Source organism: Homo sapiens, chromosome 1 (assembly GCF_000001405.40).
Source record: "Homo sapiens chromosome 1, GRCh38.p14 Primary Assembly".
NCBI classification, from domain to species: domain Eukaryota; kingdom Metazoa; phylum Chordata; class Mammalia; order Primates; family Hominidae; genus Homo; species Homo sapiens.
The window spans coordinates 34,745,566-34,950,161 of record NC_000001.11 but is presented as its reverse complement, the minus strand read 5'-3'; the positions used below and the strand labels follow the sequence as shown (position 1 = coordinate 34,950,161).

The window sequence follows — 204,596 nt, the reverse complement described above, 5'->3', positions numbered from 1 at the left end:
GAATGGAGTAATAGTTACATTTTGAAATTTTACGTATGCAGTGGTTCCTTGGTATCCGTGGGAGGCTGGTTCCAGAACCCTCTTGGATACCAAAATCTGCAAATGCGAAAGTCCCTGATATTAAATGGCATAGTATTTGCATGTAACCTATGCACATCCTCCTGTGTACTTTAAATCATCTCCAGATTACTTATAATATCTAATGCAAGGTAAATGTTATATAAATAATTGTTATATTGTATTGTTTAGGTAATAATGGCAAGGAAAAAAGTCTGTGTATGTTCAGTGCAGACACAACCATTCATTTTTTTCCTGAATATTTTCGATCCTTGGTTGGTTCAATCCTCGGATGCAGAACTGTGGATACAGAGGGCCGACTGTTATTTCTTCTCTCACTATGTTGCCCGTTAAACTATTAATTTCATTTTGAACTCGCCATCTCAGACAGTGATTGTTTATCATTACTTTTTTATCCATTTTACATGTTTGTCCATTCTATCATCAAATTTCAAAATCTTTTCCACTAAAGCTAGAAAATAGATATTTTTCTTTCCTGGAAATAATGTGCTTTTGTTGGCTAAATATCAAAACATAACATTATTCTTTTAAGAATATCATGGCAACGTTTTATATCAAAGCTTATATTCATTTAATACTCTCAATTGTTGCTATTTTTAAGCCTTTTTTAGATATAATTATTAGATACAATTTCAACAGCTCTGGATTCAGAGAGACAGATATCGATGTGTTCTTTAATAAATTGTGGTGTGTGTGTATGTGTGTGTGATGTAAGGCCCTCTAAAGCACAGGAACCAGAGATAGACTCCTTTTGCCTCAATTCAAAGAGGCTACTGGCTGGGTTCATCTGTTTTTTTTGTTTGTTTGTTTTTGTTTTTGTTTTTTTTTCTGAAAAAAGATTTTTCTGTTTTATTGTCTTTTACATTAAAAAAAATTGGAATGTGGAAACAATTCAAAGACTACAAAAGGATATATAGAAAAAGTGAGTTTCTCTCGCTCATTCCCACTGCCTTTGCGTTCCAAGGCAGCATCCGGTCCTGGGCACTGTGTCTCCTCTAAGAGGCTTTCCACACACATCTAAACACACACACTCTAACACTCGCTCTGTTTTCCCCACAATCCGCAGCATGCAGCCTGCTGTGTCCACCTCACATACGCACTGGACCTTGTCCTCACTGGGACGTCCAGATGAGTGAGTGGCTACAGAATAGCATGGCTGGTGAGCGCCTGGTGAGGTGACAAACCAGCTCTCCAGAAAAATTCAGAGCTCTGAGCCGTAGCCATTGCCAATGCTCATGGTGTAAATATTGCACCGTGGCTGGGCCAAGCTACCAACAGTCTAACAACTGACTGGCGAATTGTCCAGAATACTTTTTTTTTTTTTTTTAAGTATTTATTGATCATTCTTGGGTGTTTCTTGGAGAGGGGGATTTGGCAGGGTCATAGGACATTAGTGGAGGGAAGGTCAGCAGATAAACAAGTGAACAAAGGTCTCTGGTTTTCCTAGGCAGAGGACCCTGCGGCCTTCCGCAGTGTTTGTGTCCCTGGGTACTTGAGATTAGGGAGTGGTGATGACTCTTAACCAGCATGCTGCCTTCAAGCATCTGTTTAACAAAGCACATCTTGTACCGCCCTTAATCCATTTAACCCTGAGTGGACACAGCACATGTTTCAGAGAGCACGGGGTTGGGGGTAAGGTTATAGATTAACAGCATCCCAAGGCAGAAGAATTTTTCTTAGTACAGAACAAAATGGAGTCTCCTATGTCTACTTCTTTCTACACAGACACCGTAACAATCTGATTTCTCTTTCTTTTCCCCACATTTCCCCCTTTTTCTATTCGACAAAACTGCCATCGTCATCATGGCCCGTTCTCAATGAGCTGTTGGGTACACCTCCCAGACGGGGTGACGGCTGGGCAGAGGGTCTCCTCACTTCCCAGACGCGGCGGTCGGGCAGAGGCGCCCCCCCACCTCCCGGACGGGGCGGCTGGCCAGGCGGGGCTGCCCCCCATCTCCTGGACGGGGTGGCGGCCAGGCAGAGACGCTCCTCACTTCCCAGATGGGGTGGCAGCCGGGAAGAGGTGCTCCTCACTTCCCAGACTGGGCCGGGCAGAGGGCCTCCTCACATCCCAGATGATGGGTGGCCGGGCAGAGACGCTCCTCACTTCCTAGATGGGATGGTGGCTGGGAAGAGGCGCTCCTCACTTCCCAGACTGGGCGACCGGGCAGAGGGGCTCCTCACATCCCAGACGATGGGCAGCCAGGCAGAGACGCTCCTCACTTCCCAGATGGGGTGGCGGCCGGGCAGAGGCCGCAATCTCGGCACCTTGGGAGGCCAAGGCAGGCGGCTGGGAGGTGGAGGCCGCAGCGAGCCCAGATCACGCCACTGCACTCCAGCCTGGGCAACATTGAGCACTGAGTGAGCGAGACTCCGTCTGCAATCCCGGCACCTCGGGAGGCCGAGGCGGGCAGATCACTCGAGGTCAGGAGCTGGAGACCAGCCCGGCCAACACGGCGAAACCCCGTCTCTCTTAAGTCTGGGAGAAGCACAAAAACGTGTTTGTCATCAAATCTACCTATCCAGCCCCAACATTCCCCTGGAGTTCTAATCCCATAATTCCAACCGAGTACTAGAAATATTATTTTACATGTTCCATAGGCATCTTCAACTCATGTTCAAAATCAAACTTATAATTTTCTCCTCCATACCTCCTTTCCCTCCTGTGTTTCTTATTTTAGTGAATGGCACCACAATCCGCTCAGTCATCCAAGCCAAACTCTGGGATGATCTTGGGCTCTTCTTTCTCCTACCACCAAGTCCTTCTTATTTGAACATATACATGCATACTGATAATGTTCTGTTTCTTGATCAGGGTTGGTGACAGGCATATGTTTACTTTGTGACATAGTTATCAAATTGTACACTTCTAATTTATGCACTGTATGCAGATATATATACACATCTATATACATATACAATGCAATTACAATTTAATAAAACTAAATTTTAAAAATTTAATTCATTAAAAATGAAAAATGTACTTTAAAAATGTACCTCTAAAACTGCTTTAAATTATATAAATGTAACAGAATGCCATGATTAGGTACAAATTAGGGCTCAGGTCTTTCGGAGAAAAGTTAGGCAAATCTCTTCCCTTTGTATCCATTTGTATTTACGATTTACATAAGACCTGAGTAATCTCTGAAGAGAAGTCCTGACCTATTTCAGACATATACAAATATGACTATGGACTGCGGGTGACCCCAACAGAAGCCGGCGGGCAGAGAAGGAGATCAGAAGTCAGTGAGGGAGACTCACTATAAATAGAAGGAGTTGGCACATGAACCAACTCTAGCAATAGATCGTAAGTAATGGAACGGAGTGCTGGTTCCAGGTGTAAGACAGAGGCTGATACTGGAGATAATTTAAATTTGGTCACTCCAGTGGTAGATGTGCACCCTGGGAGACATGGGTTATGAGTTTGAGTTGAAAGAATGAAACCACTGATCTCTAAAACGTAATGAGGTTCAGTCAACCTTACTACGATCCCCTCCTCTCTTCCACTGAGTACTCCTCAAAGGGAGCATCTCTTTCTTACTTCCAAGGAGCAAAAACACAAACCTTCTCCCTTGAATGCAATGCAGCCTCCAAGTTCCATGGCCTTCAGGCTACGGCCGAATTCCCGCTCCACCTGCATGTGGCATGGCTGCGTTCTTGCTTCATTGGTTCGTAGTGGTGGTGGTGGTGATAACATCAGCAGGGATAGAGTTACAGCAGGAGTTTGACTCTTGTGAAATTATTAGGGCCTGAGGTTATGGAGTCCCTGCCTGGATGTCCATGGCAATGAGAAAAAGAGCCATATAACTAACAGCTCAGGCAATTTCACTGCAGGACTTCTCCAACTGAGCATAACACAGAAAAATCATTCTCTCCATTTCACAAGAGATAACTTTAATCTCAGGCATCAAGCCAAAGCAGCAGCATTTCAATTCCACTAACAATGGCACATGGCAATGATTGGAGTCAACTGCCACTGTGGAGAGGCCCTTCCCTGAATGGTTGGGTTCTGAGTATGCAGATTTATGGCTTGGCTAGCCATGGCCTAAAGCCTCCACATTTTGCTTGCTTGCAAAAATTCTACGTTAGCCAGGCATGGTGGCTCATGCCTGTAATCCCAGCACTTTGGGAGACTGAGGCAGGGAGATCACTTGAGCTCAGGAGTTTGAGACCAGCCTGGGCAACATGGTGAAACCATGTCTCTACAAAAAATACAAAAATTAGCTGGCCCTGGTGGTGTGTGCCTGTTGTCTCAGCTACTTGGGAAGTTGAGGCAGAATTGCTTGAGCCTGGGAGGAGGAGGTTGCAGTAAGCCAAGACTGTACCATTGCACTTCAGCCTGGGTGACAGAGCAAGACCTTGTATCAAAAAAAAAAAAAAAAAAAAAAGAAGAAGAAGAAAAGAAAAATCTCAGAAAGTTTGAGATTTCTGCTTACCTTTATGAAATTTTTATTTTTTATATTTTTAGATGGAGTCTGACTATGTTGTCCAGTCTGGAGTTCAGTGGCTATTGACAGGCATGATCATATCACACTGAAGCCTCAAACTCCTGGGCTCAAGCTGTCCTCCTGCTTCAACCTTCCAAGTAGCTGGGACTACTCAGAACTAGCCCCTGCACCCAAACCTTTGTGAGATTTTATAATACCTCAGAATGAAAGTCTAGGATGCAAGAAATAATAAAAAAGCAAATGGTAAATATGTGGATTAATAGGGCCGGGTATGGTGGGTCACACCTATAATCCCAGCATTTTAGGAGGCCAAGGCAGGAGGATTGTTTGAGTCCAGGAGTTTGACACCAACCTGGGCAGCATAGTGAGACCTCATCTCTACAAAAACTAAACAAAAATTAGCTGGGCATGGTGGTGTGTGCCTGTAGTCCCAGCCACCTGGGAGGCTGAGGTGGGGATCGCTTTAGCCTGGGTGGAAGAGGCTGCAATGAGCTGAGATTGTGTCACTGCACTCCAGCCTGGGTAACAGAGCAAGACAATCTGTCTCAAAAAAAAAAAAAAGATAAATATAAGTAGATCTTGAGTGTATAAAATTGTAATAATAAGGTCTAGTGGGTTTTTCAAAGGTAGAATTAAAACAGACAATTGTGTGTGTGTGTGTAGGTATACATATATATATAGAGAGAGGAAAGAATGGAGTTACAGTGTGTCTAAGTTTCTTGTATTTTGGAGTCTGATTAACTTCAGACTTTGATAAGTTAAGTATATATGCTAAAATTTCTAGAGCAATCATTAAAAGAATAGAAAGAATGTATAAATTCCAAAATAGTTGTAGGAAATTTGAAATAAGAGACATTCAAGAGAAGTGGAAATCCAAGTACCATTTCAGAATGATTAAACTGTGTGGGGATAGTGGTAAAAGATGAGGTTAATGATATAGGAATTGACCTCATAGGTTGTGATGTATAAAATATATAATATATATATAATCTAAGCTTTATGTATATGTGTGTGTGTGTGTGTGTTTATGAAATCCACCAGAACTTATTTGTATGTGTGTGTGTATGTGTGTGTGTGTGTGTGTGTGTGTGTGTGTGTGTGTGTTTTCCAGACATGATCTCACTCTGTCACCCAGGCTGGAGTACAGTGGTGCAATCATGGCTCATTGCAGCCTCGACCTTAACCTCCCAGGCTCAACCAATCCTCCCACTTCAGCCTCTATGTAGCTGGGACTACGGGTGCATGCCACCACTCCGGCTAATTTTTTTTTGTATTTATGTGAAGATGAGGTCTTGCTTTCTTGCCTGGGCTGTTCTCAAACTCCTGGGCTCAAGTGATCTGCCCACCTTGGCCTCCCAGAGTGCTGGGATGACAGGCGTGAGCCACTGTGCCTGATCTGGATTTCCTTTTAATTATTCTACTTGAAATTTGTTGGGCGTCCATAGCTTGATATCTTCATCAGTTCTGGAAAATCATCAGCCCTTGTCTCTCCACGTATTGTTCCTGCTCCATTCTCTCCCTCTTTTTTGGGCTTCCGATTAGACATACCTTGGACTGTTTCATGTTCCCTTCTTAACTTGTCTCTCACAGTCTCTCTCTAGGATGCTTTTTGTGTGTATTTTTCAGCTCTCTCTTCTTGCTCTTTGATTCTATTAGCACCTGCTTCCAGTTGGCTGTAAAACCAATTTATTGAGTTTTATGTTTCAGTTATATTTTTCACTTCTAGATGTTCCATTTAGGTCCTTTCCTTATTTGCTTGGTCATTCTTTAAAATTTTCTGTTTTCTGCTCATATTTTGTCTTTTATTTTTTAATGGACTTAAGATTCATAGAACTGGATAAATCATAATTCTTGGTTTATGGTTCACTGTCATCAGTGCACATGGACCTCTTATTTGTGTATGAGTATATATCTGCAGACATTTGTAAAAGAATGTAATAAATGCCTAGATTCCCACCACCCAACCCAAGAGCTGCAAGAGTACTCTCCCCAACTCTCCCCTATCCTACAACTCTGCCTCCTCCTTTCCAAATTTGTGATTTACACTCTGGTTTCTCTTCAAATTGTATAAATCTTTCGCCTTTTACCAAATTTGTGATTTACATTCCCTTTGTTTTTATAGTTTTATCAAATGTATATGTGGCCTAAATATTATTCAGTTTTAGTCACTTTATGGTATATATAATCTTCTAGGACTTTTCAGAAAAAACCTCAATGTTATATTCACTTAGATTTATTCATATTTTTGCATGCTCTATATAATATTTCATTGTGTGACTATTCTGTGACTATTTTATCCATTCTTTTGTTAGCAGGCATTTGGTTGTTTCTAGTTTTCTTTCCCCTACCACGAACAATCTTGCTATGAATATTCTTGTATCTGTCTCTTGATTAAATATGAGCAGAAGTTCCATTGGGTACATATTAATAACTAGGGGTGAAATGCTAAGTTTTAAGTGTATGAAAGATTAGTAGTCGGCTAGCATCTGGTTTGGCTGGATCTGTTCTGCTTGGTCAGTCCCGTGTGGTACTGGTTGTTAAAACTTTGCATGTTATCCTTGAGGGACTATGAATGGCAAACTTTGCAAGCCAAATTATTTTAAAATGCTTATTCTAATCTATACACCACCAAAAAATGTGTAAGAAATCCTGTTGATTCACATTCTGTCCAACAGTTGAGATTGTCAGATTTCTTAATTTTTGCCAATCTGATGAGAGCACATTGGTTTCTCATTCTGGTCTTCATTTGCATTTCCCTTGTTACTAATAAATTTGAGCATGTCCTCAAGCATGTATCTGCTATATGTGTTTTCTCTGAGAAGTGCCTGCTTATGTATCTTGCTTATGTATCTTATGTATCATGCATTTTTCTATTTGATTGCCTTTTTCTTATTGATTTGAAGGAGTTCATATTAAAAAAAATCCTAGATCCTGATTCTTGGTCAGTTACGTATGTTACAAATATCTCCTCCCCATTTATAGTTTGTCTTTTCACTTTCTTTAAGATGATTTATGAATAGAAGTTCTTAACTTTAATATAGTCAAAGGTATCCAGCTTTTCATTCCTAGATAGTCCTTTTCTTTTTTTCAACTTGTTTAAGAAAATCTTCTTAATTCAAGGTCAGAAAGACATTTGCCTATACTTCTGTGATGGTTAATTTTATGTGTTAACTTGAGTGGGTCATGGAGTGCCCAGATACTTGGTTAAACATTATTTCTGTGTGTGTTTGTGAGAGTGTTTCTGAATGAGATTAACATTTAAATTGCAGACTGAGAAAGCAGATCACCCTCCCCAGTGTGGATGGGCCTCATCCAGTTCATTGAAGCCCTGAGTAGAATAAAAAAGCTGAGTAAGAAAGAATTCTTTTTCTCTGCTTGACTGTCTTCAAGCTGGGACATCAGTTCTTCTTCCATCTTTTGACTTGAACTGGAACTCTACTATTAGCTTTCCTGGGTCTCCAGCTTGCCTTACTGCAGATCTTGAGACTTCTCAGCTTCCGTAACTGTGTGAGCCAATTCATTATACTTATCTATCTACCTGTCTGTCTCTCTATGCATCTATGCATCTATCTATCTATCTATCTATCTATCTATCTATCTATCTATCATCTATCTATCTATCTATCATCTATCTATCTATCTATCTATCTATCTATCTATCTGTCTATATCTATCCATCCATCCATACACACACACACACACACACACACACGCACACACACACCTTTGTTGGTTCTCTTTGTCAAAAGAACCCAGACAAATGCAACTTCTTTTTATTTATTAATTTTTTTTGAGACAGAGTCTCCCTCTGTCACCCAGGCTGGAGTGCAGTGGCACAATCTTGGCCCACTGCAACATCCACCTCCTGGCTTCAAGTGATTCTCGTGCCTCAGCCTGCCGAGTAGCTGGGACTACAGGTGCGCGCCACCACACCCAGGTAATTTTTGTATTTTTAGTAGAGACAGGGTTTCGCTGTGTTGGCCAGGCTGGTCTCAAACTCCTGGCCTCAAGTAATCCACCCACCTTGGTCTCCCAAAGTGGTGAGATTACAGGCGTGAGCCACTGTGCCTGCCCGCAACTTCTGTTAAGAGTTTTGCATTTGACATTTAAATCATTAACCCAATCCAACTGGAGATGAATTGTGTATTGTGTGAAGTAGGAATTCAATTAATTACTTTTCCAAATGGGTAATCCTTTCCCCTACTTTTTCCACTTATCTGCCATGCTGCCTCTGTTACATATCTAAGTTCTCCATATAAATATGTTTTTGAGCTCTCTAGTCTATTGTACTGATCATGTTGTCTCTCTGAGCCAGCATCACATGGTCTTGATGCTATATCTTTTTAATAAGTCCTGATCCTGATAAGGCAAATAACACCTCTTTATTCTTCTTCAGAAGTGTTTAGGTTAATTAATGAGATCTCCTAGTACCCAGTTTGGAGCTTTTAATACCATTTTGAATTAAAAGCATTCTAAATCCTTGGAAAAAATGGCTATTTTGTACAGAAAATGCACAAAATTAATTGAAATGCTTTCTTGTATTAAAAAGCAAGGAAACTACCAAATATGGGCTTGTGAAGGACCCAGCAGCCAACTTAAGCTACCTTTGGTCAAATTTGGGAAAAATAGAGCATAATAGAAGAATACCTTCAATGGATTAAAATATATCAAACATGTTTAAATGCATGAGTTCATTATCTTACCAAAGGCCGGGCACAGTGGCTCATGCCTGTAATCTCAGCACTTTGGGAGGCTGAGGTGGGTGGATTACTTGAGACCAGGAGTTCAAGACCAGCCTGGGCTACATGGCAAAACCCTGTCTCTACAAAAAATACAAAAATTAGCTGGAGGTGTTGGTATGTGCCTGTGGTCCTAGCTATTCTGGAGACTCAGGCAGGAGGAGCTTCTGAGCCTGGGAGGTTGAGACCTCAGTGAGTCATAATTGTGCCACTGTACTCCAGCCTGGGCGACAGAGTAAGACCCTGTTTCAAAAAAAAAAAAAAAGTTATAACTTTACCAAAGAAAACCCCACAAAATCCTTATTAGTCACCTTTGTAATATGCAAGGGAACCAAATTATTACTTTTATTTCATTTTTATTGAGTTAAAAAAGACACATACTAAAGTGCATCTTAAAGGTATAGATCTTAATATATACAACCTAATGTACAACCTTAAATGTATTGATTGATGAAAATTTACCTGTATGTATATCTATGTAACCATTACTCAAAAGATGTATATATCTACTAATGGAAATATACAACACTACTAATGAAATCTTGCCCAAAAATTGAACCTGTATCTGAGCAAACCACTAAAACTAATTACAAGTTTACAGGAAATATAGGGGATAGAGAAATATGATAAAACTTCAGAGGCAAAATCCAAACTGGGAAATTCTCAGGATAAACGATTTGGTTTCTTCAACAAATACAATTGCTGGAATAAAAAAGAAGGAGGGAATCTACAGATTAAAAAAGACTTAAGTGGGCCGGGAGCCATGGCTCACTCCTGTAATCCCAACACTTTGGGAGGCCGAGGTGGGTGGATCATTCGAGGTCAGGAGTTCGAGACCAGCCTGGCCAACATGGTGAAATCCATCTCTACTAAAAATACAAAAATTAGCAGAGTGTGGTGACGTGTGCCTGTAATCCCAGTTACGCTGGAGGCTGGGGTGGGAGAATTGCTTGAACCCAGGAGGCGGAGGTTTCAGTGAGCCAAGATCATACCACTGCACTTCAGCATGGGCAACAGAGTGAGACTCCATCTCAGAAAAAAAAGCTTAGATTACATCAATTGATTATAATGTATAAGAAAAATCAGAGAAATTTGATTGGATATTTAACTAGATATTTAATGATTATTATGATATTAAGAAATTATTAAAATTTTTAGATGTAATGGTATTGTGATTATGTTTATCAAAAATTTTTTTATTATAGAGATAGCTACTAAAATATTTATTGATAAAGTACAATGTTTAGCAATTGCTTCAAAATAGTACAAAGAGAGGAAGAGTAGAAAGTATAGATTACGGCTGGGCATGGTAGCTCACATTTGTAATCCCAGCACTTTAGGAGGCCAAGGCAGGTGGATCACCTGAGGTCAGGAGTTTGAGACCAGCCTGGCCAACATGGTGAAACCCCGTCTCTACTAAAAATACAAAAATTAGCTGGGCATGGTGGTGCCCACCTGTGGTCCTAGCTACTCAGGAGGCTGAGACAGGCGAATCGCTTGAACCCGGGAGGCAGAGGTTGCAGTGAGCCGAGATAGCACCACTGCACTCCAGCCTGGGCAACAGAGCAAGACTCCATCTCAAAAACTATATATATATATATATATGGATTAGACAACATTGGCTAAGAGTTTATAATAATTGAATCTGGGTAACAAATACATGGGGAGATATTTTTCTATTTTATTTAAAAAATATGTTTGAAACTTGTCATGATAAAAAGTTAAAAAATTGTAACTTAGTTCTTGATTCTTAACTTTTTCATACTAATTTCAGAATCAGGTTATCAAATTGCATGTATTTTGATTGAAATTGCATTGAATCTAGGGATTAATATTGGAAGAACTGACATCATTGCAAATTATAATTTTTTAATCCATGAATGTGAAATATTTCTCCATTTATTAAGTCTTTTAAAATGAATATCAGTAAATATTCATAATTTTATTAATCTTTTATTATATTTATTATTAATATATAATTTTTTGTAATGATTGTAAATGGTATACTTTTAAAATTATGTTTTATTATTGTGCAAATATAAACATGCAAATGACTTTTGTATATTGATATTTTATCCAGACTCCTTGCTAAATACAAGTACTCTAACAATTTGTTTAGATTCTTTTTTATTTTCTAGTTAATTATTATGTCATCTGAAAATAATGATAGCTTTATTTTTGCCTTTTTAATCCCAATATGTGTGCACCTAATAAAATAGAATTAAAATATATAAAGAAAATTTGATAGGGCTACAAAAGACAAGAGGTAGACAATCCTCCACCATGGTGGGAGATTTCAATACATTTTAAAAGTTGTTGATAGGTCAAACAGATAGAAATTTAGTAAATATGTTGAAGATATGAACAATGAAATTGAAAAACAGAGACTTAACATATACATAATTCTGCTTCTTACAGTTGGAGACTACAAAATCTTCAGAATTGTCTTGGTTGTCCAATTGCTGCAGAAACTTGGTAGTGTAAAACAACTACAAGTATTTATTATTTCTCAGATTCTGTGGGTCAGAATTTAGGAGTGGCTTAGTTGGGTGATTTTGGCTTAAGATTTCTCATGAAATTCGGAGAGATGTTGTCAGGAGCTGCAGTCATCTGATGGCTTGACTGGAGCTGAAGGATCTGCTGTCAAACTGACTCACTCACATAATCACCAGGTTGGTGCTAATGGCTGGAGGTGATGCAGGACCGATGAGCCCCCAAATTGGGGCTTAGCCCAGGAGGGTCCTTGGCTTCACCCAGGAAGGAATTCAAGGTCTAGCAGTGGTGGTTAGACAGCAACTTGTAACTTCTATTGAAGTGGCCGTGCACAGTAGCAGCAGAGCTGCTGCTCCTTGAAGAGCAGGGCTACCCTACAGGCAGTGTGCCCAGAGTAGCAGCTCAGAGGCAGTTCTGCACTCATATTTATACCTACTTTTAATTATATGCAAATTAGGGGGCAGGTTATGCAGAAATTTCTAGGAAAAGGGTGTTAACTTCTGGATTCATTGCCAGGTCAGGTCATTGCCATGGAAAGGGGCAGTAACATCTGGATATTGCCATGGCAATGGTAAACTGACATGGCACACTGCGGGGGGCATGTCTTATAGAAAGCTGCTTCTACCGCAGCCCTGTTTTAGCTAGTTGTCTATTTGGTCCCGTGTCCCCACCTCTGGAGTTGAGTCCCACCTCCTACCTCAGAAGGAGGGCTCACTTCCTCCCCATGTAGGTCTGCTTGAATGTCTTCATGACATGGCAGCTGGCTTCCCAGAGTTAGCTATTGAGCTACCTCAGACAGCAAGGTGAAAGCTGCAATGTATTTTATGATCTAGCCTAAGGAGTCATACACTGTCATTTCTGCAAATTCTATTGCTTGTACATGTTATCCCTATTATCCAATGTGGGAGGAGGCTACCCAAGGTCAGACATACAACGAGATGAGAGTAAATGAAGCCACCTTGGAGACGGACAGCTACGCACACACACAGAACATTTACAAACTTTGATCATATACTAGTCACAGAGCAAGTTTCAACAAACTTCAAAGAATAAGTACCATACAGGCAAGATTCTTTGATCACAATTCAATTAAGTTAGAAGTTAACAACAAAAATATAAACTAAATATTACTATCTAGAAATGAAAAATACACTTCCAAATAACTCATAGGTCAAAAAAATCATAATATGAATTTAAAAATACTTGGAACTAAATGATAATGAAAACATATGAGATGCAGTGAAAACAGTTCTTTAAAGATGGTTTATAGCCTTACATATTTATATTAAAAAAGAAGAAAAGCTGAAAATTAAGGAATTAAAACAGTTCTTTAAAGATAGTTTATAGTCTTACATATTTATACCAAAAAAGAAGAAAAGCTGAAAATTAAGGAATTAAAACTGTTCTTTAAAGATAGTTTATAGCCTTACATATTTATATTAAAAAAGAAGAAAAGCTGAAAATTAAGGAATTATATTTTCAACTTAAGCAGTTACTTAAAGAATGAGTAAACCCAAAGAACGTAGAAGGAAGTAGATAATAAAAATGGGAGCAGAATCAACAAATTAGAAAAGATACAACAGAGAAGATCAACAAAGTTAAGAAGCTAAGCATTTGATTCTTTTTCTTTTTCTTTTTGAATAGAGACAGGGTCTCACTATGTTGCCCATGCTAGTCTTGAACTCCTGAGCTCGATCAATCCTCACACCTTAGCCTCCCAAAGTGCTAGGATTACAGGCATGAGCCGCCACACTTGACCTAATTCTTTTTTTCTTTTTTTCTTGAGAAGGAGTCTCGCTCTGTCACCCAGGCTGGAGTGCAGTGGTGTGACCTCAGCTCACTGCAACCTCTGTCCCCTGGGTTCAAGCGATTCTCCTGCCTCAGCCTCCCGAGTAGCTGGGACTACAGGTGCCTGTCACCACACCCTGCTAACTTTTGTGTTTTTAGTAGAGGCGGGGGTTTCACCATGTTCTCCAGGCTGGGCTCGAACTCCTGACCTCAAATGATCCACCCACCTTGGCCTCCCAAAGTGCTAAGATTACAGGCGTGAGCTACCACACCTGGCCTAATTCTTTAAAATGATTAAAATATGGATCTCTGGCAATGTGAATCAAGAAAAAGAAAGCAGGTGCAAATACATATTATAAAGGAGGACATAATTATAGGTAAAGCAGAGATTTAAATGATAAAATAATTTTATAATAACTTTATGGCAATACATTTGAAAACTTAGACAAAATAGACATATCCTTTAAAAATATAACCTATTAGAAGTGGTTAAAAAATAGAAAGCCTGAACTAGTAGTTTAGATAGTCCTGTGATATGGTTTGACTCTGTGTCCCCACCCAAATCTCATGTTGAATTACAATCCGCAGTGTTGGGGGAGGGGCCTGGTGGGAGGTGATTGGAAGATGGGAGTGGATTTCCCCCTTGCTATTCTCATGACAGTGAGTTCTCACAAGATCTGGCTGTTTAAAAGTGTATAGCACTTCCCCCTTTGCTCTCTCTCTCCTGCTCCTACATGTGAAGACGTGCTCAAGTCCCCTTTGCCTTCTACCGTGATTGGAAGTTTCCTGCGGGCTTCCAGTCATGCTTTCTGTACAGCCTGCAGAACTGTGAGTCAATTAAGCCTTTTTTCTTCATAAATTACCCAGTCTTGGGTGAGAACTGGATAATTTACAGCAGTGTGAGAATGGACTAATACATCCTGTTAAGGAAATAGAAGCACTAGGAAAAAAAATTATAAACACCAGTTCTACAGATGAAACACATGTCTTACACAAATCTCACAAAAACTTACAAATATCAGATAATTCCAGTCTTATACAAACTTTTTCAGAGAAAAAGAAAAGAGGTGGTTGGGCACGGCTACAGATTAGCTGGGCGTGGTGGTGTGCCTGTAATCCCAGCTACTAGGGAGGCCGAGGCAGGAGAATCGCTTGAACCCTGGAGGCGGAGGTTGTGGTCAGCCGAGATTGCACCATTGCCCTCCAGCCTGAGCAACTTTGAAACTCTGTCTCAAAAAAAGATAAAAAAGAAAAGAAAAGAAAACAGGTAATACTCCCCTAACTCATTCTACAAGGCTAGACTAACCTAGATGCCAAATCACAGAAAACAAAGAGGAAAATTCAGGCTTATTTTTGTTTATTAATATAGATGCAAAAATCCAAAACAAAATATTTGCTGATTGAATCTGATGATATTGTCTATGTAAAATAAACCATAACACTCTATGAGTGAGTTGGGTTTATCCCAGGAAAGTAAAATTTAATATTAGGAAAATCTCTAAATATAATTGAACACATTATATGATCAAGTGAAAAGATCCAGCCTTTGATTAATTTCAACATACATTTGACAAAAACTCTCAGTAAATTAGAAATAAAGTGGAACTTCATTCACCTGATCAAGACGGGTCTCCAAAAACCCTATAATAAATGTCATCCTAAAGAAGAACTGTCAGAAACATTAAAGTTATGAACATGACAAATACACCCACCATCACTGCTTCTATCCAACATTGTACTCTAGGACCCAGCCAGCACAATAAGACAAGAAAAATAAGTCAAAGGAGCAAGATTATTTTATTTCTCTAAATATACTCAACATAGTTATTTTATATTCTGTGTCTCATAATACTATTAGTTGTTATTTGCAGGTATTTTTCTACTATGTGTTGTTTTTGCTGGTTGTATCAGTTAGGGTTCTCCAGGGAAATAGAGCCAGTGGTCTATATGTAGACATATGGAAGGGGATTTATCAGGGGAATTGGCTCACACAATTATGAAGGCCAAGAAGTCCCACGATACACTGTCTGAAAGCTGGAAAACCAGGAAAGCCAGTGGTGTAATTCAGCCTGAGCCCAAAGGCCTGAGAATTGAGGCAGACAATGGTATAACTCTCAGTTTGAGCCTGAAGGCTTGAGAACCAGGAGCTCTGATGTCCGAGGGCTGGAGAAGATGGATGTCCCAGCTCAAGAAGAAAGCAACTTTGCCTTGCTCTGCCTTTTTTGCTCTATTTGGGACCTCAATAGATTGGATGATGCCTGCTTACACTGATGAGGTCAGATCTGTACTCAGTTTACTGATTCAAATGCTGATATCTTCTGGTAACACCCTCACAGACATATCGAGAAATAATGTTTTACCAGCTATCTGAGTATCCCTTAACCCAGTCAAGTTGACACATAAAAATGAACAATCACATTGTTTCTTATTTACAGTGCCATGTTTCCTTGTGTGTTCAGTGACAGACATTTAACTGTGAGTTATTCATTTTCTTTGGAATTTTATCTGTGGAAATTATTTGAGGCCTGAGACAAAGATTTACATTTGCTTCTGCTGGGCACCTGAGGCACTACCAATCTGGTACATTTTATACCAAATTCTTGGCTTGAGTTTTTCCAGATCCTTTAGGTAGAGTGGATCTGACTGCATGTGATGTGAAATTTAACTCGTAGTAATGGATACTCAGGAGGTGATTCTTCCTTCCTACACTCATTACTACTGCCAAGGTTTAAAGCTTGCAATTTTCTTACAATTTCCTAGGTTTGGGGATGAGGTTTTTTCTAGCTCTCCTGTACATTGAGAGTACAGCCCTTTGGGGTTCTAAGCTTATGCAGGGGAGTATGTGACCATCTTGGGCAGACTCGGGTTTTATCTTTTATCTCTGGTGCCCTGAGAGATCATGAAAACTGAAGTTAAATTTCATCTGTCAGCAAATGACCCTGTATTAGTTATTAAATGCCATAATATTGCGGCATAATACCATACCATACCAAAGCTCAGTAGCTTAAATTAATAAGCATTCATTATTGCTCAAGAGTCTTCAAATTGGCTCGACAGTTCTTCTCATTCAGCTGGTCTCACTAATGTGTCTGCAGTCAGCTGTGGACAGGTAGATATCTCTGCTGCTCTTGCCTGGGCTCTCTCACATGTTTGGAGATCTGCTGGCTATAGGCGGGTCCATGATGATCTTGGCTGGGACAGTTGGGATGGTATAGCTCTCTTCCACCTTGTCACTCATCCTCCAGCTGTCTCAGGCTTGAGGCTTGTTCTTATAGTGAAGGCAGGAGACCAAGAGAAATAGTAGAAGTATTCATGTCTCTGAAGGCCTAAGCTCAGAACTGGCACTACATGACTTCTTCCAGATTCCATTGGCGAAAGCAAGTTACAAGTCCACTCAGATTTAAGGGGTGGGAAAGTAGGGTCTGCCTCTTTTTTTTTTTTTTTCTCCTCAGAGATCCTTGTTCCAAAGAGTCCACCTGTTGATGCAGGGAGTTGCAAAGTCACAGGGCAAAGGAGATGGATTCGGGTGGAGGTAGAGAATTGGTGCCCTTTTTGCAACACATCTTTCACAGCCCCCAAGGCTAAAGTTGGCTTCAGTGCTCTGCTTACTTCTCTGGTTCTGCCTTTACCTAGATTTTGGCTGGAGTGATTCTTATTTTCTTGCCAGCACATTGATACATTTAAGAATATTAAAAATGTACATAGTTATACATATATATTCTCTTCTTTATTGTGTTTTAATAAAAATATTTTATCTTTTTTTTTTTTTTTTGCTATTTATCATGCTTTCAGTGGGAAGATCAACTAAGGCAACTGTCATACTGATTGACACTGAGTCTCTGTCTTTGCACATGTGACTCTCTACCTGAAAGTCTCTCTCCCAATCTTTGAGACTCCATTCAAATGCTTCTTTTGTGCTTCTTTTTTTTTTTTTTGAGATGGAGTCTTGCTCTGTCGTCCAGGCTGGAGTGCAGTGGCGTGATCTCTGCTCACTGCAAGCTCCACCTCCTGGGTTCATGCCATTCTCCTGCCTCAGCCTCCCGAGTAGCTGGGACTACAGATGCCCGCCACCATGCCCAGCTAATTTTGTTTTTGTACTTTTAGTAGAGACGAGGTTTCACTGTGTTTGCCAGGATGGTCTCGATCTCCTGACCTCATGATCTGCCTGCCTTGGCCTCCCAAAGTGCTGGGATTACAGGCGTGAGCCACCGCGCCCAGCTTTTTGTGCTTCTTTGACTGTCCTCTTCACCTAGGCAGAGCTAGGCCCAGGGTGAGCCCCTTGTCCAAAAATTATTAACAATTTTAAGACAGTGACAGCAGAATATTCTACCAAGAGTGATGCCTTTCTACATGTGGGGCTCTGTACGACTGCACAGGTCACACTCCCATGAAGCTGGCCCTGATAGTAATTATTGGTTTACATCTCCATCTCCCTTATTAATCAGTTATTAATCACTGGATGGCTATGGGAGAACACTGTCTAAGGTAAGCCTGTCTGATTAACCTGTATGCCCCCAAGAGGCTAGCAAGGTGCCAGGTATAATCAGTAAAGGGTTGTTGAATGAACAAATGAAAATAACATTATGTTCTCAATTCTAAAATGCACCAACTCTAATAGCTTTAACAGAAAGGTAAGAAGAGCCATATTAAATGTCCCTGTTTATTGTAAGATGCTTTCCAGTTTCAGAATAGTTTACAAAATACAGGTCTTAGAACTGCGAAAACACGGTGGTGCTTTTTAACATCCTCTATCACGGCTGTTCTTTTTTTTTTTTTTTTTTTTTTTGAGACGGAGTTCCAGGCAGGAGTGCAATGGTGCAATCTCTGCTCACTGCAACCTCTGCCTCCCGGATTCAAGTGATTCGCCTGCCTCAGCCTCTGAGTAGCTGGGATTACAGGCGCCCAACACCACACCGGGCTAATTTTTGTATTTCGGGTAGAGACAGGGTTTCACCATGTTGGCCAGGCTGATCTCGAACTCCCGACCTCAGGTGATCCGTCTGCCTTAGCCTCCCAAAGTGCTGGGATTACAGGCGTGAGCCACTGTGCCCGGCCGTCAGCTCATCCTTTTTTTTTTTTTTCTTTAAGACTGAATCTGGCTCTGTTGCCCAGGCTGCAGTGTGGCACAGTCTCAGCTCACTGCAACCTGTGCCTCCCGGGTTCAAGCAATTCTCCTGCCTCAGCCTCCTGAGTAGCTGGGATTACAGGCACGTGCCACTGCACTCGGCTAATTTTTTGTAATTTTAGTAGAGACGGGATTTTACCATGTTGGCCAGGCTGGTGTTGAACTCCTGACCTCAGGTAATCCACCCGCCTTGGCCTCCCAAAGTGCTAGGATTATAAGCATGAGCCACTGCGCTCGGCCCAACGGCTGTTCTTATGCTCCACGGAAAGTGAGATGTTTCCTTCAGTTCTAAAGTGGGTTCCTGGGAACAACTTTCTTATTTTCATGACATCTGCTCTTGACTGAACCCTGGGCTGGAAATGGTCTGCAACCTCACTTCATGATTGAAGAGACAATGAACCGTTCTTGTGAGCAGCAGGGTAGGTGACCAATCTACTAGTCTCTTACCAGACTTCTAGGTATCCCTTGGGAAGAGGGCTCTCCAAGCCCCTTATGTTATTTAATGTAATGTGGCATCTTAAAACATCATCTCCCTGGGGAAAAGAGGTCTTGGCTCCCAGTTCTAGCTCTTCTGGGCCTTTGGCTTCTCCTTTCCGTGCCTCACTTTCCCCTTTATACAGGGAGGAGAGCCGGTGGCCCCACAAGGAAACAGAGAGCAGGGAGTTGTTGGGGTGCGGGGTGGGGGCCGTTGAATCAGAACAACTCCAAGGTATGTTCCTAGAGAGGTGGGCAGTCTCAAGCCTCCCAAGCCCACACCTCACCATCCCAAGCTTTCAAGACCGGAAAAGGTAGAGGAGGGAAGAGGGCTTTAAGGATGCCCACTGAACCTCCACCCCCAACTTTCAGCGCCGGAGGCAGTGTTTCCTCACACCTACCCTGGAAAGCCGGAATCCGGAGCCACCCCTTCCCCCACGTCTTCAGCCCCTCCCCCTGCGGCTTCCCCACCGTGGCCCCCTCCCCCCCATTACAGCATCGCTCTGGGCGCCAAGACGGATTCAAGCCAGGGGACTGCTGCAGTCCGCTCTCCGCCTCTCGGCTCCCGCAGCCTGTGTCCGGGCTCCGCAGCCTCCAGCTGTGCTTCGGACAGTCCCTTTCCCCCCACCCCGACCCCGCCATGGCACAATCCCAGGCTCAGGGCCCAGAGGCGGGCGGGCACAGTGGGCACGGGCGGGGGCCCAGCACAGGCGGCAGGTACAGCGGGGCTCTCCCTCCACACTGGGGATGCCTCGGCTGTGCGGACTGTGGGTGGGGGACGCCTGCCAGCGGCTCCGAGGCCGGGCACAGCGCCCCATCCTGGCAGGGGCTGGGGCCGAAGAGGGGGGCTCCCTGACCCCAAGCCAGGAGCTGAGGTCAGGCGGCCGACCGGGAAAGCCCGAAGGAGAGTCTCCTAAGCGGACGGGCCTGGGGGCTGTGTGTGACATTCAGGGCGTGACTGCCCCTCGGCGGGGGGCGAGACCCGGTCCGTGAGGCTGAGCTGGTCCCCGACCGCCCGCCCGCCGCCGGGCTTGGGTCCCTGTACCCAGGTCGGCTGTGCGTGGCCGTGACACTTCGGGTGCCTGTTCCTGGGTCCCCGGGGAGGGGGATCTCATTCCTGCCCCTACGCTGGGCGCCCCCAGCACCGTCGCTCAGCGAGGTGGGCGCTCCTCCGGGACCCCGGCGGCCGCCCGCGGGCGGCGACCTCGGCCCTCCTGGGTCCGCGCGGGGGCGGGGAGCTCGGTCCCCCTCCCTCTTCCTCTCCCTCTCCCTCTCCCTGCTCGGCTGCCCTGCGCGGGGGCGGGGGCGGGGGCGGAGCGCGCGGGCGGGATCCCCCCGCCTCCCCTTCCCGGTCCCCGGGAAATCCAGCCTCCGTGGCTTGGCCGCCTCCCGCTCCCGCGCCCGCTGCCGCTCGGCGCTCGCTTGGGGCTCCGCAGCCGGCGCGGCCCCTCAGCTGGGGGCTCCGCAGTGCCGGGCCCCGGTCCCTGCCCGCCTGCCCAACGCCGCAGCGCCCCCGGCCCGGGCCGCCGGCACCATGTAACCCGGCCGGAGCCCGAGCCGGGCCAGGTAAGCCGCGGGGAGGAGTGGGGACGGGGCCGCGCTCGCGGCTCCCTCTGCAGCGCCCCCCAGGCACGGCCCGGCTGCGGCCCCGGCGCCGCCCACGCCCCGGGCTCCGGCGCTCGGCTCCCGGCCCCGGGAGGGGGGAGGGGCTGGGCCTCCTCAGCTGCCCCCGCTCCTGCCCCGGCCTGGCTGCCCGCGGGCCCGACCCGAGGGGCGGGCAGGGGACCACGCGGACCGCGGACCCACGCTCCCGGTCAGGGCCGCGGGGACAGGCCAGCCCCGGCCCAGCCCTCGCCCGGCTGGAGGCTCGGGTCTGGGAGGGAGTAGCCAGCTGGTTGTGGGGGAAGTCGTGGTGCTGGGGAGATCCGGAGAGAAGTTTCCTCTGCAGGTGTGTGAATGTGAGTGCGTGTCGCTGTGTGTCTGTGCCGAGTGTGTCACTGTGTGGGTCTGTGGGCGATTGTGTGTGCCGGTGAGTGTATGCCGTGAGTGTGTGCGTGTGTCACTGTGGGCGAGAGTGTGTGTGCATGTTAGTGGGTGTATGCAGCGTGAGTGTGGAGGGTGGTACTGTGTATGCATCTGTGGACATGTGAGTGAATGAGTGTGTGTTGTCCCCATGTGTGCCTGTGTGTGTCTGTGAGTGTGTGAATGGATGTGTGTGCCGGCGTGACTGTCTCTGTGAGTGGGTCCCGGTATCTGCCCTGTGTGACTGTGTGTGTGTGTGTGTGCGTGTGCGCGCGCGTGCGTTGGCTGTGTGAGAGAGAGTGTATCTGAGCGCGGTTCACTCTGAATCACCCACACCTGGGCTCTGTCCCCCCCACTGTCCCCCCATTCCTGGTGGGATATGGGACAGGGAGATGAGACTTTTCCGAGGTCAGATCATTCCCCACTTCTCTGGGGACCCCTGACCCTTGATTCAGGCAAGAGCTTTGTGGCACTCCCCAGCTTGGTCTCTACCTTCACCTACCTCAGGGGGTGCCCTCTGGGATGTTGCTGGTCGTGTCCTTCCTGCATGCTAAGGCCCCTGGTGGGTGGGAGGGGGGATCTGGGGCGAGCTGGAGTATGTGCCTGCGTGTGCTGCTTCTCCTTTTGGGGGCCTGGGAACTTGTGTCATCTCAATAATGTTTCACCAAGGGCCTTTTAGAGCTAGGAGATGAGGAGGCCAGGTGGAAGCGTCTGCCCTGTTAGTCATCAGAGCAGGTGGCGCTCTCCCAGACTTCCAAGTCCCAAACCTTCAAGTTCTGGGTTATTGGTTCAGTCCACTGGCTCCGGGTGGGTCTGTACTAAGCTCTTTGAAGTAATAATAATAAAATAATGCCCTCATATTAGTTCAGGGCTTTTGAAAATGCTGCCCTCTGAACTCTTCTTATTTCCCCAACAGCCTTGGGAAGCAGGCAGGACAGGTATCACGTTAAGCCATATGCAACTGCAATATTCAACTGTTTTTATTTAACCTACAAAAACAGCAATTTCATATGGTTCAACCAAATATAATGCCGATTTACAGATGAAGATGTTGAGGCTTGAGAAATGAATTGCATTTTCCACAACCACACACTGCTAGTTAGTGGTACAGAAAGACCTCAGCCCAGGTCTTTCAGTGACCCAAAGAACTGGGCTGGGCCAAGGTTAGAGAGTGGTACTTCCTGGTGTGCTCTCTCTGACCCTGGGGGCACTGCCCTCTACCACTGCGCAGCATTCCCTGAATGCTGGGGCTACTTCTGCACCCAGCTGCCAATGCCTAAAAGAGTGGGGGGTGGGGGGAGAAGAGAGGAGGGAGGGGAGGGAGAGGCTTCGTGAGTTGGCAGTGAATCAGGGTCTAAAAAGGGAGCTGGGAGGGCTAGGGTGGCAGGTGTTTCTAAAAGGAACATGAACATAGGATGAACGGCCTCACATACAGCCCCCGCATCTCCCACCCGCCACTGCCCCACTGATCTGGCAGGCAGGGCCCGCTGAGTTTTGTGCCAGGGGGCTCACATCCAACGAGTGAGCTTGTATGTAGCTGTAGAATGATGGCCAGGAGAGGAACCTTAGTATTGACTTGGTCCAACCTCTTCATTACAAACCGGGGACTCTGAAGCCCCAAGAAGGGAGGGGACTTGCCCAAGGTCACACAACGAATTTGTGAGTTCCTAGGCTAATCTTAGACGAGGAACTTTGCAATCCTCCATGTTGCCTTCTATTCCTGAACTCTCCCCACCCCCATCAGAGCTGAGTACAGGGGATTTTTGGAAAAGAAATGAAGACTCAAAAAGCCTAAGGCTGTACATCTTTCAGCTTGGGACTCCTTGCCAAAGAGAGGGCGCTACAGATGTCGCTGGGGATAGGGATTCCTAGCCACACCCACCACCGAGGTAGGCCATGGGCTTGTCTTGTCTTGATTCCTGCTGGTGAGGGGCTGGAGCTGCTACAGGCCAGACTCCCAGACTTTCTCATGTTAGTACCTGCTTTCAGCGGCTGCCTGACACCTAACATCATCTCTTCCAGCTGATGTTGGGGCTCGAGCTGGCTAAGCTTGTTTTCCTTCATCCTCCCCAGTTTCCAGTGCATTTTGCCTCTAGCTGGATAGACCATTCCTTACCTTATTGGGTTCCTAATGAATAGAGAAACTTCTGGGGCTTGTCTGATTTAGGAAGGGTCTGTAGTTACCCCCAAACCCTTTCTAATGAAATCTTCCAGGAGTCTAGGACAAATGATAAAGGGATTACCCCCATTTTACAGGTGGGGAGACTGAAATTCAGCAAGGGGCCCCGTATTTGGTTGTTTTTTAGTTTTTTGGGGGTGAGGTGATGAAGGGAGCAAATGATGACAAAAACTTTTGCCTAGAGGAGCTTCCAAAGACCCCTTCTGGTCTTACCATCCCCACGGTCAGGAAACCTTCCCAGATTCTGATTTCATTCCCACTTGGTAGAGTCAAAGCTTTGTCACTCAGTGGGGGTTGGAAGAACAGCTGCGTACCCTCCACTATGCAAGCATTATGTCTTGATTTCCTCTTTATCCACCCTGCCCCTCCCCAGTCTGAAGGCTGCTGGCTCAGCGGGCCTCCTGCCGTCTGGGGAGTCTGGGTTTGAGCTGGGGTGAGGCAGTGGCACCATCGTTATGGTAACGAGGTGCCAGCTCATCATTGCTAATAACTTGTCAGGCCCCTGGGCTCCATGCAGCATCTCTTCCTACCAGCCCTTCTTCCCATGTCACAGACAGAAAAAGTAAGGCTTTGATGGAGGGGTCTGGGAATAAGGGAGTCTGGAGAAGTGGGTGGCCTTGTCCCTGGGGCTGTAGCTGGAGAGCTGCGGGGAGGCTGCTTGGAAGCTGGTTTACACATATGGTTACATAGGCTTGCATATGATTGCGTGGGCTGTTAACATGTGAAAACACTCAGAACATGCTTGTATAAACTTATACAGGCTAGCTGACATGTTCATGTGTTTTTACACAGCAGCCCACAGGCAAACATGCTTCCAAGCATCAGAACATGCTTGTGCCTGAATACTGTCTCTACCATCTGCACATAAGGCACCCAAGAAATCTGGGTTTGTGGGGGTGTCCAGGTATGTGGGTGGGGATCTGATCTTTTTCTGATGCAGCTTCAAAGTGTCTTGTTAACAAAGGGACAGAATGGTCCCAGGGTTCCTTCTTCTTCCTTCCAGTTAAGAGCTCAGAGTGGAAGTGGGCTGGGGATGGTGTCGGGGGCCCAAGCTCCCAGCTCCCAAAGGCCCCTGCTTCTATGCCCTTTGAGCTCAGGTAGCCCCTGCCCCCCTCACTGTCTGTTCTTTCTCATCCTCTCCTCTTCCTGTGTGTAAATATTAAAGAGCTGAGCCTGCAGGGCTGATGTAGACATGGGGAGAGAATGAAATTAAAAAGGATTCCCTCGCCCCCATCTCGACACCCCCGCCCCGCAGTCCCTCGCTCCTGCTTCTTCCCCTCTCCCCTCTCCCCTCCCCTCACTCAGTGCTTCCACATGTCTCTCCTCCCCCCAGTCCAGATGGGAGCTGGCTCCTTCAGAAAGGGGGCTCAGAACAGGGTGTGGGGAGCTACCTCTCTCTGCCTCCCCCCACCACATCTGTCTGCAGGGCTGGGAGCCCCCACGTGAGTATTTCTTTTATTTTTGGGGTGGTGGTTAAGAAGGAAAGTGGTTTTTAGAACCAGCTGTGAGTGGCATTGAGAGGCTCTGGGCTGAAGGAAGGTGGGTGGGGTCCTCTCTCAAGGTTCCCTCAGGGAAGCCCCATGTCTGGGTTTCTTTTCTCTCTTGGGACATAGAGGGAAGGTGGGGGGGGGGTTGTCAGGTGCCCCCGGTGGATGGGAGCGACAGTGGGAGGGGCAGGGGAGAGGGGCTTCTGTTCTAAAGGGGGTGTGTGGTGGGGTAAACCTGTTCCTTCCTGGCATCCTGGGTTTCTGGCTACCGGGGCCGGCAATGTCGCTGGGAACTGTCCCGGGTGCTGAGTGGGATTCGGCGGGGATTTGCTCCTTCGGAGCTGTCCCGAGTGCTGAATGAGGCTTCGTTCGGTCCCGATGGTGGAAAGGCGGAGGGCAGTGGGGAGGGCTCACTAGAAAAATTCTCCCAGATGACCCACTTTCCAAGGGCATGGATGGAAATATGGATTTGGAGTTCTCCCTATGGTTTAGGTTTCACAGTTGTTAGTGGTATTTAGGAACCCTTCCCCCAAGGGGCCCCTCTCCCCTTTTGCTGTTTCAGTTCCCTCTCTCCCTTCCAAAACCATTGTACTGTTATTATCGGGGTAGAGTTGGAGAATGATATTGTGCCTGTGAGATCTCATCTCCTGGGAACTTTTTTTTAGCGCAACAAGCTCAGAGATATTGATACCAGCCTTTCACCTACTGGGTCCCAGAATTTCAGGCTCAAGGTGGTTCTGGATTAAGAGAACGCCGGTCTTCCTGGTTAGGTGTGGGGTGGTTACAGCTCAGGAGTTCAGGATAACTTGACTGACAACTTGATATTCCCTTGCCCATCATACTTTGGGATTTGGGACAGGGACACTGAAATATTCTGCAAGCCTGTCCTGTGTTCTGCCCACTGCCAAACCTAGCTCAGAGCAGCATTTGGGAGAGACTTTTGTTGGGGAGGAAGATTTTTAAGCAAAGGATTCAAGGAGTGGGTGGGGTTGTTCAGTGCCATGGAGAAGAGAAGGGGGAGGCTACTGGAGACAGGGCAGTGGGAAAAGAGGAAGATCTGGGGGAGTAAAAAATATTCAAATGGAGGGATGAGGTCTGGGTTTCAGTCTTTAGTTCTCTTGGATATCTTTCTCCTTATGGCTTAGAGTCAGGGTCATTTCAAGTATCTGTATTCTTATGCACTGTCTTTGTAACCATGAAGGGAATAGAGCAAGGAGTTTCTTAAGGTCCCTTCCCTTGTCATCCCAGGGGGATGAGAGCCAAATGTCAGGACATGCAGATGAGTCTGTAGGGGAACAACAGGCAGGAAGGGATGATGGTGGCTTCACTTCCCATCCCCAAGAGCACAATCAAATATTCAAATGGGATCCTCCCTGTGAGGGGAGGAAGGAGACAGTTTCCAGATAATACTGGGCAAAAATTGGGTGTGGCAGGGAGTTCAAGAAAAGGGAGAGGTATCTAGGGATCTCAAACTGAACCAGTTGATCCCTTCCCACATGTGACTTGTAGTTCATAAGGAGCCCCTCACCCATCATGTTTTTGATGTAACTCATCAAGATGATTCCTGCCTTCTCTAGCTGCTTGGGAGGAGCTGAGTTTTCCTCTGCTGTGGGTGCTGGGAGGTGGTGGGTGTGGGTGTGGGTGCCTGTTTGGGGAGGGGAGGTGTTTGTGCTCCACTCAGCTCCCTTGGTTACATAACAGCTTTGATAAGACTTTACTTTGGATCTGCTGCTACTGCCTGAAGCAGTCACCCCTCCACCCCCACATGAAATGCTAGATGTCCACCCCCTTTTCCCTGGCCCCTTAGAGAGTCCTGCTCTTCCTGATCCACTGTTCCAGCAGCTGCTTCCTTGCCAGGAGGTGTCTGCAGCTTGCCTCCCTGCTCCCTTCCCAGCTTCTGCTTTCAAAATACTTGCTTCTTTTGTTATTTGAGCCCAGGTCACCACCTTTACATTTTTAAGCCTCCTGGTCTACCCTCTCCCTTGTAGGGCCCACAGGCTGGGAAGGGAGGGATTCACTGATCATGAAGCTCCCCTCTAGGGAAGAAAAGGGGTGTTTTCTAGGAGGTTTTAGCACCCACAGTTAATTTCCTTACTATTTCTTCCTCTGCCCCAGTAACTTTTGGAGTTTGAGAGTGTTAGACCTTTACCCAGAGGTGCTGGGAGGAAGGATTTTGGCCTTGATATTTTCTCTTTCTTTTCTTTCGTTCTTTCTTTTTTAGAGTTAAGGGGTTGCATATACGGGGGGATTGTCTCCTGGGTTTGAAGAGGTACACCTACTTTATTGTTACTCCTACCCAGGTTGTCTGAGGAAATACTCGTTTCTCTAGGCATGGGATGAGGACATGACAGGGCCCTTTTAAAAAAAAAAATGACGATTTTTTCCCACTGAGAGTGGGTGGGAATGGGATGTGTCCAGGAGTGGGTATATCTCATTGATAACAGGAACAACTTTCCAAATAGAGAAGTGGGAGACTAGCAAGAGGAGAGAGCAAATGCAAACTTGTGATGTACTTGGAGAGAATATGAAGGATAGAAGCCAGGGGAGGGGCTGGATATCTCTGCAAGATCTGGGACTCCAGTACACATGCATGCGTATTTCTGCCTGTGAGTGAGTATATGACTGTGTATATGTACATAAGTATATGTGAGTATGCTGTGTATATGTGTATAAGCACATCTATTTGTATAAGTGTGGATGTGTGTATATATATATGACTCTATGTATGCATTCATGTATATATGTGAATGTGAAGGAAATTACTGAATTAAACCAATGTGTGCATGTCTGTGTGTGTGTGTGTGGTGTGCTTATCCAGTAATGCCTTTGTGTGAGTGTAAGCATGCATGTGAGCATGTATGTGGGGCATGCATATACGTACCGTATCAACCACATATGAATATATGTACACAAGTTGAGGCAAACCTGTGAATAAATGTAAGAAAGAGAGAGACCGATTCTGACTGAACATTGGGCTACCCAAAAGTGTCTTCCCAACAGCTTGAGCTTGATCACCCTGCTACTTGTAGCTCTTCTCCAGAAAGTAGGCTCCCTGAGGTCTCTCAAATTCTTATGTCCTTGGGAGCCAACTGTTCTCCATCATATGAAAGAAGTTTGTGGAGGGAAAACCTATAAGGCCTTGGGGATAGCCAAGTAAGAAATCCAGGCTCCAGGCTGTTCAGATGCTATGGTGCTCAGGGCTGTATGTGGGGAAAGAGGATCAGGGCTTAAACATTGGCATTGCTACAGAAGTTTCAAAATTCAACAAGTTGGTCCTAGTGGATGAAAGGGGTAGTGAGTAAGAGGGGGGCCCAAGTGCATGCATAAGCCTCATACATACAAGATGTGACAATACACGTGTACAGGTACATGTGCATATTACTTGTCTGTGCCATAATAGGCATATATCAACATAGGTGCACTTTCTAACATGCACATCCATTAACAAATCTACAGGAGTGTCTATACCAACACGGGGATTTGTCAGCATGCACATACATGCTAACACGTATACTTGTGAACAGAATTTACAGAAATATGTGGGCATATGCTAACACTTGTCTGATTACAACCTATGGCCATATATATGTGCATCTCACTCATCTGGGTTAACAATAGCCTGCAAACATACCCTTCCCCATCGCAAGTGCCTCACCCAATGCATCCATTCATTCAACCAGCATGTATTTTATGCCTCTAATCTGCCACATGCTGTGCTGGGCACTAGGGATGGTCCTTGACCTCAGATAACTTGCAATCTTGGGAGAGCAAAGGACCTGGAACCAAATAAGGAGAGTGTTAAGGAGGGTAGACACACATAAGTGTTCATTGGAGGGAGTGGGGACCTAAAGAGAGGTAGGTTGGCTCTGGAGTGAGGAAGGGAAAGGTTTGGTAAAGGATCCATAGAAGGGGAGGCTTTTGAGTTGAGGTTTAAAAGTTGAACAGGTGCTTACCAGGTGAGCAACTGTGGGAACAGGTATTTCAGTGACAGGAAATGTTCCAGATGGTCTTCCCACTTCCACCCTTGCCAGCCCCACCTCCGTAGACTCTTTCCCAAAAAGCAGCCAGAGGAAAATGAGGTCTTGCCTTTCCAGTGGCTTTCCATCTCACTCAGAGTGAAATCCAAAGTGTAGTGCGTCCTGAGCAACGTGAGTGCTACGTGTGCAAAGCCCCCTATTACCTCCTGGATCTCAGGGGCCACTCCTACGTGGGTTTCTTTTCTGTTTCATAAAAAGCACAGTTCCTTGTGGAGGCAATTGCGCTTGCTTTTCCCCTCAGCCTGAAATGCTCTCTAGGCAACTCACTTCCTCACTGTATCCGAGTCTTTGCTCAAGTCACATTTTTGGAAAGACCTCCCCAACAGTCTATCTTGAATAGCCCATTGTCATTCTATCTCCTCACTCCATTATTATTACTATTATTATTTATCTCAGTACTTGCCACCACCATTATTTTATATATTTGGTAATCATCCCTCTTTTTCCACTAGAATATAAACTTCATGAGCATGGGAGCTTCATCTGTTTTGTTCATTGCTGTATCTACAGTGTCCAGAAGAGTATTCAGCTTGGAGTAGGCAGTCGATACATATTTGTTGAATAAAGAAATTTTAGCTAGCCGGCAGCCAGTGAGGAGAAAGGATCAAGGTGAACAAGATGCAAGGCAGGGAGACCAGTTAGGAACCTGTTGTCATAGCTTTGGTGAGCAATTAGGATAAGAGTGGCCTGATGTAGAACACCAGCAGTGGGAGTGGAGAAAAAGAGACACAATGTACAAACACATGCATGCACAAATGTACATGCATGTGCTTGTACTTTAATCACATCTGCTGTTTTAGTAGGGGAAGGCTAAGGAGGAAAGTAAAAGTGTCTTTATGTGTATGTGTGGTATGTATGTCATGAACACCTCATGACAGGCTGGACACCCTCCAGCTAATGCCAACTGCAGTTCTCCCTTCCTTTTGGATCTTGTCACCAATATCCCATGTATGTTCATTCCTGCCAGCCAGGCTGCAGAGGGCTGCCATGCGGGGTCTCTGTGGTTCCACCCTGTCAGTGATGCAGGGCTCCTGCCATAGGGAACAGGAGTTGGGAGCCAGGTCTTGAACAAAGGGAACGGTCTTAGGAGGTCAGAGCCACAGACAGAGACTTAGAGACACTTGGAGAGAGGCACGTGGACTGTGAGAGGAGTAGAGAGAAGGGGAATGGCTGCGGAGAGCTCAGAGATGGAGAGCTCAGGCATGGCCCAGACTTCCTGAAGCCAGATGTGGTGGGGGTGGGACAGCATACTTAGGCAGCTTCTAATGCCTGGCCCCAACCTCTTCCCTTCTTCTCCTGCTCCACTTCTGGTCCTCTACCCTGGTGGTGTGGATGCCTTAGCCAAGTATGGACTTAGGAATGATTTGTCCCCAGGGTTGTGATGTGAATTCAGGTATATGGGGAGACCTGGAGGAAGGGGTCCCCATTTGTATAACACATTTTTTGGTCTGGCAGTAGGGGAGTAATTTCTCTGAGTGTCTCAACTTTTGTTCTTTTCTTTTCTTTTCTTTTGAGATGGGGTCTCACTCTGTCACCCAGGTTGGAGTGCAGTGGCATGATCTCAGCTTACTGCAACCTCTGCCTCCTGCTTTCAAGCGATTCCCCTGTCTCAGCCTCCTGAGTAGCTGGGATTACAGGCACTTGCCACCACGCCCGACTAATTTTTGTATTTTTAGTAGATATGGGGATTTCACCATGTTGGCCAGGCTGGTCTCGAACTCCTGACCTCAAGTGATCCGCCCACCTCGGCCTCCCAAAGTGCTGGGATTACAGGTATGAGTCACTGCACCCGGCCTGGTTGTTTTCCTTTCTCCCAAGAGAGCATGGAGAATTGAGCTTGTGTTGCAAAATGAGCAACTGAGGTTAAACCTCAGGCAGGACCAATCAGCTGCTAGCATTAAGAGACTAAGGCATAGTATGTGGGGAAAGCTGGGAGGACAGCTGCTAAGAAAAGGAGGAAGTGGGAGTTGGGGGTCTGCCCCACCCCATGCCACTCCAGGGACCTCTGGTGGAGGGGAGTGGTCAAGGCCTAAGATCCTCTTTGACACTTCCTCCCCCGGACCTGCAAGCATGGGGCTGGGTCGAGAGGCCAGTGATAGAGCCCCTTCCAGGCTCTAGGGGTGAAGGGGGGCCTCTTGCCTCTCTCCTCTCTCATCTGGGCTAGGGGCCAGGGTGCTGCAGCCGCTCCCCTCCCACCTGGGCTGTGAGCATGGGGGTTGGGCCGAAACAGCCGCCAGAGCCGCCCACCTGCCCGCGGTGTCATGGCAACGACTCTGCCCACGTGGACGATGAGGAAAGGGAGGAGAAGAGAGGAGAGGAGGCATCACAGCAGACACGAGGATGGGAGGGGCTCTTCAGGGTCCTGCGGGTGGAAGCCCCCACCCCTCTAGCTTGGCCCCGGCCCTAGCTCCTTTCACCCCAGATCCCCTGGGGCAGGGTGGGGCTGGTGTTCCAGCTCTGGCCTCGGAGTGTGCATGTCCTTGGATGTCCTGAGTAATGATGACCTTGGCTTCCTGCACTGTGGGGCCCTGGCCAGGGTCCTAGGGTATATGGGGCTTTGGCATGCTCAGGCGTCTCCCTCTCTCCTTACCCCTCAAGTCGGGGATGGTGCCTGGGGCTGAGGGGATAAGAGCCCGACCTACTTCTCCATTTTCTCACTATTTTTCAAAAGGAAAATGACCCACTTTTCAGCCAATCGGACTGGGGCCTGTTCCCCGGCTGATTTCCTGAGCCCCCCTGCCCGGGCCTCTGCCCCATCCTCAGCCTATTAGCCACGTGCTGGACCCACTTCCTAAGGGTAGCAGGTGAACCTGTGTGGAGGGGTCCTCCCCTGCCATCTGCACCAGGCTGAGTCTGTTCTCAGTGAGGCAGGGGTGGGCCAAGGCCTGGCTGAGACCACATCAGCTCCGCATTGAGCAGACCCCCTTGTCTGCCTCCACCCTGGGCACTGTAAGGGTCCTGCTTGCCATCCCCATAGACCCCCAGGGCACACCTCGAGGTGAGGCAGGAAGGACTTCGGAAGGGTGGAAGGAGGATTCTGCCTCTCCTCTCTCCCTGTGTCAGTGGATGGTGGCAGGCTGTCTTCCCAAGCTGCTTCATTTCCACATGGAAAGGGAGCCTGTGGCACTAGAGAACCATGCCTGTCTGTCTGTCTGTCTGTATGCCTGGCTGGCAGAGTTCCTCTGAGAGACCCCCCCTCTGAGGGTTCTGCCTGTGCCTCATTTCCCAAGCCCCTCCTTTTCTCTAGGATATTGGTCTGGGCCTCCGAGCCCCCTCCCTCCCTCAGCTATATTGGCCTGGGCTGGCTTGGGGGGTGATTAGGGATTTAATTATTTAGTTTCTCCAGCTCAGTAGATTAATTCCATCCATCACAGGCAGGCTGAGCCTTCTTCCCCTCTCTGGACTGCCTGGCCAACCCCAGAGAGAAGGAGCATCATGGCTCACCTGGGCCTAGTACTGGATCTGGGAACAATGGATAAAGTTCTTGTTTGGGGAGGATTTAATGAATGACCTTGAGCAGATGTGGGTGCCTAAATGCTGTGAAATGAACATGTATTTCTGTCATATGGGGATAAACATGTGGACATGTATTTAAGGTTTTGTATCTGTGCAGCTTCTATGCACACAAACATCAAAGTCTATTGGATGGATAGCCACGGTGGCTCAAGCCTATAATCCCAGCACTTGGGAGGCCGAGGCAGGAGGATCACTTGAGCCCAGGAGTTCAAGACCAGCTGGGGCAACATAGTGACACTGTCTCTACAAAAAAATAAGAAATTAGCCAGGCACGGTGGTACATCCCTGTAGTCCCAGCTACCTGGGAGGCTGAGGCAGGAGGATTGCTTGAGCCTGGGAGGTCAAGGCTGCAGTGAGCCATGACAGTGCCACTGCACTCCGGCCTGGGTGACAGAGCAAAACCCTATCTCGAAAAAAAAAAAAAAAAAAGGAAAAAGGATCTATCGGATGGAAATGCACATGAGGTGTATGAACCCTCATAGGAACAAGTTTGTGTGGGTCTGGGTATACAGCGTGACAGTGACTATATAGATGAGGTCAGGTGCTGCGTAAGTTGTGTATGGATGACTGCGTGGCTGTGTAATTTGCCTCTGGCTGAACACCTGTTAATTTGTGAATGAACAGTCTTGGGGCAGTGTATAGCTGTGTATGAGGAAGAGATGACAGAGATGGAAGGTTTCCTGAGGCTGAGTGATGAGAAAGGGCACACTGGGGTCCACCTATTGGCCTCCTCAGACCAGTTTGGTCAGGGAGACATGCTACTTTAAAGGTGCTCTGAGGCCAGGCACGGTGGCTCACGCCTGTAAGTCCAACACTTTGGGAAGCTGAGGCGGGCAGATCACGAGGTCAGGGAGACCGAGACCATCCAGGCCAACATGATGAAACCCTGTCTCTTCTAACATGCAAAAAAGAATTAGCCAGACGTGGCGGCACGGGCCTATAGTCTCAGCTACTCGGGAAGCTGAGGCAGGGGAATTGCTTGAACCTGGGAGGCAGAGGTTGCAGTGAGCTGAGATCGTGCCACTGCACTCCAGCCTGGCGACAGAGCGAGTCTCTGTCTCTAAATAAATAAAATAAAATAAAATAAAATAAAATAAAATAAAATAAAATAAAATAAAATAAAATAAAAAATAAAAGTATTCTGTTCAGCCTAGGCCTTGGTCAGGCCTGGACCCAGACTCAGATTCAAATCCTTCTTCCACCATCTATGTGACCTTGGGAAATTTTCTTTACATTTCTAAGCTTCAGTTTCCTCACCTGTAAAATGGGAGTAATAATAGTGCCTACTGCAAAGGATAGTTGTGAGGATTATATGAAGAAAAACATCTAAAGCGCTTAACACTGGGTCTGGACAGTTGTAGGTATTCAGGAGCCTAACCTTAGACTTCAGAGTTGAAAGGCACCAGAGGTTGTCTGGTCTGAAATGTATTCAATGTATTCAGTGCTTGAATGCACTCTGTACCATCCTGCAAAGCAGTCCTCAACCTCTGCTTGCATGCCTCCCTGGACGGGACACTCCCACCTCTTTAGGAAAGCCACATCATGCTGTAGCGGTTCTATCTGCTGGGGAGTTCTGGTCCAGCTGCAGGGAGTCATCGCCTTCCTTTTCTCCCCTGTTTCTCCCTGTTTCTCTATGCCTTAGCTGTGGGGCACTCCTTGATGGCTCAGTTGCTGACCCTGAACTCACTGAGCACCTACTGTATGCCATGTGTGTTCATACAGAGATAGATCCCCTGAATCCTGGCCTTCAAGGAACTCACAGCTTACAAACAACTCTTTACCCTACTGTGGGGAATAGAGGTATGAGACCCAAGAGGAGCTGGCAATTGTGGTGTCCTGGGATTGATGGGAGGGCAATTTTAGGGGAAGGCCTCTTGGAAGAGAGTACACCCGTGCAGCAGCAGAGGGTTTAAGGTTGGGAGGACAGGGGTTTTGCAGTCTGAGCTGCCTTTTCTATGTGCTCTCATGCTGTGTCCCTTAGCTCCTGGCTGTCTTCTCTGAAACCCAGAGAGAGCAGAGGTATAGATATCCTTGAAGGTCAGGCAGGGTTTCAGGCAGAGCTGAGGGGTGGGAGGTGCCACGACGTGAACCTGGCAGTCAGCCAACCAGCCAGCCTTCGTGGTTGGCTTCCTGTGCTGGACTCTCCTGTGGGAAAGGCTCAGAAGGAGGGCTCAGGCCTTGTTGCTAGAAGCCCCTGTCTCAGCTCACACAGAGAGCTTACGGGACAGTGTGCTAATCCAGGAGGCTGTCCCAAGCTCTGGACACCAAGAGGGGACCAGATGCCTGGGCCAGAGAGTAAGAAAGGTCATTGGTATGGCCAGGCTGAGTAACTCCTGCCCAGTGGACCCCTGCCATGGGCTTGGGCTCCTACCTGCTATTCTTTGATGGCCCTGGCAGGCTCAGGTGTAGAGCATCCTGGAAGCTAGGGCAGCACGAGTCCAAATCACATACAAATGAAAGAAGGTGCTTTGGTGCTAAAGTCAAAAGAAGCCAACATATAGAGACATATGTGCAGTTTCTTTGGATAGGTCAGCTTAGTTACTCATTGCCGCAAGCTAAGGAGGTAGGTATTGTGATCCCATTTTACAGATGAGAAAACTGAGGCTCAGGCAGATAACACAAATTGCTCATGGGCATAAAGGTAGGTTGTGACATAATGGATGGAGGTGGATGATTGGCTTTCCAATACCCAGCTATGAGGTTGCTGGCTTTCCCTTCCAGATCCCTGGAGTTACAAGAGAGACCACTAACCCTGGCTACAGGGGTTTGTGGGAGTCTGCAAATCAAGGTCCTCTAGTCCTCTCAGGTGCCACCATCTTTGGCTACCAGGTCTTTGCTCTGCTGTCTTTGGTACGCTTAGGGTGTGGGAGGTCTTCAAAAGAAGCCCAGGCAAACAGAAATTCCTGCATGCGTGAAAAAGATGAGTTTTCAGACCACCCATTTCCGATCCAAACCAAGTCATGTATGGATAGTTACAGCCTTTGCCCAAAGCTGTCTAGAGATCCTCTCCCTGTCTCCAAGTCTCATGCATTTAAGTAGTTTCTCCCTAGTTAGCAATAGCTAACCCTTAGCACTGTGCTAGATACTTTACCTGCATTATCTTAGTCCTTGTAACATCACAATGAGAAAGGGACTACTCTTGCTCCCATTTGAAAATGGGGAAACTGAACTTGAGAGAGGCAAACAGGCTTCCTTGAGGCCACACGTCTAGTAAGTGGTGGACCTGGGATATGGACTCAAAACAGTTTAGCTTAAGACCCAGAAGCCACAGTTGCTCACCAGCTGCCCCTAACGAGGGTCCTAGAGGAGTTCGGGTCCTAGAGGAGTTCTGGTCCTAGAAGTCCTCTCTCTCAGCAGTGTGCAGTCTTCTCCAAAGAAGGCCCCTGGAGACTTTCAGGAGAGGGGAAAAGTGGAAATGATAAGGCAGCACAGCCTAAGAATTGGTTCAGTTGACAGAAAAGGAAGAGATAGCTGAGAAAAGGCTGGAAGCAGTTGGCCATGCCTGCAATTAGGGGGCATGAAGGAGTGAGGCTGATCAGGCTGAATTGTGTCTCAAAGGGCCTATGGCAGCCCTGGAGAAGGAGGAGGAACCTCCTCCAATGCCTGTTGGGTACATGGCCCTAGCTGGGAAGGGAGCTGGGGCCCAGCAAGTCTGAGTGAAGAGACCTATGTGGGGCTGGGTGGTAGACCCCGAACCCTGCTCCTGCAGCCCATCCCTGAAAGTTGTGCCTCATTCTTTCTCTCTGCAGCATGGGGAGGGCCACCTTTTTCCTTCTTATTCTCCCTTCTCCCTCCACGACCTTCCCTGAGCTATGCAGAGGGACATATCTGGGGGAGACCTAGATGCAACTGGAAAAGAACCATCTTTACCTGCTAAGCAGAGCGGCTAGACAAACATCATGAACAAGGCTGGGTATAGAGGCTGGATTTCTAATACCAGATTCTCCAGGACTCTCCAAAGCCTTTGAAGAGAAAGGAGTGGAGGTCCTTTCTGTGGGCCGTTGTACATAGGAGCAGAGTGGGTGAGGGCAGCAAGGGAAAACATTCATTCACAGAATAGGTATTTTTTGAACACCGTTTAGTGGCAGGCATTGTTCTAGACACTCAAAATGCTGCAGCACACAAACAGACACAGTCCCTGCCCTTCTGGAGCTTATATTCTACTATGGGGAGACATACTATAAACACGCAATAGACAAAGAAAATAATTTCAAAGGGCAATCAGTGCTCTGAGGGCAATGAAGCAGGTGATATAGAACATACCCAGGGTTGCAGCTCAACTTTAGTTGGAGCGAGTGATCAGGTAGGCCTCTCTGTCTCTTCCGAGGCAGAGGAAGCCATGGGAATATCTGGGGCAGAGTGTTCCAGCAGAGAGAACATCAAGTGCAAAGCCCCCTGAGGTGGGATTTTCAAAGAGATTATAGGTAGTGTGGGTTATTCACAGGCCGAGCACCGTCCAGTGGGTCAGGAGATGGATTTAGACTTGTATCTGCCTAAATGGCTCGAGTGTTTTGGAGCTGTAAACCCATTTTCTGTAAAATTTCTGCCCTAAGCCCCTAGGAAGAGTTGATTAAATAAAGTAATAAAGATGAATGAATAAAACGGCAAGCCTTCCTCCTTCCTTTCTGTTCCCCCTTCTTCCTTCTCCATTTTCTGGGGCAGTGAGGGGAAAAGGAGGTGATTTCCCTTGGGGTCCTAAGGAGTGGGGTTGGATACAAGGCATGCCAAGTCTTCAGCAACAGGGCTGGCTAGTGGGGTTGAGGGAGGCCAGGGACTAGGACACCAGCCCAACTACAGAGATCCTGCCACAGGCATCTGGGCAAAGCCAGTGTCAAATCAGTCAGGGGGGCTCAGTCAGAAATGGATGCAGGAAGAGACAAGGGGCTGGGCCGGAGCGGGCAGAGGGATGCCTATCCATGGGCACAGTTGAATAATCAGGGGTATGAGCTGCAGGTCAGAGGCTCTGTGTTAGGGCTCCCAGTGTGAAGGGCTGGACAGAGAAACCGAGGCACAATCCTGTCTATACTGGTTGGTTAACACAGGGAGAGGGAGTGGGTAGACAAAGCCTAAAACTGTGGGATCCCAGGGACACACATGGCTTATCACAGGCATGGAGGAGCCAGGCCAACAGCAGCAAAATGAATTCTAGGCCTCACTTGCTGGAAGTTCTGCTGTGTTGGAACTGGTGTGGGGATGATCTCATAGGCTCCAGGTGAGGGGATTGGATAGGGCTGACCTTCACAAGGGAACAACTCTTAACATTTTGCTGCTGTTTGGATCGTCATGTCCAGCTTGTAGCTCTCCCAGACAACTTCCTGGGGAAGGAGTGAATTGGCTAAAATTTGACTTTTGAAGTCTTCATCTTGGCCCAAGGCATCACTTTGTGCCAAATGCTGAGATACTGGTCTTTGTCAAACACACCTGGATCTCTGGGTACCCAGATGTGGACAATCTAGAGTGAGAACACCTTATCTTTTCCCCAGGTGAGTGTCTTTCGTCTTAGATGGTCATCCAGAGAAATTAAGTGACCTACCCAATATCACACTGTAAACCAATGGAGGAAACAATGATAAAGATAGCTACCGTTAGTGAGTCTTTATCATGTGCCAGGGACAGTTCTAAGGGATTTATATGCTTTACCTTGTTAAACCTTACATCATTCATACCTTTATTATGGCCCTAATATTATCCCCATTTTACAGATGAGGAGACAGGTTAAGAGAGGTGAATCACCTACCCAAGTACACACAGCCAGTAAGTGAGTGGAAAGGGATTTGAGCCCACAGAGTCTGATGACAGAGTCCACACCAACAACTGCTTTAATCAAGAGAGTTTGTGACTTGCCTAGGTCTCAAGAAAGGAAAACCAACTGATTTGGCTGGGCAGGGCCCTGGTGGAGAGGGAGAGAAAACACTCTGACTCCTTCTCCCATTTTCCTTCTTTTTCTGGAAGGTAATTGCTTGGGGCAGTGACAACCTCCTGGCGAATTACACAGCTGGTTTCCCAGTGAGATTTGTAACAACAACCCTGCCAGCCTGGCAGCCCCCAGCAAGTTCCGGTTTAAGAAACTAATTGCTGGATTGTGTAGTTGGTGCTAAATTGGGTAATTTCTTGGTGACGGCATCTGTGCCACTTCTTCCATTCCCAGATAGATTCGAGCTGCATCAGAGAAGAATTTGTCACACACGGCACCCTCCCAGACTCCTTCAGTCACCATTTTCCAGCCAGCCATAGGCTACTGCAAAAGTGGCTGCTTCCGTCGGCCCCCAGCTTCACCATTCGGGCAGCTCTCTGTGTCCTGGGATAGTGGATGGATGATTTGGTGCAATAAAAATGGGAAAATAACACCAGCACCCAGAATTGTCATAGGACTTCAGGGAGCATCCTTTATTCTATACTAATCTGACCTTGGGCTTGGTATAAACTCAGTGCTCACCACACATGGGAAAAGGCTAAATCACACTCTGGTTAGCTCTGGGAGATATGTATGGATGAGGTCTTTTTATTTGTTTGTTTGCTTTAAAAAAACATATTCACTTCCATTACTGTGCCCACTTCAGAATGGCGTTGAATAAGTTTGACTTCTCTGGGCTGGCAACACAGACAGGGGAAAAGCTAAGGCTTTGGAATCGGCCAACACTGGATTTGACTTCTGGCTTTGACAACAGCTCTCGGTGTGACCTTGGGGAGCTCAGTTAGCCTCTCCAAACCTCAGTTTCTTCTTCTGTACACTGGAAGGTGGTGGGGGGGGGGTGGATAATATCTATCCTTTGGAATAGTTGTGGGAATCACATAAAATATCATAAACGAAAGCATCTTGTTCTTTGTAGACTCACATTCACTCAACAAATGCCTGCCATATGCTAAGCATTGTTCTAGGGACTGGGGAGAATTCAGTGGATAAGATGGATAAAATTCCTGCACTTATGTGGAGCTTACATTCTAATGGGAGAGATGGACAATCTAGGAGTCACACAAATTTAAAATGGTAACAATATAAGAGACAGGTACATGGTGCCTTGAGAGCAAACAGCAGGGGGATCTGACCTAGTCAGGGAGGCCAGAGAAAGCTTCCCCGAGGAAGCAACAACTGGGCTGAGATCTGAAGGGTGTGTAGGAGTTAGCAAGGCAGAGGTGGGTAGGAAAAGCTTTCCCAACAGGGGGAATAGGCCCCGTGATGTGAGGGATCATGGGACTGACAAAAGACTGTCCTGGCTGCCGCAGAGAAAGCAAGGGGAGCATGTTGTGAGAGGATGTTGGAAAAGTAGGAAGGGCCAGACCCTGCAGGCCTTGTTGGACAAGCGAAGGCATTTTATCCTAAGAACATCAATAAACCAATGAAGAGTTTTAAGCAGAGAAGTGACATGATGAGATTTGCATTTTCAAATGACCATTTGGATTGGAGCGGGGTAAGAACGGAAGCAGGGAGACCAGTTAGGAGAAGACGTGCAGACATGCAGGCAGGAGATGGTGTTCTCAGGAACAGTTGGATTCGTTAGCAGTGCTTTCTGCTGCAAATACTACAGGAAATCTGGCCAACAGTGGTTTAAATAAAGAGCGCATTCCTTATCACATGTAGACCTGGAGTAAAGCAACTGTTAATGTTGGTTCCATGGCCCGATGATGCCAGAACTGACATCTCTGCAGTTCTCTAGGCCTTTTGTGGTGGCAAGATAGCGGCCCTAGCTCTGGTTGTAGTCAAGCCAAGAATAAGGGGAGGAAAGATGGCACTAGCAATTCCTACCCCTTTGGTCACAAAGGCAAAATCTTTCCCAGAAACCCTCATCATGCTTCCATGTGTATATCATTAGCCAAAATGGAATCATGTGGCCTCTAGTTACAAAGGAGGCCAAGATAAGGACAAGGAGGCTGGGAATGAATTTTAGCGAGTCAGCCAACAGTGATTTGGTGGATGTGGAATAAAAGGCACATCTGTTTTTTTTTCTTAGGAAGCAAAATCCATAGAGCATGGTGGTGGATTGAATTATTAGTCCCTTCCTCACTTGTTTTTCCCTCCCATTGATTTTGTTTAGTAATGGAGTGAAGGTGGGTGATGTGGGGGGAGGAATGTGATCATAAAGCATAATATATAGGAGGAAGCCAGTTGTTAATTAAATATTTTCTTTAGAAAATCCATAAATTGGATATCTCCTGCTCCCAGTAATTTGGATTTGATTATATTGTTTACTATTTGGACACTGGGGATTTTGTAAATCCAAAAGAAAGGCTTCTCATGAGGGATTACATGTATTAATGTTTTAGAGTTTGTAAGAGTGATTTTATTATTTGATACCTATTGAAATCCTGGGAGATAGGTGAGCAGGTGTCCTGAGGCTTAGAGAGGGTAGGCCGCCTCTGCTACGTCAGGTGTCACATACGTTCTGGTCTCAGGACTTGTGCTTTTCCACTATACAGGGCTTCCCTGTAGGATCTGGGTAAAGGAGTTGAGGGGTGATCTGTCTGGAGAGCAGCAATTATAGGGCCCATCTTCTCCAAGACAAGAGCAAGGAGAACATGGATTGATGCCAGAGGGGCTGAAGTTTCATAGGATCTTGATGAAAGCTGAGCAGCTTGCCAGCAGCACCTGTGTGAAGCAGGAGACAGAGGGGCACCTGGGAATGTCCACCCCTGGGAAGTTCTGTGAGGCTCTAGCTTGATGTCACCATGCACAGAGCAAATGGGATAGTCTGGGCTTCTGCCAAAGTGGCCTTTTGTGCTGTGAGTCTCAGATATGGGTCCTGCCTGGGGCAGGAAGAGGGAAGAGAATGACATGGATGAAGGACCAGGCTTTCTGTCTTCTTTCCAAGGCAGAGAGATGCTTCCAGGTGCTTTTTCAACAACTATTTGAGAGGCTATCTTGATCTGATATTCCCTCTGTTTCCCCAAAGAAGGGCAATGGAAGATAATTGTCATCTAGAGCCAGGCAGTTGGTATCTGTGAGGTCACCCTAGTCTCTCTTTGGGCAGGGTAACCAACAGCTTCTACAGTCCAGGCTCCAGGGTGGGCCAGGGGCTGGGTATGTCTCACCTTGTCCTCTATGGAAGATTTCTAGGAAACCACAGTCTTCTTCATTGTCTCACATCCTTCAGGGTCAGGAAGTTCTTCCTGATGTCTGACTGTGCCTCTTCCACTACTATTAATCACGCTTGCAAAGCTAGCTCTTCTTCCTGACATCCCTGTGTCTAATAATGACATCATTAGTCTTCCAGTCACGGCTGCTGCAAACTTCAGAGTCGTCTTCCTTTCTGATTTTCTCTCTCCTATTCCCACTATTTGCCATTTCCTGTCTGCCAGAACTCTCTGAGCCTACCCCTTAGAATTCCCTATTTGCACACCTCTTCTCCCTGTGCTTGTTGTTTCCTCCACTGGGTAGGTTCTTTTCCTCATCACCTATGTGTATGGGACACACAGACATCTTGTACTCCATCACAAACATCCTCTCCTCTGAGAAGTCTTCCTTGATTGACCTCTATTGAATCTTGTCCCATTCTCATCTGACGTAGCCTAACATTTTGGTACCTCTTTCCAGCACAGCCATTTATTCATCTACTTAGTGAGTGTTTATTAAGGACTGGCCCTGGGCAAAGCCCTGAGTTAGGTGCTGGAGATCCAGAGATGAATAGGACTTGGTTCCTATTCTGAAGAAGACCACATTCTAGGTGAGGAGATAGAAACCGAAACAGACATTTTCAATGCAGTGTGATAGCTGCTTTCATGGGGACACCCAGGGTGTTATAAAAGCCCGATAAAGAGCATAACCTAGAATAAGAGCACAGAAAGTCTTTAAGGGAAGGTGGGGCTTAATATGAGTAAGTTTTAGCCAGGGGGAGGGCTTTGAGGTGGATGAAAGGAAATTCTAGGAGGAGGGAAGAGTTAGTGCAAAAATAAAGTGGCCTGAAATAACTCTGTCACGTGAGAGGTTGTTCCCCTGTTAGACTATAAACCCCTCGAGGACAGGGACCACTCTTAAATCACCTCTATACACTTCTCACTCTCTTGCTTATGGTAACTGTTCAATAAATGTTTGTGGAATGGAATCATATTTGAGGGCAATGGAAAAAAAAAGAAAAAACAACGCAGTGGCTCAGCACCATGGACAGATCCCACAGACACCTGCAGTTGGAGATAGTCCAACCTGTAAGCTCATTTGAATGTATTTGCATAATGAAGCCAACCTCATTTCCCTGGGGGTTCAAAGGCTCTGCATCATGGGGGATCCAATCAGTCCTGGTTTGGGGGAGTTGGGAAGGGAAGCTGTCAGGGCCAGAGACCGGTCCTCTGAGGACTGTGGGAAAACGTCTCTCCCCTTTTGCTTACCATCCTTTTCTTTTCCATCAGGATTCAGTGGTCCTGAGCCTTCTGAAGTTAGGCTTCTGCCTGGTGGTGGGGATCCTGACATCAAGGATGGGACACCCTGGATGGTGAGTGATAGAAGAGTCTGGGAGATGGGGATTAGACTCAGGTTCTCATACCAGAATAATGGGTTTGAATCTTGATTCAAAGTGACTCATCCACTTACTGGCTTTGTGACCTCAACGTTTTGAGCTCAATTTTCTCATGGGTAAGTGTGGATAATACCTGCATTACAAGATTTCAGTAAGATTAGAGAATATCAGGTATGCACAATACCTGGTATATGGCGAGTACTTGGGAAATAGTAGGAGATGAGGGGTGAGCAGGATCTGGAAGAAAGGTGGGTGTGGGGAGGTGGTGGTAGGGAGAAAGAGAATGAGTCCTGGAGGTGTTGCTGTCTGGAGCCTTTGAGGCTGTCATCCCTCCTAGTCAGCAGATGGCCCAGGAGCCTGGTCGAGGATGAGGGAGGGCACCGTCTGCCAGCTCCTCTGTCCCTGTCCCTCCTGCTGTCACTCCCTCCTGCCGTAGCTCCTATCCTGGCAGCTCCTGGAGTCCTGATTGGAGGCAGCTCTTGCTGAGAGCTGACCTCTCTGTCCTGTAGCCTTGGCAAGTCTGGGATGGGGGCCAGGAGCACTGGTTCCAGAGTTTTTTCTCCATCACTTTCCTGCCTTGCCTTCCCTCTGTTCCTGGGAGGAGGAACTCCTGGGTTCCAATCCCAGTTTAGGATTCAGATGCTACTGTGTGTAGCCGCTGTTCTTCTTCTTTATGGATTTTCCTCCTTCATGATTCCCCTCCAGTGGAATGGGAATGGAGGGTGGGGGTAAAAGGCAAAAGGGGTAATTTCATAGGGAAAATATTTGGAACCCGGAAGAGGAAGGAGGAAGAGTCATCTCAGATTCTCCTTATTTCAGTCCACAGGGGAGGGAGAATGAGCCTGCAGCCAGATGGAATGCACAGGGTGTGGAAGGAAGGGGAGGAATTTTTCTGTGGGATGGTGCTGGATATGTAGATTTGGGTCCAGTGTTCTCTTTGTTCACAGCAGCTGGGAGCTGTGACCCTGAGGCCTGGCTCTTGCAACAGTGGGGTGTAGGGCAGGGTTGGAGTAGAGATGTGGCTGTGGATCTATTTGCCTAATGCCAGCTTGTTAAAAGCTAGTTCACCTAAAGACTGGTTTCTTTGACTATTTTATGTCTCCCTGGGTATGCTTTTGTTTTTGGTAATCTAAGGACATATTCACACACATACACACACATCCCAAAGTATATCTATATATTTACACATAAATGTGTATATATATGTATATATAAAAATATTTCTATGTGTATATAAAAATATATATGCATTTATAAATATTTATTAATATACATTTACAAATATAAAAACAAACAAATATATATATATATATAAATTTAGAGGCCAGGTCTCGCTCTGTTGCCTGGGCTGGAGTGCATTGGTATAATACAATCATAGTTCACTGCAGCTTTGAGCTCTTGTGCTCAAGTGATCCTCCCTTCTCAGCTTCCCAAGTAGCTGGGACTACAGGCATATGCCACCACATCTGGCTAATTTAAAAAATTGTTTTGTAGAGACAGGGTCTTGCTTGGTTGCCCAGGTTGATCTCGAACTGCTGGGCTCAAGTGATCCTCCTGTCTTGGCCTCCCAAAGTGCTAGCAGTACAGGTGTGAACCACTGTGCCCAGTCTCTAAGGACATTTAAAAACCCATTTGACTGAGGGAATATCCTCTTGTGAATAAGTATTTATCAGATTTGCAGTATTCATTGAATGATGGGATTATTTTGTGCCCTTGAGTGTCTATGTCTATTATGACCATTTAAAGGACTTTTTAGTCCATTTGTGGGAGGGTAGTGTGATTAATCATAATAAATTGATATGTATTACCTAAAGGGATACAAGGATGCCTAATAAAAGATGGTTTTAGGTGAAGAGGGCTGTTCAATTCAAATACCTTTTCTCCCTATTTTTCCAGGAGGTTCCTGGGGCCTGGCCCCCAAGACTATGAAGAGCCTTTGCTGAGGCCATGAGGGGTTACCATGGCGACCGAGGCAGCCATCCCCGCCCAGCCCGCTTTGCTGACCAACAGCATATGGACGTGGGCCCTGCTGCCAGGGCCCCATACCTGCTGGGCTCCAGGGAGGCCTTCTCCACCGAGCCCCGCTTCTGTGCCCCGAGAGCTGGCCTGGGACACATTTCTCCTGAAGGGCCCCTGAGCCTGAGTGAGGGGCCGTCGGTAGGCCCTGAGGGAGGGCCAGCGGGGGCCGGGGTTGGGGGGGGTAGCAGCACCTTCCCCAGGATGTACCCTGGCCAGGGCCCCTTCGACACCTGTGAAGACTGTGTGGGCCACCCACAGGGCAAGGGTGCCCCCCGCCTGCCTCCTACACTCCTGGATCAGTTTGAAAAGCAGTTGCCAGTTCAACAAGATGGCTTCCACACACTACCATACCAGCGAGGGCCAGCAGGGGCAGGGCCCGGGCCAGCGCCAGGGACGGGCACTGCCCCAGAGCCCCGCAGTGAGAGCCCTAGCCGCATCCGGCACCTGGTTCATTCTGTGCAGAAGCTCTTTGCCAAGTCCCACTCTCTGGAGGCGCCGGGGAAGCGGGACTATAATGGGCCCAAGGCTGAGGGAAGAGGTGGCTCTGGAGGAGACAGCTACCCCGGCCCGGGCTCTGGAGGCCCCCACACCTCCCATCACCACCATCACCACCACCATCACCACCACCACCAGTCCCGGCACGGCAAGAGGAGCAAGAGCAAGGACCGCAAGGGGGATGGGCGGCACCAGGCCAAGTCCACAGGCTGGTGGAGTTCCGATGACAACTTGGACAGTGATAGCGGCTTCCTGGCGGGTGGGAGGCCCCCTGGGGAGCCTGGTGGTCCCTTCTGCCTGGAGGGTCCAGATGGGTCCTACCGGGACTTGAGCTTCAAGGGGCGCTCGGGCGGGTCGGAAGGCCGCTGCCTTGCCTGCACTGGCATGTCCATGTCACTGGATGGACAGTCGGTCAAGCGAAGTGCCTGGCATACCATGATGGTCAGCCAGGGCCGGGATGGATACCCGGGGGCCGGGCCAGGCAAGGGGCTCCTGGGTCCGGAGACCAAGGCCAAAGCCAGGACTTATCACTATCTGCAGGTGAGGCTTTTTTGGGGTTGGGGAACAGAGTCCTTAGCCTTCACCAGTCTTGTCAACTAGGGAGCAGTGGAAAGGGTTGGGTGGGAGCCAGCTGTCCCTGTGATGGAGGGCCTGGGTGTAGGGAGGCTCTGCCCTGCCCCATTGGGTCACTCTGAGCTCCTTTGGGGCTTCACTTTCCCCATTTGTGCAATGAAGGGGCCCTTCTGTTCTAATGATGTGTCTGTCCCTAGAGATTTTCCCTTGACCTACTGTTTTGGACAGGCTGTGCTGATATCTGTCTTCGGAGGTTGGAGGCATAATGAAGTTGAGGGCAGGCAGTAGACAGGATAGAGAGGTGCACCTTAGTTGTAGCTGCTCTCAAGATTGAAGGTCGGCAGTTGGAAAGCAGTTCTCCTGCCCCAAAGCCTTCTCCAGCCCTCTTTTCTGCTATAATCCGGATGGCCCACATGTTTGAATATGAAGATCAGTTATTTCTAGAATGTGCCTCTGCTGAGGTTTGTCATTCCGGGGTACCGGTGGTGGGACAGCCGAAGCTGTGGAGGGGTCCTGGGAGTTTCATGTGTCTCATGTGTTTTCCTAGGCTGGGGGACAAACTGGGTTTCAGCCCTGATACAATTCAGGCAGGGCCTCCCGGGAGTGGATGGTGCAGGTGATAGCTGGCATGCTGTTCTCATCTTGTCTTACCACATTTATGGTCTCTGCAGGTGAGGCCAGGAACTCTGATTCCTACTTTTTATGGAGCCTTCACCCCAGCCTCATCCAGCCCACATCGTTTTCTTAAGTCCTGCCGTAATTTTAGGAGAAAAAGTCAATACAAGTTCTGGAGGTCCAGTGTATTTCCGCATTCGACATAGTTGATACAGATCTATTTATTCAATGAGCGTTTTCTGGGTGCTGTGGATACAAAGATGAAGATACAGATGCTGCTTGTGAGGAGCTCACAGTGTAGAGTGGGAATAGACAAGGAAGCAGATAGAATACAGTGTGATGAGGCTGTGATAGGGGAGAGCCCTGGGCATCTTGGGAACACAGAGGAGACACCTCACTGACCTGGGTGAGGAATGTCCCCTGAGCTGAATCTCAGTGGAGGAGTTGCAGTTGTTGAGTGCTGGCTAAACGTGTATTGGGAAGAGACTATACAGCATGTTCAAAGGTATGGAGAATAGAGGCTGTGTGTGTCTTTGTGGGGCATTGGCCTTGCTGGGTAAGTTGCACACAAGTTAGGGCTCTCCTGGAGAACTCATGAAGGCCCAAGGGAGCACATAGGGCCACAGTGCAAGCAAGAAGGGACTTCTGGATTGGCCTGGTTTGCCCCCTCCCTGGGTAGGGAGGTGCTCTAAGCTGGGAACTGCAGGGTGCAGGGAGGCAGCACCCATCCTTTCTCCCCCATAGCCGATTCCTTGCCATCCCTGAAGACTTGTTGCCATTTCGCTGCTCCCTGCTGCTGCTTCAGGGCTGCCCTGACCTCCCTGGGGGCTTCCTTTTTAACATGCACCTCACAGTGTCCTGCAGAGGAGCTCTGCAGTGGCTAGAATGGGAACCCTGCAGTATGGCCTTCCCATCTGCTGGCCTGCCTCTCTCCACCTGCCTGCTGCTCTCTGTAGAGAATGGGGAAGGGGAATGATCCCTCCGGTCTGGAGTTCCAGGGCATCTGAGGACTGGGAAGTCTGAGCCCATGTGGGGAAGAACCAAAGGGCTATAGGGACCCTCCAGACAGCCTCGCACTCCCCTGGTACAAAAGCAGGGGAGGCTGGCCCCATGAGGCCAGGTGTCTTTGCTGGACTCCCGATCTGATTGTCAAAGCCCTGTTTCTCCCACTGGGTACCAGCTTTCTCTTAAGCCTTTTCCAGGATCCCTCTGTCCACTCTGAGCCCCTGTTTCTTTATGGAGCCTCATCTCTTTGTTTCCCATCATCCAAATGAGCCCTAGCCCCTTGAAGAGCCCTGCTCCTGCCCGTGGGTTCCTTCAAGGGACCCCATCTCATCCCCAGAGTCTCCACCTTTCCCCTGAACCCTATGCTGTCCCTGAGGCGTTACCCCTTTTGGAGCTCCCATCCCTACCCCATTTAACCTGTTCTTTACACAAGTGTTTTAAATCCTCCCTACCTCCCCCAGTCCTCTCCCCCACGTCTTCACTTACACCTCATTTTCCGAAGTGTAGGCTGACATCACGGACTCCCTCAGCTTCCTGACAGCATCTCTCTAGACGCATCCAAATTCCCAGCCACCCTCGTCCCCTTCCTTGGCTCATAGGAAAAGCTGGGACCACCCATCCCAGGCCGATCCTTCTTCCAGGGCTTGATCCCATCTCATCATGACCCCCTCCATCCCTGAACTGTTCTCCCTTCTGAGGTTTAAAGACTATTTTTACTGGCTCTTTCCATCATTCTGAAAACATGTCCAAAGTCGCTTGCATCCTAAAAAATATTTCTGCAGCCCCATCCCACCTTCCATGTCCTTCATAATCGAGTTCTTAGAGCATAGACACCTACTCTTCACTTCCCTTCAATTCTCCCCTCACTGTGGTCTGATTTCCAAACTCCCTGTCATTGACATGTCCTGGCAGTGGCCACAGATGATCTCTTGAGCGCTATCTTCAAAAGCTACTTTTCAGTGCCTATAATAATTGTTACCATTTATTGAGCACTTTCTATGTCCTGGAAACTCTCTATTGGCTCATTTATCTTTGCCACCAACCCTCTGATGTAGGCATAAGTATCATGACCAACTCGCAGACAAGGAAACTGACACTTAGAGGTTAATCTGTTTTGCTTAAGTTCACCTATCCAGCAAGTGATGGGGCCAGAATTGCACATGGATCTTCTAATTCCCGAGCCTGAGTTACTAACCTCTGAACGCACTGTGGCATTTGACATAATCGACTCCTTTTATTCTTGAAATGTCTCCTGTTTCTATGACATGGCATTTTCCTGACTTCCCTCCTACCCCTCTGCCCACTCCTTCTCAGGTGACTTCACAGGCTCCTCTTCCTTTCTTCACAGTCCCTTTTTAAATGTCAGTGGATCTCTGCTCATCTCTCTTCTTCTCTCCCCTGGGCTGTCTCATTCACTGCTATGGATTCAGCTGCCGCCCATGACTCCCACATGTCCGCCTCCAGCCCCGATCTCCCCACTGAATCCCAGAACCAAACATCCAACCACCTGCTCAACAGTTCTATGCCAAGCTCAAGGTGCTCAACCCCGACCCTACCACCTTTCCCCAGACTTGTTTCTCTGGGGTTCTATGGCTCAGTGAGCGGCAGCACCCTCCCCCAGGTCCTCAGCCAGCAGCCTGGCAGTCATCCTCGACTCCTCCCGCCCCCTCATCCCCCACGTCTAATCAGGCTCACTGATGCTCCTTAACACCTCTCATTTCCATCTCCTCCTCTTCCCCCTCATTGTCATTGTCTTAATTTAGGCCTCATCATCTCTTGCCTGGATAACAGCATCAGCCTCCTAATTGGTCGTCCTCTCGCCACTTGAGCCTCTGCCCTGCTCCTGGCCCTCCACAATCCAGCCTCTGTTTGGACTGTGGGAGAGCTCTTTCTGCAACACAAATCTGATGTCACTCCCCTGCATGAAGCCCTCTGTGGCTCCCCACAGCGGGGAAGGAGAGAGGATTTGGAATGTAAGCAGGTTGAAAGGATGAAGGAGAAGGAGGGGTAGAAGGTTGACTGAGGTCAGGTGATGCCTGACTGCTGGGCATGGGATTGACACAGGTCACTTTGGCCTCTGATCATCAACCGCTTGACGCCTGCCATGTCACTCCCTCAGACTCTCTAGGTGGCCCTTAATTAAGTGCAGAAGGTCTGTGGAGGATGACGAGGTGTCTCTTGTAAGGGACGGGGACAGCCTGAGACCCTACCTCCCCTTCTGCCTCTGCATGTACCTGAGTGTGCCTGTTCAAGCCAGGGCAGGGCATCTCCCACTGGCAGTGGGGAAAGAGTCCTGGCCTCTAGATTTACTAGGGTCATGTCTGAGAGACAGAGACCCCTGTTCCTGCAGGTGCCGCAAGATGACTGGGGGGGTTACCCCACCGGTGGCAAGGATGGGGAGATCCCCTGCCGCAGGATGCGGAGCGGCAGCTACATCAAAGCCATGGGGGATGAGGAGAGCGGAGACTCAGACGGCAGCCCCAAGACATCTCCCAAAGCAGTCGCCCGACGCTTCACCACCCGTCGCTCCTCCAGCGTGGACCAGGCCAGGATCAAGTAAGGACAGGGAGGGCCGGGGGGTGCGGGGTCAGGAGGCTGATGCTGGACTCCTGCGGGAGATGTGTGTAGAGTGGGTGCCAGTCAGGTAGTCCTGCTTAGGTTTCAACTGGGGTGTCTCACTCCACTCCATGTAAAGGGAGGGTCTTGGTGGGAGTCCTTCTCTGGTGCCTCTTTGGGAGTCTCTTTACCCAGGGTCTCCTAAGGGATCTCTCTTTGGGGGTTCTGAGGAATAGGACTTACTCAGGGGCCCCAGTGCTATTATCTCCCCTCCCCCACCTCCTAGCAGTCCACTGTTCTGACTCCGGAATTTTGCCCTTTTCCAGCTGCTGTGTCCCACCCCGGATCCACCCCCGGAGCTCCATCCCTGGCTACAGCCGTTCCCTCACCACTGGACAGGTAGGGAGAGGCCCAGTATGCCTGGAGGAAAGAGTGAAAAAGGGATTCAGTCCCATGCTCAGCTTAGGACTTAAAATCAGAGGGTCTGCCTGTGGAGAGAGCTCAGGCCTGGCTCTGGGGAAACTGGGAAACCTGCCTTAGGACTCCTGGAGCTGACTCAGGCTGGGAGTCTCAGAGAATCACAGCCTTAAAACCCACCAAGTGTCCTCAAAGTGATGAGCTTGTAAGGGCAACGCCAGTGCCCTGGGGCTCTTCACAGGCCTGATTGCTCCCTCCTTGCCCCCATGTAAAAGGTAGGATTGGCCGGGTGCAGTGGCTCTCGCCTGTGATCCCAGCACTTTGGGAGGCCGAGGTGGTCGGATCACGAGGTCAGGAGACCAAGACCAGCCTGGCTAACACGGTGAAACCCCGTCTCTACTAAAAATATAAAAAATTAGCCAGGCATGGTGGCGGGTGCCTGTAGTCCCAGCTACTCGGGAGGCTGAGGCAGGAGAATGGCGAGAATGAGCCGAGATGGTGCCACTGCATTCCAGCCTGGGCGACACAGTGAGGCTCTGTCTTAAAAAAAAAAAAAAAAAAAAGTAGAATTGATTTGTACAGACAGGGCGCAGGCCAAGCTGCAGCCTCAGACATGATCTGGGCCTGAATTCTGCCACCTTACCCCTCTGTCCTGAGGAACCACCAGCAAGAGACCTTACTTTTCAACACCTCCATTTCTCATCTTTAAAATGGCAATGGTTAGGGACAGTTATTTTGCAGGGGTTTTTGAGAGTTCAGTGAGAAAATGTATGCAAACACAAGGTACTTGGCCCAAAAATGGCATTTTATAAATGTGAGTTCCATATCTAAGTGTAGACTTTCCCCTTAATTAGACGGAAGCAGCAGCATTTAGTGATTAAACACATGAGATGGGGTTGAATTCCAGCTTGGCTACTTACCAGCTGACTGACCTGGGGCAAGTTACTTGACTTTTTTTGAGCCCCACTTTCCCTTTTTAAAAATAGGCATCATAATAGTGTTCTTGGCACATAGCCAGCACTCAATAAAGGTTAGCTATTTTTACTGTATGCTGGGGAAAAAATGCAATGCAAAAGACTGTCCACGTTGGCTCTCATTGTTCACTGCTGCAGTCTCTCAGTATTCCTTTGTTCCATTGCCTGAACCAGGAAATCTGATTGGCACAGCTCTCTTTTTACATCAGACCAGCCTATGTTGTTAAACCCACGAGTTAATGCTTAGCCCTCATTTTACCTCACCCATCAGCCACATGTAACACAGTTGAAGACTCCTTCCTTCCTGAAAGACTTTACTTGGTTGGCTTGGAGGACACCACACCCTCTACATTCTCCTAGATTCCCTCCCTGGCTGCTTATCCTCAGTCTGTGTCTTGGGTGCCTCTATAACTCCCCAGGATCTAAACACTGGAGTTTTCTAGGGCTCAGTCCCTGGACTTCTCTCTATACCTACTCCTTAGGTGATCTTGTCTGGGCTCATGGCTGAGAGCCTGATGACTACCAAATGTATATCTCCAGCCCAAACTCTCTTGTAAATGCCAGGCATATATGTCTAACTGTGTATTGAAATCTCATTCGGATGTTTAGTAGACATCTCAAACTTAAGATGTCCAAAACTAAACTGCTGATACACACACCCTCCACAATCCCCTCCCGCCCCTGGCTGCCGCAGTTGCTGCTCTATCCTCTGAATTCTCCATTTCAGATAATGGCAACTTTATCCTTCTAGAAGCTCTGGTTTAAAAGCCTGAAGTCAGTCTTGACCACTTTCTCTCTCTCACAACTCACCTCCAATCCTTCAGCTGATCCTGCTGGTCCCACCTTTAAAATATATCCAGGATCCAACCACTCCTCACCATCTCCACTGCCACCGGTTCTTCCAGGCACCATGTCCTTTTGTCTGGACGATGGCACTGCCTTGTAGTTGGTCTCCTGTATTTGCTCTTGCTCCACTTCATCCTCTCTCATTACAGCCCACATGATCTTTAAAAACTATAATCACACTCGCTCTTCTGTTCAAAACCCTCACGTTGCTCAGAGTAAACATCAAGAACCTAACCATGGCTTTCGAGGCCTGCATGACCTGGTGACCTCGCTGGAGTGGAGCTGCCTCTGAGTTCCTCTCCTAAGGCTGTTCCCCTCCCTCCCACTCCAGCCACACTAGACTCCCTAGGGCCCTTGCATTTGCCACTACCTTTGCCTGGATGTCCCCTTCCCAGCCACTCCCATGGATCACTTCCTAACTTCTTTCAGGTCTTTTCCCAAATGCCCTAAAATTTTAATTTAACTCTCCCTTTCCAACATTTCCTATTCCCCTTCCCTGTACTGTCATTGTTGAGGTCTTCTCTGTCTTCTTCCTCCTGCTCTTTCTCCTTCTTCTTAGCACTTTGCATTATCTAACATCACATATACTTGACATATTTAGCCTGGAGGTATGGCTTCTTATTCTTGCTTTATAGAAGATGAAATAAGTTTAAAGCACTAGAGATGTCACCCTATTATGTCTCATAATACTTTTTTCCTCTTCAGTCTATTTTTTTTTCGTTTAGTATTTGCCTAAAACACCTTTTTCCATCTTTTACTTTAAAGCTTTTTGTCTATGTCTCAGGTATATTTTTTGAAAATAGTTATAGCTACATTTTACCTATATCCATTCTGATAATTGCTTGAGAGTTTAGTACATTTATATTTATTGTGATTACAGATTATCTGTGATTACCCCTTGGCCTAAACCTAGGGTAGTGTGATGACCCTAGCCCTAACCCTTGGGTTTATTTCTGTCATCTTATTTTGTGCCTTCTATTTATCTTGCCTTTGGACTGGTGCTTTCCTGCTCCTTTGCTGCCTCCTTTTGGTTTGAGTTTTCTTTATTCTTCTCCCCACCAAATCCCACACTGGTTTAATAGTTATATATTGTATTTTATTCTTTGTGGTTACCCTTATAATTTTCATATGCATATTTGACTTAACGTCTGAAGCTGACAGTTTTTTCTGTGCTCCTCCTAAACAATACAGAGACCATAGGACAGTTTGATTTTGTGTGTGTGTGTGTGTGTGTGTGTGTGTGTGATGGAGTCTGGCTCTGTTGCCCAGGCCAGAGTGCAGTGGCTAGATCTCTGCTCACTGCAACCTCCATCTCCCGGGTTCAAGCGATTCTCCTGCCTCAGCCTCCCGAATAACTGGGATTACACGTGTGCGCCACCACACCTGGCTAACTGTTTTGTATTTGTAGTAGAGACGGGGTTTCACTATGTTGGCCAGGCTGGTTCCCAACTCCTGATATCAGGTGATCCACTCACCTTGGCCTCCCAAAGTGCTGGGTTTACAGACATGAGCCACCACACCTGGCCGACATTCTGATTTTGATGACCTCTTCCCTTCTTGTTCTTCTTTTTTTTGGCAACAAAAATTTATTTTCTCACAATTCTGGAGGCTAGAAATCTGACCAAGGTGTCAGCTGGAGTGGTTTCCACTATTCAGTAATTTGTATTTTTATATTTTTTATGTTGTTGTTTGGAGAACAAAACATTTTAAACTTGATGATGCATAATTCATCAATTTTTCTCTTCTTGATTGTGCTTTGGTGTAAAATTTAAGAAATCTTTGTCTAATGCAAGATCACAAAAATTTACTCTAATATTTCTCCTAAGAATTTTGTAGTTTAACATTTATATTTAGATGTATGACCCACTTTGAGTAGTGTGTGTGTGTGTGTGTGTGTGTGTGTGTGTGTGTGTATGTGTGATTCAAGTTAGGGGTCCAGCTTTATGTTTTTGAATGCGGATATCCAATTTTCCCAGCATCATTTGTTGAAAAGGCTTTTATGTCCTCATTGAAATTTCTTGGCCCCTTTTTCAAAACCAATTTACCATAAATGCATGTGTTTATTAATGAACCTTAAAATTTATTCCATTGGTCTGCTTGAACCTATCTTTATGCTATTACCACATGCTTTGATTGCTGTAACTGTGTGGTAAGGATTGATTTTGGTAAGCTGAAATTATACAATTTTGTTACTCCTTTTAAAGACTGCTTTGTGTTTTGTGTTTCCTTTGCATATACACATGGATTTTGGGTAGGCTTGTTGATTTCTATAAAAAATATAGTTGGGAATTTGAAGGGATTGCTCTGAATGTGTAGATTAATTTATGGAGTATTGTATTCTTAACAATATTAAGTATTATTATCCTTGAATATTGGATGTATTTCCATTTATTCAGTTCTTCTTTGATTTCTTTCAGCATTTATTTTACTTATTATTATTATTATTTTAATTTTTTTTTTTTTTTGAGACAGTCTCGCTCTGTCGCCCAGGTAGGAGTGCAGTGGCATGATCTCGGCTCACTGCAAGCTCCGCTTCCTGGGTTCACGCCATTCTTCTGCCTCAGTCTCCGGAGTAGCTGAGACTACAGGCGCCCGCCACCACGCCTGGCTAATTTTTTTGTATTTTTAGTACAGACGGGGTTTCACCGTGTTAGCCAGGATCGTCTCGATCTCCTGACCTCGTCATCCGCCTGCCTTGGCCTCCCAAAGTTCTGGGATTACAGGCATGAGCCAATGCTCCTGGCCTATTTTACTTTTAATTTTTATTATAAATTGACAAATTGTGGGTGTATATATTTATGGGGTATAAAGTAATGTTATGACTTATGAATACAATATGGAATAATGAAATCAAGTGAATTGACATACCCATCACCTCAAATACTTAAGTGATCTTAGGACACTTTAATTTCCTTGACTTCTTCCCTTCTTATGTGGACTTATTGCCCAGTATTTTAGTTCTACCTTTTAACCTGTCAAATTAGTCTCTATTATTATTGTTACTTTTTATATTATTAGCTCTTGATTGTATGTACTCACATCTCTACCTTTTTTACTCCTCACTTTACCTCCTTACATCTCATTGTTTCCTCCTAAAGTATATTCTTTAGTAATTTTTTCAGTGAATATCTGTTAGTAGCAAACTTGGACTTTAACAAAAAATATATTTTACCCATACTGTTTGATACAGTTTAGCTTATTGTGGGAATTCTAGCTTAACATTTATTTTCTCTAAGTGTTTTGAAGATATTCTTTTGTCATCTGTCTGTTGTTGCCGTTAAGGAGTCTGCTATCATCCTGATTGTCTTTGTAGGTAGTTTTAATTTCTCTCAGGTTGCTGTTGAGATCTTGCTTTGATTTTATTGTTCTGCAGTTTTGCTATGATATATTCATGTGTGTGCTCCATAGGTCTGTGGATTCATGTTTTTCATCAATTCTGGAAAATTCTCTCATGGTATAGTTTGCATAGTATATCTTTTCCCCATTCTTTTACTTTCAACTGTTTGTGTTTCAGATTTAAGGTATGTCTCCTGTAGACAGCATCTAATGGTTTTTTTTTTTTTTTTGCTTTATCTTATCACTATGCCTTTTGAATGAGTGTTTTTGTCCATTCATGTTTTATTTTATTTATTTAATTTGTTTTTGAGGAAGGGTCTTGCTCTGTCATTAAGCTACAAGGTAGTGGTGTGAACATGGCTCACTGCAGCCTTGACCTCCCAGGCTCAATCAATCCTCCCACCTCAGTTCCCCAAGTAGCTGGAACTAGAGACACATACCACCATGCCTGGCTAATTTTTGTATTTCTTGTAGAGATGGGGCTTCACTATGTTGCCCAGGCTGGTCTCAAAACTTCTGAGCTCAAGTGATCCACCCACCTTGGCCTCCCAAAGTTCTGGGATTACAGGCATGAGCCACCATGCCAGACCTTCACATCTTAATGTGGTTATTGATGTGGTTGGACTGTCATATTATTTTTTGATCCTCTGTTCCTTCTTTACTGTCTTCTTTTGTATTAAATCAATAAATATTTTAGTGTACCATTTATATTTATTTGTTAATTTTTTACTATACAATTTGAGTTACTTTCTTAGTGATTGCACTAGGAATTACAATGTATATCTTAGCTTATCAAAATATAATTATGGTAAAATATAGGAGCATTGCTCTAATATAACTCATTTTCCCCCTTTTTGCTATTACTGTCATATATTACCTATATATGTTTTAAACCTAACACTTGTTATAAACCAACATTGGTATTATAATAAGTGCTTTGTGTAATCTTACATCTTTTAAAGAAGTTAAGAGAGGAAGTGAGGAAAATATATTTATAGAGGCTCTTGTATTTACTCACATATTTACCATTTCTGGTGCTCTTTATTTCTTCTTCTGTATTTGAGTTACCATTGGCTATTACTTTATTTTCCCTTTAGCCTGAAGGACTTCCATTAGTGCTTCTCATAATATAAGTCTCCTGGCAATAAATTATTCAGTCTACATTTATCTGGAAATGTTTTTATTTTTACTTCATCTTGGAAGAATAGTTTTGCTGGATATAAAATTCCTGGCTGACAGTTATTTTTCTTTCAGCACTTAGAATATACCACTCCACTGCCTTCTGGTGTTCATTGTTTTTTTTTTTTTTTTTTTTTGAGACGGAGTCTCGCTCTGTCGCCCAGGCCGGACTGCGGACTGCAGTGGCGCAATCTCGGCTCACTGCAAGCTCCGCTTCCCGGGTTCACGCCATTCTCCTGCCTCAGCCTCCCGAGTAGCTGGGACTACAGGCGCCCGCCACCGCGCCCGGCTAATTTTTTGTATTTTTAGTAGAGACGGGGTTTCACCTTGTTAGCCAGGATGGTCTCGATCTCCTGACCTCATGATCCACCCACCTCGGCCTCCCAAAGTGCTGGGATTACAGGCGTGAGCCACCGCGCCCGGCCGTGTGTTCATTGTTTTTGATGAAAAGTGAGTTGTTTCCCTCTATGTGATGAATTGTTTTTCTTGTGCTGCTATTAAGATTTTCTGTTTTCAGCTTTCAACATTTTGACTGTAATTTGTGTGAATATAGATCTCTTAGTGTTTAACCTACTTTAGGTTCATTGAGCTTCTTTGATCTCTAATGTTTTTTGTTTTTTAATTAAATTTGGTAGGTAGGCACAGTAGTGGGCACCTGTAGCCCTAGCCACTTGGGAAGTGGAGGCAGTAGGATTGCTTTAGCCCAAGAGTTTGACCTGTAGTGCACTATGTTATGATTGTGCCTGTGAATAGCCACTGCACTGAAGCCTGGGCAACATAGTGAGACCTCATCTCTAAAAAAAACAAAAACAAAAAACGAGAACAAAAACAAAAGGAAAGTTTTTGGCTATTGTCTCTCCAAATATTTTTTTCTGCCCTATCTCTTCCTTTTCCTCTTTTTTTCCCCTCCTCCTTCTGGAACTCCCATCACATGCATGGTGCTATGCTTGATGTTGTCCCATAGGCCTCTGAGGCTGTGTTCATTTCTGTTTAATATTTTTTCTCTCCATTATTCATATTGGATAATTTATACAGATCCATCTTCATGTTTACTGATCATTTATTATGGTGAGCTCCTCTACTGAATTTTTAATTTCAGTTACCCTACTCTTCAGCTCCAGAATTTCCATTTGTTCCTTTATTTAATCTCTCTCTCTTTGTTGTGATTTGTATTCATGAAGTCATTGTTGTCATGCTTTCCTTTAAATCTTTAAGCATGGTTTCCTTTAATTCTTTGATATATTTATAATAGCTGCCTTGTAGTCTTTGTCTGATAAAAGCAACATTTGGGGATATGCATACCTTCTTGTTTATTTGCATGTTTCATAATTTTTTGTTAAATACTGAACATTTTAGATAATATATTGTAGTAATTCTAGATTATGTTTTCCTCTTGAAGATTGTTATTGCTTTGTTTGTTAATCCCTGAATGAAATCTGTGAAATCTGTCTTCCCTACAACATGTGGCCTCTGATGTTTCCATTCAGTTTTATTTCCTTCTTATTTTTATTTTAAGCCTTGTTTCTTAGGGGTTTCCCCCATATCTGCATAGCTTAGTGTTCAGCCAGAGATTTTTCGGAGGTTGTGCTCAAGAACCTCAAGCTAGTTAGACTTTGTGTCTGCCTATAGTTCTATGTGTGAGCTGGGGAGGGCAAAGTTCAGGTTGTTTTCAAACCTACCCTGGCTTTTACTCTTCACCAGACTCTTTTATTTCCCCTGCACACATATATAAGCTCCATTGGCTAGGGATGTGTGGGTGGCTCAGGCTTCTCTGGTCTCTGCTGTGCATTCACCCAGCTTCGAGTTAACCCAAGATATGTGGAGAGCTTATCAAACTCCCTTGGTCTGTCTCACTCCCTGGAATTTTCTGATAAATTCCTGGTTAGTTTGCCAGTCCATTGTTTGGCCCAAACATTGCTGAAACCCAGCCTAACAGTGCTTCTGGCCTTTCCTGTTCTTGATATTATAACTGACAATGCCCCAAATTAAGTGGAGCCCTCTGGCAGAGGCAGTGAAGCAGCTGATTTTTCACAGGCGGCACCACGTTTGTTGAAGTATTGCAACTGATAGCATTGGGAGCCTGGTGAACGAGAGCAGCCTCAGGCAAGAATACTATAGAGTCGTGCTATTCTTACCCAAAGTCCAGTAATTTTTATGAATACATGTTTCTTTGTTGTATGTCTTTGATTGATTTGCAGAGTGATAAAATGGTGGGTTTTGACAGTTTGTCCTGCTTTAGAGTCGTATTTTCTTCTGTTCTCAGTTTTATCTTTTAAGCTTGGAACTTTTAAACATCATTTAAAAGTTATTTTATTTTAGCTAAGGTAGCACTGGCTGCTTTAACAGAGAAATCTTGAATTCTCAATGGCTTAACTCAATAAAAGTTAGTTTTTGTTTATGTCACAATTTGTATTTTCTATTGCTATGTAAGTTATCCCCAAATGTAGTATCTTTAAACAACAAATATTTATTATCTCACAGTTTCTGTGGATCAGGAATCTGAGTGCAGCCTGGCTGGGTGCGACTGGGTCAAGTGTCTCACAAAGTTGCAATCAAGGTGTTGGCCAAGGCTGCAGCATCTCAAGGCTTCACTGGGTGAAGATCTGCTTCCATGCTCACTCACATGGCTGTTGGCAGGCTACAGATCCTTGCTGGCTACTAACCAGGGACATCAATTTCTTCTATGTGAGACTCACTACAGGGCTACTCACAGCATAGCAGCTTGCCTCCCCCAGAGCAAAGGCTTTGAGAGAAAGAGAATAAGAAAAGGTGTCTAAGATGGAAGCCACAGTCTGTTTGTAACCTAATCTCAGAAGTGATATCCCATTGTATCTGCCATATTCTATTCATTAGAAGTGGGCCAATAAGTCTGGTCCACACTCATGAGAAAGGGATTACACAAGGGTGTGAGTTCCAGGAGATGGAGATCATTAGGAGCTATTTCAGAGGCTGTCTCCCACATAATACACTCACCTTCAATGGAAATTTATCTGTGAGAAGCATGAGCAGCTTGGGTTAGGAGTGAGTTCCCCAGGAAATATTTTGCAGTTGCTTCTGTTGGAATATGCCTGGTTTGGAACTATTTTATGCTAATTTTTAATTTTAGGGGTGTGGCCCATGAAGGTTCATGCAGATACACTGTACCGTGGCTGTGTGAGGACCAGCTTGTAGGTACAGATTCTTAGGGGATTTGCCTCTTTTCCCTTCCCGCCATCCCTGTACTTCAGACCAGCTTCCTTGTCATCAGCCTGTGGTGATGACTAATTTTTTTATTCTAGTCTACATTTTCATCAAAGGTTTCACTTTTCCTAACTTTATGCAGGTTCTCCTTTCCAATTCCACGCTTCATGTGGGCCCAAAGCCTTCCTCCTATGCCCAAGTGGGTGTTAAAACCTAAGCCTTTACCAAAACGCTGAGACCAACAGCCCCTGCCCCCACCTCCCGCCTCCACTGGGCTGTTTGCAGCATTGGCTCACACAGTTAATATTCTGATTTTCCAGTCTCCTCTTTGCTTTTGTCCCCTGGGGACTTATCTCGCTTTCTTGTGAGCTCAGCTATGCATATAAAGCAACATTTGTTATATTTCATCCAATGTTTTGAAATGGGAGAGTTTTCTAAAGGTTATCTAAACTAAATAACACAAGTAAAGTATACACGATGTTGCCTGGCCCCCTGTTGGACCCACCAACTCTAGTCTGGACAATTTCCAATTAGACACAAAGCATTTTTACTTTAAATATTTCATGAGCTTGGAAATGGCTACTGATTCCAGTCTGGTTTGGAGAAAGGCTAAGGATCTCATCCCAAGAGGATTCTTTGACTTTGAGTCTCCTGTAAATGGATGTTGGGGGAAGCAGGGTGGAAGTCAGTGCAGGGATAATAGGAGCATTCACAGTACAATGTTACAGTTTTATAACTGTAGGATAGTAAAGATCAACATGGGTGTAATATTTCTCTGAGAGTCTCTGAGTCCGTGTTTCCCTTGTGTCCTGGTCTCCTGTTGGAACCCCAGAAGCTCCTCTTGGCCAGCTGAGCTGGCGGGTGTATGACCCCAGGGAGTTGTTCACCTTCTTTTGTCTGCCTTGGATAGAATTGGTTGTGAGTATTGCCTGTGGGTGGGATTTCAAGAGCTGCAGAACCCCAGGGAAAGAGGCACTTCTCATTCTGAGTGGTATTGTCACTGCGATTTAAGAGCCTCTTGTTGCTAATAATAGTAGCTATAGTTTATTGAGCATCTACTGTGTGCCAGATATTATGCCTAGTGCTTTATACACAGAAGAGGGCTAGAGATACAGAAATATACAACAGAGTGAGATTCCTTTCATCCCTGGTGTCTGGACTCGAGACCAGTGTGCTTTCTGCTAGGGTTAGATTAGCTCCCCTGTGCTCCAAGAGGGACACTCTGGGCTGCATTTGTTCTAATTGGGGAGTGTCTTGAGCCTAGCCCAGAAATAGCAGGAGTTAGTTCAGTTCCTGTGTTTTAGGAAATACGCTGGCAACTGTTGTCTTTGGTGCCCCAGAAATACAGAGACAGAAAGACTGAGAGGTAGATGACAGAGCATCATGGTGAAAGCCACAACTGTCACACAAGTGTGGCTTGTGTCAGTCAAATATGAGAGAACTTAACTTCTGCGGGGTCTTGGATTGATTTTCCATGGCCTGGGATTTCCATACACTTGTAATGAAGCTCCTTTAGAAAAAGCTTCAAAAAGTTCAGACAATCCTTCTTTTCAATTAGTAGGCCCACATTGGAACCAACGAATCTAAATCTCCAGCAAATTTGGCTCTGAGCTTCTAAGCAGCCAAAGCAAGAGAGGTGTTTTGTTAACCTTGGGTTCAGATCCTTGGGGTGGGGCCTGAGTTAATGTAGGTTTAACAAGCTCCCCAAGAGAATCTGTTGCTCAGTCAGCCTTACATGGGAGCCAGGAAGCATGACATTTAATTTCAGTTTTATCACCTACCAGCTGGGCATCCTCAGACAATTCACCTGCCCTCTCTGGGTCTTGTTTGCCCATTAGTAGATTGGAATAGAAATGGCTCTATTTGAAGTAGAATCCAGTGAAATCATGTTATGCTTTGGAGGCTGAATTATGGAAACACTGAGCTGCAGTTTACACATGGATCAGGCCACTCCTTTGAGCCTCTGTTGACTGCACGTAAATATAATGCCGTGAATCTTTCCTGGGAGATGTCACAAGATGCAGCCATGTGATACTTGCTGTTATGTTTGCCATGGGATGCTGTCGAGGACCTTATCCATGACTTCATCCAATGGACTCTACATAATCATCCACAGGGGATGATTGTCTCTTAGTCTCAGGGACAGGAATTGTTGTGGTTCTCATGGGCATCTGGCCTGTGTTTACCAGGGAGGCCCTGAGACCTTCGCATGCCGCTAGCCGAGGGCTTACTATGTGCCAGTACCTGTACCAAAAGGCTCACATGTTTTTCTTTCAGTCCCCTCAATAGCCCTATGAAGATGGTACCATTATCACTCCCATTTGACAGCTGAGCAAACTGAGGCCCCCAAACTTTAACTTTCCCAGGCCATTCTGCTAGGAAGTGGTAGAGCCAGCACTTGAATCTAGGAGAAGTCTCACGCATAGCCCATGCAGGCAACTCTGAGGCTATACTCCCTGATGCTTTGCCTGCTTGGAAGCTCAGGGTTAAACATGTGCCCATCTTGAGCAATGTTCAGGACTTTGTCACCTGTGTTCTGGGTGTAGCACTTACCTCGGGTAGCACCTTTTCCTGCCTTTACTTTTTCTTTGCACCAGTTCTCTCTTGTAATGTGAATGAAGCTGCAACCTCTGTGGTATATTTAGTCTTCATGTGGTGGTGTGCGGCACAGTTCCACCAACAAAATTTTTGTTTTGCTTTTTTTCATACTTTAACTTTTTTTTTTTTTAACACCATGGATTCTGCACCACCAAAATACGAAAAACAAAACCAGAACCTCATCCAGCAATGGCTAAGCTTTCCTCAGTGGGGGAGGGTAGAGAAGGAACCCACAGGTTAAGCCAGAACCCGAGTGAGTGGATAGAAGGTTGGGGAAGGCAAGGGCCGGGTGCGGTGGCTCACGCCTATAATCCCAGCACTTTGAGAGGCCGAGACGGGCAGATTATGAGGTCAGGAGATCGAGACCATCCTGGCTAATACGGTGAAATCCTGTCTCTACTAGAAATACAAAAAAATTAGCCGGGCGTCGTGGCAGGCACCTGTAGTCCCAGCTACTTGGGAGGCTGAGGCAGGAAAATGGGGTGAACCCGGGAGGCAGAGCTTGCAGTGAGCCGAGATCGCGCCACTGCACTCCAGCCTGGGCAACTGAGCGAGACTCTGTCTCAAAAAAAAAAAAAAAAAAAAAAAAAAAAAGAAGGTGGGGGAAGGCTTGGGACACTGGTAGGTTAATAACTTTGCTCCATCACTTACGCATTAGTTTCCATCCTGCCAGTTGGTATTTTATATATATATAGCATATATACATGTAGTGTATATATATAGTATATATGTAGTATATATATAGTACATGTATGTAGTGTATATATATACACAGAGCTTTCAATCAATTTTGTAATGTAATGGATTATAAATAATAAAAGATGTCCTCCATGAAGTCCCCACCCCCATACTGGGCAGGAGGGTGCATGCCAGGTCCCTGGTCCTCTCTGTTGGGGTCAGGTGAGAGAAACGTCAGGGGATGGGACTAGGTGGAGAGAAAAACATGGTGGTCTGCAGTCTGGAGTGCAGCCAGCCAGACACCTGGAAGAGGCATAGGTGGGGTGGAGGTGGGGGTGGGGGTGGGATATTTAGAGGAAAGACTGGGCCCCAAGACAAGCCTTGGGAGCAGAGTGGGGCAGAGATGCCCCCATCTTTCTTTGCAAAGAGTTAGAGTTTCTTTTAGTTCAAATGCGGAAGAGTCGCCTACAGCCTCTGCAGATATAGAGAGGTCTTCCCCTAAGGCAGAGCACCCCAGGGACTTCCACCCCCTCCCGGCACCTTATAACTGTCCTCCCGACCCCCTGCCCCCCAGCTCAGCGATGAGTTGAACCAGCAGCTGGAGGCCGTGTGCGGGTCGGTGTTTGGGGAGCTGGAGTCCCAGGCCGTGGACGCCCTGGACCTGCCCGGCTGTTTCCGCATGCGGAGCCACAGCTACCTCCGGGCCATCCAGGCCGGCTGCTCTCAAGACGACGACTGCCTGCCCCTCCTCGCTACCCCTGCCGCTGTCTCAGGGAGGCCCGGCTCCTGTGAGTACACCTTCCTGCCCCTGGCCCGGCCCTAGGCAGGAGAGCGCCCTGGGTCCGGGTTCTGGCCTCCCCCTCGACTGTGCTGTGACCCGCGCAGATCGCTCGCTCCCGGGGTCGGATGACGGGGAGAGCGTCCGTTGGCGTGTGTGCAGCAGCATGTGGAGTGCGCGCCGCTGCAGGGTCCCGTAGGGCCTCTTGAGGGTGGGAGTCGGGCGCGGGCCCAGGACCCAGGCAGGGCCGCGAGCCTCACCCACTGCGTCTCTGCGCTCGCCGGCCACAGCCTTCAACTTCAGAAAGGCCCCGCCCCCCATCCCGCCGGGAAGCCAGGCCCCGCCCCGCATCTCCATCACCGCCCAGAGCAGCACCGACTCCGCGCACGAGAGCTTCACGGCGGCCGAGGGCCCCGCCCGGCGCTGCAGCTCCGCCGACGGGCTGGACGGCCCCGCCATGGGTGCGCGCACACTGGAGTTGGCGCCGGTGCCGCCCCGGGCCAGCCCCAAGCCCCCCACACTCATCATCAAGACCATCCCTGGCAGGGAGGAGCTGCGGAGCCTGGCGCGGCAGCGGAAGTGGCGGCCGTCCATTGGGGTGCAGGTATGGAACGGGGAGGCGCCCACGAGGGCTCTGACCCTGGTCGGTCGGGGCTGGGGTGAGGGGCTGGAAGCGGCCTTCTGGATATATCGACATTCTTTCTGGCTTGCCCTGAGCTGCAAGTGAACCCCGTGCCTGGACATCGACGGGGCTGCTCCAGCCAGCCCCCGCCCACTCCCTCGTCCCTCGTCCTGGCACCATCGCCCCTCCTGACTAATGGAGGGCTGGAGGGCTGTGCCCAGTGGTTGCCACTTTGAGGCCTGTGACCGACCGCCTGGGTCTCTCATCTTGTTCAGGCAGATGGTCTTTGCAGGACCTGCCAGCTGGCTTGGGGCGCAGCCATTGCTAGCCGTTCTCCCCGGGAAGGGCTTTCACCTTGGCTCGCCACAGCCACTGACTCCTCCACCCTGCCACCAGGTGGAGACGATCTCAGATTCGGACACCGAGAACAGGAGCCGGAGGGAGTTCCACTCTATTGGCGTGCAGGTGGAAGAGGACAAGAGGTAAAGTCACGGTGGGAGTGCCCAGGCTTCGCTGGGAGACAGGAGGAGAGAGGGCTGCATAGTGTCCCCACTAGCCCAGTCTCCCTGCACATCCTCTTTTCCTGGAAGTGAGACCAAGCCTTTTTATAGAGGGTGGTCAGAGCAGCCACAGGGGCTGTTCCATAGAGATGTCACCAGAGGAGTCATCAAACCTAGAGTTCTTGTGCCCATGCCCACCCCAGGTGCTCAGAGGCAGACGGGAGATACACAGCAGTTGCAGGGAAGGAGAGGATGGGAAAGGTTACATGTAGGTGCCGAGCAGGCCTCCAGCAATTGTCCTTTCCAGGGGATGATAGGATCTGCCAATCCCTCATTACATCCTGTGGTGTACAAGTATGTGAGCTCAAAAAGAAACAAACGGGAAGATTGCCTCTCAGGAGCCCCTGGCAGATATAACACTCCTCCTCACTTGGCTCACACAAGCATTTAACCAGTTGGGGGTACCTATTACATGCCTGAGTCTGTGGTGTACCTGAGATAGTACAATTAGCAGCAGCCACTATTCTGGCATTAGGTGGCCTCAGAAACATTGACTCCTTAATTTTCACTGAAGAATTAGCATTGCCAGCTCTGGAGGGGATACCAGAAAGAGGCCTCTCTGTTGTTGGGTGCCTATGGGGAGAAAGGGTGTCTGGGAGCTTGCCAGGGGCTGGCCATAACGGTTTCATGGTATCTGAGCTTCCCAGGCCATACGACTGGAGGAATAAAACTAGTGTCCCAGGCCAGGTGCGGTGGCTCACGCCTGTAATCCCAGCACTTTGGAAGGCCAGGGTGGGTGGATCACTTGAGGCCAGGAGCTTGAGACCAGCCTGGCCAACATGGCAAAACCCCATCTCTACTAAAAATACAAAAATTAGCTGAGCATGGTGGCACACTCCTGTAGTCTCAGCTGCTCGAGAGGCTGAGGCATGAGAATTGGTTGAACCCAGGAGCCTGAGGTTGCAGCGAGCTGAGATTGCACCACTGCACTCCAGCCTGGGTGACTGAGTGAGACTATCTCAAAAAAAACCCAAAACACAAAAAACCAGTGTCCCACTAGCAGTGGTTCCTCGCAGCTCTGTTCCCAGTTGCTGTCCTTCGCCCAGATTTCCCCAGCTATTTCTGGGATGTCCTTGGGATGTCTTGTGTTTGTGCCTGATGAAGTTTTTTTGGTGTTCCTATGGGATTCACCATTTTTCTCAACTTCTGATTTGGCTCCCTGAAGTTCTGTGTGCTCCTGGGGCTGTAAATGCCTTCATCGAGGGTGGCATAATGCTGCCCTGGTTGCCTGCATGACTTCTAAACCTGCTGTTCACCAAACTTTTACTGTGCCACAAAGATTTCAGAAAAATAGCATTTTATGGCAAACCCAATTTGCAAATCTGTGACTTGAATTATTGAGAGATGGGGTAGGAGTCATGGATGGATGCAACTCTATGTTCTGAATCCTACCCACCCCCAATTCTAGTGCTATCCCATGGACCACCAAGCCCACTCACTCCCTTTAGAGGCTTTTTGGTTCCTTGTCTAGATAGGTCCAGGGGGGTGGGGGTTCCCCACATTCCTCCTAATAACCCTTGAATCCTGGGAAGAGTGCTGCAGGCCTTCTAGCTGAGACTCTTGCTAAATCAGCAAACTCTTGTCATTGATTGATTGATTCATTCATTCATCAGATACTTACTAAGCACGTGTTGTATGACAGCTCCTATGCACTGTGTTAAATGCTTCAGGAAACATCAAAGACATGACTTCTGCCCTCACAGAAGCTATGGTCTAGAGGGAAATCAAGGCAATGAATAAATAATCCTTGAATAAAAATATGACAACACATTATGATATAATAGGTAGTGGGATTTTATTGCATATTATGTAGGAATATGAAAGAAAAAGGAGGAGATAAGAGAGAAGAAGGGACCTTATTTAGATTAACAGGTGACATTTAAGCTGAGACTTGAGGATTGACTAAGAACTCTCAGGTGATGATTGGAGGAAAAGCATTCAGGGGAGAGGGAATAGCATATGTGGAGGTGTTGGGGCAGGAAAGAGTTTGACATGCATCGGGAACTGAAAGAAGGTCCATGTGGCTGGTGTGGAGTGGGGCAGGGGAGTGGGAAGGGAGTTAATTGGAGAACAGGCAGGGGCAGGTTATGCAGAGCATGGACATGATAAGGAATTGGAATCTAATTATGAGTAATGAGTAGCCATGTAAAGGTTAAAGAAGGAGTGCAACATGATCTAACTTATGTTCATGAAAGATCACAAGCTGCTGAGTGGAGAATGAATTTGAAGAAAGCAATAGTGGAAACGAGAAGGCTAGTTAGGAGGATTTTTCATGATCCAGAAGAAAGGTGATTGTGTTTTGCAATGTGGTGGCTATTGTGATTGGGATGTTTTTCTTCTATTGCATTTTACAACTAGGCACTGCTAGTGTGTGGTAGCACTGTTAGGTTTATTTATTTTTATTTTAATTTTATTTTTTTTGAGATGGCATTTTGCTCTTGTCGTCCAGGCTGGAGTGCAGTGGCATGATCTCGGCTCACTGCAACCTCTGCCTCCCGGGTTCACGCCATTCTCCTGCTTCAGCCTCTCAAGTACCTGGGATTACAGGCACCCGCCACCACGCCTGGCTAGTTTTTTGTGTTTTCAGTAGAGATGGGGTGTTGCCATGTTAGCCAGGCTGGTCTCAAGCTCCTGACCTCAGGTGATCAGCCCGCCTCGGCCTCCCAAAGTGCTGGGATTACAGGCGTGAGCTACCACACCCGGCCTCTACTGTTAGGTTTTGTATGTTTTGTATGTTGATTTTGTATTCAGTAACGTTGCTGCTGAATTAGGTCTCTCTTATTAGTCTCATAGGTTATCTGAAAATCATGATGGGCTTCCTATATAGTCAGTTATTTTTCTGTGAATGAAGATATTTCTTTTAAATCTGTATTTTCATTTATTTTTCTTGTAATATTGCATTGAATAGGACTTCTGTTCACTGTTCAGTAGTATTGACTTTAGTGGCTATGTTTTTCAAGATGATGTTTGCTACAAATTTTGATGGATACCATTTGTCAGGTTAAGGAAATTCCTTTCTATTCCTAGTTGGATAAGCATCTTATTTTTATTTTTTAAAATAGAAAATATGAGTGAAATTTTATTGAATGTTTTCTCAGAATCTATTTAGATGATCATAGATTTTTCTCCTTCCATGTGTAACATGGTGAATTATATGAATGAATGGATTTTCCATTCTTTCATTCCTGGGATAAACCCTGCTTGATCCCATTGTCAGTTTGGATTAAATTTGGCTGTGAGTCACAGGGCCTCAGTAGTGTCTTAAACAAGTGTATTTTTCTCTCACTTAAAAAAAAAAAGCCAGCTTAGATGTAGGGAGTGCAGTGTCAGAACTCCAGGCTCCTTCTATTTTGTACATCACTTCATGTCTAGGGACCTTAAGTTCAAGCTCCCCCAGTCATGTCTGCATTCTGAGCAGTGAGAAGGAGTAAAGAGGAAGAGGGATGCAGTCCATCCTTTTTAAAAAGACTTCCTGCAAGTTACACACAACCAGTTTCATCACATTGGCTAAAATCTCATCACATGGTGGCACCTAGCTGCAAGGGAGGCTGTGGGGTATAGTCTTTTAGCTGGGAAGCAATGTGGAGGGTGTAAACTACATAGCTAAGAATCAGGGTTCTCATGACTAAAGACAAAGAATAGCTATGTGGAGCTCTAGGGGTTTTTGTTACAGTTTTGCTATATTATTTTTATATACAGTATTAGATTTTTGAACAGTTGCTACTTTAAAATTTTAAATCATTTAGATTTATGAATGTATCATAAGTGATATATCATAATAATTGTAAGCCTACAATTTTTTACTGCTTTTCAATTCAGGTATTAGAGCTAAGATAGGCTCCTAAAATGAATTTGGTAGGTTTCTCTGTGTTTTTGTTCTTTGGAACAATTTGTGTAAGACAAGACTTATCTATTCTTTAGGTTTGGTAAAGGTTGCCTATAAAATTATCTATGCCTGATGCCTTTTGGGGATAGGAGAGACTTTTAAAACTACAGCTTCAGTTTCTTTAGTGATTATTGACCTATTCTGGTTTTATTTTTTTTCTTGAATCATTTTGGTGATTTATATTTTATTTAAAAAAGAAACATAAGAATTGACAGTTTTCAAAGTTTTTGGCACAAATATTCTTTCTCATAGTATTAAAATGTTATCAATATTTATTGCATCTCTATATTGATATCTCCCTTTGCATTTCTTCTTCTTTTTTTTTTTGAGACAGAGTCTCACTCTGGAGTGCAGTGGTGTGATCTTGGCTCACTGCAACTTCCACCTCCCGAGTAGCTGGGATTACAGGCATCTGCCACCATGCCCGGCTAATTTTTGTATTTTTAGTAGAGACGGGTTTTCACCATGTTGACTAGGCTGGTCTCGAACTTCTGACCTCAGGTGATCCGCCCGCCTCAGCCTCCCAAAGTCCTGGGATTACAGGCGTGAGCCACTGTGCTTGGCTCCCTTTTTATTTCCAATACCATGTATTTATGTCTTACCTCTCTTTCTTGAGTCAGCCTTGCCTGAGGTTTGTATATTTTATAATTAAACATATTTTTAGGCTAGACCTAGTAACTCATACCTATAGTCCCAGTACTTTGGGAGGCTGAGGTGGGATTGCTTGAGATCAGGAGTTCAAGATGAGCCTGGGCAACGTAGTGAGACCTGATCTCTACAAAAAATGCAAAAATTAGCTGGGCATGGTGGCATGCATCTGTAGTTCCAGCTCCTGGGGAAGCTGAGGCAGGTGGATAACTTGAACCCATGGGTTTGAGGGTGCAGTGATCTCTGATCACACCACTGTACTTCAGCCTGTCTCTGAGACTCTGAGACCTTGTGTCAAAGAAAGAAAAGGGGGGGAAAGAAAAAAATACATATGTTGAAACTTACATTTTATTCGTCTTTGAAAAAAACTAGTTTTTTGTTTTGGTGAGCAATCTTTAATATTTCCTTCCTTCTACTTTTGGTTATTTTCTTTTGTCTGCTGTGTTTGTCTTTCTTTATGCCTCTTGAATTCATCCCTAACTTTCAATATTTTTTATTTTTTAACATGTGCTGTTAGGGCTATAATTTCCCTTATAACTATATCCTTTTATGGCTATATCTCATAAGTTTTGGGAAGCGGTATTTTTATTGTACATATTGAATATGTAACTTTCATCTTTCATCACTTTTGTCGTAATTTCCTTTTTAACCTATGAATTTTTAGAATAATTTTTTTTTTTAGTTTTCAAATGAATTTTTTTGACAAGGGACAGCCTTTTCATTATTGATTTCTAAATTTGCTACATTGTGGTCATATTATGTACCTATTATATTTATTGCTTAGAATTTGTTGAGACCTCCTTCATCATATGTATATATATCATGTATCAGGGGTCCCCAAACCCCAGGCCAGGGACTGGTATTTGTCCATGGCCTGTCGGGAACCAGGCGGCACAGCAGGAGGTGCGCAGCAGGTGAGTGAGCATTACTGCCTGAGCTCCGCCTGCTGTCAGATCTGCGGTAGCATTCGATTCTCATTGGAGCCTGAACCCTATTGTGAACTGCGTGCATATGTAAGGGATCTAGGTTGTGTGCTCCTTATGAGAATCTAATGTTTGATAATCTGTCTCCCGTTACCCTCAGATGGGACCGTCTAGTTGCAGGAAAACAAGCTCAGGGCTCCCACTGATTCTACATTATGATGAGTTGAATAATTATTTTATTATATATTACAATGTAATAATAATAGTAGAAATAAAATGCCCAATAAATGTAATGTGCTTGAATCATCCCAAAACCATCCCCTACTATGCCCCCCCGCAGCTTCTGGAATTTTTTTTTTTCTTTTTTTTTTTTGAGGCAGAGTCTCGCTCTCGCCCCGGGTGGAGTGCAGTGGCGCGATCTCGGCTCACTGCAAGCTCCGCCTCCTAGGTTCACGCCATTCTCCTGCCTCAGCCTCCCAAGTAGCTGGGACTACAGGTGCCTGCTACCATGCCCGGCTAATTTTTTTTGTATTTTTAGTAGAGACGGGATTTCACCATGTTAGCCAGGATGGTCTCCATCTTCTGACCTCGTGATCCGCCCGCCTCGGCCTCCCAAAGTGCTGGGATTACAGGCGTGAGCCACTGCGCCCACCCAGCTTCTGGAAAAATTGTCTTCCACAAAACTAGTCCCTGGTGCCAAAAAGGTTGGGGACGGCTGTCATATATGGTCAAATTTATAAATTATATTTTTCAAATGTTTATCTTTTTTTTGTACATTTGATCTATCAGTTCTGAGAGGTGTGTTAAAAATGTCTCACCATGATTGTGGATATGTCATTTTCCCTGGTAACTTTGTTGATTTTTACTTCAGTTTGAGAGTGTGCTGTTTATAAGCATTCAAGCTTATGATTGTTGTATCTTCTTGGTGGCTTGGCTCTTTTAATATTAAATAGGCTGCTTTTCATCCTTACTAATGGCTTTTGCCTTGAAGTCTTTTTTACCTGATTTTTATTGCTATGGCTGCTTGCTTTTGGTTAATTTTCCAATACATCTTTTTCCATCCTTTTATTTTCAACCTTCCTATATCCTTATGTTTTAGATGTGTTGCTTATTTTTTTATTTTTATTTTTATTTTTTTGAGATGAGTCTTGCTCTGTCACCCAGGCTGGAGTGCATTGGCGTGATCTCAGCTCACTGCAACCTCGCTTCCTGGGTTCTAGTAATTCTTCTGCCTCAGCTACCTGGGTAGCTGGGTTTACAGGCATGTGCCACCACACCTGGCTAATTTTTTTGTATTTTTAGGAGAGACAGGGTTTCGCCATGTTGGCCAGGCTGGTCGCGAACTCCTGACCTTAGGTGATCCACCCGGCTCAGCCTCCCAAAGTGTTGGGATTACAGGAGTGAGCCACGGTGCCTGGCCTATATGTGTTGCTTATAAGCGATTTATAGCTAGAGTTTAGACATATTTAATCCATGTATATATTTTTCATTACTGACTTGAGTTTATTTCTATCATCTGTTTAAAAATTTTCTAGTTGACATGCTTTTTCTTTGCTTTCTCCCTTTCTTTTTATCTTATGTTGAACTGATCAACAGTAAATAGAGTTTACTTTCTCTTCTTCACTCCACTGGTTTGGAAGTTTACATTTTAGTAGTGATTTCCCTTAAACATTTGACAGATATACTTAATTTCATATTTTCCTAATAACGTCTAACATTAGTCAGTACTTCTGTCCTTCTTAGGCACAAAACAAGAATCTTGGAACACTTTAATTTCCTTCTTAAGTTTCTCCTCCCATCTTCCATGTTATGTTTATCTAGTAGTTTGATTATACCTCTTAAAAAGTCTCTGTGAAATCAGCTGCTGTTGTATCTTTTATGCTTTAACAGTTTAGATTTACATACGTGTTTCCGTAATTTGTGTGTTCACTATTGTTTTTTACTGCCCTCTTCTTTCTCCTGGTTCAGTTTCCTTCATGCTGAAGCACTGCTTGAAGTTTTAAAGTTAATATCTCCCTTTGAGGCTTGAGGTTTCTTGTGTTTCACAGGTAATACTCATTTGAACCCCACACCTCCACACAAGGAAGCCTTCATGTTCCGATTTCCCAGCATCCTCCTTCCAGGCCACATTCCTGCATCCCTGGCATGAGCGTTTTGAGTCCAAGTTTGCAAATGAAACAGACCTTCTTGGCTGCCGACTTTGCGCACAGGGTCTCTTTCCAGCTCCCCTTGCTGCGCAGGTTTGGGGTCTCTCCTCTCATCCTCCCTCAGCGTTTTCATCCAGCCTCTAGCATATGTCTGGTCTGATCTCCCTGTGGTTCACTTGGCTTAGACCCCCTCTCACTATATGTTCTTTGAATTTCCTTCCTGTTTCTGATACCTGGACATTTCTCATTCCTATTTTCAAACCCAGCATTGTAGCAAAAACACCTTTTTGATTTTTAAAAACCCAGCATTTCTATGCGTTTAGGGTGTGAGTGGGAGCTTCCTAAGTTAATTCAGTCTACTCTATTGATCAGTGGTCTGGGTAAGGCTGATAGCAGTGGATACAGAGAGAAGTGGGCCAATTTGAGCAGCATTTTGGAGTGAAAGTCAGGGAAGGGCAGGGACAGGCAGAGAACGTGGCCTTCCTTGCTCTTGTGTAAGTGCTTGGTGAGGTCTTGATGTGGCGGGCTGAGGAGAGGACATGGTGTTGAATAAGCATCGAAAGAACCAAACTGCCTGGGACAGGTGATCACACTGGGAATTCAGAGGGAGTGACAGGTGGGGAGAGGGGAAATCTGGCCCATCTCTTTGGCCAGGCTCCCTGGCCTGTCTGCTGCAGGCGTCCTTAGTCATACACCTGCACAGTCCTTTCTGTCCCTTATGTCCCTGGCACTTTAAGTCTGACTCCTCACACACCATGCCCCAACTGGTGCATAAAAGCGAGCCATGAATTCCAGCAGCCTCGCCTGGCCAGCATTCAGGCCTGGCCCGCCACACACAGCCCAGCCCCATTTTCTTTGACTCTCTTGTCCTTACTGCTGTCTCGCTCATCCCAGTATCTGTTTCTCTCTCTGTAATTTGGTTTTAAAAATTGCTGAGCAGGAAAGGTCTCTTCTCTTCTGCCTTTCAGGGTGTTCCCTGCTCACCTCTTGGGTGAGGATTTTGGACTTATTGTCCCTTCTGTCTGGGAATTGTCTGTGAGTCCTTCCAGTTGCCCAGTGTCAGTGATGACTTGGCTTAGAATATAAGGGGAGGGGGCTGGCACCCCTTCAGTTCTATCTCCACTGCACACCCCCACCCCCCCGCCAAGATTCATCTGTCCACAGATATTTATTGGATCTGTATTATTTGCCAAACACTGTGCTGGGCACTGAGGATGCAAAGGTGAGCAGAACCAGAGACAGCTCCTGCCCATGCAAAGCTTACCACGAAGTTAATCTAAGAATCTCATTAATGATGTAGCCGCTGTGCCGGCTGCCACAAAGGAGCGGCATGTGAGCCATGACAGTGTAGACTATGGGGCTTTGAGTCTGCCAGAGGGGTCAGGCATGGCTTCCCTGGGAAGTGACATTTGGGTGGAGATCCGAAGGATGAACAAAAATTAACTGAGTGAAAAATGGGAGATAAGGTTCCAGGCAGAAGGAATAGCATATGCTAAGGCCTTGTGGTGAGAGAGAACATACTTAATCAGTTACCAGCCGTGTCTCAACATGTCCTTATGGCACCTGTTTCCCTAGACCCAGCACACTCTGGGCCATGATAAAAGGATGCATCAGATGTCTTGCTGAATATTAGCAAGGGGCCCTCTGAAGTCATAGAAAATGGGATTTTTGCCTCCAACTCTTTCTAACCATAGGGATCTGCCTGTATCTTCCACCTCTAATTCCTCCCAGACAGACCTTATCTTAAATTGTAAATTTAGCAAAAACAAAACCAACAACATCAACAGCAAAACCCACCAAAATAAAGAAACAAAAACCACCAGGATGCCCAGTTAAATTTGATGATCAGATAAATAATGAATGCATTTTAGTATGTCACATGCAATATTTGGGACATACTCATAGTAAAAACATCTGTTATTTATCTGAAATTCAAATTCAACTGGGAGTCCTATATTTTATCTGACAACCCTACTCATACCTGCTTGTGCCCACGAAGGGCCACCTGGAGAACTCTGTGGAGGAAGACCTGCCTACCCTTTCCTTAACATTATGGTCATTTCTAGCTTTGGGAGTTTGGGAAGGGTATGTGCTGAAAGAATGGCCCCTTGAGGCCTGGGAAAGAAGCTTCCATACCCATTAAGTTATATTCCAAGAACAGTCCTGCAAAAGCAATAAGAAGCTGACTGCCCAAAGCCCTGGGCACAGATGCTACCTCCATTCCTGAGCCTGCAAATTTAGGACGGTTTCTGACTGACCCTCATGACTCCTCCTGAATCTCCCACCCTAGCCCCACCTTGGCATCCCTGTCACAGCCCCCAGGCTGGAGTGGTGGGTTCAGTGACCCCTGCTTGATTATATGTTTAGGCTCTTAGATGCCTTCACACAGGAGCTTCTATAGAAGCTAGTTTGAAGGCTATGCCTAGTTGAAATGACACCGTCCTTCCCCCTCCCTGCCCACTCCCCCTCCCACCCTTCCTGCCTGCTGCCAAATACTCCTGGCAAAACCTCTTGACAACTTCTGGATATAGAGCTTTCCTTGGATACTGTGTCTCTTGGGATAATCCAGCTTCTACCCAGAGGCTTTTATGTTATCCCCCAGAGAATCACAGTAGAAACTCTCCCTGAAGTAGAATCGCAGTGGAAACTCTCCCTGAAGTAACCATGATAACAACTTGCATTATCATCAGGAATGTAATCATTGTCACCTTGGAGCACTCAAAGGGAGGAGGCTTCTGCAGCCACATTTAAAGGCTTGGGAGAAAATATTGTGAATGCATTGTTACGCATTAATGACAATTCACAGCTGAAGCCAGTTTTTATCCTGTGCTGACAGCTGTTGGTGGAGACCACAGCAAATACTGCCAAATCCAAAACTAAATAGCGACATAAGCCCTTAACTTCACTATTCTAAAAATTCATCTGTTATAGTTAGGAGTGGGTTTGACTGTGAGTTATAGAAAACCCCCCAAACAACAGTGATTTAAATATGATAGAAGTTTATTTCTCTCTTACTTAGAGGAAATCCAGGGAGAGTTAGTTGAGGTCTGGTAGATGCCCCACAGTGTCAGGACCTGGAGCCTTCTATCTTTTCCTCATCCCCCACCCCACTTAGCACTTCCCTTTGGTCTCATGTTCCAGAATGGCTGCTTGAGGTCCAGCCATCATGTCTGCATTCTGGTGATCGGGAAGGAGGAAGAGACAAGGAAGGGCATACCCCCTCCTTTTAAGGACACTTTCTGGAAGTTGCACATGCCACTTCTACTTTTATCTCATGGGCTAGAACTTAGGCACATGGCTACATTTAGTTGGTAGGGAGATTGGGAAAGAATCTTTATTCAAAGTAGCCATGTGTCCAGCATAAAATGGTGGGGTTCTGTTACTAAGGGGGAAATGGAGAGTGGATCTTGGAAGACAGTTAGTGGTCTCTACCATCCTTCCTTCCAACCAACCAACCAACCAACCAACCAACCAACCAACCAGTGTGATGAACTGCCCTATTTAGTGAGGAGACACTTATGCAAATAACCAGCCATGATACAATGTGATATGGAGTATAAAAGAGTTTTGTTCAAAGCGCTGTGGGAGAACAGATGGAAATGATCAACAGCAATCATAATAATTAATAACTACAATGCCCTAGCCGGGTTCTCAGTGCTACATTCCGATGATTGTGTTTGTCCAGCTCCCTCTCTTTTCAGTGAGAGCTGCAAACCATTCTACTTCTCTAGAATAGCTAACACAATGGGCAGGCAGGGTGCTGTTCTGAGTTCTTTATGGATATTATCTCACAACAATCTTATGAACTGCTACTATTATCATTCTCATTTACAGATGGGAAAATGAGGCACAAGCCACCGAGCTGGGTTTTGGACCCGGGCAAGGCTCCAGAGCACACGGGCCTAACCGCTCTGTTCCGCTGCCCCCACCCAAAGCTGCTCATTTTCATTCCTTCCCCTACTCCCCAGACATCTCCAGCAGATAACCACCCCCCATCGCCCACTTCATTGTGATGATTGGGGTCAACTGGTGGGACTTCTGTCCACTTCCAAGCCAAACCCCAGCTTACTTAGATATCTTCCCTTGTCTCTTCCACCAGCCCTGCCTTCATCTTAGGAGTCAACCCCACTAAGCCTCGGTTTTCTGATCTACAAGTAGGGCTGACACTAACATCCATAGAGTGGGACTGTTTGTGAGGATTGAGCATGTTTATTCATGGAAAGTGCTTCTCCTGGCACATACTAAGTGCTTAGAAGATGTTATTCTTTTTTATCCATCCTTATATCTGGTTCCTCCTCTCTTCTCTCTCTTCATTTCATTTCTCTTTACAGGTTGTGTTAATGTTGTATTCCTGCTGAAACATTATCACAAATTCAGTGATGGAAAACAATACATATTTATTATCTGGGGTCAGAGTCTCAATGGGGTTTCAAACTGGGCTCTGGGAGGCTCTGGGAAGAATCCATTTGTCACCTTTTCCCAGTTTATAGAGGCTATCTGCATTCCTTCACTTGCAGCTTGCTTCTATCTTCAGAGCCAGCAGTGGTGGGTTGAGTCCCTAGGTTGCATTATTCCAACCTTGATTCTGTCATTCCATTTTCTTCTCTGACTCTTCTTCCTCCCTCTTTCATTTATAAAATGTGATTACACCAGGATAATCCAGGAGAGTCTCCTCTTCTTAGTATCCTTAACTTAATCGCATCTGCAAATTCCTTTTTGCCGTGGAAGGTAACATATTCCTGGGTTCTGGGGATGAGGATGTGGATTCCTTTGGTGGCTATTATTCTGCCTACACCACAGGTTCTTTCCTCTTGGGATACAGCAAGCAAGAAGCACCCAAAACAAAATATCCCTCTTTAACAGTACATTCTCTTCTGTCTTCCTCCCTTCTCAGCCAGGCTTTCTGAGGGTTGCCTTGACTAGTTTTCTCCACCTCCTGACAACCTGCTGCAGTCTGCATCTGCCCCCACATTCCACCAAACCCACTCTTGCTTGGATCACCCGTGGCTTCCAGATTGCAAAATCCGTGGGCACCTTTCATTCTTAACCGGCTGCGTTTTCCATGTTAGCTGCCCATTCCTTCATGAGACCTTTCTGTCCCCTCTCTGCTTTTATGTCACTTTCTGGTGGTTTTCTCCCCCTTCCTTTCTGGCTTAGTCTCCTCTATGAGCTGCACCGTCTCCACCCACCCCTGAAATGTCCGTGTTCTCCCGGGGTTTGGATCTTGGATCCGTTGTTCTTTTCTTGGGTGAGCTTGTCCCACACTGCTGGTTTTAAATGCCACTTGCACAGGGATAAGCGCCTCCTGCTTGTGCTGTACACATCTCTGGCTGCTGGCCAGGAGCGTTGGTGAGGACTGTGCTTCTGGTCATCCCATCAGCTCCTCGACTTCCTTGGTCTCCTTTGAGGCAGACATGTGAGAGAGCTCACTGAGGCAGTGGCTTGAGAAGCATGCAGCCTGGGGCACTTGGTCCTTCTGTTCCCGGCAGTATGGCTGTTTCCATCGCGATGGAATGGGATCCTCTCAAGACATCTCAGAGGACAGGCGGAAGGCAGCGAACATGGCAGTGCCGAAGGACACAGCTGTGTTTAGCAGGGGCGACAGGAAAGCACGCAGGTGTGGCAGATCATCAGGCACGTATTTATTGGAGCAACCCCCTCCTTTACCTTTGTGGTTTGCAACAGCTGTAGCTCTGAAGGAGCCACAAGCTAACTAGAGCACAAAGGCACAAAAACATTCAAAGTAAGTCAAGATGCATCCTAACAGTGCAGCTAGACATTCAAGACTCTCACCAGAAAGAGAACAATCTGCCTGAACGGCAGGGCTGCCTCTGAAGCCAGGAGGGCTGCTGAGGGAGGTGTGGTACTCAGGAGTGGTCTTGTGGGCAGTGGAGGGTGAAACAGGTAAAACAGGACTTAAGGAGGGAATGGACAAGGAGCCAGGAGGAGGAAGGCCATTTCAGGCAGAGGAGTAGCGTGTGCAAAGGCTTGGAGTCAGGATCGCTTATAGTCGATTCAAGGAACAAGGAGAATGTGGGGGAGATGAGGTTGAAGAGGAGGACTGTGTCCAGGACATCAGGGCCTCAGATAATGCTGGTACAGGAAGTCTGAACTTTGTCTTGTTGGTAGTAGGGGGCTGTGGAAGGGTTTTGAGCAGGGGAATGACTTGGCAGAGCTCAGCTTTAGGAAGACTATTCCAGTCTTGGGTGGACTGGGGAGGGCCCCAGATCTTAAAATATGCAAAATATAATTTTAGAGAGAGGAACTACCTTGGCAATTACTTATCTATTTCTATAATTGTATATATGTGTGTATTTTTAGATGTATATGTGTGTATATTTATATCTAATACATATATTTTAAATACATACACACATACACATTGGATGACCTAGATGGAGGGTGAGTGACAAAGGCACACAGTGAGAAAGCCAGCATTAGAACTCAGAGCTAACTCCTGGCCCCGTGCTCTTCCTCTGCAGGGTACTGATGGAGGCAGAGGTATCTGAAAGGAGGCCAGTCTAATCATCAGGGCAGATGGTGATGCAAACCTTGACCAGGGCAGGACAGGGCAGACACTGAGGGGAAGACTGTGTGGGAGGCAATGAGGATATGTTCTCTCTCCTTCTCCCTCTCTGGGTGGGGGTTGGGACATAGGGCTCGTTGGAGACTGCACATGAGTGCATCTCTCCTTCCTGGGTCCTGCAGCATCCTTCTGGGCCTGGTTTCTATGGCAACAGGCTCCCAGCAGGCAGCCTGCCAGCTGGAGAGAAGTAGGCAGGCAGGCAGGGAGAGAAGGCCTGGGCAGCAAGAGAAAGGCTGAAGTTGCGGGGGTTGGGAGAGTCTCTTGGGGAGGTGGAGGGACCCTAGAGCTGGGCCCACAATCCCTTCTGACCATGTAGGGGTGGAGGTAGCTCAGGACACACAGGCTTTTCTTTTGTGGTCCTTGAATTTCCAAACCTTGATCTTCTGTTTATCCCCCACCTCCCACATCTCCTGACTCCCACTTCTTAAAGTATTGCCTGGTCCCAACCTCATGCATCTTAAGCGGCCACTGACTTCTTTATAGAAAAGAACTCTGAATTCAGGGAAAAAATGAAAACGGCCAGTTGACTTTTTGGTTTGCATAAGATTTGCATATTATTAACTCAAAGACAAGAAATTTCCAGGCCCTATGTCATTCCTGCAAACAACTTAATTCAGCTCCACTGGCACTGACTTACTGTGTCTGGCCAGGCTCTGGGCTGAGCCATCGGGGTCCCTAGAGAAGTCCTCCCAGCTGCAGGCCCACTCCACCTCCAGCTGCTCCAAGGCATTTCTTCCTGTGATGTTCTAGCAGCTGGTGCAGTGGGAAGTGCTTGGACTGTGGAGCCCAGCAGCGCTGAGTCCAAATCCTGGCTCTGCTACTTTGAAGCTGGGTTTACTTAGTTTACTCATCTCTAGGTAGAGCTGAGGACACTCTAGTGCAGCTGGTGTAAACTAGCATAGACATAGAATTTGTTAAAATATTGAAATACTTCGGCCAGGCGTGGTGGCTCACACCTGTAATCCCAGCACGTTGGGAGGCCAAGGCGGGTGGATAACCTGAGGTCGGGAGTTCGAGACCAGCCTGACCAACATGGAGAAACCCTGTCTCTTCCAAAAAGAGACAAAAGGCGCATGCCTGTAATCCCAGTTACTCGGGAGGCTGAAGCAGGAGAATCGCTTGAACCCGGGAGGCGGAGGTTGCGGTGAGCCGAGATCGCGCCATTGCACTCCAGCCTGGGCAACAAGAGCAAAACTCCATCTCCAAAAAAAAAAAAAAAAAAAAAAAAATTGAAATATCTTCTGCCTTCACTGGTAAAGAGCCACCACCCTGGCTCCTCCCTGACCCCTCTAGCCCACCCCACAATCTAGCCTCTCCAGGGCACTGCTGCAGCATTTTGGTCTGTGCCTGCTCTGCCTGGTATATGCCAGCATCTGCTCTGTCCATGGACTGAACTGGTTGCTAAATAGCTTGGATATCACCCCTATCTAGAGGCAGTGCAATAGGTAGGTATATTATGTACGTAGCTGTTGCAAGGACCAATATATTTAAAGTGCATAGGTTAATGTCCATCACTTTGTAGGTTCCCTTTCTCATTCCCTTCCTTTTTTTTGCTTGGGGTGGGGGTGAGAGCTGGCATGAGCCTGGGCAATGGGGGATGACAGCCACCCCTCTCCCCAGGCGAGCAAGGTTCAAGCGCTCCAATAGTGTGACGGCTGGCGTGCAGGCAGACCTGGAGCTGGAGGGCCTGGCAGGCCTGGCCACGGTGGCCACAGAAGACAAGGCCCTGCAGTTTGGACGCTCCTTCCAGAGGCACGCCTCTGAGCCCCAGCCTGGGCCCCGGGCCCCCACCTACTCAGTCTTCCGCACGGTCCACACGCAGGGCCAGTGGGCCTACCGCGAGGGCTACCCACTGCCGTACGAGCCGCCGGCCACCGATGGGTCGCCCGGCCCTGCCCCCGCCCCCACCCCCGGCCCTGGGGCCGGCCGCCGTGACTCCTGGATAGAGCGCGGTTCACGTAGCCTCCCCGACTCAGGCCGCGCATCCCCCTGCCCACGCGACGGCGAGTGGTTCATCAAGATGCTGCGGGCAGAGGTGGAGAAGCTGGAGCACTGGTGCCAGCAGATGGAGCGTGAGGCGGAGGACTATGAGCTACCCGAGGAGAGTGAGTCACGGCATCGGAACAAGGGGACTCTGGGGACCATGGCCTCGTGTGTGCTCAGGAGACCCTGATGGGGGTGGCTGGGGCTGCAGTGTAACAGGAGGCCCCTTCGGTTGGTGCCTCACTGGTCTTCTGCACTGGAGCGTGGCGGGTCAACATCGGCAGCAAGACATGCTGGGAGCTCTTGAAAGGGAGCAGGGTGCACATGGTGCAGCTTTAGAGGCCAGGGCTGGGACTGCAGACACTGCAGGCCAAAGGGCTGGGCCTTCTATGGATGGCTGCTAGTCCAAATCACCAAGTTTATGGGGACTAAGGGAACTCCGTTCAGATCTGGACTGGTGTGGGGATCCAGGTGGTGCGACCAAGATTACAGAGAGGGAGGCAGTTCACAATGTCAGATCCTGTCTGAGGCACAGAAGAGGGAGATTCAGCCAGGGAGATGTGGCCCTGGCCCGAGGGAGAGCATGGCCCTTCCTGTAAGTCAGATCCACTGGGAGACACAGTCTTACCCCAGAATCTCTGAGTTGAGGGGACAGTGGCTATGAAGATGTGTTATGTACATGAAATTACTTGGTCATTCTTAAAGAGCCAAGGAGTCTTGCATGCACTGGGGAGTGATGAACAAAGCTTAGCCAGTGGGTGGTCATTGAGCTAATGCCCTGGCCAAGGCTATAGGGCTAGGCTGGGGCTGGTTTCCGTCTGTTCTCTGATACGGGAGGGAGAAAGGATAAAGAAGGATGAGCACTCAAGAAATGTAGGCTGTATGAAGGAGGGAACATCAGTGTCTGAGGATACAGTCTTGGTGTAGTGGAGCGAGAACTTGTTAGGAACTTGAGGATGGGATGGGGCTGGGGCTGGAGGAGACTGATGGATACACAGTGCCAAGCAACCGAGGGGTCAGCGTCATTCAGGGCAGACTTCGTGGAGGCTGGGGAAGGAGATGCATCATTTCCCTCCCTGAATTTCCTTCTGCTTTCTAGTCCTGGAGAAGATCCGCAGTGCTGTGGGCAGCACACAACTTCTCCTGTCCCAGAAGGTTCAGCAGTTCTTCCGGCTGTGTCAGCAAAGCATGGTGAGTGCCCATAGTAGTAGATCCTACCAGATACATGTGACCCAGAGTGTGTGTGTGCTGGAGGTGAGACAGGCAGGTGACCCAGAGTGAGTGTGTACCAGAGGTGAGACCAGGCCTGCATGCCTTCTGGGGTAGCTGTGAGTCTTGTGCCTGGAGGTAGGACCAGGTGTTTGTGCACAAGAAGGGGAGTCCTGGGCTCGCTCTTGTCCCCCTGTCTCCCAGCCCCCACCCACTCTCCCAGGCTGAGCTTCCTGGCAGTAAGGGTGGATAGGACTTTCTCTTGTCCTGGCTGGGGCTCAGACCTCCTTGACCAATCACTTTCCCTCCATCTTCCTCTGTTGCAGGATCCCACTGCGTTCCCTGTGCCCACCTTCCAGGACCTGGCGGGTTTCTGGGACCTCCTACAGCTCTCCATCGAGGATGTGACCCTCAAGTTCCTGGAGCTACAGCAACTCAAGGCCAACAGCTGGAAACTCCTGGAGCCTAAGGTGGGGCTGGGGTGCCTTCAGGCAAAGAGGCCAGACTCTGGGAAATTCCCCTCCCCAGAGAGGTGGAGGGTGGGACGAACAAGGGGGCAGGGGAAGGGATCCATGGGCAGCAAGGGCAGCCTTGGACAGGTGATAGGTGACCATCCCCTTCCAGAGTGACCACGCTCGTGGCCACTGCCGTCTGCTTGGCCCCAGTGCTCATCACTGCTTGAGCTGCCAGAACCCCAAGGCTTCCTCAGCGCGGGGGAGCGGGGTTGGGGGGGTGGCGGCGGCTGCAGCTGGAGAGAGCAAAAGTAGACCTTACGGAAGGACAGACTGTCCTCAGTTCGGGCCTAGGCATCGACGGCAGAGCCTTGAGGGTCCCCTCAGCCGCCAGGTCCCTGGACCTTGTCTGCGATGAGGGCCAGAGGCCTGGTATGTGCACCCTCATTGCGGAGCCTGGGTCGGGAACTCCCTCCTTCGGGTCGGGACCCGGAGTGAAAAACCGGCTCTGCTGCGAGCTGTTGAGAACGGCGCCACCAGGGGGCGCTCGAACGCGCCGCGCTTTGGTGGAAAATGTGGGGATTTGACCTTGTCGGAACAGGAGCACCTGGGGCTTCAGGTCACGGGATCCGTGGCGGATTCTGAGCGCCATCGCGTTCGGAGCCACGCGGTCGTCAGCACTCTGGGCGCGGGGGTGCGGGGGCGGACACCTGGGTGTTGGGATGGTTCGGCGCCCCAGCTCAGCGACGCCCTCTGCCCCGCAGGAGGAGAAGAAGGTCCCTCCGCCGATACCAAAGAAGCCCCTGCGGGGCCGGGGCGTGCCGGTGAAGGAGCGCTCCCTGGACTCCGTGGACCGGCAGCGGCAGGAAGCGCGCAAGCGGCTCCTGGCGGCCAAGCGCGCCGCTTCCTTCCGCCACAGCTCGGCCACCGAGAGCGCCGACAGCATCGAGATCTACATCCCCGAGGCCCAGACCAGGCTGTGACCGGTCCGGCCCGCCCAGCCCGGCCCGGGCCCGCGGTTCTCCACCCGTACTGTACACCCAGCGTCGAGGTCACTGTGAACGCGGGCCGCCCCGTGCGCCCGCCCCACCGGCACCGGACGCCCCGGCCCCCGGGCCCGTCACACTCTCGTGGGTTTTTTACCTTCCTGATCCCACGCGAAGGCGCCCGGGCTGGGCAGGGGGCCGTGCCTCTCCGCCCTGCGCCCCTCACCTGGATCCCCTGCCCACCTGGTCCGACGCTTTGTCCCCACCTCCTCCCCATGGGCACCATCTCTGCCATTCTTTCCCCCACGGGCCAGGCCGGGCCGGGTCCCTCATCTGGGCTCTGCGTCCCCCCCTCCCCCACCCCGCGGGGCTGGGCTTCGTGGGGATCAAGCTTCGTGGCTTTTTATGAAGAATCCCGAACCCTGCCTAGGAGCCCGCCCCACCCTCCCAGGGGCTCCATCCTCAGCCCTCTGCCCACTGGGCCCAGGGACCACAGTGGCTGGACCAACCCAGGACCAGGGCGCCTGGGCCTCTCCCCTTTCCCAGCGGCTGGGGAGGGGAGATGGGGGCTTCCCCTCACCACACCTGTGGCTGTTCCCACATCCCCTTGAATATCCCAGGAAAAATAAAACGGCAGAACTGCACTCGAGCCAGCTGCTCTCTCCAGAAGAGGCCACCTCCGTCCCGTGTGTGGGAGGACGGGGGTGAAGGGAGAAGGGACCGGGAGCCCACTCTCTTGGTTTGGAGATAGCAGGGGTTGCCTGAGCTCCTTCCAGGGATGGGCCAGCTGGTGGAAAGGAGATTCGGCCCCCTGATGCCCACAGTAAGGGCCTGGACCCTCCTGGAGGGGCCCAGGTGGGGTGAAGAGGGGGAGGGTGCCAAGCTCTCCGTTCTTCCTATTTCGGTGTATCCCGTTCTGCCTCCCAGTCCGCAGGGTTCCCCCAGAGAGGGAAGTCCGGAGCTCGCCGGGCACGCAGCATGTGCTCAATAAACCGGGAGTGTGGTTATTGTTAGGTATTGACAAATAATTGGTTTCCCTTCCCCTAGGGGCACAATGTTCCTTCTGCTCCAGTCATTCCTGATCAGCAGCAGAAAATCTTCAGTCCTGCCGCATTTTCTGATGCCTCCTATGGGTGGCCACCTTGGTGGAGGCTGGGGTGGGGGAAGAGGAAGTACAAAGAACAGAGCTCTCCTGGGAAGCTAAATGGCAACCAGAACCTAGTATCGATGGCTTTATTGAGTGGTCAGTGTGGGTCAGGCAAGGGGTGAGTGCTTTACATGAATGTGGCTGGTCCTTACAATAGAAGAGAAAGCCAAAGCTCAGGGCAGGTTACAAGACCTGTCTGAGGTCACAGGACTAAATGTGGTGGACCCAGGTCTAATGCCAAATCATGAGCTTTTAGCTTTGCAGGCTTCTTAGACCAGAGAGGGCTGATGGCAGTCTCCACCCAGAAAGCCCCTTTCCACTCCTTGAGCAGTCCTTTGGGTTGGTGTGTCACCTCCAGGCAGGAGGAAAAGCCTTCAGGATTGGCTGCTTTTCTGGGCCACACTGGGTCAGCTAATTCTTCTCATTCATTTATCCAGCAGACATTTATCACTTTTGGGCGCCACAGGAATAGCCCTGAACAAGATGTAGTTTCTACCCTTAATGGAACTTATGGTCATATGGGAAAAACAGACAAATAAGCAAGCAGTTAAAATACAGGAGTAAGTGCCAGAAAGATGATTAGAGATTAGCTGCTGAAGGAGGGCCAGGGCTGGGAAGAATGTTCCAAGATCAGGGAACAGCTGTGCAAAGGCTTGGAAGAGGAAGAGACATTGGGAGCACAGAGACTTGATTATATCAGTGTTTGGGTCTCATTGAGGCAGGTGGCCTGGGTCTTGTGGGCTGTAGGGAGCCATAGAAGGGTTTTGAACAGAGGAGTGGCATGAACGTTTTATAGACTGGTTTGGTAGACAACTTTGGAAAAGCAAGAGATGGTCCACGTACACACATGAGCCTGGAAGGTGAGGAGAACTCTAATGTGATCTGAATTCCCAAAAGCAGTCCGTTTGGAGGTGATCCCATACAGACTCCTGGGCCTGGTCCAAGACTTAGTGAATAGACTCTGCCCTCGAATAAGGTTTTAACAAGTGCTTCACAAGATTCTGAGCAGCCAGCTTTGGGAAGACTTAAATTGGATGACTGTCCAAAGGTCTCCAGTAGAAGGGCTGGGTCAGTTTACCTCTCTGAGGTTGTTTTATCATCTCTAAAATTGGGGGCATGGGTGAGGTTTGAACTCAGAGCAATGCTGTAAAACAGATATTGTTTTCACCCCCATTTACAGATGAGGAAATGGGCTTGGAGAGGTTTAAACAGCTTACCTCAAACCATGAAGCCAGGAAGTGGCTGAGTCTGAGTTTAACCTTTACATTTATACAGCATTTTATGGGTCTATGACTTTATTCATAGAGTTTTCCATGTCTGGTGTGGATGAGTCTCCTTTGGTTCTTGTGGCCTAGGTAGTTATGCTGAGCCCCATAGATAGTGAAAGATTAGGTCCAGTCCTTTTGCTTGAGTTGCTTACAGTCTGGCCATGGCCAGCATATAAACAGAAAGTTATGGTGCAAAGGGAAACCTGTTCTCCCAGAGGGGCCAAGGGATTGAGAGGAGAGAGCCTCTAGCAACCAGGGTGTTTTAGTCCATTTTGTGCTGCTATAACAATACCACAGACTGGATAACTTATAATGAACAGGTATTTATTGGCTCACAGTTCTGGGTGCTGGGGAATTCAGTGTCAAGGGGCTGGCAACTTGTGAGGGCCTTCTTGCTGTGTCATCCCATGGCAGGTGAGAGGGCAAGAGAGGGCAAGAGGGAGTTGAACTTGCCCTTTTATAAGGGTGTCAATCCACCCATGAGAGTGCAGCCCTCATGGCCTAATAACCTCTTAAAGGTCCCACCTCTTAATACAATGACAAATTTCAGTGTAAGTTTTGGAGGGTACAACCATAGCACAGGCAGTCTGGGAAAGCCTTCTGCCTTGTGAGTTGGATCTTGCAGGATGAATTAGCATTTTGTAGTCAAGGAAGAGAAGGGAGAAATTCATTTCTGGCCAAGGGACCAACCTGGGCAAAGCCATGGAAGCACATGTGTGTTGGGAATGAAAGCATAGGCTGGAGAGGGTGACAGGTTATGGTGGCTGTGGAGGGCGTGGAGGAGATACGGCCAGAAGGGACCCATAGAGTTGGGGGTGGGAGGCTAAGATGGAAACCTCATAGTTTTATTTGAAAGATGAAACTACGGCCAAAAGAAAGGAAATGGACTGGATGGGGCAACAAGACAGCAGGGAGACCATTCAGGGAGCTGCTAAAGTGGTCCAGGTAAGAGATAATGATGTTGACTTTGAGAGACATTTAGGAGGCATAAGTGCAGTAAGCTGGATCTGGAGAATAATGTAAAGATGGGACGCCTTGAAGGTGTCACTCAGATTTCTGGCTTAATGAATGAGTAATGCCACGAATGGACATAGGACATTACAGAAGGAGCAATACAGTTGGGAAATACTTAACATGTCAATAACCATTTACTGAGCACTGAGAAGGTGCAAACTACTATGCCAAGCACTTTATACACATTTAGGTGATTTAATACTCATAGCAACCCTAGGAGTGGGTACTATTATTGTCTTTTTTTAAAAACAAAGAGTGTAAATAGCTTTTCTGAGATAAGCAGACAAGAGTCAGGATTTGAACCCATGGCTATCTGATTTCTCAGTCTATGCTCCTGAGCCCCTCAGCAATTCTGCTTGAGGGAACTGCTAGCCATGACTCAAGACTCAGCTCAAGGCTTGGTTCCTCTAGGGAGCCTTCCCTGAATCTTCCTGGCTGGGCTGAAGATCCTCCTCTGTGCTGCGTGTGTATACTTCTGTCATCACATTTCTTACATTCTATTGACATTTTGTAGACCCATCTGTTTCTTTAGTCAGAGAACTCTGGAGGCAGGTTGGTCCCAGTCATTTTTGCATCCCCATTGCCTAGCACATGATTGGCTGACCAAATGCCAGTTACTCTGGACAGTTCTGTTCCCTTCTCCTCTCCACATATTCAGTTAGTGAGCAGGTTCTGCTAACAACGGTCTCCTAAATATTTATTTGTACTGTTGGGGCTCAGAAAGCGATACCCCAAAGACTGGCGCTTTGACATGCTGAGAGGCCTTCGAAGCTGCCTCAGAATCAAGGTCCCTCTAACCTTCTCTCCCAAGTATAGGGAGGCACTCTCTCTAGAATTTCCTAATCTGATCGAGAAAACGTCTTTCCAAAAGAAACAAAATTGCCTTCCTCCCCTCTCCGAAATCTCATCTAGCTCAGAAAAGAAGACTGAGGAAGGCAACTACGCCTGGATGGATTTTTCACAAGATGATGCCTGTTTCTCGGGCTCATTCAAATTCTAAAGAGAATCATTTACAAGTTAATTTCTGTCCATTTTTTCGCCCTAAGAATCACTTGCTGCCCTCAGAAGAATTGTCTATATTCTCCATCTCTCCCCTTCCCCTATGAAAAAGAGTGTATACGCTTCTGTACCCCATTGGGTTATTGGGTAATCATTCTCCTGTGACCCTTCCCTTCCCACCCCCTCGCCTCCCCGCCCCGTGCTATGCACGTTAAAATAAAATTTTGTATGTCTTTTCTCCTATTAATCTGCCTTTTGTCAGTTGATTTTCAGTGAACCTTGGCCCCTACAATACTGTTCCCTTTTCTCCATCTTCACTGCCAGAGCTTAGCTTTGAGCTGTTTGAGATAATAGAGGAAGGGTGTCTAATGTGATAAGCAGTCTATGTATGAGGCTTCCTCTGGAGGTGACCCTTAAGCTTGAAAATTGTGCCAGAGCACAATCTGGCATAGTAAAGAAAGGTGGGAAGGGCACTACATGGCCAGGCACGGTGGCTCATGCCTGTAATCCCAGCACTTTGGGAGGCTGAGGCGGGCGGATTGCTTGAGCTCAGGAGTTCGAGACCAGCCCTAGCAACATGGTGAAACCCAGTCTCTACAAAAAGTACAAAAATTAGCCAGGCCTGGTGGTGTGCATCTGTGGTCCCAGCTACTCGGAAGGCTGAAGTGGGAGGATCACTTGAGCCCAGGAGGTTGAGGCTGCAGTGAGCTATGATTGTGCCACTGCACTCTAGCCTGGGCAACAGAGCGAGAGTCCTGTTAAAAAAAAAAAAAAAAGCGGCCAGGCGCAGTGGCTCACGCCTGTAATCCCAGCACTTTGGGAGGCCGATGCGGGCAGATCACCTGAGGTCGGGAGTTCGAGACCAGCTTCCCCAACATGGAGAAACCCCTTCTCTATTAAAAATACAAAATTAGCCGGGCGTGGTGGTGCATGCCTGTGATCCCAGCTACTCAGGAGGCTGAGGCAGGGGAATCACTTGAACCTGGGAGGCGGAGGTTGCGGTGAGCCGAGATCACGCCATTGCACTCCAGCCCAGGCAACAAGAGTGAAATTGAACAACAACAACAAAAAAGGTGGGAAGGTAGATGAAAAAGCATCAATAAGGCACTGAGGTGTGAAACAGTGTGGTCTGCCGGGTTTAGTATGTGCGAGCAAAATAAATATGCAGGCTGAGATTAGTGGGATGAGGGTGGGAAGGGCCTTGTGGGAGCATTAACAAGCTTGAGCTTTGGGACTTTTCTGTATATGATAAAATTGATGTCTGTATAGGGTACAGTGGGGACACAGAGGAGGAAGTGAATACTTGTACCCAAGAGGTCATGTAAGACTTAGGTTTTACTATATTTGAATTATTTTTACACTAACAATAGCCACATTTATTTCCCTGCTGGCTGTGTGCCTGCCACAGTACTTTACAAATATTATCTCTTCCAACCCTCACACCATCCTTGCGAAATGGGTGTTATTACCTCTACACAGAAGGGGAAGGGAGGCTCAGACAGGTTAATAATGTTCCCAAGGTCACTAGAAAGCTAGCCCGGATCCCAAGAGGTCTTAAAGCACTAAAATATACTCTTCTAAGAAGAGCTTCTTGAGGTCAGGGATCATGTCTTTTGTTTTTGCGTGCCCAGACCTAGGTCTTAGAAGACGCCTAATAAACATCAGTTGAAAAAAATGACTGGATGATCTTTCACTTTTTCCACGCAGAAAACACGTGGCGACATCACTGAGAAACCTCCCGGCCAACAGAGGGCGCGACGTCCATTTCAGCGCAGTGGGGCCCAGTTGCGGACGCCTAGCTTCCTTCCGTCCTTTGGCTGAAGTTCAGCCAATCCCTGCGCTCCGAGAGAGCCGGCGGCCAGTGGGCAGGGTCACAGGGCAAGGTCCCGCGGGCCGCTGGGTGCGGCGACTTCCGTGCTCCCGGCGAGCGGGCGGAGAGCGGGGGCCGCACTGGGGAGTGTGGGCTGGGCCGCAGGTGAGCGCGCGGTCCCGGCGAGCAGGTCGGGTCAGCCCAGGCCAGTAACCTCTGAGTTACGGGAGGAGTGATCGCTAGGGTCCACCCCGGTCCCGGCCAGATCTGCCAGCTCCCCTCTCTGGCGGGTGTTCTGGTGCCAAGTCTGGGAGCCCAGGTAGCCCTCCGCAGACAGGGCTTCTCGGCACCTCAATGAGGACGGACGTTGATGAGGCCATGAATGAGGTGGGCTAGGGACAGGGGACCGGGAGACTCACAGAAGGGAGAAGGGTAGCCATTTGGATGGACCTTCGCCTTACTTGCGCTCCCATTCCTGGACTGCGCTCTAGTGACTGTCAGGGCTAATTCTTCCGCCTTCTCAGGCCTCCTGTGTCCTTGTTAGTAGTTCTTGAATTTGGGACTACGGCTTCTGGCCTCGTTGGGCCTCCGGGCCCTCGCACTGGGGCAGGTTTCCCAGCAGCCCAGTTGACCTTTACCGGATGCTTTTGGCAGACGTCCTCCATGCCGGGCTGGAAATATGCGTCACAGTGTTTTTCAGACACTTTTGCCTCTTTCATTGTGATACCCTGCCTGGGGACGACTATGATGGAGTCTTTAGGTTTTTGTAATCAGCAAAGGCATCTGTTATGCTCCTGCCACCTTTTGGGGGAGAGTGGGTGGAGGATGTTGTGATTTTACACTAGGGAGTTTGGGCTGTCATTCATTCGTTCAGCAGACCTTTTTTGGGCACTCTGCCAGGCAGGGTAGGAGAGGTGCCTGGATGGATAGGGCATAATTGGGCCAGACAGACACGGTTCTTAGCCTTTTGGAGCTTAAAGTGTCTTGAGAAACGCAGACAGGGTAAGCCAGCATCGTGCCTGACACAGAGTAAGTGGTTATAAGTGTCGAATAAAGGAATGAATTGACTTATTTGGGAATGATTAGAATGTGAGCAGGACGGTAGCGAGAGACTTTATGCTGCATGTGAGAGATAGTTGTGAACTCATGCGCGATATGTTTTAAGACAGGTTTGGAAATCTGAACGGACAGTTGCTATTTAGGGAAGCATTTACTTATACAGAGGACTTGCTTTAAAGGTGGAAGTAAAATGGAGAAGTATTAGGTTTGGGATTCTTCAGAGGTGCCTCTTTTAACTATTACTATGTCTCTGAATTTCATAAATCCCTGAGTACAATCTCAGAGTTTGGGAAAAGGAAAGCTCTTCTAGGTAATGAAATGCCAGGCTGATGGGAAAAAACTGTAGGAAGCTCTCCCTAAGTCCAGGGTTTGGACAGAAACCGTATACCTCTGCAGTGTGTTCTTCCCACTAGAAAGAGTGTAGGCTTTGAAATTGGAGAGGCCTGGGTTCAAAATCAGTGGCTCTATCACTTCTAGTGATCTTGGATAAGTTAACATAATGTCTGTGAGCCTTTGTGGCCTTCACAAGAGTCTGGGCTAATAATTCCTACATCATAGAGGTGTTATGAGGATCAAATGATGATTAGTGTGTAAATTGTCATCATAGTGCCTGGTGCTGAGACAATAAGCGGGGGAGTCTTGGAGATGCTGCAATTTTTTTTTTTTTTTTAAATTTCATGATGCTGCCTTATTGCAGGGGTCCTTAACCCCCTGGGCCACAGACCAGTGGTGGTCTTCAGCCCATTAGAAACTGGGCTGCACAGCAGGAGGTGAGCGGTGGGCAAGCTGGCAAGCATTACCGCCTGAGCTCCACCTTCTGATAGATCAGCAGCGGCATTAGATTCTCACAGGAGTGCAAACTCTATTGTGAACTGCGCATGTGAGGGATCTACGTTGTGTGCCCCTTATGAGAATCTAATGCCTGATGATCTGAGCTGGAACAGTTTCATCCCGAAACCATCCCTCTCCAACCCCCATCTGTGGAAAAATTGTCTTCCACGAAACTGGTCCCTGGTGCCAAATATAGATTGGGGACCGCTGCCTTATAGTGTTACGTCTAGAGAACATTGGGATTCCTTCAAAGAGAATTGGAACCAAAGAGAGAGGGGGAGAATCATCTTATCCTTGGTGAGGTTTCGATTGTTCACTTTAGATCAGAGATAGTAGTGTTGGAGAAATACCTACAGGGGCATAAACAGAAAGATCTTTTAGTGGATACTTTTGGGCAAGTCTCTTAACCCTCTGATAGTGGGTTATGTATCTACCTCACGTGGTGGACATGAGGATTAAGAGAGTGAGTGTATATGAAGCACCTAGCCCAAGGCCTGGCATGTAAGTGCTCAATAAATGGTAGCTGTGTTATTATAACTGTGAATGATCTTTGATAATTGATAATGGTAATAATCATTTGAGATGGAATTGGCCATTAGAGTGATCCAATTTGTGTGTTTTTACATTACTTTGGTATTGCCCTACTTCAATTCAGGAGGCCCTGAGGCCATTCCACTCCGCTCCCCGCCCCACCCCACCCCACCCCACCCCCCGGGCTTGTACAGTGATTTTTCACAGAAAATCTTCAGGTTCTGCGGTATCCAGAGTATGTATAATGATTTGTGATATTTTCAGGAGCTTTTTATGTAAATATGAAGGTATGGGTTTGGTTGAAGATAGGATTTTTTTTTTTTTCTTGAGACGGAGTTTCGTTCTGCCGCCCAGGCTGGAGTGCAGTGGCTTGATCTTAGCTCACTGCAACCTCCGCCTCCCAGGTTCAAGTGATTCTCCTGCCTCAGCCTCCTGAGTAATGGGGATTACAAGCCTCCCAAAGTTCTGGAATTACAGGTGTGAGCCACCGTCTTTAGCCAAGATAGGATATTTTGAAAATGGTTTAGTCAGCAGATTTGTAAAGTATAGGTTTGTTCCATTGTTAGAAAAGCCAGGTTCAGAACAGGATAAAACCATTATCTATTTACCTAAAATCCAGAATAATTAGGTAATGCATTATGTATTTGACTGTTTAAATATGCTCCTTATGCTTTACATGAGGAAAAGGAACGACTTTTCATATTGTGAAACCAGGAGATTCATCGTAGATTGTGTTTCATGGGGAAAAGGTGGCCGGCTGTGCTCATGGAGAAATTTCATAGAGCAGAGAAAGGCATCTTTTTCCCTTCTTGAAATGTTGGCAGACTAGGTCCTGGGGTCAACAATAGGCTTGAAGCTCTATTAGGTAAGGCTCAGAGGTCCCCTTGTGGGGAACATTGTCATATATTGGTGCACACTTGTCAAAGAGTACGGTCCGTAAAATGGAGATCCTTCCTTCTTCCCTAACAATGGAATCTTTTGAAATTTCCTAGATTATTTCAGGGATCCACCTCTCGCATTGCTCTGCACGGGGGTGGGTGCTCAGTAAATTGTGCCAGGCTGGCCAGGTGTGGTGGCTCACGCCTGTAATTCCAGCACTTTGGGAGGCTGAGGTGGGTGAATCACGAGGTCAGGAGTTCAAGACCAGCCTGACCAACATGGTGAAACCCTGTCTCTACTAAAAAAATACAGAAATTAGCTGTAATCCCAGCTACTTGGGAGGCTGAGGCAGATAATTGCTTGAACCTGGGAGGTGGAGGGTGCGGTGAGCTGAGATCGTGCCACTGCACTCCAGCCTGGGCGACAGAGCAAGACTCCGTCTCAAAAAAAAAAAAAAATTGTGCCAGGCTGCCTGGTAAGTGGAGAGCTCTAGTGGGTTGCTCTTATTTGGTGGGAGATGATGCTGGGTTCTCTAATGCTGCCTTGTGCTTTTCCGCAGATGTCATGTGGCCTGTGTTTTGGACCGTGGTTCGTACCTATGCTCCTTATGTCACATTCCCTGTTGCCTTCGTGGTCGGGGCTGTGGGTTACCACCTGGAATGGTTCATCAGGGGAAAGGACCCCCAGCCCGTGGAGGAGGAAAAGAGCATCTCAGAGCGCCGGGAGGATCGCAAGCTGGATGAGCTTCTAGGCAAGGACCACACGCAGGTGGTGAGCCTTAAGGACAAGCTAGAATTTGCCCCGAAAGCTGTGCTGAACAGAAACCGCCCAGAGAAGAATTAATGGAGGACACAGGGCCCTATGGTCCTACTGTGGGTGGTGACTTGTCCTGCTACCATGTTGACAGAGCCCCAGAACCCACATCTAATTGGCTTTGTTGCTTATTCTGGCCCTTCCCACACCACACAGCCACACAAATACTGGCTGCTCCTTGATGGCCAGGCAGACCCAGCAGCAGCCGAGGGGCCAGTGAAGAGGAAGGCCGCATCTGTTGTGTGGTGGCCACAAGCACTCAGGCATCTGAGTTTACTGGTGCACTGCTGGGAGGAGAGTTATGAGATGAACATTGGCTGTCAATCTCTGTGGGCAGGCGGTTTGGCCTCTAGTGGGAATGGCTGGGATTTGGGCGTTGCCTTTAGGAGGGATACCTGCATGTCTAGTTCCAGTCTGCACTGGAAAGAATTCAAATATGCACCTGGCTCCCTTCACTATTTTGCCCTATCCTTTGTGCTCATTCTTACTGAAATCTGTCTTGTCAGCTCAGGAATGGGATTCCCCCAGGAAGGAAAGCACTTTTCTGTTCTGGGAAGCCCAGACTGTTCACTTTGGGGCAGGGACGAACATGTGCCTCGTGAATTTGCTTGAAAACAGTCACCATCTTCTACCCCCATCACTGTATAGTGAAAAACCTGATTAAAGTGGTATCTGAGAACCATAATGATCGAATCTTATCATCCAGGTGGTATTTGGGGGTCTTCTTAGGAGTTAGGCAAGTACAGGCATTTTAGAGCAGGATAACATTGGTATTAAAGGGTGCCAAGGAGCCCTGGAAACTGCTTTACTAGTGCGGTTGCACTGAACCCTGGAGGCACAGATTCCCAGGAACCTTTTTACCATTATTACAATTGGCTGCAGCACCTTCAAGTCTAAATGGAGGTAGACCTCACATACACACACATAGACGCCTTTCCCTATAAAAGTATATACGCACATTCAAGAAAATTTGGTAGGGATTTTAAAAAGGTCACCCATGTTCCCAGCTCGTTAATAACAACCGTTAACATTTTGTTGTCTTTTACTAATTCTCTGCATAGGTTTTAGAGATAGTTATCATTACTGTACATTTAATTTTATATACTTTTCTCACTATTATCATTTTCCCATTTTACATGGTCATCATAATTGGTTTTTTGGAGACAGGGTCTCACTCTGTCACACAGGCTGGAGTGCAGTACAATTACGGCTCAGTGCAACCTTGACCTCCTGGGCTCAAGTGATCCTCTCACTTCAGCTCCTCAAGTAGATGGGACTACAGGAGTATGCCACCATGCCCAGCTAATTTTTTTATTTTTTTGTAGAACCAGGTCTCACTATGTTGCCCAGGCTAGTCTCAAACTCCTGGGCTCAAGTGATCCTCCGGCCTTGGCCTGTAGTTTCTTTTTTCTTTTTTTTTGGAGATGGACTCTCATTCTGTCACCCGGGCTGGAGTGCAGTGGCGTGATCTTGGCTGACTGCAACTTCTGCCTCCTGGGTTCAAGCGATTCTCCTACCTCAGCTTCCTAAGTAGCTGGGATTACAGGCGTGCGCCATCGTGCCTGGCTAGTTTTTGTGTTTTTAGTAAAGACAGGGGTTTCACCATCTTGGCCAGGCTGGTCTCGAACTCCTGACCTCAAGCGATCCCATCTGCCTCGGCCTCCCAAAGTGCTGGGATTACAGGTGTGAGGCACCGTGCCTGGCAGTCTGTAGTTTTTTTTTGTTGTTGTTGTTGTTGTTGTTTTAAATATGGAGTCTCGCTGTATTGCCCAGGCTGGAGTGCAGTGGCGCGATCTTGGTTCACTGCAACCTCCACCTCTTGGGTTCAAGCGATTCTCCTGCCTCAGCCTCCTGAGTAGCTGGGATTACAGGTGTGCGCCGCTACGCCTGGCTAATTTTTGTATTTTTAGTAGAGACAGGGTTTCACCATGTTGGTCAGGCTGGTCTCAAACTTCTGACCTTGTGATCTGCCTGCCTTGGCCTCCTAAAGTGCTGGGATTACAGGCGTGAGCCACCGTGCCTGGCTGTAGTTGTTTATAATAGCAACATAATTGTCTATCAAGTGGGAGTATGACATAAGTTTATCCTGGACAATTTCCATATTGCTGGACATTTGAATTGTTTCTGGTTGGTCACTCGTTTAGATACTGCAACGAATATCTTATATGAAGCTTTTCCTGCGTTTTGGAATAAACAGTAAAAATAGTAAATGTCATTTTGGATGAAATGGGATAAATGAGCAGTTTTGAGGATCTCATGCATAACACCAAATGTCTTTCCAAAAGGGCTCTAGGAGTTTCTACTAAATCTTACCACTGAAGACGTTGCTGGTAAGGCTGTGAGGGGAGTAAAAGCAGAGAGCAGGAAGAAGCATAAGAAGCTGTTGCCTCTTGAAGCCTACTGATGTTTAACTAAAGTCAGCACAGGGCAGTAGTGAGCATTTGATGAATTGATCTGCCTCTAAAAGGGAGTGGGTATTGGCCCTGCTTCTTAGGTTCTCTCTCGTGAGGCCTGATGGTGTCCACAGGTGGGTGAGGGTGGAGTTCCTGAACAGTTAGAGGGGCCAGCTGTGAAGAGGTGCCAGCTGGAGGTGCCTTCCAGGACCTGGTGGTGGCCTGAGAGGAGGGAGCAGGTTGAGTCGTTGGCTTCTTCTAAGGCTCCCTGAGGCCTAGTGGGAATGCGGAAATGAGCTGCTGTTGCTTCCCAGGGAACAAATCGGATGGAACTTGGGAAGAGACTGTCAGCTACCAAGTAAGGAGATTTCTGGTTCTGGCTGCAGGTTCTGGCTGATGAGCAGGCCTTATCGGCACACCAGTGCTGCCACCCTATGGCAGTCCTGGGCATTACCAAGCCTGCAGTCACTTCCCTGGGCTAAACCAAACACTAGTGCTGACAGAGGTCAGGTGACAAATGAGCCACCACGCTGGCAGAAAGTATAGACCTGCCGAAAGGGGGCAGTGGTGACTCACCTTCCAATCTGCTGCTCATCCAGTGGTACCAGATTTTTGAATTTTTCTAAAAGATGTTCTAAGAGCTCCAGAGGGGGTAAAAAAAAAAAAATGAAGAGATGCTAGAAATTCAGGGTTTTTTGGTGTGTGTAACCTTCTGATTTTCAAGTGTTGATAATTCATTATACAAAATTCTAAGCATGCTATCATACCCGTGGGGTTAATTTGACCCAGTGGCTGCCAATTTGTGACCTCTCAAACTGCCTCCTCCTTCTGATGACACCTATAATTATGGTTTTTTTTTTTTTTTTTTTTTTGGCGATCTAACAACTTGTTACAAATATTAGATCCCAGAATTGGTTTCCCTCAAAACACTTTTGGGCATCCTGTACAAAGGCAGCTTAATAACCTAAGAAAAATGTGAGGATGGAAAGCCTACAGAAATAATAGCAAACACATTTCCCATGGACATTTTTGGATTTTCAGATCTTTTAAAATATCCCTGTCACCACCCGTTGGCCTCCACTTGGTGTCTGGTCGAGAGAGCCCTATCTTTGGGAATCCAGGTGGCTCCCTTCTTCCAGTCTCACTTTGATTGTGCCCCCTTTTAAATTCTTTTCTTTCCTTTCCAAGGGCACTTTGTCACTGAATTCTTCCTCTAGCAAGTCTATTAGTGTTCTCAGCTAGATCTTTCTTTCCCACAGGCTGGCTGAAATCAGCCGTTGCGGTGGCTGTAAGATAGTATATGTGCTCTTGCCTCTGCTCGGGTGACATTAGATAGCAAGGTTTATGTGGACGTGGGTATAGACAGGTCAGGGTTGCTGGGATGAACCAAGGTGCAGACCGGTTTTCTTCCATGCTTGCTGATTCACCTTGGAGGCATGTGACCCTCTTTTTGACTGGCCTTCCAGTCACAGTTCACTGAAACACATGAGTGAGTGGATGTGCTTGGGGCTTTTTGCTCCCCGCTTACCCCCGTCTCTTCCCAGCCCAATGATGGTGGTGGCTTTAGTATAGGGTCCTCTCCGAGCACGGCAGGAATCACTTCTCTCCCTGCAGCGGTTCAGTGTCTGGTGCTTTTCCACTCTTTCTAGACTCTTTCCTGTGCCTGTTGCTGTGTTAGCACAAGTCGGCTGGGCAGCTGCCAGAACAAGCCTGCCAGGGAGCCTTTTGACTCTGGTCAGCTCCCCAGGGCTCCAGGCTGGTGGGACTGCCGCTGAGTGAAACATCATGGAATTAGCCTTGCCAGAGTCTGGGTTGGGAGCCAGGCAGTGAAAATGTAAAAGCCCCTCCGTCTTGCTCACTTTTCCTTTTCTACTTTGCTTTAGATCTCTAAGCACTTGTAGGGTAGGGAGCCAGGGCAGTGTAGCAGAGGAAAAATAAAGTGGATTCTAGAGTCTGACAGGCTCGAGTTATGAATACTGCCTTAACAATTAACTGGATGACCTTGGGCAAGTCACTTAGCCCTTCTGAACCTCAATATCCTCACCTGTAAAATAGGGGTAAGAATTTTTGTTGGGTTGTTGTGAGGATGAGGTAATTATGTAAGGTTCTTAGCATAGTACGCTAAGAACTTTATATACATTGTCACAGACTGTGCTAAAACTTTACATACATTACCTCATCCTCACAACAACCAGTAGGTACTCAGTAAATGTTAGCAGCTTTAATTGTATTGCAGGAAGAACCTATGTTTCCTGCAATAGTTGTGTGTATCCTTGTGACCCTGGTGAGGTGGGGATCTAGGGGAGAGAGCAGCCTTGGCTGAGGGACAACAGGGACCCTCATAGACCTGGTGGTTGAGGGCTGCTTAGAAATATTTCACAGAGAGAACTGGCTTGCATAAGAACCAAGAAGCACAAGCTGGTCAGGAGATTGCAGGCTCCACACCTGCCTTAGTGGTAGTTCCATCAGTGCAGTCTGCAAAGTCAGAGGGAAGCAGATTGGCCAGAATGCCCAGGAGGTCACAGATCAGGAGAATTGGGAGGGGAAAGAGCCTTGGACTTGGAGGCAAGCGATCTGAGTGATGACCTGGGGTATGCCGCTTCACCTCTACTGGCCTTGGTTTCCCTGCAAAATGGGGAACGTGTTCCCTGCTGATCGTGTGAAAAGAGTGAGACAACCAGTTTAGAGTGCTCTGAAAACATGCAAGTGCTAGATATTACAGCCCAGTAAAACCTCCTTTATCTAGTTGGGATGGCAGCCAGTCTGAATAATAAAATACAAATACATGTGCTATTATTTCTTTCCTGTACAGAGCGTATTTTATAGTATTTGCTAAGTAGAAGTCTTTAGGGGAATCAGTTTGAAGAGTGAAGAGTAATTAGTAACCGGTGTATCAGTTTTCATCCTGTTCCAGCAGTGCCTCTGGTACTTAAAAAACAGTTTATTCTTTTTGAATTAAACTTGTTAACATCAATTATGTGTTAATCAGATCCTTTTTACATAATACAAAAGTAAACTCTGGCTTTGTTTTTTGTTAAAAAATGCCTAATGGGCCCTTCTAATTATTCAGATTTAAAAAAATCTTTACTAGCGCCCCAGCAAGGGCACCTTTTCCATGTAGAAGAATCCAAAGTCCTTAGGGCCCTTATTCCCTCTCTCACTGCCCAGTTTCTTCACTTCCAACCCCTGCTGCAATTCCGTTTCTCCTTCTCTGAGCCTAAGCTGCTAAGTGCAGCTGGAGTAATTTGCATAACCATCTCGCCCGGCCCTCTTCCTTCATGGGTTGTGGATGCAACAGAGTCTGCAACACTTCAAGGTAATTTTTTTTTTTTTTTTTTTTTTTTTTTTTTTTGAGACGGAGTCTCGCTTTGTCACCCAGGCTGGAGTGCAGTGACAGGATCTCAGCTCACTGTAAGCTCCGCCTCCTGGGTTCACACCATTCTCCTGCCTCAGCCTCCCGAGTAGCTGGGACTACAGGCGTCCGCCACCATGCCTGGCTAATTTTTTGTACTTTTTTAGTAGAGACGGGGTTTCACCACGTTAGCCAGGATGGTCTCGATCTCCTGACCTCGTGATCTGCCCGCCTTGGCCTCCCAAAGTGCTGGGATTATAGGTGTGAGCCACCGTGCCCGGCCAAGGTAATCTTTTTTTAATCCAAACTCCTCGAGGCTCCCAACCCCATCCCTGTGCCCTTTGTTGCTCTTTACTGCTTGCTCTCTGCCTCCACCAATACAGTGGTCAAGGCATTTTGGTTCAAAGCCTTTGTAATTGCAGATCTTATATACTGGTCATATTCTCGCTTTTTGCAGTACACAACATTCTCTTCATGGGATTCTCCCTTGACATCACCACATCTCAGTTTCCTTTTCCAGCTCTCCTGCCCCTGCTCCCTCCTGTTCTAATGTGAGTGCTTTTCCAGCTTCATTCTTGCCTGTTTTCTTGCTGGACAGTCTTAGCCTCATCTGTGGCTTCACCCACCCCAGTGGCGATGACTCTCAAATGTATATCTCTAGTTCAGAATTTCCCCCTAAATTCTAGATCATTATCCAAAACAGCATACCACCCATCTCTGTCTAGATTTACCATATAATATAACGGTTGAAATGTTGACCTGGGTTTGAAGCCTAACTCTGTAATCTAGCTGTGTGACTAGAGAAGTTATTTAAATTTTCTGAACATCATCTGTAAAATGGGGCTAATTCTGCCTACTTCACAGAGTGGTGACATTGACATAGTGTTTATGTTTATAAGACACCTAGTGCAGTGTCTGGCAGAGTCTCTGCCCTCTGTCCTGTTGTTGAGGTTGTTTTTGATCTTGCCCCTCCTCCCTCCCATGGATTCCATCACCCACCCATGGTGGCCACTTCTACATCTGAAATCCATCCTTTGTTTTCCACCTTATTCCGCTGCTTTTGGCCCTCTTCATTCCTTGCCTAAGCTTTTGGTTTCTTCCTGAAAATTCTCCCCATTTCTGCCAGCATTTTCTTTCTGAAGACCTTCCTGGCTCCTCGCCTACAGGAAACAAATGAAAGGCGCTTGCATGTCATGCAAGCTCTTTCACCATCGTGCCCCTGCCCACCTCCTTAGCTTCATCTCCCATTGTTCCCCATGATAGAACCTAGTTTTTGCCACATCTTGAATATGTTATGCCCATTTAAACTTTGAGACCTCCATGTGCCCTACACATCGTGCCTCCTTGGTACTTCCCTCACTGGCTGCCTGGTAACTAGTAAACTCCTAGTTACACTATAGGATTTAGCATGCGGGGCCACCTGCAGTTTTCCTAAGCACAGATTGTCTTTCCTGCTCTGCTTCTCTAGCCCTGTGTTCATTCTTCCACTGCAAGAATGTTGTTAAATAAGGCACTGGGATTGGTGTGTCTGTATCCCCCCCTAGACTGTGAGTTCCTTGAGGGCAGGGACCAATTCTTACTCCTCTGCCCCTTGCAGAGTACCTCACAAATGATCATTGTCAATAAATGTTGAATGAATTAAGAGGTCCTGGAGTGTGATTCTGGGATGGAGCAGGTACTGGGGCTGGGTGTGGGGACAGGTCTCTTAGAAGGATAGGGAGCAGGGCCGCCAGGTGTGTGCTTTGAGGTGCCTGGCAGCTTAGAGCTAATGGCAGCTGTGTTTTGCTACAGCGTTACCTTCCCCAAGGCTGGTAATGGGATGAACCAAAAGAAACTACTGACTTATTTTTCTAGGGGACTGGGGCTTGGGCAGAAGGCTGCATTTTCCTCCTGGGTAGGACCTGGATCAGGATAGCCCATGATGAATTTGACCCTGATGACTCTATAGTGGGGAACAATGTCCTCAGGAAAGCATTCAGGAAACCCTTCGTGTAGTAGTGATCAAAGCTCTGGAGCAGCTCAGCAGGATGGATGGGAAAACTCCAAGGAATCCAGCAAGGCCCAGGGATCCTCTTAATGCACTTACCAGGTGGAGCTCTCCAGCAGCCTCTCGGCAGACCCTTGGACCAACCCTTTGGTTTGAGGAATCCTGGGAAGGGGTGAGAATGGCTTCCTGGAGATCCTGTGGGAGCCACTGCTTCTGGAGTGTCTCTGTTTTATCTCCATTTTCCCCTTCATGCCTTCCCTCTAGCCACATGCCTGAGAGGGTGGGGTGGGCTGGTAGGTGAAGCCTGTAAGCATTGAAAATAGAGATGGGGAAGGCTCTGGTTTCCCCACCTCCTCAAGAAGCAGACTATAAGCCTTCTTGTATTTATATGAAACCCTCTTTCCACTTGTCTGTCATTCCCAAGGAGTTCAAATAAAAGAGAGAAAATCACTGATTCTTCTTCTGCCCCTCGAGTGGGAAATGGCTCCCCCAAGATAATGGGATTCTTAGCAGAGCTGGCCCTGTGGCGGCCCCATGCCCCCTCCCTTTCCCAGCTTGCACCTTGTCATCATGCCAAACCAAGGTCAGCTTCTGGCCTGCAGTTTGCTTGAGTTGACGATGAGGGGAAACCCTCTTGGGTGCCTGCCGGCCGTAGGGCATAGCCACAGCCCCTCTGGCTGGTGGCTCATGTGACTTACCTCTGATGAAGGTTGCAGCCTGCTTTTCCTGCCCCCTCCCAGTTTTGTTTGCCCAGCACACAGACTAAAGAATAACTCCTGGGGTACCTCTGCCCCTTTGATCCTCTCCAAGCTGTTTTCCCCACGTGCGGGAGGGTAGGAGGTCACAGTCTTTCCCACAGATGCGAGTCCTGTGTGTTTATAATTTGGTTGATTGATGACAAGGTGGATTGTTCAGCTGCTATTGTCCCTAAAGCCCTGTCCTTGGCTGGCTCTCACCTCACTGATATATGCTGGGGCCTTGATGGGCTCAGACCCCACCCCACCCCACCTCCCACCCTGCAATCTGCTCTCCTCAAGAAGCTCAGCTCTGGAGCTAGACTGCTCCCATTCAAAGCCCAGCACTGCCTCTTACAGCTGCAGTCCTTTGGCAAGCTTCTTCTCAGTGTCTTCTGTGTCAAATGGGGCTAATGTATGACTTACGGGGTTATTGCAAGGATTCAAGGAAAACACACCAAAGCATCTGGAACAGTGGCTCACATATAGTTAGCACTAGGAAAAGTTGGTTGTTGTGATTAGAAGTATTTTTTCCATTCTATGCATTTAGCCACACTTTAGGACCCTGATTTCTCTCTGGGCTCTAAGAGAGGGTGCCTGAGTGTAGTGGGGAAACTGAGGCCTACAGTAGCCCTGTGGCCGACAGCTGGGGAACCATGAGGGTACCCTGATCCTCAGCCCAGAGGCCTGTTGGCTGTGCTGTTTGTTGCTTCTCTGCCCCTGTCTCACTGTCCCTGCTCTGAGTCCCCAGGCCTTTCCTGGACTGCCTTGGTGTCTTGTAGCAATCCCAACCTGCACACAGCCTTGGTTGGCTCACTGATTGGCCTTCAGGCAGTTAGAGATTTCTGGAGGAGGCTGGAGAAGCTGAGGGTTGACTAAGGGTGGTGCTGAGCTGAGGGGACCCTGCCCGGGCTACTGGGGCTCTTGGGAGTGTGTTGGAGGGGGTCCCCCAGACTCTTGTTCATGACCCCCAGACAGGGGAAGTGTCTTAGTTTGTCAGGGCTGCCATAATGAAACACCACAGAGTGGCTCACCGACCTCAGAGACTTATTTTCTCACAGTTCTGGAGGCTGGAAGTCCAAGATCAAGGTGCCAACTTGATTGGGTTTTCCTGAGGCCTCTCTCTCTGGCTTGCAGGTGGGCACCCTTTTGCTGCCTGTTTACATGGGTATCTCTCTGTGCCTGTGCACTCCTGGTGTATCCAAATTTCCTCTTAAAAAGACACCATCAGGTTAGATTAGGGCCCACCCTAATGGCCACATTTTAACTTAATCTTATCTTTAAAAGCCTATCTCCAAATACAGTCATATTATGAAGAAATATGAAGTTTAGGACTTCAACATATGAATCTTGTGGGGACACATTTCAGCAGTAACAGAAAGACAGACGGCAGCAGCATGAAGCGGGCCGCTGCCGCCGGGGAAACCTCTGCACGGGAGAGCGGCTACAGCCAAAGCCTTTAATGGGGAGGCGCTCAGCCTACCCTGGGGAGAGGCTGGTGTTGGGTCCTCGTCCCTCTCTCCCACAAGAGGCCCTAGAGTGAGAACTAAATGCCTGAGGCCGGAAGGCTCTGTGAGCTGATTATCCCTGTGGTCTCTGGGGTGAAGGAACAGTCAGCAGGCCCCAGGCACTGTCCTGTCCTTCCCCTGCCTTATCAGAGCCTCGACTCCCTTCCGCCTCTAGGCTGTGACCCAGGCTCTCCCCATGAGCAGTGACTTTGAAGGGGGTAACATCGCCACCTTTGTTTTAGCTGAGCTCTGCAGCTCTCCATGTACCCCACCTGGCAGGGAGTGGTTTAGAAATAGCACCGAGAGTTCAAACATCACTTCTATTATTTTTTCCAGGAGATTTACTTGTCTGACTGAGTTGGTTTAGGCTGATATTCTAGTAAAGACTTTCCTCTCTGAGTGCCATGTGTTTTCTGATAAAAGCTGAGGGCGGGTAGGGAAGTGGCTCAGAAACTTTCTGGAAGTCAGAATTGGCCACAGATGACAAGTAAGTGCTTTGCCTGGCCCTGGAGCCCACCTCCCCATCAGTCTTTCACGCAGCCCCATTAGGTGGGCTAGAGATCATCTCAGGGTCCTCTGATGGTGCACTGCCCTCCCCCAGCATCCTACATCTCCCTCTGGGGTCAGTAGTTCTGGGTCTTTCACGGCCTCTTGTCCCCCCAGGCCCAGAAGCCAGCATTGGAGGGGCAGGAAGGATGGATGCTTTAGGTCCAGCTGCCTGCTGCCTTCTGCCCAGCCAGGTCCACAGAGTCCTAGGATTGCAGAGGTTCCCTGGCTTCTTGGAAAAGGGCTAGAAGGCAGCCACCCTGCTTTTCCTGTGGACTTCATTAGTCTTGGGAACCCAAGGCAGACAAATCCCAGAAAAGAAGAGAAGGAAAACTGTGCTCACTGAGCTCCTTTAGGCTGAGTGTTGTGCCGGATGCCTCTGATATCTCATTTAATCCTCTCAAGAGCCCTGCAAAGCAGGGGTTGTTTTCTCCATTTTATAGATAGGGAAACTGAGACTCAGGGGCTAAGTAACTGAATCGCACGTTGAGCGAGTGGTTGTGCTGGGAGCGAAGCCTAGGTCTGCAGGCTTTGGAGCTCTGGTCTACTTCCAGTGAAGCTGGCTGTTCCTCCCAGCTTCACTGTGCCCTTGGCCTTTCTTCCCCTTGGACAGTGGAGGGTGGAGGGTGGGAAAGTCAGTGGGGGCTTCCTCCCCTCCTCTTTCCTTTCATCTCCAGAGACCTCTTTGTTTTCCCTGATTCCTGGACACACTGGGCTCAGGGCTCCTGACTGACTGGGCTGCAGCTCTCAGATCTCCAATGACTAGGAGGGAATGAATGGGTTGTCACCTCTTGACCTGTATCCCCCACCCCCACTACGTCTCCTACCCCAGCAACCACAATGGCCTGAGGCTAATTCAGTGCCGTCATTGTTGACCGTGGAGAACAATGCTCAGAGACAGGCTGCTGGCGGGACTGGGTGCAGCCACCTGCTCCTCTCCAGCACTGTTTCTCCCATGCTAGGAAGTTGGGAGATGACTTTCCATGTGTGAGATATGAGGGTCCTGAGAGGAGGTGTGAGAGGAGGGAGCAAACGGTAATCTCCCCATTCCCCCATATCCAAACCATTTCCCAGTGCCAAGCAAGGCTGTGGGTACTATGGGCTTCCTCTTACTAGGCTGTGGGTCACATGGCTCCCCCCTCACTAGCTGTGAGACCGTGGGCAAAGTCACTTAGCTTCTCTGCGTCCTAGTCTTTAATATAGGGATTTACTACCTCCTTCACCAAGTAATTGAGGGGAAAGCTCTTAGCATAGTGCCTCATTCCATAGAAGACATCAGTTCTCCCTCTTGCCCCTGCTTTCCTGGTAATTGGCAGGTGCGCTTGATCTTTTGGGCCAGCTTGTGCTGGGAGGCAAGGTGCTGTGGGGAGGCACAACCTGGGAGAGCCTTTCCTGAGTCCAGCTGGAGCCAGAGATAAAGGAGGCCTCCCTGCTTCCCCAGCTGTCTTGCTTCGCTTTGCTTTTTGTAACACGGAGGAAGCTGAAGGCATTGTGATTATCGGCTCCGGGAAGATAAACTTGAAGGGTGACTTAATGAGCATTTGTAAACCTATCGAAGGTTATCATTCAGGGCAGAGTGACCGGCGGACACGCGGAAATGGGTTTAGTATGCAGCAAAGGTATGTGAGTAGACATGAGAAAGCCTTTCCCAGCAGGAGAAGGCCTGGGAACTTGAAAGGGGGGGTCGGGGGTGAGACTGAGGAAGCCTGTAAAATCTTTAAAAATAGGTCATTTTGTTCTGACTGGGCTTGGGTGGGGTTTGGTTAAGAGGTGAAGGGACAGGTCAGAGACCAGCCAGGAATTCACCCTTGAATCAGAAGTCAGGTGAGACTGGCTGGTGGCATCCTTAGGCAAACAGAGTTGCGTTTTATAGGGGAGCCTGGGCTAGGGGGTAGACAGGGAAACCCTGCCTCTGGACCCACCCCCAGCTTTGACTTGCTGTATTTTCAGAGACAGCACAGGAAGTGGGCCTTCACAATGTCAGGATACAGGAAGCTATCGGACTATTGAAGGCCACTTCCTGTGAGCTGGTCATTCACATACATTTGTCACCGGCTATCAGGCCTTTTGGGCTCTGCCATTGTCTGGAGGGGCTGCAAAAGACTAGGGGCTGCCAGCAGAGGCTTTTGGACACAGAATACACTATTGTGCTGAACTGGCAGCACCCCATGGTGTGGGGAGGAAAGTGGTGGGTAAGAAAGGGGACGCCTGGCTCTCATTGTCATTGGTTGCACAATGGGGTTGGGGGTTGGGTCCTCTCCTGCTCATGGGAGCCTGAACTTCTGGGAGATGAGATGGCTACACAGAAGCCTGGCTTTAGGCATGATACCGGAGTGAGCTGGAAAGGAGGTCCATCACTTTATTAGCAGTGATGGGCTTTCTAGATCTCTGCCATTGGCCAGTGTGACATAGCATGGGCTTGGAGTCAGGCAGACCTAGATTTCGAAGTCATACCTCACTGCTATCAATGGTGCAACTTTGCGCATATACCACCCTACCCCTCTGAGCTTTAGTCCTGCTCCTGTGAAGTGAGGACAGTAAGAACTGACTCATAGGGATGATCATTGCTTGAAATAATCTGTTGAAGTCTTTAGCTTGATACTTGGCACTTATTAGATGTCTAAGAAATATGAGTTCCTTCTCCATCCTCATCTCCTTCCCTTCTAGTTCACTTCTGACCCTACTGCCTGGTCTGCCAGTGAGCAAGTGAATTAGTGAGTGCAGGGGTATGAAGAGATATTTTAATATCAGCCCAAACAAAGCATTACTTCTGCCTTTTTTTTAATGCCAAGACGATCAAATAGACCGTTAATTATCTGCACTAATGGATGGCACAGTCACAGATCATTTTTTCTGGCCATGTGCCTTTGGCCTTATGTGTGAATCTGGGTGTGTCTGATTTCTGGAAGTTCACATCAATGCAGTTGTAACAGGGCAGACCTGCTCTGGAGGAGATGAGTTAGAGAACTGTCTAGCAGCCCATGAATTTGACCTGCTCAACTCTGAGACCCACCGGTGCCAGGAAGAGGCCACTCTCTTTCTCAGCTGTCTGATAGGTGGAAAACCATGGACTTTGGAGGCAGACACTTGGGTTCAGATCTTGACTCTGGCCCTAACTAATGGTGTGACAGGGAAAGTTATTTGACTTCTTTGAGTCTCTGTCTCTTTACTTATAATCTGAGCTTAATCATATTTACTTTGCAGGTCTCTGTGAAGATAAAATAAGGTAATGCACATGCTCCTCACCTAGTCACGTTTTCCTTCCATTTCTTTCCCTTCTCCTCTTTTCTCTGTCACTCAGCCCTACCCTGAGCAGAGATCCCTTTCTAATCATTGCTGGTGTACAGATATAGTTAAGTGTTTGGACTTGAGGATCCTACTGCCCTACAGCACAGGAGAACCAGGCCTCTGTTCATTGTGGTAGCCATTAGCCACATGTGACTATTTAAAGTAAAATGAACAAAAATGAAAAATTAGCTCCTCACTAGCCACACGTGGCTAGTGGCTATTGTATTAGACAGTGGGGACAGACATTTCTATCATTGCAGAATGTCCTATTGGATAGTGCTGAGTGAGAGGGTGTGATATAACCATGGAACCTGATAAGCAGAAGGAAATAAATTAATGAGGAAAAAGGATTTGGTTGGCTGAGAACTGAGTAAAATAGTATCCCTCTACTATTTGAAGCGTCCATGGGGTTTGGACTCTTGATGTTGGTTCTCTTCTTCCATTGGTAGAGTTAATCCAGTGCACACTTGGTCTAACACTCAAATGCCAGGAACCTCTGGGGCTGGACTGAGAAAGCTGCCCAAGCAGGCCCTGTGCTCCACGGATGGGTCATGGCCAGGCCTTACTGACTAACAGAGTTTGCCTTGTGTTCTATGGCCCCTATACAGGTGTGAATTGTGACGGCTTAGGCCCAGGGAAGCCACAACTGCCCTAGGACTCTTTATACCAATACCTGCCACTCTAGACTCTTCCCTTTGTCTCCCATCCTTGTCACAGAAACCATAGACAATCATATGGCCTTGCCCTGATGTCAATGACAGACTCATCCCCCAAGCATAGATTGTAGTTGTGGCATGTGGCTCGTAGTCTCTCCCTCCTCTGCTGCAGGCACCGATCCTACCACTCTTAACCAGGCTGCTCCCTGAGCCTTCGTGGGCTGCTGGGCTCTGGAATTATTAGCTTTGTTGCCAACAGCCTGGTGTGCATGAGTCCTGGGCACCCCTGGACCAAAGCCATCCAACCTCAGCTGCATATTCCCAGTTTATACAGTTTATCAGCCCTGCTTTGCTTCCTGACACTCTGACTAGCCTTGTCAGCATCCCCCTCTGCTCCCCTTGGAGGAATGGGGCTGGGTGTCTGTACTCCTAAGCTCTGGACTGGGCTCCTGCTCTGAACATGTCTGTTTCCTGAAACCCCAATTCTGAAATCTGTCTGCTCTGCACATCAAACTGGCCTCAAGATACCAGCATTGGGCTGGATCTTGTATTTGGAGTAACTCACCCTCCCTGCCCACGTCCCAGCTTCCTGTCCTTTCCCATCAGCTGTACCAACAGTGGAGGCTCAGCAAGCCTGGCACCTGAGGCCATGGCTGTTGGACAGGTCTAGGAAGGCCCTGTAGGCTGGCCTACCATGGGGGGGTTCCCAGACGTCACAGCAATTAGAGTTCATAGGAGCTTGGCAGGTGCCAAGGTTAGGAGCCTATCTGGGATCACGTGTGAGGCCAAGTTTTCCCCAAACTTGGGAGGGATCAGGGTCTGTAGCCCAGAGTATGTTCTGCTCCCATTGCTCGTTTCAGAGTTGTAGATCTTGAGGCAAAGAAAAGAGAAATGGCCGCACAAGGCCACACTGGGGTGTCTGAGTAGTGATCAACCATCCAGGTTGCTTCTGAAGTCTCCTAGCCCTTTTCATTCAAGCCTGGGGTCACTCTCTTGTTCTCTAGCACAGAATAAGCTGTTCTCTTGTCCCCTATCTGATCTCTTCCTCTTTCCCTCCCTGCCCGTGTGAAGTTGTGTGAGAAAGGTGGTCCACAGGCACCAGGTTTCCAAAGACACTGGCAACTGCCCCACCACCAATTCTTACCTCTGCCTCACCCGACTGCCAGCCAAGGGGTGGTGGTATCCGGGGAGGGATCTCAATCCCAGAAACAAACAATGTCACTGCCGATGCCCTTGTCGGAGGAAACCCAGGGGACAGTCTAACGGGTGCCTCCCTCTACCTCCCTGCCTTCCAGGCTTTTCTTTTCCCTGGCGCTGCTGCCCTTTGTCCTTCCTATCTTGGGAAGGATGGGAAAGGGCATGTGGGGGCTGGACAGGGCTTTAGTCAAGTGACCAAAATCCAACTCGTTCAGGCAAAAAGACCTTACTAGTTCCCAGGGCAGCTTCGGCGACAGACACGAGATTCCCCAGTACTATCTCCCTGCCCCTCACCTCCGCATCTCTCTCTGGGGTGGCCCCAGCCTCTCATGGCAGACCTATTTCTTCCATGTGGAGGAAAACAGGGCCACTGATAGCCCTCAGGCCTTCTGTGTTCCAGGTTCTGTCAGTCACAGGAGAGGGCTGACTATCAAATTTGGTTTCTAAATCCAAAAATCCTAAAGAAGGGACACACAGGTACTTGTGTCCCTTGACTACTAAATAGTTTCTGGGAAGAAGACGTGTTAGGTAAGACGAGGCAGCTTCTGCAGTGGCCTGTGGATGGGGTCACAGTTCCCAGAGAAGGCACATGGTTCCTCAGATGACGTTTCAAGAAGGAACAGGTGTGACAACTCCTCTTGAGCAGAGCAGGGGTTTGCAGGGATGGTCCCGGCCTTCTCTGCTTTGGTGATTTCTTTTCTTTTCTTTTCCTCTCTTCTCTTCTCTTTTCTTTTCTTCTTTTCATTTCTCTTCTCTTCTCTTCTTTTCTCTTCTCTTCTCTAATCTTCTCTCCTCTTCTCTTTTCTTTCTTCCTCCCTCCCTCCCTCCCTCCTTTCTTTCTCTCTCTCTCTCTCTCTCTCCCTCCCTTCCTCCCTCCCTCCCTCTCTCTCTCTGTCTCTCTCTCTCCCTCTCTCTCTCTCTCTCTCTCCCTCTCTCTCTCTCTCTCCTTTCTTTTCTTTCTTTCTTTCGGAATCTCCCTCTGTTGCCCAGGCTGGAGTGCAAGTGGTGCGATCTTGGCTCACTGCAATCTCTGCCTCCTGGGTTCAAGCAATTCTCCTGCCTTAGCCTCCTCAGTAGCTGAGATTACAGGCACCTGCCACCACGCGGCTAATTTTTGTATTTTTAGTAGAGATGGGGTTTCATCATGTTGGTCAGGCTGGTCTCAAACTCCTGGCCTTGTGATCCACCCGCCTCGGCCTCCCAAAGTGCTGGGATTACAGGCGTGAGCCACTACGCCTAGCCAGTGATTTCTTAGAAGTGCACTAGCCTTAAAAATGGAACTGAGGTGAGGATAGCTAAGAGGATTCCTAGGATTGTGGTCTGGAAATGGGTGTTAAGAGTGGCCCAGCTAGCCCGGTGTATTGGAAAGTACATGGCTGTAGAGCCAGGGAGACCAAGGCTTGGCATTAGCTCCACCCCCACAAGTGACTTGGCCTTTCTGATCCCATCTCTAAAAGTGCACGAGATGTGTTTCCCTGACCTCATCAATCTGTGGATTCAAATGAAATCACACTGGCTTTAATGTTCTACTTTTTCTGCCTCATATTCCCCCCCATTTCTAGGACCCCAGACTTCTACCTACTCAGAGAGACCCCGGGCTATCTCTCATGTGCTCACAGCCTGCTGGTTCATGACTGGCCCTGGCTTGCAAGCCACAGAAGGGCTGCAGGGCCCCTGGAGGAGTCCTTACTCCATCTGTGTCCAGTGCTGTCCTGGTCCCCTCAAACTTGCAGACAGCCCGGGTTCCAGGTGGCACCATATTTCCACTGGTCCTTATTCAACTGGAGCCATTTGAAGCTCCATGAAGAAGGTGGGAGAAGGTTCCTTTCACCACATCCAGATCATACCTTGTCACTGGCCCCCAAAGCAGTGCAGCTTGTGAGGCTTCTCTCACAAAATCCCCCAGGAAAGAAAGTTCTTTGGTTTCTGCCAGAAGATCCCCTCTCTCTTCCTGAGGTTCTGCCCTGGTCCTAGGAGCTGGGCCAGGGAAGGGTCATCTTGCCCTGGCTTCATCCAGAGGCCTGCCCCCTGCACACTCCTTCCATATCAGACCTTCCCCTTATAAATATATGCTGGGAGGAGTGGACGCTGGCCTTTCCACATATCAGATATACCTGGCTTTGAATCCTGACTTGCCATATCTAGAAAGCCCTTCTTCACTAGAATTACAGTGTCCTTTTAGTAGGATTGTTGTGTGGATTAAGGGAGATACAGGATATGTGCTCAACAAATGTTAGTTCCATTTCCTCGGTTCACAAACTCATTGCTCTCTTATTGGGAAGGCTGGGATGCTAGCACCTCTTATTTGTGCAGCTGCTGGGAAACCAGGGGAGCAGGGGAGCAGGGCCTGCTTCAGGGCCTGAGCAGGGGAGCAGGGCCTGAAGGCCAGGAAGACCTGGCATGGCTTGGCCAATGAAGCTGGCATTCATCCAGCTTCTACGGGCTTTTCAGGGGAGCTCCATGGGTCCAAATGTGGTAGAATCAAAGATCCTAGCTGGTGGTTAGTTGGGCCAGGGTATGAGACTAAAGGTCATGGAGAGGTAATCCTGGCTGAGATGTGGGCAGGGGACCTCCCACATAGGAGGGGAGCAAGAGAATGTACTTTTTTTTTTTTGAGGTGAAGTCTTGCTCTGTCGCCCAGGCTGTAGTGCAGTGGTGCGATCTCAGCTCACGGCAACCTCCACCTCCCGGGTTCAAGCGATTCTCCTTCCTCAGCCTCCCAAGTAGCTAGGATTACAGTGCCTGCCACCATGCCTGGCTAATTTTTGTATTTTTAGAAGAGATGGGGTTTCACCATGTTGGCCAGGCCAGTCTCGAACTCCTGACTTCAAGCGATCCACCCGCCTTGGCCTCCCAAAGTGCTGGGATTACAGGCGTGAGCCACCGTGCCCAGCCCAAGAATGTACATTTTGGGCATCCTGAAAACCTGTGTTTCACCTGGACTACCCCTGCAGCAGGTGTGTCTACCCTGCTGCAGATGAAAGCCCAGCTTCCCTTCTGGGCAGGAGTCCTTCTGCAGCAGCCCTGTTGGTGGTCACTCAGCTGCTGCTAGGATGCTTCTGAAAGCAGGTCCATTGAATAGGAACGACCTGTGCTCTAGATTCAAAGCCACCTCCGTATGTTGGAATGAGAAAAATCTAACAGGAGTAGAGGGTAAAATAACAAACTGCATAAAGACAGGATGGGGAGAGCTGGTTTAAAGATAGTTAATCTAAAAAGCAACCTTGGGGGCCGGCACTTTGTGAGAGCCTGTAATCCCAGCACTTTGGGAGGCCGAGGTGGGTGGATCACTTGAGGTCAGGAGTTCAAGACCAGCCTGGCCAACAGGGTGAAACCCCCATTTCTACTAAAAGTACAAAAACTAGTTGGGGATGGTGGTGCGTGCCTGTAATCCCAGCTACTCAGGAGGCTGAGGCAGGAGAAATGCTTGAACCCGGGAGGTGGAGGTTGCAGTGAGCCGAGATTGCACCACTGGATTCCAGCCTGGGTGACAGAGGGAGACTCTGTCTCAAAAAAAAAAAAGCAACCTTGGCGGAGGCTCAGGGGTGGGGACAGGGACTCCACAAGGGGGCAGGGGAAAAGGACTAGGCTGAAGTCATTGAGAAGTCACTTGGGAAGTGTGAGAGCTTCCTGAAAGGAGGTGTCCTCCCCAGTGAGATGTTCTGGGTTCTGGGAGCCAGGCCTAACTGTCCCCCAACCCCTCCCCCTGTTCCCCAGGAACGGCCCCCAGAGAAAGTTCTTTCTGGATCATTCAGTCCCCAGTAAAAGTTGGGACCAGGTCATTGACCCATAAAGGGATACATGGAGATGGTGTCTTTGGGGACCAGGCAGGCTATAAGGAGTGAAGTGGAAGCAGATTCAGGAACACTGAAGCTGGCAGCTTCCCAGAGGAGGTGGCTTGTAACCTCAAGAAGGCTCATAGCTGCCATTTGCCTGAGTACCCAAGATAGGGAGGTGGCCACTGTGCCCTGCTGTGCCTGTCCAGCCTTCAGTGCCCATGGAGAGACACATGGAAACCCAGGATTAGCCACATGGCTGAGTCAAGGTGCAGTTGCCCACATGGGCATGGACAAGGGCACACGCACACCCATATGCAGACACGGACCCTGACATACGCATACCAGCACCTTCCCATCTTCAGCCACTCTCATTCTGGAGAATTCATCCAGGCCCAGGACTGCTTGACCCCTCCTCCTCTGCCCTCACACCCAGACTCCAGCCAGCCCCACCCCTGAGAAAGTACAGCTCAGGGGTCCCCAGGGCTGCACAGGAAATGCTTTGCACACTATGGGTCAGCCAGGCTATTTTCTGTCCCAGGACTGGAGGGAGGTTGGGCCGGGAGCAGCCAGTCACGACACAATCAGCTATTTTTCTGCCTCTTTCTCTGTAGCTTTTTCTCTGCCTCTACCATTTGTAGTCAGTGTTTCTCTGTCTCTCCGTGTTCCTGTCCTGTCCCTGTATTTCTCCCTTAGGCCTCAGGGTCTTTTGACCCAATGCCTTGCTGCATTTCACTCAGTGATCACCTATGTACCCTATAAAACTCAGCTCAGTGACACCTCTTCCAGAAAGCTTTCTCTGACCCATCACTCAGTCCAATTTAGATGCCCTTTCCCTTTGCTTCCGGAGCTCTGTGCAGGAAAACTCTCCGAGCTCTGTGTGGTTGCGGATGCAGTTCGCTCCTGCTTCCCCAGGTGGACTGTGAGAAACTTGAGGGTAGGTGCCCTGTCTTTTTTTGTTGTTGTTGTTATTTGAGACAGGTACTTGCTCTGTTGTCCATGCTGGAGTGCAGTGGTGTGATCATGGCTCACTGCATTCTTGATCTTCTGGGTTCAAGCCATTCTCCCACCTCAGCTTCCCAAGTAGCTGGGACCACAGGCACATGCCACCATGGCCAGTTAATTTTTAAAATTTTTTTAGAGATGGGGTCTTGCTATGTTGCCCAGGCTGGTCTAAAACTCCTGAGCTTAAGCACATCCTCCTGCCTCAGTCTCCCAGAGTGCTGGGATTATAAGCACAGGTGACCTGTCTTAATGACTGTTTCTCAGCATCTGCACACATAGGTATCGTCCACACCTGCATCCATGTTTATGTCATTTATTCATTTACTTGTATACTGGAAGATTATACTGTGATGATTAAAAGCCCAGACTCTGGAGTCAGACTGCCTGAATTATATAATCTCAGCTGTGTGACCTTGAGCAAGTTGTTTGAACTCCTTGTGTCTCAGTTTCCTCTACTATAAAGTGGGGATGATACCAGTACCTGCTGCACTGAGTTGTTGGGAGGATGAAACAAGTTAATACATGTAAAGCACTAAGAATAGTTCCTGGCCCACTGCAGGTACTCCCACATATTAGTTGTGTTCTTATTTCACAAGTGATAAGATGGAGAAAATTGCATTTACCAGTACTTCCCTCAGGGAGCACACTATCTGCTTGGGAAGGATGCTTTGACTAGTTGCTAGGGGGTAAGCCCTCTTGTCAAGGGATATATCCTTGAGTAACAACAAATGGTTGCTGAACTCTTTATTTAAAGAGGGTAGGCTGGGCGCGGTGGTTCACGCCTGTAATCCCAGCACTTTGGGAGGCCGAGGCGGGTGGATCACTTGAGGTCAGGAGTTTGAGACCAGCCTGGCCAACATGATGAAACCTCCTTCCACTAAAAATACAAAAATCAGCCGAGCATGGTGACACATGCCTGTAATCCCAGCTATTCGGGAGGCTGAGGCGGGGAGTCACTCGAACCTGGGAGGCAGAGGTTGCAGTGAGCCAAGATGGCACCACTGCACTCTAGCCTGGGCAACAGAGCGATACTCCATCTCAAAAAATAAGAAAAGATAAATAAATAAAATAAATAAAGAGGGTAAGCCAGGTGCCATGTCACATGTCTATAATCTCAGCACTTTGAGAGGCTGAGGTGGGAGGATCCCTTGAGCCCAGGAGTTTGAGGCTGCAGTGAGCTATGATTGTGCCACTGCACTGCAGCCTGGGCAACAAAGTGAGACTCTGTGTCAAAAAAAAAAAAAAAAAAAAAAAAAAAAAGAGGATAGATTGGGCAACTGCAGGGCTTTTGTTTAACTGAGTGAGATGTGCTGCAGGTTTTGGGCCGGAACTGAATTGTCTGAGACAGGAGAGTCTGGGCATGGTATGGGGCAAGGGCAAAAAGGAGGATGTATTAGTTTCCTATTGTTGCTGAACAAATTACCACAAATGTGGTGGCCTAAGGCAACACAAATTTATTATCTGACAGTTCTGGAGGCCAGAAGTCTGAAGTGGATTTTACTGAGCTAAAATCCAGGTGTCAGCAGGCTGCATCCTTTCTTCAGGCTTTAGGGGAGAAACTGTTTTCTTACCCATTCTAGCTTGTAGAGGCCACACACATTCCTTGGCACATGGCTCCTTTCCACCATCTTTAAGCCAGCTCAAGTGACATCACCTTACTCTGACCTCCATTTCTGCCTTCCTCTTGCACTTTTTTTTTTTTTTCTTGAGACACTCACTCTGCTGCCCAGGCTGGAGTGCAGTGGTGCCATCTCAGCTCACTGCAACCTCCACCTGCTGGGCTCAAGCGATCCTCTCACCTCAGCCTCCCAAGTAGCCTGAACTACAGGTATGTGCCACCATGCCTGGCTAATTTTTATATTTTTTATAGAGACGGGGTTTCATCATGTTGCCCAGGCTGGTCTCAAACTCCTGCGTTCAAGTGATCTGCCCACCTTGGCCTCCCAAAGTGCTGGGATTACAGATGTGAGCCACCAAGCCTGGCCTCCTCTTGTGCTTTTACTGACTCCCTTGATAATCCAGGATAAACTCCCTGTCTTAATGTCAGCTGATTAACAACCTTAATTCCATCTGCAGCCTTAATTCCATTTTGCCATGTAACCTAACATATTCATAGATTCTGGGTTTAAGACATGGACATCTTGGGGGTGGGGGCCTCATTCTGTCTTCCACCAAGGACTACTGCTGATAGGAAGGAGACTGGGGAATACACGTGTCTGCTGAGTATTGGGGGGCTTTGCTGTGGGGTGTGCATCACCTCTGACTTCCTTACAAAACCTTCAGTGCTCAGGTGCTTTGGGATATGGATTTTCTTGGGGGGACATATGAAGACATGTGGAATCTTGGCTCAAGGATTGGCAGGAGGCAAAATCTGAGGCTTCCCTCAACAGGGAGAGCTGAAAGCTGGGTCACATATTCATTCAATCAACCTGTATGAGCCAGGCTGGGCTCAAGGGTCATCGCCTTCAAGTCATTCACAATCTATTAGAGGGGACAGGTGTACAAACAGGTAAGAGTCACTCTGGGATAGGAGGATCAGTGATGGCAGTCTACATGGTTGCAGCACAAAGGAGGCACCCAACTTAGCCTGGAGGGAGGAGAGGCTGGGCAGACTTCCCTGAGGAAGTGATGCCTCAGCTGAATTGAGAAGGATGAATAGAAATTCACCAGGTGAAGAGAGGGCAGCACATTCTAGGCAGCCTGGACCATCAGAGAAAGGGTGTGGAGATGAAGGTGCAAGCTGATATGGTGTGTGTGTGTGTATATTTGTGTGTAGTGTGTGTGTGCATGTGTGTGAGACTATAAGCAAAGTTCTGGCACAATAGCAGCACTCAGTGAATATTTCTAGAATAAACACTTCAGTGTTATGCTGTTTTGTTTGTTGCTTGGCAGATCACAGCCCTGCCAAACTAAACCAAATAGGAGACACCTCCTTTTAGGGAAGCCCCCAGGGTTACTGTGACCCATCTGAGAAATCTTTTTTCAGGATCTCTCATTAGGAAAAAGAGGAAGGTTTGTTTCATATCTGATGTCCAATGTAACAATAACTCTTCACATTTGCAGAATCCTTTACACTTTGCTGGATACTTTCATTTGAAATGTCTCAACTGGTCAGTGTTTTCTTTTTCAGCTGAAGAAACTGAGGCTCAGAGAATTAACTATTGTTTCTCAAGGTCACACAGCCATGTGGCAGATCCGGGCCTGGACTCCGGCATCCCTGCTTCACAACCAGGCCCTGGCACCTGCTGATTACGGAGTGTCCTGCCCCTGCCCTCTGGCTGTGGAGGCAGCTGGGGAGCAGGGCTGAGTTGCCTGGTGCAGCTCATGATGTTTTCCCCTCTTTCCCGGAAGGGGTTTCCTGAAGGTGGAAGTGAGACCTGAAGGCATAGAGAGTGTGCATTGTTCAGCTGCACCTGGCGGTGAGCTCATGTCAGCAGACAGAACAGGGAAGGCAGCACCAGACCAGGAATTGGAAACTGCCTGAGCAGTTTCCTTGGCCCAGGTCCCTACATCCATCTTTGCTTCCTCTTTCTGGGAACTGGTCCCTTCCTTGAGTCCCGAGCTGACTCTCATGAGGCCAGGGACCTGGTGAGGCCAGGAAAGTCCCTCAGTTTCCCTGTCTGAAAATGAGGGGTTTAGGTTAGATCAGTTTGCCTAAGTGTGATCTGCTGAACATGAGTCCTACAAAATACTCCACAAGAATCGAGTTGGATGGCCAAATAAACCAGGGAAAAGCTGGCGATTTCTTCTAGATGTTCACAGTGCACATTGGCCTAGTAAAGACTCTGAGATGTCCATAAATGAAGAAACCCAAGCTCACCAGTGTTTCTCAAGCAACTTATTTGACTACAGAACCTTTCTCATACTCCTCATAGTGTTCTGTTGATAATGTTCATCACACCATGGATGGGTTCGGTCTCTTGGTGGGTATCAACCCAGTGACCACAACCAAGAAAGATTTAGCAAGGGGATTTTATTACATGTAACAAATAAGGAGAACGCCAGGGGTAGTTTCCAAAGCAGTGTCTCCCTGAGCTGGGGCTGAGTCAGGTTTTATAAGCCTAGGATAATGAGGCGTGATCTGTTTGGATCTTGCAATGAGGTGATGTCAGGAGGCGTGATCTGACTGGACCCTGCCATGTAGCATCAGCTTCTTTTTTATTGAGATGGAGTCTCGCTCTGTCGTCCAGGCTGGAGTGCAGTGGCGCAATCTCAGCTCACTGCAACCTCCGCCTCCTGGGTTCACGCCATTCTCCTGCCTCAGCCTCCCAAGTAGCTGGGACTACAGGCACCCACCACCATGCCCAGCTAATTTTTTGTATTTTTAGTAGAGATGGGGTTTCACCATGTTAGCCAGGCTGGTCTCGATCTCCTGACCTAGTGATCTGCCCTCCTTGGCATCCCAAAGTGCTGGGACTACAGGCGTGAGCCGTCGCACCTGGCCAGCATCAGCTTCTGAATTCAGTCCCCACTCCTCGGACTGAGCCCTTAGGATCCCCCTGTGGTTGCACCCTTGGTTCATCTGGGCATGCTCTGGTTATGTGACCTGAGGGTCCCTGGCAAACTCAAAACCAACTCATAACTTTCTTACATGCAAGTTGAACCAGGCCTGGTGTGGTGGCTCACACCTGTAATCCCAGCACTTTGGGAGGCTAAGGTGGGCAGATCACTTGAGATCTGGAGTTCGAGACCAGCCTGGCCAACAGTATCTACTAAAAGTACAAAAATTAGCCAGGTGTGGTGGGCGCCTATAATCCCAGCTACTCTGGAGGTTGAGGCAGGAGAATCGCTTGAACCCAGGAGGCAGAGGTTGCAGTGAGCCGAGATCATGCCACTGCACTCCAGCCTGGGGGACAGAGCAAAACTCTGTCTCAAAAAAAAAAAAAAAAATGCTGAACAGGAATTTTCCAGCGTGGTTACAATAACACTTTGGAAAATGTCAAATAGATGATCTCTAAGGTCCCTCCTCACCTCTACTCCAAAATGTAAGGTCTTTGAGCTTAGGGACTATTGTTGACACTTGTCCCCTAATTTTGCCTGCCCAGCACCCTAAGCCCCCTCCTTGATTTGAGGGAATCTCATATGATTCCTGGAGGGAAGCAGCGCTCCATCTCTCACTATGGAGGTCACAAGGAGCAAGATATTTCCTCCTCCCTGTTTCTGGCTGCTGGTTGGGGGTATGTGATCTTGGCTCTAGACTTAGAATCCAGAGATGATGGCCTAGAGATAAAGGGACAGTGGGGGATTCAGATGGCCTAGAGATAAAGGGACAGTGGAGGATTCAGAGAGGCCATCCCCACAGGCAGGAATGGGCACCTACAGTAGTATTCTGCATGGATTCTAAATGAACACACAGATGGGCCTAAGAGAGAGACTGGGCTCCTTTTGTGTGGATCTAGGAGTTTGTTTCAAGGCTTCAAGTACAAGTAGAGAGATTTTAGGTCAAAATATAGACAGAGTTTTGGAGTAGGCTGCCTCTGAAGGCAATCTGATTCCCGTTGGTGGAGGTTGCATGAGCAGAAGCTGGTCAGCTGTTGGTAGAGAGGCTAGATCACAATGGGGTCCAATACCTGGCTGGATGGTGTATCAGTCAGCTTTTTCTGTGTAAGAACCATAAAACCTCAGTGCTATACAACAGTAAGGGCTTATGGCTCACAGGCCAGGCAGCTTTGCTGATCTTGGATGGGCTCATTCACATGTCTGGGGGTTGGTTGGTGTTGGCTGGTCTACATTGCCTCGGCTGGGATGACCAGGATGGCTTTGCTCTGCTCCGCATGTCTCTCATTCTCTCTCAGGCTCACCCAGGCCTGTTCTCTTGGCTATGGTGGAGGCACAAGGGAGCAGATATAAATATGCAAGGCCTCTGGGGGCCCAGACTCAGAACTGGTATCCAGTCACTCCTACTGCATTTTGTTGGTCAGAGTAGGCCACAAGCCAGGCCACATTCAAAGATGAGGAAATAAACCCTACCTCTTCAGTGAGATAAACTGCAAAGCGTTAGGACAAAGCCTGTGGGTAGAGGGAGGGATGAAGAATTAGGGACATTAATGCAATGCAAAATAGGTGGCAGTTAGACCAGTGTTTTTCAGCCTGTGTTCTATGCAAGCCTAAGTTTTGCACATTTTTCTCAGGGATCCCTATAAGCCTTGGGGGAGGCTGAGTGGGTTGGAAGTTTTCCTCTGGACTATTGTAAAAGCCTTTTAACTTAGTATGAATAATGGTACAAATTACTGAATACTCACTACACATCTGGTATATTTTAGCTCCCTCTTTAATCCCTTAAGAACTCTTGAAATGGGTATTATTACTTTTGTCATTTTGTTGATGAAGATACACTGAACCTTAAAAAGGTTAAGTAACCAGCCCAGAGTCACATGGTTTGGCCTGTCTGATCTGAGCGTCCTTGCCCTCAAATACTCTGCTCTTCCACCTCCTGTCTTTCCATTGTTGGGGCTGCCGATTGGTTTGACAGGTACTGGGGAGAGACCCAGACTGCAGGGAACCAGAGGACAGGTGAGAGCACAGGGGGAAGGCAGGAGAGCACAGTAGTGGCTGATGGGCAGAGGATGGGGCAGCAGAAGGGCCTGAGGTTTTACATGGGGTGAAGGGCAGGTGTGCCTGCTACAGGGGTTACATCCTGAGGCAGAGCCATCCTGAGTGTGGGGGCTACCACAGGTGCATCTGGGTTGAAAGTTCATTTACTTCCTCATTCAACCGAGGGCTATTGAGTAACTACCATGTTCCAGGCACTGTTGTAGGTACTGGGGAATAAGACACACCAGGTTACTGCCCTTTTGAAATTTACTTCCCAATGGAGGGAGACAGACACTAAACCTATAGGTAGATCCGTAATGTAACTTCAGATAGTAATAAGAACTGAAGGCCTGGTCTCCCTGAAGGGGATTCCCCGGTGGGTTCAAGGTTGCATTGATGGTAGAATACACAGGCAAGGAGTCACCTTCCAGTGCTCCCTGTGGGGCTGTGCTGTCTGGCCAGAGGGAGAGCGCAGCCCACAGGTAGATCGGCCGGAGGCCAAGCCTTTTTGGGTTGAATTCTCAGGCCAGGGCCTTAGGTGCCCTGGGGCAGGAAGCAGGTGTGGAGTTGGATAAGGACAGAGCAAAAATAGAGCTGAGGGTAGTAAGGGAAGATGAGGGAGGACTGTGAAATTAGAGAGGTGGGGATGGGGAGTTGGGTTAAGTTTGACAGGATGGAGTCTAGTTAGAGAACAGCCTGTGGAACAGGGCCTGGGTGAAGCCCCTTAGGTCCCAGGGATCTTAGGTGCCAGAGATCAGTTCCAATGCCAGCTCAGAGTGCAGCTGCTTAAAGTAATGCATGGAAGATGGATTTTGAGGCAGCCTCCCACTTTAGTGGTAAAGAAAGACTTTATTGGTAATGTCTGCCATGGTCATGGAAGGGAGAGGAGGAGCACAGTACAACAGTGCACTGGGTATTTGGTGGGAGCAGCCCACCTTTGGGGGGTGTTTTATCACTAATACCCTCTAGAATTGCCAGCACATGGTGAAAATAAAAAGCTGGCTGAGTTTTAGGCAGCTTTATTGTTCTTTTTAAATTTACCACAGACAGTGCACCCCCTTATTGCCCACATCTCGGGTTGACCACTCCCATCCCCGACTTTGGCACATCCCTGTACACGTGCAGATGGTAGAGCAAAAGCAAAGCACCCCTTTCTAGCATCTGTTATAAGCCTCCAGGGGCAGGATGCACCCTGCCTTTTTTCCAAAGACTTGGACTCGAAGGATAGCTTGCTGTGTTGCATTGGTCATATCACTTGGCTTTTAGAGCTTTTCTTCGTCTGTGCAGTGAAACACCTGGTGTGGCCTCATTCTAGCACTCTGGCATACATGGAGCACTCTGGCCCTGAGCTGGTGGACATCAGAGGTCTTGTTTGTACAAGAGCCCCTGGGCTCAGTTAGAGAAATGATTGAAAGGTATTTGAGAGTTGATTATTTGCTTCCTGGACAGTACTATTAAGACCTTCCCCCAAAGAAAGGAAAATAAATACTGCCCCAGCCTTTTGAAGGGGAAGGTCGTGGATAGGAATGGAAGACAGAGGTGAAGTGGAGTCAAAGGACATGGACTTTCTCTGGGCAGGGTCAGAATCGGCAAGGACGGCAAGATGTAATCTCTTGGTGGTGTTCAGAGCTGTGAGGTTGGCTGCAGGGGCTGTGACCCTTGGAGAGAGGTCATTCTTTTCCTTAGAGCTAAAGAGGGACCAATGGGGCCAGAGTCTCTGTGTGTACAGGGTATGGAGATGGTGCGGCCTGGGGGAGCAAGAGTTACATCTACAAAATGGGGGTGATGCTCCCTGCTTTACCAACTGTAGCAGGGGCTGTCAGTGTCCTACCCATACCCCCTTGGTACTGACCATCCTTGCACAGCTGTCAACTTGCATTTCTCTGCCTGAGGACATTCTCTGGATACAGGAGATGCTCAGCTCAATCATGGAGCAGTCTGGAAGCTTAGAGAGTTTAGATGCCGGGGACAGCTCTCAACCAATGATGTGTAGGAGTGGTGGATAAATATTCCAGCTTCCTGCACGGCAAGCTGGGGAGGAAGCCCCCAGTCCATGGGCCACAGTTGAACCCCCTGTCACAACAAGGGAACAATGGTTTGGACGGCATCTCTGGGGGACAATTTTGTTCTGTGCTGTCTCCAAGATGTCCCTAGTGGGACTGAGCCCCAGTTGTCCACAGCAATCCCTGTTCACCCTGTATTGGTTTCCTCCTTTCCCTATCTCTTTTCTTTTATGGTGGCTTTCTGGGATCAACCCCCAAATAAACCATCTTGCACTCAAATCCTTACCACCTGCTTTGGATGGAGGAGGGGGGATCCCAAACTAAGACATTAACCTAACTGATCTATTGTGAGCTTTTTGATAAGAGATACAGCTCTGGCAGGTTGATGATGGTTTCTGCAGCAGCTCTCTAGGAAACTAATACAGTAACCTGGTAAGTGCTTTGTAAACTAAAGACTCCTACAAATATAAAGGGCTCTGGGACTGGTCAGGGCATGGTAAAAAGCACATGAACTTTGTGGTCAGACAGATAAAAATTAATATCCCAACTGGGTACCAATTGCTGTGTGACTTTGAACAAGTCACTCAGCCTCTCTAAACCTCAGTTTCCTTATCTGAAGAAGGCCATGGGCAGCAGTCCCTACTTCTCATGGTCTCTACAAGCACTGAAAAGGATATTAATAGCTGGCAAAGGGACTGGCATAGAGACTGGCTGAGGAGCAGGCACCTGATAGAGCGTTCCAGCTCTTGAAGGCTAGCCTGCTGTGCTTCTGAGGTCTGTGGCCTGGCAGTCTCTTCTCTTTCTCTGAAAGGCTTGTGGCTGGGTGCTTTATCCCTGGAGTGGCAGGCGCTTTCTGTCCCCCAACCTGACTCTGAACCTGGCAGGCTGGTCAGAATGACCTCCGGGGCCAGCCTGGTCCTGGCCCTGCCTCTGCAGCCCCACCTGGCAGCCAGGCCTGTCCATGCTTATCAGTGCCTGTGTTTGCTCAGCATGGGTACAGTCCTCCTCCTCCCCTTCAGAAAACAAGAAAACATGTTTTGCCAGTGATGGGGTGGAGTGGGGTGGCCTCTCTGGCTCCAGGCTGGGCCCCCAGCAAGGCCGCCAGTGGGCGGGCAGCCTGTTGTTGTTGGAGTGGAGAGCTGGCCCGCCAGCCGCCTGTTTCCTCCAGCTGTCCAAGCACGGCGAGCTGGGGAGGAAGCCCCCAGTCCGTGGGCTCCAGTTGAACCCCCTGTCACAACAAGGGAACAATGGCTTGGACGGGCTGGTGGGTGGGTGGAAAGGCAGCCCCCTCTGATCCCTGCTTCCACCAGTGACAGAGACAGGTTGATTGGGTGGGGAGATTTGCTCTCCTCTTACTTCCCCCACCCACTGTCTTGTTTTCCACCTTGTTGGGCACACTGTCTCTCACCTCAGGGCCAAGGAAAACAGCGGTCTCAGGAAGCGTCTCTGGGCTGTTGCTGGGGTTCCACAGCTTTTGGAGGCAGCAGAGCTGGGGGAAGGGGCCAGAGTGGGACTGGCATGGCACAGGCTGCATTCTGCATGGGACTGTTGCTAATGAGTCATGATCTGTTTCCCCTGGGGCACCTTGAGGATTTTGTGTCTCTGCACCTTTGTGTCTTCAGGCCCTGTGTATGACCTGGCACAGGGCATGTGGCAGAAACAATTTCTTGACCCAATCAATGAAAGATTGAACATATGAATACGTTTAATTTCTAGCTGTGCTACCTGGTGGCTGTGTGACTTTCAGCAGGTTACATAACCTCTCTGGGCCCTATTTTCCTCATCTGTAGAATATGTACCTTATAGAATTATTGTGAAAATTAAATGTGCTTCTAGCATCTCAACTTTCTCATGGGGAGTGTACAACACAATAAACCCAATAGATTTTAGCTATCATTAGACTGTTGCTGTTGGTGGTGGTATTGTCAGTGTGTGATTTAGAGGAGGTTGTTACAGTATTTCAAGTAAGAGGTCTGTACTTACTTTTGCTTCCAGGGGTACAGGAAAGAGAGCTGAGCAGATGCCACTTCTACTGGGGCTGAAGGTGCATCCCTGTACTTATCCACAGGCCTCTGTATGGTATGCTGGCCCCTGGGAGCCTGGTCAGCTCTAGTATTCTTTGGGAATTGGGAAAGTAGTTCTGGGTCTACCAAGAGACTCATGTGTGTCAGACGCTATGCTGGGTCCTTACACATCCATTACCTAGTTTAATCTTCACAACAACTCTGTGAAGAAGACATTATTATCCCCATCTTATAGATAGGCTGAGGCCTATCTATAAGGCTCTGAGGCTCAGACACTGAGGCTCAGAGAGATGGTATCACATGGCCTTGGCATGTGATTTGTAATTTGTAGAGCAGAGATTTCAGTCTAGGTCTTTGAAACACCAAGCCATGTTCATTTGGTTGTGCCTCCCTCCCTAGCGATAAAGATGTGCTACTTAACATCCTGGACTGCTGGTGGAGATTTGGCTCATCCATGATTGTAGACTCAGGATTGTAACAGGAAGTAAAGATGTAGGTTCAAGTATAGGGCCAGGAATGGAAACTGAAGAGTGAGAGGCTGAGCTCAGTATGAACTAGGACTTTTGAGGAGTTGTGTTCAAAGTAGGAAAGATAAGGATAGAGCAGTATTGTATATGGTTATACATATATCTGGGTATATTGGATTAGTTAGACTAATACTGTAACAACAACAAAAATAAAAACCCAGCTCTCTACGGCTTAACACGATAAAGGTTTGGTTTTTGCTTATTTCAGAGTCCAGTGCAATGGGGACAGCTCTGCTCCAGGCAGTCATTCAGGGACTCAGGCCCCTGTCATGCTGTGGTTCCATTGTCTTCTAGGGTCTGAGTCCTCCATTGCATCCTCTTTATCCTCCAGCAAACAGAGAGCATGGAGAAGGCACCACGGCCTTAACTACCTTGTGAAGAGGTAACACACATCATTTTTACAGTCATTCTATTGATGAGAACTAGTTGTGTAGTTCTACTAGATTCAAGGAGTCTAGAAATGAAGTCCAGCAGCATTGTCAGGAAGAAGAGGGCAACATGATATGAGTGAATCCAAGCAACCTCTACCACAATAATAATCATTTAAAAATACAGCTAACAATTATTGAAGTCTTACGTGTATGATACTGTGCTCTATAGAGGTTATTTCATTTAATTCTCATTTAATACTTGCAACAACCTTGTGAAGAAGGTTAAGTACTTATGGAGATGATTCCTCCACTTTATAGATCAGGAAACTGGTAACTATTCATCTGCTTTCTCTCACTAAAGTTTTGTCCTTTGTAGCATTTCATATAAACGTAATCGTATAGTATGGTATCTTTTGTGTTTGGCTTTTTTCACTTAGCATGCTCTTGAGATTCACCTGTGTTATTGGTGTGATCAGTTTTTTTAGCTTGTCTACAGGGTTTTGTAGTGGCATTTTATTGTGGTTTTAACTTGTATTTCCTTAACGACTAGTATTGTTGAGCATCATTTCATGTCTTTTGGTTAATACTTTTTATGGAGTTCCATTTGTCATTTTTTTCTTTTATGGTTTGTACTTTTTGTGTTGTTAAGAACTCAATGTCACAAATCTTTACCTAAATCAAGAATTTCTCTGGAAGTTTTATATTATTAGCTCTTCTGTTTAGGTTTTTAAATCTATTTTAAGTTAATTTTTATGTATGGTGTGAAGTATAGGCTGACATTAATTTTTTTCTCCATATCCAATTGTTCCAGCACCATTTAATGAAAAAAAAAATTCTGACCTCACTGATTTACTTTGGGATCTTTGTCAAAAGTCAACTGACTATATATGTGTATGTCTATTTCTGGATTGTATTCTGTTTTATTACTCTATATGTTTATCCTGATGTTGATACCACACCCTTTTGATCATAGTTTTATAGTAAATCTTGAAAATAGGTAAAGTATATGCTCCAATCTTGTTCTTTTTCTAGGTCAGTTTTTATCCAAAAGCCTGCTAAGATTTTCATTGAGGTTGTATTTCATTTATAAATCAATTTCAGGGGAACCAGCATCTTAAAAACATGAAGTCTTGTTATCCATGAAAATGGTATCTATCTTACTTATTTCGATCTTTAATTTTCTTCACCATGTGTCATAGTTTTCCGAGTAGAGGTCTTGTACATTTTGTTAAATTGATGCCTAGATTTTAAAAAAATGATTTCAATGCTATTGCAAGTAATATTTTTAAAAGTTTGAATTCCAATGATCCTTTGTGGTATATAAAAATATAGTTAATTTGTGTAAATTGGCCTTGTAAATTGAGATCCTGCTAAATTCAGTTATTATTTCTAGTATCTTCTTGTAGATTCCTTAGGATTTTCTAAATAATGATGTCATCTGAGAATAAAAATAATTTGACTTTTTCCTTTACAAGATATATGCCTTTATTACCTTTGCCTTGTCTCATTGCGCTGGACAGTAAAATATTAAACAGAAGCGGTGTGGTCAGACATCCTTGCCTAATTTACCGTTAAGTATGATGTTAGTTGTAGGTTTTTTATAGACACTCTTTATCAGATTGAGGAAGTTCTATTCTTAGAAAATTGAGTTTATAATCATCAAGTGTTGAATTTTGTCAAATGCTTTTCTTGCATCCTTTGAGATGATCATGTGTTTCCGATATTCTAATGTTACACCAATCCTGCATTCCAAGAATCAGCCAACTTAGTCATAATGTATTATCTTTTCTATATATCACTAAACTTTTATTAAGGATTTTATGTGTCTGTGTTCACAAAGTGTATTAGTCTGTAATTTCTTTTTTTGGGGGGACGGAGTCTCACTCTCTCAACCAGGCTGGAGTGCAGTGGCACCATCTCGGCTCACTGGAAGCTCTGCCTCCTGGATTTAAGCAGTTCTCTGCCGCAGCCTCCCGAGTAGCTGGGATTGCAGGTGTTTGCCACTATGCCTGGTTACAGTCTGTAATTTCTTTCTTTTTTTGTGAATATCTGTTATTTTACTCAGGCAGATGCTTGTTTGCAAATTAAGTTGGGATATATTCCCTCTTTTTCTGTTTTCTGGAAGAGTTTGTGTAGAAGTGTTAATGCTTTTTCTTTACATATTTGATAGCATTTATCAGTGATGTCATGTAGGCCTGGAGTTCTCTTTGTGGGAAGGTTTTAAACTATGAACTTTATTTAATAGATCTGAGAGTGTCCAGGTTATCTATGTCTTCTTGAGCAAGCTTTGATTGTTTGTATTTTCAAAGAATGTGCCCATTTTATCTATATTGTTGAATTTGTTGGCATGAAGTTATTCATGATATATCCTTATTATTCTTTTAATACCTGTAGGATCTGTACTCTTTTATACTTGATATTGGTAATTTGTGTCTTTTTCTATTTGTCTTGATCAATCTGGCTGGTGGATTATCCACTTTATTTATCTTTATACTTATTTTTAAAAAGTCAGCTTGGTTTGATTTTCTCTATTGTTCATATAGTTCATGGACTTCTGTTCTTTTTTTTTTTTTTTTTTGACAGGGTCTTTCTTTGTCACCCAGGCTGTAGTGCAATAGTATGATCACAGCTTAATGTAGCCTTGGCCTCCCTGACTCAAGAGATCCTCCTACCTCAGCCTCTTGATTAGCTGGGACTACAGGCACACACCATCATGCCCGGCTAATTTTTAAATTTTTCATAGACACAGAGTCTCACTATGTTGCCTAGGCTGGTCTCAAACTCCCGGACTCAAGCAATCCAATTGCCTTGATCTCCCAAAGTATGGGGGTTACGGGCATAAGCCATCTGTTCTTATCTTTATTATTTTTTTCTCTTATTTTAGGATCAGTCTTTTTTTTCTTGCTTCTAAAAGTAGAAACTTAGATTATTGATTTTGGTATTTTCTTCTTTTCTATTATAAGCATTTAAAGCTATAAATTTTCCTCTAAACACTGCTTGAGCTGCATTCCACAAATTTTGTGTGTGTTTTCATTTTCATTTAGTTTAAAATATTTCCTAATTTTTCTTGTAACTTCTTTGAGCCTTGATTTATTTCTCTGTGTTATTTTCCAAATATTTTGTTTTTCCCAGGTACCTTTTTTAGTTTTAAATTCAATTTAATTGTGGTCAAAGAACATAATTTGCATTATCCAAATCTTTATAATTTGTTGAGATTGGTTTTATGGTCTAATATTTGGTCTATCTTGGTGATGTTCCATTTGAATAAAAAAAATGTATACTCTGTCCTTAATAAGTGGAGAATTGTAGAAATGTCAATTGGGTTGAGTTGCTTTATAGTATTCTTAGAGGCTTTTAAATCCTCACTAATTTTTTTTTTTTTGGTCTACTTGTTGTATCCATTACTGAAAAGGGAGGGCTAAAATCTCCAGCTATGTAATTGGAGATCTGTTTCTCCTTTCAGTTCTGTCAGTTTTTGCTTCATGTATTTTTGAGACTCTGTAACTAGGTGCATACTGATTTAGGATTGCTACATCTTCTTGAATTTATCCCTTTATATTATGAGATGCCCCTCTTATCCCTAGTCATATTCCTTGTTATAAAGTCTAGCTGGTCTGGTATTAATATAGCCACTAATATAGTTATCTATTAGTATTTGCATGGTGTATTTTTCTCCATTCTTTTTACTTTTAATTTATTTATGTCTTTATGTTTGAAATGAGTATCTTGTGGGCAGCATATAGTGGGCTCTTGCTTTCCTATCCAATTTTGTAATTTCTTTCTTTTAATTGGAATGCTTAGATCATTTGCATTTAATGTAAGCACTGATATAGCTGGATTTAAATCTATCATCTTGTTATTTTTTTCTCTTTGTCCTATGTGTCTTTTATTTTTTCCTTTCTTTTGGCCTTCTTTTGAATTAATTATTTTGTATGATTACATTTTTAAATTAAACTTTTATTTTGAGATAATTGTGGATTCACATACAATTGTAAGAAATAATACAGAGAGATTTCATGAATCCTTATCCAATTTCTCCCAGTGGTAACATCTTGCAAAACTATGGCATAATATTGCAACCAAGTTATTGACTTTGATATAGTCAAGATATAGAATATTTCTACCACCACAAGGACCCCTCATGTTGCCCTTTTATAGCCATACCTGCCTACCTTCTACTTATACCTTCTCCGTAACCCCTGGAAACTACTACTACTTTTTTCTCCATTTCTATAATCTTCTTATTTTGAAGATGTTATATGAATGAAATTATATAGTATTTAATCTTTTGGGAGTGGCTTACTTCACTTAGCATAATTCTTTGGAGATTTATCCAGGTTGTTTTATGTATCAATGGTTTGTTCCTTTTCTATTACTGAGTAGTGTTCCACAGTATGGATATACTATTGTTTGTTTAACCATTCCCTCATTAAAGTTGTTTCCAGTCGTTGGCTATTATGAGTAAAGCTGTTACAAACTTTTGTCTACAGATGTTGTTTTGGTAAACAAAAGTTTTCATTTCTCTGGGATAAATGTCAGGAGTGTAATTTCTGGGTCATGTAATAGTTGTGTGTTTACTTTTTAAAGAAACTGACAAACTATTTTCTAGAAACATTGTACCATTTTACATTCCAACCAGCAGTGTGTGAGAGATCCAGTTTCTTTGCATCATTACCAGCATTTGGTGTTGACGCTATTTTTTATTTTAGCCACTCTCATAGGTATATAGTGAGATTTCATTGTGATTTTATTTATTTATTTATTTATTTATTTATTTATTTATTTATTTATTTAGAGATGGAGTCTTGCTAGGTCACCCAGGCTGGAGGACACTGGCACAGTCTCAGCTCACTGCAACCTCTGCCTCCTGGGTTCAAGTGATTCTCTTGCCTCAGCCTCCCGAGTAACTGGGATTATAGGCACATGCCACCATGCCTGGCTAATTTATTTTTGTATATTTAGTAGAGACGGGGTTTTACCATATTGGCCAGGCTGGTCTTGAACTCCTGACCTCAGGTGATCCATCCGCCTCAGCCTCCCAAAGTGCTGGGATTACAGGCATGATCCACCACGCCCGGCCTCATTCTGATTTTAGATTGCGTTTTCCTAATGGCTTATAATGTTGGGTATATTCTCAAGTTCTTATTTGCCATCTGTATATCTTCTTCAGTAAAATGTCTCTTCACATCTTTTGCCCATGTATTAATTGGATTGTTTGGATTTTTTTTACTGTTGAGTTTTTTTCTTTTTCAAGACAGGATCTCACTGTGTTGCCTAGGCTGGAGTGCATTGGGGTGATCATGGCTCACTGCAGCCTCAAAGTCCTGGGCTCAAGTGATCCTCCCACCTCAGTCTCCCAAGTGCAGTGATTACAGGCATGAGCCACTGCACCTGGCCTACTGTTGAGTTTTGAGGGTTCTTTATATATTCTAGATACTAGTCCTTTGGTGGATATATGGTTTGCAAATATTTTGTTCTCTCCGCAGCTTATCTTTTTATCCTTTTAACAGGGTCTTTCACAAAGCACACATTTTTTAATTTTGATGAAGTTTGATTCATCAGTTTTTCCTTTTGCTTTTAGTGTGAAGCCTAAGAACATTTTTTGCCTAGCCCTGGATTTCATTTATAAAATTTTATGATTTTACATTTAAGTCCATGATCCACTGTGTATAAGGTGTGAGACTTAGGTTGAAGTGCATTATTATTATTATTATTATTATTATTATTATTATTTGTGTATGAATGCTCAATTGCTACAGCACTGCTTGTTGAAAAGACTTATCTTTCCTCATTGAGTTGCTTTTCTCAAAAATTAGTTGGGAATATTTATGTGTGTCTATTTCTGAAGTCTCTATTCTGTTCCACTGATGTGTCTGTCACTGCATGGTACCATGTGGCTCTGATTATGTAGCTATGTAATAAGTCTCGAAATTGGGTTGACTGATTTCTCGCACTATATTCTTTTTTCCCCAATGTTTTTACTAGCTATTCTAGTTCCTTTGCCTTTCCATATAATTTTAGGACGAACTTGTCTCTATGTATAAAAAGACTTGCTGGGGTTTTGAAAGGAATTGCGTTAATTCTGTAATTTGGGGGAAATTATCATCTTTACTATGTTGAATCTTCCAATCCATGAGTATAGCATGTCTCTCCACTTATTTAGCTCTTTTTAAAATTGTTTTCATGAGCATTGTGTATTTATTTTGTTCTGTTCTGTTTTTTTTGGAGATGGATTCTCGCTCTGTCACCCAGGCTGGAGTGCAGTAGCATGATCTTGGCTCACTGCCACCTCCGCCTCCCGGGTTCAAGCGATTCTCCTGTCTCAGCTTCCCAAGTAGCTGGGATTACAGGTGTGTACCACGACACCCGGCTAATTTTTGTATTTTTAGTAGAGACGGGGTTTTGCCATTTTGGCCAGGCTGGTCTCGAACTCCTGACCTCAGGTCACCTGCCTGTATTGGCCTCCCAAAGTTCTGGGATTGCAGACATGAGCCACTGGCAGCATTGTGTAGTTTTAAGGAAACAAGTCCTGCACTTGTTTTGTTAGATTTACAACTCAATTTTTTTGGGTGATTGTAAGTGGTATTGTATTTTTAACTTTAATGTTAAGTTCAGTGCTATTATATAGAAGTACAGATGGTTGTCTACATATACAATTATGCTGTCTGCAAATAGGGACGTCTTATTTCTTCCTTTCAAATATGTATATCTTTTATTTCCTGGCTCCCTACTTGGCTTTCTCTGCACTGACAGGGGTGTTGGGAGCACCTTGTTATAGCCTAATGAAGGGGAAAGTCTAGGCTCCTCACTCAATCTTTGCTCGTGTAGGAGGGAGTGTGGCTACACCGTACAACATTGTGTACAAATGTACACATATACAACATTGTGAGTTATACAGTTTTTTCTTGGTGTTTTCCTGGAGTAGAGTGTTATTGTCTAAAGGTTTTCTTTCTTTCTATCCTGCTGTTTTCTTGTCCTTTGGCTAAAGAGAGTAGGCTTTTGTTGGAGCTTTATTTTTGGTCTGTGCCTGTTGGCATTTAAAGTTGCCAGCTTCTTCACCTCCAAATTTGGGATTTTTGAGGCCAAAAGAAAATCCAGTGAACTTTGTCATCTCATGTCATTTCTCTGGTCTTAAGGTCCCTAGCTCATCTTTATGGAAGTGGAAGCTACATGATTATGTTTTAGCTCCACTATTAGCTTATGAGTTATACCTCTTTTAAAAAATGTTTTTATAGAGGTTTCCATAGGGTTTACAATGTTAATCTTTAACTTATTATCACATTCTACCTTCAAGCAATATTATACTGCTTCACATACAAGAACCATATAACAGTATATTTCTATTTTTTTATTCTCCTGGCCTATGAGCTATTACTGTCATGTTTTATTCCTACATATGCTATAAACATCACAATATAATGTTATTTTTTGCTTCAAACAGTCAATTGTCTTTTTTATTTTTATTTTTTTTTGAGACAAGGTCTCACTCTGTCACCCAGACTGGAGTGCAGTGGTGCGTATATGGCTTTCTGCAGCCACAAACTCCTGGGCTTGAGCGATCTTACTGCCTCAGCCTTCTGAGTAGCTGGAACTACAGGTATATGCCACCATGCTCGACTAATTTTTTTTTTTTTTTAAGAGATGGAGTCTTCCTGTGTTGCCAAGGCTAGTCTCAAACTCAGGAATCCTTTTGCCTTGTCCTCCCAAAGTGCTGGGATTACAGGCATGAGCCACAGTGCCCAGCCACAATTATCTTTTAATGAGATTTTAAAAAGTGTCTTTTATGTTTATCTACATATTTACAATATTTTCTCCTTCATTCATTTATGTACATCTACATTTCCACCTGTATCATTTTACTTCTTTCTGAAGAACTTCATTTAACATGTCTTGTAGTACATATCTGCTGGCATGAATTCCCTTAGTTTTTGCTTGTTTGAAAATGTCTTGTTTAGCTGTCATTTAAAAAAATAACAGCTTTGATGAGATATAATTCACATAACATACAATTCACTAATTTAAAGTATGCAATTCAGTGGTCTGTAGTATATTCACAGAGCCATGTAACCAATCACCATGACTAATTTTAAAACTTTTTTTTATGCTAGAAAGAAACCTTGGACCCATTAGCAGTCGCTTCCCATTGCCCCCCAAGCTCCCAGCACTAGGCAATCACTAACCTACTTTCTGTCTCTATAGATTTGTCTATTCTGGACATTTAATGTACATAAAATTACACAATCTGTTGTTTTTGTGACTGGCTTCCTTCATTTAGCATAATGTTTTTATACACATTGTAGCATATATCAGTCACCTTTATTTTTGGAATATATTTTCCCTGGGTTTAGAGTTCTAGCCTGATAGTTGTTTGTTTTTCTTTTTCTTCTTAGCTTTAAAAATGTTCCACTTGATTTTGGCTTGCTTAGTTTCTGATGAGAAGTTTTCTTTCATTCTAATCTTTGTTCCTCTGTATGTAATATTTTTTTCTCTGGATGCTTTTAAGATTTCTGATTTTCAAGTTTTGATTATGATGTGCCTTGGTGTGGTTTTCTTTATATTTATCTTGTCTGGGCTCCATTGAGCTTCTTAGTTGAGATTCTGTGAGTTTATTATTTTCATCAAATTTGAATTTTTTGTCATTTTTTTCTTTAAATGCTGTTCCTATTTCCTATTCCCGCTTTTCTCTTTTTACTTCTCAGATTTTCTCTTCATTAGACTACTTGATACTGTCTCATAGGTCACTGATGCTCTGCTCAGTCTTTTTGAATGACTTTCTTTTTTCTTTTTTTTTTGAGACGGAGTCTCGCTCTGTCGCCCAGGCTGGAGTGCAGTGGCGAGATCTCGGCTCTCTGCAAGCTCCGCCTCCTGGGTTCACGCCATTCTCCTGCGTCAGCCTCCCGAGTAGCTGGGACTACAGGCACCCACCAGCACGCCCAGCTAATTTTTTGTATTTTTAGTAGAGACGGGGTTTCACTGTGTTAGCCAGGATGGTCTCGATCTCCTGACCCTGTGATCTGCCTGCCTCGGCCTCCCAAAGTGCTGGGATTACAGGCGTGAGCCACTGCACAGGTGACAGAAAGTCACCTGAATGACTTTCTGTACTTCATTTCGAGTAGTTTCTGTTGGTATGTCTTCATCTTTACTGTAGTGTCTATTCTGATGTAAATCTCATCCAATGTACTTTTTTCTTCTGATACTGCATTTTATTCTCTCTACAAATCCCATTTTGGTCTTTAAAATGTATTTTTCTTTTTTTCTTCAGCATATTCATGTTTTCCTTTATATCATTGAGAATATATTTTTATATTTATAAAGTAACTCAATTCATTTTCTGCTAATTCCATCATTTCTGTTATTTAGGGGCCTGTTTCTATTTATGAAATTGTTTCTTGGTTTGGGGTCACTTTTTCCTGCTTCTTTGCATGCCTGGTAATTTTTTATTGAGTGTTGGATATTGTAAGTTGTAATTTTTGGATGCTGGGTTTTGTTGTATTCCTTTATAAAATATTGAAATTGCTCTGCCATGCAGTTGAGCCACTTGGGATATTAGATCTTCTTGAGGCTTGCTTTTAAGTTTTGTTAGGGTGAGTCAAGAGGATCATTTAGTGTGGGGCTAATTTAGCCTGCTCCTGTGTGTTGCTAATGTCAAGACTTTATCCAGTGCCCTGTGTATTCTGTGTTTTTTCCACTCTGGAAGATGCAAACATGAACTATTCTTAGCCTTGTGGAGCTCCAGGATTTGTTCAGCTTATAGTTTTCTATTGATTATTGCCTTAGGAGTTTCACCTTACACATGCAGTGATTGTTACTTAGGTAAACACTCAAGGGTACCCTTCTGAAGATCTCTGGAATTCTCTTTCTTTGTGCAGCTCCATCTTCTGTGGTATTCTGCCCCAGAAAATCTAGACATTTTTGCCTCCCTGAATTCTGAGCTCTTTCTCTTCAATTTAGCAAGACTGTGGATCTCTGTTTGGGTTTCTCTCCCTGCTCTGCAGCCTGGAAACTCTTCACAAGTAACTGGGGCAATGGTAGGGCTCACTTTATTTCCCTTTCCTGAGTTCTTCACTACCTATTGTTCAGTATCCAAAAGGAGTTGTTTCATATATTTTGCCTGGTTTTCTAGTTGTTTATGGTTGGAAGAAAGTTTGCATAGAAGTGTCATTTGTGAGTAGAAGCAGAATTCTCCACTAGCTTTTAAATTCAATAACTTCTAAAATATTTCTATGTTTGATTTAGATTTCTTTCTTCATGGTCTTAAAAGAACACCTTTTTTTTCCCTCAATTTTGATACCTTTTTGTTTTTTTCTCGATAATATAAAGCATACTTATTCATATCACATGGATATTTTCATAGTAATATTATATAACACATCACTCGAAAACTCACTGGCCTAAAACAAAAATCGCATATTTTTATGAATCTGTTGACTGGCTGGAACTAGGCTGGGCTTTGCTGGGGGCCTCTGCCTAAAACTGGGGCAGCTGATGTGGCTCCACTTTTCACTGTAGATCTGTGGTCAGTTGGGGCAGCTCTGCTTCTAGCGTTCATTCGGGGCCCTGGCTGAAAGGCAGCAGCCACCCCGAGGAAGTTCTTCTTGTGATGATCGCAGAGGCACAAAAGAACAAACAGAAACACTCAGTCTTCTTAAGGCTGAGTCTGGGAATCGTCCATGGCCCCTTCCTCCTCAAGTCATTTGCCAAAACAAGGCACCTAGCCAAGCTCTAAGTTGAAAGGCGTAAAAGTATACTCTGCCTACAGTGGGGCTAGGGCAAGGGTGTGGATGCAGGGGAGGATAAAGTATTGAAACCAGTAATTCAAACTATTACATAAATTTTCTTTCTATTTATTTATTTATTTATTTATTTATTTATTTATTTATTTAGAGACAGAGTCTCTCTCTGTCACCCAGGCTGGAGTACAATGGCACGATCTTGGCTCACTGTAAACTCTGCCTCCCAGGTTCAAGCGATTCTCGTGTTTCAGCCTCCCAAGTAGCTGGGATTACAGGCGTGCACCACCACGCCTGGCTAATTTTTGTATTTTTAGTAGAGACGGGGTTTCACCATATTGGCCAGGCTGGTCTCAAACTCCTGACCTTAAGTAATCTGACCGCCTCAGCCTCCCAAAGTGCTGTGATTATAGGTGTGAGCCACCGTGCCTGGCTTATTACATGAATTTAAAATCCTGACCAATGGTTCAATGACTTGAAGTGTTTGGAAGTGAAATTCTTCCGTATATTGTTTTTGCATACTTCCATTCATGGTGCATTATTTTCTGGTGTATTTTGTCATTTTGGATTGGTGTTCAGATATGGTAGGCCTTTTAGAAATGGAACTTCCATGTGGCCTGGCTTGAGGAAACATCCCTCAAGAATAATTTTTTGTCGGTCTCTTCCAGGTACCCTAAGGTTCGCATTAGCCAGGGACTCTTTATTACGTTAATTTCTCAGGTTGGAGGTATGTGGACATTGCAAGGAGTAGAAAATTGAACCCTAGGCTGGGAACAGGGGCTCACACCTGTAATCCCAGCACTTTGGGAGGCCGAGGCGGGTGGATCACCTGAGGTTAGGAGTTTAACACCAGCCTGGACAACATAGTGAAATCCCGTCTCTACAAAAATACAAAAATTAGCTGGGCGTGATGGTGGGTGCCTGCAATCCCAGCTATTTAGGAGACTGAGGTGGGAGAATAGCTTGAACCCAGGAGGAAGAGGTTGCAGTGAGCTGAGATCACGCCATTGCACTACAGCCTGGGTGACAGAGCAAGACTCCGTCTCAAAAAAAAGACTCAAGTCTCAAAAAAAAAAAAAAAAGAAAGAAAAAAGAAAAAAGAAAAAGAAAATTGAACTCTATATCATGTAGAGCAGTGGTTACCAAATCTCAGGTGAGGCATATTTCCTCCTACTAGAACCAGGGCTGAGAGAGACGGATAGTGTACTGGCTTTATGCAGGAGCCTCAGTTTAACCTCCTCAGGTGGGCCCAAAGCCTTGTGCCTTATTCCTACATCATCATTAAAAGCCAACCCCTTGTTACCAAAAGCAGGACAACAAAAAGCATTGGTAGGCCAGGCACGGTGATTCACGCCTGTAATCCCAGCACTCTGGGAGGCTGAGGCAGATAGATCACTTGAGGCCAGGAATTTGAGACCAGCCTGGCCAACATGGTGAAACCCTGTCTCTACTAAAAATACAAAAAATTAGCCAAGTGTGGTGGTGCACACCTGTAATCCTAGCTACTCGGGAGGCTGAGGCACGACAATTACTTGAAGTCAGGAGGTGGAGGTTGCAGTGAGCCAAGATTGCACCACTGCACACCAGCCTGGGTGACAGAGTGAGACTGTCTCAGACAAAAACACACATGACAACAACAACAACAACAAAAAAGCATTGGTACCCACATATTCATTTTAGTTTTAATTTCCTCTTTAGTTTTGTTGCCTTTATTTTTAGCTCGGTGCTACACTTGAAAAGTTGCTTGTAAAAATTTACCCAGCATTTCTTTATTTTTTTGTCTTCAACTTTTATTTTAAGTTCAGCGGTACATGTGCAGGATGTGGTTTGTTACGTAGGTGAACATGTGCCATGGTGATTTGCTGCACAGATCATCCCATCACCTAGGTATTAAGCCCAGCATTCATTGGCTATTCTTCCTGATGCTCTCCCTCCCCAGCACCCCTCACAGGCCACAGTGTGTGTCAGTCCCTCCTTGGGTGTCCATGTGTTCTCATCATTCACTTCCCACTTATAAGTGAGAACATGTGGTGTTTGGTTTTCTGTTCCTGTGGTAGTTTGCTGAAGATAATGGCTTCCAACTCCATCCATGTCCCTGCAAAGGACGTGATCTCATTCCTTTTTATGGCTGCATAGTATTCCACGATGTATATGTACCACATTTTCTTTATTCAGTCTATCATTGAGTGGCGTTTAGGTTGATTCCATGTCTTTGCTATTATGAATAGTGCTGCAATGAACATATACATGCATGTATCTTTATAATAAAACAATGTATATTCCTTTGGGTATGTACCCAGTAATAAGACTGCTGTTTACCCAGTATCTCTATCTGTTTTGTATAGTGAGTTTTCTCAGGTTCTCTCATTAGCTATTTTGCGATTTTGTATATGATCTTCTCTTTTCCTGGATTACTCCCAATATCCACTTACACTTTAGGCTCCATTTCTTCTGAATCCTCTGGTAAATTAGATATTCTTCTTCTTCTTTCTCGTGGGGAAATTATTTTCCTTCATAGCGTGTTTATATTTTGTGATCTTATATGCTTATTTAACTTCTGCTTTTCCCATTAGACTCTCAGCTCCTCATAGACAGAGACCAGATCTGTGTTGTTTTCTACTAATTCCCAGAGCTTAGTACAATGCTTAGAACATAACAGGCCCTCTGTAAGTATTTGTTGAATGAATAGTCGTGATATTTGGAAATACCACTTGTCATTACTGTCATGTATGTGACATTATGTTAGTCAAAGTACTTTTAAGTATGGTTTCCAAAAGCTTGCTACTTGCCTGCGTTAAGACTGTTCTAGTCTCTGTTCTGGTCAACCTGTTAATGAATGATTGGATAATGACATGTATGGACTGTGTCAGAGAATTATACAAGCTTTTTACCAGTCAAGACTCTTGGTTGAAAGCAATAGAAATGGACTCTGATTAATTTAAACAGAAAAGGAATTTAATTGAAAAGGTATTATATAACTTGTACAACTGATGGGAAGATGGAATTAGGTTTGAACAGGATCCAAGAAAGGAAAAGCCCAGTTGCTATAGTTTGAATGTTTGTGTCCCCTCTAAAGTTTGTGTTGAAACTTAATCATCAATGTGATAATATTAAGAGGTGGTAATTAAGGTAATTAAGTCATGAAAGCAGAGCCCTCATGAATGGGATTAGCAACCTTATAAAGGGCTGGAGGGAAATAGCACCCCCCCTCCCACTTTTGCCCTTCTATCCCTTCTGCCATGTGAAGACACAGTGTTTGTCCTCTCTGAAGGGTGCAGCAGCAAGGTACCATCTTGAAAGCAGAGACAGGGCCTTGCCAGACACCAAACCTGCCAGGTTAGACTTCTCATTCTCCAGAACTACGAGCAATAAATTTCTATTCCTTGTAAATTACCTACTCTCAAGTATTTTGTTATGGCAACACAAATGGACTACGACAGAAGTTGGTGTGAGAAGTGGGGCATTATGATAACAAATACCTAAAAGTGTGGAAGCAGCTTTGGAACTGAGAAATGGGTAGAGGCTGGAAGGAAGAGATTGGAGGTGTATGCCAGAAAAAGCCTAGATGATCCTGAACAGAGCATTAATCACCATGAATGGTAATTTTGGTGAGGGCTCAGAAGAAGAGAGCTGTAGAGAAAGCCTAAATCTTCTTAGAGACTGAGTGGTTGTGAACAGAATGTTGGTAAAAATATTGGTAGTATGCTGGGCGCTGTGGCTCATGCCTGTAATCTCAGCACTTTGGGAGGCCAAGGCAGGAGGCTCACTTGAGCTCAGGAGTTTGAGACCAGCCTAAGCAACGTAGGGAGACCCTACCTCTACAAAAATAAAAAAAAGTTTTCAGGCTTGATGGTGCATGCCTGTGGTCCTAGCTACTTGGGAGGCTGAGGTTGGAGGATCACTTGGGCCCAGGAGGTCGAGGCTGCAGTGAGCCAGGATTGCACCACTGCAGTCCAGCCTGGGTAACAGAGCAGAACTCTGTATATAAAAAATAAAGTAAAATATGAGTGGTAAAGGCAATCCTGATGAGGTCTCAGATGGAAATGAGGAAACGTGTCATTGGAAACTGGAGAAAAGACCATTCTTGTTACAAAGTGGAGAAGAATTTAGCTGAATTGTATTCATGCCCTCCTGCTTTGTAGAAGGCAGAACTTAGGAGCCATGAACTAGGATATGTGGCAGAAGAAATCTAAGTGTTCAGGGTGCTGGATGATTTATCTTGAATACTTATAGTAAAATATAAGAAGAGAGAAATGAATTAAAGATGGAATTTATAATCAAAAGGGAAGCAGAATTTAAGCCTTTGGAAAATTTTCAGCTTTGCTATGTACAGAATAAAAAAGCATGTTCAGGAGAGAATACCAACGGGGTAGCCAAGCGAATGTTTGATAAGGAGATTAGCACAGATGAAAGGGAGCCAGATGCTATTCATCAGGATAAAGAAAGAATGACCCCAAAGGCATTTTGGAGATTTTTGAGGCTGCCACTCCCATTATAGTTCCAGAGCGCCAGGGCCTTGAGAACTGAATGGTTTCAAGGGAAGGGCCCAGGGCACCCACGGTACCTCAGGACTCACTGCCCAGTTCTGCCTTCCGTTTCTGCTCCTCAAATTCTGGTACAGTGCTCCTTAACCACCCGAGCTGTGGCTCAAGTGGGCCCAGGTATGGCTTGAACTACTGCTCTGGAGGGCACAAATGGCAAAACTTGGCAAAGTTCCTGTGGGGCTAACTCTGCAGGTGCACAGAGTGCACAAGCTATGGAGGCATGGCTACTTCCACCTAGATTTCAAAGGATGCTTCAAAGAGCCTTGCCAATGCCTAGTGACCATGGGAGTGGGGCCACCCCAGAGTCCCCACTAGGGTAATACCCAGCAGAGCTGTGAGGTCAGAGATACTGCAGACAGCCCCCACTTGGGCAATGCTTAGTAGAGCTTTGGAGGCAGGGCTGCCCCCGAAGATCCCAGACCTGTAGAGCCACCAGCCACCGGCATGCAACGTCAGCCAGGGAGAGCCACAGGCACCTAACTCCAGCCCTTGAGAGCTGCTGTGTGGGCTGTACTCAGAGAAGCCATGGGAGTGGGGCTGCCTGGAGCCTTGGGGGTCCAACCCTCATCTTACTGTGTCCAGAAGGTGGGACAGACATGGAGTCAAATAAGATTATTCTTTTTCTTTTTTCTTTTGAGGTGGAGTCTTGCTCTGTCGCCCAGGCTGGAGTGCAGTGGCGCAATCTTGGCTCACTGCAATCTTTACCTCCTGGGTTCAAGCGATTCTCCTGCCTCAGCCTCCTGAGGAAGATAATTCTCTTATTGAGCTGGATCCCCATTTGCCCCATTTTATTATAACACCCAACACCTCCCCCACACCTGCAAGCCTGTCCCCACTCCAGGTCCAGTGATGTACCCTACTTTCCTTTCCTTTTGGGTTCCTTTTTGGATTACAGATGTGCGCCACCATGCCTGGCTAATTTTTGTATTTTTAGTAGAGATGGGATTTCATCATGTTGATCAGGCTGGTCTCAAACTCCTGACCTCATGATCCACCTGCCTCGGCCTCCCAAAGTGCTGCGATTACAGGCATGAGCTACCATGCTTGGCCAAGAAGATTATTCTTAAGCCCCAAGATTTAATGCTGTTTGCCTTGCTGGGTTTTGGACTTACCTGAGACCTGTTACCCTTTTCTTCTTTTCTTTTGCTCCCTTTTGGAATGGGAATGTCTGTCCTATGCTCGTTATACCTTTGTATTTTGGAAGCACATAACTTGTTTGATTTCATAGGCTCACAGCTAGAGGAGAATTTGCCTCAGGATGAATCATTTCTTTGAGTCTCACCTATATCTGATTTGGACTTTAGACTTTTGAGTTGATGCTGAAATGAGATAAGACTTTTGGGGCTACTGGAATGGAAGGAAGATATTAGGTTGGTGCAAAAGTAGTTGCAGTTTTTGTTATCACTTTTAATGGCAAATATTTTACATGTGAGAAGGACATGAATTTTGGGAGTCAGGGGCAGAATGCTGTGGTTTGAATGTTTGTGTCCCCTCTAAAATTCATGTCAAAACTTAATTGCCAATGTTGTATTAAGATGTGGGGTAGGGCCTTTAGGAGGTAATTTAAGTCATGAGAGCAGAGCCCTCATATATGGGATTAGTGACCTTATAAAGGGCTGGATGGGACTAGCTAGGCCCTCCTTTTTTGCCATTCCGTCCCTTCCACCATGAGAGGATACAGCATTCATCCTCTCTGGAGGATACAGCAGCAAGGAATCATCTTGGAAGCAGAGACTAGGCCCTCACCAGCCATTGAACCTGTTGGTGCCTTGATCTTGCCTTCACAGCCTCCCAAACTGTGAGAAATAAATTTTTGTTTTTGTTTTTTTTAAAATAAATTACCCACTTGCAGGCATTTTATTATAGCAGCACAAACTGGCTAAGACACCAGCCAAGATTCATACCATCGTGGACATAGTTTGCTTAGAATTCCTATCTGATGATGCTGTCACTGGACACGTCCTGCTCTGTTCTTGGATTCTGTATTCCCTGCTCACTCATTATCATACTACTGGGCTTATCTTTACCTTCCTTGTGCCTTTGCAGCACTTTCTGGAGCGTCCTGGGTGGAAGCATCTGGTTGGCTGAACTTAAGTCATGGGCTTGCCCTGCTTGCTAGGTTTTGGTACAAAGGTACTGTCTCTTCACTTTGGCTGCCATGATGGAAGACAGAATCTGCCTTCAACTGATCTTAGGACGCTCTCCTCAATAGGAAGGGATTCATATGTCTCTTCAGAGACAGCTGCTAACCCCAGGGAAGATAATTCTCTTATTGAGCTGGATCCCTATTTGCCCCACTTTATTATAACACCCAACACCTCCCCCGCTGCTGCCAGCCTGTCCCCACTCCAGGTCCAGGGATGTAGCCTACTTTCCTTTCCTTTTTGTGTTCCTTGCCTGTGTCTCATGCAATCTGTTAGAATTCATTTCTAATGTGGCTGTGGATAGGGTAGATCTCCTATGTTCTTCTTCATATTCTTTGAAAAACAAAAGCAAAAATCTCATAGACTTTACTGTCTTGAAAGAGTTTCCTGCTGAGTCCTGTCAGAATCTCTGAATTCACTTTAATTAAATTCTATAAACTTTAATGAACTCATTTCCCTGATTGAGAAAATAGTTGCTCTTTGTAGGAATTCCCTGATTTTGAGCACTGGGGATGTATAGTTCAGACCCTAAAAGACCTAGAAACCCATAATATAAAATTCCTTGGTCCAGTTTTTTTTTTACTCTTTTTAAAGCCTTTCAGATGTTGAGAAGCTTGGGGCATTTTCACTTTTTGGCATAGTAAATATGATTATTATTATATATTTTTAAGACAGAGTCTCTCTCTGTTGCCTAGGCTGGAGTGCAGTGGTGTGATCTCAGTTCACTGCAACCTCTGCCTCCTGGGTTCAAGTGATTCTCCTGCCTCAGCCTCTTGGGTCGCTGGGATTACAGGCGTGAGCCGCCACGCCCAACTAATTTTTGTATTTTTAGTAGAGGCGGGGTTTCACCATGTTGGCCAGGCTGGTCTTGAACTCCTAACCTCAAGTGATGCACTCGCCTCGGCCTCCCAAAATGCTGGGATTACAGGTGTGAACCACCGTGCCCGGCCACCATAGTAAATATTAAAGAATTGTATAGACAGAGTTACAAACATCGTGGAATGTTTCAAATATGTGAATGTTAGGTGCTTTTTAAACAGACATGCTAAAACACAATTGTATGTATAACCTTATTTGTAAATAATGTCAAAAATCCCATTGATGTTGCTGTTGGGTTGGTAAAATTCTTGGTCTTGGTCTGTCCCTTGTTATTTCTATTCTAGGTATGTCTGGCTCTGACACACCCTGCTGTCATCTGCTCAGTCCTTCTGGAGGCCTCTCTAGAGAAGGCAAACCATCTGGGCTCCCTGTCCTTGGTTCTGTCCTTGGCAGGACTGACGACCATAGGATAAGCCTGGTTCTTCCTATTGCTAAAGCTCGGCTTTTCCACCTGTTATCCTAACCTAATGCCTGGACATCACCTCTTGGAAAGCATTATGGACCCTGTGCTGGACTTGACTTCCTTTGTCTGCCTTTCATGGGAATTCACCCTCTCTTTACATAAGTGTTCCTATTTTTGGTTTTAGAGATTCCTCTGGGTCATCACTGAGCTGAACTGATGGAGGTTCCTTGAAATCAGCAAATGGCCTAGATAATCAGGCCTCCTAACCTCAGCCTTCTGTGATGCTTTGCTTTTCTATTTCCCATTCTGTGGGGTTGGGTGGAGCAAGGGATATAGTCTTTTAGAAACAGTATTGTTCACTTAACAAAGACCTCAAACCCAGGAATAAGCATAATCTCCACCAGGGAATGCCACTTAATTGCATTAAGCTTCTTAGATTTATCAGATGAAGGATAAGCCTGATTTATCAAAACCAGAGTGGCCGATATTCTGGTTGACAAAATCCAGGTTTAAGAGGATAGTTCTTGTTAGTTGGATCAATGAGCTGAAGTGGATATGATGGCATTTAATTGGTACAGATGTCATATTTGTCACTTTCATTGCCCAAATTCCCAATTACATAAACTCATATTTAGTAATAGCTTAGTGGCATCCCACTTATAAAAGGCTCAGGGATTTTAGTTGGAAATATTTCCAATTTACTATAAAACTAGCATAACCTTAGTTATAAAACATCTTCACATGGCATACACAGATGTCAAGGAACAATTTTACTTAGAGCTTTTGGTAAAAATTTAATTAAAATGAGAATATGTGGTGTGATGAGATAAGGATGCCTGAATACTTAATTCAAATAAGCATTTTTTTTTGTGAAGAAGTCTAAATTACTAAGAGAGATTTATGACAAAGAGAATTTGAATAGATAACTAGTTGCTGAAGACAGTGAAAAAGTTTTTGAAGAATGACATATAAGAAAGACACTGAATCCAGTTGGCTTTACAGGCAAGTAACGTATCCAAACTTTCAAGGAATTATGCTATTAAAATGATTGCAGGCCTGAGTATAGGATTCCACATTGAAAATTGTTTTCCTCAGGATTTTGAAGGCATTGTTCCACTGTCTTGTAGCTTCCAGTATTGTTACTGCAAAGTCTGAGGTCACTCCGATTCTTGAGCCTATGTGTGAAACTATGTTCTTCTCTGGAAACTTGTAGGCTCATCTCTTTGTCTCTGGCGTTCTGAAAGTTTTCAGTAGAGTGGACCTATACTCATCCATTGGGCTGGGCACTCAGTGGCTCTCTCAATCTAGAGATTATTGAATTTCCTTTGATTATTTACATTCCTATTTTTTCTACTCCTCTTTTCCGAAGCTTCCGTTAGACCTTCTGGACTTGTCCTCAAATCATTTTTTATATTTTCTACTGTTTGTATCTTTGTATTTTATTCTAGTTTCTGGGGAATTGCTTAACTATCTTCCAGCCTTTCTATTGAAGTTTTCAATTCTGCTGTCATACTTTTACTTTCCAATACCTTGGTTTTGTCATTGTTGTTCTCTATGTAGCTGTTTCTTAGAGTATTGTCTTATTTCATGGCTGCAATACCCTCTTTATCATATCAGAAAGATGTGATAAAATCTTTCTGAATAAAGTAATATTAGTTTTAAAAATATTTTATTCTCCATGCATAATCTCTCTTTTCTCTGGAAAGCTTTATTCTGATTATTTTAGACTCTTTCATATAAGATGGTTTTCTCAAATGCCTGGGATCCTCACCCATGTGCTCATATTTAAAAGAGGGTCACTAAAACGCTGTCTGACCAAAAGAGAACCCTACTGTAAACTGTGGACTTTGGGTGATAATGATGTATCAATGTAGGTTCATCAAGTGTAACAAATGTACCTCTCTGGTGGGGGATGTTGACAGTGAGGAGGCTGTGCATGTGGGAAGTGGGCAGAGGATATAAGGAAAATCTCTTTATCTTCTGCTCAGTTTTGCTGTGAACCTAAAAATATTCTAGAAGAGTATTTTTGAATATTTAGAAGATAAACTCTGTTCAACAAATACAAACAAAACATTTGTTTTGGACACTCTAACCATTGCAGTAGGCAAATAAAAACCCAACTTAATGGAGAAAAAAAAAGCTGTTTGGACGATCTGTATGCATGATTAGGACTTCCTTACTGTGATTTTCATTGTGTGGCCATCTAGCTGTCTATTTCCTTGGACAGCCCCTGGTGCCCATATCTTTAGGTTTTTTCCTTTGGATCTGTCAGATCCACTGGCAACACTCTTCCAAACACTTGCATAGAAAATACATACCTGGCTTCCAGGATTCTCAAGAAAAGTATAAGTAACAAAAGGGAAATGGATTCTACCAGATACTAAAACTGTATTACATGCAGGGTGTGGTGGCTCATGCCTGTAATCCCAGCACTTTGGGAGGCCGAGATGGGTGATTGCTTGAGCTCAGTTGTTCGAGACCAGCCTGGGCAGCATAGTGAGACCCCCGTCTCCACACAAAAATACAAAAATTAGCCATGCATAGTGGTGTGTGCCTGTGGTTCCAGCTACTGGGGAGGTTGAGGTGGGAGGATGGCTTGAGTACAGGAGGTGGAGACTGCAGTGAGCCAAGATCGCACCACTGCACTCCAGCCTGGGCAACAGAGCTAGATCCTATCTCGAAACCAAACCAAACCAAACCAAACCAAACCAAACCAAACCAAACCAAACCAAACCAAACCAAACCAAACCAAACCAAACCAAACCAAACCAAACCAAACCAAACCAAACCAAACCAAACCAAACCAAACCAAACCAAACCAAACCAAACCAAACCAAACCAAACCAAACCAAACCAAACCAAACCAAACCAAACCAAACCAAACCAAACCAAACCAAACCCCGAAAAGATTGTGTTAGAAAGCTACACTAATGAAAAGAGTGGTAGTATCACATAAATTGACAGATTAATGGAACAGAATTATAGGTAGTCTATAAAATGTAGTCTGTTACATATAGTATAGTGAAGCTGTTATCACAAATTAGTATAGGAAGGATTATCCAATAAGTGCTGCCAAAACCATTGATTATTTGGGGGGAAAAGTTAGCACTTCACCTTATATGCTAAAATTAGGTTGTTTGTTCATGCTTTGTCTTTTGTTCAATAATTATTTTTCTCCTATTATGTTCAAGCCAGGTTAAAGTATAAAATTAAAAATAATATTGAAAAGGGGATAACAGTGTAAGCCTAAAGTTACTGGAAAGGAAAAAAGTCCATAAATTTGACTACATAGAAATTAAAAATATCTGCAGACAAAGGAACAAAATAATACAGAAAAATTTTTATAACATATGCCAGATGAAGGGTTGATATCCTCTACCTATAAAGAGTTTATACAAGTTGATCAGAAAATAGTAAAACCTGATAGAAAAATGGGCAAAAAACATTCATAGAACAAACATAAGTGCTGAAGAAGTATACGTTAAAAAATCTACCCTCACTAGCCAGGCATGGTGGCTTATGCCTGTAATCCCAGCACTTTGGGAGGCCGAGGCGGGTGGATTGCTTGAGTCCAGGAGTTTGAGACCAGCCTAGGCTACATGGTGAAACCCCATCTCTACAAGAAAATGCAAAAATTAGCCCGGCATGGTGGCACGCACCTGTAATCCCAGCTACTAGGGATGCTGAGGCACAAGAATTGCTTAAGCCTGGGAGATGGAGGTTGTAGTGAGTTGAGATTGTACCACGGCACTCCAGTCTGGGAAACAGAGTAAGACCTGCCACACACACACACACACATAGAAGTCTACACTCACTAGTAATCAGGCCTCCCTCATGAAACGTGATACCATTTTTTCCCTGTTTAATAATTAATAATAGGCAAAGCAATTTAAAAATTACAATAATGCTTGTATGCATACCTTGAAATGAGCACTTTCATACAATGCTATTGAACGAATAAGTAATTTTTTTTTCTGGAAAGCAGCTTGGCAGTCTGTATCAAAAACAACCCTGAACAACAAATATATCAAGCCCCTTCCTCCTTCTTCAGAGCCTTGAAAGTGCTATTCCGTCTACCTGGAATGCTCTTCCCCATCTCTTCCTAGCTCATTCCTTCTCACGTTTTAGGCTTTCTGAAGCCCACCTCCTGCAGGCAGGCTTCTATGACCTCAGGCTAGATCAGATTCTCTCTCTCTTTTTTTTTTTCAAAGCCTGATCCATCAGCCAGTGTTTTGGAAGCCAATTTTGGGGAGAAGGCAGAAGGACCCACTGTTCAGTATGTAAACTTCCACTTAATTCCTCTGTTTTATTTATGGTGCTCCTACCCTCAATTATGCCTGGCATTTCTCGATTTTTTTTTTTTTTTTTTTTTGAGACAGGGTCTCGCTCTGTTACCCAGGCTGGAGTGCGAGTAGCTGGGAATACAGGTGCACACCACCACACCTGGCTAGTTTTTCTATTTTTAGTGGAGATGGGGTTTCGCCATGTTGGCCAGGCTGGTCTCGAACTCCTGACCTCAAGACATCCGCCCGCCTCCGCCTCCCGCCTGGGATTACAGGCGTGAGCCACTGCACCTGGCTGCATTTCTCTGTTTTATCCTCTCCAGAGAATAAACCTCCACCTCTTCACAGAGTTGGGAAGATGTGGTCACCTAGCTGCTCAGTGCAGGGATGGAATCCCCAGGCCGAGGTGCTTTCAATGAACTCTCCTGTTTTCAGCTCCACCCCAATTCCCACTCAGAGGCAGTTTGTGCTTTCATTTCTTGTAATTTGTGCTTTTCTGTGTTTCTGAGTCACCCACAATGAATCACTTTCACAATCAGATAAAAGCCCCTAAATTTTCTTTATTTAAGATTTCCTACTTTGTGACCCAGTAATTTTACTTCTTGGAATATCTTTTTCTTTTAAGGAAATAGAAATTTGGAAAACATTTAGGTACAGACATCTGCATCACAGTACCATTTATAGTAGAGGATGATTAGTTGCAAACATCCTAAAAATCCAATATCAGGGTCATGGTTTAAGTAGGCACTGATAAAGCCTTTAAGTGGTATTTCCAAAAATATGTTCTTAACGACATGGGAAAAAACTAATGATTTATCATAAAATGAAAAAAGCATAATATAAAATTGTAGGTATATCTTTACTAAGATTTTATTTTAAAATATGCATGGAAGAAGGCTGGAGGGAATTACTTCTGAATATTAACAGTTGTTGCCTCTGGATGGTAGGATCTCATTCACTGTCTACAATGATCATGCATTATCTTTATAATTCAAAAGAATTTATATATATGTAAAGGAGGAGAAAATAAAAAAAATTATAATCTTAGGTTGCATTAAGAGAGGTAGAAGTTTTGGGGCAAGAGAGGCAATAATCTGGATTCGGACCAACTGGAGTGTCGTATCCAGCATACAGGGAGGGTGGCATATGTTAAGAGGAAATTAGGCCAGGCATGGTGGCTCACGCCTGTAATCCCAGCACTTTGGGAGGCCGAGGCAGGTGGATCACCTGAGGTCAGGAGTTTGAGACCAGCCTAGTCAACATGGTGAAACCCCATCTCTACTAAAAATACAAAAATTAGCCAGGCGTGGTGGTTCACACCTGTAATCCTAGCTACTGGGGAGGCTGAGGCACAAGAATTGCTTGAACCCAGGAGGCAGAGATTACAGTGAGCCAAGATCCTGCCACTGCACTCCAGCCTGGGCAACAGAGGGAGACTTCGTCTCAAAAAAAAAAAAAAAAAAAAAAAAAGAGGAAAGTAAACAAATTGCAGGTTGGCCAGAGACTTCTGGAAATCAGGATTATCTGGAGGAATAGGAGGAGAGCAGGCTCAGGCTGAACCTGGTGGCTGTCTGTATGTGGCTGCAGTACTGTTTGGGAAGGACAGAACTGGGTGTCCTGTGGCTCTGGGATCAGAGCCAAGTCTGGAGAGAGATTCTTAAAGGTGGAGAGAGATGTTCTGACAATCCTGTGATGGATACCTCTTCCTGCAAACGTCAATAGTCATGCTGAGGTTGGTGTGAAAACGAAGAATCCCCAGTCAAGGAACTGGAGGTGATAGAACCATGAGGCTGGCAAGCCAGTGGCCAGTGAGCCAGCATGTTAGACTGGGAAGAAGTTTTGACATCACCCAGCTTGACAGCCTTGTTTATGTGCAGCCCGTGATGTTCTCATGCTCCCATCCGTCATAGATAAGATGACCTTGGGTTATGCAAAATTCCCAGTGCACTCCACATAACCCCATCCCTGTCTTTCCTACTTAGGAAGGCAATGTGAATTTAAGCGACTGGAATTAATCTTATTGTAGAAACAACCTTGACTTTTTTCTGATTCATGCGAAATAGCACATCACTCATGAGTTTCAGATCAATGATCAGTGACAGGTTACCACACGCAACGCTCCTCATACCTAATTGTCACATACGTGTTTCTCATCCAACCCTTTCATTTCACAATGGGGAAATTGAGGCCTAGAGAAGGGAAAGAGCCATAGTCAAGTGCGTATGAGAGGTGTGAGGTAGGAGCCAAGTCTCCTAACTCCAAACGATGGCTCTTTCTCTAACTGAGAGCCACTAGCTGTCAACTTAGATTTTGGTTGGTGGCAGCAAGGGATAGGCTGGTGAGAGGAAGAAGGAAACAAAGGAAAAGAAAGGTGTGAACCTGCCGTGTTTCATCCTAGTGACATCACCAAGGAGATGCCTGCGTCCAACAAACCTAGCATTCTCCAGAGCCCCGTGCCTGACCAGTGCTTGGAGGTGAGGTGGGGCCACGAGGGTGGTGGTATGGGTTGAATGGTGCCTCCTGCCAGATATATTGAAGTTTTAACCCCTAATGCCTCAGAATGTAACCTTATGTGGAAATAAGGTCTTTTCAGAGGTAATCAAGTTAGATCAAAGTCATTAGGGTGGGTCCTAATCCAATATGAGTGATGTCCTTATAAAGAGGGGAAATTTAGACACAGAGACACAGGTAAAGGGAGAACACCAGGTGAAGATGAAGGCAGAGATGGGAGTGATGCGTCTAAAAGCCAAGGAGTGCCAAAGATTGCCAGCAAAACACCAGAGCTGGGAGAGAGGCCTGGAACAGTCTCCCTCACAGCCCTCGGAAGGAACCAGCCCTTCGGATATCTCGATCTCAGACTTCTGGCCTTCAGAACTGAGAATCAGTTTCTGTTGCTTAAGCCGTGCAGTCTGTGGTACTTTGGTACAGTAGCCTTGGCAAGGGAATACAGGTGGGATGGGGCTTACAGCCACTCTTCTCTCCATAAAGTCTTCACCATACCCCCAACCCAAATGGTGTGATCCCAGCCCCATGACACTGTCCTCACTCTTAAACCCCCAGCCCATATGTGCTTGTGTTTGTGTGGCCGCCAGTCTAGGACCCAACTTGTCTTGCCAAAGGTCCAAGTTCCTGAGCCCCAGCCTGACCCCGGCTCTGACACCAAGCTCAGAGTGGGTGAGCTTTGAGGGAGGGGAAGGATGCCATTTCTGCTCACTGAAACCTTTCTTCTCCTACCTTTCCAAAGTAGGAAAGGTTGGGGATAACAGAAACACCAAACCAGGGCTCTGAAGCCCCTCAGGTAATGCTGGCTCTAACGCTGGCTTCTAACCTGCAGCCTCTGGCCTCTCACCCTGGCTGGAGGAGAATCTCTTAGACAGGGACCTCAACTTCCAGTGGTCATGGACTTCCAGTATGTGAACAGCCTCCTTTTTGAGGCTTTCAGGATTGAGCCCAGCCTCACTCAATCAAGCAGTGGTTCAGATCCCTGAGAGGTAGAGGTCATTGCCGGAGACTAGCTGGAGAAGTCAGAGAGCGCTTCCTGGAGGAAGAGCCTATGTTAGTCTGGCTGAAAGGTGTGAGCTTAATTTTACTGCATGACTACTGAGCCAGGCACAGTCACATACTTTCACTTATTTGGTTTCCAGTCAGTTGTGAGGCAGGTGATGTTATTTGCATTTTAGAGGTTAGAAAACTGAGACTCAGAGAAGCGAAATGATTGACTCCAGACCACAGCATTTAAATTCAGGGCCCTCTGGTGATAAGCTCATCTCACTCTTCCGCACCAAGCCCTTTTCCAGGGTCCAGTAGTATTTAAAGGATTTGTGGAGTTTCGAAGTGTGGGGGGCAGGGACGCTGCATGCTGACACAGGGGCAGGGTGGGAACATACTGGGTGAATCTGGGAGCCATGAGGAAGCTGGCCTGATCGATTTCAGCGATTCAGAGGGAACAATGGGAACCACAGCTGGAAAAGGAAGAGGGTCGTAATTTATTAGGCTGAGCATTCAGACTCGCTGGGTAAGCAGCGAGTGAGCGAATGAGCTCTGGATGAGGGGTACAGAGCTGGTGTTTTCAACACCCATCCTGATGGGAGAGGGGCCAACTTGCCAACCTGCTGTGAAGGCATTGTGGCTCTCAAGGAGAAGCATGTGGCCACATCAGAGAGACCCCCTTTCCTTCTTCAACCCTAGCCCCAGATGTCCCTGGGAAGGGAGGACAACCAGCTTGCCTCTGAGGGTCACTACCTAGTGCTCTCCCCTACCTGGGTCGCCTCCACATAGGTCAATTCTGCCAGCAGTGGGCCCATCCTCAGCCACGCCTCCTGTATCTAGGTGGCTCATCAGGACCTAAATGCCCCCTCAGCCTGTCAATCCCTCCTCTGACTTTGCACAAACAGTTTTCTCCGCTTGAATGCTCAGTGTTCTCTTTCCCTCCCCAGTGAACTCCTAGTCAAGACCCAGTTCAATTGTTCATTTTGTTTCTGCAGCCTTTGTGGCTCATTGGCAAGATTCAGTCTCTTCCACTTCTGTACATTGCCATTGTCCTCACTGAGGTCTGGGTGCATGGAGAGCAGATATGAAGCAAATCCTTCAGTTGCTTCTCCTGGTGGGCAGACTAGAAAGGGCCAAGGTAGGAAGGACTAGTGACCTAAACCTCCCTTCCCAAATACCAAGGATGAGGATGAGGTGGGATGAGTGCAGGGCCCATCTGAACTGGACTGCGAAGGGCTTGGCTGGCAGGCACGCTTGGAGAGCAAACCATCCAGTAAGGAAGCACTTTGCAGGGGGCAGTGTGGCCAGGGCGACGATGGGCATGGGGGAGGGAGGGCAAGGACGTTTATGCTTTGACCACTGATTAATGCGCTGGAGCAGTGGGGATGAAAAGAAGATAGTGTCTGAGGCATTTCAAAAGGCAGAGCATTTAGAAATCAGGGCTGTTGGAGGCAGAAGGTATGAGTTTGAGGGTTCAAGGTGTTGGCTGGAATCGGGGGTTATAGAGACCAAAGAGATTATACAGGACCAAGAAGTAAAGGAAGCCTGGGCAAAATAACTCTATCCCCCAACCCCCAGCACATCATGATAGCATCAATACACACCTACTTGTGATCAAGTCCTGTTTATTTCAGAAGCTTGAACAGTAGAACTAGGAAGGAGTGATGAAAACAAGGCACCAGTCCCCTTGACAGGGCCAAATCCGGCACAAGCTCTGTCTGTGCGATCAAGGCTGACCCAGCAGCCTCAATCCGCCTTTTCCTGTGAGGAGAGGGTTTGAGGACAACCTGCGCACAGGTGACTGTTCCATAGGGTGAGGTTGGGGTAAGTTGGCTCTGGGTTCCTCTGGATCAGCTGCAAAAGGCCAGAGGGCCCCCAGTACCCTTGGCCAAGAGCATTCCATGCTGACTCTGTCTGTGCTCAGGCAAAGCCACATTCTGGAGAGGAAGCCGTAGTGCCTGGTGGGCACCAGGAAGGCCTCAGGTGTTCAAGAACAACTTGCAATGAGGCTCCATGGCCAGCAAGCACCTGCTTCCCCAGCCCAGTCATCTCTGCAGAGCCTTCCAGGAGGGGGCAGGGGGCATCCCAGGCAGCCAGACTTCTCAGGACCCCTCTGTTGGGTGACATAAGCCACAGGCCTCTATACATACTGCTTCTTAGAAGCAGAGCTGCTGGGACGACTTGGGGGTTTTTGGCCATTCTGAGGGGGTGGGTCCAGGAAGAGAGGGGGCCTGGAAGACGCCAGCCTCTCCTCTGTGGTCAGGTTGGCCCAGTTCTGCTCACTGGATGAGAGCCCATTGTAGGTGGGGCATGGTGGGGATGAGGGCCCCTGGCCCACGGGGAGGTAGAAGAAGACCTGGTCCGTGTAAGGGTCTGAGGAGGTGCCCTGGGTCGGGGGTGCGTCTTGGCCTTGCCGTGCCCTCATCCCCCGGCTGAGGCAGCGACACAGCAGGTGCACCAACTCCAGCAGGTTAAGCACCAGGGAGATGAGTCCAACCACCAACATGAAGATGATGAAGATGGTCTTCTCCGTGGGGCGAGAGACAAAGCAGTCCACGAGGTAGGGGCAGGGTGCTCGCTGGCACACAAACACGGGCTCCATGGTCCAGCCGTACAGGCGCCACTGGCCATAGAGGAAGCCTGCCTCTAGCACACTCTTGCAGAGCACACTGGCGACATAGGTGCCCATCAGTGCTCCGCGGATGCGCAGGCGACCATCTTCTGCCACCGAGATCTTGGCCATCTGACGCTCTACGGCCGCCAGCGCCCGCTCCACCTGTGGGTCCTTGGCCGGCAGTGCCCGCAGCTCCCCCTCCTTCTGCCGCAGCCGCTCTTCTCGCCGAGACAGGTAAATGACATGGCCCAGGTAGACCAGGGTGGGTGTGCTGACGAAGAGGAACTGCAGCACCCAGTAGCGGATGTGGGAGATGGGGAAGGCCTGGTCATAGCAGACGTTGGTGCAGCCTGGCTGGGCCGTGTTACACTCGAAATCTGATTGCTCGTCACCCCACACTGACTCGCCGGCCAGGCCCAGGATGAGGATGCGGAAGATGAAGAGCACCGTCAGCCAGATCTTACCCACCACGGTCGAGTGCTCCTGGACCTGGTCCAGCAACTTCTCCAGGAAGCCCCAGTCACCCATGGCTCCCGGGCCTCCGTCTGCAAGGAGACAGAGCACGTCAGTGTGTCAGCATGGCATCCTTCTCGTTCGCCCAGCAACAAGCCTGCAGGGAGGTCTGCCACGCCCGTTCTACCTACAAAGAAACCCAGGCTCAGGAAGGGGAAGGACTGGCCTGGAGGCTCCCACTCAGCAGTGCAGGCAGGACCCAACCCAGATTTTTGGATGATGGCTGCCCACCTCTTTGTATGGTCTCATTCTGCTTTGGCTAAGGTCCCTGCCTAATCAGACATCTATGTCCCTCTTGTCCCCGAGCCACTGCCCCAGGATGGACACAGGCCAAGGAAATCTGGGTGGAGTTGAGGCTCCTTTGCCTATGGGAACAGAATTTGAGGAACTTATCCAAAGTTGTGCAGCTGGGCTAAGCCCTTCCTCCCTTTTGCCCAAGGCTGGCTACCCCCAGACAGTGGGAGCTAGTGATGATGGTAGAGGTGTTATCTTCTGCTTCTTAGGGGGCTCAAAGCCTCAGGTCCCTGCTCCCCGCCTCATATCTTACCCAGCTGGCTTCACTCTAATCTTTGAGCCTGCAGGGGCTGGGTAGTGGAAGGGGTTTTAGGAGCTGAAGGCAGCATCATCCTTTAGCTCCACCGGTCAGCAATAATGACCACCTGCCACTTGAGGAGGGACATTTGGTCCTGTCTTCTTCCTCCACCTCCACTCCCACCCCCTTCCACCTCCAAAGCTGATGCTGGCAAATTCTAGACTCTTGAAAGGAATTGTCATTGCAGGGTGAGGCACAGGCCACAAAGTTCCCAAGGGGGAGGTGCCTCTTCCCAAGTGCAAAGCTGTTTAGAGCCAGGCTCTGGAAGCGGCCCTGGGTTCAAATCTTGCCTTTTAGTAACTGCGGCCCCTTGGATAAGGAACAACCTCTGGGCCCCTCAGTCTCCTCCACGATAGAGTGGAAACAATAGTATTCCTCCCGCCTCGGGTTGTTACAAGGATTCCATGGAAAGAGGGTGGGAGCCTGGCCAAGGCCACCTGGGTGAGCGCGGCTCTGTCGCGGCGGGCGTTCCGCAGCAACCCCCGTCCCGGCATCGGAGGACCCAAGACTCCTCCCGGCCTCCCGCGAGCAGGTGGCGCCCCTGGTCCCTTCCTAGCCCCCGACTCACCGCCTGCCTGCCGGGCGGCCCAGGTGGAGGTGGGGACGATGGCCGGAGTGACGCCCGCGGGAGCCCTGCTGGACCGCACGAGCGGCGGGGGCGCCTTAAATAGCGCAGAGGGGCGGGGTGGGGGCAGGAAACGCGACGGGGAGGGCGGCGGGCGCTGGAGAGAGGGCGGGGGCGGGGACTGGGAGGTGCAGACTCCCTAAACCCACTCCGGGGAGGTGGGCCTGTGTGATTTGCGGTGGGGAGGGGCAAGAGGGGCTGACCTACCCTTCCTCTCCTCTGTTCTCTCTCCACCAGGTATTCCAGACAGTAAACTCTCCTGTCGTTTCTTTGGCCAGGGAAGGAGAGTTCTCCCAGGCCAGGATCTCTCAGGGTGGCTGGATTTGAAGGGGTTGCAGTAAGGGCTGTGGATCTGGGCAACTGGCCTGCGGGGCTGTGAGGGGTGGGCGGATGGGGATGGAGTGTGGGGACCACTCATTTGCTAGGTGGCTGGCCCTAGTGTGCCAGGATGAGGCGATCAAGGCTAATTACGGCGCGGGAAGCTCCAATGGGGGACAGGGGTTGTAATCCACACCTCCAGCATACATGGTGGAGCAGGCGTCTCTATCCACGCCCAGCCCACGTTCTTCCAGAATTCTCAAACATCCCCATGTCTGGGCAGGCTACACAATCAGAGGCCATTAAGCAATTCCCATGGACTCCTTGAGACTGGGGGTGGGGGAACCACCTGACCTTTAGCTTGGACCCCGTTCTTATGCCTCTAAATGGTGGCTGGGTGGTGTGGGGGACATCCATAGGAATGAAAGGGCTATGCGGAGCCTGCCTTCATGCATTCAGGCATCACAGGTGGATGAGCATCAGTGAGCATCTGCTGTGCTGCAGACGCTGCTTGGGGACCTGGGGATACCCTGAGGAACCAGCCAAACTTGGTCTCTGGCCTCCTCCCTCACTGGCTGGTGCAGGGATTGAGCATATCAGCCCTTGGATAACGGTAAGATAATAAATGTGGAAAGTTCTCCTGAGAGGTACTGGGTGATTCCCAGGGGACTTGGTTAGGAACATTTCCTGGAGGAGAGGAAATGCTTTTCCCCCTCCATTAGCCAAGTGGAAGGGAAGAGCATTCTAGGTAGAGGGGCGGCATGAGTGTGGCTCGAGGGCCTGGAGCTGTGGGGTTCTGAGACTGTGGCCACTGCCCTCGGAGTGCTGAGACGTTGTTGGTGGCTGAGCCCAGGAGCTGAGACTTTGCTGTTGACTCCTGTACCCTTAGGCAAGTTACTCAAATCCCTGTGCCTCAATTTCTTCCTCTACAGAATGAGAATAGTGATAGTATCTACTTTGTGGGGTTGATGGCATACAGTGTGATCAAAGCACATAGTGTAATAGTGGTACATAAAGTTTTTCAAGTGAGTGGTGGCTAAAAACATTGTGATACTGTAACAAAAAGGGTCTGTGGGTTGTTCTTAGAGGGTGGTAGGGGCTGGCGCAGCTGAGGAAAGGGAAGGTGGCAGGGGGCTGTTGAGGCCTGGGGCTGGTGGCACAGAAGTCCCTGTTCCTCCACAGCAAGATTTAGTCCTTGGATTCCCTGGGCCCCAGGGCCGGGTCCCTGAGGGTTCTGTCTTCAGGACCAGCAGGAGGACATCTTTGGGGACACGCAGACCTGAGAACTTCAGGGCTAGCTGCCCTGAGGGATCCGGCTGGGCTGGCTTCCCCTCTAGGCCTCTCCCTCAGGGCCAGGCTGAACTGAGTCTCCTGGATTTCTGAAGCTAACAACTGCCCCACTTAATTCTGACCCTTGAGGGCATGAGAACCGAGGCCCCTGGAGGCTGGTTCTCACCACGCCCCCACTGCAGCCTCTGCTCACTACCGAGTTTTCCTCTCTTGGGGCTGGGCCCAGCTCTCCCAAAGCCTTTCTGATTCAGTATACTGGGAAAGAGGGAAGAGCCAGTGGAGGGCTGGGGAGTGACGTCAAGGCTGCCCTCACCCTGCTCTGACTCCTTCCTCAAGGGCTTTGGAGGTTTGAATAACTCGGCCTCCTCCCCAGAGGATGAAGAAGCTGGGATCAACTAAGACAACAGTTACCACAACCTGGTCATTCCACCTGGAAATGTCCCTGGAACCACATGCTTCCCTGCATTCCCTTTGCCCTGGTCCTGTTCAGGCTGCTGCCACCTCAGTGGCCTCCCAGCTGGTCTCTTGACCTCTAGCCCCACCCTTCCAACTCAGCCTCCACACTTCCCTAGAAATCTGACCAACATCGCCCTGCTGAAAAGTCATCTATGGCTCCCTATCACCTTCTGGGTAAGCCCTAGGCTCCCCAACCTCCAGTCCCTGGCCACTTCTCCAGCCTTACCCCTCACCCTTCTCGCTGTGACCCAACCAGGTCTCACTGATGGGGTTCTCTGTGCGCTCTTGCCTTTGTCCCTGCTGTTCCCTCTGCATGGAGCACCCTCACGTGCTGAACGCTGTGAATCAGGACTTTTCTCAGTTGTTGCCTTCTCCCAGAAGTCCCCTTGCTGGCTCCCTCTGTGCTAGGTGTACCTTTGTGCTTTCAGCAGCTCAGCTACTACCCATGGTGCTTTGTTTTTGTTATTTAAAAATTTTTAATTATGTTAAAAAGCAGCTACCATAAAATGTATCATCTTAAGGATTTTAAGTGTACAGTTCAGTAGTGTTGAGTATATTCACGTTGTTTTGCAACAGATCTCCAGAACTTTGCCATCTTGCAAAACTGAAACTCTGTCTCTAGTAAACCACTCCCCTTTCCCCATTCCTTGGTGCATGGTCTACTTATCTTTATTCCCCTCCTCCATTAGACTGTGAGCCCTTTGAGGGCAGGCAGCTGGGTCTTTATATCTCCACCACCTAGCAGGGCACCAGATCTGTATATAAATTTGTTAATTTAACAAGTATTTAGTTTGGTGCAAAAGTAATTGTGGTTTTTGCTATTAAAAGCAATAGTTACTAAGCACCTCCTATGTGCTGTGATGCCATCCTAGACAGTGGAGATAACCAGGGAACAACAACAAAAAAATCCCTGTCCTCGGAGGTTTTACATTCTAGCAAAATGTAGAACATGTTAGACGGTGATGAATGCTCTGGGGGAAATGAAGTAGGGAGGAGTGAGAGTGCAGGGGTGGCAAGTTTCAGTTTCTTTTGTTTTTTTTTTTTTTTGAGATGGAGTCTTGCTCTGTTGCCCAGGCTGGAGTGCAGTGGTGCGATCTTAACTCACTGCAACCTCCACCTCCCAGGTTCAAGCGATTCTCCTGCCTCAGCCTCTCAAGTAGCTGGGACTACAGGCGCATGCCACCACGCCCAGCTAATTTTTGTATTTTTAGTAGAGACGGGGTTTCACTGTGTTGGCCAGGATGGTCTCGATCTCTTGACCTCATGATCCACCCGCCTCGGCCTCCCAAAGTGCTGGGATTATAAGCGTGAGTCACTGTGGCCGGCCTCAATTTCTAGTAGGAGAGGAGAGAACGCCTCACTAAGCAGCTGACATTTGATGCAAGCCCTGAAGGCAGGGAGGAAGCCCCGTGGCTATCTGGGGGCACAGCATTTCAGACAGAGGGAACCTAGGATGCAAAGGCCCTGGGGAAGGAGTGTGCCTGGTGTTTCCTGGCTTGGGGGACAGCAGGAGATCAGTGTGGTTGCAGCAGGTGAGGAAAGCGAAGTGAGTTTAGAAAGGCAACAGGCGAGATGCGGATGGGGCAGATCTTGCGGGCCCTTGAAGGCCTGTGTAAGATGTCTTTGGAGGTTTGGGACAGAGGAGTGACATGGCCTGACTTAGGTTTTGACAGGATCACCCCAGCTGCTGTGCTGGGAATAGACTACAGGGGTGGGTGACAGACAGACATCCCCCTTCAATGTAGGACTTGCTGTGTAGCGGTGTGGAGACTGGCCAGCTGACTGCCTTCACCTATCAGCACTTCCAGGTGTGCTTCTGCTGTCTAAGTGGCCATGTTCTTCTTGGGGTGGCCTCAGGCCATGACTGAACCAGGGGGTGGTCAAGGCCTCGCCATTGCTGTCCGGTGCAGAGCTGCCCGCATGGACAGTCTCTGCTTCTGAGCTCCCTGGGACACATCTTGTTGCTCAATCCTGCTTCCTCCCCTTTTACACTTATAGGAGTCACTCCCCAATGTACCCACTTAGCCCTTCCTCAGAGTCCACTTCCCAGAGTCAGGGGCAGGAAGCGAGAAGATGGAAGCAGTCATCCCGGGGAGAGATTTGTCAGTTTGGGCTGCTGTAAGACTGAGTAGTTTAAACAACAAACATTCATTTCTCACAGCTGGGGAGCACAGAAGTCCGAGATCCAGGTGCCAGCATGGTCAAGTTCTTGGTGAGGGCCATTTTCTCTTTGTATCCTCACATGGAGGAGAGAGAGAGAGATCATCTCGTTCTTATCTCTTCTTATAAGGGCACTAATCCCATTCAGGAGGGCTCCATCCCATGACTTAATGATCCCTGAAGGCCCCACCTCCTAATACCATCACACTGGGGGGTAGAGCTTCAGCATATGAATTTTGGGAAGACACAAACATTCAGTCCATATGGGGACTTGGACCAGGGTGAATGAATACAAAGGAATGTCCTGTTTATCTTGGGCTGCAGGGTGGCTGTGACCTTACACAGTAGATGTGGATTTGAAGACTATATGAAATCCTAATCTCATATGCATGATTGGAGGGAGTTTGCAGTGAATCCTCATGGGTGGGGAAGGCGGAGGTAGAGGAACGTACCCTGAGAACGTCAAGGGGACGTGAGGGCCACCTTGTGGTGACTTAATGTGCCCTGGCTCTTGGTGGTGAATAGTAGTCACCCAATACATACTGGATGAGATCAGTGAACTGCACTGCTCAGAACAGCTCCAGGCCAAAGGCAGGCTGTGCAGGGCTGGAATGTCCCCTCCTCCATGGTCCTGGCCCACAGCCTGGAGAAAAGGGGCCAGGACTAGAAGCTCAGTCCTTGCTGAGCGTTAATTCTCTGCAGGAATAGCCAGTGATGTTCTCTGGTTACTCTGACCTCCAAGCCACCCTTGGCCAGGCAGCCAGAACCACCCAGGAAGATGCTGGAATGCATGTTGGCAAGTAGGTGGCGACCACCCCTCCCTGAGACCTTTGCAACCCTCCAGCCCAAGCAGAGGCTGACCTCCAGTGCATCAGGCAGAGACTCTCCTGAGCACAGTCATACCTGGGAATTTATCAGATACATTAGTGCTGTGCTAATGTTTTACCTGCAGTGTCTCCTTCTACCTCTACAAAAATCCTCTGTGTAGGAACAACTGGGTGTCATGCTGACCGTATTCCCTGTGTCCCTCAGGTCTACTCTCCACCCTGCCCTGTACACTGGGAGGCTGACTTGCCCTCTGACTTCCGGTTGGGTTAGGTCAGTGGGAGCCACTGGCAGGCGAGCAGATGGGAGAGTGAAGTTGGGGGATTTACTTGGTTGCTGGCATTGGATGCATCCTGTCCATTGTTACCCTGGTACTAGCCCCAGGGTGCTGCAGTAGCCATACCTTTGAAAACAGTCTCTCTAGGAAACTCCCTTTAAAGTTACTTGGTTTGAATGTGCCATCTGTTTTCTGCTAGGACCCTGATTGATCCAATTCCCATTGTACCGATGGCAAGACTGAGGTTCTAAAGGCCTGCCCAAGATGTAGTGCGGGGAAGCTGTGCTCAGGAATGGTCAAGCTATGAATCAGTCATGGGGGTGTAGGGACAGTGTCAGCCGGCCCTGGGTCCTTTAAACTTGGCTGGCTTATCCACCTTCAAATGGCTACTTGTGAGAGCACAGGTGAACCACTGGCTGTTCTGTTTCCGTGATGACCCCACCTGTCTTTGCTGGCTGTGGCGCTTGGCTCACTGGCTCCTGAATTTCTGACTCCCGGCCTCGGCTGTGATAGTCACTAAGTGTTCCACTGGGTTAATATAGCCTTGCATCCTCTTTTGCTTTCCATTTGGGTCTGGCCTTGGGTGTTGGTGTCCCCTAAATTTCAGGTCATGACACAGCACTGGGAGCAGGGCTGTGAGCCATCCCAGGGGTTGGTTAGTGCGGGAGATGAGCCTGTGTTCCTGTCTCTTAGCTCCGTGGGCATAGGTCCTACCTCCTTGCACAGTCCCAGCATCCTGCCAGGGCCCTAGTTCAGCGAAAATGTTCAGGGAAAATGGGATGAGCCGAATAAAATGCAGGGTGAGGCTGGGATGGCATGCTTGAGTGCAGACTACATGCCCTGTTGAGAGTGCGCATAAGGAGTGAGAGTATGAATAACAGAGATTGTGTGTACACAGGGTGGGGATGTGTGTTGAGATGGCAGTGACTGGGTGACAGAGGAGGGAGTGTGGTTTGTCTATAGTGAGAGTGGCAGTGATTGTGTGTGTACTCAGGGTGAAGTCTAATTACGAAGGCTGGAAGCACCGTTGCAGAGGGAGCACAGCGCACTCTTGTGGCCACAGCTAGAATCCCAACATATGTATCAGTAGGTTCCACCCCAGCCTCCTCCTCTGGTACAAACCCAGCTCCCGGCTGTCAACATCAGCCCCAGCCTAACCGAGCTCCAGCTCAAGCCCCAGCTGCAGCCACAGCCACAGCCCCCACCCTAGCTCCACCCCGAGCCATGGAACTCTTTCCCTTTCTGAGGGCTTACCTTTCCCTACCTTCAGGGTTCTGTCAGTGGGTGGGAGTGTGGGAGAACCAGAGACAGAGCCAACCTGTATAAAACACAGTATTTATTGATTTCAAGGAAACTGTCTTGAGGATGTTCTATCAGCGCATCCACCCAAGTCCCTGGGAGCAGGGTCTGAAAGGCTGGCACCAGCCTGAGCACAGTTGTGGGGAGGAAGATGGGAGCACCACTGCCTGAGGCTGAGGGAGTAGGATTTGGGGAAAGAGGGCTTCCACTGAGCCAAGTGATGACCTGGGGGACCTCTGGGTATCTCCAGAACCTCTAGTCAGGTTCATTCTCAGCCCTCCAGACCTGCTGCTGCTGGAAGACCTCCTCTCCACTGCAGGAATCTGGGCGGCTCCTCTGGAGGGAGTAGAGATGCCTTAGGTCTGCTGAGGCTAGCCCAGGGCGAGCATCACTTTTTGTGTGGCCTCCAGACCTCTGTGCTGCTGTTGTGTCTGCTTGGGAGCACTTCTCACCTCTCTTACACATTATGTCCTCAGGGAAGCCTCTCCTGATCATCCCTTCCTGGGTTGATCCCTTCCTGGTTGAAGCCCTGCTAGCAGTGCCCTAAGTGGCCCCTTGCAGGCAGCGTAGATAGTTAATTCGCTTGTTTCAAAGTCTATGTCCTTTGAGGGCTGGCACTGGGCCTGTGGGTTACCTATACCCGGCTAGACAGCCCAGTTCCCAGTGTCAAAAAATATCTGCCAAAACGAAAGTTGCATAACTTAGTGAACTCAGAGTGGGGTCACTCAGCCCCTGTAGGACCTCTCCACCTGCCACACCGCCCTGCATGTCCCATTGGCAGCCCGCATGTTGCCCCACCCCTGCCCTGTGGTCAGATGGGGGTCAGGTTGGGTGCTGAAGCCTGCAGCTTGTTATTGCCTGGGTCTGGATCCACCTCCCCAGCCTCCACCAGCTTGTGGTGGCAGCGGCAGGTGGAAGCTCGGCTGGCGGAGGACGAGGGGCTGCAACCCCCTCGAGGCTTGTCCTTGTGCAGGCCTCGCAGGACCCTGTGGCAGATGAGGTAGCAGAGCTCACAGATGGTGAGTACGATGCAGACGGCGGAGGCGCCCACCATGAAGTAGGTGAAGATTTTCTTCTCGGTAGGTCGGGCAATGTAGCAGTCCACGATGTTGGGGCAGGGGGCCACGTTGGCACACTGCACCAGGCGCGGCATATTGAAGCCATGCCAGAGAGTGTGCAGCAGGTAGAGGAAGAGGAACTCAATGATGAGCTTGAAGATGAGGCTGAACAGGTAGGTCCACCACAGGCCTCCGTGCTTCTTGCCTGCGTTGTCGTACAGCTTGGCGCACTGGTCCCCGTGTTTCTGGCGGTGCCGGCGCTCCCGCTCCTCACGGTAGGCCACGTGCAGGATGACCAGCAGCGAGGGGCATGTGACGAAGATGAGCTGCAGGGCCCAGAGGCGGATGTTGGAGATGGGGAAGTAGTTGTCGTAGCAGACGTTGGTGCAGCCGGGCTGCTTGGTGTTGCAGTCAAAGTCCTTCTGCTCATCCCCCCACACGCGCTCTGCAGCCACCACGTATACCAGCACCCGGAAGACGAACACCACGGACAGCCAGATGCGCCCGAACGCTGTGGAGTACTTGTTCACACCGCTCAGTAGGGCCTGGAGTGTCTTCCAGTCCATGGCGCCTGGTGGGGGCCGTGCCTACCTGAGAGAATTAGAGGAAAAACCATCGTATGAATGAATAGGTGACTTTATTGAGCATTTACTATGTACCAGGCAGTGTTCTGAGTTCTGACTTGTTCAATACTCACAACGACCCTCTGAGTTCAGAACTGTTATTCCTCCCAAGCTGCAGATAGGAAACTGAGGCACAGCAAGGTTATATAACTTAACCAAAGGCAACAGAGCTAGTATGCTGGAAGGAAGCAAATATGCTTTGGCTGATAATAACAATCACCATTTATTGAGTGTTTACTCAGAGTCAGGCATGAAGTTAAACACTTTATGAGCAGAACCTCATTTAATCTCTTAGAATGACCCCATAAGGTAGTTATTACAGTGCTCCTCACTTACAGATGAAACTGATCATTGAACGATTGCAAAGCAAGTAGTACATAGTAAGTGCCCCATAAATGCTGGCTACTCATTACTGTGAAATTTAGAGAGGTCAAGTCACTCACTTAAAACAAGAGGTGGATTCAAGGCCAGGCTGTTGGGTACCAGAGCCTGTGCTCTCCACCACCTCCTCTTCCCTTCTCCGCTGGACTCCTGCCCTAGACCAGATTCTTGAAACGTTTACTTTGTGGATGCCTCACTACTATACTGTGAAGTTGCAGTTATGAGTCCCATTCTACAGCAGGGAAACTGAGGCTCAGAGAGGAGAAATAACCAGCTCAAGGTCTCACAGCTGCTGGGTGGTGAAGAGGGGAGACCAGTTCAGGTGGGGGGTGCATGGAGCCTTATGATCTGACTCCTGGGAGGACACTAGATCCAGGGAATATCTAGAGAAAACTCCCTGCTCCCTGTGCTGGGCCTGGGGAAGCCCAGCCACCCCCAGCCACACTAGTTGCCAGGGCCTTGTGGTGGAAAGATGTGCTTTGTTCAGGCCTTAACTCACACATCTTCCTCCCAGTCCTGGAGTGACTCAGAGGGTGTGGACGGGTGGGTCTGCCTGAGTGTGCCTTGTTTCTGTGCTGCTGTGGGTGTGAGAGCACCCGCCTGCCTGTCCACGTGTGTGTGTGGGCCTATGTGCATGTGAGTCCCCCTGGAGCTGACTTGCACCTCTGAGCATGCGTGATGCCTGCGAGGCCACCACCCTGCCCCAAACCACTATTATTCTGGCCTGTATTATGGCCTCTTTACTGGCTTTTCACCTTCCCCCTGTGCCCCTAGAGTCCATTAAATCAGTTCATGCCACTCCCTTGTTTAAGACTCTACTAGCTTCTCGCTAGGCTTAGCAAAACCCCAGATTCGACATTTTCACCCTGCCACCCTGGAATAAGGGCCTTGGGGGCTTTTTACTGATTCCTTCTGCCTGGAATGCTCTTCCTCCAGAACCTCACATGGGTGGATCCTTCTCATCACAGAGGCCTCTGCTCAAACCTCATCTCTTTAGAGGCCTCTCCAGATTACCCTGGGTCTGAAAGAGCCCCTGCTTCTGTCACTCTGTTCCTGTCCCCTTTCTTTTTTTTTTTTGAGCCAAGGCCTTGCTGTGTCGCCCAGGCTGGAGTGCAGTGGTGCGACCTTGGCTCACTGCAACCTCTGCTTCCCAGGCTCAAGGGAGCCTCCTACCTCAGCCTCCCACGTAGCTGGGACCACAGGTGCACACCACTATGCCCACCTAATTTTTCCAGCCCCCTCTGTTTTCTTTATAGCACTTAGTCACTATCTGAAATTAAAGAATTTGTCCTTTTTTTTTGGTCTTATTAATTATCTGGCTCCCCCTCTAGAATGTCAACTTGGTCTTGCTCACTGCTTTATATTTAGTGCCCAGTGCTTGGCACATAGTAGGCACTCAGCGCTGAATGGGTAAACAAATGAATGCTGAGTTTTCAGCAAGGCAGCTTGGAGGGAGGGGACAGGAGGGTGGGCAGGATCCTGGTCAGGGGGCAGCCTGGTCAGGGGGATTGGGGGAAAGACTTCCCTACACTGGAGAGAGGGAGAGAGCACAGTTCCTTCTCAGCACCTGGCTCTCCTGGCTGCGTTTCCTCTGGGAATCACAGTCTGGGCAGGATGGGGTGATTGGGAAGACCTCATTCTTGGAAACCCTCCTCTTCTCCCCTACTCTGCTCCTTCTAAGCCCTCGTGGTGGGGGAAGGGAGTGGGATAGCATGGAACACGGAGTTCCACCTGGATTCAAACCTCAGCTTGGCCACTTAGTAGCTGGGCGACTTCCAAGAATTCCCTAATCTCATTGACCCTATTTACTAATCTCTAAAGGGAAATAATTCCTACTTTCTGGTAGAATCCTGAGACTCTTCCCTCCCAGGCTGCTACTCACCTGGTGGGAGTTCACAAGAACTGAAGTGAAGGTTGGAGCCCTGTCTGTCCGGACAGAGAGCAGAGAGGGACCCTGACGGCTGCTTCCACCTGACACACTCCCATGGCTGCCCACCAGGGTGCAGCTCCCTCCTGGGCCCCCATCTTCTACCCTTGGGTGCTGTCTGCCCAGTCCCTCCTGACACACCCCAGGGAGGAGCTTCACTGGCAAAGAATTTCCTTCCCAAGTCTAGGCTGGGGACTGGTGGAGCCGGTTCTGGTTCCCCCAGCTGCCCTCCAAAGCCAGCTCCCAGCGCAACCGTTTTTTCCCTGACCCCCAGACTGTACTGTGCCCAGCCCTACCTCCCGCCCCACAATGTCCCTGAAGGATAAAGCTCCCTTTCCTTCCCAGTTTCCCTCCATCCTAGGCAGCTTGGGAGCTTGCGGACTTGGGGAGGGGGTGTCTCGGAACCTTCCCGCAGCCGGGACCCCTAATGGGCCCAGAATTGAGAGGCGAGAGGGAGGATTGAGAGGTACGGGGTGGCGGGCTCCCCGCACCCCCGCTTCGCGCCCCATCCCAGCGCACTGGCAGGCTCAAGCCCCAGCCCTGCCGCAGGGGGTCGCCAGGAGCGCTTGGCGCCCCTGAGGGTCCCGCCCAGCCTCGCCCCGCCCCGTCCAGCACTTACCTGCAGCGGCCTGGCCAACGCGGTGGCCTGACCCCGCGTCCCCGGGGCCCACAGCAGAGGCGAGGGCGCCGGAGCTGGGCTCAGCAGTGGTGCACACAGACGGCGGGCACACCCCGGGCGGCGCGGAGGAGGGAGCAGGAGGGAGCCGGCTCCTAGACCCGACGCTGCCAGGCGCTCCCGGGCCAGCCTCCGGAGGGGCTGGTGGCCCGTCTGAGCCTCCGCTTCCTCAGGCGTGAAATGGGGGCATCGGTGGCCATGGGCTGGGCTGTCCGAAGGCTCCAATGAGATCAGGGGCGGGAAGCACTCTGCAAACTGTTAAGTGCCGCGGCGGCAGGTCCGACTGCAATCAGGACTCGCCCACGCTAGTTTGCCGCGAGTACCGTGCCCGCTTCCGGCCCAGCCCGGTCCCCGCTTGGCGCGGGACCTTGACCGTGCGTGGGGCACCCCTGGGAGCCCCCCCTCCCGGTGCGACGGGCCGTCGACCTCGGCCTCCAGGGAGGCCGGTGGGCTTTGGAGAGCTGGGGTGGGGGGCAGACCTTGTACCCACAGCGGGAAGGGGCACAGTGAGTCCTGTGCCAGGAAAGAAGTTCAGGAATGAGGGCGGGTTGGGGGAGGTCACCGCCTGGAGTGACTCAGAGGGGCAGACTGCAACCGGAGCTGCCTACCTGAACACCAGGGTCCCTAGTTTCTTGTTTTCCTTCCTGAATCGTCTGTTCATATTCAACTATATAGTCTTAACCTGTGGAAGTATGCTATCTACACTCTTCTGCACGTTGCTTTTTTTCACTTAGCAAAATACGACATTTCTCCCATCAGTCGATATAGAGCTGCCTTGCTCTCTCATTTTAAAAACAGCTGAATAGTATATGTACTGTAATATATTTTATCAGTCCTACTCTGATAAAAATTAAGGCTGTTTCTAGTTTTTTATTTCATTCTATTACAAATACCATTGCAGTAAATAGCCTCTGCCAAAGCAGGTGGGTCTGCGGCTGGGGTGGGGCTGGGCTGTGCCCTGGGGATAAGGACACATTGTCTTATTTACTAGTGTGTCCTGACTAGGAACTAATAAAAGCCTGCAGTGCCCCAGCCTCTTTTGGAAAACCCCAGGGTTTCCAGCCTCCCTTGGGAGTCCCTGGATCTTAGGGTGGGGCCCGAGTCCTGTCTCCACAGAGATGATATTGCTGGCACTATGGTGGCTCCACATGGTGTTTGCCCAGGACTGTACTGGTTTATGTTTGCAGTGCTGGCATCATTAACAATGCCCCCTTTTACTTTCAAAAATGCCCCAAAGTTAGGAGCATCAATTATGGTCACCCTCCTCCTATTCATTTTGGTAGAGAATGAGCACTGAGTTGGGAGCCCAGCGGCATCTTTGCACCCGACACTGTCCCACATGCTTTATTTCATCATGGCAGCATCCAGATGAGGAAGGTCCAATCCCTCCTACTTTTATGAATGAGAAAGCTGAGGCACACAGGGGTGAGGTGACTTGCTCAGGGTCACACAGATAATAAGCAGCAGACCCAGCTCTGGAGGCCTCAGCAGTGTTGTTTCCAGATACAGAAAAGCCGCAGGGCAGAGGCTCCCTTGTACTCACTGGGGTCGTGGCCCTTGAAAATCTTTGCTGAGATTGAGGAGTGCCAGGTGGCTCAGGTGCATGTGCTATGCTCTGTGCATGGGCAGCGGGGAAGTGAGCATGAGGGTGTGGGGCCCTGGACTCTGCCGCCTGCTGCTCTGCTCCCTGTCAGAGCAAGACTTGCTCCCCGCTACCTCCCCTCCTAGTCATTTTTTGACACATTTGAACAATGTTCCTGTCCCTACCATGTCACTAAAAACGGCTTATCAGAGTCTCCGTGGATCTCCATAATGCTAAATCCAGCAATCACAGCTCTGTCCCCATGACCCTTGACCTTCAGAAGCACCTGGGACAATGGGGCACTCCTTCCTTCTAGAAACACTTTCTTCCCCGTGCTTCCTTGACACCACAGGCCTCACATCCTGGCCTCTAAGGTGGGCATGTCCCAGGGCCCAGTCTCTTCCTTCCCAGGTGAGCTCACCCAGTCCTGGGGCTCTAGATACCATCCACTCACTGATGATTCACACATTTCCAACACCGGACGTGACTTCTCCCTGAACACCAGACTGTAACCGGAGCTGCCTACCTGAACACCAGGGTCCCTAGTTTCTTGTTCTTACTCCCAAATCACCTGTTCATATTCAACTATATATTCTTTTTACATTTAACCTATGGAAGTGTGCTATGCTATCTGCACTCTTTTGCACTTTGCTTTCTTCATTTAACAAAATATGAGACATTCCCCCCATCAGTGGATATGGAGCTGCCTTGCTCTCTCATTTTAAAAACAGCTGAATAGTATATGTACTCTATTTAATCAGTCCTATTCTGATGAAAAGGCTGTTTCCACTTTTTTATTTCATTCTATTACAAATACCATTGCGTGACTATCCTTGGATAATCATTATTGAACACATTTGAAAATTGTGTCTACAGGACATATTCCTACATGTGAAATGTTTGCTTTAAAGTTGTATGTGTATTTAAAATTTTGATACATATTGCCCAATCGTCTTCACAGATGTTTCAGTTTGCACTCCAAGGGACAAGGGAGTGCCTGTATCCCCATATACGTACCAATAGAGAGCGTTATCAAGCTTTATGATCTTTGTCAATGATATCTCATCATACTTTATTTTGCATTTCTCTTGGTATGAGTGAGATTGAGCATCTTTTCACATATTTAAGGGCCGCTTTTGTTTGTTATCCTGTGAACAGTTCTTTGCCTTTGCCATTTTTCTATTGGATGGTTGACTTTTATTATTTATTTCTCAGGAGCTCTTTACATACTAAAGAAATAAGCCCTCCTCTGTCTGTGATACAAATAGAAAGGATTCCCTCTGCCTCTGCTGCTTCTTGACACCTGTGATTTGACTTTATAGACGGGGGTTTTGCCATACAGAATTAAACATGTTTTATGTAGTCCAGTGTATTAATATTATCTTTTATGGCCCTTGGGTTTTGTTGTCATTAGAAATGCCTTCACCACTCTGAGGACTGCAATAACATTTTTTCCCGTGGTTGCTTCTAGCTGAAGTAGTGTTTTAACGATCTATTAGACTGGTGCAAAAGTAATTGTGGTTTTTGCCATTGAAAGTAATGGTAAAAACCGCAGTTACTTTTGCACCAACCTAATAGATCATGCCACTTCCCTCTTAAAACCTTACAGTGACTTATCATTAACTTTAGACTGGCATCCACTCTCTTGACGTTGAGCCCCAAGGCACCAGGCGACCTAGTCCTGCCTCTCCCCCATCTCTCATCCCCTTGGGCGCTGTAGTGGCCTTCTTTCTGGTTCTTGAACAAGCCACATTCAGGTCAGCCTTCTGGTTTTTGCCTTTGCTGTTCTCTCTGCCTGGACTGCCTTCTCCTGACTCTTTACTTGGAAGCTTCCTCCTCCTTATTCAGGTCTCACCTTCTTACAGAGGTGTTCCCTGGTTCCCCCACCCCCACCCCAAATGTTCCTTGCTCCACTTCCTCAGCAGACACTCTTCACAGCCGTCTCTGAAATTATCTCCAGGAGAGCAGGGAGCTCCCTGGTCACGTTCCTGCCACATTACCAGGGCCTGGAATGTACAGACTCTCAGTCACTATTTGTAAACACTGGGTGCACATAAGGTTATGTGCGAGAACTGTTTCTGTGTGTGTAAGCCTGGAGAGCTGTGTGTTAAGGGTGGTATGTGGGCCACGTGTGTGTAGGCTTTGATGTGCGTTGTTGTGAGTGTGTGTGATGGTGGAGATGGCTGGGGTGGTGTGGGAGGCTGTGTGCATGTGTGGTTGTGAACGTGTGTGATGGCAGAGATGGCTGGGGTGGTGTGGGAGGCTGTGTGCATGTGTGGTTGTGAACGTGTGTGATGGCGGAGGTGGCTGGGGTGGTGTGGGAGGCTGTGTGCATGTGTGGTTGTGAACGTGTGTGATGGCGGAGATGGCTGGGGTGGTGTGGGAGGCTGTGTGCATGTGTGGTTGTGAATGTGTGTGATGGTGGAGGTGGCTGGGGTGGTGTGGGAGGCTGTGTGCATGTGTGGTTGTGAATGTGTGTGATGATGGAGATGGCTGGGGTGGTGTGGGAGGCTGTGTGCATATGTGGTTGTGGTGGTGTGTAGTGGTGTCTATGTGTGTGGTTGGGTTATTCTGCTCTGGTAACCAGGTGATTTTATCACCTAGGTCCTGTCATTCTGACTCTGCCAGATGCTGGCTTTTCACTCTTGATATGAGATAGTGCCCCCAACAACTGGCCTTTGCTTTTTCTGGAGTGAGCTGGAAGAGTTCCCCATTCCAGAGAGAATGGCTCTGAGAACCTTAATGCCTTGTGGTCCTGCCCTAAATTTCTGCTCCCTGAGTAGGGGAATGTGTAGGAGGCCATCTAGGCCATCCCCCTGCCTCAGGACAAAGCTGTGTTGCACCAGGGATTGGCAGCTGCCCTCAGGGCTTACACCTGCTCTCTAGGGGTGGCAGGGCCAGAGCCTGTACCTCTTCTGGCCCTGGCCCTGGCCCAGGCGGTGCTGCTCCCAGGCTGTCCTCTCCACCTAGAGCTCTGCCCAGGCCTCAGGCAGGTGCTTCCTGAGATGGGAAGACCACCCCGCCCCCCACCCCTGCCACCTCTCAGACTGGAGTTTTCCTTATCTTTGTGTGTCTGCAGCAGAGGCATGAGGCCCTTTCCTTCCTTGAGTGGAGAGGTGGGGCAGGCAGAAGCCATGGGAAACAGATCAGGCAGAGGGATGGGGGCTTTTGAGCCCTGCTCAGGCATGTCTGGGGCTGCAGGCAGGGAGGAGGCGATCTTCCAGGGAGGCCCTGGGCTGGAGTGTTGCTTATTTTCCAAGACACCTAGAGTTGCTCGAAACTTCTGCCCACACACCTTGCTCCTCGAATGGAGGTAATACGTGACTTTGCTGAGCTGCTGTCAGGAGCCAACCATACCATTCTAATATGCACGCACCCCTTCTTACCCACCAGGCACCTCCCTCCACCTCCTCTCTTCCTCCTCCATCATTGACCTTTTGCTCTTTACTGGATCTTTCCTGTTACCATGTGGGTATTTCTCCATCTTAACAACAAAACAACAAGACACCTTAACCTGAACCCCACTTCTCCTTCCAGCATCTGCCTCATTTCTTTCCACTCCTTTACAGCAAAATCTATCCAAAGACTTGTCCTGATTCATTATCTCCATTTTTTCTCTTTCATCTTCTCTTGAACTTACTCTAATCAAGCTTTAGCTTCCTATATGACACCAAAACTGCTCTTGTCAAAGTCCCTATAGCTAAACCCCATGGCCAAGTTTCAACCCTCATCTTTCCCTGAACCCTCAGCAGCGTTGAATGAAGTTGATTCCTCTCGCCTTGACACTATTCCTTTGGCTTCAGAGGCATCACACTCTCCTGACTTTTCTACTTCCTTTCTGCACTTTCTTTCTCAGTCTCCTTTGCTGGTTACTCCAGATCTTCCTGACTTTTAAGAACTGGGATGCCTTGAGGCTCAGTCCTTGCATTCTTTCTCTTCTCTGTCCTCCCTTGCTCACTTGGTAACATCATCCAGTCTCAGGGTTTAAAATACGAAAATTTAGCTGACAACCGCTAAATACGTATCCCCAGCCCAGACCATTCCTCTAAACTCTGTACTCATGTGTCCAGCTGTTAGTAAACTTTCTCCTAGGATGTTTAACATAGGTATCACAAACCTATGTTAAGCTCCTTACTTACTAGGGTTGCCAGATTTAGGAACAAAGCAAAAGCACAACCAGGACACCCAGTTAATTCTGAATTTCAGCTAGTACATGGGACACACATTAAAAAATTGTTGGCTGGGTGCGGTGGCTCACGCCTGTAATCCCAGCACTTTGGGAGGCCGAGGAGGGCAGATCACGAGGTCAAGAGATCCAGACCATCCTGGCCAACATGGTGAAATCCCATCTCTACTAAAAATACAAAAATTAGCTGGGCGTGGTGGCGCGTGCCTGTAGTCCCAGCTACTCAGGAAGCTGAGGCAGGAGAATCGCTTGAACCCAGGGAGGTGGAGGTTGCAGTGAGCCGAGATCGTGCCACTGCACTCCAGCCTGGTGACAGAGTGAGACTCTATCTCCAAAAAAAAAAAAAAAAAAAAAAAAAAAAAAAAGTTTGTCTGAAATTTGCTCATCTGGCAACCTATTCCTTTTCTTCCTCTCTGACCTTTTCTCTCACTTGTTCTAGTAAATGGCAGTTTTACTCATCGACTTGCTCAGGCCCCAAACCTTTGAGTCTTCATTGATCCTCTTTTCCCATATCCCACATTCAATGTCTGTGAATCATTTTGGTGCCACTTTCAAAATATTTATAGGGTCTGGCCACTTCTCGCTGACTCCATTAATATTATTGGGGTAACATGAAATCAAGAACCATTTCTTTCCTAGATGATTGCAGTAGCCTTGTAACTGGTCTTCCTGCTTTAGCCTTTGCCCCTACCCATTTGCTGCTAACAGAGCCGCCAGAGGGCTTGTGCTCCTGTTTGCTTAAAAATGCTGCACTGGCTTCCGACTCACTCTGACTGACAGCCGATGGCATCAGGATGGCCTGTAAGACCCTACACGATCGAGTCCTTCTCAGGCCTCACCCACAGGCTCTGGCCTCATTTCCACGTCTCGGCTCACTGGCTGCCCTGCCTCATTGGCTTCCTTGTGTCCTGGGTATGTGCCAAGACTTTCTGGGTCTCAGTGTCCCTGCACTTGCTCTTTCTTCTCTCTGAAATAGACTTACTGACCTTCCCCGGCCTCCCCATCTAAAATCGTAGTTCCTTTCTCAGCCTACCCTACTTCCTTTCCTGATTAATTTTTCTCCATAGCAGTATACCCATCTGACATATCCTGTATTTTGTTTGTGTTTTATGTTTGTTGTCTCTCATATCACTAGAAATCTGTGGGGACAGCCATTTACTTTCTGTTGTATTTGCTGCTATATTCCCAGTGCCTAAAACAGTGCCTGGCACTTAGTAGACAAAAAATACTTGTCGCACGAGTGAATAAAACCCCCACAGCATAGTAAGCTCCTGTCCCAGGCCAGTGCATGGCAGCCGTGTCATCAGTTCCCTTCTAGCTCAGCATCGCCACCTCCTACCCTCCAGAAGTTCCTCCCTGACCAGCTGCCCTCCTCCAGGAAGCCTTTTTTGGCTGAGCCTCATTTTTCCTCCCTCCTTCCTGCCACCAGGTAAGAATCCCTGGTGCTCAGGGGTCAAGTCAGTTGCGTGGCTGGCAGTAGTCTGTCTGTCCTCATCCAGCTTCTTCCCTCCTTCTGGATGGGAGGAGGCTCTTTGCTTGGCTGTGGTTTGAGCTGCAAGAGTATAGGGCATCAGGATGTCTGGGGAAGCCAGCTTAGGGTGAGGTGTGTGCAATAGGCCCTGAAATCAGTCTGCCACCTGCCATGTGGGAGCTTTTGGTGCCTTGATCCTGGGCTGAAGAGGTGATGGCAATGGATTTCAGGGCGTAGAGCTTAGATTGTATCTGAGCTGTAGGGCCATATTGTTCCCAGCCTCGCTGTCTCTACAAATTTGATAAGCACCTGATAAGATAGTTTGCCATTACCTGAGCTGTTAAGGATGAGGAAAGGAGCATATTGGGAGGGGCAGAAGAAAACAACAGGGTCGTCGTGCCTGGAGTTTGCTAAATGATCTGTATGTTTGTAAATGTGTTCTGGCACAACCATTTTTTTCCTTTTTTAAAATTTTATTTCAATAGTTTTTGGGGAACAGGTGGTTTTTGGTTACATGGATAAGTTATTTAGTGGTGATTTCTGAGATTTTGGTATACCTGTCATCCGAGCAGTGTACACTGTAGCCAGTATGTAGTCTTTTATCCCTTACCCCTCCTACCGTCCCCCCAATTCCCCAGACTCCATTCTGTCACTCTCATGCCTTTACTTCTTCATAGCTTAGCTCCTACTCATGAGTGAGAACATACAGTATTCTGTTTTCCATTCCTGAGTTATTTCACTTAGAATAATGGTCTCCACTCCATCCAAGCTGCTGGTGCAGCCATTTATTTATTTATTTATTTTTAAATTCATTTAATTTTACTTTAAGTTCTGGGATACATGTGCAGAACGTGCAGGTTTGTTGCATAGGTATACATGTGCCATGGTGGTTTGCTGCACCCATCAACCCATCATCTAGGTTTTAAGCCCTGCATGCATTAGGTATTTCTCCTAATGCTCTCCCTCCCCTTGCCCCCGACCCAGCGACAGGCCCCAGTGTGTGATGTTCCTTTCCCTGTATCCATGTGTTCTCACTGTTCAACTCCCACTTACGAGTGAGAACATGCGGTGTTTGGTTTTCTGTTGCTGTTAGTTTGCTGAGAATGATAGTTTCCAGGTTCATCCATGTCCTTGCAAAAGACATGAACTCATTCTTTTTTATGGCTGCATAGTGTTCCATGGTGTACATGTGCCACATTTTCTTTATCCAGTCTATCATTGATGGGTATTTGGGTTGGTGCCAAGTCTTTGCTACTGTAAATAGTGGGAGCAGCCATTTTTGACAAGGCCATTGGAACAGTTTGACATGGCCTTTAAAAACCATTTCTTATTATGATAAAAGTGCACAACAGAAGCTTCACCCCATCCCACATGCATTCCCAAGCTTCACCTAATCCCCAGCACTTAGCCCATCCCAAAGCCTCAGGACTGGTTGTTTTCACACAGCCAAAATGTCCCTTGCCTCCAGATGCCCTGCTATGGTTGGGTCTGAGTTTCCCGAGAGACATGTGTGTTTGGATGTCCAGTGGCAGCTGGATGCGTGGGACTGGGCCTCAGGAAAGAGAAGAGGAATTGGAACCCTTGTGTGAGTTGGTGCAAATGTAAAATAGTGCAGCCTTTCTGGGAAACAGCGTGGCAGTTCCTCAAGCACTTAAACACAGAATTACCATAGGGCCCAGCAAGTCACTCCTAGATATTCACGCAGAAGGATTGACAACAGAAACTTAAACAAATACTTGTACATGAATGTTCTTAGTAGCACTGTTCTCAATAGTCAAAAGGTGGAGACAACCCAAATGTCCATCAGTGCATGAATGGATAAATAAAATATGGTCTATTCACACAGTGAACTCTTACCCAATCATAAAAGTGAATGAAGTTCTGATACGTGCTACAATATGGATGAATCTTGAAAACATTATAAGTGAAATAAGTCACACACCCAGGGACAAATATGGTATGATTCCACTTTTTTGAAATATTGAGAATAGGCAAATTCATAGAGACAGGAAGTAGGTTAGAGGTTACCAAGGGTACCAGAGGTTGCTGGGGGAGTGGAGGTTATTGTTGAATGGGTACAGATGGAGCTCTTGCCGCGGGTGATAAAAAGCCTCTGGAAGGCCGGGCATGTTGGCTCACGCCTGTAATCCCAGCACTTTAGGAGGCTGAGGCAGGCGGATCATCTGAGGTCGGGAGTTCAAGACCAGCCTGACCAACACGGAGAAACCTCGTCTCTACTAAAAATACAAAAACATTAGCTGGGTGTGGTGGCGCATGCCTGTAGTCCAGCTCTCAGGGGGGCGGAGGTTGTAGTGAGCCGAGATCATGCCACTGTACTCCAGCCCGGTTACGGAGCGAGATCCATCTCAAAAAAAAAAAAAGGGCTCTGGAAATAAGTAGTGGTGATGGTTGCACGACATTGTGAATGTAATTAATGTGACTGAATTGTACACTTAAAACAGTTAAAATGGCAATTTATATGTTAAGTCTATTCTATTACAATATGAAAATTAAAAAAGAAGAAGGGTGGAAATACAGATTTTGGAGTCAACAGTGTTGAGATGGTGGTCAAGGCCATGGGAGAGGATGTAATCGCCCAGGGAGGGCATGGAGACTGAGGAGAGAAGGTGGCCTGGTACAGAGCCCCAGGGACCTTCCTAATTAAGAGGTGGGCTGAAGGAGATTGAAAGGGAGCGGCTGGAGCAGTGGGAGGAAAACCAGATGAATGGTGTCCCAGAAGCCTGGGTGTATTAGTCAGCACTCTTAATTGCAAATGACAGAAATGCAGCTTGAATTAGTTCCAGGCACAGAAGGCAATTCATTGGTTTATAGAAACACGGGTAGGGCAGGGGAGCCTTGGGGCCCCAGGGGTACCTGGAATTAGGTCTGGGGTGCATCTGGAGCTGCTCTCCTGCCTGCTTCACTTCTGCTCCTCTCTAACTGTTGGCTTTCTTCTCTCCTTGCACTAATGGGCTTTTGCACAAGGTTACTCTTAGCTTGAGCTCCTCCCTTCCAAGTTTTACCATGACACTCTTCTCTTAGAAAAGATTGAAATGATCTGCGGAAGAACGCTGATTGGCCTCACCTAGAGGACACCCTGAGGACAAGGGGCCTGGACATCAGCCTGGCAGGTGCCTTTAGAACCCCAGCTTAGAGGAACAGGAGAAGTGCTGAGTGGGCAGAATAAGTAAGGACTCAATGGCCTGGCAGAGAGGCTGAAGAAGGAAGACCATCTACCCTGCTAAATGCCTCATCACACAGACAAGGGCTGGAAAGCATCCACTGGGCTTAGTGACAAAGGAATCGTAGGTGAACTTGGCAGAGGCAAAGCAGTTTGAGTGGCATGTGAGGACAGAGACAGATCATAGCTGGTGGGTGAGTGAGTGGGAGGTGAGGAAGTAGAGACAGTAAGTGCAGACATCAGTTTCAGGAGGCGCAGTTGTGAAAGCCAGGAGAGAGGTAAGGAGGTAGCTGCAGGGAACGTGGGATCAAGGAAGGGTTTTGCTTTTGTTTTTGGATGGGAAAGATCTGAGCATGCTTAAATGCTGAGAGATGCAGGAGAGAAGTAGGTGTTAAAGATGCAGAAGAAAGCAAGGAGGTGGGAGAGAAAGAGGATCCTATGCACGGGTGGGGAATTTAGAGAATTAACAGTGGGCCCACCCATTTGTGCTGCGGGAAAGGAGAGAGGGAGGTTGTGGATGAGCGTTGGTCTGTAGGTTTGGTGGCAGTCGAGAGGAGAGCATTCTTCTCAGATAGCTTCTACTTTCTTTAAGAAATAGGATGTAAATAAGATGGAATGTGCTAGAAAGTTTGAGGAGAATGGAGAAATTGAGGAAACTGCCACCATGTACAACAGCAGAGAGACCAAAGCAGAATTCGTCAGGTGGCACCGAGCGCCCAGGTTAGGTGGGAGAGCAAGAATTTGCAGTGGCCTCACTCTGTTTGGTTGGGTGGTTTACTCTAGCAGAGTCCAACACAGGGTGGAGAGATGGAAAAGCCCCGTTGGATTGATTGGGGCCTGGAGTTCTGCTAAGGAAGGAGGGGCAGAGGGTAGTGGGTATGCCATGCAACAGCAGTTCATTCTAGTCACCATCTCAGCAAATATTCATTACCCTTTTACTGTGTACTGGCCATGGCGCGAGGTCTGAGGATACATTGCCAAACCAGACAGATACTGTTCTTGCCCTCAGAGAGCCTGTGGTCTAGTAGGGAAGGCAGCTCCCATGTGAGATAAGGGTGATAATAAAGACACTGTGGAGCTCAGGCCTAGGCTGGCTGCAGAAGGAAGGGAATGTAGGGCAGGGAGGCTGGTAGATTGAGAGAAGGACACAGGGTCAGGTCTGGAAGTGCCTATGGGGTCACGAACAGGTGTTGAGGGAGGAGCTAAGTGAGGGGGTCGGGTGGAGGCCGTGGTCAGAGCATAGGAAGACTTCCCATCATTAAAAAAACCTTCGCTGGTCCCCTCATTCTCCTGCCAACAAACACCCTCTTGTTTCCTATTCTTCTCACAGCCACGTTCACCAGCCAGTTGTTCACACCTGTTTCCATGTGCCCAGCCCTCACTGTCCCTTCACTGCCCTGGGACCTGGTTTCTACATCCCATACTCCTGCACAGGTACACATGACCATCTTGTGAATCGAACGAACACTTTTCAGTCCTTATTTGATTTGGCCCATGTCAGCGTTTGGCTCTGATGATCACTTTCTCCTTCTAGAAACACTTCTCTTGGCTTCTGCGACACCATCTTCCTCCTCTACGATGTCATACCCCCATGGCTTGTATGATCTCTACTTACCCTGCCCGGAGCTGTCTTTCCCCCATGTTATTTGACCTTTAAGTCTCCAGCCTAGGGTATCTTCTCATCTCTCCCCCAGTCTCTGTATGGTCTTACCCACTCCCAAGGCTCAAGCCCCCAACTACCATAGAGGCCCAGATTATGTCTCCAGATAAAAGGTAACCCCCCATATTCCCATTGAGGAGAGCCTCAAAAATGTGTGGGGGCTGACCTGGATATATAAACTTTTAGTGTGGTTGAAATAAAATGTACTGTATTAACTTAGTTTGTTATACATTTTAAAAATCACATTGTATACAACAATGTAGTAAGAAGTATTAGTTTTTCTCTCCTCATGCTTTATGAAGTAATTTTATTTAAATTTTTAACATTTTTCTCTAACATCTGAGTCTACATCATTAGAGCTTTGGTTGTTATCAACATTTTACAAAACACAAAAACTTTATTTCTGCCCAAGTTATTTGTGACATAGTGCTTTTTGAATCTGTTTATGATGCTGGAGATTTTATTCTTTGCCATAAAAGTCTGGCTGCTTAACATTAGGTTGCATAAATAAAAAAAATCTTCCAGTAGGTATTTGTCATCTCCATAACATAACCACTTCCTTTATTGTTTTAAAGTGATTTTTTAAAATGGGCTTGCTTACAAAGACAATCCTTGCAATTGTAAAGTCCTGCCCTTGGGAATAATGATTCAATATACGTGAAATGCCTTTGCCTTCACTTTTTTTTTTTTTTCTGATTCTGCCAAGCAACTACCATGAATATCCAAAACTTCATTGATTGAGGTTATTTCGGGCTAATGAGTTTTCCCCAAAGAGCGTTTTGTTGTTCAAAATGCAATAATTGAGAGCATGCCCCGCAAATGCAGGGAACTTTGTAAAGACTTGAATGAAAGACAAAGGCTTCCTTCCTAAAGGGTAATTTTGGAGCAAAATCATGTCTTATATTCATGCATTTATGCTGACAACTCCCAAATAGATATCTCCTGACTTGTCCTTTTCCCTCTTACATCAGCAGCCTACTAGACATCTCCTGGGTGCCCATCATCAGTGTCAACCCATTTTAATTGAGTGCCTACTATGTGTCAAGCACTTTTCTAGGTGCTAGAGGATAAAAGGGTGAAGACAACACAGCCCAACTTCTTTTTTTTTTTTTTTTTTTTTTTTTGAGACGGAGTCTCGCTCTGTTGCCGGAGCTGGAGTGCAGTGGCACGATCTCGGCTCACTGCGAGCTCCGCCTCCCGGGTTCACGCCATTCTCCTGCCTCAGCCTCCCGAGTAGCTGGGACTACAGGCGCCCGCCATCACGCCCGGCTAATTTTTCGTATTTTTAGTAGAGACGGGCTTTCACCGTGTTAGCCAGGATGGTCTCAATCTCCTGACATTGTGATCCGCCCGCCTCGGCCTCCCAAAGTGCTGGGATTACAGGCGTGAGCCACTGCGCCCGGCCCAGAGTCCCACTTCTTGAGGAGCTCATCCCAGTGAGGCAATAAAGAGAATAAATATGTAAAAAAATAAGAAAATTTCATATACTAGTAAGTGCTACAAAGAAGATAAAATGAGATCACATAATGGAGAGTGACAGTGTGTGGTGGGTGAGGAGGGTGGGTCAGAAAGGGCCTCCTGGAAGAGGGGATGTCTGAGTTGAGATGTGAATGCTGGGGAGACAGACATGTTAATCTGGAGGGGAAGAGCCCTGTCAGCGAGACAGGTGCAAAGACCCCAAGATGGGAGAAGGCCAGTGTGGGTGGAGCATGGCAAGAGGGGAGAGTGAAGGGAGGTTGGCTTGGAGCAGGAGCAGTAGTCAGTGCCTGACCCCATAAGACCTTGCAGGCGATGGTAGAGTTTGGCTTAAATTTATTTTTCTGGCCATGATGGGAAGCCACTTGGAGGATTTTAAGTCAGGGAGTGACTCCACTGGTCTGACTGACGTGCTAGAAAGATATTTCAGGCTGCTATGTGGAAGAAGACTTTTAGGGGAACAAGAGTGGAGGCAGGGAGACCAGTTGCTGCAGGTGTCCAGGTGTAGAAATGAGGTGCCTTCGCCTGGGACTGAAGCACTTGGAAAGACTAGGGTGTTGGATATGAAGTCACCAAGTGTTTGGATTTTGATATGGTATTTTGGAATTATAGCCAACACAACTTGCTAATGATGCCAATATGATTACGAGGAAACAGACTCCAGGTTTTTGAATTGAGCATCTGGATGGATGGGGATGACATTTTCCAAGGTGGGGAAAACCTGGAGAAAACTAAATCTGTTCTCAGTTAGGGGAATTAGGAGTTCTATTTTAGATGACCAATAGAAGTTGAATACAGGAGTCTGACCCTCATGGGAACAGTTAGGTCTGAACACATCAATGTGGGAGTCATCAGTTTATGGATGGTTTTATAGGTGGTACTGGATCAGGTCACTGAAGGGGAAATGTATAGAGAGGAGGAAAGAAGGTAGAGAACTGGGCCCTGGGGCATCTTGCGTTTAGAGCTTAGGAAGAGGAAGGAGAGGCATTGAAAGACATCAAGAAAGACACATCAGTGAGGTGGGAGGAAAGCCAGGAGAGATTCTGCCTGGAAGCCGAGAGGAGACAATGTTTGAGGAGGGAGCTCTTCATGGCTGAGTGATGCTGAGGGAGTTAGGCCAGGCCGAAGAATGGACCACTGGATGTAGCAGCTTGGAGGCCCTTGGGGATATTGACAAGAGCAGTCCTGACTGGAACAAGTTAAAGCAACAAGGAAGTGGAGGCAGCAAGTATAGGAGACTTTTGTTTTGGCAATGAGGTAGCAGCTGGAGAAGAATGGAGTTTCAAGAGAGAATTCAAAAAAAGAGAGAGATGAAAGTATTATAGTGTATTGGTAGAAAGGGAAATGGCAAGGCAGGAGAGAGAGGCACCAACTGTGGAGCACAGTCTAGAGTAGGTGAGGGGTGAAGGGGTCCATTGTCCAAGCGGAGGAGGGTGTCCCAGGAGCAGGGATGCTTTGTCCACGTTACAGGGGAGGAGCAAGGCTGACAGCCGCTCATGCTTTGAGTTTGGCAGATGTGGTAGCAGTAGGCTGAGTTGAGCTGGCCTTTTGCTTCTATTCCCAGCACGTTGTTATGCCTGACTATCAGCTTAAATGGAGGATTAGGAGAATGGGGTCTGGAGGTTTGAGGAAAGAGGAGAAGGCATGATAGAGTCATTTTGGGGAGTAGGGATAAAGTTTTAGGAAAATATAGAATTTCTTAGAGGTGCTGAGTGTCCACTTGAACTTTGTGGTCAAAAGTTTAAATGGAGACCAGTCAGTCCAGTTGTATTATCCTCCAGGTGCTCAGGAACAGGTGCCATGTGGAGAGTTGGGTTTAACCGGAGTTAGGGTCTTGCCAGATAAGTACTGGAGAGGCATGAGAAGGCGAGGGAGTGGAGGACACCTGCAAGCTGGTGATTATCTGGGGGACTGTGGAGTCTAAGCTGAGAAAGGAGGGCAGGGAGAATGGAAAGGGGTGGGGGAACATAGTGGTGGGTCAGTAGATGGGGCAGAAGGATTGCTGGAATGGGAATCAGGTTGGGTGAGCCACATAGATGGGAGATGATGCAGCTCTTGGTGTAGACAGAACTAGGGTGTGAACATGCAGGTGGGTGGGTTGGAAGAGTGGATAAAAAGGTTGTTGAAATCAAGGAAGTCAAGGAACTGAGAAGTCAAGGTGTTGAAAATGGAGTCACTACTAATAAATGTAGTAGCAGATGGAAGACACTGAACGAGGGGCTGAGGTCATCCGTGAAGGAGAGGGAAAAACCACGATATCTTACTTGTATCTCAAATTCAACATGTCTGAAACTGAAGTCATCCACACCTCCCCACTCAAGTAAATGGTACTACCATTCACAGCCAGAAACCTGGGTGTCACTTTGATCCCCACACCCAATTAAATCATCACATCTTTTGGATTCTATCTTGTAAACATTTCTTAAGTCCATCTACTTCTTTCCATCCCCAAGGTGCACACCCTAGTTCAGGCCATTGCTGTTTCTTGCTTGGACGATTGCACCAGATTCCAAACAGGTAGCCCTGCCTTGGCCCCGCCACATTGTATCCAGAGACATTGCAAATTGGATCATGTCACTTCTGTGCTACATCTCTCTAGGGACTTGTCATTGTCCTCAGGATAAAGTCCAAAGTCATTAGCAGAGATTTACAAAGAAATCATTGCAAGGATCCAGCCTCTGTCTACTCCAGCCTGACTCCTACCTGAGCCCCTCACCTGGCCCAAGAGCTCCTGGGTTCTTTCCATCTTTGTCACCAGGTATACTCTCCCTTTGCATAAGCTATCCCCTCTGTCTGGAATTCCGCCTCCTTGCTTGGCAAAATCCTCCTTCTCTAGATGTCTCAGGGAGCCTTTTTCTGGATGCCTGGATGTTAGATCCTCTTCCCTCTCTCCCCAGCTTCCCCAGTGCGCCATGAGTTTGGTAGCTGTCCTCTTCTCTAGAATGTAAACTCCATGAAGTCAGGGACCATGTCTGATTTTTCCCAGATGACTCCTTAGCACCTTATATGGAGCTTTCACATGAAAGTGAATAATAAAGAACAAATATTTCCAGGAATGGAAGGCTCTAGAGGTGAAACAGTTCTGGGTGATGACCAGGTCTGGGGTGGGGTCCTGCTAGTGGGTAGCTAAATGTTGTGGCAAAGGTGGTCATGGGATAGAAAGGACAGGGTGATGCACAGGTGACCCCTGAGGCCTTGGATCATGGGAGAATAGCAGGAGGAGAAGGCCTTGGGCTATGGGCTCAGTCTTCAATGAATGAGGAGAGGTAGATGGCAATAATGTGGGCAGGACAGAGGGCAGAAGAGGAAGCAAAGGGGGATTTTTCAAGAAGGTGAAGGTGGACAGGTGTGAGTGGTGGTGAGAGCAGTGTGAGTCTTGACATTGTGGGTGGGATTGAGGATAAATGGCCTGATGGCTGAAGCAGTTCTTAGTCGCAGCCTCCTCTGAAGGTCCCCACTTGGCTCAGTGGCTCAGGACTCGAGATCTTTGGGAAGAGCATCCAAGGAGAGGTCGCCATGGGAGCTGTCAGGTCCTGGAGTGAGCTCACTATAAGCTGGACCAAGCAGCTGCCCCTGGAGGATGGATCTGGAATCTTGGGGGCATTGGCTATCGTGGGGTCCTCTGGCCTGGACTTGGGAGCTACTGTGGTCTGAGCAATGTGGGGCTATCTGGCTCTGAACTGGTCAGGAGTGCCACCCTGTTCTTTTGGGCTGGTGGTCACAGCTCTAGTCTGGATTGGAAGTGGGAGCTACTCTTGTTTCCTGGAGTCAGGAGTGTAGTAGATGGCATTGGTGCCCTGCCCATGTCCCCTTTACTGGGGGAATCCATTCCCCAAATGCTGTGAATATTGGCTGCTGATGGCTTATGGCTACCCCTGAAGAATTGATTTTGACTGAGCCAGAGCCACCTACCACTTCCTGCCAACCCTCCTGCCATTGGGGGCACCTGAAGTAATGACCGACTGAAATGTGGTGAGACTTATGATCTGAAGCCCCCTCATCCCACAGGGGTCGGGCCAAGGCTGCATCTCCCTGAGTCTGCATCCCTGCTCAGCTCAGCCCCTCCCTCCCCAACTCCCCTTGCTTCTTCCTTCACATGCACAGAAACCCCTGCCTCTGGCTCTGCTTCCAGGGAGCCTGCCCTAAAGACAGGTGACTTCGATCTTATGCCATAATCAGGGGTGGGTGTGGAGTCTACCTGTGGACCACAGAGGACAGAGCCCCTGACAGACTCAGCAGATCTGTGTGGTCTTGAAGGGCCTCCTCCCCTTTCTAGACTCAAGTTTGCTTACCTAAAGGTGAGACCTTGATGCTGGCTCTAGTTGAAACAACAAAAACAAAACAAAGCAAGCAAACAAATGCTTTGCTGAAGTCCGCAGGCTAGGTGTGGTGGAAGATTCCGATGAACAAGACTCAGTTCCTTCCCCCAAGCAGACTATTTACTCATCTAACAAGCATTTATTGAAGGCAGCAGGGACCTGGATGACTCAGTGACCTGCCCATTAAGGGCTCACAGACTGATAGGGAGACACTCAGGGGAAGTGACAATTCCGATTTGGGGAGAGTGGCAGAGGGACAAGCGAGGCTGGCACTTAGAGAGATGGGTAAAGCTGTCCTAGAGGTTCGAGGGAGGATCACAGAGGGGGTGGGAAGGGCATTCTAGCCAGAGGAAATAGCATGACAAAGGCACGAGGAATGACACCACATGACGTGTCTGCCTGGGGAACCAGGAGCCCTTTGGTATTACTTGCAGGTAGAAAAGGGGAGGAAGCTGGGATGAGGTGGGGAGGTCAGCGGGGGCCATGCTGAGGGCATGGGGCTGGTGATGGTGGAAGAAATTTTAAAGCAGGTGGAATGACATGGTCAGTTGCATAGACAGATAAATCACTCCATCCCTGTAGCGGAGGGCAGATGGGGGAGGTCCAGGAGGTAGTTAGGTTGTTGTAAGGAGAGGAAGAGCAGATTCAGGTGGCATTTAGGGACTGGAATCAGTGGGATTTGGTGCCAGTGGGGGTGTGGGGTGTGAGGGACAAGGATGTCAGGCTTGTCTCGTCCCCTGGCTTGGGCAGCTGGGTGAATAGCTGTGTCCTGCATGAGATGGGGTGGGGCATCTTCAAGGGGGCAGGTCTGGGTGAGCTGATGAGGTCAGCTTGGGAGTGGCGGGTATGAGATGCCTGGGGGCCTCCCAGGGAATTGTCTAGTGGGCATTTGGTGGGACTCAGAGGCATGTTAGGGTGGAGGTGTGGTTCTGGGAGTTGCCAAAGTCTGAGTGGTGGTGGGGTGGGGGAGTATGGGATGGGGAAGTTGTATCAGTGAAAAAGAACATGAAATTCCATAGACTCCAGGATCCACAAGGGACCTTTCAGCTCAGACACTCTCAGTGGGCCCTGGCCTGTAGGATGTGCCTCTTGGGCACCTTGACAGATTCCCATCCCTGGCTTGCTCTCAGCCGTGACCCTCCCACCGTCAGAGGGGACTCACCTATCCGGGACCTGTGCTGGGCAGGGCTAGGGAGGCCCAACCCACGCTCATTCCTGTGATGGACGATCACTGAGAACTGACTCCTGCTGGGCACAGGGTCTCCTGGAATTCCTCTCCTCCTGCTTTGGCCAGGTGGTTGCACAACCCAGAGGCCCCTGGAGTAGCCTCTGCCTTTGGGCACAGCCCATCATGTTCTGGGGGCACACACTGTGTGTGTTGGGGGGTGATGGGTGAGCCTGGATCTGAGGTTCCAGTGCTCAGGTGCTCACTGAGTAGTCTTGGCATCCTCTCTGAGGTCCACCTAATCCCCCCTGCCCCCCGTTTTCCTATCGGCCACTCCCCACCTGGTCTGCAAAGTACTGGGAAAATCATATTTATTAAGAGGTTTGACATATACTGTTGCCATATACAAAATCCCCAGTAGCTATCAACCTCCCTCCCCTGAGGCTCAGGACCCAGGGACCAAACTACCCCCAACCTCCCACATTGGCCCCTGGGCGAGCTTCCTGAGCCCCCACAGCCACCCTCCTCACCACCCTGCTACGGCAAGGATGCCACTGCCCCTGCCTTTTTTCCTGGGTGGCCTCATGTGGGGGGGACCTGTTGATCTTATCTGCTGATCTCGCAGGTTATGGATACCCACCTGCATCCACTGGGGCCGACCCAGCCTTCATTAGGACAGAGTTCCCATCCTCAGGGTGCCCTCCCTGGGAGAGGACATATGGTGGGCACGTATCGGGTAGGCATTCCCGGCACCGAGGCCGCCGGTGCCTGGGGCCGAAGATCTCCATGCACCTCTTGCCCACCAGGTAGAAGACTTCACTGAGGTTGAGCAGGATGCAGATGGCAGCTGTGGTCACCATGAAGTAGGTGAAGACCTTCTTCTCCGTGGGCCGGGAGATGTAACAGTCCACAGTGTGGGGGCAAGGCTCCACGGAGCAGGCCACCACGCGGGGCATGTCATAATCCTTGTAGAGGCGGTGGAAGATATAGAGGAAGCCAGCATCCACGGCGGCCTTGAAGATGAGGCTCAGCAAGTACGTCCACCACAGTCCGCCCCGCTTCTTGCTCAGGTTGTCGTACAGGGACGGGGCATTGGGCCCGTGTTTCAGGTGGTGCTTGCGCTCGCGTTCCTCGCGGTAGGCCACGTGCATGACCACGAGCAGTGAGGGGCACGTGACCAGGATGAGCTGTAGGGCCCAGAGGCGCACGTGGGACACGGGGAAGAACTCGTCATAGCAGACGTTGGGGCAGCCGGGCTGCTTGGTGTTGCAGACAAAGTCCTTCTGCTCATCGTCCCACACCTCCTCCGCTGCCACCACGTACACCAGCACACGAAAGATGAACACCACAGACAGCCAGATGCGGCTCAGCACTGTGGAGTACTTGTTCACGCCACTCAGCAGGCCCTGCAGAAATGCCCAGTTCATGCTGGCTGTGTCCTGGGTGCTGCACGTGGAAGGTCTATACCTGGGTGCTACCTGCCCACTCAGGCCTTGGGAGCCTTGAGGCCTGGGGGAACCTGGAGATGGGCACCCTTAATGCTGGTGCGATTGACAAAATCTTTTCACAATCACCGTGTCATCATGTCTTCACTCCCAATGACTTGGTAGGGTAGGGATTGCCCCTGTCCTCATTTCACAAAGAGTAAGTGAAGGCCCAGAGATACCTGCCCAATGGTCCACAGATGGAAGTAGCAGAGCTAATCTTGCACTTTGGTCTTCAGGTTCCAAAATCAGGGTCTACCTTATTCTACAAGGTAATAGATACATGTGAAGACAATCATCCTGCATGGATATGCCAGCCAACCTCTATTACCCCAAGTTTCAGCCCATGTCTTCTAAAGAGACCGTAGGAAGGCTTGAATTGGACGATCTGCTCTCCCATCAGCTGCCAGGGCTGGGCCAGGGCAGGAGGGGTGGGAACGTATCCTTATCAGTTGTCAGATCCATCCCACTTTTACTGAACACCAACAAGAGCCTGGCCCCGTGTTGGGGACGTTCACATCAGCCCCTTGGTAAATCCCAGAACAATCTGCATCCTTACTCCTTGCCTCTGGCTCCAGGAAGGTTCTCAGCCCTGGCATTCCCTCCCAAACTAAACAGAGGTGCTTTGGAATCACGGGGACTTGATATCATCCCTGCCAACCCGTGTACTGGTGCTGGGGCCTGAGGGCTGACTGTCTTGACCACAGTGGGTTCCTCTGGAATTCCAACCATTCCAGCTTTAGGAAGGACTGAGGATGGATTCTGGCATGGTCTGGACCCCCCATTTACTTTCTCTGGGGGCACCCCCTCCTCTGTCCATTTAGTGGCTGTTTGCTAGCCGCATTTCCATTATTTCCTCTCAGGCCCCTCTCCTGTGGACTCTGACCTCCACACCCCCTTGTCTGGAGTCCCCATCAGGCCCCATGTCCAACCCTCCCCTCCTCCTACCCTCCTCCTTCCCCATCCCCAATCCCTGACTCTGCTCTCAGCCTCTTCAGACATCGTGTGCCTGGGACACTTTCAGAGCAAGAGGCATCGCCTGTACCCAAATGGTCTATTTACCTGTCTTATTTTTTTGCCAGGCTGTCAGCTGCTAGAGGGCAGGCTCTTCACCTCTGTCTCCCTAGCACCTAGCACTGGCCTGGCCCAGTGAACACACAATAGATGTTTGTTAAACTGAACTGAAACCCATTTCTTCCTGATACCCCCTCTTCCCCAATCTTCTGTCGTCCCTTAGGTCAGCCAGGACATTCCTTCTCCTCCTTGGCACTTCCCTGGGGATCCTCTAGGGACACTGACCCTCTGGCTCCCTCCCTGAAGCCCAGCCCACAGCCTGAGGTCCCTTGGATATCCTCAGCTCAGCTGGTTGCTTGCTTCCTGGCCAGCCTCCTGCCCTATTCGGTCCTCACCCTTCTTGGGTCCAGTAGCTGCTTCCTTGTCCTTGGGCTTGTCTGTTTGCCTCAGGACCTCCCGGAGGCAGCTTTTGTTCCTCTCTCCCTTGCTGGGTGGGGCTTTCTGGGCCAATGAGCCAAGCGAGAGTGATTGGGTGGGCAGGCAGGAGGGCGGACTTCCCCGGGCACATACTCAGAGCAAACACCTGCGGCTCTTCTCTCCTGGCCCACGCCTCCTCTCTAGCCTGGCTGGGTATGGCTGAGCCTGGCTCCCAGGCAGGCAGGTATGTGGGTGAGACTGCTGTGTGGGGTTCAGGAGCCTGATATCATTATGCCTAGGCCTAGGACAGCACCAGTGGGATTGACCCTGTCCCCTTCCCATTGCCTCCTTACCCTGCCTCCTTGCCCTCTCTCCTGCCCTTTTCCTGGGAAGCCTGATACTGAGGTCTCAGCAGCTGACATCTACGGAAAGGGGCAACCTTAATTTAGTGCAGGAACGCATCCCATTCTGGTGGTGGGATATTTCTGGGACTGGAGTCTGGAAGCTCTTGGATTGTGTAGGAAATGGGAGGGGTCAACTATGACTTTTCTAGACCAGGGCACCCATAGCCTTGGTGGAGGCAAGGAATGCAGGTCAGCAGCATGAAATGCCCCAGTTAGCACAGGGCCAGGCACAGCATCGCTGTCCATCCTCTGTGGGTCCTGGGGAAGGCCTCCAGGGAGGCTGGAGTGTGACCTCACATATGCTGGTGGGGGGCCTGGGACCTGTGTTCTGGCTGGGATGATGAAGGTTAATGTGCAGCTAGGGAGGGGCCTTCTGCCTCGTTTCTCACAGGCATTATCAAGCACTTCCTAATACCAATGATTAACATTTATGTGTCCTTTTACAGCTGGCTAGCCCTGTCCACAGCCATGAGCTCATCAGTCCTCAGCACAACCCCACAGGCTAGGTATTATTAACCCATTTTGGAGAGAAGCTTAAGTTACTTTCCCAGAGTCCCGGTGGAACTTGGATTCGACACAGGCATTCTAAGTTCATGAACTTCCCACTGCAACATGGACTAAGCTCCATTCTCTCTGCAGACAACCCACAGGACTAAACTTGCCATGGGGGATAAAGGCTAGATGGGAGCATGAGCAAGTAGCACGTCCCCTGGAGTACTGGGGGCCCCCTTTCTGGAAGAGAGGATGCCCCTCACAGGCTGGATCAAGTGCAGCTCTTCACGGGGGCAGAGAGATTGACACCATGAACGTGTGAGGGTCACGAAGGCCGCACAACCAGAGGGCACCTGGAACCAGCAAATGAGTTGACTTTTATTAAGTTCTGACAGTGGGCCACACACGATGAAGGTGCCCGCATGTGTGTTCTTCTATGAACGCCCTCCTCCCTCCAACCCTGGGCATTGGCCCTCACTATTTCCATTCTAGAAAAGGAAACCGAGCTGCAGAGCAGAGGGGGAACTGGCCCAGTGCCGTCGAGCTGGGGCAGGTGGCTGGAGTTGAGGACTAGGAACTGGCTCCCAGAGCGTCTGAATCCTCTCTCTTGCCTGCCCCTACCTCATGGCTTAGCTCCCCCACTCTCAGGTTGCACCTATGAGAGATGCTAGAGCCTCCCCATCCAGGCCCAACCTGCCAGACCAGTCCAGGCAGCCCCTCACAAGATGGTTTTCTTCACATGGTCTCGGGGGCGGTCTGGTAAGAGAGGAGGATGACTGTCTGAGCCCAGAAAGATGAGGTCACCCGAAAGGAGGTCGTCTTGTTTGCAGGAAGAGGTGGTACCGTGGGGGTGATGACCTGTGCACATGGCTTGAGCTTTCCTTGCTGCCAGGCACTCGTGGCATCTCTTGCTCACCAGGTAGATGAGCTCCACGAGGTTGAGCAGGATGCAGATGGCAGCTGTGGCCACCATGAAGAGGGTGAAAATGTTCTTCTCTGAGGGCTTGGAGATGAAGCAGTCCACTATATTGGGACATGGATCTGCGTGGCACTTGACCACAGGAGGGAGGATATATTTGGGGTAGAATGAGTGGAACACATAGAGAAAGGCGATGTCCACGCTCGCCTTGAACACTAGGCTGCAGACATATGTCCACCAGAGCCCACCCCGCTTCTTGCCGGGGTTCAGGTAGAGGCGCCCACTGTTCTCCCCATGGGCTTCTCGGTGCCTCTTCTCCTGAACCTCCCGGTAGGCCACGTGCATGACCACGAGCAGTGAGGGGCATGTCACCAGGATAAGCTGCAGGGCCCAGAGGCGCACATGGGACACAGGGAAGAACTCATCAAAGCAGACGTTGGAGCAGCCGGGCTGGCGAGTATTGCAGTCGAAGTCCTTGTGGTCATCACTCCACACACGCTCGGCCGTCACCAGGTACACCAGCACGCGGAAGATGAAGACCAGAGACAGCCAGATGCGCCCAAAGGCTGTGGAGTACTTGTTGACCCCACTCAGGAGTCCCTCAAAGATACTCCAGTTCATGGTGGACCCACGCGTCAGCTGCTACTGCAGGGAAACAAGAACAATCATTTCCTACATTTATCACAGACTTGCTCTGAGCACTTTGTAGAAATATGTCATCACATTTCATCCTTACCATCACTAGAGGAGCTGGGTTCTACTACTGTCCCCATTTTGTAGAGGGAGGGAGCTGAGGTTTAGTGGCATTATATACAAGGTTACACAACTATTAGGTGCAGGGCTGGGATTTGAGCATAGGTAATTAAGTCCAGAACCCAGCTCTTACCAATACCAGTGGATAAGGGCAGGTCCAGGGAGCCACTCATTCCTCCCCGGGCCTGAGGCTCTGGTCTTGAGGTTCTGCAGAGTGAAGACTGGTGGAGCTGGGACATTCTGCCTGCTCCCTCTGTTTCAACCCTGGCCCTCCTCCTCAGGGGGGCTGAGCCTTGAGATGGTTCTCTCCTTTCTGAGCACTGCTGCCTCTTCTCAGACAGCCCCTTCCCCAGGGGAACCTGCTCTTTGTCCTTTTCTTGGCTCAGGGATGGGACTGGAAAGGAGGCTGGAACCTTGTCCCCAAGCCCCCATCTGGTCTAACACTCTGTAATTAGCCAGGCAGAGTCCTGCTCAAGTGCCACTCAATGCAATCCAGCTGAAAGCTAAAGCAGGCAGCAATAAATTCTCTTCATACAGTAGGTTTCCTAGAGTAACCTGGTATTCCAGTGTTTCCCAAACAGTGTTCCCTGGAACCCTGTCCCATAGGTTGGCAATAGGAGAAGTGAGAGAAGAGGATTCTGTGTCAAGAAAAGTTGGCAAACATTGGGTTTAGTAAAGTTAAATAGGGTTCTTTTGCTCAACCGTGCTAATAAACTCACTAATAAATTCACCAAAAGAGGTATGAAATATGTGGCATTGCCCAAACTCATTTGCCCACAGAAGCCCTTTTCCTCCTGACATAACATTTATCATCTTGTGGAACAGCCTTGTCAAGACATCAAGTGGGAAATGCTGCTCCTGTCAGTTCTGCTGGTGAATTTGGCCTGATGAACTCACAGAATCAGATTCACCTCCGCGTAAGGACTGTGACTGCTAGGCAGAGTAAGGGGTCCCCACTTCCTCACCCGCGAGTCCTCTGCCTGATTCCTGGAGATGGGGGTGTGTCCATTAAGACCCATGCACTGTGGTTTCAACCAACTGTGCACCCTGGGACCCCAAGGAACCTGTCTGCCTAGCCACTAAAGGGCTCATGATGGCCTTCCCATGCTGGTCCAGGCTGAAGCTCACCAGGCTCTCTGGAGCCTCTGCATGATCAACTGCAAAGCAGAGTAGTGATAACAGCCAATATCCATGAAGCATTCATGCCGTGCCAGGCACCGCTCTAAGTTCTTTGTATGAATCAGTACATTATTCCTTCACAGCAACCTTAGGAAAGGGCATATTTTTTATTCCCAATTTACAGATGAGGAAAGAGGAACACAGAGGGATTAATTAACTTGCTCAACGTCACACAGCTAATAAGTGGCAGAGCTAGGATTTGAACCCAGGCAGGCTGGCTCTAGAGCCCACCCTCCGGGAACTGCCCAGCCTTAGGCCTCAGACCCTTTCCTCAAGTTTCAATGAGCTGCCTGCCTGTTTGTGTGCAGACGGATTCTGTCCTTCCCCTTGTGTGTGGATCCTGGATGAGGGTGGCTGGGGGAACCTTTGCCCACCACCCTGTCTCCACACCACCTGCGCCACTTGGACGGGGGATGGGTGGAGGTGGGGGCCGGGGTTGGGGGGAGCTCTGTTTTGAATCACCATCTTGCATGCTCAGTCCTGTCTAAGGTAGGACTCCTGCAGCTTCTCAGGGAACACCCAGGAAGGCCCCGCCCTTAGCCCCAGGGGCTCTCACCCAGCCCATCCCTACTTGGGGAGGAGTGGGGCAGGGCTTTGCAGGCCCAGGCAGAGCTACCCTGCCTGCTGAGCTTCCGGCCTGGCCCCTGCTCCTACCTTTGCCCGGCTGGGGAGACCTGAAAGAACCCAGAGCCCCTTATTCCTCCACCATCAGGACCCAGGGTGGCAGATGTGTCCAGGCCACATCCCACCACTCCCCAGCAGAGAAGTGTCCTCCTGCCACGTATGCCAAGGGGCAGGGCACATGCGGACACAGATGCCCTTACCTGAGTGACTACTCCTCAGGGCTCTCCTGGCTCCCAGCAGCCGGCAATAGGACTCAGCAAGCAGCTTGAATTTCATATCCAGAAGCGGGGAAGGTTTTCGGGGAAGCCCGTTGAAGCCTGTTTCCAGGACAGAGCCTGCCGGGTGTGCTGGCCCAGCCTGGGAGGAGGAGGAGCTGGGACCTGCACTGCCATTGGCTGGGCCCCAGCCTCCCCAGACTGCTTCTGATGAGGCTCAGGAAACTGAGGGGTTCACTCCTCCCAGGGCGCTGAGCCTCGAATCCTGGTATCCTCTCAGGGGAGAGCCACAGGTCCACTCTGACTCCTTGTTCATCCTCCCATCTGTGGGCTTGTGTGGGAGAAGCTGAGGCCTGAATCCCAGCTCTGCCACTTTCTCACTGTGTGATTTCTTGCCTTCTCTGTGAAAGTGGGAAAAGAACAACACCTACCTCATAGGGTGGATACGTGGATTAACCCAGCCTTAGGGGTGAAGTGCTTAGAACAGTGCCTGACACAAGGGAAGCCCTGTCTACAATTGCCTATAATGCGTGTATACTGCCCAGCACAGGCCTGCCGCATGGTATGTCCTCAAAAAAATGTTTCTTCCTCCTCCTTTTCCTTATTCCTAGGCCTTTTCTTTCTGAGATACAGGGAAGGCAGAGGAGAAGGGAGGGAGAGAGAGACGTATGCACTAGAGAAAATCTCATTTGGATGCATGTTGTCTTTGGGTTAAAAAGGCCAAACCCAAGCCAGGCAGGAACCACAGGAGAGGTGGAGAAGGTGGGCAGGGGCACCTGGGGAAAGCTTCTCATTAGTGCACAGACACGGTCTTTTGGCCTAATTGACTTCCAAGGTGCCCTGTATCAGCAGGTCACTTGGGGTCAGGATTCAACAGACAAAGCATCCAGGAGCCACAAACACCTCATGTCCACAAGCAAACACAATGTAGCTTCACATGAGCATACTCTTACACACAGGCCACAATTATGGGCACAGTGTTGCACACACATGCAGCAGTGGCTTTATTTTATTCACTGCTCTATCCCTTGTGCCTAGTATGGTGCCTGGTGTCTTGTCCAGTTAGGCTTCAATTTATATTTATTGAATGAATGATGTGTGAAATGCACACACCCTGCAGAGAGTCACACATTTCTATACTCCATGCTCTTTCCAAAAAGCTGTTGCCAAGTACAGGAGAGAGGAGGCATATAAAGAGATCAGTTACAACATTGTGAGAAGTCCTAGAAAAGACACAGAGAGAGAAGGGAGTTTTAAGTTCTGCCAGAGGGAGAGCCGGAGAAGGTAACATTTAAGCTGGGTCTTGAAGGATGTATAGGAGTTTACCAAGAAGAGATGCTGAGGAGGGGCCTTTGAGGCAGTGGGCACATAGCGTGCAGAGGACCTTTGTGAAAAATAATGGAAGAGCATTGGAGAGTGGGCTGGGTAGTGGTGGGGACACCACATGGCAAGGAGCCTGGAAGGTCAGCAAAGACCTTCCAGACCATGAAGGACCTGGAATGTCATGCTAAGGAGTTTGAATTTATCTTGGGTGCAGAGGGAGGCATGAGGGAATTCTTTTCTTTTTTCTATTTTTACATTTTGTATTGTGCTGAGGCAGGAAAAAGGAAGAGACATGGTCAGATTGGTACATTTGATTCTCATTATTCAAGGTAGTTATAGTCTATGAGTCACCATGAGCACCAAGTTAGTGAATATTGAAGCATTCTTCCTAGAGGACATATGAGGTTAGGTTCCTGCAAGCTTCTGTTTACAATGTGGTTATCAACTGATCAATACAGAAGTCTGTTTTATGTGTGTTTCTGAAGACACCTTGTTTAATATATATTGTTGACTCATTAATATTGGACTCATAGCCAACACCACTATAACTCATGACTGAATGAAGCTTGTCTAACACACATATTTTTTCCATAAGGCTCATCGTAGCCTTCGTGTGCTTAGAAACACTAGATGGCACTTCAGCACTGTACTCGGGGCCATTTCAAACAGCAAATCCCCAGCAAAAAGCAAGAAATGAGAAAAACATGGCACCAAGTAGACCTCCAATAGAACATGTTTATAGCATTAGAGCTGAAAGGGGAAGGCAGAATGTCACCTTGTTCAGCCACAGCTGGGAACACGTGCATTGGGAGACTCAAATTTTTGCCACTCTGTGCATGTTATAAATGGCCATGAAAGTGTCTTAAGTGTAGATTTTGGCTTAGGAATAAATTGTGGTGAGCTGGAGAATGCACAATACGGAATCTGTGAATAATGAAGATCAACTGTATGTTTAGAAAGCTTCCTCTGTTTGAGAAAAGAGGCTGGAGGGGCTTGTGAGACCGGTATGAAAGTTACTGCAATGATTTAGGCAAGAAATGAGCAAGAGGGTTGGATTTGGGAAATAGCTGGTAAATACAGCTGGCAGCTTTGGGGGACTGACTTGGGGGACTGACTGGATGTAGGATGTGAGGCAGGAGGCTGACCTAGGATGGTTCATAGGTCACTGGTTTTGGTGATTTGATAGGTGATTGGGCCACTGATAGAAATAACCCTATGAGGTAGGAACTCCAATGGCTCCATGTTCCAGATGGGAAAACTGAGGCCCAGAGAGGCTAAGAAACTTGCCTGGGCTTGCACAATCAGTAATCAGGAGAGCTGGGGGTGGAATTCAGGTAGCTGAGCTCCAGAGCCAGTGCTTTTAACACCGTAATGCTTCAACATCTTCATACCCAAGGATTTGGCAACACTGTCGGCTCCTTTATGCTTGATAAACAGAATCATTTACTCATCGTCAAATATTCATTAAGCACCTACTATGTGCCACGTGTTGCGCCTGATAGTGGAAATAAATCAGTAAGCATGGTTCTCATGGTTCAACCTCTGGGCCTGGTCCTCTTGAAGATTACAGTCAAAGGAGGAAATAAGACATTAAACACACACACACACACACACACACACACACACACACACACACCAATAACTCTAAAAATGCAATTGTGATAGAGTCACAAAGGAGAAGCACAGTGCCAAGAAAATGTATAATGGAGAACCAGACCTAGTTTCAGGAAGCAGGGAAAGCCTTTCTGAAAGTGTAAGATTTAAATTGAGGCCTGGAGCTTTCTCCTCTGCCAGTAACCCTCTGCCTGCTTCCTAAAATGCCAGCACTCTCCAGAGCTCTCCTGGATTCTCTTCTCTCAGTGCACTCTCCACAGGCTGTGGCTCCTACCACCAGCTTGGGGCTGAGGACTCCAACTATTGCTGCCACCTCGTGACCCTGGATAGTTCATGTGGCTCTTACTCAGCACACGTAGCACTGAACTCATTAACTCCAAACACATCTGTGATGAACCTATGCACCACTTTTCCCACTCACTCCCCCTGCTATGCTTGGAATGTGTCCCCCAATGCTCTCATGTATTGAAACTTAACCCCCAATGCAACAGTGTTGGGAGGTGGGACTTTAAGAGGTAATTAGGTTAGTTGGATTAACATCGTTATCATGGGAGTGGGTTTGTTATCATGAAAGTGGGCTTATTATCAAGTGAGAGGTTTCAATGGAGGCTTCATGGCTGTTCTTTTACTGAGGGATGGGACTCAGGGGATGCTGGAAATCCAGGAGGGAGCTGGAGGTGGGAAGGGTGGAAGGTGGGCATGACAGAGAACAGGCAAACCTGGAAAACAGGGAAAGAGTTGTGTGATGGGCAGAATCCACACAGACCTGGGCTCAAACCCCATTTCTGCTCCCTAACTATGTGGCCTTGGTCAACTCATTTTTTCTCTCTGAGCCTTAGTTTCCTTTCTTTCGAATGTGGAAGGGGTCGGGTGGTGCTGTTGTGAGGAGTGCTTGAGAGGATGTATATAAACATGGTGATTTACAGCTGGCATGTCTCACACATTCATTTTCTTCCACTCTGTGGGCTGTTGCTCTCTGACCTGTTGGGTGGACATTTGCTTTTCCTCTGGGACGAATGGTCATGCTCTTCCCCTATGATGTGCCTCCTTTCCTAGGCCTCTAGACCTACTCCACCAGCTCTACCCATGCTTCCAAGCTCAGTCCGAGGAGGCTGAAACTGGGATGTGCCCCTTGGTCTCTCCCTACGATTTCTGAGGCTCTGCATGAGCTGGGTCATGGAGAGGCTCACCATTCCTGAGACTGGGGCCCAATGCTTCTAGGTATCCTCGTCCCTCCAGCCCGGCCCACACTAAAGCTGAATCATTGGTCTCAATAACACAGTGTTTTGCCGTCTCTGGGCGGGTTGTCTCAGTTCCATTTGGGGCCTCTCTTTTAGAGGATTGAGGGCTCATGAGCAGTTCTTGAAGCTTTGGCCACTGGCTGCCACATTTCCCCTTGCTAACAAGAGTTCCAAGGCCAAGGACCTTCCTGTTGGGCTCTTGCCTGGATGCTCAGAATCTCTGCTGAGTCATGGTCCAGTGTGGGCACCACAGGACTTACTGAAAGTAACCAGACAGCTCTGCATTTTAAATCTGGTTCCATCAAGTGGTCAGTACACGTAGCAGGTGCTATCAGTATCTGCCCCAGATCCTCTTGGCATACTCCTTTTCGGTGGTTAAGAGGACCTAGTACAGCACAATGATTTACAGCAGGCAGGACCAGTGTCCAATGGCCAGCACCTGCCACTCTGCCTGGGGCTCTCTGGGCTTCTGGGCCTCTGCCTACATATGAGGTAGGCTGGAAGTGCTAGTGAACTGATGCCCCACTGGGAAAAGCCCTCAACCAGTGACTGATAGAAGTTAGGGTATAAATTCTCCAGCCTCCTCAGCCTTTGATTGAGATGACTGTGAAGTCGTTTTCTACTGTTTCCCAGCAGTCCCCAGCAGGATTAAGCTCCGTTGCCCATGGAGGTAACTCACTCAATTAAACACCCTTCATTAGCTTTCTTCCCTTCTCTGACTCACTGCCCATTCCCATGCTGATGTTTCCTCGGATGGCCTCCCAAATAAACAACTTGCATGCAAATCCTGTCTCAGGCTTGGCTTTTGGGAGAGCCCAAACTAAGACATCTCTTGTTTGAACAGAGAAGCGATCTCATTTCCTGGGGAATTCGCCTATCTTCACTCTAACCAGCCGCATCTTCGCTCATTGAGTGTTGATTGGCTCAGAGGTGGGACTGGCCCCCAGTTGAGCTAATCAGTCATACTTATCTTGCTCAGTTGATTGGTCCAGTGTGACAACTTAACCCACGCTCATCTACCAAGGGGTCTTCCCTGGGACTTTTGAACATTGGATAGGGAGAGTGTCCATCTGATGATAGACATAGTGAGAAGTGAGGCTCCGGAATTGCTGGCAGCCTGCTGTTTGACAAAGCTGCTTTGCTGAGTGAGACAATGATTCTGATGCAGAAAGGGAAGCAGAAACAAAAGATAAGCAAGCGAGTGCTTGGAAGGCACTGGAATCCCTGGCTTGATCTATCTTTGGAGCCCAGCCATAATGTTTTCTTTCCTGCATGCACATAAACCACTGCATTATCCTTTTGTTTTAGCCTGTTTAATTTAGGTATCTGTCATTTGCAGCCAAATATACTCTCTGTAACCTTGGATTTGCCATTTAATAGTGCCTGGTGCATAGTAGGTGTTCAACAAATATTTGTTGACTGACTTGTACCCTCTGGACCCTGTTTCCCTTACTTGTGTGTTGGGGGTGATAATTAGTAGCTCGTAGGGCTGTTGCATGGATGAGAAAATGAGAGGGAGAGGGCTGTCTTGGCCTGTTTCATGCTGCTGCGACAGACCACCACCGACTGGGTAATTTATAAAGAATAGATATTTATTTTCTCACAGTTCTGTAGGCTGGGAAGTCCAGGACAAAGGACTCTAGATGCCTCCTGGCATCTAGTGAGGATGTGGCCTCTGCTCCCAAGATGGTGCCTCAAACACTGTGTCCTTCAGAGAGGAGGAATGCTGTGTCCTCACGTGGCAGAGGCAGAAGGGCCAAAACGGTCAAACTTCTTCTATTAAGCCACTTTATAATGTCATTAATCCATTCATGAGGGTGAAGCCCTCATTACCTAAACACCTCCCCAAGGGCCCCACCCCCCAATACATCAGGGATGAAGTTTCCAACATATGAATTTTGGGGGACACATTCGGACCATAGCAAGATCTCTGTCAACTATGAAGTGTCAGACCCAAGCAAAGAGCTTTGTTCTGCCTGTGAGCCAGGGAGGGTGCCAGGGAGGATGCCAGGGAAGGCAGGGCATCTTGGGTGAGGTGCTCAGAGCCCTGCCTGGATCTGTGGATGCACAGAGCTAGTGAAAGCTGCATGAAGATGAAGATGATGGGAGTGGAATGGGAGGAATGGCTTGGGGAGATTTTTTTTTCTTTTGAGAGAATCAATAAGAAGGGCAGAGAAGGGAAGGGAATTAATGTTTATTGACTCTCTGTTATGTAGCATTCACTGGGCCCAACTCCTCACATACATCAGAGAGTGCAAACTGGTGACCTGGAGGCAAATGTTTTGTTTGGCCTTCACGGTTCTAAAGAAACATTTCAATTAATTACCAACATATCAAAATCTGGAGGTTCCATATGAAAACATATTTTGGGGGAAGTTCTAGAGGATCTGGCAGCATGGGGTCTATATTCCCTGTAGCATCAAGAGCTGGAGTTGACAAGCAGCTGGCCCTACCTTGTAGTCATTAGGATGGTAATCCTGGACACTGTCAACTCATCTTCCCAATAGCCCTGCAAAGCCCACTTAGTTCCATTTTATAGATGATAAAACTGAGAGTCAGAGATAACGTGATTTGCTCCAGACCACATAGTTAGGGATTGATGGAGCTGGGGTTGTGGCTCAGTTCTTGTTGACCCCAGAGTCTATTCTCTTACCACAGTATGGAGACTGTCTGGCTGTCTGTGGGAGGAGAGTGAGGAGGGAGACAGGTTTGGTATCAGTGATTAGGAAGGGTGGGGGTGCCACAGGTAGAGGCAGGAGAACTTGAGGGTGGGGAGATGACGTTGTCAGACCAGGCCATTGCCAGTGTGAAGGGACCTCAGGGTGTCCAGGTGAAGGGGTCCACTCCCAGGTCACTTTTAGCACCTGGAGCCTGGGCCTGGTGGTCTGAGGAATAGAGGATTGTGGCTGGAGATATTTTGGGGACCTGGTGTCTGATTAGCCAAGGGGAATGAGGCAAAGGGAGGAGATGGAAATGCTGTTCAGGTGCCTTGCTGGACAGCCTCAGTGGGTGGCGCTTCAGGAGATCAGGGTTGGGGAGGGGCAGGAAAGGGGAGGAGAGAGAGGTTGGGGGAAGCAGGTCTGGGAGGGGGAGATGGCGCATCCAGTTTGGAGGTGTTCAGTTGGAGGGAGATGTCTGGGGAGAGTTGGCTGAACAAGTCTGGAGCACGGGAGGACGCTCCTAGCTGGAGATAATGATCCAGAGAGTAAGCCGTGATGCCCAGGACAGACAAAAGGGGCCAGGCCTGGGGTGTCCAGACCAACTGTGGCCTTAGTGCTTGGTGGAGGTTGGAGGGATGCCCCCGCCATTCAGTCTCTCTGACCTTCCACAAGGTAATGAGGATCCCACCCTCCTCACCCAGCGGGCCCCTCCGTAATCGGCTTCCCTGGGGATGTTTGAGCGAAACGGAATAGCGAGGCAGGCAGGGAAGAAGGGAGGGAGAACTGGTTATCGCTTCCCCTCAGCTCCAAGTGGATAATTACACAGCTCTCCGAGCCCCAGGACTGGGCCAGGCGGCAACCCATACAGACAGCCTCTCAAAATTAATGGGACTCCAAGGGGTTTGGGGTGGGGGAGCACCAAGGCTGAGAGAGGCTGAGGAGAGAGAAACTAGACATGGGAAGACTGTGTCTGACAGAAAGCCCAAGATGCAGGGTCTGAAGCAGAGATGGAGGGAAAGAGCAGGGAAGTTGAAGTTCAGAGAGGTTAAGTCACCTGCTCAGAGTCACACAGCAGCAAAGCTGGGATTTGGCCTCTGTTTGTCTGTGTCCAGAGAGCATGCTCTTTTTTTTTTTTAATTATACTTTAAGTTTTAGGGTACATGTGCACAATATGCAGATTTGTTACATATGGTGGACCTTCTCCCTCACTGAGAAGGCCCCTGGAAACAGGACTTCAGCACACAAACCCTGCATCAGAGCTGCTTCCGGTCTGAGTGAAGGTGGAGACCTAGGGAAGAGCAGTGACTTTCGTAGATGTGAGGGAGGAAAAGGGAGCAGGTGTGACGGATCCTTCCAGTCAGCTGGCATGGGGCCCCTCCCTCGTCTGTTGGAACTAAGGGCGCCTCTGCGTCCCGCCCCTCCGCACCCCCAGCAGTATGCCTCTCTAGCATGCTTCCGGATTCACCTGGAGTTTGGTTTATAGTTACTGTGCCAATGGTAGTCTCTTAGTTCTATAGATGTGCCACGGCTATGTGAGATGTTATCAGTATACAGGAGCTATTTGTACTATCTTTGTAGTTTTTAGATTCTTCCAAAATAAAAAGTTTATTATAAAAACCCCACAACCAACAGCAGATTCCAGCTGTTGGTTGGGGGCAGGGAAGGGGGCTAATGAGGGGAGAGGCCAGGCCCCAGAGGGGAACTGGGGTGCAGAATATTGATGCAGGCCCCCACGACAGTGTTCTCATTTAGCTCAGGCATACGAGGGCCCCGTGGCACTCGAGTTAAGCCATTCGGGTCAGTATCATTCACTTAGGTCCCCACTGGCCATGTCACCAGGGCCTCAACCTGAGTCTACGCTGTGCGCACTTAAGATTCAATCCACTAGGAGGGTGAGGATGCCAGGGGTAAGCACCGGAAATATCTACAACTTACTTCACATCTGTTATGTGCTGGTAGTCTCCTAAGCTGCTTCATATACAGCGTCAGTTTGAATTCTCACAAAATCCCATCTCCTGGAGGAGTCTGAGGCACAGAGAGGTTAAGTAACTTGCCCAAGGTCACACAGTATGTTCTGACCAGAACCCTTCTGATAGCCAGGATGGGAGACCTTTTAAAGCTTGCCCCATGAAGGGGACACACTGTAGGTATGGCAGGACTTCTATGTCTCTCAGGGCAGGAGCCACTGGACCAGCAGGTTTCTGGCAGCCTGCAGCTTGGGAGCCAGCAGGACTGAGAGGGGCTCTGGCCCATCTCCCAGGAGCTTCTTGGGCATCTCGGCTTGGCTCTTCTCTGCATGGTTGCTCTGTCCTCTCTTACACCTGGTCCCCAAGGCTATTCTGTCTGCTCTACTCCATGGTGAAGCTCAGCTTCTCTTCCTGGCCCCTGCGCTCGCTGCTCCCAGTCTAGCTGAAGGAGTGACTGATTGGCCCAGCTCCTCCTCCTGAGGATTGGCCGCCCTTGGGTCCAGGTGTCTGTGACCTGGATGGGCAAGACAAGTAGGACAGTATGGTTCAGTGCCATGAGCCCCGGCTCTGCAGATGGATTGCTTAGATTTAAATTCCACTTTCTCCCTGTGTGACCCTGGGCAAGTGACTTCACTTTTCTGTGCTCTTGACTCATCCTTGGAGGTAACAGTGCTATCTTCCCCATGTGAAGACTGAATACATGATGCTGTGTGAATGAATGCATGCAGAGCCCCGGCCCAGAGGACGCAGTCTGCTACCACCGCTTTTTGCCATTATTATTGCTGCCATCATAGATCACAGTGTGTCTAC

General features: G+C 47.7%; 6 protein-coding genes across 21 annotated transcripts, besides 23 other annotated features; 2 read left to right on the top strand and 4 right to left on the bottom strand.

Moving 5' to 3' along the window:
- Nucleotides 19,904–19,953: a silencer, noted in NCBI's record as "silent region_632". NCBI's record gives its function as "represses an Ori minimal core promoter by ATAC-STARR-seq in GM12878 lymphoblastoid cells {active_cell/tissue: GM12878}" and the evidence as "EXISTENCE:reporter gene assay evidence [ECO:0000049][PMID:35858748]".
- DLGAP3 (DLG associated protein 3) lies at nucleotides 20,512–84,726 on the top strand. Of its 4 annotated transcripts, XM_011541879.3 has the most exons (13): nucleotides 24,304–24,443; nucleotides 24,680–24,788; nucleotides 42,725–42,807; nucleotides 44,728–45,885; nucleotides 49,889–50,094; nucleotides 50,421–50,493; nucleotides 63,877–64,090; nucleotides 64,371–64,684; nucleotides 65,099–65,184; nucleotides 81,073–81,557; nucleotides 82,535–82,626; nucleotides 82,971–83,114; nucleotides 83,861–84,726. In XM_011541879.3, the coding sequence occupies exons 4-13, from the start codon at nucleotides 44,779–44,781 to the stop codon at nucleotides 84,077–84,079; spliced, it is 2,940 nt and encodes a 979-aa protein (XP_011540181.1). In that variant the 5' UTR covers nucleotides 24,304–24,443; nucleotides 24,680–24,788; nucleotides 42,725–42,807; nucleotides 44,728–44,778; the 3' UTR covers nucleotides 84,080–84,726. The 4 variants fall into 4 exon arrangements, with proteins under 4 accessions (NP_001073887.1, XP_011540181.1, XP_047282587.1 ...); NM_001080418.3 differs by lacking the exons at nucleotides 24,304–24,443; nucleotides 24,680–24,788 and adding an exon at nucleotides 20,512–20,711; XM_047426631.1 differs by having other exon boundaries at nucleotides 24,304–24,788.
- Nucleotides 20,934–21,003: a silencer, noted in NCBI's record as "silent region_631". NCBI's record gives its function as "represses an Ori minimal core promoter by ATAC-STARR-seq in GM12878 lymphoblastoid cells {active_cell/tissue: GM12878}" and the evidence as "EXISTENCE:reporter gene assay evidence [ECO:0000049][PMID:35858748]".
- Nucleotides 42,285–42,485: a silencer, noted in NCBI's record as "peak171 fragment used in MPRA reporter construct". NCBI's record gives its function as "represses an SCP1 promoter by STARR-seq MPRAs in K562 erythroleukemia cells {active_cell/tissue: K562}" and the evidence as "EXISTENCE:reporter gene assay evidence [ECO:0000049][PMID:32103011]".
- Nucleotides 64,300–64,499: a silencer, noted in NCBI's record as "silent region_630". NCBI's record gives its function as "represses an Ori minimal core promoter by ATAC-STARR-seq in GM12878 lymphoblastoid cells {active_cell/tissue: GM12878}" and the evidence as "EXISTENCE:reporter gene assay evidence [ECO:0000049][PMID:35858748]".
- Nucleotides 64,300–65,436: a biological region, named in NCBI's record as "H3K27ac-H3K4me1 hESC enhancer GRCh37_chr1:35350327-35351322".
- Nucleotides 64,441–65,436: an enhancer, noted in NCBI's record as "H3K27ac-H3K4me1 hESC enhancer chr1:35350327-35351322 (GRCh37/hg19 assembly coordinates)". NCBI's record gives its function as "activates a minimal SCP1, AML or CMV promoter by ChIP-STARR-seq in primed H9 embryonic stem cells {active_cell/tissue: H9 hESC(primed)}" and the evidence as "EXISTENCE:reporter gene assay evidence [ECO:0000049][PMID:30033119]".
- Nucleotides 83,618–83,747: an enhancer, noted in NCBI's record as "active region_720". NCBI's record gives its function as "activates an Ori minimal core promoter by ATAC-STARR-seq in GM12878 lymphoblastoid cells {active_cell/tissue: GM12878}" and the evidence as "EXISTENCE:reporter gene assay evidence [ECO:0000049][PMID:35858748]".
- Nucleotides 83,798–83,897: an enhancer, noted in NCBI's record as "active region_719". NCBI's record gives its function as "activates an Ori minimal core promoter by ATAC-STARR-seq in GM12878 lymphoblastoid cells {active_cell/tissue: GM12878}" and the evidence as "EXISTENCE:reporter gene assay evidence [ECO:0000049][PMID:35858748]".
- Nucleotides 83,948–84,027: an enhancer, noted in NCBI's record as "active region_718". NCBI's record gives its function as "activates an Ori minimal core promoter by ATAC-STARR-seq in GM12878 lymphoblastoid cells {active_cell/tissue: GM12878}" and the evidence as "EXISTENCE:reporter gene assay evidence [ECO:0000049][PMID:35858748]".
- Nucleotides 84,188–84,237: a silencer, noted in NCBI's record as "silent region_629". NCBI's record gives its function as "represses an Ori minimal core promoter by ATAC-STARR-seq in GM12878 lymphoblastoid cells {active_cell/tissue: GM12878}" and the evidence as "EXISTENCE:reporter gene assay evidence [ECO:0000049][PMID:35858748]".
- On the top strand, nucleotides 90,413–99,800 carry SMIM12 (small integral membrane protein 12). Of its 8 annotated transcripts, NM_001164824.2 has the most exons (3): nucleotides 91,117–91,322; nucleotides 93,423–93,606; nucleotides 94,180–99,800. In NM_001164824.2, the coding sequence occupies exon 3, from the start codon at nucleotides 94,185–94,187 to the stop codon at nucleotides 94,461–94,463; it is 279 nt and encodes a 92-aa protein (NP_001158296.1). In that variant the 5' UTR covers nucleotides 91,117–91,322; nucleotides 93,423–93,606; nucleotides 94,180–94,184; the 3' UTR covers nucleotides 94,464–99,800. The 8 variants fall into 8 exon arrangements, with proteins under 8 accessions (NP_612437.3, NP_001307190.1, NP_001158297.1 ...); NM_138428.6 differs by lacking the exons at nucleotides 91,117–91,322; nucleotides 93,423–93,606 and adding an exon at nucleotides 90,413–90,485; NM_001320261.2 differs by lacking the exons at nucleotides 91,117–91,322; nucleotides 93,423–93,606 and adding an exon at nucleotides 90,413–90,510.
- Nucleotides 90,462–90,591: a silencer, noted in NCBI's record as "silent region_628". NCBI's record gives its function as "represses an Ori minimal core promoter by ATAC-STARR-seq in GM12878 lymphoblastoid cells {active_cell/tissue: GM12878}" and the evidence as "EXISTENCE:reporter gene assay evidence [ECO:0000049][PMID:35858748]".
- Nucleotides 95,641–96,511: an enhancer, noted in NCBI's record as "H3K27ac-H3K4me1 hESC enhancer chr1:35319252-35320122 (GRCh37/hg19 assembly coordinates)". NCBI's record gives its function as "activates a minimal SCP1, AML or CMV promoter by ChIP-STARR-seq in primed H9 embryonic stem cells {active_cell/tissue: H9 hESC(primed)}" and the evidence as "EXISTENCE:reporter gene assay evidence [ECO:0000049][PMID:30033119]".
- Nucleotides 96,936–97,165: an enhancer, noted in NCBI's record as "active region_717". NCBI's record gives its function as "activates an Ori minimal core promoter by ATAC-STARR-seq in GM12878 lymphoblastoid cells {active_cell/tissue: GM12878}" and the evidence as "EXISTENCE:reporter gene assay evidence [ECO:0000049][PMID:35858748]".
- Nucleotides 102,271–102,956: an enhancer, noted in NCBI's record as "H3K4me1 hESC enhancer chr1:35312807-35313492 (GRCh37/hg19 assembly coordinates)". NCBI's record gives its function as "activates a minimal SCP1, AML or CMV promoter by ChIP-STARR-seq in naive H9 embryonic stem cells {active_cell/tissue: H9 hESC(naive)}" and the evidence as "EXISTENCE:reporter gene assay evidence [ECO:0000049][PMID:30033119]".
- Nucleotides 107,080–107,767: an enhancer, noted in NCBI's record as "H3K27ac hESC enhancer chr1:35307996-35308683 (GRCh37/hg19 assembly coordinates)". NCBI's record gives its function as "activates a minimal SCP1, AML or CMV promoter by ChIP-STARR-seq in primed H9 embryonic stem cells {active_cell/tissue: H9 hESC(primed)}" and the evidence as "EXISTENCE:reporter gene assay evidence [ECO:0000049][PMID:30033119]".
- Nucleotides 149,828–149,877: an enhancer, noted in NCBI's record as "active region_716". NCBI's record gives its function as "activates an Ori minimal core promoter by ATAC-STARR-seq in GM12878 lymphoblastoid cells {active_cell/tissue: GM12878}" and the evidence as "EXISTENCE:reporter gene assay evidence [ECO:0000049][PMID:35858748]".
- On the bottom strand, nucleotides 154,415–157,163 carry GJA4 (gap junction protein alpha 4). 3 transcript variants are annotated; one of them, XM_017001043.3, is made up of 2 exons: nucleotides 156,816–157,163; nucleotides 154,415–155,965 (listed from the first exon to the last, which is right to left on the bottom strand). In XM_017001043.3, the coding sequence occupies exon 2, from the start codon at nucleotides 155,946–155,948 to the stop codon at nucleotides 154,947–154,949; it is 1,002 nt and encodes a 333-aa protein (XP_016856532.1). In that variant the 5' UTR covers nucleotides 155,949–155,965; nucleotides 156,816–157,163; the 3' UTR covers nucleotides 154,415–154,946. The 3 variants fall into 3 exon arrangements, with proteins under 3 accessions (XP_016856532.1, XP_005270807.1, NP_002051.2); XM_005270750.3 differs by having other exon boundaries at nucleotides 154,415–156,060; nucleotides 157,094–157,163; NM_002060.3 differs by having other exon boundaries at nucleotides 157,094–157,163.
- Nucleotides 155,746–155,900: a silencer, noted in NCBI's record as "fragment chr1:35259863-35260017 (GRCh37/hg19 assembly coordinates)". NCBI's record gives its function as "represses an EF-1alpha promoter that drives an FKBP-Casp9 reporter gene in an ReSE screen in K562 erythroleukemia cells {active_cell/tissue: K562}" and the evidence as "EXISTENCE:reporter gene assay evidence [ECO:0000049][PMID:32094911]".
- Nucleotides 157,605–158,105: an enhancer, noted in NCBI's record as "H3K4me1 hESC enhancer chr1:35257658-35258158 (GRCh37/hg19 assembly coordinates)". NCBI's record gives its function as "activates a minimal SCP1, AML or CMV promoter by ChIP-STARR-seq in naive H9 embryonic stem cells {active_cell/tissue: H9 hESC(naive)}" and the evidence as "EXISTENCE:reporter gene assay evidence [ECO:0000049][PMID:30033119]".
- Nucleotides 161,831–161,890: a silencer, noted in NCBI's record as "silent region_627". NCBI's record gives its function as "represses an Ori minimal core promoter by ATAC-STARR-seq in GM12878 lymphoblastoid cells {active_cell/tissue: GM12878}" and the evidence as "EXISTENCE:reporter gene assay evidence [ECO:0000049][PMID:35858748]".
- Nucleotides 162,996–163,196: a silencer, noted in NCBI's record as "fragment chr1:35252567-35252767 (GRCh37/hg19 assembly coordinates)". NCBI's record gives its function as "represses an EF-1alpha promoter that drives an FKBP-Casp9 reporter gene in an ReSE screen in HepG2 liver carcinoma cells {active_cell/tissue: HepG2}" and the evidence as "EXISTENCE:reporter gene assay evidence [ECO:0000049][PMID:32094911]".
- Nucleotides 163,409–163,614: a silencer, noted in NCBI's record as "fragment chr1:35252149-35252354 (GRCh37/hg19 assembly coordinates)". NCBI's record gives its function as "represses an EF-1alpha promoter that drives an FKBP-Casp9 reporter gene in an ReSE screen in phorbol 12-myristate 13-acetate-treated (for megakaryocytic differentiation) K562 erythroleukemia cells {active_cell/tissue: K562(+PMA)}" and the evidence as "EXISTENCE:reporter gene assay evidence [ECO:0000049][PMID:32094911]".
- Nucleotides 163,409–163,639: a biological region, named in NCBI's record as "ReSE screen-validated silencer GRCh37_chr1:35252149-35252354".
- Nucleotides 163,450–163,639: a silencer, noted in NCBI's record as "silent region_626". NCBI's record gives its function as "represses an Ori minimal core promoter by ATAC-STARR-seq in GM12878 lymphoblastoid cells {active_cell/tissue: GM12878}" and the evidence as "EXISTENCE:reporter gene assay evidence [ECO:0000049][PMID:35858748]".
- On the bottom strand, nucleotides 163,798–168,948 carry GJB3 (gap junction protein beta 3). Of its 2 annotated transcripts, none has more exons than NM_024009.3 (2): nucleotides 168,384–168,948; nucleotides 163,798–165,424 (listed from the first exon to the last, which is right to left on the bottom strand). In NM_024009.3, exon 2 carries the CDS (start codon nucleotides 165,397–165,399, stop codon nucleotides 164,587–164,589), a length of 813 nt encoding a protein of 270 aa, NP_076872.1. In that variant the 5' UTR covers nucleotides 165,400–165,424; nucleotides 168,384–168,948; the 3' UTR covers nucleotides 163,798–164,586. The 2 variants fall into 2 exon arrangements, with proteins under 2 accessions (NP_076872.1, NP_001005752.1); NM_001005752.2 differs by lacking the exon at nucleotides 168,384–168,948 and adding an exon at nucleotides 167,720–167,894.
- Nucleotides 187,835–190,422, bottom strand: GJB4 (gap junction protein beta 4). Of its 2 annotated transcripts, none has more exons than NM_153212.3 (2): nucleotides 190,374–190,422; nucleotides 187,835–189,229 (listed from the first exon to the last, which is right to left on the bottom strand). In NM_153212.3, exon 2 carries the CDS (start codon nucleotides 188,905–188,907, stop codon nucleotides 188,107–188,109), a length of 801 nt encoding a protein of 266 aa, NP_694944.1. In that variant the 5' UTR covers nucleotides 188,908–189,229; nucleotides 190,374–190,422; the 3' UTR covers nucleotides 187,835–188,106. The 2 variants fall into 2 exon arrangements, with proteins under 2 accessions (NP_694944.1, XP_011538981.1); XM_011540679.3 differs by lacking the exon at nucleotides 190,374–190,422 and adding an exon at nucleotides 190,027–190,308.
- GJB5 (gap junction protein beta 5) lies at nucleotides 191,650–195,115 on the bottom strand. Of its 2 annotated transcripts, none has more exons than NM_005268.4 (2): nucleotides 194,967–195,115; nucleotides 191,650–192,855 (listed from the first exon to the last, which is right to left on the bottom strand). In NM_005268.4, exon 2 carries the CDS (start codon nucleotides 192,829–192,831, stop codon nucleotides 192,010–192,012), a length of 822 nt encoding a protein of 273 aa, NP_005259.1. In that variant the 5' UTR covers nucleotides 192,832–192,855; nucleotides 194,967–195,115; the 3' UTR covers nucleotides 191,650–192,009. The 2 variants fall into 2 exon arrangements, with proteins under 2 accessions (NP_005259.1, XP_005270808.1); XM_005270751.4 differs by having other exon boundaries at nucleotides 191,650–192,852.

Coding starts and splice junctions, on each gene's coding strand:
- DLGAP3 (NM_001080418.3), top strand. CDS start 44,779: ATGAGGGGTTACCATGGCGACCGAGGCAGCCATCCCCGCCCAGCCCGC. Junction 45,886..49,888: donor GGACTTATCACTATCTGCAG/GTGAGGCTTTTT, acceptor CTGTTCCTGCAG/GTGCCGCAAGATGACTGGGG. Junction 82,627..82,970: donor GGCTGTGTCAGCAAAGCATG/GTGAGTGCCCAT, acceptor CCTCTGTTGCAG/GATCCCACTGCGTTCCCTGT.
- SMIM12 (XM_011540554.4), top strand. CDS start 92,793: ATGGAATTGGCCATTAGAGTGATCCAATTTGTGTGTTTTTACATTACT. Junction 92,977..94,179: donor CAGGTTCTGCGGTATCCAGA/GTATGTATAATG, acceptor GCTTTTCCGCAG/ATGTCATGTGGCCTGTGTTT.
- GJA4 (XM_017001043.3), bottom strand. CDS start 155,948: ATGGGTGACTGGGGCTTCCTGGAGAAGTTGCTGGACCAGGTCCAGGAG.
- GJB3 (NM_024009.3), bottom strand. CDS start 165,399: ATGGACTGGAAGACACTCCAGGCCCTACTGAGCGGTGTGAACAAGTAC.
- GJB4 (NM_153212.3), bottom strand. CDS start 188,907: ATGAACTGGGCATTTCTGCAGGGCCTGCTGAGTGGCGTGAACAAGTAC.
- GJB5 (NM_005268.4), bottom strand. CDS start 192,831: ATGAACTGGAGTATCTTTGAGGGACTCCTGAGTGGGGTCAACAAGTAC.